The sequence below is a fragment of the Anas acuta genome, chromosome 1 (genome assembly GCF_963932015.1).
Source record: "Anas acuta chromosome 1, bAnaAcu1.1, whole genome shotgun sequence".
Classification (NCBI taxonomy): domain Eukaryota; kingdom Metazoa; phylum Chordata; class Aves; order Anseriformes; family Anatidae; genus Anas; species Anas acuta.
The window spans coordinates 26,897,175-27,185,532 of NC_088979.1; the positions used below are offsets into that span (position 1 = coordinate 26,897,175).

The 288,358-nt window shown below is 41.8% G+C and overlaps 2 protein-coding genes and 1 long non-coding RNA gene across 3 annotated transcripts; 1 reads left to right on the top strand and 2 right to left on the bottom strand.

Moving 5' to 3' along the window:
- Positions 1–30,153: 30,153 nt before the first annotated feature.
- LHFPL6 (LHFPL tetraspan subfamily member 6) lies at positions 30,154–167,622 on the bottom strand. The gene is made up of 4 exons (XM_068673658.1): positions 167,303–167,622; positions 165,023–165,582; positions 45,358–45,456; positions 30,154–31,280 (listed from the first exon to the last, which is right to left on the bottom strand). The coding sequence occupies exons 2-4, from the start codon at positions 165,405–165,407 to the stop codon at positions 31,162–31,164; spliced, it is 603 nt and encodes a 200-aa protein (XP_068529759.1). The 5' UTR covers positions 165,408–165,582; positions 167,303–167,622; the 3' UTR covers positions 30,154–31,161.
- Positions 167,623–182,643: 15,021 nt separating this feature from the next.
- On the top strand, positions 182,644–234,076 carry COG6 (component of oligomeric golgi complex 6). The gene is made up of 19 exons (XM_068673671.1): positions 182,644–182,942; positions 184,051–184,194; positions 184,928–184,999; positions 186,741–186,799; positions 197,913–198,024; positions 199,622–199,704; positions 199,936–200,006; positions 201,103–201,196; positions 204,816–204,944; positions 205,050–205,141; positions 209,473–209,537; positions 211,514–211,605; positions 213,286–213,403; positions 222,246–222,377; positions 222,895–223,062; positions 224,950–225,057; positions 226,582–226,635; positions 228,524–228,603; positions 232,182–234,076. Exons 1-19 carry the CDS (start codon positions 182,832–182,834, stop codon positions 232,327–232,329), a joined length of 1,932 nt encoding a protein of 643 aa, XP_068529772.1. The 5' UTR covers positions 182,644–182,831; the 3' UTR covers positions 232,330–234,076.
- A 39,495-nt stretch (positions 234,077–273,571) lies between these two features.
- Positions 273,572–276,596, bottom strand: LOC137852207 (uncharacterized). The gene is made up of 3 exons (XR_011093720.1): positions 276,384–276,596; positions 275,811–275,852; positions 273,572–274,486 (listed from the first exon to the last, which is right to left on the bottom strand). It is a non-coding gene; the product is annotated as an uncharacterized lncRNA (long non-coding RNA).
- Positions 276,597–288,358: the final 11,762 nt, after the last annotated feature.

Consider the following 288,358-nt stretch of genomic DNA (forward strand, 5'->3'; position numbering starts at 1 on the left):
GAGAAGAGAAGAGAAGAGAAGAGAAGAGAAGAGAAGAGAAGAGAAGAGAAGAGAAGAGAAGAGAAAAGAGAAAGAAAAGAAAAGAAAAGAAAAGAAAAGAAAAGAAAAGAAAAGAAAAGAAAAGAAAAGAAAAGAAAAGAAAAGAAAAGAAAAGAAAAGAAAAGAAAAGAAAAGAAAAGAAAAGAAAAGAAAAGAAGAAAAGGATTTGGTATGATAGGGTGAATGTAACACATGACATTATCTCAGTTACCCCAAGGGCTGCTCTTGTACTTGCTAAGCAGATCCAGGCCACTCCTATGTTTCATTGACACTAGGCCCACAGAAGCTAGTCTTTCCTGAATATGACCCTGGCTGTGCATTCAGCCCCATCACTTGAGAAATGGATTTAGTTTCTCTAGGCCAAGGAAAATCACCATTTTAAATAGAAATAATTTAAGAACACAAAAACAGTTTCCAGTGGTGCTTCCTTTCCCCTGTCTTCCAGGCCCCTCTCCACCTTGGAGCTCCTGGATTCATGATTATTTCTTTGCAATGGCCATCATGTTGTTGATTCAGTCCAGCTTCATTTCTTTAGGACTCTCAAATTCTCCTGCAAGAACAGCTGCCTGTTGTTTCTGCTCCATAATTTTCACCTTTCAATGCTTAAGTGAAGCTTACCCTTGTTGCAATCCATCCATTCTACTTATATTAGTTCACTGAACCCATTTGTCAAGACTTTTTGAATGTTAATCTTCTCTTCCAAAAATTTTGTAGTCCTTCCCAGCTCAATGTCATTTACAAATTGTCACAGTCCTGTTTTTTATTCTTATACAGGTCACTGATGAAAATTTTGAACAGATCCTGAGATGGATCACTGCAGAGCCCTGATCATCTCTCCTTTCTGACAGTGAATCATTAAAAAATATTGTTCACTTTTCATTGTATAGTTATGTTCCCAAATGTATTAAGACTTTCCATGCCATATTCACTAACTTTTATTTTAGGGCTGAGAACAGGAAGATCTGATATCCTAATTCCCAACTCTTCCACCCCCATTTTATTTTTTTTCTGATTGTGAGGCCACAATAAAGCCTTTACCTATTATCTGTTTCACCCATTGTCAGAGAAATGTGGGTAATGCTGTCTGCTAACATGCCTCACAGGTGTGCTGCAGGGCTTCATTACCTGAATTGGAGATGCTATGAAGGGAAGAACTTCTGCAGTGAATGCTCCAAATTGATATGGGTCCTAGTGAAGAGTACCCATCTATAAAGATGGAAAGAACATGATTACCTCTCATCCCCTACCAAAGCTGAACTGTTTAATTTCATTTCTTCAAGAATAACAACAACAAAAAGAACACAAAATAAATCCTTAAATCAAGGCAGTGTTCATCCCCCTCCTGTCAGCCACAACTCACTTCTATCACTGAGCTGTAGAAACTCTGAATGCAAGTTGTAGAAACTCTAAATGCTTTCTTTCATCTCAAAACACCACTTCTTTATCAATTTTATCTCTCAGAATTTTAAGATACTCCCCTCAGAGCACTTGCAAACACCTCACACTGGCCTCCTCTGCCACTCTCTGTCTCTGATGTAGAACATAATTTCGTGAATGACAAGTGATGACCTCTCTCTTTCTTCCTGTGTGGGCTGTTTTCAGATGGTTTGTTCAGCACAGTTCTGGTCTTTATTGCATAGTGCTTCATCTTTATAGCCGTTATCAGACATTTATATCACTTTCCTCGTATGCTGGGTATTATTGGCAGAATGTCCATTGTACAATGCATCAAACACATACTGGAAAATTGCTTTTGGCAACAGTTCTGGATTATTATTGTTGTTTGCTTCAGCAATCAGTCTGTAGCACTCATGATTTGTACTTGTTGCTTTGCAGGGGCTTGGGACTCAAAATAGGGAAAGACAGCCTTGGTTTTCATATCCTCAGCACTCCAGTCTTAGACTGGAATGACTCAGAAAATGGGATTGGATGTGATAAAAATCTGATACGTCTAACACTCTGCTTTATAGACTAGAGTTTTCATATACACAAGGAAACATTATTTAAATATAGGTCCTATTTCTCTTGTAAAACAAGAATAACAACACACAAAACATAGCTGCTCCTGTAGCACAGCTATAATCCTTAAAAAGAATTTGCTGTCCTTTCCTTCCTGCTCCCTTTGCCTCATTGAGGATGAGGACATGTATATAGCATCACGCTGAATACCACAAGCGTTTTAGAATGTTTTCATTGAAGATTAACCTCCTTCTTCTCAAACACAAATGTTTTCTTCTATGTGGCAGAAAACATTACCAGACTCTACCTAATCCAAAGTCTGGAGTTTGGAGAAAACCTAGGAGATGACATGGCTAAACCATCTAAATCAGTCATGAATTGGCCCTTATCACACATTTTGAAGTTTATCACAGTTTGACTGAGGCTCATCTTAGATCAAAAAAAAAAAAAAAAACCACTAAGAAGTCAAAAGGCAGGTGTTCCCATGCCCATGTTAATTATCTTTACAGCTGAAAATTCATGTTTTATTCCCAACTTGAATTTGAGTGGCATTAACAACCATACAAAGGTTTTCATCATGTCTTTCTCTGACAGGTTAAGAAAAATAATAATAACTTGAATATTTTCTTGTCATGTTAGAATGTAGGTTGCCTCTTGGTGGTATATGCAATGAGTAAAGGCAAGTCCATGCATCTTTAATTATAAGGCATTTACCTATTCCTCAACAGTTTTTGTCACTATTCTCTGCATTGTTTCCAGCTTTTCACAGTTTCTTTAAGTTATGAGCAACATATATGTCTATTTGTTTTGGAGAAGCACTGTTTACAACTCAAACAACACTTCACCATTCTCACTGAAGATTATACTGACTATTCAGGAGTAGGTCATAAAGTAGTTTGGGGACGTCGTGCATCTAGGCTTCATGGCCTACCCAAAAACATTAGGAAGAAAAAAAATGTTCTTCCATCATCTTCCTGTTCCAACTGACCAGGCACATAGGAAGAAGTAAGCCCCTGACACATCTCCCCCCACCCTCTGGCCTTTCCCCGTGAGGGATGGTGGTTTAGCTCCCTAAAAGGAAAGACTGGTACCCACCTGGATCAAAACTTCACAGACATTCCTGCTTCTTTCTAGGTATAGAACTCTACAAAGGGTGGATTGTATCAGCACAATTTAGCTTCAAACATTAGATCACAAAAAAGAAATACAGGCAATCCATATAAAATATTCTACGTGGTGTCTCAAGCTGCTCACTATTAGTTTTTTTTTTTCCCCTTTCTTCTACTCCTTCTGTTATTTTGCCTATTCTAAATTCTGGTTGTAAAGTCTTTGGGAGAGGTACTTTTTATGTCTCTGCAAAGTAGCTGGCACAAGAGATCTGTCTGATCTAAACAAGGTCTTTTGAGTGCTACCGCAAGGCTCATGAATAGTGATTACAGCTTCCAACTAGTAGAGAACTCAGCAACTTTTTCAGAGAAGTTGACCTATTTAAATTGTATATCCAGGTAGTGCTTACAGCATTTTATTAATTTGCTCTAACAGTCATAGAGGAAACATGGAGGATACCCAGTTATCCTGCAGGTCAAAGAGCCTGCAATTACAGAGCTGGTTTTGTGCAGAGACACACTGCTTAAGAGCTTGAGACTAAGACTATCCTCATGGGAATTGTAGGACCAAATATGAAGTACTAACACTAGATCTTGTGCACAAGACAGTGACTGGTCTGATGGACTAAAATAGCTGGAAAATTAACTCCTCAGAGCACGTCTAGCTTGTCAAACATTGTTAGTGTGACCCAGATCTAGCACAGGCCCACGTAGTTTGACAACGATTTGGCCTCAGCTAAGTGTTTCTCTGACCTGCTGTCGTTCATTCCAGGGTTTTCAGATTCTTAGTTCATCTCAATGCCCTTAAAGGAGCTTCTGAGACTTCTGGAAAAATTATACCATGGTTCAGGAATGGGGTTTTAAAATGCTGTCATCAGACAGCAGATATACTTACTCTCTTTCAATCTGCATTTTTACTCCTGAATTGTATCAGAAAAAAAAAAAAAAAAAAAAAAAAAAAAGGATAAATAGCAACCAGTAAAAGGCAAGATTCTGAAGAGCTCCCTTTTATGAAAGATATAATTTTTGAAAATGTAGAATTTATAAACAAGTTAAAAAAAAAAAAAAAAAAAAAAGGAATAGTGAAACTCTTGCTTTCCCTCAAAACACAGAACATAGATTAATCATTCTGGTGCATGTGTTACATAAATCCAATGTATGAAAGAGAAGAGACAGATGTCATGCTGAAAAATAAACTACTAGGGTGCTTATCAAAAGTGACAATACTCCTACAGAAAAATACTGCTGCTCTGTTGCAACAGACATTAGATAGTGTTCCATAAGCAAAAATAATTGTCTTTATACTTTATGTCAACAATTTACCACCTCCTACAGAGATGTCAGCAAATATCCACCTAATCCAAAACATTTTACATATGAAAACAAAAAGCCAAGTTAGAAAAGTAAGTGTTTAGCCAGATGTAATGTAATGGATTGAACACTGTGTTAGAAAGGAATGGGTGTCTAATGCCTGAACTAAACAACCACATTTACACGTACAGATTGAGATGCATGGGGCTACATCTATGCTAGAAAATAAAACAGGGCAGTTAGCATACTCTTGTTATGGGGACAAATGGGATGACACACTTGGCATTCATATGACTACAGTCTCTTCTTCTCCCTAACCAGAAGATCTCACCCACTCCACCTGTTGGGAACAATCCTTGGCATGTGATGTTTCCTGAGATGTGCCTCGACATTACTTTTGAGAGTGTGAGTTGGGAGGGTTAAAGCTGGGCCAGGCACTGTGATATCCAGTTACAGCACAGATGTCCATGTGCAGGCATTGCTGTCCTGTTAAACTTAATACTGAAGCCATGATCTGGGCCAGAGCTGGCCACAGTTGTCCGCATTGCTATCCAGTAAAAAATGTGGGTGCAAAAGGGTAAAAATGAGGAGAAGGCAACATGAGATGTATCTCACCAGTCTGCAGGAGGTGTTATACAGATGACTACTTCTGTTCTGGTCCTTTGGGTTTCCCTTCATAGTCAAAGAAGACAAACAGACATGCCAAGGCCAGGTGGTCAGATGACTTATGGTCTCATTGCACCCATTTTTCTCTACAGATTATACAGGGCCTCTGGACTAGTTTGTGTATGTATGTGTACATCTGAAGCTAGGAGATAACACTCCCACCCCAAATGAACAAAAGTAAGAAAATGACAAATGGGATATTTCTGGTGTGTTGTTCCCAAAATATAGAAAAACTAAGATTACAGAAAAATGTCACTTCAGAGCTCTAAGCTACAGTAATTATATATGTCACACAAGCAAGAAACCACAGACAATGTTAAACAAGCTTATTCTAAAATAACCTATTCTCCCAAAAATATTGCACTTCCTCCTTATCAGAAATAGTATCATGCCAAGTCATGAACAGGTTGAGAGTTAATTTTTCACACAGTGGTAACAATATTCAAAGTCCATAGGGTAATAATAATATTTGTATGATTGATACGGAGTACAAATTTATGTGGGTCACACTTCTGTCCACCTTATAACTGTCTACAGCGGTCTACAGACACCAATAAAGTAAGGTCAGGTTAGTATCTTATTGGTAACTGGAGCTGCTGATAAAAATCTCATGGTGCTAAATGCGCAGCTGCAGATAGGAGTGCATGCTGCTAATAAGGGGTTAAAGTAGGACTACAAGAAATCAGGCCAGATGTTGACTGATTTTTGTTCCATCACTTTTTTAGCATCCAATATTCTATTTTATGGGAATTAATATTCATATTAATGAGTTTTTCTTCATTAGCAAAAACCTGAGAGGTGTAACACGGAAAAATCATTGATTAATTTTGAAAATTTTACTTCAAAGCTATACGTGAAATGTCTCTAGTGTGTAACAGGCTCCTTGTGGTTCTGTGTGATAAAATGTAAGACCTATCATTCTACGTAAATAATTTGTCTTCGTTAAATATGTAGTGATATGTTTGAGTGATTTTTTTTTTTTGTCTTGCTTTGGTTTTGTTGCAGAAAAATGGAAAACCATAATCAGCAAGAGATGGAAAACAGTAATGTCAGCACAAGTACAAGCTCAGCAGAATGGGAATTTTCTACCTTCTGAATATGCAGCTAACATTAATCACCAGGCTATGTAGCCTTTGGCCAGGCTCCAAGGGTGAGAGATGTATTACTTTAGCCAATGGAGGACTCTCCACCTCCCTTAGCCATGAGTGCTACAAACAGATGCTGAGGATGGTTCCAAGAGCATTGAGAGCAACATAGCTATAAAAGATTTAACACATAAATATGAACATCCTTAACATACACCAAGTCTTAATGGTGGATGTTATGGTTTACTTTCAAAAAAGTGATTACAATACTTAATTACGTGCAGAACATTCTTACAAAACAAAAATGAGTAACTGTTAGGAACACAGTGATCTATTTTGCACAGACAATAAAAGATAAGGAAAATTTCCAATAAAACCATAGCTCCAGCAGAGTTTGAATCTTCCTTGGCTCCAAACAGTTTAAAAACTGCTGCTGGAAGGCCAGGCTCTGATCTTCTTTTTAAGAAGTCTTTTAAGAATAAACTAAATTGATTTGGATTTGCCCCAAATTAAATTAAAGCAGGATATAGTCCATGAAGTCCATTATAGTCATTTATAAAAGTTAAAATGAAGCTCCAGGAAGATCTGAGCATTTTTTTCTATTTAATTATAAAAATATTTTATTGAAGAAAAAAATAGACCTATATTTTCAGTACAGACTACAGTTTTTAAGACATAGCTTGTCCAGTTTTATGTTTTAAAATCCCATATTCTATTCAAATTAATTTCAATTTAATTGTAATTGTTTTTAGGTTCCATTAAGCTACAAAGCAAAACCAACACTGGCCTGAAAGGTCTCCAGACTTATATTTCTCTCAGGTGAATACACATTGTCCTCCAGAGACAGCAAAGGCTGTGGCAGAAATTTAAACTTGTCTCTGCAGCCCCAGAATTTTTCAGCCTGGAGCTTTTGAAAAAGCTCCTCCAGGTCCACTTTTATGTCTTGCTTGAAGGAGCTGAAGAATGCAAAGTTGCTTATAGACAGCGAGTGACTCCCTTAAGCTCTTGTTGCTGCTTCTGTCCAGGAAGAGGCTTGGACAAGCCTTAGCTTCCTTAGGAGCAGACTTTCTGCTGCTTGGAAAAACAGGCATCTATTGGATGCATTCTTGAATTGCAGAGGGTGATGGAGGGAAGAGGGAAATATTCCCTTCTCTGATATGGACACTAGTCTCTCCAGTTTTGCTTATTTGTGATGTCTCACCCAGATCTGGAGGGAGGGATGGAGGGATAGAGGGAGAAATGGAGGAAGGGATGAATCCTACTGAGTCCTTCTTCCAGTTGCATCAGCTGAGGATAATTGTTATGCATATCCTGTTAACCTTGGCATCTATCCTAGGAACTGCCTACTGGAGTGTTACAGAAAATTTAGAGTCAAACATTTTAAATATATTGATCAGATTTGGCTCTAAAATCCTTTTGAAATGGATCTGGATGGCAATGTGATGTGACACCATCTGGGTTTTTCTCCTGTTTGGACATAGAGTGGGTGGATGCTTTGGCACTGACAAAACAAGAATCTTATCAGAGCAGTCCATGTTGACACTTCTCCAACGAAGTCAGTGCCAAATCTCTTTGGGTGAAATCCTGGTCCTCTTGACACCAACAGGAACTTTGCCATCAACTTCACGATGACACACATTCTGTTTCTATCTTGAGTTAGCATAAGCTCAAGCCTCATATCTGGAATAACCTCTCAGGAAAGAACCTATGAAGGATGGGTCATGATACGTTTTTTTATGTGGCCTTCTGGCACAGATAACACAGCCAGGAGCACTGTTCGCTAAAAATATAGCAGGTGTAAAACACTTATTTAAAATAAACTTATTGTTTAGTCTTCCTGCCAAGAAGCTCTTTGTGTGCATTTGCTTGAAAACAATTGAAAAAGGCCACAGCTAGCTGGAATGTAAATGTTTGGGTTAAAGGACTTCATAAAAACAGAACTGGTAACTGGACAAAACAAAAGAAGAAAAGCACAAAACGCCCTTACTTGGCATGAACACTGACAGAGTAATCTCTAAAAAAGACAAAACCATCAAATACTACTGTGTGTTCTGCTTCTCCAGTTACATTTTCTATTTACCTTGGCTATAGTCATTTAGCACCAATGAAGCTCTGACAGAGAAACAGTGATGACTAATGGATGCTATGGCAGGTGGTATACATTTGAACTTTCCAGACATCAGGCAATAATTGCTCACATAGGGTTGTGGAAAATATGTTAAAAAGGAAAATCTGGAAGGTCCAAAGGTCCTACATTAGAAGAAAAAACAACAAAAAATAGCAAAAAAATGAAGATTCATGTTGCTTTCATTCTGGTAATAAAGCTGCAGATGTGAACTCTGAATACGTCAACAGCTAATTAGCTGCATCACAGCGGTGCAAATCATGTGCTGCAAAGAAATGAATGAGAAATCTCTTGCTGTATCATGGGAGTCATTAAAAGTATATATAGCTTGAAAAGGGAATACCAGATTTGTGTTCCTTAGTGACTCCTATTGTCATTAAGAATGCACCATTAATGCAGGCATAAAAGCAAGGGGGAAAAAAAAAAAAAAAAAAAAAAATAAAAGGCTTTAAGTTCTTTAGAAAAGCATGTTCTTGTAATGTCAAACCTTGGGCAGATTATTTAATTAAAACCCTTACATAGCACACTTCATTTTACACAGCACTTTTCATCCTGGAGGATGCAAAGTGCTTTCTACACAAAGGTTAGAGCCACCATGTAAACCCAACAAAAATGTGTGCAAATCTAGTTCCAATAAAGCCAATAGGCAGAAGCATAAATTACAGTGTGAGATTCAAGGTAGCATTCAAAGAACAAACAGCCTCTAAGAGCAAAGAATAAGCATCAATAGGAGACAAATTGAGTATAAATGAAGTGAAAAGTCCATGTAGAATCAGTGAGACCAGTAGGAAGGAGCAGCTAATTAAAAGGAGATTGATGAGAATCAGGATGGTTCTCTGCCTCGGTTTTAACCAGCAGAGCGGAGTGGTTCCCTGCCTCTCACCCCTGATAGCCACAATGATGTATTCCTGAAGGAGGAGATGGCAGAAGAGCAGGTGCTGGAATAAACTCAATACTTACATGGCATAACACGCCGGGTTCAGGTGATTTACCCCCAGGCCACGTCTACAGATGCTCATGCACGAAGCAGCTGAGCTGCAGACTGCATTTGTTACAAAAAGCAGCCACTTTTGCACAGAACTGGGAAGTAGTAGGCATTGCATACATTTTAAATTTGATTCTGGAAGTGATCCAAGGAACTACAGATCTCAAAGTTAATGATTTAGATGTGGGATTCCAATTGAACTGATCATAAAGCACAGAAGAGCATAAGCATATGGACTTGGCCCAAAATCCCCCAGTGGCAATGCAAATGGCTTGCAGTTGTTGACCCCACAATGATGTCCCAACATGGGATAAAAAAGTTATAATTTAATGAATGACACTGTTCCAGAGCTTCTTTTCCTACTGCTTTACAGTGCAAGGATGAGTGGGGTCAAGAAAAATAAAAGGTGAGAAATTCAAACATTCTTCTTCGTGCCTTATGGAAAAGACTGCTCCAGGAATTTGCTGAGAGGATCCAGCACACCTGAACAGCAGGAATGGCCAGAGCTGTCTGAATTAATAGAACTGTGGCATTTGTAGAGGTGCACTGAGCATCATCCTTCAGAACAGAGGCTCATGGCTGATCTTGAGAGATGAGTACCCATGAGACTCATAGAGGGAAACAGCGCCCGTTTGCCTCTTTCGGGGATTTAATGCCATCTGCTGAAGGCAGAGATTTGTTGCCATCCAGGGCTAGAAACTGACCTAGGCTGAGCAATGATCAGATCCACCGAGATGTTGCATCTATGTATCATAAATACTCGGCACACCAGTGGGAGGCCATATGGCAGCATCTGTACTCCACATCCCTTAAGGGATAGGATGTTTAGGAGAGGCCACTGGGTTACCATTTTTCTTAGGCAAGCATATGGCATGTTCTGAATGACCCCCACACAGGGAAGTACTTCATAACAACCCCAAGTGATGGGGGGCTGCTACACTTTTATCTGTGTTTTCAAGAAATCTAAGCACATTAAAAGCGAAATTTAGGCCCATAAATTAAACTGGCCGGAGCCATGATTGTTCCCGGAGACCATGTGTATGCCCACATCCGTACAGGTAAACCGTCTTTGTATCACTAAGCCTCTTAGCACCAGTTCAGTCTGCCCAGTGGGAATAGCCCTTTGACCATGTTAGTCCCAGAGCTGTGCCTGGGGAAAGTCCAGAAGATTTTGGGCTGACACAAACAAAAATTGTGCAAGGAGCCTGTTGACGTATGGTATGGGCAATTGTATTAGTGCCTGGGGATGTGGCCTCGTTTTGTTTGTGTCTGCAGATGCAGGGCTTGAGACCAGGCACAGAGTTAATCTGATAAACATGGTCAATCTTTTTTAGAAACGTACACTCCCAAGGAGCATAGAACAGAGAGCATTTCATCTCAGCCTAAGGTAAGGACCTAAAATAGGATCAAGCCCTTCAAAAGCCTATCTCTTTTCACTCGATTCAGAGAAAATTAGCTCAGAAGTGAGTATCCACAACTCAGACATTAAAATTAAGTGACACGAATCTTTCACTGAAGTTTCTGAATCTGACTGTAAGAATTAAAAGCCCGTAATTTCTAGATTTGGCTCCATTGCTGATATTGCCTATCACTACGCATTCCTTCCTCAGTTTACCTACCTGCAATTAAAGTTAGGAACAACTGTATCCTTCTGTAGCACTGAACCATAACAAAGATTAGCTAGTGCATGTTGCCAGCAATAGTTTTGCAGAGGAAAGGGGTTATTAATCAAGCCTGATACTTAAAGCAAGTCTCTCCATTGTGCTTTCACTATAGCAAAGTACACATCAAGCAACAAAGGGTAGGGGAGCCGCAGACATGCCATCGGCAATTTCCAGTACATTTGCTCCACATGCCATGGCAACCACATTATTGTGGCCGTCTCTACCCCTAATATGTGCCCTTGTTTCAGACATTTACATTGTCATGCGTATTGGATATGCAAGCTTCAGGCTTCTGCCTCTAAGTGAAGGCATACACTCTTTTTAACCTGACCTCCCTCATCTAAATACTTGTTGGCTCTTCCTAATGAGCCCATCCATCTTTGCTTGGTGACAATTCAAACATGTCAGTTCTTTGAATAGCAGAAAAGATCTTTAAAACATTTAGGAGTGATCTCAAAGCAATGAGACATCTTGGCTGAGCTAATAAATATGCAGCTAATTTTACAAAAGAACCAATGGAAAAGGAAATGTATATATGCAATCAATGGTGTCTCCAGTTCTTGACATCTTTGGATAGATTTTTTTTAACTTTTTTTTTATTATTATTACTTTAATCTTACGTCAGCTCCAAATAGAAATTATTTTTAAACATTTCTAGTAAATAGAAAAGTTGAGTAATCCTTGAGAGAAGTTTATGGAATATCACCATTTGGGGGAAAGACAGGATTCCGACCTTGTGTGCTTCTGACCACACGTAGTCATGAGCATGACAAAGGTGGCAGCAGTTGGGAGGAGTGACAGAGGCATTGCATTTTTCAAATCCTCTGAAAGGTCCAGTTGCTTGTACTTGGGAGGGTGTTTGCTCACAGCTATTCTCAGAATGCTGCCACTTGTCCCATCACTATTTCCCTTCCTTTCCAGAAAAGAGCCTCAGCCAGAAAGCGGAAGGGAAATGGACTTGGTGTACACTGAATGCAATTTTTGGAAATGCTTCATTGAGGAAAGGCAGAAGAAAGACAGACAGCTTCTGGTTCAGAGACAATGAAGAAAGAATATTGTATATTGAATTATTCTTAAATGTTTTTTAACAAGATTGGCTAAGGTGGTTGTATAAACAAGGTTCAGTGCTTTGTTTTGAGCATCGATCAGTTAGGCACAACTCTCCAGGAGATTCAGTTTGTCTGGAAAAAAAAAATTCCTAAATATAGTCCACAATATGGATATGTCCTTCCATAGGTTGCTTACTTTGCCAGTGAAACTTTTGTGCCAAGAATTTCCTCCTAAGAGAGCTCTATACATTTCATTATTAAAAAGAAATGTTTTCCTCTGCAGGATGACATGTTAATGTACAGAATCATCAACAAAATGAAAAACACAAATCTAATTATGTCTTTTCATTTAAAAGCAGTCAGATGTCTCAGATGAAAATGTGCTTTTTCTGTGTCTTAAAAGACTGTAAAACTCTGTAAACCTTACTGATATCTCTGAAGCCATAAAGAATAAAGACCGCATTATATTAAATAATTTGAAAGCTAAAAATACAGTTTTATTATCAAGTACTTGTAGAGAGAAGGGACTTTAATGGATATATTCTTTTATCAATTCATTATTGTTATTGCTGTTGTTGTTTTTATTGCTATTACTGTTGTATTGTTATTCTTGTGTCTATTTTAAGCCACAGTCAGGACTGAGGTTTCACTGTAGTTTGTATAAGCGATCCATAAAATCTACATAATAGATTACTTGTACTGCAATACATTAGAGCATGAAGGGGAAGGCTTATTCGGTGAATGTTTTCTCAAAGGATTATGAAAGAAGTCGCAGGAATAAAGTGTGACCAAGTGTCCTCCTCCCATTGCACCGCTCTGTGGCTGCATAGCGGCCATTTGGGCCAGCTCGTCTGGTAACACTTTTTTTCAAGCTTTCAGTCATTAAAAAGGCTATGTTTAGTGTACACTTGTATTAAGGTGGAAGAATATAAATCCTCCCTGCCTTCCTGAACATACACCCGAGATATTAGTGTTTGGGATTTCAGTGAGAGCAGGGTCTTCTCAAGGGCTTAAGTCTTCTCTGCACCAGCTGTGAAATCCTCTTTCATCATGAAACGTCTTGCAACATGGGCTGCTGCAAGCACCTGAGTCCTGCTGGGAAGAGACCAGACATTGGAGCAAGGGAAAGGGGGGATGTGCCTGTCCTCCCCCTATATAGGGTGAAGACACTGCTGGGATAGTGGAGGGATATGTGGAGGGGAAAGCATTCCCAGACACTGCAGTCTATGCAGCCACTTCAATTGCAGTTATTCACCAAAAGCATTAAAGTGGGGAACTTCCTCCACAACACCATGTCTCTCTGTGCGTGCCAAGCCAGACCAAACCAAAGCAAACCACCTGACTCTTACCTTGCCACCCACCCCTGATGCTCATGCCCTCAGCACATCATGCTCTCCCGTGGGAGTCTGCAAAACAAAACTCCTGGGGCTCAGGAACAGACCTGGGCTACGGTGGTGTTACAGGCCCTCAGTCTGCCCATCAAGAAAAACAAGGAAGGGAAAAGGAACTTGGTTCCAAAACATCATGGATCTGGTGACAATGCCTCAAAGGGGAGCATAAAGTAAGGCCAGGTTTATTTTGTGCATCACCTATCCTTAGGTGATATAAAAGCCCTTAGGCCTTACCCCAAATCCTTGTTAATCATGGGTTAACAAGTTTGTGTGGATGGATTAAAGCCTCTGTGGCACTTTCTACACCTACTTGCTCCTCCCAGACACCCCTTGTCCTTTATATGTATCAAAAGGCTGACAGAAAATCTTGAGACAAACAGAAAGACCCTCGTCTGGGTCTGGGGGATATGCCCGCCCTTCAGGTGAATCCCTTGTGGCTGCAGAGCTGCCAGCAGAGGCAGGACATGTCCTGCTGTGCCCACACAACTGTGGGCTCACTCAACCCCAGCACAAGGTGGAGAAAATGGGGCCCTCTCTAAGCATAAACCCACACACGGTCACTGTTGCTGTTTTCTTGGGTCAGGCAAGGACAGTAAGGATGAAAAAATGTGGAAACAACAATAACTCTCCACAGAAGTATTGTAACAACATGCTCCTCACACAGCTTCGGCAAATCTGCTCTGTGATGGCCGCTGAGGCTGGGGATACAAACATGTTTCTTGACAAATGCAGAGAAAATATTTAGCGCAAAGCCGAGTGTCCAGCTGGTATATTGGAAATGTTTGACAGATGTCACTGTCACATCCATCTGGATTGATTGTGAGGCCTTGGCAGCATTGTCATTTTCTGAATTACTGCTTGTGAAGAATGACAGTCCCTCCTTCAGCCCTTGTAAAAGGCGTTTCATTTCTCAGTCCCTCTGACACTAACCCAGAGCAGACACCAAAAGTGCTCTGTTCATGAGCTACCTCCTCACAACCTTTCAGGGTCCTCATCTCACCTCTCTACTCCCCTGTCCTTACTGGTCCCCCTCCAGTACCTCTCCCTCCTGGATGTCCACACAGTTTATAAATAGGAGGAAATACCAGGAAGTCCAGCCTGGCAATGCAGCTCTGACCTGGGATCAATCACCTCAACCATCAGCACAGAAAATATTCAGGAAAATACCTGTGAATCCATTGCAGGCAATCTGGGTCACACTTCAGGCAGAGATTTCTCTCTTCATGAGGATGGTATGTGGGCTCTGATCCTTACCAGGCCCAGAGGCAAAGAAACGTGATCAACAATGATGACACAGAGTTAATTAGACATATCAGATGAGGGTTGATCAGAAGGACTTGTCTTCACTTGGGAGCCAGTCACAGGAGCCAGAACTCCATAGATCTGTCTCTCCCTCTCCCTTTTCCTCCCATGTGGAGATGAATCTATAGCATTCAGCGATAAAGTTTTGCTCTGTTTTAAACCCAGCTAGGCCACCAGGCATGGGAAATAGCAGCCAGTGACACCTGAACTGCAGGGAACTCTGAGCAAAAAATATGACCTAGGAAAGGGCTGAGAGTGGATTGAGAAGAATCCCAACCCGTGCATTTGCTGACAGCTGAAAAGTCATCAGGCATCTCCATGAAGCAGCTTTCCCCCTCCTGGGCTGACACAGTGCTGTTGGATCCAAAGGGCACAAATGCCGGCTGCCTGACGTGCTTCAGCAGGGAGAAATGCTGCAGCCCGCATTTGGCAGGGTGATGTGCTGTCAGAGCATTTCATAGCCGTGGGGCGCAATTACCAAAAGCTCTGGCGTCTGCTGTGCTTGATCTGTGCTTAGGTAGAGTCAATAGGCTGGTACCCGAGGGGTGCCCAGCCAGAGGCAGAGGGCAGGGTGTGAGGAGCACAGGGTGAGCATCCTGCCCCATGCAGGGCAGATGAATTTGGCACCAGGCTGTGGGTATTCTGCAAGGGCTGTGGAGCAGAAAGGGGGGAGCACTGGGCTGCGTTTAGTCCCAGTAACTGCTGAGGGTCTCTGGCTGCATGCAGGGCTGGGAGAGGGGAACTGAGCAATACATGTATGCACAAAGGTCAGCCCCAAGGGAAATAGGAGTGGGGAAGCAGAACGGGGGCTGGCAACTTTCCAGGAGAAGGGGACTGAATTTTATTGGTGGTTATTTTATCCAAGGGGCTTTGATCCTCTGGTGGGAAACAGATAAGGGGACTATGAGGGTCTCACGGGTGCTGTGGAGGTCCCAGAGGTGCTGTGGAGTGGACTGTCAGCCCATGTATCCCAGCTGCTTGGTTCCTGCTGCCCACCAGCAGAGTGAAGAGGCTTTGAAGTGAGAGCTGGAGCTGTGTGTGCCCCAAACTGGTGTATCGCTGGGTTCTGCCCATGGTGTGAGACTTGTCAGAGTGTCTCTATTTCAAGCTGGTTCAGCTACAGCTGATCCATTAAGGTCCCATCAGCTCCCAGGAAGACATGAAGACAATGCAGTTTATTTGGCTGTAAAGCTACCATAAGCATTGGGGACCCCAGGATAAAGCTAATTTCACTCTGTCCCATGTTCCTTTCCTCAGCTCCACTGCGCACAATCTTTGGCTCCTTTAAAGCACTCAGCAAATAAAATGTCAGAATATGTCAGATATTTTTTTTTTAATTTGAGAGGCTGGAAATTGCATGTAAAATCAAAATGAAAAAAAATAATGTAGTTCAGTCTGCTTTCTTATGATGCCTCAGTAGAACGTTTTTCTCTGCAGTCTATGCATAGGAACAGCTGAAGATCTTTTTTTAAGACATCCTTTACTGAAAAAATCCTGTACTGATGAGTGATGTTACTAAATATAAAAGCGGATCTCTACAGTGGCCACATTAACAGATTGCTAAGTATTATGAGACAAAAAGTGCTTGTGTAGGGCTGCAAAGAGGCGAAGATAATACAAACTTTGGAATCAGATAAAGGTGACCAGCGGGACCGTGAGTCAGTAGTCACAGTATGTGGAGTCAGAGCCAGCACAATCTGGAGGAACCAAAACAAACACTGCAGTATTTTTGGAAGGGGAATGCTGGCAAGCATAGCTTTACCTGGGCAAGATGCAGTGCAGCAGATGGCAAGATCCTGAGGGGGGAGAGAAACTCAAAGGTGGGAAATTAAGCCTCATGGTCTTTGGCAGTCAACCAGGAAGTTGAGAAAACTCAGTTGGAACTGTACAACAACAGCAGCGGCTTTTCCCCCACTCGCACGCTCCGAAGTCATGCCCTGAGCAGATGCAGCAGTGTGCAGGGACACAAGGCCTGGTAGCTGTGCGTTGCTCATGACTTGCTGGTAGCCGTGGTGGGCAGCCATCCCGCTGCTCTTCGGCTCTGGAAGGCTTCTTCCTATAAGGAGCTCTGCTCACTGCAACATGATGAGGGAGTCAGAGTCCTGGGAGAGACTTTTTTTTCCCCCAAGACTAAGACCTTCCACCCAAGTTGCCAGGAGTTATGTGGAGAGATCCTTGCACAGCTAGCTCTGCTTGTTTGCAGGGTAAACTGTTGGTTTAGAGGGGGTACTTATGTCTTATTATGTCTCCCTTCTGGGAGGGGTAAAGTGAGTGAATGGCAATTTCTGCTATTGACCATGATCTCAGCTGCCTTCCTCAGTAAAGATAGTCTGAGATCTACCCTGAAAAAGTAACTTCTGCTGTGGACAGGCTGGGGAGAGTTACAGAATTCATGAGAATTTGGGGATGAGCAAAACATAAATGAGCAGAGAAGGTACCTGACTCAAATCTCCAAAGTCAAGGACCTGGGAAGGGAAGATGAGCAGAACAGTGTGCATTGCACCGTGGAGGGCATCCAAAGCATCCAAGAAGATGGTCAGCTTTGCCCTGAGGCCTGGCAATGACAATGAATGCAAACAGTCACCAGAGTCACCAGGAGTCCTCCCTGCTCCCATTAATCCACCTTGCATCAAGCCTCCTCCGCATGCTGTGAGGTGAGGACAAGGAATTCCACCAAAGTTAGCATGGAGGGTTTTCAGAAAGGGAAAATTGAGAAGAAGGTAGGGCAAACTGGCTGAGGGAAGCAAAGTTATTAAAATGCAAATCAATGTAGATAAATAGGTTTGGGGGAGGGGAGTCTGAGTTTAATTCATTTAAGAGAGCAGAGATGTGAGGAACAGATCTGACACGAATTTCAACAGAGGTAATGCCATTATGAATGTTATGTGTGTTTGTGTGCTTCAAAATGGTAATAGGGGACACTGAGCTATAATGTTTGCTAAAATGACTTTTCTCAACACCTCTTAGTGCCCACTCCTGCACACACATGCACTGTGACAGCCCATCCAGAATCCCAGTTCACACCACTGGAAAAGCACCCAGCAGATTTTTTAGGAGGAAGGTTTATTGTAACTACTTCCAGTTAAGAGCACTTAAGCTACATTTATTTGCCAAGTAGTGTTGACTTCCTGATTTTTATGTGGAAGCATTTTTGTTTCAAAGGCAAGCCATAAAAGTAGATTCCCCAGTCTCTTTTCTCAGCAGCCCAAGCAATACAGCACTGAAAATCTGTCTTAGATTGAGGTGGGGATAACTTTTTTTTCTGAAAACCTGTTGTTAAAATATTGGCAGCACAAAGCTGTTTTAACACCACTGATTCCAAACAAAAGGAGACACAGACATGAAGAAATTAAAAGACTAAAAACAGAAGCATATTTTGATTTCCCAGAGAATACAAGACATGCAAGAGTTGTGTTTGCAAAGGATTGGCAGGATGAGGAGTTGCTGAACTGGGAGCAGCTGTCATAGCAACCACATCCAGGCGGAGAACTGGTGTCAAGTCACCTGAAAGGAAATTTCCCTGCTCAGAGGAACACTATTTGAGAAGGAAAACTTTGGAAGCTGTGGGCTGAGACACCTTCATAAAACCTGGAGGATGCAGGTGAAGGAGTGCTTGCTAAGTGATGCTTTGTAGGAAGGACAATGGTTTGAGATAGAGACCTGGCTCACAGGCTTAGTTCAGCCTTTGGTTTTCACAGGCAGCTCTCAGCAAGACTACATGAATGTCCACCTCATTTTCCTCCCTCTCAAATGGGCAGAACCATTTGCCACCTTTGCAAAGTTCTTTGAGATCTGCCAGAGGAAAAATTCTCCATCCTGACATGCAACAGCAAAGATGCTCAAGCTTTGATAATGACTTTTGGGTTTCAGCAGCAGTCTTTTCCTTATCTGTGGAGTGGTTTTTGCACTCAGCAGCTGAGGGACATCACCCACTGGGCACACCTGGCTCCTCTGGGAACAGAAACCTTCCCAAAGCAGCCTTCCTCTCTAGCTTCAGCTACACAAGATCTCAGGTCTTATGCGTGCTGCCCTGGCACGGGCAGCCCTGTGCTCACAGATTCACTTTTAGTGCCCTGGTCCTTTTTCAATGTCAAATGAGAACTATAGACTTCAATAAAAGACAAAAATAAAAAATAAATAAAAAATCCACTAACAGACTCACAAGCTAGCGGGAGACAGGTACCAGCATCTCAGGCATGACTGCATGGCATGACTAGCTCATAAAATAGTATAGCTATATCTGAATGGTATTTTGTCTAGGCTAGTTTATCCCATTTCTCAGAGTACTCCTACCAAGTTTCCCTGAGTGACTGTTCAAAGGTGTCTCAGCATTCTTCTTGTAGTGCCATTACTTTAGATAGGTGTATAAGTTATATTCTTATGAGATCTGATTGCTTGCATTTAAGCCCAGCCCTCGCACATTGAGAATAAAAATTGTTGTCATTGTGCAAACGGTAGGATGCTAAGAATAAGTGGGTACTTTGTCACCAGCAGTAACACTGCAGAAACCAGTCCAATTTTTTTCTTGCCTCCCTCAGGTTGCTCCTCCATTGCAAAAGCTCCCCAGCATGTCCCCTCGTCATGTTCAGCTATTTTTGGATGCCATTTCTCCACAGGCAGTTGATCCACAAATCAAACAAAGCTGTGGAGTCTCCCAGTGTTACGGAGATTTTCTGAGGTTTAGTCCTGAACTGATATCACATGACAGCTGAGAATATCTTGACTTTTTTCATTAGGCATGGCTCACAAGAGGGAGCCCATGCTGTGCCCATAATCCAAAGCCTCCTTAAGAAACCTCTGTCAGGTTGTGACATAACCTAAGTTCTGTCAGGTTCCAGAAAAGAACCAACTTCAGAGTTAGAGAATAATGATGCAACAGGGCCAGTCTTCCTAACGCCAGCTCTCATGTTCTGTGCAAGATGCGTAGGTTTTAATATTGGTGAAGTCAACAGCTACATTCATGAAACTCACAGGATGTTTAAAATGTTTGCAGCATTTTTCTGTTTACCCTGCATTAATTTTCAATACAGCAGTGTACTAAAAAGAAGACAAGTGATACAATGGAACACTGACAGTGTGGGACAGTCATTATGATATCCTTCAGATACTTGAGGTGACATTGTTTTCCCACAAAACAAATGGCTTATCACAGACTCCATTACTCAGGAGACAGTAAACAGTTTCCACAATGCATGTTTCTTAGGAGCTAAAAGGATCTTCAGGACATGCCTCCCTTGACTGTTTGGAGGAATCTTTTTTATGCAAAGAAGTCTAATTTCAAGAAATAATACTGAACAACAGATACACGTTTCTTCTTCCTTTTTTTAACCCATTAAGAAAACACAGTTGTCTGTAGATACCAGTGTAGTTCAGAAAACTGAATTAGAAAGGAGATTGGTGAGGGGTAAACAGCTGCAAGGCTAGAGGTAAATAGGTTGGGGAAAAAAAATAAATATATATATATATAACATCTGGAAGTGATCTTAGGGGTATGAGTCTCACAAAGCTGGGCAAAGCAGAAAAGATGGTTGGTGGACTAGGCGTTGCAATTTGGTCTCCACAGCAGATTATCAGTGAAATGTAAGCTAATTAGGAAACGTTCCTGCTAAATACTTGAATGCCCTTTTTAATTTCCATGGTGCTCAAGATTTTGGTAGTGAGTATCCAGTCAGTATTCTCAGTCAGGCAGAGCACAAGCACTTCAATTCACATTTGAGTCATCTAGAGGCATCTTGTGTGGAGACAAGATGTACTAATTCAGTCTTGCAGGTGGTCTGAGTTGTCATTTTGGACACACCTATTAAGGTCACGAGATATACTGGAATTTCATATCTTCATGGAACTGTTACCTCCTCATCCCAGCTAAAACCATAGGCATAATATCATAGGCAGCTCCCTGCCCTGAAGAACAAGTTACAGAATCACAGAATGGCTGAGGTTGGAAGGGACCTCTGGAGAACATCTGGTCCACACCCCCCCCACCCACCAAGCATGGTCACTTAGAGCACAGGATGGCATCCAGGTAGGTTTTGAATATCTCCAGAGAAGGAGACTCCACAACCTCTCTGGGCAGCCTGTTCCAGCTTGTGTTCCTTGCTTCTTGTCCTATCACTGGCCACCAATGAGAAGCAAGCTGAACAGGAGCCAGCAGCATGCCCTGGCAGCCAGGAGGGCCAACCGTACCCTGGGGTGCACCAGGCCCAGCACTGCCAGCTGGGTGAGGGAAGGGATTGTCCTCCAGCACTGTGTGCAGTTCTGGTGCCACGGTGTAAGGAGGGCACAAAGCTGTCAGTGCCCAAAGGAGTGGCTGAGGTCCTGGGTTTGCTCAGCCCCAAGCAGAGCAGGCTGAGGGGAGGCCTCATGGCGGCCTGCAGCTCCCTCACGAGGGGAGCGGAGGGGCAGGCACTGAGCTCTGCTCTCTGGGGACAGCGACAGGACCCGAGGGAACGGCATGGAGCTGGGACAGGGGAGGGTCAGGCTGGGGGTTAGGGAAAGGATCTGCACCCAGAGGGTGGTCGGGCACTGGGACAGGCTCCCCAGGGCAGTGGTCATGGCACCGAGCTGCTGGAGTTCAAGAAGCATTTGGACAATGCTTTCAGACACACGGTCTGATTTTTATGTAGTCCTGTGTGGTGCCAGGAGTTGAACTCCATGATCGTTGTGGGTCCCTTCCAACTCAGGGTAAGTATTATTCTATGATTCTGTGATGGAAGGGAGAAAAACATCTCAAAATTGCCACACTGATCCTGAGGTCTGTCCCCACCCAAAGCACTGCAGCTGGTTAAAGCATCATCTCAAGGTCAGCATGAGGGACCGATACCTGTGCTGCTGAAAACGCTGGACGGCTTAAAACCAGCTTCCCAGCTGCCCCAGAAGCTGGATCATGAATTGCTGTGTTTCTTGAGCAATGCATTTCAAAGACTGTCAGCACCTTCACTCTGCATTGCTATAAAAGGAAATAAACATTCAGATTGACTGAAATGGCTCCAAGCAGCTCAAAACATTTTATAATTGTGCTGAAGGCAGCTCTGAATGGTCCTGCTGTCTTAGCAGCAATGAAAAAGGAAGAGCATGCTTTGCTGCTAAGTACATTTACTTCTTGACTGTTGAAATCATCTGTCTGAATGAGGCTCAGTCAGCAATGTTTCCTAATTATGAAAGCTAGTGAAGTGCCCTGCATTGAGTGCTGCATTCACAGGAGTTTTACTGTGGCTCCCAAAGGAAACTGTGTATAAACTAGACTGCCAAGTCTTTTGTGTAAAGCATTTGTCTATTTTAAAAATACAACCCTGAAATGTTCATGTAGAGAGTGAGAGCATTTGTACTGATGAATACAATGGCTTCCACCAGGAAGGGCAACATTTTGTAGGAGCAGGATTAGAGGAGGACAGAAGAAGGGACAAGTGCAAGGCTAATAAACATTTAATTAGACCTCAATCTTGCTAATATTGGATGAGCTGGAAAAAAAAAAAAAATAGCTTCACTGTCTGAAACATAAATTATTGAAAAAATGGGAAGCAGCCACGTTTTTTATATACACAAGTCTTCTGATGCAGCATTGGGAATTTCAATACCAAGGATTTTCATTCAAGTGTATTAACAATATCACTTAAAAACAAGTTTTCAGTTTATCTTATTTGTAGACTCCTATCATTTTTCAGCAGTTTCTGTCTAGTCATCTGTTAAGTCTCTCTGATTGCTTGTTTGATAGCTGCAAGTTAAGCATAGCTACGCTGCAGGCCGCAGGTCACACAAAATCGGCTCCTGAAAGGTATGCTTCAGTGATCTGACACCATTAGCTAAAAACTCTTTCAGATTCCCCTTGAGAGACAGACTAGCCCAGAAAGCTGCCCGATAATTCACATTACTAGATGTCGACAGTATGCACAGGCATAACAACCTACAGATTGAGAAGTCATGAAACTGCTTACCAGTACATGATAAAAACAGTCACTCTTCAGAGAGAGGCAAATATTGCTTCTACATGTTGACAACAAATGCAGATTGCTTAATATTTCATTTCAGTCCTAAACGCTTAACGTGCTTCGTCTTAGAATGTCACTACACATCTGGGCATGGCTGGCTTTATTTTCTATATGCTGCTGCCTTGTAAAAAGGTAACTTCTTCCTTTTTTACCACAGATTGGCCTGTTGCTTGTGGCGTGGCTTCTTCTTGCACATTTTTTTGCCCACCAGGACCTCAAAACAAATTAAAAGATATTAGTGATTACTACTATATAGACATTGTTGACATTTTCATTGTTGAATTGTTGAGACTGGAGTATAACAACAGCTCAGGAAGTGAGCTCACTTAATTTACAGCAGTATACTATGGCATCTTTTGGCAACGGATTGTCATAACTCTGAAACTAGGTACTCTGATCAGTTAGTGTGAAACAGCTTGAAACCTTCCAGAAGTGTCTGCCGTGCTCTGCAGCAGCAAGTTGCAGCAAAGGGTTGGAAAGTATGATGTGGAGAGAATGGCAATAGATGCTCCCTTCACAGCAGGCTTTTGAGAAGGGATAGGGTCAGGTTCCTGAGGGGGCTTTAGGGGACACGGATATGTTGAAGTCAACACACAAGCAGGGTGACAGAGTTGCTGTGCAAAAGAAGCTCTGATTTTAGCCAGAGAGGTAGGTGTAGCAATGCACATAGTCTTTTTAATTCTTCTGTTCACCGTAATTAGATATTAATCCTAGCAGTGTAAAAAAACTAACAATACGTTGAAAACAAAGAAGCTGGCTGTATCTCACACTCATAATTCTTAACGTGGCCTCTGACCTCCACAGAAGTATTCTGTCCTTTCAAATATTTTGTCCTAATTATAGCTTGTGTTTCAACTGAGATTTCCTTTTGGTGTTTCCTTACCACTCAGCAGAAGAAAGTCCTTTACTAATGCTTTCTTTTACTGGGAAGTGGGAGTTATTTTACTTTAGGATAGGAACCAGAAGCCCTATTAATAGATTTGGAAATATTTGTCCTAGGTGCTGTACAAATAGAAAGCTTACTGATTATTTTCAGAGGTATAACACAGAGGAGAATAACCCCAATGCTTCATATGAAGAATTACTGAACCATAGTGAGTAGAAAGTACAGAACGTCTGCTACCACCTGTAACAGGGTCCTCAATGATCCCCCAGTATATGACCACATTTCTACTTTCTGTTCTTTGTCCTTTCCATCTGTTAGTAGAGAGTCCCTTTAGACCAACCCAGCATGGTAATATCAGCTAAGCACTGCAGCCTTACATCATATAACAGATTTTACTTTATATTCTTTGAAATGTTCATTATGTTCATTAATCCAATTTTAATTTTCTTCTTCTGGAACAGGCAAGATAAGGATGCACAGCTGGCTTGCATCACAAAAAGGTGTGATGTGGACTTTATTATCCAAATTCAGCTGCTTGTTTTGCTTGTAAAACTAATAAAACATTTTTTTTTAAGTTTCTTATTTGTGAAGACAACTCATAAATAAAGGCTAATTGTGAATGTTATGTTCTGTATATTTTCCATTTGTAGGACCTTGTTTTAGTTAATTCTCAGATGATAAGGAGCATTTAGATAAGTGCAAAACCAAGAAAGGACATTTTTGTTTATACAATGTACCTACATATTTACAAATATGCATGTGTGTTTTCTCCATAGGAAACAAAACTGGACAGTTAACCAGAACTTAACACAAAGCCAGGTATAGAAATTTTATCTTTATTCCCCCCCCCCACCCCCGAGTCTGTGCCTGAGTTAAGCCAGTGGGCTTTTTACCATTTGCTTCTATAGCTTTTGGATCAGGGTCACAGAGTTTGGTCCAAGTCCATTGAAATGACTGAGATCCTTAACAGCAAACAAAGTATTCACATGAACAATTTGCTTTCCATTTAGCAGCTATCACACTTTCGAAAGCCGTAGGTCCTGAAAAGCAGTCATACCTGACAGAGCTTTAGGGTACAAAATAAAATTATTGGGCTTAGGGGCAGAGGAATTTGAACAAAACCACACGCTCTGATGTCCCATGTAGCATGCTGCCACCTGTGACATGATGAAGCACTCAGTTCTTTGGTGATGAGCGAGAACAAAAGTGTTTTGCAACAGGATCCTGTCTACTTAGCCCTACAGTCTAACATTATCAACTGTACTTACAGTTTTGCTGGCCAGTGTGAAGATGGTCAAAGTTACCCATAGCTCCTGGAGAATGAAAAGAGTGTGAAGACATTCATGTATGCAGAGAAGGGCTGTGTGCAGTTTTTAAAATCACCCAGATCACTTGAGCACTTGTAGCCACTGCCATTGTCTGTACCCCTGGTCTAAGAGCTCAGGCCTGGTGCAGGGTCTCATGCACCAGGGATGCTGTGGGATCTGTGTGTGAGCATTTCCTTCTGCCCAAGGTGGGACTGCCTCTGAGAGGGACCAGGCAAGATGGGGTTGTTCTGTCTTTAACTTGTTCTCTCTGTTCTTGTCCCCACAGATTGTGTGAGGCACAGCTTTGTCCCTGCAAACGTAGACTTGCATTTAGCACGGGCTTCAGGTGAGAGGTGGCTGCTTTCTGCTCTAGAATTGTTTTACCATTCCCACTCTGACAAAGCCAAACTAATTTATGACAGCTCTAGTGGAAGATGTTCTTGGGACATGCTTGGAGACGGTCATACTTTCAGTGATACTCCTTGAGAAGACATCTAAGGGCTACAAGTTATCACTATATGAAGGAGGATGCTTAACATATAGTTCAGCTGCAGCCAAGGAAAGGAAATAGCAGTGCTTTGGGTCCCTGTGATGCAGATACACATAATGAAGTTGTGCCGTATGTTCTATTCAGATTAACTCAGATTAACATTTTCCTTGTGATGGCTTCATTTAATATGCTCATCGTAACAGCATATCCCTAACATACTCATATTCTTAGCAGATACATCTAGCAGACTAAAAGGCCATAAGCTTGTCCTTGAAAGGAGTCAGATTCTGTCCTTTCTCAGTGAAAACATCTCTGCAAATTAGCTAAAACACCCCTATAGATTTCATTTTGTTTCTTGATGAGGAACATGAGAAAAAGCTACTGAGTTATGTTTAACCAAATAACCATGCTTCCTGCCACTGACAGGACTGAGCTTGAAGCCATGTTCCAAAGTTTTCCTCACTTTCTCTGATCCACCATTATTTAAATAACGATAATAAAAACACTTAATGCTTACCAGAAGGCATATATTTAAAACCCTGTCTGCTTAAGGGATTACACTAAAATGTCTCTTCTAAAAAAAGACATATCTAATTTCACCATTGTCTCTCTGAAAGGTTAAGTAGGTAGAAGAGAATGAATGCTTATTTTGATGTACAGATTATCTGTCTTGTCATTCAGTTTGATGTTTTCCATAGACTATTTCAAACTCTAGAATGACAGATAAATTGCAGTTGCAACTGGTTTATGAATTTTCTATCACGGAAAAGGAAATAGAGGAGTTAAACCAACACAGGAGCCAGCTAACTCTCATTTCAGAGTCAAAACATTTTTTTTTTTTCCACAGACATACATCGGTATTTTTGGGAGGGAGCAAAGTCTATGGCATTTAGTGAAAAACTGAGTCATCTGTTAACATGCAAGTCTTGAAAAGTAATGGCTTTTATTACACAAAGAGCACAATGCCCTCTCAAACTCCAGACAGGGCCTTCACATGCCTCATATTTATGCAGTAAAGCTTCCCTCTGACTTAATGCTTAAATAACAGAATTTGCACTTTCTCTCTCAGGAAATAATGCTCAGGACAAGAAACTCAGCACTACACACCATGCTGTTTGGGAGATGAAAGTCCCCAGCTCTCTGAGGCTCGTGTGGGAGAGTTTCCTACTCAATCTGTGTTCTCCTGAAGCCATTCCCAAAGACCTCACTTATGCAAATAAACTATTGCAGCAAGTTCCTCCACCTCCACTTGTCTCACTCAAATTTATGTATAAATTCTGAACCTCCACAGTTCACTTTTTCTTCTACCCTGAATATTTCTAGCTGTATTGATGACCAATTTTTCCATATTTGGTTATTCAAAGCAAAAGCTAAACACACAAAGCAACAGGAACCCAGTCTCATTTCCGCTGGTAACCCCCTGTGACCTAGTTTCACTGACTGGGAGCAATCAGCATGCATTTATGAAGAGTAAATTCTGCCAGACCTAAACATTGACTTATATGATAAAAACTATCTTTGTGGTTGAGGGAAGAGCAGTGGTTATCATTTGCACTGATTTTAACATGTTTTTTCACATAGGCTTGGCAAATGCCGAGTTCCATACTTTTGAAGGAAAAAGCCCCTGCAGTGACACAGGCCGGGGACTGCATCACCAAGGAGCTGCTCTGTGGAAAGAAAGGACCTGGATTCTGGGGACAGCAAGCTGAGTAGGAGCCAGCAGTGTGACCTGGCAGCAATGGTGGGCAACAGCTTCTTGGGATGCATTGACAGGAGCAGAGACAATATCTGCAGACAAGTGATTGTCCTCCTCTTGTGGCACTTGTTAGAACACATGTAGGCATCGTGTCTAGTTATGGACTCACTTTTACAAGTCTGACATCAGCAAACTGGAGCGGGTCCAGCAGAAGTAATCAAGTTCATGGCTGGAGGGCTTGTCCTGTGTGAGGAGGCCAAGGGTTGGTATTTACTTGGTTTGGTGAAAAGACAGGTTGGGGGGACAGAGGTGTTAATGATGACCCAGAAGGTTGGACTAGAGACCTCCTGAGGACCATTCCCACCTGACTTATCCTGTTGTAGCTATCCCGTGACTTATCTTAAAGTATTTTCTGATAGTGAACAGCAGTCTATGGCCATACGACTTGTTTCTATATAGATCCTGTATTAGGAGTGATGGAGGAAACTTGCTGCTTGCTCAGTGTATTTGTTGGAAGCATACTATGACCACTGATCTCCATGTTGCCAGTGAGCTCTGGAATAAAGGGTTACCTGGAACATAGAAAATGTCAAATTACACAGAGAGTGAGACTTTGAAATAACAATGTAGTAGTAGAGGGAAGACTGCTGAAATAGTTTTAAAATAGAGCTTGATAAATTTCTGAACAGGATTACATGATACAATTGCCAGTAATGGCAGAGACAGAATTCAATAATCTAGGAGTCTGCCCAAGCTAACATCTTTTGTTTTGACAAATATAAGGCCAAGCTCCTCATCTTCAAGAATAAATAAATGAAAAATTAAACATACTAAATATTGTAAATATTTAATTGGCACTTCATACTGAGAAATTGAAAGCAGTCTTTTGTCCAGTTCAAAGTTATTGGAGTTCGTAGCTGTGATAAGCATGATAACAAATGTTATTTATATTCTAGTGCAAATAGATATCAGAACAAAAATGAACAAATATAGACAAACCTAATTAAGCTGTGATTGGTTTATTCATATCACAGCAGCTGAAGGTTATATGATAACCAGCTACAGAGCAGGTGCAGCACATATATCATTGGCCTGATTATTAAAAATCAGTACTTCATTCAACTCCAAATTAAAAAGGAGATTGTATACAGATTCAGAGAAAGTCAGTCATGTTATATTGTATGGCATTGTAACAAAACAAAAAAAATAATTTTCTTTGTGAAGTAATTGCATAGTTCCAGTTTATCATGATAAATCAAGCCAGAACCTGACCACAGGAAGATCGAAACAAATTCAAAATGTTCTCTATGATGCAAGGACAAGGATATAATCTAGGGAGGGTCAAATTTAGAATAATAACACATACTTTTATAGCCAAGTCATTGAAACTTTGTACAGCAAACTGCAATATCGGTGGAAGGAAAGACATGTTTCCGCAGTTGCATGCCGTTGAAAGGCAGCATTTTTCTGAGATACTTGCCAAAGATCTAGCTGGCGCCAGGGGAACCACAGCCAAAGTTGCGTTTATACCTCTTTTGGTTTTAATAAAGTGTCAATTCACAACTCCAATGGGCAATCTTGTACTTACCATGAAGATATACGGAATGCCACTGACCTCGAGCAGCAGGTTTGGAAGGGCCCTGAGCACTCGTGAAAAGGGGTGAGCCTAGAAAACCTGGAAGCAGGAGGGAAGAGTGCAGTGCTCAATATCCTACTGCTGCTGGTACCACTGGAAGATATTACAGGGAGGCAAGTCCACATCTCCATAGCATGGTTGGTGTGGTTCTCAGCAAAATTGTAGTTGGATGTGATGTGGCTATTATGTGCTAATTTGTGAAGGGTAACGTACAATTTTATATTCACCACACAGCACCATAAAGTGAATAAATACTGCTTAGTCTATAATGAAACTCAATAAAATCTAGTTCAGCAATATCAGGATTGATCTCTGTAACTGACGTTGCTATTTCTACAAACTTCTGAAAAGCTGCCGAGAGTAATGTATGGAGCAACTGCACAATTTCAGAGTTACAACAGCTTCAACCAGAAGAACCAGAATCACACAGAATCACAGAATCTCTAGGTTGGAAGAGACCTCTAGATCATCGAGTCCAACCTCTAACCTAACACTAACAGTCCCCACTAAACCATATCCCTAAGCTCTACATCTAAACGTCTTTTGAAGACTTCCAGGGATGGTGACTCCACCACCTCCCTGGGGAGCCCGTTCCAGTGCCTAACAACTCTTTCAGTAAAGATATTCTTCCTAACATCTAACCTAAAACTCCCCTGGCGCAACTTTAGCCCATTCCCCCTCGTCCTGTCACCAGGCACATGGGAGAACAGGCCAACCCCCACCTCACTACAGCCTCCTTTAAGGTATCTGTAGAGTGCGATAAGGTCGCCCCTGAGCCTCCTCTTCTCCAGGCTGAACAAGCCCAGCTCCTTCAGCCGCTCCTCATAGGACATGTTCTCCAGGCCCCTCACCAGCTTCGTCGCCCTTCTTTGGACCCGCTCTAGCACCTCCATGTCCTTCTTAAAGAAGAAGAACTGTAACTAGAACATACATGGTAGCTTTGAAATACACAGTGACAGAAATATCATATCAAGTAAACAGAGCAGAAAAACACATTTGAACCGGAATAACATCAGTTAAAGCCATGATTGAAAAGCTCTTACAAATTGCTATTCTTCATGTTTGTTTTTTTCTTAAAGAAAATAACTTTTTTGTTTTGAGTTTTGTATGCACGGTGCCAGTGCCTTGTGGAGGGATTACCTCCTGGCAGGCATTTAATCAGTGCAGCTGCTATTAAAAAAGGAAGGGCTTGTTTCAGTCAACTAAACGGGGGTACACAGCACTGTGTGAGATGCTGAGTCGATAGCTGACAAGCCAGAATGGAGAAGGTCTCCCTGAAGTCCTGCATCCCGCCTAACAGCATCAGGAAAACTGTTGGATATGCTGGCACGTCTCAAGTGATAATAGACATCTATCCTCGGGCAATGCAACTGAACCCTAAATGTATATGTTTATATGTTTTACAGGGAAAAAGGATACAGCATGGTTTAAAAGTCATGATTATTTCCGTGACACAAGCACAAATTGCAAATACTGATCAAGGAAAAATTTATTTACAGAGATTTTTCAAATACAAACATAAAATAGCACATTTATATATATATATATTTTTACAAAAATGAATATTGAAATAATAAACATGGTACAGCACAATACAACATCAATGAGCTAAACATAACAGCGACAAAAATCTATGTCTGGAAGAAGTTTTCCTGTCAGTCGTACAGAACCAACAGAGTTCTACAGTACTGTAAGTGGAAATTTCGATGGACAGAAAAACGTCCATTTACTGCACTTCATAAAAGTACTATAGGCAAAGGCTACATATGCCAAGTTATTATGTTGCATTTTTTGTAATAACGCTGAAAACACAGAGGCTTAATAAAAGATCTATAGGGCTGAATAAGCAGTGGCTAAATGTTTGGGGAAGAGAAATGTGTAGAGAATATACAAAATACTGAAATACTGATAAAGTGGCTTATTGGTCCTTTTATTAAGTTTAATGTATAGATTAAAAAGTGTTGTAACACTGAATTTTAAACCACCAAAAAGAAGTTAAAAAATAAAAAATAAAAGGAAAAGAAAGAAGAATCGCACCAAAAAGGTTTCCTCTCTACTCATTTTGTGCCATGGTCAACATCTGTGTGTGTGTCTGTGCTTTCAGGAACACCGTGCTAAAGGGACCACCAGGTACTACCCCAGGCCTCCAGCACCATCTTCTCACCAATCCCTCACTTAACTGGTGCACGCAGAATGTCACAATTTGCCAAAATGGAGCTTTCCTTGCTTACACAGTCATGTATTTGTGGAGTAGACCACAGGTGCGCTCTGGTGAAGAAGCCCTTCCCCATCCAACCTGGTGGGGTGGCTTTGGTCCACAGTCCACCCCATTCCCCAGGGCTCCCAGCACCACCCACCATCCCTCCCTGCACCGCTTCAAAGTGAAAGCACTTAAAAATTTCCTTTTTGTTGTCGTTGTGGTCCAGAAGATGCCTGCAAGCCCCTCATGCTCCTGGTGGCAGCCTGTGCCCTGGGCTGCTCAGTAGGGGTACTGCTTCTGCTTCTTGCCCGAGAAGCAGGCCAGCCAGGTGCACACCAGCATGGCTGCGGCTGCACCCCCGCCTGTGCAGTAATAAGCCCAGCCGATTTCGCAGGTTCCTGCAAGGGAAACAGAGAGAGAGATGATTGAGAAATCTGAGGTTGTTGTCTCCACAAACATGTCAGCAGTGGAGAAGGCGCCCCTTGGCCTACCAAGGCCAAGGAGAGCCTGTGGCACCATTTTCCACAGCAGCTGCTGTCAGAAGAGGGCTTTTCCCCCTTTCTCATTTTCTCCTTCTCCAGACAGCTTTTGAGGGTTTACTTGTTTGTTCCAGGAGTACACCCAATGCTACTGCATGTCATACAGGATGAGGCCTGGCCCCCTTCAGAAGGAGCCAGGCGGATCCACCTCTGCCATCACTCAAACTGAAACCAAGTGCAAGCCATCAAGTGACAAGGACAATCATGTCCCAATCCCACCAGCATAAATCCTGACCAGGCCACACTGAAATGCTTTCTTTTATTGCTTTGCCCCTGCAACCAAAACCTTGAGGAAGTCAGGGCAGAGAATTATTTAGAAGCTATTTTCTCTCCCTAAATCTCTGCTCTAGTGGTATGCATTTACTGACCAAATGAATGAGCTACCAGACCTCTAAGCATATATTCAGGATGTGTGGGCTCATCTGTGTTGGAGATGCTCCTGCCTGTGTAGTCACACAATGAGAAGGGCCTTTGAAAACTGCTTTCCAGGAAGACTGATTTGGGGTGGCATCAGAAGCAGCACAGCTATACCTGCCATGCCATGCTCCACAATCCCATGCATTAGGACCATATGGCAGATGTCTCCATCTGGCAGAGCATGATATGGCATGAGATAAAGACCAGAACAATGGATTTTCAAGAGATGAAACAGAGGCTCTCCGGGGTGAAGGAGCACAGGGGCTTCTATGCAAGTGGAGTCTACAAGTCCTGCCTCTTACGTACCCTGCCAGTAGGGTCAGCAGGCAGTGTGCACGCAGAGCAGTGACAGAGACATCAGCACGCCAGTGGTATCGTAACAGTATAGGACTAATAGTGACAGCAAAATGGTTGTGTGCTGGTGCAGTGCAAGTAAAGATCCCAGTGGATCCCAGTACTTTCACAAGTTGCCACCACAAACAGAACAGACTTCAGGACTGATCCTTAACTCCCACTAAGGTCACAGTGCCAGTGAGCACAAGTTTAATTAAAGTGCAAAAAGCAAGACACTTCTCTGTCCCTAACTAATGACTCCACTTAAAACTTCACAAATCTTTAATCCAGTGTGTTTTAATAGTGTCACAACAATATGGCCTTGAATGCATTCAAAGGCTTCAGTATCCATAAGGAGCCAAAGTCATCACCAGTGCATAGTGTTGGGGAATCCCACAGTGAACCATAAAGTCATTGCTCCCCTTCCAGGCGCCACTGTGCATGCAGTAGATGAGATGATCACAAAAACAACAGCTACTGAAGAGACTAAGGCTCCTTGCAGAGCTCTCAGAATATAAAGAGGTGACTGCTGCTACTCCTCAGAATTTCAGCTCATCTCAAAAGTCATTTTCACTTTGGCTGCACCATGTTGGTCATCTCGATTTTGACGGCTTGGGACTCATTACAACTGAAGTTCTCCTTCAGCTGAAGAGTCCCCATCTTGGGTGACATCTCTCTGCTTTGAACAGTGAGTGCTCTCAGGTACAAGCAGAAATACAACATCTTTTTCCCACCCTCTGGAAAAAGCAGCAAAACTCATTTTCCTCCCCTCCAGAGAACAGGAGGTAAAAACAGTTTCCAGCTAGAAAGAGCTGAAACAGGTGGCACGTCCATACTCTGTCCTAATGGTGTGCTCTAGGGTCAGGCTTTGGGTCAGGCAATTATCAAGTCTGCTAATCCTGCCTTAGGCACAAGATACACAAGACGTCTGTACACCCCAACACGTCAAAAGCATTAACATGCCTGAAGGCAAACAGCACGTCCATCAACTGTCTGCAGGATACTGGCAGCCTTGTGAAGAGATGTCAGTGGGAGGCAACGCTTATGCTCATGGCTGCTCTGAAGATCTCAGGACGACACCACAGCACACAGTATACTGCATCTTTTCTTCAAAAGTATCAATTTTTTAATTAAAATGAAAGGTCGAATGAAACAAAAATCCTGACGTGACCGGAGGACTTCAGAAGCTGAGATCTTGGTTTGGGCTCATTAGTCTCTCTCCTTAATGTGCTGCAGTAGAGAGAGATTTATTTGCTTTTGCAATCTTGTTATGCTCTGTATATCGACATCATTTTTGGCTCCATTACAGAAGACCACACAAAGAGTCTGACTTCCTACAGAGAAGACCATCAGAAACCACAAAGAGCTGCCAAGTGCCTGACAATGTCTCTGACACTGATCCTTGTCTGACTGCACAGCAGCTCCTAGACAGACCTGTCTAGAACAATTCCTTTGCCTGTGCACACAAACCTATGGCTTATGTTGAGAATTTCAAAACCAGAATTAAGCATATACTGTACATCTAAATCCATTGGGCTGCTTTGAAAATTATAGTATTTACACTAGAGTGGGAGGTGCTAAAGCATTTCTTTTGATACTATGGAATCCACCTGATAGGTTTTTTTGAACAGCTAGATATTCTAAAACTACTAAAGACTTGTAGTGGCAGCTTGAAAAATTAAATCTTTCTCATCGTGATGCTTCCAAGTAGAGAAAATAAATGTTAAAACACTATTTTAAGAACAGTTTAAAGACTTGCCTGCTTGCACTGCCCAAAGCTGTGACCTATATGGAACAGAATGAAGTAAATTTCACCTTTTGTGTGGTATTATTTCAACTTTTGTGCAGTAACCACGGGAGAGGGGGAAAGAGCGCCTGATACATATTAAGAAGAAAGAAAGAACAGTTAAGTCAGTGTCAGAGATGTGCCAACAAATACAACATGCACATTTCAGTCTTGGATGAGGAGAATAACATTTATTTCTCCATACCATGCTCCATTTACCCTAAGGACCACTGTCCTACTTAGTGCTCTAAGGCATGGCAGGCAGCCCCTTGATCTAACAAATGCAATGCAGTTCACAAGTGTGAGCTGGGTCAAGATGAACAAATGCAAGAACGGGAGAGTGCGGAACAATGGATGAAAGAGTAGGGAGCCTGACCTTAGAGCAATAATAACACAGCAATAAACCTGGCCATTATTTCCAGCCTGTGTCAGGAGCAATGGGAGGCCTTAGACAAAATAGTTTGATCTGTGCTTGGATGACGCTGAGCAGAACAGCATTTCAAGCTATTGTACTGAATAAGAACCTGCAGCGGGGAAGGTGTCTGAGGGTATAGGACTTAGCCATACTTTTCATTTTAAGTATAGCCAAGTCCTAAGTTCATAGCTAAGTATAGCTATAAGACCAGAGAGAATCCATTTCAAAGGTACCTGTTGAATGATTGTCCACACTGCTAGGCGCATGTCAGACTGAAATAATGGCACCCCTTTTGTAAGGCTGTACTGTACAAGGGAATAAAATAAATTTGAAGTAAAGTTTTCTGCTCTGGTATTCTCATTTTAATATGTGTAGGAGCTATTTTAATCCACTGTAGCCTAAAGAAATAGTGTTAGTTGTCAATAATTGGGTAATTGAACTGCAATTTAAATTGCAGAATTACTTTTGTTTCACTGTGATATTAAATTCTCAATTTATAAGAAACATGAAGATTTATAAAGAGCAGGGTTGATGAGTAATTAAATGCAACACAAAATGAGAAGAAATACACTTATAGCAATGTTTTATCATAGAGAAGATAGACTTTGCTTTCTGACTTCATAGTTTTACAAATATTGCAATAACAGGTGATAACAAGTGCTGTTGAAGAACCCTTTCTCATGTTCAGCTTTTATTTCACTGACATCAGTAGAACTAGTCTTGTATTCAGAAGCAAGCAGATGTTTAAGCGCTTTGTAGAATTGGGCTTAAATCTGACCATCAAGTAGGGCACGTCACCTTCATAGAGCCCATCATATTAATGTTAGAAATGTTGCACTGCAGTTTCCCATTTTCCTTGTTTATGTCAAATCTATAAAATAAAAAGCTAGACTACCTGATAGAATTAAAACAATTAAGTGAAAACGTGTCAATTTTCACGCAAACACAAAAGCTGTTGTTTTTCTCAAGGGTGCATAGGAATACGTATATACATGTAGAAGTGTGCCAGTCTGCTGGGGGGTGTGGAGAGGCATGCAAGAATGTGTACATGTTCTTGCTCATAAGATTGCTGATCTGGTTTCACGCCAAAGTAAATTCCCCACCAGTTCAAGTACTCTTCTAGCTGATAGAAATGATGTGCCCACAGCAGCTTCCTTCTCTGCACAGAAGTGGTGTTGCTTTTAATGAAACAGTCTTTTCCTAACAGCTATGGAGGAGAAGTTGTAGCTTCATTTTTTATTTTTATTTTTTTTAGTTATGGATCTTCTTTTGGGGAAAGGAGGAAATAAAGGAGAGGAGAAGGCGGGGAAGAGAACATAAATAATTGGAGCTCTTGCCTTCTGGTTGCTCAGTGAAACAGGGCTACCCAAGTCAGCTCAGGTAAATTTGTAGCTGACCATTAAGAACTCTGTTTTCACATTTGGTTTTACTGGGATTGGCAGTAAAATAGTGTCAGGATTAACTCTGAAATCAGAGAATCATAGGTCTCACAGCTATTGGGCTGGATGGCCACTTTCCAAGCAAATAAAAGGAGACAAGAGTGGCAACATGATGTTCCTCTCTTTTATAAAAGGACTGAAAGAAATTGCAGCCCCTCATTTTAAAGGACAAAAGCAAGGTGAATGAGGACAGTACGAAAAGAAGACTCCACAGAAAGGAGTCCCATAGAATATAAGACAGTACCTGCTACATTCAAAGAAGTCAAAGAATGTGAAAGGTTAGTTTTGGATGGAAGAGCTTATTAGAAAACACTTCTTTGCCTTTTCCTGATTTCTAAGGTAATCTTCAAGGCTGTGATATGTGTCCCTTAGTTCCCTCTCATGCTCCAATATATAAGGCAAATGCAGATTAAGACAAATTTGGGAGTGAGTGAACTTTGGCAACAAAAACTCTGTGGATACTTGATCTCTTGTGGAGCTGTGCCAGGATCCAGTTGCCAAAACAGAGTTTTACCAGGATTTCTATTTGTGATGTCTTATAAAAAACACACAGTTATCAAGGTCCTGGAAATAACATATGATGTTCATCTAAAATAACCAATAATTGACACTTATGGAAAATATCCAGAATATGAAAGTGTCTTGGATGCAAATTTGTTAATTGCAAGGCTAAGTTTCTTAAATATTTGCACCTTCTTTGCTGTTAATGTTAAGACTATCCTGGGCATGCAGACTGCCAGTATTTGGCAGACTATGTAATCATTTAACCCTAGCTACAGCCTCTTTTCCAAGATGAAGAAAAAAGGTTTTTAGAACTACCCAGGCTGAAGAATACAAATGATACAGCTTTAAAAATAAAACCTACAATTCTTTCTTGCAAAAGCCTGTGCAGAAACTCCAATTAACAGCTTCATATGAGAGTCCAGTACTACAGGGGAATGTGAATTCATGTAATCAATGAGGGTGTTGGAAAAAGTAATCAGTGAAGAAAGCAAGGAATGTGATGTTAAGGAATATACAGGGATTTGGAGATATGAAAGCCACGAATGAATGTAAAAGATAATCAGCTAATTAATAAGAAGGCATGATTATTTTGAAACAAAGCCAAGATAAATTAAATAGTTGAAGAATCTTTTTTTTTTTTTCTTGACACAGTTACACAATGAAAAACCATCATGTGAAATCAGCTACAAAAGCAGGAAAAGAACTCAAAACTTGGAATGCATCCAGAAAGGATTAAAGTAGTTTCATGAAACAAAGAAAGTACTCTATGTAAGGTAAAAATGCAGCTGAACAAATAGTTTAATATGCAATAATGAATTTGGCGAAGGTGTTTTCTTTCTGTCTGTTGTATGGATAGGACTTTCTCAAGGTCTTTTAAAAAATGTATTCTTTCCTTCATATGTACAGATCAAGATATTTTGCTTAATTTTAATTGGTCAAGTCAATTGCAAGGGCATTTTGGTATGTAATTAAATGCATGATGTCTCATAAAGTTCAGAAGTGTAAAAATGGCAAGGAAATGACAACGTTGAAATTCTCCAGCTCTGCTGTTTGCAGACACTCCTATGACTAAATCTCCCTTTCTTTGGAGGATTGCATGATTTTGTTTAATAAAAACTCAAATTTGCTGCATGAATGTAAGGTGGAACAATGGAAGGGGAACTGATACCTCGTCCCATACCTCTCCAATACTTCACTGAAGAGTGAACTTCAAGCTTTTTAAAGACCTAGTGGATGAGATCCACTGGAACTCTGTCCTCAGGGACACAGGAGCTGAGCAGAGCTGGCAACTCTTTAAGGATGGTTTCCTTAGAGCACAAGAACTCTCCACACCACCCCCCCCGGGTAAAAAGTGGGCAGCAAGGGAAGGGAACCAGCATGGCTGGGCAAGGACATGCTGGTCAGACTGAGGTGCAAGAAGGAAATGCATAGGCAGGGAAGGCAGGGACATGTGGCCTGGGAAGAGTACAAGTATGCTGTCTGGGTGTGCAGGATGGGGGCAGAAAAGCCTCTACTCTGCCCTTGTGTGGCTCCACTTGGAGCACTGCATCCAGGTCTGGGGCCCCCAGCACAAGAAGGATGTGGGGCTGTTAGAACAGGTCCAGAGGAAGGCTACAAAGTTCATCAGAGGGTTGGAGCACCTCTCCGATGAAGAAAAGCTGAGAGCTGGAGATGTTCAGCCTGGAGAAGGTTCCGGGGTGACCTCATTGCAGATTTTCCGTACTTAAAGGAGGCTTACAAAAAGATGGAGAGCCACTTTTTGCTCAGGCAGACAATGACAGGAAGAGGGGAATGGTTTTAAACTACAAAAGGAGAGATTTAGATTAGAGGTTAGGAGGAAATTCTTCACTCAGAGGGTGAGGCCCTGGCACAGGCTGCCCAGAGAAGCTGTGGCTGCCCCATCCCTAGAGGTGCTCAAGGCCAGGCTGGATGGGGCTTTGGGCAACCTGGTCTGGTGGGAGGTGTCCCTGCCCATGGCAGGGGAGCTGGAACCAGATGATCTCTAAAGTCTCTTCCAACCCAAGCCATTCTAAGGTTCTATGACCTTGTGACTCAAAATCTCAAGAGAAAAATAGCTCATGTCCTGGTAATGAAGAGCTCTCCTAGCTCACTGAAAGAAGTCAGCAGAAAGCTCACTTAGTGCAGCTAAGTTAATTTACTTAACTTAATTTCACCTCTCTTTGGACATCCACAGTGCAGAAATCCACACTGGACTAGTTCTCCAGATTCCCTCAGGAGACAAAGGGGAGAAAAAGCCAGTTATAAAGAGTGATGCATTTCATCTTAAGGTAGTCATCTAAGGTACATATGGTCAACCCTACCCTAGTAGCACCTATTTTAAAATTTCTTTAACTATTAAGGGATCCCAACTAACTACTTCAGTTGCCCTTTTCAAGCAATAAGAAGCAGCAGGTACTTGCTCCCAGGTGGTCTGGGTCCCCATCTGTAAATTCCTGCTTGTCTCCATTGACTCCAGAAGGTCCCTGCATGATCTGACTCAGGCAACTAAGGTAAGTCCTTTAGGTTAGACGGAGTACCTTGACCTTGACATAATCACGAGAGGCTTACAAAGAATTAAGAATAAAAGATAGCTGGGTAGCACCAGAGAGGAAAAGTTCCTTGATGAAACACTTTCTTTACTAGCACGTAGGCTGACTCATGCATTTATCTGAGAACTCAGCAGCTGTAGCTCAGGCAAGCTTACAAAAACTGCACTCAGCCACAGTCAAAAAAACTTAACTGGTAAAACCTTTTGAGTTGTTTGCAGAGAATCTGTGAACAAAGAACCCAGCTTTGTCAGATAGACTGCTCATTAACATACAGCTTTGAAGCCCTTGCCTTTAATAAGATTCTAATAAATTGTCCTACCCTCTAAACACTTTTCTTGATAGTGTTGCCACTGTATGTCAACACTCAGCCAGATGCTGAAATGATTCCACCTAAGGCCAATTAACTAGTTGACAAAGCTTCTTTTTTTTTTTCACTGCTTTCTGTGTTTGTTTTTTTTTTTATGTTGTTGTTTTAGTAACTGCACTGTTTGCTTTTAAAGATCATTTACTCAAATATTTCTATAGAAAAAAAAAAAAAAACAAATACAATTATCAAGTTAACAGTCCTGTTTAAGATATTTCAAGCACTCTAAAAGTGGCAAAAGAGAACCTTAATAACATTTTTTGGAAACAAATAGCCCTGCCTGCACGGAGAAGCTTCTGAGAGCTTTTGAGGACAATTCAGCTGCTTGTTTAGTTCAGGACAGCAGCCAGCCTTTTAACTTTTTTAACCTGCTTTCCAGACAGCCACCCTGGCCAGGAGAGCCTTTTCACAGCAGTTCAAAGATGAACCACCATGGAGGGCAAGCAAAGGTGTGTGTTTGGAGCCATCTGCCTGGGCTGCTTTGGTTGCTGCTGCAGCCTTGCCCCAGGCCTCGGATGTCCCTGTGCGTGATGGGCAGCAATGGAGCGTGACAGCTGGAGAACATGAAACAACGGGAGAGGATCTAGTAGGACTTGCAGAAGAAAGAGGGAAGGGGATGTTCCCAGCCTTGGAAGGATGGCATGAACTCAAACAAGCACTGAATGCATTTCAGGCAGGCTGTGGCAGCAGCACCCAGGTGGGTAGGCAGGGCATGGCGTGCCTACAGCCACGCCTGAGTTGTTCAAGCCCTTGCTGCCAGATCTGCAATTTTCATTTACTTTATTAGCAAATAAAAGCATCACAAAACTCAAAGGTGAACCCAAATGGTCGGTATGCACACCAACCTATGTCTGTGGGATGCTCCTTAGCATAAATGATCACCCAGCAGAAAAAATAATAAAAATAAAAAGAGAGCTGAAGCAGGACACACACAACATAAAAAGTAATATCTCACAAAAAGGAGTAGGACATAAAATATTCTCGAGCACTAATCACCCAGGCTGAGCCCTGGCTGCCCAAGTACACTGTATCCCCTCAAAGGAAGAGGTTTTTCCTTGATGTAGTTCAACTTAAAAATTGGAGCTCATCTTAAATGTAATGTCTTCATCCTTTCAGGTTAATAAGGTAAGTGCATAATATCATTTCTTACATCTGATGGTAGGGGAGTGGCAGCTGGAGGTAAGATTAAATTTCCTAGGGCACCTAAAATGGCATGAGTCATCTACGTTTAGACAAATGAATCTCACTCTAGATAAGCATTTTGCTGTTCAGGCATTTAGGTATTGGTCTTGTGTTGCTGTTTTACCAGATGCCAAACAAGGCTTGATTTTGTGAATTAAACTGAACATGTTCTGTCCTCTCCAACACTTTCTGTGGGATTTAGCTACCTCCACACCCATCACAACTGAGATAAGCATGCAAAAACTGAGCAGCCTCTGCATATGCGTCTAGGGAAATTGATGGCCTAAAATGAAGTCTCTTACTGAGTTTAGACATTCAAAGCCAATTATAATGTAAACACACATATACACCCATGTTGTCCTTTAAAAAACATGTGCAAGTCCAGAAGTTTTCTTTACGTAGTTGAAGTTTTGCAAAATATGCATTCCTTTGCAAATATCTGGTGCAGCCTTACTTTAAGGCAGGTCCCCTCACTTTAATGGATTTCCTGCTTAAAAAAAAAAAAAAAAAAAAAAAAACAAACTCATTTTTCAGCTGTTATTCTTCTGTGGTACATTTAGGAATGAAAACAAACCAAGGCATTAGTACCTCGAGCTCGGCAAGCTCGGCAAAATTGAATGTGTGTTATATGATATGCTTATGAAGATGGTTGTTTTGGGGAAATTGCTTGCTAATTCTTTTTGCAGACCACAGGATTGTGCACACCCCTCAGACAGCAGCTCTGTACTGCTGAGCCTGACATGCCACATCAGTGCTGTCCTGCATGGGCTCACAGGTAACTCTGGGGTGTAAATAATGCAGCATAACAATAACAGTTTGCACAGTGACGAGAGATTACAATTGCAGTCCTTCCTCAGACATTTGGTAGAAGAAAAAGGCAGTCACTTAGCATGTGCACTGGTAGTTTATAACTCCAGTCTCTACCTAAGGCAACGGTAATTAGACAAAGGACTTTCACCCAGTCACTGACCAAATTATTATGTTGGTTTTAAACACGAACATCTTTCTTCTCACCCCTATTTACTAATATTGCCCTCCTTCTACGAGTTACCACCCGAAAAACGTCATCAGAGGACTTCTCTGGCTCGTAGTCTCATAGTTTGGTGGGAACTCAGCTCCACCCAGGATACAAACTGGGATGCCAAGGTGGAGCATTGCCTCCAGACAGGTCCCACCTAATGTTGGGGAGCTGGGAGTCACAAGCAGAGGTGCACAACAGAGACCCAGGAACAACATGACCTCAACCTTCCTGCAACAAAATTTGCCAGAGTTTGTTTGTCAAAGTCCTGATTTATCACTGTGTTTTTTTTTTTTTTTCCCATGTTGGCCAAAACAGATTGCTTGAGATGAGCAGACAGCAGGTCCTTCTACAGGTGCACCAGTCTATTTAGAGGTTACTCCCCATCCTCATTAGCAAAACAGCTCATCTATTGAACGTGATTTAATCAACAAATGGGGTTGTCTTTGGCACAGCATCTTCAACTGAAGAATGAGTCCTCTTTTTAGAGATCGAGTTGTACAAAAGCTTTCATTTGGTTGAAAAAAAAATTAGACCAATTAAATACACAAATGTTTAAGTAAACCATTTGGACGTAGTTCACTTAATAAAAAACAAATATCCAGTTTTAAAGAGAGCAGCAAACCTCTGGGCATTTCACAATGTCAGCTCAGGTTTTCTAGAAGAGAATAACCTAATCCACTTACATGTAAATGAAAGGCATGGTTATTTTTCCTGCAGCCTTTTTAAATATTGCTTTGGAATTTACACAGAGATGTGTGTTTGATGGGGGCGGAGGACAAGGGTCCCCTCTTCACAATCTGGGCTATCTCAGCACTATTTGGAGAGCCTATTAGTCTAATGCCTTTTCAGAGTGCCTGAAGACACAGAGAAGCATTTCTTATCTAGCACACCCACTACGGATTAGGCTTTTTATGGGTTCTTAGCATTGCTATTTATTTCTTCTATCTAGTTATGAGCATATAACAGACTTTTTTTGTCATGTTTTGTTAAAGCCATTTTCATTTAATTGCTAATTTTGGAATATTTCTAGTTAGCATTACATTTCAGGTATCACAATTCAGCTGCTTCTCAACTGAGTCCTTGCAGTCCCTCCTCTGCACCTGCCTCTTGCCCTTCTCATTCTCCTGTGATGTAGATGCAGCTCCTGGTTTTTCTTTTCTACATCCAATGTCAACCTTTTTCTTTTTTTCATCTTATCTTTTGCAGGTCCCCAGAAAATCGTACTAGCTGCTGAAGCCCTATCTTTGCTGGCTCTGTGGTCAAATCTGGTAAGCTTTGACTTTTACTAACACCCGTGCTCTCCAAGGCTCCCTTCATCCATGCTGCTCTGCCATCCTTGAGGCTGAAGCTGTCTCGTGTTCAGCATCCCTCTGCTTTGAGCATAACCACATGCACCAAATCAGGCTTCTGTTGCCGTCCGTGCTAGCACCCCTGGCAGCAGGAGGAGCAGGACCAGCACTCCCATTGCCACCATTTACCCCATCAGCAAGTCAGCCCAGAGTTCACAGCAGCTCCTAAGGGAAGGTTTTGAATGCAGTGCATGTATGCGTGGTTCTTGAGGCAACTCGTTTCACAGACTCGGGAATAGAAGGCATATCATTGTGGCTTAATCAAATTAAATATTCAAATGAAAGCAATAATTACTAAAATTTGTCTTGAGAGTTGGTGAGATTAAGTCTTTGAAACATCATTTTTGGTCTGCAGACTATAATGAGTAAACCAATCTCTAATGATGCAGAAACTACTAGAGGGTTTGGGTTATCATTAACCAAAACATATTTATCAAGTGAGATGAGCATCATGGCTATTAAACAGACTTTGGACAGTACGACTTCTTCACAAATGACCTTGGTAACACAGCATCAACCAAGCACTGACATTACCTTAAAAAAAATCAAAGCCACACATCTAAATTTACTGCTGGTGTATGTGGAAAAGAAATGTTTTAGTGGCAGAGCTTCCTAGTGAAAATCACTACAGCAGATTTCAGCTCTCATTATAATCTGTTAATGAATGTGTTAACATGCGATTCCTGCAGATCAGCATTGACACCAAGTCTAGGCATGCAGAGCACATGCCTTACATGGGTCCAGAATAAAATAGGCATACACACGTTCACAGTTAATATAGTACGTCCCCTGCTTATATCCCTTATGTGTACCTAGAAGGAAAGCTGAAATCTTTCACATGGGTTTCTTCACTGCCTTTAACGGCAAAATGATTTAATTTAGGCAAACAAATGACTCAAGAAGCAGGTGTTGAAGGTGGTCTCAGAGAGTGCTTTGATTGAGAGCACAACTGTGTTTAGGGTTATAGTTTGTAGCTGTCTAAGTACTGTCCTCAAGGAGTTCACACTGGTGTGAGACCCACATCCTCATGGGTTTTCAGATAAAGAACTTGGAGAGGTAACCCTTTTCTGCACTCTGAGGAGAGTGGTGAGTGAAGCCTGGGAAGGGGCAGGCTGTCAGGAGGTACAAGCAGGTGTCATGGGAGCAAATTTTGCTTACTTTGTTGAAAAGAAAATTAAATATTAATAGCTCAAAAGGATATTGAAGTTCAGAATAACAAGGTAAAGGTACTAGGGCACATAACACATTCCCTGAGCAACACCATTAAGTAGATGCTGGTACCATCAGCAGTGGCAGTGGTATAGGTAGATGTTGTTGCTGGTAATGAGAATTTCTGGTCCCATGCCAGAACAAATGCACTGCAATACATCACACGAATAGTGTAAGGGAGGGTGACCTGAAGCATCTCTTCCAAATATATATATATATATATGTGTATATATATATATGTTGGAAGGGGCCTTGAAGATCATCTAGATCATCTAGTTCCACCAGACAGAAGAAACATCTCTGAGTTGGAAACAAAGCCCCTTGCTCTTGAAGCCTGGCCAAAATATCAGAACAAAATTAAAAGACAATGCAGCAGGTTTGCATTTAACCCCAGGAGAATGTTTCTGTCCACTGTTCTTTGCACTGTGATTACTGCCAGGCTTCCATGAGCTGTCCACACAAAGCTATGGAAAAGAGTTTCTGACAGGAACTGTAAGGCTTAGCTCGCAGGGTCTCAAACAGAGAGATGTGTGTATGCCTTCCTGGGAGCTGGAGCTCAGTGTACAGAGGGCTGGGATGATCAGTTTCTCTTGCTCCTGCAGGATGATTGCAGATCCCTCACTTCCTTGAGTGACACAGGACCAAAGAGTACTTATAGAGCAGGATAGCAGCATCTGCATCCACCCTTCTCACTAAAAAAGGACTTGCATGTTCATTCAATCAGATCCTGATCACTCACATTGCTTAATCCTTAGCTCCCTGCTGGGCCTCTGTTTTCTATCACCCCAATGAGCTCTCTACAAGATGCTCACCCCATGCTGTGTGGGTGTGAGCCCAGCTCCACCACATCCTTGGCTCTCATTTAGCTCAGTGCAGACATCACCAGTAAGACCAGTTGCTTGTTGCAGAAAAGGCTGTCGTAGGGAGCAAATGTTATTTACCAGCTTTCTGAGGTTGTGAGTAACCAAAACCATACTCCTACGCTTAGTTTAGAAGCCCATAAGCATGCCAGACTGCAAAGGTAGTTAACTGCTCTTATTGTGAATTACCTCAACCCATTGACATATCTCTGATCTGTCCCTGTCCTGATTTCTAGGGATGTTAACTCACTGATTGCAAGACTATTAAATCTGATGTCTTATAAATATATGTACATACATTTCTTCATTTATTTTATAATATTCTGCTGGAAAACATTCCCAGGGAACCTTAAGTCCCCTGCCTTAGTACCACGTCAGAAACATGCAATATGAATACCCTACAGCACACAACTGTGCTGTTCCTCCAAGACTGCACTCATCTCTTTTGCTTTCATGGACAAGAAACAGAAGAGTATAATGTCCCTGAGATGCTCTGATAATGACTTACCCAATTCAAACTGGTTGGAAAGGTTACCACAGGTTTGTCTGACTTCTTCACTGTCCCAGCCAAGAGGATAGAGAGCACAACCAGAGCCAATCAACAAACCTACAAGAGAACAGAAAATACAAGTTTACACAAGCTGCCCCTTGGGAATCTCAGCTTTAAAACAAAACGCACAAACACACAAACAAACAAAAACCACTCTTTTTGTCCTGAGAACAGTAGGAAATCATTTGGGCTTGTACTGCTTCAATTTGCTACATGGTTTTACAGCTGGTTGGTGTGCTGGAGGCAGACTTGGCTATTCAGTATCAGATGCCAACCTCAGCTTCTGTCTGAGAGCTTTTAAACTCCCCTTGTCTCTGCAGAACTGTTGCATACACTGCTTGGAAAACCCAACACGGGGTTAAACAGAAGCTGTGTTAATCACAGCATTTACAAGCTGATTGCTTCTGATTAATTAAAACAACAATCAACCAGAGTTTATCATGGTTTCAACAGGAGAAAGTGAACTGACAGTTGTGCTAATCCCTCGTTGTTTTCCTTTATTTTTCACCCCTTCAAAAGTCAAGGAAGAGTCATTTCATGTCACCTGATCAATTCATACTGCAGGTACAAGCTGCACAAAGTTTTCTCACATCATTTCAGCAAAACAACCGAGCTCTTGAGCCATTCTACCTGTTGTTGTGCTCAGCTTAGCATTCACAGTATGCTTTGCTTTCGCCAGTCCTCATGCTGTCCAGAACAGATGTGCTTCAGCTAAGTCTTTTCCTTCACCAGATCTTGCTGGGAATCACTCAACGGGACATGATTATTTCGTAGAAGTGGCATTTTTATCATATTGCATTCTCAGCTGTCACTGCAGCAGCTGCCAAAAAGCAGGTGTAGCTGGCAAAGATCTTTCTGTTATTTTATTTTATTTTTTTTTAACAAGGACAGCCTAAAGAGAATAGCTGACTGTGTACTAAATCATTTAATTTTACCTCCTTTGTGTCAGATCTTATAAGACTGGAGGTGAGTCACTATGTAGATAACAGCTTGGGTGCACCTCATGCTTTGCAGGATGAAGAGGCACACAGTTCCTCAGAAATTTCGCAGCATGGGTTTTCAGTAGTGCCTTTTACCTGTTAGGTAGGCTGGGACAGGGTTTCAAGCCCTACAGCCACAGCTGTCTGGCTTTGAGCAAGTTCCTCGAGCTCACACCACCTCACTTTTCCTCTCTTGGCAATAGGAATGGAGACAATGTGCTCCCTGGCAGAGCTATTCTGGTGGTATGCTCTTAGTGCAGCAAAGCCCTGGATGTGGTGACAGGGGCCTTGGGGATGTCACACCAGTCTCACAGGAGTCCTGAGGGTGATTCTGTCTCAGGGCCTGGACGTACCTGCACATTTCTACAGTCCCTACATTTCTACAGTCTCTATCCTGCTGATATCTACATTTTTCATGTTGCTGATGCTCCAGTAAGATATAGAAATCACCTTATTATTTTATTGACTCGCTTAAAGACATAAAGAAGCTCTGTCCCATCTTTCTCCTGATGTTTGATGCTCTTAGCACCTTAGCTGTTAGCAGAGGAACCCAGCAGCTCCTCCAGGCCTACCCGCCCCTGGTCAGGCCCAATATTAGAACGTCCCCCTATAAATTCAGATTTCTTCCTGCTACTCAAGTCTACTTCCTTTCTTCACTGCCTCTGCCTGCTCCTCTCTCCATATCTATGTGATATAATAGAAAAGAAATTCTGGAGGCAGGCCCCTCACGGATGGTGCATTGACCCACAGCTGTACAGGCAGAAAAGCAATTAAGGGCACATGAATGCTAGACATTTTCACAACTTCACCTGACCTGGATATGGTTGCTTTTCATGTCCTCACTAGCAGCATTCACAGTATCATCTGATTTTTTTTTTTTCCCCTGGGGCTGCAGAGCTGACAGCAGCTGGTAGGATCCATGCAAACGAGAGTACCTTACACTTAAATTCTCTGAAAGGATGTTTCCGAGACAAGAGAACTTCAGCCAAAACTGAGTCTATATTTGTCAACGACAGCTTAAGATTCTTGCAAAAAAAAAAAAAAAGACTGATTCTCACATGAGCTGTTAAAGCAAGAAGGGCACTGTGAAACAATTAGAGCATGGAGTGGGGCAGGACCCTGTGGGGCAAGGAGACTCTTCACCATCGGTGATAAGAAAGGCTGGGGAAGGGAGGATGAGCACCCAGGTACCAGAGACAGTCTCACAGGGTGATGGAGCCCTGGCCAGCCCTACTGCCTGGTTTCAATCAGCTTGGGTCCCAGCCCTCACAAATGCTTAAAGGGCTGCATTGCGAGGGGCAGGGAGGTGGGCGCAGGGGTAGGAGGGCAGGCGGAGCAGCAGCCAGCCCTTCTGCACAAATAGGTCCTGGGAAAGCCTTCTGGCCCACTCTTCCAGGAGAGCACAACAGCAGCACTGCAGGCAAGTGAAAGGACTATTAGCATGACAATGCTGCCCCTCCAAACCCAGAACAAGCTCTTGCTCAGCACTTGCCAATTACTCTCCTCAGGTGGCAATAGTCTCTGGTGCACACTGCATTCACAGAAGGCTGTTTGTTTTCAGCTCCCTTTGAGTTTTGTTGCAGCAATAGTTTGTTGCTTGTTGGTTGTGTATTTATTTTATTTATTTATTTATTTATTTATTTTCCCAGGAATATTAATCACAGCATTTTCCTCTGCCACCCTCCAGAGCACATCCTCTTCCAAACACCTCGTACCAATTCACTCCGCCTGCCCTCAATGCTAAATCACATACAGAGGCTGCAGGCCTTGGCTACCAAACGTCAGCCAGGCCTCTTCACCCCTGTTTCATACCCTCTGTCCCTTTTCTGTACGTACATCTCTGTAAACTCAAAGCCCAGTTTCAGTCAAAATAAATTTTGGGGGTCAGGCTGTGCCAGTTTTAAAAGCTATGGGTTCTTAAAGTACCTCATGAGAGTGTCTGGACTTGAATTAAAATCTAGCCTCTCCTTTGGTCTAAAATAAAATTATTATTGATTTATAAGTATAATTACTATTAAAAATAATCCTAGATTTCCTTGTTTCTTTCACAAAACCAGGAAACTCTTATGTACTCTACAGAGTAACAGCCTCGAATGTAAGCCTTGCTTAGGCACAGACATAATGTCTAGCCCTGTTCTCTGATCAAGTCATTTAAATCTCAAAAAATTAAATTAGGGGATGGTTGAGAATGTACTAGGAGAATAGAATCAGGATCTTTTTTATACTAAAACCCCAGAGATACAGTTAAAAATACATTAGTAGTCCAATATACTGTAATGTTAAGTTGCTCCAAAGACATAACTTCATTCCCATGTGGGTGCTTATCCTGAAAGCCAACCCATTTTGTTTAATAACCAGAGTAATTACTGTCTAATAACCCACTGCCTCACCACTACCTGTGCCTCCCAGAAATGAATAAACCCAATACAGACAAAATAGTGTGCTGCGTCAGAAAAACTCTCTATAAATGGGACAACTGCTTCTTCAGTTGAGAATGAAATTTGGCAGGGCTGAGTTTCTTTCATGGAGCACAATGCCAATTTCGCCATGGACCCCTCTACCAAGAACCCATTTCTGAATGACCAAGGACAGCAGGAGCAGAGCACATAACACCATACCCAAGAGACTCTAAGGTCCAAGTAGGATTAGCATCTCTGTGGTGTGGTCCCCAGGTGCAAGGGGCAGCATGCTTACATGCTAAGGTCGAGGTAGAAAGCCATGGGCAAACACACGCTCCTTTTAGCAACCACAAAAGCTGCCAGAGGCCGAGGGGGCTGCCAGGAGCAGAGTGACACGTTGCCATCGGGCAAAAAGGCTTGCATCTGGTTTTGTTACAGGTACCAAGTGGCCACAACTCCTAAAGCTGCCATTTTGACATCTCTTGTGATATCACAAGATATCACAAGATATGTGTGATATTCCGTTGTTTTGATTCACCTTCAAACGTTTCCTGCAGTGGCACTGGTAGGCTGGTATGGATCTAAACCTATTGACAAAGCAGTTATGTTCCTGGTTCTTCTAACAGACAGGGTGAAGGCCAACTCATGGACCTACCTTCTGTGCATTTTCACTGAGACTTAGAGCCCACCAGTCATTAGACTTTAAAATTGCACAAGTTTTGCCTTCTACCCTGTGGTACATATATATGCATGATTGCGTGTGTGTGATGGGGCAGAATCTGTCCCATTGCTTTCAGCAGGATTCTGCATGACTGCAACAGGGCTAGTACCACCGCCCTTATTTTATGCATTAAATCTGGGGTGTGCCTCAAAGCCCATGATGTTAACAGGACTTGGACAAAAGCCCTCAGCCCCTCCTCCCCTCCCAGTCAATCCATTCATGCTTGTAAGCAACTCAGTGTGTGGAACAGATCCTGGGAAAGCAAAAAGACTGCACACTATTACCTCTAATAATTCATACATGTGCTCTCATCCTATCTGTTTAATCACAGAGAACACAGATTCCATGGAATAGCTGCAACCTTTGGTTAAGTAAATTAAATAGAAAGGCCACAGAACTAACAGAAAAAAAATTAAGCTAATTTTGCTGTTTCAATAGAGAAAGGTGGCTGGTTTAGCTCAAGAGTCACATCCCAGCCAGCCCTACAGTTAACGTATTTAGCTAGCTATTCTACCCAGGGCACCACACCCATCTTTACAGCTGCTTAAAATGCTTAGGATGCCTATAACATTCCTTGAGAAAAGGAAAAAAAACACCCATAGTGCTGTAATTACCATCATCTGTCATCTTCCATTATCCGCTACAGTCATTAAAAGAAATAGAAAGAGGAAGGAAATGTGCAGGTCCCTAAATGGCTGCTTCAAAAAGGGGCTGAAGCTTTGAGGTGCTGATTGCTGGGATGGGGCCAGCAGGCAGCAGAGGTGCTGGTGGCACATGGCTGCTCTTTGGGATGCTGCACCATGTGCCAGTGGAGGTGTTGGCACTGTCCCAGACCACCTCTCCTGGAGCAGTTCTGCATTCAGCAGTGAAAAGGGCTTCTTGCTCTGTGCTGAGCCTGAGGGGCCATGAAACACTGCTGTTGTAAGTGTCATGACTTAAACACAACCAACTTTGGCTACGCAAAGCTGCAATTAAGAGCCTGGCTTCAATGTTTAAGAGTCCCATCTAGCCACTTGGTTCTTTTTATAGTCCATGCAGGGAGGTGGATACTTCCAAAAAGCGAGCTAAAACCAGCCGATGTGCTAGGTGAAGAGCTGCCCAGACCTTCTCAACACAAAACACTGGACCTGCTTTTAGAAACCCTGAGCCAGTGGTTTCCCCCACAGCAGCTGTTGTGAACCTGCAGCTGTGCGAGCCCTGCCGCCCCTCCTGGCTGACTGCACTGACCTTATACAAGCAGCACACCACAGCTCCCTGCAGCTGCAGCATCCCCAGGTCCTACAAGTTGTGACACTACAAACCAGGGGAGGGGACACCTCAGTGATAAACTATTCAGAGTGATCCTCATCCACCCCACTGCCCTCCCTGTCACTCTTGCTGCAGGTATGACGCCCAGTTGTACTTTAGCAACCCTTAGTATCTGAAAGATGATCTTGTTTGTCCGGAGGTGTGATTGAAAATAATTGCATCTAGCAGGTTCTGCACACAGCTGATGCTGCTGAGCAGGGGGTGGTAGGGAAGGGGCAGGAATTATATCAGTGGTTTGGCACAGATGGAGGTCTCATCTTTGAAGTGATAAAGGCGTGATTTGTGGCGTGTAGCAATCCGCTTCCTCCAAGAGGTAAATACCAACCACTATTAATAACCCCAGGAACAGCAGTTCTCAAACAGTAGCTAGAGAAGGATTAATAAAACGAGAGACATAACCAGATTTTCCTACATCACTGGGCTCAGTAAGGCCAACAGCGATCAGGAAAAGCCAATGCACAAAACCTGAAGGTTGCAATTCCCTGCAGTGGGCAGTCCTCAGCCTGCTTCTGTGGCTTGAACAGGAGCCTCCACCCAACAACGTGCTTCAATAACCCTTGTAGTCATCACCATAAATTAATTGTCTGTAATTTTCATAACAGTACATAGCTAGAAAGTCTTGGTTTACAGGCTCAGCTCTTCCTCTCTCTTGTTGAAGTCATAGTGTGTCCAGTTGTTTCATGGCTCTGTTAAAATAAAGCCAAACCTTTCCCAGTGTCCTTCCTTCTCCCTTGAATAGGATAAACCTAAGTGCATGATTCAGACAAATCTGATGGGAAAACCCATCAGTTTGATCAATAAAGAGAGGTCGTGATGGCAGTAAGTGGGGCACTTAGCATTGGACTTAGCCTCCAAGTCTTGCCGCTAGAAAATGCATTTTCAAATGGGAACAGAACCAATAATAGTTTTCCTTTATTCTGGCCTTTTTAAGTGTCTGCAATGCTTTTCACATGGACACTGGAAACCATATTCCTCTTTGTACATCCCAGCTACAGTTATACCCTACCAACACAGCCAGAGGGACTGCCTAGGCACCAGGAAGGACTTCTGTGGGCAGCAGGTAAGGACGGTCTGCCTGGCTGTGGCCTCCTGGGAAGCCTTCTGCACCTGGAAGAAGCCCAGGGCCACTGGGAAAACACACTGAATTTGCACCTAGAAACAAAGAAAAGGAATGGATCAAGCATGATCCGTGCACTGCTGAGAGAAAATAACAGAACTGAAAGCTGCCTGTTGTGTGGTTTCTTTCTAGTGGGGAAAAAAAAAAACAAACTTTAAAATATGTTCCTCCTTTCTTTCCCCTTCTCTCCTACTTTCTCCCCTTTCTCTGACCAAAAAGAAACCTTGGATTTTTTTTTTCTTTTTTTTTTTCCTCTAGGCATCTCTAATGAATGCCGCTCATATCTGACAGATATTCAAGCCATCTGGAGAAGCTGTCAGACAATAATTTGGAAGTCATCCCTTTCAAGACCATTTTAATGATGATTTTTCCTTTCACATCTTTTCTCTATTAAGCTGGTCTGAATCTTCAAGGATGATAGAAAGTTTTCACACTCCCATCTGTCACTTGAAGGTATAGTAATATCTACAAGCAAAGCAAAACCAGTTTTAGATGAGGCACAGACTTTGACTCTCTGGTTCTCATGATTTAAAAACTCTTCTCAGCATTTACCTGCTTTAAAAGTGAGCCTGCAGTGTACACATAAAATTTAGCTGGCACATGAAGAACGTCTGCTGCTTTGAGATGTACTTTAGCGTTTGAAAGGGATTGGTTAAAAACCATGATGTGAAGTACTTCATTTTCCCTCTTTAAGGTCACACTCCTACTGCTTCTCCTGACATCATCCCTCTGTCCTTTTTTTTCTTTTCTGTTGCCCCATTAGAGAAAAGTAATTATGTCGGTCCCTTCCACTACTGCTCAGTATGTTCTCCAGGAAATCCAGGCACGCACTTGACCTGGGCTTTTAGCAAGTTTAAGCATGGGATCTAAACTTTGGGCAGCAGTTCTCTGCCAAATCAGTAGTCACTGTACATAGGGCATATAACTGGTTCCTTGGGACTGAATGGAAAATGTGTATGTTGAGAGAGGTACAATTGCATAGTATGTGAATAAACTCAATAAGGGAATCACTTGTCTGAGTGCAAAACACGACGAAACATAAGAACAACAACAGAAATCCCCGAGAACAGAATCCTACAGCAGGCGTTGCAGCTGCCTGCCAGCTGCCATCACACAGCACACCAAGGAGCTGTGGTGCTAACCAGGGGCACCACCGATCTGATCAAAGGTGGTGGGCTCATTACTACAGAGGTGCTTCAGGCTTGGAGGGGGAAATCCTCACCCAGAGATGCTGTGCTACCCACCAGGTAGAAGAGTAATGGCCTTGTCTGTTTTATTTGTCCCTAGGAGGTTTTAAAACAATGCTGAAGGCTTCAGAAAATAAGAGTCAGGGATGGGAAAAAACCAACAGAAATGGAGAAGTGGGAAGAGTAGAGAAATCACAGACCTTTTAATAAACAGAAGTGAATTAGTAAGACCCGTTTGATAAAAGCACGAGTGGCAGCACTGTGACAGCTGATGCCAGGGAAAGGAAAGATCCAGCTCCGTTTTCAAAGCCATTCCAAACCAGTGCTGGTGAGGGGAGATCCAGGAGGCTGCAGCTCCCACCACTTCCAACCACTGAAAATCACCCCTGGAAGAACTTGTAGTTGGATTTTATAAAGCAGCAGGACTCATATCCCACAGCCTACACGGGTTGGTACTAGATAATAGAATACCCTAGAGTTTAATCCTATTTTATGTATGCAGTAGGAGGAGTAATATGATTTTTGAGAACTAGTTGAATTACAACATCTGCTAGATGGATGTTTCACTGCAAACCCCTTTATTACTATTTATTATACAGCACCATTCACATTCAGAGGGATTTAGAGAGATCCAAGAAGACAGGCACCTGCTTGTGCAATTTACATCTTATTGTTTATGGTTAAGCGAGGCTAAGGCAGACCCCAGACTTACTGTGGAGGTCACACCAATCGATTAGAGAATGAATATTCACCAAAGCAGGGACTACAGACTGAGTCCCTTACTATCAGATCACACAGTCCTTATACTTCCATTCTCTCAGACAACAAAGATGCAAGTATTTGGTACCAAGTAGGATGTCCTTGGCTGTTGTCTATGGCTATTGTCCATGGCTATTTCTCCTGGCCAAAGAGTGCTGGGTGTGGGCCAGTGGATATAAGAGATCCTGGCATCACAAGGTTTTCTCCTTTGGGCTTCATGCAATGTGTGCTGGTTATGTCCCCGTGGATGAGGTAAGTGGAGGATTAGCAAGACTGAATGCTCCAGTGTTTAGCCATGAGGCACAGCATGAAGCAGTTTGGATAAACCCAGATTTGGCTGCTTTTGTCAAAGGGAACACCTGGAGGTATGAAAGTGATTATTGTGGTCATGATTCAGGACTGGTCCTGCTTTAAGCAGAAGGTTGAACCATAAGACCTCCTGATAACCCTTTCAACCTGTAAGACTTTAGGAATCTGTTTTTCCATCATTCAGACACCTCAGCTTAAGGCAGTGGGGGCTCAAGTCAAGTGTTTGTATAGGACTACTGGCATTTGAGTGTGGTATCCTACCTGGTAACTAACTCCTGCTCCAAAAGAGGTTTTCCATTCAAGGTGCCTTACATGGCACAGGGCACAGGAAACCTATGAAGATGCCCGTGAAGAGACAAATTAATTTAGACCCTTATTATTATAAGCAGTGGAGTCTGAAAAGCTGTATTTCTCATCCTAAAGAATACATACAGGTAGGTCTATGTTTAGGACACATTGAAGTCTGCTTAACTAAGCCAGCAAAGATATTCACAGGGGACTGAAAGACAGGACACAGGGCCAGCTGGGAAAGCCAGACCCTCCTGGACTGGCAGATGGAGGTCAGATAGCCAAGGACATCTTGAATGGGAGTAGACACGTAGGCCAGCTGCCGAATTATGCTCCACCAGCAGAACTGACTCGGAGTGGGATTTGGCTGCCCAAACACAGCACCTTTGACCAGTTCTAGCACTGTTCAGGATCTCACGTGGCCTCCATCTACCTGTTTAGAGAAATACAAGTCTCCCCGAAGTCCTCTCACATACCTGCCAGCCCATGCAGAGAGGTCTTGCAGACCCTAGAGTATCTCTAACAGCACAAAGCATCAAGGTTTAGGCTAATGAGTTTCACCCTAGATATCTATTGATCTTAATGTAAACTTAGAAACCTACTTCAAGGGAAAATATCTGTATTGTAAACACCTTCGAAAAAACCTGTATGAATCTGTAATTAAATCACGCCCAAAGTTACCTACGCTTTATTTTGAGCCTTATCTTCTATCTTTCTGCCCTCGTTCTGCCCTGAAGATGCAAATGCCTCAATTCCTGTCACAAACCCTGCCTTCCTTTACGGGAAATGACCTGAATGTTAGGGGAGAACAGGCGATTAAAGGAAAAACTGCCTTGTTCCCGATTGGAAACCTGTATGCTATATCTTAAAATTATTTCTATGGAAACAAGTTGCTGCTTCAAAATGACCCTGACCTGTCTCAATTGCCACCACCAAGCTAGACCACTCAGGACTTGCTTTGGTAAATCTCTTCACAGTTCCCCACAGTCTGATAATTATAAAAATAAATAAATAAACAAAATATTAAAAAAAAAAAAAAAAAGATTGACACCTCTTGTTCTGGAAAGGGTGTGACCTGGTCCTGCTAAAGGCAGAGTGAAGCTGCAAAGTGGAACTGAAATGCCTGAAGAACTCCCTTGACTGTCAGCTCATTTTGTTTGGCAAACCATGATCACTGCTTGTACATTATGAGTTTTATGGAAAAAAAAAAAAAATATATGCCTGAGAGTTATCACATGCCATCAGACTTCTTTATGTGACAACCCATCTGTATGCTCACCCCATCATTTTGTGGCTCGGAATCAAATGCTTGACAGTTCAAAGAGTCTAAAGCAGCATATGGCATATGACATAGTGTATTTAAATAGAAATCACTCCATTAGAAACACAAGGATGCCTACTGTAATTAATAAAGAGTAATTTAATAATTATCTTCTCAAACTACATAATTCTCCATCTAGCCATTGTAGTGAAGGGGATATTCTTTTTCATTAATATGAATTTTGATAGCACCTGGTCGCTAGATAAAACCAGCCAGAAGCTTTGCAGAAATGCCAGGCTCTAAGGATTTCCTAGCACATGAACGGATCTCATGCAGGACCATGAGGAGAGAAATAAGGAAAGATAGTCCATGTCAGTGAATATGCCTAGGTTGACAAAAAAGATAAATGGGCAGGCGTTGCCACATCTTTTGAATGCAAACTAAGCAGTCTAAGATTGTTTGTAAGCATGAGGAAAAGTCTGCAGCAGAAATTCAGCCCAACTCTCCTGAGCACCACCACTTCAGTGATGTCGCCTCTAGCTTACCCCAGCATTTGGAAATAATCAGACATGGATTAAACCCCACAGAATTGCTTTTCCATGTTTATTAGGTTAGTAATCTGTGAAGAAGAATAGTTTGTAGATGCTGGATAACGCAACAAAGCTGTCCAGACAATTACTTCACTTTGGTGGCAGATTCCCAGAATGAGAGGGGAACTGGAACCGAGGCAAAGCATATATCCAGTATGGATACACATACCAGGTCTGCTCCCCATCAGTGTCTTGAGGACACTTTTCTATAAAAGACAATTAGTAAGATAAACTACTATAATGCTGTAAAAGTCACTGGCAAACACAGCTGAGACTCACTTTTCCCTTTCCACTATTTTCAGTGGTGATTCACAGGCTTTAGCCTCTACTCTGCTAAAATGTACACACCAGCTTAGTTGACACACAGGCCCACAGTCATCAAACACATATCTCAGAGAGCGTAGAGCTCTCTGATGGATGTCATAGACAACTGAAGTGTTATGAAATACCTGGAAATTGGTGAAGGAGAGGGCAGTTTAATTTATTGTTTGCTACTGCAGCTGCAACACTTTTTAACAGCTTTTTAAAATACTTTCCACATCCATGAGGCTACATGCAGAGCATGCAGTTAAGCACATGAATTAATGTATGCATGACCAGAGGTGTACTCAATGCAATTTGCCTTTGTGCTGAAATTATAGTGTAAAATTAAAATAAACAGAGTCCAATCTAAGCAATAACAGACTTGATGTGAAATGAGTCATTCCTATGGCTTCCCCAGTTAAACTGAAAACAACTATAGACCCATTCCCAGCTACTTTGTTTTCAGTAAGAGGAATAACAAGGTTCCGCACACCTCCAATGGGAACTGTGTAGCACTCAAAATACCCTTTGCATACTGTCAATTTTTCCCCCCACTATTTTTACATGCTCTAAAGTTCGTTTCATATGACATACCCAAGAAAGTGATTTTTTTTATTATTATTTTTTAAAAACAAATTAAAACCACAAAATTTTCTATGCCTACTTTCCAAAGGTGTTCAAACTCAGCAACTGAACCAATTTGCAGAGGAAAAAATGCTCTATCAAGTCAGTTTCCCTCAAATAGGTCCCATTTTTCAGTTTGTCATAAAGTGTGATAAATCATAATTTTGGAGAGGAGCTGTAGTTTGTTACAAATATATTGCACATCTGTAGTTCAGAAACATATGGTGCTGCCACTTATCCTCTCCAGAGAGAATCCATATGGACAAACTTATCAAAATCCCAAGCATACTTAACTCTTTCTAATCTAACTGGGTATGCTTCTTCCATGATGGGTTCAAGAGTCCACCTCTGATCTCATTTTGAAATCTTCTCGTCACCCACCTGTGGGTTATCCCAAAGCAATAGAATGTCTCAGCACCCTCCAGCTCCTCATGTTGAGAGGATTTTGCTTTCTGTCTTTCTCCTGTATCATTTAGGAAATTCTTTTATACACAGAGCATACTTAAGCACACACACACACACAAATATCTTGGAAATGGGTTGGAATTGTCCTATCAAGAAGTCATCTAACCCATCCTTTTGCCCCAAGTCAGGATAAGCTCCCTTGTATCTTCCAAGACAAATAACTGTCTTATCTCTTCTTAAAAGGTTCTTACAATGGAGATCCCACCCTTTTCTATGACAATCTGTTCTTGTGTTTCTGTGTCTGCAACAGAAGCTTTTCATATTGTCTAACCTAAATCTTCCTTCTGATAGTTTAAGTTCACTCCTTAATCCACAGACTTTGCTAAGCCCCTTTATTGGTTTTACATGACAAAGTTTTGATACGGGGGGCTGCAGGGTTGGCCTTTGTGAGCAGAGTCCAAAAGCTGCCTCATGTTAGATAAGGGCCAGTTTCAGCCAGCTCCAAAGTGATCCACCACTGTCTAGAGACAAGCCAATGGTATTTGTGACTCTGCGAGAGCAGACTTAGGAAAGGAAGAAAACTGATATGCAACAGCAGCTGGGAAAGATGAGTGAGAAGCAGCCCTGCAGCCCCCAAGGTCAGTGCAGCAGGAGGGCAGGAGGTGCTCCAGGCAGGCAGCAGCAGTTCCCCTGCGGGCTGTGGAGAGGCCCCTGATGGAGCAGGCTGTCCCCCTGCAGCCCATGGAGAGGATCCCATGCAGGAGCCCATGCATCTTTCTGGTTTTTCCTTCAAAAATTTAAAAACTATGCTAGAATACTATCAGACCAACCAAATAATGAATCAGTCTCATTGCATTCAGCTGAGAGAAGTGAATGAGAAAGAAATCAAGTTAAATGAAGACCTCAAAGGGGATGGTAGCAGTAACTAGCAAAACCCTAAAATGAACTGTCTGGCTCTTAGAGCTCATTGCTATTCTCTCTTCCTAAAAACTTTTCAGAAACAGTGTTTATGATCAGCAAAAGACTCTTCAAGAACAACTTTGCTATAAAGGCTGTCCTTGATAAAAGCCTATCAGTGCCTGGATGCCATCCCCAGCACTTAATATTTCTGCTCCAATTTACAAGATCATTGGCTTAATGGATTAATACTTGGTGACTGGAGCATGCAATTGCTAGGTACAAGCATGCATTCTTATTGGGACCTGGGAGCAGGGAGTGCTGAGCGGCAGTAGTAGCATTTGTTGGACCTCCTACAGGGACTGAGGGAGAATGTAAGCAAAACACATATACAAAGAAAATAAACCAGGTATGAGATAATGTTAGATGGCTTCAAAGGCAATGAATGATGGCACTTAGACTACTAGTAAAGCCTTTAAGGAGAAAGAGGGAAAGTCCTTTTTTTTTTTTTTTTTTTCTCCTTGTGTAGAAACCATTATCTTCATTCCTCATTCAAAACCAGCTATCACCTGTGCTCCTCACTGGCCATTTGTACCACTGATCCTTGCTTGAATTCCCTCAATTTATTATTTCAGATCTGATACAGGTGACCTTGTTAATGGCACAGTGTTTACTGTGGCACAAATAAAACCACCTGCAAATGTTTCCAAGCCAAAGTTTTTCAACAGAGCTGTTTATCCAGCAAATAGCCCAAGACTGGATCTGGGGCTAGGTTTCTGGTGTGCAGGCTGCCTCAAGCTGGTTACAGAAGCTCAGCTGCAATCCCTTCATTGCTCTTGGTTCCTGCAGGTGGCTCATGCTTGCCATGATTTTCACAAAATGGCATCCTGCTAGAAAATGTTGATGAGGGTCTCATCCTTAGAGCCCTCCTTGACCCCTTTAACATGTGCCAGATATTTACATGCTACTCAATCTTGTGTCCTTGAGTGCTGGATACTTACAGTAATGCTAAATGCAAAAATGGTACGATCAAATTAAACCCTCTTCACAGAAAAAGAAGTTTTACCAATGAATTACAAAAACATGACTTTGTCTTATGGCTTGGACAAGTGCTGGAGCAGCTATGGCCCCATAAGGGTTATGGAGTATATTTTTAGACTTCTCAAAGTATTGCCATTTAGCACACAAAAGTGCACATGACCTTCTACAGGTACTTCTGACTGCCAGAAATTGTTCAAAACCAAGTATACTGCATCATGAGAGAAACTCTGTCCTTCCTCAGCTTTCTGTTTAAAATGAGAATAACACCCAGTAATTGCTTTGAGGAAAGTGATAGTCTCTCCCTCCTGGATCTGACAAGACTTTTCCTTGTCTGACTTATGTACTCCAGGGGCAACTCCACTGTAACACAAATTATCTCCAGAAGGATCAGAAGAGCCCTGTAACTAAGTCAGAAACATGGAGATCACTTTCATCGTGGCTTTTCTGAAATGTAAATGTTCATTTTAAAATGACACCATCACAGCTTCTAGGTCCAGCTGCTCATCCTTTTTCTTTGTATTTTACTTCCACTGAATCCTCGTTCTGAATTATCAGAACAATAATTAGATTCAGGGAAGGGGGGGCAGGCATTCATATTCCCCTGAGAAGGATAGATAAAAGTTTCATTCCTGAAAGCTGATGTGCCAACAGTGGATAGTGGGGAATTGGGAACCCTGCTTAACTGCATGGGAGAGTTAAGTTTATTAATAAAACAATTTAGATAAACTCCATTTATGCATTATTTGAACAAGGATCTTGGCAACTCCTTATTTAGCATCTTGAACACATCAGGAATTTTAAAGAGGAGGACTGAAATGTTGCCTCGAACTGTAAAAGCTTTGACAGAAGTGGGTCTGGGAAGTAATGAGTTGATTTTTTTTTTCCTTTTCTGCTTCTCCTTTTTCTTCCTCTAACTAAAAACAATTTTCAATATCCTTGGCATAACTACTTTAATGAAGCATAATTTATTTGATCCTTACACAGCCCCCTTAGGATTACTTCTTGCAGATAGCCAATTATAAACTCTTACATACTTTATAGCCCTCATTATGTGTGACAGAGGCACACTAATAAATAATGCAAAACCCCTTTTATACCCAGTCTACCTTGTGAGAAAACAGGGGTCTGGTATGGAGGGAAAAAAGCACATTGTAATGCATTCTTATTTCCAAATGGACTGAAAAAACTTCCTAGCTTCAACTTGCTTCCTTGGGACACTTTTTTTTTCTTTTCCCAGACTGGACTCCTGTGGCTTGATTCATTACTAGATAAAAATCAAGTTTAAATAGAAGTGGACCATGACACACAGACTGTCACTGCCCTGTCACTTCCTTGTGACATCCTGTCAGCTGCAGAAAAGAAAGGAGGTCTGGAAGCAGAATGACCAGGTTGAATGTGAATGAATTGATATTCAATTGTAGGCTTTTCACGGTAATGAAGCAGAAAAGGCCAAGGCCCAAAGAGCACTTCTCACCCTGCCTGCTCTGCCTTTCTGGTGCAACTTCCATACTCTGCCAGCGCTTGGGTGAAGGCTGGGTGTAAGTTAAGCAGCTCTGACTGTCCCTCAGCTGGTAGGATCCAAAGAGTGAAGTGGACAGATGAGGTTGAACATACATATACAGTGTCCCAGTGGACTGCTTAAAAAAAAATAAAAATGTTTTTGTCTTTAATTGACAGGATGCTACTTTTTGAAGCAAAAGAAGTTGCTGCTATAATGGCTGAAAAAACATTGCCGTGATCACTACAGAGACCTGATGAGCCACAAAGGTTGCAGCCTGCCCCATCCCTCTGCAGGATTATGTGCAACCGTTGGTACTCACTCCCTTGAAGTCTTCTTTCCCTATATGAGTAGAGGGGATACTAGTTCCAAAAGGCACAGGGATTTCTTGCCTTTAAATATGTGGTGCCTGGAGACGTTGGGGGACAGCAGCAAGAAGGAGGGAAGGTGTTCATACAGAGTTTGAACAGTATGGGACAAAATTTCATTGGGTGAATTGTGATTTTATTAGAGGACTTAGGCTGAACTGAAGCTCATTTCAACTTTCTGTCCTTTAACTAGGAAAAACAAAACTTAAAACAAAAAAATCAAACCAACAAGCAAGTAAATAAGCCCAGCTTTCCCAAGTACAGAGCCCACCACAGCCCTTGCTCCAGGAGGAGTGGTCACGGCTACCTCCACAGCCTGGATGTGGTGTCCTAGAGCCTGAACACACAACTGTTGGCACCAAAATGAAACATTATTCCCCAAATGACACATATCTCCAAATAGTGTCAATGTGGCCACAGGTAATTACACGGTCTGACTCTAGCAGACAGAGATATCTTTCAATATCTCCATGTGGCTTAACACAGACGTAGAATGATTGCATAGAAAGAAGAAAGCAGAAGGAAAAGTGGCTGTGTAACATAAATGCCTTAGGTATGGTTAAGTTAAAGCCTTGCCACGGGGCCCTGCTAGATTATACAATTAACTCAGCAGACCTTCATAGCTGGCTGCGGGGATGGCAATGAACAAAAGAAATAAAGACATTTGACTTTGTGCACAGCTACAAAGAAATTATCTGCCGTATTAACTACAGGGTTTGACTAATGTACACTGAAGCACTCACCTTCAATTAGCCATTTAACCCAGCATATCAAGCTGTGCTCTGAAGAGGCTGGGATACGGTAAGTGTTCCTCTTGCAATAGCAACAAGGGCTGGCTACTGCCAGAGGATGCACTAAGCAATGGGCTGACAAATCCCACATTTCCAGCAATGAAAAAAAACCATGGTATCATTTCTATTTTGTACCCTCCTTCACTTATGATGATCTCAGTGGCTACCTAACTCCTTTTGGAGCAACACGTTCCTGGGAAATGATGCATAAGTATCAGTAAAAGAACTGATCTTCTACCTCAATGTTTATGAGCACACCTTTTGTCTGCTTTTAAAGAAGTGAAATAATAAATTAAACATGAGATACTTTTTGCAGTTCACAGGCAACAACAACAAAACTTATTAGTGTAAACACCTGTAATTTTGGGTTAAAATGTCCCTGGAAATTAACTTTTATCTGAAAACTGACCAAGACAAGGTACTGGTGTCTACAGTCTGGGTCTGAATCTGCCCCTATAAACCCACAAGGGCAGTGTCATAGTAACTTCAGCAAGGTCAGCAGCAGGAACCTGGATAAAGATATCTTCCCACCTGGCTGGAACTGAGGTATGGTTTGAAAGGCTTCCTTCTCCCTGTCTGCAACCCTTCTGTTTACAACTGTCCCATCATCATGTCTTCCTCAGGAGGAAGCACGATAATGCCACAAGCATTTACATGGCTGCTTGGGAACTGACACGGTAGAATATGAGCATTTTTTATTTCCTGAGGGCAAGGGGCACCACAGAGTCAAGAATAAGAGGCCAGCAAGCAATAAATACTTAAACAAGCTTAAGCTATCAAAAAATAAACATTTGTGCAACTTCAGCCTACATCAGATTGCTGTGTCCCAGGTCTCTGAGCATAACAGGTCCAGAAGAGTTGCAGAAATCAGAGATGGGAAAGAACAAATTGCATCCATTCCCTCCCCTCAGGAGGTTTGCTCCCCATGGTAATCTGTGGTGCTCTGTTCCCTGAAGCACGTTGCTCTCATCTGTGCTGAAGACCATGGTGCAGCCAGTCCAGTTTCAAAGGTCCCCAGGCAATAAAGTTTATGGCTTTCCTGTTGCAACTATTCCATGGCCAAGTGGATCACTTTGGTCTGACGTCAGGGGTGTGGTTAAATGGAGACTTATATCTATCTCTCACCAGGAAAACATATTTTGAAAGTTAAGTACCTGCACTTAAGAGCTCTCCTTCTGCGGTTAACAGGACACAAATATGACTTCAGGGTGAATTTCATGTCAAAGCTGAGCAGATCTAATGGTATGCTAACATTGAAAGTGTAGTTGGCCCCTCTGTATGTTCCCAGCTATGTCATCTTGCCTCTTCCTTTGGGCCATTTCAGGCTAATATGAGCCCGTTCAGGGCAATACACAGAGGGGGAAAAAATAAAAATAAAATTAAAAAAAAATAAAAAAGACTGATTTTTATATGGTTATTCTGCTGGCTTTAACTCTCAAACATGGCTTACTGATGGGCAAAAAGATTGTCAAAGGGCCGCCTCCTCCTGGGTACCCAGTGAATCACCTAGGGAAAATGAAAACCATAGTCCAGGCACTTTTAAGCCCGCTGTGCATCCAAGATGACCCAAACAGGTCAGGACTGCAGCCTGCATACATCAAGGGAACAAGGGCATCCTGGCAGCAGTCTGACAGCCCACCAAATCCCAGGGGTGGGCAGAGCCAAGGGGACCCGCAGCGCTGCCCGTGGCTAAGAGCAGCTGTGGAGTGATGGGGTAAATTGGGCTGACAAAATAGCTTTGGAGGCAACTGCACAGAAATGAGACAAGGAGGGCACTAACAGCTGAAAATGTGACATTGAGGGATAGTCAGAGGCAGATAAAATAGGAGCAGGATGAAGGCTAAAAGCTGAAGGGGCACCAACTTTCAAGAACATGGGAATAGCTTCTATATTAAAGGCAGTTAAAAGGCCAAGGAGGAAAAGATTGTGATAGGAGCCATAAACTTAGATTACTTGCATCAATAAGGGAGAATAAACTGTTGTGTAATATGAAGGGGCCCTCCAGTCAAAAGGCAATTGGTGTTGGAAAAGAGGTTTCTTAAGAGATAATCCCTTCTCAGTTCTCTGATATACAGCCTTGCTACTGTACTACCCAAATTCGTTTGTTATAATGACCTGCCTAACTGCCTAATAAGTATCATTCCGTCTGTCATCAGAAAAGGAGTTCATGACTGCAATAAAAAGCTTGGATGCGATTCAGCAATCCAAAACACCACCGCTCTAATTTATTCATTCATTTAGTTTTCAGTGGTGCAATGACGCCGGCCACAATGGTATTACATGAGGCTGGTTTAAGTATCCAGGAGAGCTCAGGGAGCGGAAAATTCAATTCCCATTGCCATGGTGAGCGATGTATATACCACTGAAGGGAGCTTAACTCCCAGGGCAAGAAGGGTGGTCTCCCTGCAATATTCCCTTTGAACACAGGCACTGTACTCACAAAGAGCATTATCAACACTCAGAACTCATTACTCCTACTGGAGGTGAAGATGCCTCCAAATCTCATCTGGGTGGAAACCCCTCCCAGCTAGTGGCAGTACTGAAATACGCTGCTGACAATTGTCAGATAGATTTATTGTACCATGCATTACGAAAAGTCCTCTGCAAAGCTGTGCAAAGGCAATGTTTTCTAATTCTTTGTGACCTATCACAAGGCGGGCTATCTGAGGGCTCCCCCATCATTGCCATGTCACTCAGCTGACAATAATTCAGCTGGTTTGGGATATTTCCCAAACAGAAGACAGTGTAGAGATGCAAACAGCTTTATTTACTGATTCTTTGCATCACACAACAAAGTTGGGTGGACAGTTTGCAATGTTAATGTCTCTCCCAACTCCAGGGGTGCAGCTTGCCTTCCCTCTACAGACCCATTGTCAAAGGAGTCTTTGACACCCATCTTCTGGTGACTACCTTCATGGGGTGATGAAAGTAGGGATGCACGAAGCACCACACAACATTGGTGCTCGTTGCATGCACAGAGGACTCTGTGCCATGAATTAAGATGAGGTTGCTTTGTACCCAGCTGTACATAGCTATTGACAGGTCTACAAGCACTAGTCAAGACAATGTTGTTCTCAGAACTGTAAAAAAGAAGAGTAGCTTCCATGTTCAATTATATTTAAGCCTTCCCCAGTGATTAAATCTGTCTTTGCTTGTCTCTGACAGTTAAAACATGTCCTGTATGTAAAAAGTGACTGTTGCAAATGAATGATGTAGATGAGTGTCAGTAAAATTCTCCCATCAGTAGGGTCCATGAAAAGTGCAGACAGAGAAACTGGAATTTACATTCTCTTCTGAGGGGTTCTCTGGGCTGGAATCCCCTTGGTTTGCATCCTGCCTTTGTGAAGAAGCTCTTCTGCTATGGGAATGCTATGCAGTAATTATTTCCTCCAGCTCTTGAAATCAAGGACAACCCTTATTCTGTTATTGCTACCTAGAGCAAATCCCCCAGCCAGATGTCTTTCCTTAGACAGATGATGCTTTTACCAGCAGAACCATAACACAGATACCTTTTAATGGGAGTGGGAAGAGAGAAAGGCAGCGTGATATTTTACTTAAATACCAGTTCAAATCAAAAGTTAGGGCTGAGCTGTCTGCAGGAATAATCTGCCTCATACCAAGAGGAGAGACAATGAAAGAAGGTCAAGGTAAGTCAAACTGTTTTGCATTTGTGGCAGGGGAAGCGTTTGCCCTGGGGTTGCCGCAGCTCAGTTGATATGGGGCAACCAGTCAAGCCCTGCATATTTCAGTGTCGACACAATGCCTGCATTTCGTGGATATTTCCAGTGAGTCCATCCTGCAGTCCCCAGGGTTGTTAGAGCGGGGCTGACTACACGCAGATCCAGTGGAAGACAAGAGTGACTTCTGTGTAACCTTGTCCCAGCTGTGCAAATACCTGCTCAGTTTTCACTGACGCTCCTCGGCTATTAAAAGGGGAGGTGGGAAACTGGATGATCCCTTCAACAGCATTTCCAGGTGAAACTTTAGAGTAGAGGTGTCCAGAAACAGTCCTTGCACTGGGAGCATTGGGCACCAGTGGCTGCTTTTTGTGAACAATGAAGAAGAAATGAAATGCTTAGAAGTTCCATTTAGCAGAGAGATATGAAAGATTCCCATTTTGCCCATAGTAGAAAAGAAAATCATCATCGTCACAAGGTTTCTTGCCTTAAGCTGCCATTTTATTTTAATAAGACCTGCTTTTCCTGAGTTTCAGTAGAGGCAGATCTTATCTGACACATTTCAGGTGAGCTAGTGTGACTGATTACGTACAGATGGAAGAAGCTGGGGACAAAGAGTAGAAAAAATAAGACATTAATATACAGCAAATCCTATTTCAGCTCTTGGATAGAATATTGCTTTCTCCAGGGAGCAAACAAAATGCTTATGTCAGAAATAAAATATAAGATCCAGAGAGTTTATCATGTGTGGGTCTCCTTCCTCTCCTTCCTCACCTCACCAGCAAAAACAAAATAAAAAAAAAAGTTAATGAAAAGAGTTAATGCTGCTGCTTGACATCAACTTCACAGCCAAGGAGATTATCCTGATCCTGTTATGGAGGTGAGAGCACGGCAGCACCTTTCCTAAAAGGCAGGGACGGGACAGGCAGCTGAGCCAGCCCGCTCCCTTCCTCCTGCAACCGCAGGCTTGATGGATGGAGCTAAATTAGGTCAAATCACTGCAACAAAGGCAGGCAACGTGGCTCAGAAAAACAGTGTGGATGGGGAGCAGCAGCCCTGTGCCCAATTTCATGGGAGGTTGTGGTGTGTGCGGGGGCTGGGTTTGATTTCTGCCCAAACTCCTGGGAGAAATGCATTATCTACTGGTGTCACTTTGCCAATTATTTTAATGCGATACTTTTCCAAATGAGAGTGTAGGGTTTATTACTACATTAATGATAAGCCTAAGGTCTTCATCGAGGGAGAGGAGACTCAGCCTGAAGCAGCACACCCAAACCCTGCAAGGTCCTGCAGCAGCTGGTGACTGAATGCACTGCTCCCAACAGCTCTGCCCCCGTTTCTCCCCTGCCCTCCCCCTTCCCTGTCTTGAACTTCCAGCAAGGAATTGTGCCTTTGTCATCGTTCAGGGCGTTGGTGAACTCTAACCCCCCTCCAGCAGCCCCATGCTATGTGTGGAAGCATCTCCCCTCCAACCCCTGGCAGGATCAGGCCCCAGGGCTGGCCTGTGCCTGTGCCTCGATACGTGACAGGGCTCTTCAGCATAAAAACGAGCTGGGGATTTGCAGCCATTGAGATGGTATCGTCAGAGGATTTAAAGCATTAGTAGGAGGGAGAATGGGATTAATGGACGTTCCTTCATTTCTAGGCTATCTCTCCGTCAAGCACAGCCAAGCCTAGGTGACACATCAGCACCAAAAATGTGGGAAGATGCAGAAGAGGCCTTGCTTCAGCAACACTGAAGTGTCTTAATAATGGTGTTTATTTTCTCCCTCTGATTTTCTTAAGCATATTAAAAAAAAATAACATCAGTTCCTAATTTCCTTTTCTAGGTGTTAAAAACGCTGTGAGGGGTACCTGCTATGCAACCTGCTCTGCAACGCAATTACACTACGACTACAGCTGTGAAGTCTGATTTACATACACATTTTTGGATACAAGTCAGTGGGATCAAAACACAGTTTCTGCAGGTGAAACATTCTGTGGGGGCAGCTTTTAGGCTGTGGTAATTTCAGGGCTTCAGGGGCCAAGAGCTGGACTGCAAGGGTGGAGAAGTTTTTGCCAAATTTTGGTGTATTTTGGTTCAGGCCTGCATTAAAAAAGAGATCACAGCCATTAATGGTTGTGGAAACCAGATGCTACTGTTTGGTTATTGAGGTTTTACTTCCAGGAAGCATGTAAATCCTCTATTTTATCAATGCATCTTTTTTGTAGTATGAGTGACAGATGGAATAAGTGGAAATTGCATAATAAAATGAGCAGAAGCTGATATCAGTTTGAATTTGCTCAGACACTGATGATTATCTCGTGCTTTGAATAGCAGACATCTATCTGCATGTCTCTCAATAAAGCAGCAGTCTTTGAGCCACCATGTCACAGCTGCAAATTTTCCAAAGTTTTCCAAGTAAAATAACTGGTTTAGCCACCAAAACCTCACAGGATTGTGGTATCTCAGAAAATTAGGCAGCCCTGACTTTTCAGGACTCACTGGCTCTTTCGCATTAACATCAAAGTCCCACAATTGCAAAACCCACTGTGGGTTTTATAGCATGTAAACAGCCAAATTAATCTGGAGCTCGGTGAGAGATTAACACAAAAGAGCAGAAAGTTGCAAAGCACGGTTTAATTATATCATCACACTCCACAATGACCAGCAGATGGATTGTGAAGGTTCAGCTTTATTAAAGTCCTGGATTATGCTTCTTTCTGTAGAGAGACAATATTCGCACGTAGTATCAAGTTCATTGAGTAATAATAATTATTATTATTACATGGCTTGGATGCAGTGTGATCAGTTTATGTGGGCAAGCACCCATGTTTTAGATTTCTAGCACTGAAAAGCACTGAATAGAAATAATCTAGCTAAAGAGCCTGGAAAGGAGTGATGGGGACAAAAGGCAAGGGAAACCTGAAATAGGAATGCTTGTAAACTAGGAAAATGCAACTTTTGTGAGCTAAATAGCAGTGAGATGTGAGATAACTGGCGGGAGCTAGAGGGGACATGGGGTGATGGGAGGAGAGGTCATATGGGAACTTGAAGCGAACACATGGGAACAAGAGACAAGCATGAACAAAGTATCAGTTCAGTAGATTAATGAAGAGTCAAGAAAGTAAGAAGTCAAGGATGTGCACAAGGATTTTGCAGAGGGATAAGTTAAACGCTTTTGTCCCATTGGGAGCATTCCCGAGTTTAACTGTACTGCTCAATAAACGCCAGGCCAGGAGGCTGAGGCACTGCGTGCTGGGTGGCCACACCATCCACCACTCAGAGGCATTAAACCTTTTCTCCAGGGACATCTAACTCCCCTTAGCACCAGCTCGGTGTGCTCCTGGGGAAAACCACAGATCCAGAAGGCAGTCCAAAAATTTGTCACAATTCTGCTGGTTCAGGAGTACTTTTAAGTGATCAGAGAGGCCATTTATGTCTAACTCACTGCTCTTTAACTCCATCAAAATGGAACAAAATATTTCTAAGGCACATAAAATTCAGGTCGCAAGCTTCTTCAAAGACTTGAACAGTTCAGTTGCTATGAATCACTTTGTTATGAATCATTATGAAATCTGCGAGACTGCTTTTTATTTATCCAAGAACAATCAAGACCTTCATCACAGGACTCCCTCTGTGCAAGATCAGTTGGTGTATTGAACAGTTTCATATTGTGACATGAACTAATTTTTTGAGAACTTGTAATAGAGTATTAACTGCATATGTATAATACCGAAGTATATTATATTTCTATGTGGTTTTGTTTCCAGCCACCTTAACAGGCAGAAAAAAATACTTATCACTCACAAATGTCAGTTCTGAAAAAGGCACAATAAATCATGCAACAAAAATGCTCTAAGAAAGCCCCTCACCGTTCCATTCATGCCCTGGAGCTTGCTGATCATTACATATAAAACACATGCTTATTCTAATAAAATGCATTAAGATTTTATGGCACAGTGTCTTGAAATCACTCAGAAACAACCCAGAAATGTCATTAGCAAGTGACTGTGCCATGTGAATTATAGCTTTTGCCCAGTGTATTATTTCATACTCTGAGAAATCTGATCTACTCGAATCATAATTATTTTCGTTTCCATCCAAACATTAACCTTGCTCCATCTACGGGTGAGTGACCAACCTGGCTCTGAGTTTGTTCCCCTCAGAGAGGGGAGCGCACGCCGGCCCATTAGGAAAACAAAGAGCCAGGCTCTGTTTCATGTTAAACTGAAAACATCTGGTAACATATTTCTTGTTATATTTGGTACACCCTGAACAGCTACTTTGAGATAGCAGGGCAAGCACTGGTATATCAGAGGAAAAGAGGTAATAATGTGTTATTTTCTCACTTGGCAAAGAAGATGCTAAATAAATCATGCGAATTATTCAGTGCTGAGGGACATGTTGCATTTTCTATTTCTGCTCTTTGCTCAGTCTGACATGACTTCAGTATAAACAGAGGTGGGGAAAAAGGCCTTTTTTAATCCCTGAAGTACGGCTTTCTCAATAATCACTGCAAATTGTTATTTTCTAGGTGAACAGTCAGAATCTGGGTCATTTAACACAAGGTTAAATCCCCGTCTCCATCATCCCACAGCTTTCTCTAAAACTGGGCAGGCTTTCCCCATTTTACTCCTTATTATTTCTGCATCTCTCGGATCGGTGTGCAGAGGTGAATGGCTGTGCTAGCAATTCCCTCTGAACCCTAACATCCCCCCCAAAGTCCTCAGGAGGAGGATGCTCACTGATGCTCCACTTCCGTGCAGCCACATCCTCCTGAAGAGAGCGTGTGGAGGAGGTCCAGCATAAGCAGCATTCCCACAGAAATTTATGCCTCCCTGCTCGGAGCTCAGATCGGGCAAAAAATTATGACACCTGAAAGTACTCTACCAGAATAGCAATAAACATTAACTAATGCAACAGAGTGCCTGGCTTTCATGAAGCCTTTCTTCACAGGCACTTTAAGCAGCGGATTACAGTCCCCTCGACGTACTGTAAATCCTGACTGGCATGTTGGATACCATGAATCACATTCCTGCTCTGAGAGCTGCTGCCAGACAGCAACTGGTCCCTGAAGCAAAGGAGGAGAAATGTCCCCTCCCTGGCCTCGCCAGTGCTGGGTAGGCAAGGGCAGGGCTCATTTTGCACGAGTCCGTGAGTCTAATCAGCATTGTAAAAACATGGTTTCAATGTCTCGTTTTGCTGCCCTGCTAACTTGTCCCAGCTGGCTTCCTCGGTCTGCTTCCTCCCCATTGTGAGAGACACTAAAATCATGCACAGCAACTCAGGCAAATCCCATCTCCTTCTCCATCACCACCCAAACCAAGCCAATGACTTGGCTTTTGCTGCATCCTGACTGTATGTTGGTACAAGAAAAAGTATGCACATTCTTAGCTTAACCCATGGACGCAAACAGGGAGGGTAATTGTGGGGCCAGGACCTCACAGTGCACTGGAAACAGATCTGTTCTGCTTGTCTGAGAGGCTCAGCAAAAAGAAGTCTGACACTGGGGGGTATTTTTATTTTTTCACTGTCCTTTATTGTCCTCCTGGATTCACCCAACCACATTCACAAATTCATGCACACCTGTGTTTGGTGAAGGGAAGGGTCTCGATACATAAGTCTTTTCAAAAGTAAGCACTTTGTCTTACGGGCAGCATACACTTTGAAATGTATGTTGTTCTGAATTGCAAAGTTAGACCAAATGTCAGGCTGGTCCAGGTATTTCAACTTCAGCTGAGATCAATGTCCTTTTCAGGTGTACTCAATTACACTTGATCTGGCTAGGTGGATACTGCTCCTTTGGCAGTGATTACAAAGCAGATTTTTTGTACTAGCCGAATGGGAATAATCCTACAAAACACTATTACAAGTAGATCAAATATAAATAGACCAAATATAAACAGATGTAACACAATTACAACAGATGCAATTTTGAGAAAGGCTGCTTGTCTCTCTAAGAGGCTGGTTACAGTATCAGCCAGATTAATACTTCTTCCTTGAAATTTTGAATAATGACTCAAAATATAGTTAAATGTTATATTTATATTCCCCCAGAAATGATGAGCTTAAAACTTTGAGACGTCACATATACCACGTACTTCTAGCTTGAAACCAGAAAGCTTTAGTCAGTGTGGGCATTTATAATCCACTAATTTCCATATTGTGAAAAGTTCATCTGTCTGGTTTATAGTCTTCCTTCTACATGATATTGCAAAGTCATGTAAAAAAAAAAAATAATAAAAAAATCTTGTAAACTAAAAAAAATGAAAGATTCTAGTGAAAAATGTAAACAGAGGAAATGACTCAAAGACATGGAAGGAAATAAGTAATCTAAACAGCTGTAGTATTAGAAATGTAAAAATAATTTGAGACATAAGAGAAACATGATCCCCAGTGAGATCTGTGCAGCTGTGTAGATATAAAGATTTATAGATACAAAGTTCATATGGTGATGTCTTTTCCACTTGCAGAGATGTAGTCAACTTATGTCATATTTATTTCTTCAGAATAATGAAGTAACAACCCCAAAAATTTGTTTCTAAGGAAATTTAGATTTTAACACAATAGGTGAAAGTACATAAGGGAAAGGTTGAAGAAGTGTTGGGGTAGGACAGAAAAGATTCTTAAAAGAGCAGACTGAGTCTAGTTCAACAATATCAGAGGTTCCATATTGATCTGGAAGTAAGGAATCCATCATCACACTTCCTGTAGTTATGGGACTCTTACTGCTAGAAGAACCTTGGATCGACCAAGATGAGGAACTCAATTACAGAAGATGGAATAAAATAGATTGAATGGAACAGGATTTTACTGGGGTGTCTCATTTTTCAAAGAATATTTTTTTTCCCTTTCATTCTTAAATATTTCTTAAACTGAAAATGGAACCACTGCCCTAAAATAAGGGTGAAAGGCAAGGCCCAATGGGAAATGCCTAGGACATGTGAACTCCAGGATCTCATAACAAAACTTTAAATTTGTTTCTCAGGGCTAAGTGCCCCATCAGGCAGGTTAGGTACTCTTACCAGACAGATTCCTCTCTTTCTGGAATTGTTTGATCTTCCTGAAGTATAACGTAAAAGTCTCACACCACCACTCAATGCTCGCTGCTTATTCACCTTTCATTTAACCTACAAAGTTTTGTTTGGTTTTGAAAAATCTTGAAAAATCTTAACATTCAAAGTTTGATATTATTTTGAATTCTCGGAAATGGAAAATAGGAATCTATGTTGCGAAACAGGAAGGTTTTTTTCCCACAAGCTCTTCCTCATAGCAACTTGTAAGAATAAATCTCAATAGAACTGAAGTCAATTTTAAAACTTTTTACATTTTTTATCAGACATTCCTTTCTGGCCTTTTTAAAGAAGATACTGCTTGTTCTGTCTAACTTTTACTTCCAAGTTGACGCAGGGCTTCGTGTGCTAAAATTCTTATGGATTCTTCACTATTGAGTAGAAAAGCTTATTTTTATCTTTATTGAATTAGCTACATAAAAGCCAGAAGTAGATCTTTTACATTTAACAATTTACAGTCAGATGCAGTGAGATAGTTGCAGTTTTATAGAGCATCCTTCAATAAATGAAATCCTAGCAAATGAAAGTTCAGCACTTAGAAACACGCATCTGTTCAAACTGTCATGTAAAATCTTTTGCCTTTAACTTCTGTCATATCAAAGTTTCCACTTGCATCTAGAGCTACAAAGTCAGACTGATTGCCAATGTTTGAAATGGATGAGTCCTTTAAAAGCTTTCTCCTTTAAAATCATATTATGCAGTCTTCAAAGCAATAACATCAGAGATATTAACAGCCCCAAAGGCTTTATTTTAAAGACCTCATAGAAAAAAGGAAATACTGTAATATTAAAAAGACTTCTGTATAACTCCCAATTCAGGTCATAGGGGGAGAAACTCTTCTCAAAAATTTGAAAATATGTCAGCCCTCTTTTGCTGCAAATCCTGGAGCATCTCAGGCTGGGTGATGGATTGCATTAGGTATCCTTCCATTGCTCCATCCATGAAGAGAAACACCGACTGTGTTACTGCTTATGGCACACCGACTGTGACAGCATCGATAAAGGAAGAGGTACTTGGAAAGTGTAGCAGTCAATATGCAAAATATAAATCGATTACTTTTCTTTGCAGCTTTAATAGCTATTGCCTGCCAGCCTGAAGCTGTTCAGACTTGGTTAAGCATTCCTGATAGAACTTGGAGAACACAGTAGGACTTGCTTTCAATAGGTATTACCTATCTCTTGTCAAATCTTCCTCAACGTGCCTGAGAAGCTATTCACATGTTCACAAACCTTCACTTCCAGTAGCCATGAGCCTTTGGGAAGAGGCACATCACCTTATTGCATGCTGACTTCCAACAAGAAATATTTCTCAGTGACCCAACAGCTGTGTAGTGCCCCATGCAGTGTCAACAAGTGAGAAAAAGCAGATTCCCAGAATGGTCCCTTGACCTCTGTCACATAACGTGACTCAGTGTTCATTGAGGTTTTTTTCGCATTTTTTTGAAGCTTCTGCATCACAAACATGCAAGGTCCTTAGATCCTGAATCTGACCTGAGCTTTAGTTTAGCCTCCTTCTCCTTGGTGGCAGTGTGGAAGCTGTGGTGTGATGGAAATTACTTTAACATTAAAACATTTCAGGAAAAAGATCTTACTGATTCTTCCACATAATACACATAAAATTCTAAGATGCCCTCAGCAAACTTTCTGGCTAATACCAATTGATGTTAACATGTGCAAGCAAGAATGCAGCATGAGATACAAGGATATTGCCCTTAATGCTCTTTCCTCAGCAAGACAAGGATGAGCTCATCGTATTGCTAAGATAACGTCTCTCTGAAGGCAATCTTGTACATGCTCCACGATCTCCGTCTGTGTCCTTACCAGGCACAGATATCAAACTGCAGTAAAAATGAGGACAGAGCTGTGTAGAGACCCCTTCAGCATCCAGACCCAATGGCCTCCTAGCATGTTGAGGCTCACTGATGGTTTGTAGCCCCCTGATCTCATAGCAGTTCTCATGAAGACATAGCAGGATGGTACCTGTCTGCTTTCCTGCAATGTTTCAGTGTCAGACCAAAGCCATCAGCGGACAGATTTATTTTCCCTCTCTTTATTTATTGTTGGTTCATCTTGCTTGAAAAGCGACTGCTTGCCTTCTCTGAAAAGCACCTAGTGTTTTGTGATATCATCTAATGCAGGTTCTTATCAGCTGCTGTAACAGAGCTGGTGTCTCCATAAAGCAGCACTCCTCACTGGATCACAGCAGGAAGCTACAAACCTATAAATATCCAGGTCTTTTTGTCACCCAGATCTCTGAGGACACATCTGAGAGAGAGGGCGAAGGCCGGAAGGCTGCCAGGGTCAGGATCTGTGCTGGGCGGTCAGGCAAGGATGGGGGAAAATCCACTCTGCTACCTCAGGAGGCTTCTTGTCAGAGCTGTTGTGCAAGCAATCCTCAATTTTAAAATAATGCTCAGGAGGCAAATTCAAAAGCTTTGTTCCTTAAGCAAGCCATGTGTTACGTGGGTTTGCTTTGAACTGGAAGAGGAAAAGAGGGTGCTAGACATCTGGAACTCTTCATCTGGTGTATCAATGCATTGCCTTGATCTTTCCCTGATTCTTTGATTTTACTTATTTATTTATTTTTGAATTTTAGTTCTGAAAAGTTTGTGGTGTTTTTTTTTTTTTTTAGTTCTGAAATAAAAATTCCAGTTTATTTCTGGCAGTCCTACCACCTTTCTGTAAGGTACCTTAAAACACTTTCCTCCTTCTCCTTTCCAAAGCTTTATTTGTGCCAGAGAATGTTGCAAAAACCCTGCATACATGGCAAATGAGTCCACAGAAATGCTCAGAGTGATTTAATTCTCCAGCAGGTTACCTGGTCACTACAGTCACTTGCTGCAGAAAGAAGGAAAGCATCCTGGCCACCTCCGCCCCTAGCATTTAGAAGATGTGCAGTCCTTGTGCTGGGAGCAGATGTCAGAGAAATGGTAAGAGCTGTGACCAGGCTGAGTTAAATGTTTTGTCATGGAAGCTCCCAAACAAGAAGAAAGATATGGTTCATCAGTATCTGGCAAGCAACCTGAAGGCCTTCCAGCCTCTTAAACTTTGTTCCAGATGCAAATTGTATTCTAAAAAAACGTGCTCTAAAAAGAAGGACTTGAAATATACTAAGTTTCTATGAACAGCTTTAGACTTAGTATCTACATTTATGACACTTTAAATACAACAGATGGATACACATAATTAGCATCCTATCTGCATATATTTGTAGATAAGAAAAGAATACTCTTAATGAGCAAGCGGAGAGCCTGTATTTTCCCTATGTTCTGCAGTCCTCGGGCCACAGCTCTACCTTTGCACCGTGTGTAAGATTTCTACTGGCATCGCAAGGAGCACTGCAGATGTGAAATGCCTTAATCCTTTAAAAGTGAAGAAGCCTTTTATGTCCTACCTCTTCCACCTGCTCTCTTTCAGTGTTTCAGAACTTGACAGGAAGAACAAGAACAACTTTAGGAAAGAACCAATTCAGCCACTGTTAGACCATCTAGCTTTCTAAAATCAGATGCTTTCTAAAACAGACACTGATTATATGGAGCCTGACAGAGCTCCTGCTACAAAGCTGGCCCGTTCTCTTCTACCATAGCCAGTAGATCTCAGAAAAGACAAACCATTTTTGCTTATATGTCATGATGGATGCTCCAGGCATAAGAAATACCCATTACAGATCATCTTATTTCTTCTTTCAGAGATCAAAATGAATCTTATCAAAAAAGGAAGAGAAGTCAAGAGATTATATGTGCTTATAAAAAATGTATGAAGGAGAATTTACCCTTGATTTTTGAACATTTACCTTTTTGTGCTTTAAGCAGACCAGAGTTTGCACTTCAACGTTAACAGTGTGCATTCTCTGACTAAAATGAGCCTATACTCCATGGGCTTTCATTTATCCTGCCATGAACTACTTAAGCAACCAAATCAGAAGTCAGACATCGATAAACAAGTCAGTGGAGAGGTAAGGAAATAGTTATAATGAGTATTACCTCTGCTTTGATAGGAAGAATATCTACCTGAATGTTGTTTAAGTCAGAATTGCTGAACTACCTCTCAATGAGCACTGTGAAAGAAAGAACAGCTAAGGAGGCAGAGGAGGCAGAGTGATGGACCAGTGAACAACCTCCATGGGGAAGGATGAGAGGAAACATTCGCTATAGCCGGCAAGACATGTGGAAAGAAGTAAGCAGGATCAATTGAAAAAGGAGACCTTGCACTCTTGCAAATCCTGTTGAGGAATTTTCCTCTACCAGCTCTGCATGCAGGAAAAAAAAAAATAAAATAGAATTGAAATCTCTTTGTACGTTAACTTGGAAACTTGACCAGTTTTTTTTAATTGACATTTCAGTAAAAACAAATTTAGATGTGAAATTGTGAATTCGATAGTTTCTGACAAACTTTAGAAGGAAAGTCAGATGAAAAGTTCAGATTTGAATAATGCAACTACTGAGCAGCAGGGACAAGCAGTTACAGACATAATGTGTGGAAGACGATTAAAGTCAGAAAGATGTGTCTGCAGCTTCAGCACAGCAATTCTTCTGCCATTTTTTTAATTTGAAGAAAATTAAAGTAGGCACCGTATGCCAGCAAGAGGAAAAGCAATAGATTTATGGCTAAAAATCTTTCTTTCTCTTTCTTTCATGTCTCTTTCAAAAATGCCTTTTCCTAAGGACTCATGCAAATGGAGCAACTGAACAAAAGAAATTTCCAAGCCAAAACAATATCAATAAAAGTTCAATAGTGTTTGTTACTGGTTCAGCAGAATTTGAATCTATTCAAAACCACTGTTTCAATCTATTTATATTTTATAGGATTTAAAAAAATGAAATTTTGGATTGTTTTATCTCAGTATATTTCATATCAATTTTGTTTCAAGATGTAAATTATAATGACTATCTTTTGGATACTAAATGATTTAACTTTATAGGAGGACTAAGCATACTGATAACTATATACCTTTCCCAAGGAGCAGAATAAAACTAATCAACCACAAAAAACACTTCTGAGTTTAACAGAGGCATTTGCTAACAAATGGCAGTGCAGAGAGTACTGCACCTATTAAAATGAAATTCAGGCACCTATTCTGCATGAGAACTTTTTGACAAAGCCATGCATTTGATTGCAGACTAATTTCAGGGCTGTGGTGTGCTGCACATCTCCATCAGCCATCGGATAAAGGGGTGATGGTAACGGGAGCCTGCAGGCAGCTCCCACTTGGTGCCAGTGATTGCCCCACCTGCATGGCCCTGCCTTTATCTCAAGGTACAGCAACAAGCTCTCAGGCAGAAATCCTCTTTGTTTGACAGCACAGATCATGGATAGAGCTGTTTTCTTGTAGGAGGATCCTATAAGAGCTTGAATGACCAAACTGGAGTAACTGTTGCATGCCCTGGATGAAGACCATCCAACAGTTCACAGCTCAGGGTTCCTGACATTTCACAGGACCCAAGATTATCTGTGCTACTGCCTTCCTTGTTAGCCCCAACAAATGGCATCCAAAACAGTAATTCACAGAATCATCTAGGTTGGAAGAGACCTCCAAGATCATCTAGTCAAACCTCTGACCTAACACTAACAAGACCTCCTCTAAACCATACCACTAAGCTCTTCAAAGCACAGTCTGAGTGTTTTTCTTACCCAGGTGCTATCGAACCAGCACCTCCTGGCCATGTCTGTGCAACTGAGCTGAGACCACTCTCCCCAGAAGGACTTCTGTCTTCACAGAAAATGATTCTGAATGGAGCAATAGTGGGCCAGTGCCAAAAAGCAGATAGAAAAAAAAAACATTTAGTGTTCTCCTATACCGATGGATGCTGCTGGTATTACAATTCATATTTCAAAGTTGCAGCCAGTGAGAAGATGAAATTTACTACTTCACCCTCTTCTCTAAATCCCTATTATTTTTAAATCTTTTTGCAAGCAGAAGAAAAAATGAATTATCAAAACTAATGTAAAGGAAATAAAGCGAATTTGTCCCTTTTTTAGGAGGGAAAAAAAAAAAAAAAAAAAAAAAAAACAGCAGAGATCAAGCTGCCAGAAAAAAATGCCTGCTGCTACGTTTCATTTTGACATTTCTTTCCACAGTAAAAGTTAAAAATTCGTTCAGCCAGGACTCAGTGAGACACAAATAATTGTGGGAGGGAAGGAGAGAGTCACTGCATTATTTCATTTGGTATTAACAGTTGTGTTATGCTCCCCACTGACAGCAAGACATCTGGAGGGGGTCAGCAGGGGAACAAATACCTGGGCTCAGCAGTCCTGCAGATTCAGGGAGCAGTTGCAGGGGAGTCCGGTCCCAGCAAGGCACTGAACACCACTAAGGGATATTCTCATCTTCACATAAGCTCCCGACACCTTCAAATGCTGCCAAGCCCATTAAAAAGGTGGCAAATTAACCAGACTAAAAATCAACTATAATTAGAGATCATACAAAGCCTTGCCTTTATTTCGTTGACAGCTCTCAGCCCTAATACTGACTGAGTGACACAACAGCATTCGCTCAAAGTCTCCCTCATTCACAAAAATTCTAATTTAGAAAATTTTGTCATTAAAACAGGAAAGAGATTAGAATCACATGGTATTTAATCTCCAACACCTATACGTGTATATTTTTAAATGAACTGCATCTATGGAGGAGAGCTCAAATGAGAAGCAGTAAGCAGTTTCCAGAGTTTCTATTTTTCATTCCATTTTCCAGCTGGTCTGAGTCAAGCTCAAGAGGCACAAATGACTTGTGGAAAGGACCGGACTCAGATGAAATCAGTAACCCAGGCAAGGCAGAGAACCAGCTCCTGGAGAACTGGAGCATTTTGCTCCGAGTAGGAAAGAACTGGCTAGTGAAATACTGCTGTGGCATTCATGAAAAAGAGTAGTTGCTACGTGAAATACACACGACAAAGATCTTCCAGGATATAAAGAGCATTGTCCAGAACACTTAGCATGTATAAACCCCCCAAAAGATGCTGACAATGATGTTTGAATGAGTACAGAAAGAGCTTTAGCACTCCCTTGCTGACTGATGTATTTTCCTTTCAGCATTCAGTTTCAACACATGCTGGAGAGTCATTAAACGTCAGGAAAGATCCTGTTTTGGAAATGAAGATGTCTGTGTGGGCGTAAGATTAAATGTTCCTCCATCTTTTAAGCGACTCAATGTCTGAAAGACCCAAATGCAATATTTTGGTAGAAATGCTGCTTAATCCAAGCCTAGCCATAACTTTAACCATTCATAAAGATCTGCAAAAGGGCAAAGTATGCTATCTGTCATTATACTGAATAAGGAGATTTTACATCCCTTCTGTTCAGAGCTTGATTCTCTTGGCTGTGTTCTCAGGATTAAGCAAAACAGCACAGACAGCAGGATTTTATAATATCCTTGACATGGCTGCTACCACCTCTAGTTATTTTTGGGAAGCTATTTGTCTGAAGCTACAATCTGTTCAGCAAATGACAAAAACACAAAGTTGGGAGAGGTAAGAGCTGGAGGGAATTTTCTACGAGGAGCCCGAACTGCGGTCATGGGGTGCAATTTGTGTATTCAGGATTTGCAGTATTTTGTGGGACTAAGTGTGGTCGTGGGTCCACAAGACTCAATATCCAGATTTAGGATATTGAAAACATGAAAGTACTGAACAGGTAAAAACTCACTACGATTATTCAAGTTTGATTAACAACAAAAAAAAAAGGATTGCTTTTTCCTTGATGACTTTGTTTCGAGACCTAAAGCACTCTAATTCAGGCTGTACCACATCTTCTGTCACCCAATAGCCATCACAAAACTTAATATGCATCTTGGCTAACTCAACAGGAATATGACCATGGTTTCATGCCTGTCCCAGGTCACTCTTGTATGGCCAGGTGATTTTGCAGTGCTGAGATCCGGAACTAATGAACATGGAATGATGGCCTGATTTCTGTCCCAAGGACTAATGGGCAAGGAGGGGAGCAGGATACTCATGGTGACCACCTCAGAGAATCACAAATGAAACGAGAGAGGCTTAAAACACTTGGCTGACTCCTTCCCTGGCATTAAGCATTCAGCATCTGAAATTCAGCCTTCTGCAAGGAGATCCCCATCAGTGGTGAGGCAACATAATCACTGGTTACTTTTGAAACTATAAACCGTGTGTTATACCCTCTGGATTTCAGAAAGAAGAAAAAAGAAAAACAAAACACCTGTGGCTGTGATTTGTGGTGAGCTCCCTCCACCAAGAGCACTGCGGGCCGTGCAGATGAAAACAGCATGCCTCAGAAACTCAGCAATTCTCCCCGGCGTTATGTGATGGATGAAGTGTGTTCCTGTGACTACAGCGTGGCGTTGAGTCACATCCACCAAAACCCAGCAGCCCAGCCGCAAACATTTGGAGTATAACTACCCAAGATGAAGCCAGGCAGTTTGGCCACAAGGTTCGGGAAGTTAGGTGGGTCGAGGGGTGCTGACCTGAAGGGATGACAAAGGAATACGGCTGTGGGGCTGAGCTGTGCCCCTCCTTCCTTGCTGGACATCCAGGGTGTCCTCAGGGCTGGATGGGAAGGTGCAGGGAAGAGAAGCACAGTCCCACTGCCTGCGAAGCTCAACAGTAATCAGGCAGGAGCATTATGGAAACAATTACAGTGCCTTTTCTCCAGGGAACAAGGCTCTCAAATGTTGTATTACCTTTTCCTCCAGCAAACCCCATGGTATTTATTTTCAGTTACACAGTGTATACATTATCCACATGAATCATTAGTGCTAAACAGAGTTATAAAATGAGAAAGCAGATGATAGCACTTTTAACAGCGTTAAGCTATAAAGTGAAGGCTGCTGTCAAGTAGGTAAAACAACAAAGCTGAAACTGAAGGAGTTCAGTAAAGAAAATGCAGAGAGAAATAACTATTGAGTAATCCCCTATATTATTTCTAGCAGGATTATGTCATAATTGGCCTCTGTACTGAAAATGAAAACAGCATTGGATTGAAATATTAATCAGATAAAGCCAGATTATTTTTTTTTGTATTTGTTTAAGAAAGAAAAATCCCAAACAAATTCAGCACCTTGAACAATAGCAAAGGCTATAAAAAAGTCTTGCTTCTGGCACATTAATCCCAGGGTATTGCCTATTGCCCACCAGTTCATGAATCCACCCAGAGCACCTCAGTGTCAGATGTAGTTCCCCACTGCGCCTCTCCTTCCCCCAGTCCCACGTAGGGGTCCCCACTGGTGACCCTAGTCCTGAAAACCTCTTCAGCAACCTCAAGGCAAGCTTCCAAATACTTTTAGGATGACTAAAAGCCACACTTTTCAACACAGAAACTGCTCAGCAAAGGGGAATGGACGGGAGGAACACTGCTCAGGGCTTGCGGGAACCGGAGGTTTTCCCTTTTGGTGACTGCTTCACCTGGTTTTGTTGCAGTTCAGTTTCATCAGATGAGGGAAAACACCATCCCTGGCTAATTTGGAGAAGTCAGTCTTTTATGATCTTTCACTTGTTAGAAATGATCCTGGATGAAGAGATCAGTGTGGCTAAAATGAGTTTTAAAAGCAGGCTTTCAGGAGTAACTTGCATTGTCAGGCAGTAAAGGAGTCCCCTGCTAGTGCATTTTACAAGTAAATCCTCTCCTCTCCCCACAGTGCCCACTGTAATATCTATCTATATCACTATTATTGTTTCCCTGACAATTTCTCTAGCTCTCCAAAAAGAGAATTTAAAAGTCTTGCTGTTCCTCTGAGAGTTCGTCCTTTGAAGCCCATTAAATCTTCCTCTGCTATGTACACCTCCGAGACAATAAACTGCTACGCCATGATTAATCAGCTCGGATCCAGATATATTTGTGAGGTGGAGATGCTCTGAGAATGGTTGAAGAAATTGAAGGCTATTAGAGCAAACAGGAAAAGAAAGGGAAAAATGAAAGCCCCTGTGCACTAATTGGAAGGTGGGAGAAAAAAAAAAAAAAAAAAGGGGGTTAAAAAAAAAAAAGGAACCAAAACCAAAACAGAAACTCTTCCTACTACTTGCAGAATGACGCCACTGAACATTTTGCTGCTCTGAGGAACAGGGACAGGGCAGTACAGGACAATGATGAGTCTCATGGTGGAAGACATTTGGACACTACAGTGATGAATACTGTGTTGGAAGGGGAAGGGAAGGGAAGGGAAGGGAAGGGAAGGGAAGGGAAGGGAAGGGAAGGGAAGGGAAGGGAAGGGAAGGGAAGGGAAGGGAAGGGAAGGGAAGGGAAGGGAAGGGAAGGGAAGGGAAGGGAAAATAGCCTGTAAGGAAATGGAAAACCTCTATTTGAAAAAGGAAAGGAGAAAATGATATGATAAATTTCTGATACTTGAAATGAAGAGTGAAAAAATAGCTGTAAAGATTAGATTCCTCTTCTCCTTTTAAATAAAGACCTTGGTTTAATTTTGCCTTCCTTTTAAATATCCTGGGTTAAAACCAATATAATGCTAATTGACTTTGAAGCATTTTCCAAGCAAACACCACTGTAGTAACAGCTGCTTTTAGAAAATGTATGTGCCTGCAGTGGCATGTACCTGCTATGCAGCTCCAGTGGCAGCGTTCTAACAGGAAAGCCACCGTGGAGTGAGAGCAGATGGTAAGACAGAAATAGAGAGTTTCTGCCATTTCTTCTTAAATAAAGAACAACCTGGGGGGGTGAGGGAGGGCAGAGAGAGAAAAAAATAAAGGAAAAATAAATAAATATATAAATAAAAAGCTAAGAAAAGGAGAAGTGCAGAGAAAAAAAAAAAGAGAGAGAGAGCAAAGCATATGCAACTTGAAATTAATGTAAGACATAATGATCTGCACACAATTAAAACATTCCCTAGCACGGACTTCAAAGGCATACTCTGCTTTTTGCAGTTTGCACGCGTCTGTTAGCGCAGGTTTCTTTACTCAGCGACTGTTCATCAGTTTGACTCTTCAGACGCCATCCTATGGCTTTAGTACCCAATATCTGAAATGAGAAAACACTACGTCTTGCTTTTAACTTGTAAGGTTCCTCTCACTCTGCTTCCCCTGTTAGGCAGTTTTCACACTCAAGTTTCACTCCCGTAAGGGGTGCTGCTGTGAAATGATTTAAAAGGTTTCCTATACAACCAAGGCCTGAATACACATCATCCCTCACACACCAGCAGTGATACGGTGTTGCCCCATAAAGGAATGCAGCCTGCGTAGGACCAAAAAGCCCAGAATGAATTCAAAAATCAAATGCGAACCTCCTCTGAGGTGCCATGACCTTGTCTTCTTAAATCTTGTTGGTTTGCCCTCTCTTGAGGGAGAGGACACCCCTGACCACACCCTCTTGTTTTTATAGTTACTTTTTAAAGTGTCCAGCAACCACTGGGCCCTGAGGAATCCCGACTACAACCAAAACCACACCACAACTGCCGTCCACGTGAGCATAGTGAGGACGACTCACTGAGGCATCTGGCACAGCACCAGCACGATTAGTCTTGTTTGGTGAACTCCACAAAGGGCTGGGTGTCTCTAAGCTACAGTCATATCCGAAAATAAGATTGAATTAAAAGGTTCAGTGCTGACGCCAACCTGTGCCAAAGTGATAGTCAAACTACTCCAGCTACCTGCAATCAGCTTAAAATATGACAAAAGAAAGGAGACAAAATACCAGCAAGCTGCATCCTAATCTCCATCACCTTCCCCACTTCATTTTATTTAAGCAGTAAATTCCTTAAGTTGCTACTGAAATCCTTTCTCTGGGCACCAAAACTAATTGATCCCTCTGCAAATGGATAGTGCTGTTCCAGAGGAATTGCAAATATGGTGCTTGTCAGCTCATTTGATAGCACTTGATACATGTGGCAAAGCCTCTCGACTTTGTGATCAAAGTTGCACCGACACTTAGCCAAATGAAAGTCCTCTTAGAAGTGCAGGGGAAATATGCCCAAGGATCTTAGCAAGAATATGGAAATTATTCTGATTTTATTAATTCTCCAGGCTGGCACTCAGTCGAACATCTTTCACAGATACCTTCCCATCACACATTACAAAGACGCCTCTTCTTTGCTTTCACCTTCCCCTCAACAACAGCTTTCTTGGCAGAAAACAGAGTGTAAAACATGAATCCCATCACACAGTGAATGCAAATCAGGAAAAAGGCATTGTCCCTGCTGGCCGTCATGTCACAACTTCCAAGAAGTCCCAGGAACAACATCATTTTGAGGCCAAGAATTGTTAAATGATTAAAACTCAACCAGATGCACCGTGCAGCAGAAGCAGCCTCTGCGGAAATTTCACGAAGGTTATCCTTTGAAAATGCTAATCAAAAGAAAAATGATTCGCTTTGGTACCAGCCACTCTTTAAAATAACAAAGAGCGTGCTCATTTGGGTTGCAAGACTATTTGTGTAAAGACAGGAAGAACATAGGTTTAGCATAATGATGAGGTCATGTTGTCAGAAGTGAGCCCCAATGAACACGTCCCGAGGGGCCACCACCGTACGGCAAAGGAAAGAAGCACCATGCTGGACTGCAGGGATTATTTTTTACTCTGCAAACGGCACTCGTCACTTCTCATCCATCAAAAATAAGGTGATTGTTCATTATTTCAACTAGATGTTGTTGGTTGGGAGATCCAGGAATCCAGATGAGAAAAAAAAAAATCAAAAACAGAGACAACATTATCCTTGTTTTCTACTAGTTCAGCAATAACTTCCCAACTTTTTCTATGCTTGTCATTTGTAAAGCTGCCACCAATGACTGGAAGAGAAAGAAAACCCAAAGAAAACTGACACATCAGAGCTTGACCAACCTTTAGAAGTTACTTTTAATACAGAGCTGCTGCGGAAAGCATGTGTTTGTGATTTGTTAGGAAGTGCCTCCAGAGGCACAAAACACCCACAGCTGAACTTTACTGATTGCCTAAGAAGGCAAAGCAGGTTTAAGTGCAAACCTAATAAAATACATTAGTGAATGAAAAAGTATTGGTGGGAGAGCGCAGTCCTCATAAATGCATCTCTGCAGAGGTGAAGCAGTGTCAGCTCAAGTTGCAGGTTGCCCTGAGAGGTTGTGGGATCTCCATTCTTGGAGATATTCAAAACTTGTCTCAGCACATCCTGAACAACTTGCTTTGAGCAGCAGCTTGAACTAGAGACCTCCAGAGGCCCCTTCCCATCCACATCAACCCGTGACTCTTAAGACAGCTTGGTACACAAGCAGAATTGATTGCAAGCCCCAGTACTTGTGCAGATAACCCCTGTTGTACAGAGGAAGAGACATAGAGAAGAAGGGGACATCTTAAACAAGTAAGCACTCACTAATTAACCCTCTGATCCACTTGAGCAAGGTAGGCATTAGCTGCACTTCACAATTCAGGGAACTGAGTCACAGAGGGCTGGCTAATGTACCCAGACCCACACAGTAAATCAATGGACAGCCTCAGGTCCCAGGGCATTTCAGTCAGTGACCTTGCCCTCACTTTGTTATTCCACGATATTTCTCAGAAGAATCGGGGATTATCAGAATATGCCAGTTAAACAGAAAGTGGTTCCTATTTTGACCTCACTCAAAAAGAGTTCTTTGAAGTGATTAATTTGTTTGTGCATTGTAATTTCATTTACACACAGTTCAAAGGTGGAACGTTCTCCTCTTCTATGGAAGCAATTAGAGCCTGTGCTTTTTCCCAATTAAGTGACCCCCTGTCTTCTTCTAAGGGGTTGTAAACCAGAATTAAGATGATTCTGGAGAAAAAAAAATAAATCTATAATAGTAATTCATGCTAGTTGGCCCCTGATGAGGCACTGAATTCAGATGATGAAGTGAATTCTTCTATCAAAGGGTCTTATTCAGCTGAGGTGTGGGAATACCCTTCTGTGATAAAAGCACATATTAGTCAAGAAATAGCTTTCAAGGATGGCTGCTGCCAACCAGCGTAAATCAAGGGCTGCAATTGATTAACTAATTTAAACACTAAAGACAGCTTTGGTTGCTATGGCAATAAAAGAAAGGTCGAAACCCTGATGACCTTGGAGGCTCATGATCCTCTGGAGATCTCAGAAACTAAAGTCTGGAAATATATTAAAAGATATAATGCTAGCCAGATTGCCTCGTAATGGCTTGACTGTTTTGTCAGCTGGAAGGCAGACTTCGCAGCACGTTTTGCACCGGTCTCCAGTGTGCAGATAGCTCTGACTGTCTGATATCTATTCAGCTTAAAAATCAGCTGGGACATCTGAGAGCCTGAAACATTTTCTCTGAGCTACATTGTTGGCCTGTTACTCTCAAATATCAGTTCCTTTTTAAATCGAGTACTTCATTAGCAAGTTCTTATCACTAAGTTAGCTTTCTGGGTAGCTGCTCCTAAATTCATTGTGCTTTTCATCCTACGTACCCCCTAGAGATTTGATTCAGAGACTTCTGATGCATAAAAAGTCAGGGTAGAAAGTGGCAGTAGTGCTGTGCCTGAACATCCCAGGAGAAAGGAACACAGCCCATGGAGTGCGGTGGACCTCCAGCTTGCACCACCTGAGGATGTGGCCAGTGATACTTCTGAACTACCTGACCAAATGTTACACCCGACTGCTGTTTAATCTCAGCTGTCCTCAGCAAAATGTCATTAGCATCCTCCTCCACTTATGTTCCTTACCCTGAGAGCAGCAGGGAACTTAGAGACTCTGCCTGCATCAGGTCTGAATTCAGCTGTTGTGTTTTATTAACAGGCATCTGTGAGAAGCAAGCAAAAATAAGCTGACTGCGTGACCACAACAGCCTTATTGTGTAGAGCATTTGCCAAAAATGCCTCATGTTTCAATAATCACACAGGCTGGTCAATTAGCCCTTTTTTTGAAAAAGCGCTCTTTATTTCAAGACATAAAAAATATTCATACATCTTGTGTTTGAGGACAAAACCTGATTTCTTTTGTCAACATGGTAGGCAGCTTTTCTGAAAACAGGATCATTACTGTGCAGAAGGGCCTCACTGTTTCAAAATAAATGCCATTTCCAACTGAAAAGCCTCAGAACATCAAGATTATTTTATCCCACGTTGTATTCATAAAGCTTCGGATTACATTCCAATCTCACTTTCTAGAAAATATCTAAGCATGCTTTCCTCAGTTTTTAATTAAGATGTTTATCTATAATTGGCATTACATTAGCATTGTATTGTACGTTAACCAGGGTAGCATCCACACTTGTTCTACTTTAAAACCACAGCCACCAAAATTACCACTGCAGCTGCAAACTGGCAAAAATCCTGGAGTGAATAGATTCTTGAGCACTTCGTATGTCTTTAGATTAACCATTTTGGCTTATTTGTCTGTTTATAGGGTTTAAAATATTTTATGACCTGGTCAATAAACTGGAGGTACATTTTCCACCCATCAGGGCATTTTGCAGACTTCATGAAATGCATGAAAAAAAGTTGTTTTTGCTTGACACCACAAAGGAAAGCAGGAGGAAAAGGAATCACTCAGTTTGTTGGCTTAAGGAGGGTCATAAGTTGGAGGATCTGAGGACAATGCTTGACGTTTTGTGTGACAATGACATTCCAGGCAGTGTCTGATTCACCTTCATCAGGGCAGGAATAGGTCAGCAGAGAGCATCAGATCAGCTGCAGCAGTCCCTTACTTTGCTGAATAAAAAAAGCATTCAGTTGCCTGGCTTTACTTTTCCTAACAAGAGCCCACTCTGGGTCAGCTCTATGGGATACCAGGCTCATTCAAATATAAAATATTTTAATTGCCACATATCTTTATCCTCTCTTTTTTTTTTCTTTTTTTTTTTTTTTCTGCTCTGCATCCGTGAAAGCCTTCGTGACAGCTACATGCTGTTTATTTATGTGAGAGCAGATTACAGCCCACTTGGGAATGCCAGTCTTGATGCACAGAGCTCCCTCTGCACTGCTCCAGCAACAGCAGAGGGACGCATCCTTCTGCTATAAAACCAGAGGGTGCTGGGGAGGGTTTGGCACATAAGCTTCATAGCTATCAGCATAGCCTTGGACCTTATTGCATGGCACGGATATGTTATAAATCTTCACCTCTATTCACGGGAGAAAGGTGGTCACTGAAGAAATGAAGTTTTCTCTGGTATCCACCCAAATATCCACTTCTTTTCCTCCTGGAAAATGGGGTTTCTGAAGATGAACAGTAGGTGCTTTCTTCACCGTGAAAGCTGAAATTTTCACCAGGAAAAGTGCCAAACAGGAAAGTCATGGAGAGCTTGGTTCCTACATTCCCCGTCCTCTTCCAAGTTCCCAGCTGCTGTTCCTCCTCTCTTTGGCACTTCATAACCCCCAGCTGAAAAATAAAAATAGCCTCTGGGTCTTTTCTACAACATTTCTAAATCTTGTTTCGCATCGGAAGGATACATCAGTAGGATAGGGTTAACAGCCACATTCAGTGGCTGTGCAGTATGTCATCCTTGTGAGTAACTGTGTCAACAACATGGGTGATATAATGATTGAAAATATCCACAAGCCATCAGCGGACCTCATCACAGTATCGTAGTACTTAAAGGGTGGCAAAGGAGAGGGTGGAGGCTCTGTCTTCACAAACAGCTCCATGGAGAAGACAAGGGGTAATAGGTACAGGCCACACCAAGAAAGGTTTCCTCTTGACCGAAGAATGACATTTTGTACAACAGTGAGAACAATCCATGGCTGGAACAAGCTCCCCAGGGACACGGTAGAAGCCCCATCACTGGAAGCTTTTAAGATGCAATTGCACAGGGTGCTGGATAACCTCATTGAGGCTCCCTTTTCCCACAAAAGGTCAGACCTGATGACCTTTCAAGGTCCCTTCCAACTTGGGCTGGTCTACAATTCTATGAACTGCATCTCTTAGCATTTCCACTCCTCTGCTTTCCCCCACCCACACTTCTTTCTTTCTCTTGCCTTCATTCTCCTCCCAACACCAGCTGACATCCCACTACACCACCCCGGGGGCCATGTGTTCCCCTCTTGGCAATAACGCTCCTGGGTTTCCCTCCGTGGTTACATGGCACATGCCCAAGGTTTACAACAGAGGAATGTTAATAGGAAAACCTTATTGAACCAGGCAGACATTTAGCAGATTTTCCACTCCAGGCTGACAGAGCACGGGCCGTCAATGGGGGCTCATCGATTGCTGGGCTGTCTGAGCACGGCATGGTTTATCTCCTTGGACCACCTCACCACAGCGAGCAGCAGTCGCTGCAGCAGTGCCTATGCTTGCTGGTGCCTCATGTACACTCCTGGCCTTTTTTACAGCCCTGCTCTTGCTCGTTCTGCATCTTGTGGCTGTGAAAGGGCCATAAAGGCTTTAAACAGAATGGTTTTACAAAGTAAAGGGTGAGCTTGCATACCTTTTTATAGCCTTTGTGGTTTTGTTCTATCTTTTCTTTAAAATATATTTGTCCACTGGAACTGTTAATCTGTGGGTTACTGAGTTTCATTGGTCATCATTTAATTCATTTTACCTAATATCAGATAGGCCTTTCCTTTGCACCCAGTTCCATGAGGGAGTCACCTGAGGGCCAAATCCAGCTTGTAGTCCCAGCTGAGCCCCTCTCCCTTCTGTGGTGGCCCCAGAGGGGACAGGCATTCACAGCCACCACTGTGCCTATACCTGTCTAAGTGCTTGAGGAAATTGGTCACCACATCTTTGTGGCCCTCCAAATGAAGCCCCAAGCCATGATTTCACCTGAAGCACTTCAGATGATAAGAACATCTAGAGCAGTAAAAAATGAATATGCTTCAGCTTACTCCTCCCTGAGTTGAAACACCAACTCAGCAGTGAGGAGGACTTCCACAATGCCCCAGAGTTGAAGGATCCTAGCAGCTCATAAAAGCCCTGAAGCTCTGTGCTGGTCTAAACACAGTGAGCAGTGTCACCCCAGTGTTTCCAGCATGGGAAAGGGCAAGGCCCATGGGCAAGAAATATCCAGCTCATGTCTCACACACCTTTCTCTGAGCCACCTCTATGAGGCCAAGAAGAGATGGCACCCTTAGCTTGGGACCAACACGATATGTCCCACAGGGCACAAGAGGAAGCGCTAAGGAACATCTGGGAGTCACTTCTTATGGTGAACTGGGGGACAAGGGAAGTGTTACGATGCAGGAGGATGGGAGCAGGTTGCCTCTTTGGCTTGGGCTCTGACTTTAATGGGGCAGCTGAGTTTTTTCTAAACATATATATATATGTATATTTTTTTTGCAGTTTTCTTCCCCTCTGGTTCTCTTGTATCCTGTATGGAACAGTTAAAAATAGCATTTATTACCATGGATCAACCGATCATTTTTATTTGGCAAACATTGCCTTCTCAGTTCCAGAAGGGAGCAATATGCATTTGTTTGCACGTGTTTAAAAGAGGCTCTCATCTGACGAAGGAAATACCAGTGCAACAAGCCTGCTTTTGTCTGGTGCATTCCCTCACTGCCACCAGCAGAACTGGCCCATACATATTACCCTTCACTCCATAATTCTCTTACATGATTCAGTAACCCTAAGCAAAGGCAATGTGTTGTCATCCATTACCAGCGCTTTCCCACCAATGCCAAATTGTTATAATCACTCACTCACCCCAGGCAGTCCAACTCTGTGTTTGATATGCAGCCTGACATTCATAGTCCTGTGACATCGGAGGGTTTTTGAGCTCCCCTTTTCAGAATATGTTTGGGCTATATATTCAGTTGACAAATAAAGTAATAATATTAAGACAAAAGTCATCTTATGCAGTCTGAGCACAGGCCAGCTTATACAGCAGAATTTGATGTGCCTCAAATTTGATTGATGCTCACCACATAAATTCCCCTAGTAATTAACCTGCAGTAATAACTCCCAGCCGTGCTTAGGAGACCACCCTCGTGCCCTCCCCAACTACAGACTCATCATTTAAAGTCAAATGGCTTAGTGGCTGCTCCTGGCAGGCTGGGGAGGAATGAAAGCATAAACATTTCTGAGAGAGCAAGAAAAGGTGGGGAGGAGGGAAATGACAAGGCAGTGGGTTCCCAGCTGATATTTTCATTTTGGAAGGATGCATTCTCTTGTTCATTTCACTGACGTGAATTAGGCAAGTGGATGCAGTATGCAAAGGGCGGGCTGATGATGAGGACGGAGGAATTCCAATCAACAGAGACAGGAGAGCTCAGGAAGTCTCTAAACCTATGTTCAATTTGCCTGCAGCAATCTAGCAGGCCTGACAAACTAAAGTGAGCTTAGATCACCAGCAATAGGCTGCATTTTCAACAATAGAAAAAAAAAAAAAAAAAAAAAAAAAAGAAGAATCCCAAAGGTATTTAAAACCAGAAGAAATGACCCTCCTGCTACCTCTGCTACCTACAGAGGACTCCCCTCCCTTCATCTCTTTGTCCCTTTTGCTGTGTATCCTCTAGAAGCAGACACAAGGAGCAGACAATAAAGGCTGTCACGCTTATGGTCCTCAGGATAAGGAGTGCATCAAGGACTTAATTGAAGTGCACTACTCTCCTGCTACTTGTTTCCCAAAGCCTGTAGAAAGATAAGCATAAATTAGAGCAGCTCTGAAGTAGCTATCTTCATATCAGGAGCTGGCAGACCTTGCAATGCACTCTGGAAAACAGTGGACCCCCAAAATTCCCATGGTAACTTATGCTATCTTTCACTTCCCAAGTCTTTCCCTAGTACAGAAACAGATAATTAAGCCCAGTACATTTAGCTCATTAGTGTATGGCTGTGTTTTTTTTTGTGATTGGGAAAAATAAAAAGAAAAAAAAAATGTTTTAAAAAGTACTACGAACATACTTTAAAAGAATAAGCACAGGATTTTGTTCCATTCGGCATGCCAGTCTCCCAGGCTGTAGCAACAGGAGTGTGCACCCATATGGTTAAACCAGCGAGCAGCAGTGTGCGTGTGGAAGAACAAGAAAACCTTTCAAAATGTTTCAAGCCGACCCTCCTACAGACAAGCCTCTGGAACAGAGGGACAGAAACCCTTCCTGAATGTTAAGACCGCAAGCAGGGCTTTACTGGGTCAGATCAAAGATCCTCCTAGTTCCTATCTGGCCATCTGAAGAAGAACAGAGCCAGCATGTACAGACATTTCCCCAGATACTCCTCCAGGCTTGCAGGTTTTGCAGCTCAAGGACTTTGCCAGCCAAAGGCAATTTCCTTAAACTCAACAGCCCATGTAGAATTTTTTCTGCTATGAATTACTGTTTCATAAGAGGCAGTTCAGCATTTCCACCAACTGCTATGAACATTACTTACTACCTGTGTGAAGAAATAACTTCTTTTGTTTGTTTTCAGCTTGCTACTTGCTAATCTTCTTTGATGCCCTTTAGTTTTTAAAGTGGATGGGAGAGTCTGCTGTTCACTGTTCCTTATAACTCATAAGCCCGTGCCATAACCTTTTCAGTAACCTCTTTTCCAAGCTGAATAGTCCTACCTAGTTAGCCTTTCCTTATGTAAAGGCTAGTCTGAAGCTTTTAGCAAATGTTACCATTTTTATTACAGTTCTCTCATTACCTCTATGGTACCGTTAACCTGTTTCTCCTCCAGACACCAACCACCAAGTTCACATCCCCTCCATACGTATCTACCATGCAGGCACATTTATCACATATGATATATTGTCCTATCCAAAGTTATGTTTCAGATGTTTTCATTACCAAGGAACAACATGATAGCTTCTATAGTATCTTTTCTCTCTCTGCCCCCAAGATCTACTCAGCTGTGAAGAGATTTCCATTCTGCACACACACTGTCCTCTCTCCCCTTCAATTAATTTACGTGGAGCCGAAGCTGTCCCACAGCATTATGGAGGATCAGGGATTAATGAAAAGAGAGAGTGCAATAAAACAGCATAGATAGCATATAAAAGGGGAATATTGACAATGGAGGTGAAGTTAAAGTATTTTATAACAATGTTTTTTCTATGCTTGGAATTAACCATCACCTAATTTTGAACAAAGCATTTGTCGAACAGCTCAGTTCAACTTTCTTTTTGCTGTCGTTCAACTCTCTTTTTGCTGTTTGCGATGAGTTATTTATGCTAGCGTATGCCCTAGTGCTGGCTTTCAATAACAGGGATAAAAGCCAGTCAGAGCATTCAGCATTATTAGTTATTGCTGTGACTATGTAAAGAGATCTGGGGGCTCTGGGGTTTGCTAGGGTTTTTACATCTAATTGTGCTCACCTTGAGAGGGAGAGTTACATTGCCACTCCACTTCTCCGCAGTTGGGATTTTTTACTTGAGAGCAGGAGCAAGCTCTTTTGTGGGGCTGAATGTACAGGAAGGCTAATGAAAGCAAAATCATTTGATCAGAAAACTGACGTTCTAATGAACGCAAATTCGGGCATTGTAAGCAATGTGGATTCCACCTTGATAAATCACCCACCTCCTTTCTCATTGATTTAGTGCAGTAATAAAACACAATAGGCTCCTTTTTTTTATCTTTTTTTTTTTTTTTCCCCTCATTGGGTTGTAATGATTTACAATTGCTTTTTTATTTCCTTTCACACAGTGCCCTGGAGCTGCCTCCAACCTTTTCCCTATAAGCGCAAAGAATCCGGATCCTTTGTTCCCGGGGAATAATGCAATATTCATCCCCTGCCAGCGGACTGGCTGGCGGGAGGCAGCCCAGACGTGAGCCAGCCGCTGCCTTCCCTCCTCACTTTGAAGGCAGGTCCCCTCACCTGTGTGACAGGCTGTCTGCACCAAGCTCCATGCGACAGGGAATAAAATCTCCCCTGCCTCAAAGAGATTGCTCTCCCCTCTTCCACTGAGACACCAGGAGGTGTGGGAAGTGCCCCAAGAGCACTAATAAGTTGCTGTGCTGTTATTAATTCATTAGCTGGAGCGAGGAACTGACGGTGGATGGGCACAGGCATCTGGAAGCCGCTTTTCTTTGCAGCGGCTGAGGGAAAGGCAGCGTGATCCCCAGGGGACTCTTTGGAGATCTAAGCCTAGCAATGACCTCCTGCTGCCGTGGATTCATAGAAGCGCGGCTGGTAAGGGACCACAGATCAAACCCGCTGATGGCTTTGGAGCTTGGTTTCTGGTGGGAACTCCAGCTGGAAGTTAGCAGCAAGTTCTGACATGAGTGCTGAAAGGTAGCGGTGAAGCTCTTCTCCCTCCTTTTCACGTGCACCTACCCAAGCCTCACTTTTAAGACGTCTCCACAGAGTCTCTTTAAGCACAAAACAAAGCAAGATCTTGACTGTCGCATCACATTAGACAGGGCAGAATAAATGACCACCTTCACTTATATCAGTCCTTCTTTCTACCTCTCCATCTTGTCACTGAAGTCAACAAATCTATCACTGTTAGAAAACGAAGGGTAACAACGTCATGCATTTAAATTCGTATTTCACACCCAAATGGAGAAACTTGACTTTGCAGTAGGGTCAAAAATCAGAGGGGGGGCTGAGCAGAGTCCCCAGCTCTGAATATGAAATGGTTTTGATTTGAGTTTGAGGAAATGCCGGATTTTGGATTAAAGGTGCCATTATGTTCAAGTCCATGAACTCTTCAGGTGCAATATTTTCATTGGCAAGCAGAATGGATCCAATAGAAGACCACATGTGTCCACCTGCAGAGTGAAAACACCTTGTCTTCCCCTGTATTTAAAGCCTGATACACTATTACACTTCTAAGTAATAGCTCTAAAATCTCAAAAGCAGAGTCAAGAAAGAAAAACCCTGCACTTCTACAGAAGGAAAAAACATATTCAGCTCTCCAATGACTGCGTATGGAATTGTTCCGTAACATTGAATTTGCAATGTTGAAAACAAGTTAATCTCACGAACAAAAGACAAGGCTACAGGAAAGCAAGTCATCCCTGTGCTGTTACTAATGATAAATGTGTGTGCTCTCAGCCTTGGCAATACAATGCACTCTCCCCAGATGAGTAATACGCTCAAATAACCAGCCCCGGAGACAGAAAATGGGACAATTTATTCCATCTTTATTTAATGGTCAGCAAACAACATATAATTAAAACAGGTTGTATCTTCTATGGCATGCCCAAGGATTTAAAGCACATGGGCCTTCCATGGATACACTGGAAAGCAAGAGGGAGATTTCTCCGTACGTTCTTTTTAAAAAATAGCATGTTAAAATGAATTAAAATTCATGTGCATGGAGTGAGACTACAGCTTGGACCACACACTCTTGCAAGGGAATAAGAAACTCCTCCAGTCATTATTTCCTTCCTATGGCTAATGTAGGCACAGAATAAAAGATATCCACTCCCTTTACAGGGCTGGTAGGCAGCCAAAGATGGAACAGGTGAAGCCCTCAAGCCTACTGGCCAGTAACACGAGATGCTTTACTGCTAGTTCATGGCAGCAGCAAATTGCTTCCCAGGTGCACAAGTAGAATAATTGCTCCTGCTGGGGGATGCTGCTGGAAGCCACAGGCACATGCTCACAACGCCACAGATGATATCCAGAACAAGGGTAGAACAGAGAAGGAAGATGCAAGACCACGAGTCCTCCTCTGCACTTGCTTTTGGGGTATATGCCTCCCTTGGAAATCATTCCTTTATTTCATTGCATAACCACTTATAAAGCACTTTCTTTCAAGGATGATTTGAGCTATTTTCCTTTTTTTTTCCATCCACTAGAACTCAAACAGGGGTGTGTTATCAGTTAGCCCTGGCTGCACTGGTTTCATACTTGTTTTTTGTACTCTGCTCCCTACCACTCACACAAAAAGAGACACACAATGAGCCTTCCTGTAGACAGCTCCAGACTTGATGATAAAGGCTGGGAGATGACGTCCATGTGTCGTCTTTGTGTGTAATACTAGAGAGAGACCACCACACACATGAAGTTAACCATAACTGTCTCAAGCTGAACTATAAGAGCAATTTAAGTGCCCAGGAAAATACATGTAGTGCCACTTTAGACATCCTTGCAGAGAGAAGATACCTGCATAGGCCTGGCAGGTACGACAAAGAACTTACCCTCTGGAGCATCAGCTAGAGGCCCAGTGCGCTCTAAGGTACACAGTGTGCTGCAGGTACCTCTGCTTTGGCACCTAAATGGGTTCATTCATCTAAGTTTCTTCATCTATGTGGTCAACAGATAGACAGGCACCTTTGGAAGATGATTATCCCATACTGGGAGATACGTATTTCGAACACCAGTTTACAGTTTTGGCATTGGCAGTACACAGGTTTTCCATCCCCTCTTTCCTCCCCATACTCCACTGCTCCTCAGAGGTGTTGGTGCAAACATTTTGAGAGGGTATCCTGTGAAACAGATGACAGAACTTGTCCAGCTGAAAAAACATGCATCTGAGGGAGGGGAGAGAGAGAAAGAGAAAGGCAGAGAGAGAGAGTTTGTCCTGCCAAGAGTGCTACTTTAAAGTATTTGTTTTATATGTATTTCATCTATTTAAAAGATAAATTCAAGAACGTGTTCTTTTACAGTACATATTTGACCCTTAGGGAGCCGAAGTCACCTGAGGCAAAGCCTGTCCCCCTTGTCAGGGAGCTTCCCTCATCTAGACTCTTTGGACAATACCACCATTGCTTTGACACTCACAGGTGGACTTTACTATTAAACAGCAGAAAAAGGCATGCACATCTGTTCCTGTGGCAGCAATGGGAGCAGAGGCTCTCCAAGCCGTTTGGGTGGTTGCTCTGGACTTTTGGATTTCCAAAGGCATTTGTCACCGCAGCAATGAACTATGGCACTTGGGCTATATTTATATTTATCAATGAAAACCTATGCTTCCCCCAGTTATTCCTCAGAAATCCCAATTCCTTTCACACCAAATAGGCTGAGGCAGGATGACTGTTTCACCTTGAGTCTACCTGCTTTCCTTCCTAACAGTAGACACTGCTTCTCCTATTCTGTAAGAGGTCACGGAAAATATATATAAGCAGGGTGACCAGGACCTATTATTTTACTGTAAATTAATGAAATTACATCAGCAGGTACTGACAGATTTGGAACTTTTTTCAGAACATTTCATTAGTCTTTGATAAAATGCAAATGATTTTATTAACCTGCTGTGCTACAGCTCACAGTGCTTAAGGGTTGTTTCCTTATGCAACTTAATGATGGGAGAAGAAAATTAGATTTTTCACAAAAATATTTTCCATAGAAAGTTTTTAGACAAAACACCTATTGGCACAATATTACAGTCAAGAATGTACACGAAACCTTGATTCCATTTATATAAATGGGAGCGTTGCCAGTGACCTGGGCAGAAAAGAGGGGATAGGAAAATTCCACTCAACCGCTCCTTCCCCCAGAATTTGCTGATTCATCATTTTAAAATCTTTCATATAGGCAAAGCTTTGGAAAAGTTCAAGCAACCCTGCACAGTAGCATAAGATTGGTTTTGGTTTCTTTTTTTGGTCACCAGCTCCTCTGCAGTCTGCCATGGGAAAGGTCAGGAGACAAGTATCCTCCAGGCTTCCAGCATCAACACTAAAAATACATGGAGCTAATCAATCACATTATTTTAATTGTTGGGGGTGGTTGAACACAGAAAGTCTATTCTAGAAATACCCAGGATTTGTGAAAGCAAGGAAAACTATCATTAATACGTATACATATATGTAAAGGATATATGTATTTTTATATATATATATAAATATTAATCTTTTTTTTTTTTTTAATTTCTTCTGCCAGTGGAAACCAGATACTTTTGGGGGTTGGCAGTTTTTGATATTAACATGTATGCAACATTTTCAGCACTGGTGCAGAATGACTCGTCCTTCAGAGTCCCACAAAACCTAAAAAGGGACCCCGTGTTTATCTCCTCTGACTTCCTGTTTACTGCAAGTTTTCTCTTCCACTCAGATACAGCAGCACAACAACAAAGGCACTCTTCACAAAATAAATGTATTGGGAGAAGAACCCTGTGGCAGAGTTCAAATCTGCTCTAAAGATTAAGTACAGGACTTTAGCACTGGGAACCAATCTACAAGGAAAGTAGACCACATCACACTAATGATTTTTTTTTCACACTACACTCAACAGGAAAAAAAAAAAAAAAAAAGTGTTTGGTATCCCAAGCATATGTCTCAACCCAGCACGGTAGATGCCTAAGTTACTGATGTCTCCATCCCTCCAGATATAATCTGGAAGCTATGCAGTACTATTAGTCTGGCACAGTGCTCGAACTAATTATGTAGAGAGACACGGCAATTTTGCAGTTTTCAAGTACAGATGGAGAATCTTCGGTTGGCTCAAGGCTGCACCTAGTAACCTTTCTGAACATTGGTAAGACACTTAGAAAAAGTGGAAAGTGTTGCAACATGTACAAATAGCAGAGAAGGATATGAGTTTGAATGTCTCCACATCCTGCAAAAACTTAAAAGCAAGTATCTCACCTGGCAAAGGGGTTGCATTTTTTAGTGAAATGCTCATAGGAACAACAGACTGGACCTATTTTCCAGGAGCCTAAAGAACAGACCAGCAGTTTTATATTTGTCTTGGTGCTTTTAAACCAGTAAAGTCTCCTCCTTTATATTCTTCCTCCAGCCACACACTGATTTTCTCATTTCCTGAAAGCCAGCTGAATTCAAGTTTTTATTACACTTGTTGGGTTGCAGCAGTCTGATTTCTACAGAAAAGGCTGATTCCCACCCACACACAGAAAGGGAGAATACACGCAAATATATGGTTATGGCTGGTACACACTACGAGAGGCCTCATCTTACTTCAATTTGGATTTCTTCATCTGTTCTGCTCACCTAGTCTTCCTTCACAGTCAGCTGAGAGAAACAGAAGTTTCTGAGACAAAGCAAGACATTTAAAACTGGCCAGATGAATCACAGCTCTGAAGTGCCCGTTTCCTCCCTTGGAGTATGAAGAGTGTCTAGATAATTATTTCAGACATAAATATTACATTGTAAGCATTCCAAGATGGGGTGATGGGTCCCAGTTTAATATTTAAGCCCAGTATTTTTATATCGTACCCTGTTTCTAGGGCCAGCAGTTATGTTTGACTCCTGATCGGTTTAACTCATGTATATTAAATACATGATATTAGATAGTATTAATATCTGATTTTAGATATACTGGTTATAAGAAAGGAAGCTTCTGAGTAGGTTTATGTTATCAGACAACAACACATGGGTCAAAATCTAATATGCTTTATATTTGGCAAGAAAGCAAAAGAATGTGTGATTGAGAACTCTACGGAGAAGAGAAGGGTCCCTCCTCTTGGATCCCTCCTTTGCTGTGACTTAGCACATTCACAGGCCCTCTAAGGAGGTCCTGCCTTGGAGAAACACCCTGAAGATCAGCAAGTCTTGAAGGTGGTGTGGAAGGCTATGTTCTAGGTCCTGTTCTCTCCTGGTATGTACAACATCTGAGCAGCTGAGGATGCAGAGGAATTTATGTGGCTTTTTGGTGCCATCTGAAAGTAGCCATTCATGCAACTAAGCAACCCTTTCAAAACTGTCAAAGCTTGTAAACTTTTTCTTTTGAAAGACCTTTTCAAAAACTCTTTAGAAAGTGTCATCCAAAGGCTTTAATTTCTCAATCACATGGTATATCCATTTGCAACAGCATCTACTGCAGTGCCTTAAGTGCTATCAATAAATAATGGATGACTCACCCATAGCCTTCGTTCTTTTTAAATAAGTGAAGAGGCTCCAAGAATACCAAATTACCACATCGTTTGTGATGTCCTAATGGAGTCCCCACTTAAATCGGTTAGAGACAGGAAGTCAGAAAAGTGCAGTGATCAGCTGAGGTTTCCAAGCACAACATTAACATCAAAAACCCAGGCCCAGGAGTGAATTGATTTTAACATATCATGAAAGACGTTCCCCGAGCCTTCCAACCCTTCACAACAGCTGCATTCTGGGCCTCGAAGAGCACTTATATTTAGCTGCTTACAGTGACACTCATCTTGCCAAACCTCAGCCATCTGAGTTAGCCATTTAGTCTGAGCAGCATCAAGACTCCACCTACAAACGATGATGTGAAATAGGTACCTGGAGTGAACAAAACTCCTCCCAGATATATAAAGGTTGCTCAAAAAGATGCTGACTGCAGCAGCAAGAATTGTTTAGAAAATTTCCATTCCCTAACACCTTCGGTAAAGTGTTCATACTATTGTGATCCGGCCTGCCACCTTCTCAGTTATGTTATTACAGCCAGGTTGTAAATCCTATCACTGATCTGGCTGACATATAAAAGCCATATAAAAGTGGGAGACAGTTCCTAATCAGGGAACCACTGAGTTGTTGAGGTTGGAAAGCACCTCCTGAGAACCTTTCACAGAATCATAGAATGGTTAAGGATGAAAAAGACTTCCAAGATCATCTTATCCAACCATCCACCTGCCACCAATACTGCCATTAAGCCATGTCCCTAAGCACCACATCCAACCTTTCCTTGGGGACTATGACTCCACCACTTCCCTGGGCAACCTGTTTCAATGCCTAACCATTCTTTCTGAGAATAAATTTTTCCTAACTGTTTCTTCCAAACTAAAATTTCCTATTTTTTTCCCTTAGTCTAACCCCTCTGTTCAAGCAGGGCCACCTAGAGCAGGTTGCCCAGTCAGTGACCATGTCCAGTCAGGTTTTGAATATCTGGGCATGGTCCAGGGCAACCTGCTCTAAAGCACAGCATAAAGCACAACTCAAAATTTATGATCCTATGATTGTATAACCTTTACCTCTCACCCAGTGACCATGTAGTGGGTTTCAGGAGTCATTTTGCATCCGAGGAAACACGTACTACCACCAAGTGGTTTGGTCCAACCTCCTTCTATGTCTGTTCCCTCACCGCCAGTGCTACCATTCTGGTAGATATAACAAAAAGGGCTTGATGTGGCTAAATAAAAAGTTGTTATTTGTTATATATTTATAAAAGTTATTATTGGTATCATTCATTTTCTGCTCTATCACTTCCCTGACAAGTTCATCATGCAAGTACAGGAGCATCGTGCTGACAGAGGACACAAACACTCCTGTCAGAGAGGAGAAGGGGAGATGACTGAGACCTCCACCTCTCGGTGCTAATTAGCCATTAGATCAACTCAGCTGCCTGTGAAACCATATCCTTCATTTCCAGAAGAGTCTCTTGTGAGGTGGAAAAAAACCAAAAAAACACAAATCTATTCAGATCTATTTGCCTTCTTCTAGCATGGTCCCAGCAACAGCTGTACCAGCATATGCTAAGAGACATGAATTGCAAATTTGGGAGTGGCACCTACTTAAACCAGTTTTGCCACTGAAACAAGAATTACAGTAAATGAAACATTTAAACATGCTTTTTTAGGATGGAATGAACTGCCCTTTGGAGGTTCTTTTCCTCTACAGTGACTAAAGGCATAGCCTAGATAACTAACTTGGATTAGGCAACTGGCAGGTAGACTGCTCCAGGCAGCTGAGATGAATCCGACTCCTGTGGTCATACCTTGCTGGTAAGAAAGCTTGGCCTTCAAATACTTTTGCAGTTCACACATTTCACATGGAGAGCCAAAATGCCCTGTCCCTTAGCAACCACCAGAGACCATTTATTTTAACTTGCTAAAGCTTTTGACCAAGTCCCTCACTAGAGGGAAAAATGAGTAGTCACAGGATGGGAGGTAACATTTTGTCATGCATTGGAAAGTGGCTAAGAGACTGAGATCAAAGAACAAAAATAGTCAGCTTAGTTTTAATGTGGCAAAAGATTAACAGCAGGATGCCCACAAATTCCACACTAGAACTGTTTGTTAATGTACTTATTAATGATACAGAAGCAAGAGCAACAGTTACGAGTGACAAAATTATTCATGCTTAACCTTTCAGCAGCAATCGAGATTTGAGAAGGAAAAATATTTTTGTCTATGTGTGCTCTCTGTTGATACAATTTTGAAAGAGATTTTGTCATTAGCATTCTGAACTTTTCTGCATCCAGAACTTCTTTTTCAGCTACATCAACCATTACTGGTGAGAGGATACTAGAGTAACTTTACTGACAGCTCAGAACAGAGAGTTGTCTGCTCCTCTGTAACCTCCAAGTGGGACATTAAACAAAGATATAAGACTTTGGCACAGAGAAACTACCAACAAACATTCCACAGGCTCAAAACTCAATTCCAACTAGTATATCTGACTTAATGAGGTACCAGTCAATGAGGCACCATTGTGAGGTCTCCTTTGAAAGCCAAATTGCTTTGCCTTCTTTTTGGTTGCCTTTTAATCTAGGTTATTGCCATCCAAGACATTCAGATTCTTCTTTTTTCTTTTAGTGTCCCATAAGGTTTATCTGATCTGGGGGAAATAATTAAATTAATAACAGCATTCATAGCCTGGGCTAGTCTCCAAAGCTCGTAATAGGCCTGAGACCCCAGGAATGCAGTTTTAACAGATGAAATAGCTTGATGCAAGGACAAACTCACATGCAATGCCTGCAGCTGCAGGACCATCACAACATCGCAATGGCCAGTCTATCATGGAAAAATGGCAAAGTAATAACATAGAGAATGTTTTCCCCCTCAACGTGGTTGGACACCTCTACACCATTTCTTTCAGAGGCAAAGACAAAAGCTGCAGAGTTGCCTATAGGGTATGATTAATCCTACATGATATTAAACCACAGGTGTAACAAAGTTGTCCCAGAACCCAGAACAAGAAATTGCGAGGCTTTATAAAATACAATCTGCAGGTGGCTACATGAAACCTTTGCACTAAAATGATAGGGCTTTGCCATCTGAAATGCATAAGCCTATACAAAATCTAACTACCTGCTGTAAATTGAAGCGCTATAAAAATAAAATTGAACAATTACCTTTTGTGGGCAGTGTAGATTGAGCTATATATCAGCTTTAACATGACTCCAAAGCAGTAAAGTCCCACCAAAAGCAGATGAAAGGGCTCCAGCCATGCCCTATTTAAACTTTGGGCTGGGGGTACAGATGGAGTTCAGGAGTTCAGGAGACAGAATTATCAGAGGGAGCATGGCCACGGCAGGGAAAGACATTGTGTCACCACATCTGTTCAAAAAGCTTGAAATGACTAAATGACTGAAGGAACACCAAAAAAAAAAAAAAAAAAAAAAAAAAAAGAAACAGAGAATCTGCAAATGATGAGACCCAATTCTGCTGTCAGATACGTGCACAAGACTCCTACAGATTTCAGTGTTCTGGATGAAGGGAAATGAAGGTGTTCATGCCTATAATAGCTCTTCTTTCTTTTACTCCTTCCTTTGATATCTCTCCTTAAGCAAAACTGGCACTGGACAAAATGATTCTTCTCAGGAATAATAACAGGGCTTTAGAGATAGTTCTCTATTGTTAGCCAGTTATCCACTAATTCAGAAGGTGCCTCCGGTTGTTCTTTATCCTGGTTTGTAAATTATACTGATGAGCTTGCCGAAGTAGCAGCGGTTGTGGAAAGGAGAGGAGTTTGGGGGCATAGGATTTCTGGTTTGGGGCTGTGGGACATTCTCTGCAGAAAGTAGCAGAGCAAGAGTATTTCGTCACTGCAGGGGCACACATCTTTCAAGGTAATCATGTTAGACACAATCTTGTTCAATCTTGTTACAGAGAGAGAGGTTCACTGCATATCTAACAGACAGGTAGGCATACCCTGACCTCCACTACTTGTGTTACGAGCTAAGCAGCCTACTACCTGCTCTGGTCTGGAAGTCTTTATAGCCACATTACCGAAGTAACGTGCTAAAGCTAAATCTTCTTCCAGGTCTTTCAGATAATATGCTGAGAAAGATGCGCTTAACCCAAACACAACCTGGTGCTAGGGCAGCTTTACAGATACTGAAGGCATGCTGCTACCCTGCATTTGATGAAATCAGAGTGAAGGCACAAGATCTCTCATCAGTCTGATATCCTTTACATCAAAGTGATTCCTACCAACCAAAATCTGATAACAGAAAACTAGCCTGAGGAAGGCTTACTCATAGGAGTAAAGCTCAGCTCAACCAGATCTTGGGAAGCCAAGGTGGCAGCATCTCTATCACATACCAATGTGGAATAATTTCCTTGACAGTCTACCTTCAGCTGGGAAAGCCCCTGATCCCCAGAGGATTTTGTCTAAGACAACCATCACAAAATAAACACAAGCTACCACCCATAGTCAGCTGCAGGCAACTTCTGCCCACATGTATGGAAATATTTCGATGCCAAAGTATGCAGTAGATGCTTTTGTTATCTCTATCTTGGCCAAAGGTAATCAAAGAAGGAAAAATAAAAATAAAAAATAATAATAATAAAAAAAGCAATGTATGCATGTTACCACTTATCATCAGTTATATCCCTCATGGCACCTAAAATTCATACCCCTCCCAAGCCTTTTGGCTGTTCTGGATTAGGCTGAACTGGAAACATGCTTTCCTGTCCTCAAAAATTCCTGGGATTTCAAAAATGTTTCCTGTTCTCCTTTAGAATGATCTCAGTAATGTTTTCTGAAATATCATGAGGTACCAACACCAACACCTTAATCCCTCCTTGCCTAGAGTAGGCAGCAAGCAGATTAGTTAGAGAGCACATCACACAGGAAAGGGATGCTCAATAGCCTGATAGAGAAAAATTTCTATGGGCTATATTTTCAAAGGTATTTTGGGCGCTTAAAGATACAAGATTGATTATCTCTGGTATATCTGAATAGCAGGGTAGACTACAATAGGGTAGTATCTGGCATCACGCTTGGCCTTGGGAGTTAGCTTGGAGGCTTTTGTTTGTACAGTCCTCCAAAAGATATTAAGTATATTAAACAGTGGTAGGTTCTATGACCTGCCCCTCAAATAATGGGCTATTTAATAAAGGTCATCTGAGGCGCTATCTTGCATGTTATGGGTTTAGGTAGCAATTCACAGATCTATATAAATACATTCCAGTGATCGCGCCCTATCATGGTTTCCTTTGAAGATACTTCTACAAGAATTAGTAGGTTTCAATACTATCATGACTATTTAAGATTATGTTTAAATGCCTCAAGGTCAGGTCTGAACTTTTTCTCCCATGTAGGAATGTAAGACCTCAATCACACCCCAGTGACTGAATGCACTTTTTTCCCTACTTAAAAATCCATAATGCCATTAAAAATGAATACATTGTTGTTAAATAAATGTATGAAGCTCAGATTAAAGCTGTTTGTATTTCCTGCCCTCTGTCAATTATTAATATTGCCTATAATAGAGAGATTAATACCTACACAGTGGGGGATAAACATCCAGAAAACAATATAAGCTTTCTCTTTGGAAAGAGAATTATTTGCTCAGGTTTCACACCCAACAGGAAGCAATTCCAAGGCAAGGAGCCTACTCTTGCACTGGTCAGCATACATTTGAACAGAATGAATTGCTGCTCAAAGTCTGGTCACAGAGAAGGGGCAAAGGCATGGCCCGTTGGTGGATAAAACCCACGCGTTAGCATCCACAGAGTCAATATGGGAGGGGAAATGCATTTCTGAGTACAAGAACCAGAGTCAGAAGCTAAGCAATTAACATTGTTTTCATGCCCCTCTGTAATTAACATAGATCAAAGAGGACCCAAAACCATCGATTTCACCAGAAACGGGAAACAGCAGAGTTAGCACCAGAACTAGCAACTCCACAGCAGGTGTAAAAACGCCGATCTCAGTCACTGGCACAAGGCTCTAATACTAACACAAAGCACACAGGAAAAAAAAAAAAAAAAAAAAAAAAAAAAAAACACTGAAAAGAAACAACAGTATTTTAACACTCCGAACTCTACCAACATAATGACTTTGAATTAAAAACACTGCTGTTTCACAAACAAAGCACATAGGGTTTATGCTACCACAACTTGTATTTATTATAAGTGTGTGATGAAGGAGAAAATGATGTGAGATGATCATGTTATGGGCAAAGATATTAAGCACAAAACAGAAAGAGAAGGAGGGAAACAAAGGAAAATGTGTCAAGTTGTTCTAATTGCATGTTTACAAGCTGATCTTCTTTATTTGCATGTCTCAACTGTATTGGTAACAGTATTTGGTTTCTGCAAAGCACATTACATTTAAATTCAGCAATGATGAGTTTTGTGTTTGGCACCACCAAGGAAATGTGTTTTGACATCCCGTTTTGTTTGTCCATGAGAAACCAACTAACACGGGGTGCTGGGCAATTAAGAAGAACAAAACTTGGAAATGACCTGGAAAACAAATCAGGATGCTTTGTGTAGAACACAACTAATACGAAAGAAAGGCTAACTCAAAACGTGAAAGCAACACACAGTGGCCTTATTTCTTTAAAGGAGAGAATAAGAAGAAACAAGTACTTATCCGCTGCATTATTCCAATTCCACAATTGTGTTTGAAAAGTGACGCCTGTGTGAGCTACACTCACAGGCAATATTAAAGGTAATAAAAGTGCCACAACTATAAATCAGCAAATCTATATGGTATACGTGAAACAGAGAACAGCTTGGAATTATAGAGCAGGAAAATTTCCCAGCAGGAGATAAAGGACAATAAAACAGAAACTGCTTTTGCCTGTATTTGGTGCTTTTCTGCTGATACGGTTTCCTGGCGTCACTTTATCTGTCTGCTTTTTTTGATCTGCAAGGTGAAACTCTCATCTGCTCCATGATATTTTGTCAATGACTCCTCGGAATCATAAAACATTGAGCTGGAAGGGACAAAAGATGCAATCCAGCCCTTGTTCTGAGGCAGGATCAAACATATTTTGCACTTTGCACTAATTCCAGGAAACTCAGGTTTGGCAAGTAAATTCTAGGCTGAACTTTGAGTCCATCCATCCTTTATGTATAGCACCTCCAAATGTTCTTTTTTGTTTAAATAAAAGGAATCATAATGGATGTCAACCCTTACCAGAACCATTCCATTTCATGGATTGTTATTAGGGGCTACTAATGCGGAGTTACGTTACTGCCGAATACTTCATGTAGCAAAAGCTTTGACAGGTTGTGTTTCCTATCAGTCCACTGTCTGTATACACTAGGAAACAAATAATGGGTTTTATATTCAGTAAATAATACGTTGCTTGGCACATCCACAGACTTCCGTGTACAATAAATTATCATGGCAGTAAATGATAAAATTGGTCAGATTAATCCTGTGCTTTGCTCCAGCACCTTGCCACAGATAATACGAATAAGCAAGACAAGAAATTAAAAAAATAAGTGTTTAAATCCTTTAAAATTATTCCCATTCATTGGGCTTTACAAAGGAGTATGATCATTTACAAACTGAATCTTTAATATTTAGATGCCAATAGTGGTTTCCTTTTGATCAGTGAGCCTACAAATGAATTCAGATCATCTGAGAGGCTTTAGCCGCAAAGCTCCTGAATCTCCACTGAGTGCTGCTACTGCATGTTCGCATGTACCTGATCAAAAATTACCATGAATTATTTCTGATAAGTGTTTATTAAAAGCCGGAGCATGGTAAATTACTAAGTGTACTAGCTTAAAGCAGTTTAAACAGAATATGGCTTCTTGTCACAGTGATGTGTTCAAGCAGCTATTCCAGATGAAGAGACCCGTATTATCGGAGAGCTCCAGCATCAGAGAGCAACCAGTTGTGTCACATAACCTCTGTGCTCCTCTCTGCTGCCTGGGCTAGATTAGCATTCAGTGTGAGCCTGTCCATGCCAATGGCTGGCACTTTAACTATCAAATGTTCAGCCACTATTTTTTCCACTAAACGGCATTTCTGAGCACATTTCTCTTGTGCTCAGAACAATGCCACATACTTTTATGAAGACCTTGAAAGAGGCTTCATCAGATAAAGCACAGTGAAAGTGCAGTTAGTTCATTCTCATCTCTTGTGAGGGCTAGCAAAAGTGGAAATTTTAAGGTTGCAGTAACAGAGTCACTTCAGCCTTGTTACAAATCTAGGCTGCTCAGAAGAGGTCCTCCTGCACACCCCTGGCTCTTCTTCCCTACAGTGCCACAGTTCCAGCTCCAGTGTTCGTATAGCTGCATGGTGGGGCTCATCTCATCAAGTCAGGTTAATATTTTTATTTTTTTTCCACAAACTTATCTTTCAGCTGCATCACTTATCTAACCTGTATGGCCATGCAAGTGTATGAAAGCTGATGCTGCTCAAGGGAGTTGGCAGGAACAAGCCACCTCTGGTAGAGAAGAAGGTGGGCCAGCCACTCTTGGAGGCAGCACTGATGTCTCTGGGATGAGAGAATCTGTATAACCACAGATTAATGTTCAAAAGGCAAAATCCCATAACGAATATAGCATTCATCAACATGCTTTCCTAATTTAAGGAGACAAACATCCATCTCAAAAGAAAGTAAGGCTGTTGTATGACGTGATCACCTGCAGTACTAAACTAAACTCAACATCACTGGAGTTTCTTTGTAATTTCATAATCTTATTATTATATTAATAATATACCATGACTGACCTCAGGATCAGTGCTTTCTTCTATTAATGATTGTACAGTCACACAAATACCAAACATAACGGCAACCTACTAAATAAAAGAGGGGTAGGGACTGAGCTCCAGCTCTGGGCCGTTGGTTGCCCCTACTCCTAAGGTAAACGCACCTCCCAGCTCTGTTTTTGCCAGATCCAAGTAGTGTTCTCCAAAATAAACCTACTCTAGATATCTTAAGAATCAGAGATGCAGTCATTCAACACTATTTAGCCTGAGGGTCAGGGACATCTTCCAGCCCCTCTGCCATTTAGTCAACACAGAGGCAGAAGATCCCTGCCTGGAAAAATTACAGGCTGTAGTCCCAGTTATCTGAGAGCCATCCCAGTGGGTGTGTGGAGACTCTCTGGAGTCCTGGGAGCCCTGTGGGGGTACCACAAGGCAGGGAACGGACCAGAACTGGGAGGCAGGACCTCAGGGCAAGCCAAGGAACACAGGGCTGTTGATCTTTGGGGATCAACAGGCTTGTTCACATTTGAAGGAAAAAGAGAAGAACAGGAGAGAAAGGAAGGGGGAAAAGTGTGAAGAAGCAGAACATGAAACAGCAGGGAAAAAGGGTATAAGGTACAGGAGCGAAAGGAAAAGGAAAGGCTAAGGGATAATAAAAAGAAGGATTTGGGCTAAAACATTTATCAAGCACTCAAACGAGAAGCAAGGCGTGACAGCATTTTGCACGAGCGTAATGCAGTAACATGGCAGGGTGGATCTGAAAAGCAGCAGCAAGATCCCAAGGAGGGTGAGCATCTGTCAGAGTCGGTCTCAATCCAATTTCACACTCCAGAGAGAGTGGGGAACTCAGGCCACCTCATTTTCCACCCAACCACGTCGGGCTGACACCCTGCGGCATGAAACTTTCCATGTTGTAGGCATTTACTCCTTTAGCTTGTCACCTCGTAATGAACAAGGACCACAGCTAGTCATCTGCTTATTCGAGGGAGCGCCGGGATCCTGACAGCCTGTTAAGCAAGCGGCAAAGCTAGGGAGGAGAGGAAAAGGTGTGGAAAGAAATGTGAGAGATCTCGCAGATAATGTGGAGCGGAGGCAGCTATGTAATTATAACCCTAGTTTTATTTTCACTTGACGGCACGAAAAAGGAAGGTAAGGAGAAGCTTTTAAATGAAACATGACATTCCCTTATTAAAGTCTGATTTAGACTTCGGCAGGCTTGCTGCTTTGTGTACGTTCCAGTGCTCCTGCACTGTGGGTAGCCAAACAGTAGAAGTTTAATAAAATAAATTTAAATGGTAATTTCCTGAACCATGAGGGCTTGTTTTCTGAGCAAACAGTCCTTCTGGTGTTGATACCAAAGACAACAGAGCTATCCATGTTGTAAATATGAAGAGGAGAGATATGGTCTCATTTATAGACTTAAAAGTCCTGTTATGCTTGTTTCCTGAACAAACAAAAATCTTGTGGGGACTACATGGAAAAATCTCATTTTCCAGGCAAGTTTGGGTTACCCTATTTGGACAATAACTGCATTGCTGCTTGTTTGTCAGAAGCATCATAGTCCAGCATGGGCCACTGTGGCTGCACGGAGGTCCCAGTATTCTTCGTTGCTGCAGTCTGACCCAGGCAGCTTCCACTCATGTCGAGGTGGAGCAGTCAGCAGTCCCTGCTGTTTCTTGGGGTGATGTTTGGTGATAAATCTGCTTTGTTTTGGCCCATGAGCCAGGGAATCACAGGGTCTGTCTGGATCCAGAGACAGCAATCAGTAATCCCTCTCAGTCATTCACAGTCATCGCCTTTATGCACCACGAAGGGCTTCCCAAGCAGAGTGTTTACACTAAACAGGCAGGTGTCCTTATCCTTTAGACAAACTCAACAATAACTGACCAGCCTTCATGAATGCTATTAACACCACTTTCAGACAAGGAAATGTGGGTTTCCCTACCTGAGCAGCCTGTCACTGCAGCCACGGTTTGCCCTAACAGGTTTCAAAGCTCCTCCCTGGCTTGTATCTGCCCCCAAGGGTGGATAAATCAGAGCTGGCATCTTCTGACACAGCTTTGTCACTGGTTTATGAACATTGCCAGCAAGTGACCAGAGAGCATAACAATTATAAGCAAATATTTCCTCTAATGAAATTTGCAGCAGCCAACAACTGAACAAATGCCACTGGGAGGCTTTTCTCACTTACTTTTCTGTGGAGTCCGCTTTTACCAATAATGCACAGTGGGAGACTCCTTTGTTGTTGCTGAGTTCAATGGAAAATGCAAAGTTGCCACATAATTTGATATTATATACATTTAGGGCCTGACCCAAAGCCAAGGGACATCAACGGAAGGATTGCTGTTGTAACTAGTAAGGATGGTGAATTGGGCTCTCCCAGACAGGTTTTCCCAAGCATAAAGCCTTACAGAAGATTATCAGTTAATTAACAACAGCACTGGAGGGATGCAACATTAAGCTCTCAAAATTACTTGTTTTAAAAACTGGGTTTTGGTTCAGGTTTGCAAGTCAGCCTCTACCTAAGGAGTGCTATGAGCATTCTTTAATCCTTATAATCCTTTCCAACTCACACACATTTCTAAGGATGCTATTCTGGTCTCTCCTCGGGGAGATTTTTGGGCTTTCTCCCAAAACTGCAACATAGCAAAGCACTGCTCTGAAAAGCTCTCAGAGGTCATGAGTTTATGCTTAGGTATTCTTAAATGCTTTGTTATTCAGTGCTGCTGAAAAAAAAAAAAAACAAAAAAAAAACAAAGAAGTCTTGATGGTCACAAAACTGAAAATGCAGCTCAGGGTTTATAAAGGTTACCTGGGGTATGGATTAAAGAACAACCTCCTGTAGGTCCCAAGACACCTCTCCCATCGTAACTGGCTCTGAATAGGCTTTTCATTCCATTGCAATGTCCTGAGGTTCATCAAAGTATCTGGGTTCTCGGGAACAAAACAAGGTACCTCAATGTCACAACCAGGTACTGTTGTACTACTGTCCTACTGTGTCAGGACAGAATTAAAAACAAGTCTAAGCACAGGCCTGGGACTAGGACCAGATTTTATTTCTGTCCAAACAGCCATGGAGAGGAGAAGGCACAATGGTACTGCTGCAGAAGTGTTTCTGCCAGTGTCCCCAGCTCCTGATCAGAAGAGCTTGATCTTTCCAAGCCAGCAGCTCTTTCAGATGTGCAATTCTGTACACAACTGCATAACAAGATGCATGCGACAAGAGGCAAAAGCTAATTCATCCCAGCATCATCCAAAAGCTCATCAAAGATCTTTCACGAGTAGGTGCTCCTTGCTTTTTAGGTTAGGAAAACACAAGTCCACTCATCCAGTGGGATTAGACCACAAAGTCTTTCACCATCTCCACTGGAACTAAACCTTTACACAGAAAATGCTTTGAAAACCAGGAAGGCAAAAAATTCAGTGTGCTGAGATATGGCAGCTCTTGTACAAGCACCACCCTGATAAGAAAATGATTTAATATTGATAAGTAGTTACATCCTTTAAATACCCATATGCTTCTCAAGCAGCTCATGTCATGCAGAAGGCCAGTCTGAAGTCTAAATGTATTTGGAATTAAATGCTAAGTGTGTGCGTGGGGCTTAGAGGATACGTAGGTTTTGTGCTGGCTTGAATGCCAAATTGCTACCAGTGAGGAACTTTTCTGAATGTCTAAATACTAACATTTAGTGTGGTTGTTTTTAGAAAACAAACAAGCAAACAAACAAACAAAATAGCATCTGGAGGTCTTCTTTACTGATATCATCTGTATATAATCAGGTGATTACAAAGGTCACAAAACCTTCTCTTCAATCATTTCACAAAGTCTTGTGCAGCGACTTGGAAGGAGTTTGAACTGGTCATGCAGAGCTGGTCTTCCCTGAACAGTGCAACTCAGCCTCCCTGAAGCTTCTCTACAAACCTCAGCATTTCATTCTGCCACCATATCCACAAGATTTGGGGTCCACAAAGATGAAGGCATTTCTCAGAAAACTTTCAGGGAAGTCTATGTAGATACCAATGGCAGATCTGCAAAGATGTAAGATTCACTGCAACCTCTCCTGCAGATCCAGGTGCACGGCACCCCTGGAAGCCACGTCTTCCTGAACTGCTGCATCCATTTTCAAAGAGACCTGGAGATTTCTGGTTCTCCAGAGATACAGAGGAAGGAGCTCTAGGCTCTGTACTTAATGACCTCACACAGCCTGGGGACAAAGCAGACATTCATCACTTTCATTGATAAACAGTAACTTTAATAATAGAAAAACCTCCATCACTGTCAATTACTTATACGTATGCATATTCTATACAAAGAACAGAGAACAGACTTCTCATCAGCACTGTAATTGGTAGAATAACTTCTGAAATGCAGCCTTGGTTTTTAATAGTTTTAAAATATTGTTTTATATCACTCTCATTCCCTAATTTATCTCTGCCAAGAAGCAAGGCAGGCTCAGAGCAATCTGAATGGTGAGATTAACTAGTGTGCTGATTATCTGTGTATTAACATCAGGTCTGTGATGGTTTCCCATTGCTATGCCACATACTGAAGTGGAGAAAAAATGAGTTGCTCATAGATTATTAAGGGCAAAATTCAATAAGAGATGGATCGCGTATCTAACGACAAGAGTAAGCTCCTTCCCCACACCTCCCTCGCTCACAAATTGCAGCAGTTGGAGTGACTCAGCAGCTCAAACCTTTCTCCTCCTTTGGCTTTGGCTGAGAAGTTACCATACTATGCTCCAGGGCTCTGCTCCAGATGCCTTCCTCACTACCTGGTGGGGTAGGTGGACTGGAGAGGGCAGCAGGGATGCATCTGAGACATGGTGGGCATCCATCCTTCCCCAGCAGGCCCTCTGCACCCCAGGTGCTTTCCCCTCCCATGCCATACTGAGGAATTAATATAAGGATGTTACAAGAAGTTCATTTGGCACTGATGTTATCACACGCTGTGGGTGCTTGTGATATCAGAGGGCTAGATTTGATGGTCCAGGTCCCCTTTTGTTCTCATGTAAGAGAGGGATGGCATTTAGCTATGGCAGAGGTTCAAGAGCAAGGCCTTCTCCAGGAATGATGATTACTGTCACTGGCTGAGAGGCCAATCTTGCTTGGTTAAACCCTTGATTTCAACATATATAAATAAGTGTAACAAGTTCCACAATGCAGAGGTTTCTGGGGAGCTAATTACAAGCTCTGCTTTGTTCACCGTAGGTATTTTTCAATTAAAGTCACACCAAGTTTTCCCTGTGTTAACTTGCATGCCCCAAAAGCCCAAATTCTGTGGAGGCTTAATTACAGTTTCACGCTGCTGAGTCCCTTTGGTGCATCTTCTTGTAAGTCACACTTAACATATGTTATCAGCAAACTTAGGGCCCTGCAGCAACAACAACAACAACAACAAAGACCCTTAACAGCTATTCTGCACATCCAGGAGCCTCCAGGAAAGGAATACAAAACATTTCCAGCCAGCTTTCATACCGTCCAAATGATGTAATTTATTTACAAGCCACCTCACATTCCTCTGCTACGTTTCACAGGCTAAAGCATCCATAATGCCTCTACACCTACTGGGATCAGAGATCTCTTCAAAGCTGACATGGTAAGACAGCTTTGTGTGACCTCAGCAAAGCCATCCGACCTCCTTAGAGCTTGTTAAACCAAGCCATGAAATGAGCTGAAAGAAGGACCCGTATAAAAAATACACGCTATTTCTAAATTAATCCAAACTAGCTTTCTTAGGTAACTTCATCATTTCCACATAAGGGACAAAATAACATAGCTGGGAGGAAAAACACCTACGACTAAACAGAAGACACTTCTTCTGAGCTGTAGGACACCTCTTCCGAGCTGTCCATCTCTCAGAAGAGAACTTAAAGATCAATATGGTGTTAGACAACCCTTCGTTTTGGTATCAAGTTGAAGAGGAGAAAAATGACACAGATAACCACTTGAGCCCTTCTTAGTAGCTGAAGGTGGGTCTGGACTAGCTGGAGCATTAGTCTCATCTCCTATAACCATACCTACATCCTAATACAACTTTTGACTAATGTTGTTAACATGAATACCTGTCTTAAGTTTTCTACAGCATCCATCATGGGGATATCAAAGCAGCATAGCTCAAGGGGAGTGAGTAATTCTGAAGCCTCAATGTGCAGAAAAAGAGTAAGTTTCCTTCCTAGAAAGTTAATTTCAGAAATCCTACAGTGAGGTTAAAGGGATTAGTTCTCCAGCTGCCACTGACTTTGCAAGAATAACACTAGATGAAGACTGGAGGGGGAGAGGGAAGGGGAAAAGGGAGCTGTGACTCTTCAAAATGCTAGTTAATTGCAAAGATTCTGCTACTGCTTCAGATGTGACTTGCTGACAGGGAGAAAAATATATCAAAGTGCAAAGGAGATACATCAAAATTCAGCTGAATAAATCTCAAGGGATGACAGAGGACCCATCGTTTAGAACTCATCTAGAAGGATTTTTCAACCTGTTTGCATGAATCAGTCCTTTTTTTTTTTTTTTTTTTTTGGATGTACTGTAACTCCATTCCTACAAAGTGAAGCATTTTTTCAAGACCTATCAGAAACGATTCTATAGAGGCCAGGGTCTGTGACTTGAAGCTACCAGTTGGTACGGATTAAAATATCCATGAAAATAAGGTTAGGGAGTTACGTATCCAGTAGGGATGGGAGGTAGCTGGATGCCTACCCTTGGAGGTACTCTACATTATCACATCATTGCATTATACATACACAGTATGTATGGAGTGATATTATTCTGAAGGTAGATGAACTTCAACAGTCCAGAGGCAGTTGCTTTAAGAATATGAATACGTTGCCTTGCTTCATTTCCTGATGTGAGGGCTGATCTCTGCTCCCTTGAATTCCCCACCCTAACCTAGGGCGAGGCACCAGTTTCGTGAAAACATGCTTTGGAGACCAAGGGAAAAAGAGGGTGAGAATTTTTCCCCAGGGAACTGCCTTTGCCAAAGAAGCACACAGATAATCACTGGCTGGGAAATTTCCACCATCCTGAGTGACACTTCCAACGGCCTGAATCGGCTCAATTTCTCCATGCAAAGTTACAGTTCAACCTACTCATTAGCAATCAGCAGAAATCAATACCCCGCATTGGCAACCGACATCCTTTATCTAAGGGACACACTGCCATCAATATACAGGCTCAGCAGCATCTGAAGTGACAAGAACAAAGAAACTAGAGGCCTAAAGAAAAACTAGTTCATCTACAAGAGCTGCCAAAAAATATTCTTCTCAAGGTAGGGCAGTGCTGTGCTTCGGTTTGGCTGTAGAAGGACACATGCTTTATGCCCCCACCCCTTACCCCCATGCCCAGGTAGGAGTCTGTGTGAAAGCCATCTTGCCCTCAGGAGGAAGAAATACAGGGGGGAAAAAAAGGCAGAAAAGAGTATTTTCTGGAACTGTAGTGTTTTGGAGAGGCTGATTTACACCCTAACAGCCTCAGTTACTGGGGGCAGCAAACTCTGCCTTGCACAGTCCTCTCAAGCCCCTATCTGAATCACTCCAGGGGCTTCTGGGGAAGACACCTTAGGCTTCCTTCAGTCAGAGTCCAGGTGGCAATTCAGAAATACAGCAGAGTATTCAGGTATACACTGAAAGACCCAGACAGAGCCACCTGGTGCAATTACGAAAAAATGATAGAACCATTTGGTTCATCAAAGTTCACTTAGGTTTTATATTTAACGCTCTATTTCCTCTGAAAAGGCAGCTTATGATTTACTGAGTAACACCAGTGTCTTTCTACCTCAAAGATAAAAGTTTGTGATGAAGGCATCCAGTACACATCACCTGTCCTTCCATTCTCTACCTATCCCTGTTGGGTGCTACCACCAGTTTAGGTAATTCAGATCTTTACTTTTATCATCCTTCCCATTTACGGGCCTAACACCACTGGCATCACTACTGGTTTACACCCCAGCCCAGAAACCATTTGGCACGGGACTGAACAAGACAAATGTGCAGGTGCATTCCTTGCTCAGCCCCCACATCTCTACCAAAAGTTGGCATGCAGCATCCCACCCACTGTGGAGAAGTGTCCTGAGGTTACACCTGAACTTAAATGCCACAGTATGGAAAGAAGAAATAGAATGTAAGTTTTCACAGTTTTCCAATTAATTTCCCAGTTTTCCTTCCTACTTTTCTCTGTCAGATTCCATGTGGCTTCCTGAGCTGCAACTGCCTGTTCCCATTAGGGTGTACATGCAGCATCCCTAGGCCTCCAGCAGAGTACCAGGGAAAATCGCCTGCTTAGGACCTGCTCCCTTTTAGCAGCTTTCAACAAGGAGCTCTTTGTTTGATCCACAATTTTAAAAACAGATGTTTTAAAATCCCTCATGGATTTTGTAATTGGTTTTCTCCCAAGGCCTCCCAGAGACCCTTCCCCTTGCTCTGATGGACGAAAGATTCTGTGGTTCTCCCCAGAAGAAGGACTAAGTTCAATTTTCCTCACAACGTCAGAAGAATTTCAGCTGCAACGGCTGAAAATGAGGAAATCTGCAGAAATCAGAGCAGGCTCCACATCCTGCTCAGGGTCAGCTCCCTGACCATAACCCAAGTAATGAAAGCAGTTCTCCCAAGCTAAAGAGCTGACTGCTGTGGTCAGGTATTTTAGCAGGTTCTCAGGTTTTGACTTATTGTCTGGAAACTAATCTCTCAAACGTTCAGTCCTTTCAGTAAACGAGGCAACTGCTATTCCAAAGGCTTTTCTTTGTGAGCTGTTCTTATTAGCTTCATTTATTTCATGTTTTTACCCACCATTTTCTTTATATTTTGACATTAAATTCCATTTGCTGTGCATTGACCCAGTTTCTCAGTACATCTGACATCCCTTTGATTTCCTTTTGCTGCCTGCTCTGCACTTACAGGTAAGAGCAAACATAAGAAGCCTGCAGCTGGGCTCTTTGTGCGGGTCATTTAGACAGATTAGAAACACTGAAGGAAGCACTAACTCCTCTTCAGGCTTCAATCAAAACTTCCTCCAAGTTTGACACAAGTACTCTCTGTTTTTAAGCAATCCTTTGCTATGCGATGCGTGGACAGCCTGATCCCTTCAGGTTGAATGGGAACCCGGCAAGTGGCACTTCACTGGGTGTCTGCAGAGCCCAAACACAATGTCATGCCAAGTCTCATTACCCAGCCTCCTACTTTATGTATGTGTATATGTGCTTGTTACGGCAAAGGCAATGAAAGACAGAATAAAGCCAACAGAAGGGAGAGGACGTGTCAGCCTTAACCATACCTTCCCTGACTGTAACAATTGAGCAGCTTCCAGGGAAAATATTTAGCTACGTTCATTGTGTGCAGGCTCTGGTGCCTTGCCGTCTCCATACATTTGCTGAAGTCACCCAGTGAGCAGATGCATCTGCGTATTTATTCACTCCACCTGAAACATTCAAGATTCTCAAGCATCACTGTCAGCCCTGAGGATTCAAAACCCACCTGACGAGCCCTCCTTCATCCCCCTTCTGCTGCCTGGGCAGAATTAGGAGACCCAGCGCTGGTGGCACAGGACCATGTGAGCCTCCCCGGATCAGCCCTATGGTGGGCGAAGATTCGAGGCAAAGCCACAGCTGGTCCAAAGTGGCTGATGCTGTAAGGAGGAGACATGCAGGTGCCGTGACTGTGATGGGCCTAGTATCCTCAGAGGCCTGCTGCCTGCCCCCTGCCAGTCCTGGCCTGGAGGTCACCGTGCTCCCCCACCACCCCGCTGTGGCTCCTTCACCCCCAGGGTGGGCCCACCACAGGGGAGCAGCACACACATCGGGATGCAGCAGGGGACCAGTCCTCTTCTCCCTCCCCCGTTCCTTCTCCATGCTCCGAAGCATACTTTAAATTCCTCCCCCTTGCCTCTAAGCCTTTCCAAAACCCCACGTTTTCCTAGGAACAAGCTATCCCTCCCTTCAGCTCCCTTTGGATCGTGCTCTCATCCAAACAGGGATGCCACAGCCCCGATAACGCTGTGCCAGCACAAAAGGCAGCTCTGCCTCTCAGATACCTCATCATCATCCTCTCTAGGGCTTTCCTCTCAATTCTTTCCAGCTCTCTCATCTCACAAAAACCCTGGAGCTTTTTTTTTTTTTGCTTTTTTTTTTTTCTCGTGGCTCTGTGCTTTCCTCTCTTTTAATGCAAGCGTGAGTCAAATTCTGTTCTTTGTCATCCCCACCCAGACCTGGAGACACAGAAGAGATCAACAAAGTTACACTGGATCTACATACGGATAATGAGAGCAAAAACTGGCCCTTTGTCTTTGTGTTTTAACTTTTTCCTGTTGTATTTTTATTTGTGGCAGTGTTATTGTTAGATTTGCTTTGATGTGTCTGTTTGAAATTCATTAATCTGCAGCACGCTCTAGGAAAGCTCTTTATATGTGCTCTCTACTTAGAATATAAAATTACTTCGCTTTACAAAGTATGTTACAATATTCTAAATTTATGACATTACTATTATCTGAGGAATCTCCAGCTATTCATGAATATTCCCCCTTTGTTTCAAGCCCTTCAAAGTTAGTACAGCTAATTCTACATTTTCTTCTCTTGGCATCAATTGCACATTATACTAAATGCTATTATATTAAAGATCCTCACTGCTTTTCCTGGAAACTTGCTGGCTGGCAGAGTAAGATTAGATCTGGATATTATATGCAAGGCTTTTTTAACAGCTTTGGTTTAAGATGCAGATAGCATGTGAACCTTCAGCAAGATGATGTTCTTAAAAGCATTAAAAAAATTGCATTAAGCTAAATGATGTCACTTCTAATCAGAATTTTTATCCCTTTCTTTCCTGATTAGTGCAGCCTGGGCAGATTTACTAAATATCTCTGCTAGCCCCAGCATCTTCACCTCATGGCATCTTGAGTCAGCATTTCTGACAGCGAGCACACTGCCGTGGAGTGAAATGCATAATGTAAATTAGCATTTAGCAGCAGGACCAAGAAGGTCATTAGCAAATGCTTCCAAATGACCTGTGGCAATACCACCTCCTGTCCAGGCCTGCTTTAAGAAAAATCTTAATTATTGCTGGAGGGAAGGGGGAAGAGCTTCTTGGTGTTCATCTAGGCAGCTGGCAGGGAGCGATGCTGGCATGTCATGCTGACAGCTCCGTGGGCATCTGTCCATGCATGGTGGTCCCTGGGATAACAGAATTGGGGCCAGGGAGCTGCTTGTGATGGATGGGGAGCCTCTCACACCTGCATCCTGCAGAGCCACCCGTTCCCCACCAGGAACAAGCTGGACAACTTCATGCTTCTGCTGTTCCTTTCCTATTTCAGTAACACTATGTGCCAAATGTAAATCGCACCACACGTTGTAGAAGTCCAGCTATAAAAGTGAGACCTAGCACATTTGCTAATTATTGGACTTCTGAGAATCTTCTCATTAATTTCATGCATGCATGCCTGTGTTTGCCCGTGTCAAAGCTCTCATCTGTACCCTAACTGATAAAAGCAATAAAAACCTCTCTACAAATTTGCAGCCTACAAATTTATTCTCTCAGAGTTTCTTGTGTAAAGTGCATGCAGTTGCTTTTACATTTTTGTTTCCTTTGGAAGGAAATACAATTCTTCTTTTTAATTATATATAAATATTTTTACTTAATTTGAAAAAAAAAGAAAATACTTTTGGAATATTTAATGTCAGCAGCAAGGTCATTAGCTATTATTGGCTTTGCTGAGAAGGGATTCAGAAATGCCAGGGGAAGAACAGACTGTTACTTCTCATCAACCCAGGACAGATAGTAGAGGTTCACCTAGCCCAGGACTACCTAAGATGATGACAGGCATGTGTGGCATAAAGTAAAGATGAAATGTTTTGGCAGAAAATGTCTCCTTATCCTGCCATGCGAGTTTGCAGCTCAGAGATTTCCAGAGGAAGCGATAACAGCTTTCCAGCTCCACTGATACTAGTGGTTTCCACAGGACTGAGCCCTTCAGATGTTTCTTCACATAATATACCCCAGTGGGATGACTTGCGGAAGAATAATGCATGTGAGTAAGGATTTGTGGGTCTTTTAAGCCAGACACAGGCAGCACAGTGTGTGGACCACTGTCAGTATGCACTAGCACAGGATCAGATACCCAAAAAAGCCTGGGAGAGACCATTCATCAATGTGAAGGCTTATTATTACATTTTGCAGCATCTCCTTTCTACCACCCCTCACCCCAAGCAGCCTCTGGGCACTCCTGACGGAGCAGGTGCCAGATAAGATTGGGATGCCCATGGGGGAGCGCCACGCTACACCACTAAGGGAAAATAAATGGGATTTCTCCCAGGAGAAACGAAGGCAGATAAGGGCTCCTGTGCTGTGTCTGCAACCCACCAAGCTGCTGACAGCTTGGCCCCACGCAGTGATACCCAGTGCCAGGGGAGATTCTCCCGGAGTCATCTAAAATAAAAATACTCGCTGTTTTCCAAAGGCTGCTTCTCCAAAGCACCAGCCTAAAAGCAACAGGTTTCCAAAGGCAAAAGGTGACGTTTCCAAAAGTGGGGGTGAGAAGATAGGAGCTGCAGGCTCCGCGCCTGCACCCCATCACTATTATGGGTGCTGGAGCTGCTTTGGCCAGGGCTTCTCATTTGCAGGGAAGGAGATGAGTGCAGATTTCATCTCAGAGGCATCATACATGACCCTCACTTGAAGTCCAGAATAGCCTGCACCATTGTCTGATCCCCAAGGGTCTCCCAGGCTGGCTTTATGTCTCCAGCTTGTGCTGGTCATGTTCCTCCACCAGCAGCACCGTGTCTTCCACATGTGTGCAGCACAGGCCCCAAGCTTCTCTCCCACCCAGAAAGAACCAGAAAGGACTCGCCACCCAGCTATACTTGCAAGACTATCCCAGGTACATTACCTGCTGCCTTACAGTCAAGCCACAATGCCCAAAAGGGTGCCAGAAGCCACCAGAGCCCTCCGCTGCCACCACCAGCAAGCACCTCCTGTACATCTGTCCTGCTGAGTGCCATCCACCGAAGTGAGTGGCTGGGGAGGGAGCTCACCAACAGCCTCTGAAGAGCTGCTGCAGCACTTTCCATCACCCCTCACATCCCTGTGAGGCTGGTGCATGGACCCAGCCCTCCGCTGCAGGCTCAGCACCCTTGTCTGCACTTAATGCTGTTCTTTTCTTACTAAGAAATATATAAAACACAGGACCAGCTACCCAAGCCCTAGAAGTTGCCTAATTAAATGCATAAATTAGGTGGCAAGATACAAAAATGTGTCTGTGGCTTTGAAGGACTTTGACAATTTCAGGCAGATGGCAAGATAGGAATTAGCACTTCTTTCAGCACCCAGCCAGAACAGATGCAACACATAATGAGGGTCAGACAGCAATGCACAACATAATTCCCTTTGCTCTCCCAGGAAACACAGAAACGCTAAGTCACTGTGTCACTACAGATTTTGTTGCTGGAAACATAACAAGTGTCAATTGTCGAGGTGAATTAAGAAAGCTGCATAAGCAGAAGCTGAAGGTAGAAGAGGATCTGCCAAAGAGGCAGCACCGGAGACAAAATACTTCCTAAAGCAGCTCCTCTAAGCTCTTCTCCTGTACACATATTGCTGTTTTTGAGGGGTTTACAAAGAAGGTAACTCTCCCTGAAGCAGTTGTTTCTTTCTCAGTGCTGATGGGAATATTAAGTTAATTAAAAATTGTTACAGGGGTAGTGATTCAAGAGGCATCCGACTACAGGAGAATACTACAGCTATCTGTCTGGCTGTCTTGTTGGTCCATTTATCTACCAGTTACAGTATTTTAACTCACAAAAAAACATCAGAGCAAAGCAATGGAAAGTTACTCTGTGCTTAACTGCCCAAGAATTATACTCAGGAAGAAGAAAGCATAGATGTAATTTGTCAGCAGCTATAAAAATAGATCTTCTTGAGGCATTACCTGAACTTGGGAAAAAAAAATGTTTAATTTGCTGCCTCAGGCCCTCCAGTATTTTCATTTTTCTAAATTAATTAGAGTACATTCGCTGTACAATAGGTAGCTACAAGTAGGGAAGTGTTTCCGTGCATTCATTTAGCTGTTAATTCACAGCCTGACAAACAAAGCCGACCAGGTGTAGAGAGGAATCCCTGTTCAGGTGGCAGAGTTTCTCCTTTGTTCTGCTTTTTCACTGGCAGCATTCAAAACCCAAATTTGCATGAGTGAAAGTCTTGCCTGGGAAAGCAAGCTCACACTTTGGGGTTCTGTTACAATGCCAAATAATTCAAGCAGCTTAAATGGATTTGCAAGGTGGATGCTCAAATGCAGATTAAAGCGTGAATCCACTTCCCAGAAAATCATCTAATTTATAGACGAGGAATCTTCAGACCACAAGGTAGCCAAAGTGACTTGGCTTTTAAAGGAGATTACTGACAAAAAGCTCTGGCTACCAATCTGCCAGAGACTGACTGCGTGACTCTTAAAGCCCCAGAACAAAAGATCAAAGCCTGCCTCAGTGAAGCCCAATATTCAACTGCTGGGTAAATAACTCCCGCTCGGCAAATAGCATTTTCCCAAATACCATATCATGATTCAGATCTCCTCACAGGTGCAAACACAGACTGGAAACGTGTGAGAAAACGTGTCCCGTGACTTTAGAGAACAGGCCGGGAACCTGCACGCACCCAGCACCTTTGAACACTGGGGTGCAGGTGCCATCATGCTCATGAAACCCATGGGCACAGCCTCACTGCAAGGTGATGTCAGTAACAGCAGTACTTTTCAGGCTGAAGCCTTCAAAAGTGAGCTTTTGGCTACCCAGCCATCACCAAACCCCCAAGGAGTTTCCCCACCTCAGTGCAGTGGCTCAGCAGACTGGCCTCCTGACTAGGCCCCCAAAAACTGCTGCTCTACCTTCTCAATGGGGTTCTCCCTCACCCCTCTCAGTGATTTTGCTTGCAGGTTTCTTTGGCAATCAGCTGAGTCCCACACTGCGGCATAGAAGGCTGTGTCCCCAAATGGAGGGGACAGGGGAGAATGGCTAAAGGGGGCAAGGGAGTGCTTACCCAAGAGACTTTTCCTGTGGGCATGGCTACCAGAGGGGACAACTTCACCTTCCGAGAGGCACTGAGTACCCAAAAGTCTCATTCTGGGACCAAGCTGTCTGCTCTGTGATCATTTTTTGCTGTGTATTGTGAGTACTGGAAGGCTTAAAAAGTGAGTAAGGCTGTAAGCAGCCCAGCAAGGTGCAAGGGATGCTACAACATCTGGCCTCCATCTATACCAAGTGTCAAATATAATTACGTGGACGTGCAATAAATAGTCAGGAGTAATAAAAAGGGAAAGTAAATCTCTTGAAACCTGAACATGAAGCCACAGCACATTCACCTGGTAGAGGCCCAAGTGGCCCAGTAACAAAGAGGCACCTCCAGAGGCTCTGAATCTGTCCCTTGGGACGTGTGCCATTAGCTTAGCATGGAGCAGTAGCGTTCAACACAGAAAATATTTTTCCCAGTGATCACCACTGAGAAGAACTGAAGAATCTTGACCAAAGAACATTAACTGGTGAGCTAAAACATAAACCCTGCAGTGTTGACACAGTCTTCTTGCTACTCCCGAAAAGCATATTTTACATTCCAGCTGATTCGAGGCACGTCCTGGGTAATGGATAAGAGCACTCAGCATGCCACAGAGAAGCCTGATTTTAAAACAGCAAGCTGGAGAACTAGCAGATGTCTGCAGAAGAACAAGTGCAACAGGGCCTTGTTCCTGCGTGGCTCTGCTATTTGCCTTCTGTCCAGTAGTGCCCACAGCACTGGCAGAGTGGGAGCAGAAAAGAAAAATACATATATATATTAAGGAAATAAATGGCAGCCAGCCCTGCAGAGTCAGGATTCGGTGTAATTCTCACATCTTACCACAAAAACACATGATGTGGCCAAGAGAAAAACCAATTTGGCCCACTGCTCCTACTAGCTTTTGGCATGGTCTGCATCCTTAGAAAGAAAACAAAGAGCAAGAACACTTCAAAGCAGCATGCCTTGTAGTCAGGGATACAGCAATGGGTTAAATAATAGTATAAGATAGTGCAGCAGTAGCACATTTTATAATGATTTTTTTTTCCTGGTTTTCTGCTGTCATTCACAATGCTTTCCCTAGGGAAATCATTTCGTCACCTCTGAAATGGCAGGATGAAGGAAGACTGACCCCTGCCTAGGAAGCCAGATTTATTCCTCTTAGGTGACTGCATCCATAAAATAAAAGACATCATTTGCCAGCTTTCCTGCATGTCACACTTTTATTCTTTCTTATTACATATACATTTTTCTCTGTTGCTACCCTAGTAAGTTAACCTGTATTTTACTTTCCATTCTACTGGAGGTTTCTATATAAATCTACCTCTCTGATTTTTGAACTGCATCTTCTATTCTTCCCTGCCAAAATTTATCTTTCGGTGCCAAAATTTTATCTTTCTAATAAGTAACTTCAGCCATTACGGGGCAAAAAACACTTTGCAGTTACTCTTGTCCAAAATAATCCATCAAGGAGCAAAACACGGCCCCTAGAGTGGTCATGTCTGAAAATGCTTTGGTGTGAAATAACTTTCTTAGATGCAGTGCAGAACTTGATACTTTGTCCAGAAGGCGAAAATCATTTCTTCTACCACTGCTCAGCAAAAAGTCTTTCCTAAAAGCCCTTTGCAGATACCCCTATATAGGGAGGAAGGTGTGTAGCATCACATCTCCTCCCTTCTAGAGTGGAGATAGATACCCATTTCTCCTTATTGGTTATCAAGGAGTTCTACACCAGCCACCTTAAGAAGATCTATAATTTTATATCTGTAATACATTCAACCAGCAAAGGGACACTGTGAGGAGGCAGTACGGAGTATCAAGAGCACTGTAAATTTGCATCTGATTCTTATCTTACCTGGGCAGACAGAGTCTTTTATTATAACCTCTGTTCCACCAAGGAGTCTTGCCTATAAATATTAGTCATGCAGCCCAGAAGAATCAATTTTTATGATGATGACAAACCAAAGCACAAAACTGAACATTTATATGCAGGCTGCCGTTGAGCCATTTGATGATTCACAAATTAGTCCTGACCCTCACAGATCCAGCTTTAAATATTTCACTTTAAATGTTTCTACTGTTTCAAGTACCCTTTCACATAGCTGGAATTTGATCTGCCTGCCACTAAGTAATTACTTAACATAGCCTCTGAGTGAGGGAAAATAGATGTTTTCAAGAACAGTTCCTTTTAGCTACTGTATTCAGGGGAGAAAGATTGGTTTTATTTAGTTTCATGTCGTAGGGCCAGATTTCTTCACATCTGTTCAGACTGAGTAGTTCTTTATTTTGCAAGTAGCTCTGTTAAAATCAAACAAAGGCTGTTTGTCTTCACTCTGGCTCAACCAAAAGTACACTGCATAATCTGAATTATTTTGGTTTCACATACCTTCTAAGGGTACAATCTGATTCTTCCCATTGTACTCAACCACTCACTTTAGACCTGTTTGCACTACACTGAAGTTCAAGATACATCATCTGAAGTGTTATGCTGTTTACTGGAAACAAGAGCTGTCACCCTGAGTTAGTTCTAGGATGTTCTGAGTGGATCTTTGGCAGGTGTGAAGCCTCACTGAAAATAGTGGCAGCTTCTCCAAGTTTCACAGTTTGGCAAGAAACAGACACTTATAGAGGATGCTTGCCTTTCTTTTGGGGAAATGTGATCTCTTTCTTTCTCCTTCCTCCACAAAGCTGGGTGATTTTCAAGGCACTTTTAGGGAGAAAAGATTATGAAGGAACAGTCTGTTAGGATTTTTCCCTAAAAGCTTTGTTTTCAGGAATATACGCATTTAGGATATGCCTGAGGGTCTCTTCCTGCTCTGTTCTTGTTACGTATGATAATTTTCAACCTTCAGTTCTTGAGTTCACTCTCTAATCAGGGCCACGACACATCTCAAGCTGTTCACTTTGAATGAAAAGCTTTTCCAGGCTGAAAGCTCAATCTACCCCTGCTAGTGACATTAAGATAAGCAGTCCCTCAAGGGGTCCGGTCTTATCTGATACACTGTGTTCTTTGCAGGCTCTGGCAGAAATTAAGTGGAGTTTCATGTATACACGTTTGGGACATGTGTTCCCTGTTGAACTGGACCTTCCATTTGCACATCAAATGAAGCTTTCGGTAGCTCGGTTGAGGCCCATTCCCTTGCTGAACATCACCCCTATTACAAGAGCCTATGATAATGGCATGCCAATATATCATAAAGACAAAAGATTACTGCACCGTAGGAGGTGGCTATCAATCCATTGCCTATCATCCTGTGTAATGAGTTCCCTATAACAAAGTGATACTTTTTATATCTTTTTTGACAAATGAGTTTTCCCCTAGGGGAAGCTTCATTAGATGTCCTTCACAGCCTCCTATCGCAATGCCGAGACCAATTATTTATGCTAGTAGCACCTAGGAAATTGAGATAAGGTGCTGTGCAAACCCCGAACATGCGTGCATGCACACTACACTCATGCTGCTGCATACTTTACTGGTGTATGCCTCCTGCTATGTCCTTTCTCTGCAGCTATTGAACCTGATCCAGTCCTTCTTTCACCTTCATGCTAGGGAGATGCATGCCACTAGTCTGAACAAGGCTTTGTGCAGCCTTTTGCTGGAAAATGTAGGTAATGTCATACGATGGCAAGATTCCTACTGACAGGAAGCAGTTAAGAACATTAATACAAGTATCTGAAAATGATCGTTTAAATTGAAGTCATTAAACCAAATTAAACATACATCTAGGTGCTGCCTTTAGACTAGAAATGGACTTCCTTTCGCTTAAAGGAGAATTAGTTGTGACGGATATCTATCACCAAAACACCAAGGGGAACTAAGGGCCTGGAGAACATTACGCCTGGGAAGGTTTAAAGGACTGAACAGGGGACTGCCACTTAAAAAAATCCTCTCAGGAGATGTACTACTGAACCCCAGTGTTGCTCCAACTCAACCACTAAATGTATTATGAGAAAAATCTAGAAAATGTAAAGGAAAATAACATTTTCCTGGGGATGTTTGAATAATCTCCCTGCATTGAACTGAGGTCAATGTCTGTCTCGTGGCATGATGCAAAATGGTTCAAATTAGCTTTAAAAAGGGTGTTTACATTCCTTAAAATAGCCTGCCCATTTTAGAATAATTTTAGATAGAATCCTATCAGACAGCCTGGAAGAGTGCTAACTTCCCTGTGGAACATTATAGATGTCTCCATAAGGAGACAAGGTCAAATGCTGTGTGGAAACCAAGCTTGGCTCAACATTAATATAGTGAGTATTTGTGACAGCGGTGGGGGTCAACGTCCTTTTTAAGAGAAGAACTGATTGCTCCAGGACTGCATAATTTGCATTCAGTTGGCCATGGGAAATCTCTCTAGGTGATTTGTCACCTGGCGCTTAGGATGTGCACTGTAGATCATGACAGCTCTCAGTGGAAGAATTTCTGAGAGTAATGGAAGGAACACAACAGGTTTCCTAGGTAATCGGGGGGAGACAGAAGGAGTAAAGGATTGAACCACGCTAAAGGCAACAGCAAAAATGAAATTCTTATTCAAGCTGGGCAAGAACTTCGCTAGATCAGTGTCACATTATTATATATGCTAGATCAAGCTTTATGACAAGTGTGATGGAGAGCAGTAACAATCATATCTCAGAGAATTTCAGTGTTTCTCTTCTGGTTTTACTTACAGACAGATACTGTGATTCATTTCTCAAAGTATCAGAATGCAATATTTTCTTGCTAGGGAGGATCATGTATCCACAGCACTAACCTGAAGCTGGGAAAGAACATGCAGACTCTACTTCTTCCATAAAATATTCCTATATAGTTAACACACTGCATCTCCAGGGTACAACAGATACCACGTCTTCCCCAAAATCAAATCATCACACAGCCTTTCCCATAGCCTGTCAAAGCTCCTTGCAAGGGATCTCAGCATCATGCCACCCAGTTATGGAAAAGGAAGCTGAGGCACAGATCTGTGAAAAGATCTGATCAGGAGCATCCAGAAACTGATCAGAGAAGCAAGCAATTGTGATTTCCACACAATCTGTTCTACAATGCTTGGGCTTGTATCCCAAGCACCTGGCAATAAAGAGGAAGGCAAGGCAAGGCAAGTCCACAGCAGGTTTTTGAAGGTCTCACTTGAACCTTTTTTCCTGCCCCTCTCTGAGGTCAAGGTCTTTTTAGCTAAAGGGGTTAGCATATGGTGATGGAAATCAGTTGTTCTTCCTCTGTTCAAGAACAACAGGCTGCCTATAACAAACTTTGCACTTCCCTCATCCCAGTTTACCCACCCAGAATCTAGAGGGCTGTGTAATTAATTCCACTTCCAGTCAGTTGCTTTAACATAAGCACCTGGTGCCATCTGAGTTTCCCTAGGGTATCTAAGATGTCTGCACAAGCCTGGCACATATGACACAAGATCTATGAGAAACCCACACAATTCTGGTGAGGCAGCTGGAGGTCAGTTAGGATTTCTTTGGTCATCTCAAATGATGCTAAACACCTGTGTTACAGCAACTGAATGGAACTTTTCAGGTTGGTGACAGACAGAGTTAACCACAGATACCGATTCAGCACATTTTAGACCTGAATTTCCCATTGCAGGTGGCCTATTTCTCATTGCTGACATCAGAGGACACCTACGGCAGCCACATGCAGAAGTCTGCTTCCATAAGTGCCTGAAGCGGGGAGGGATGAAGCTGAGCCGTAGTCCCCAGTTCTCTGTTGCTTGATCCCCTGAGCACTTCTCAGATTCCCTGCCAATTGCGTGGAAAATGCTGCCACCGGGATTTGGAAGCACTTTATGTCTGCTTCGTAGAAGTATAAATAATTATGCAAGGCAGGGAGGGAATCAGGCCTGTTTTCTCCCCGCCTGGCGGAGATATGAGAAAGACACCATGAAGAGTAAAATAGTTGAGTTGGATTAAATTTACCATGTCTGCAAAATTTTCTATTAAAAGGTTACCTTTGATATAATGCTTCAGCCTGCAGACTTTTGCTTCCCGACCATTAAATTCCGTTGTAATAAACTTTAACAATATGCATCATTATAGGAAACTTAAATAGGCTTAGCTCTTGAGTGAGGCTCCCAGAGACAGTAGACAGTAGAACCGAGAGACAAAAAAAAAAATAAAATAAAATAAAATGCAAGGTGTCTGGCTGCTTGAGTACTTAAGAAAAGGTGTTTCGATTTTAACTAATGCCCATAAGGAGGGATTGGGAATTCTAGGTGTTCAAGGTCGGAATGGAACGGGATCTGCCTGGAGAATTGCTGATCTCAGACCCTGCCTCTGCCCCTGCTGTATGGCCTTGGGCAAATCGCAGCAGCCCAGACAACCGCTGAGCCCCTCAGTTCCCACGGGGATTCAGCCCTTGGGACAAGCAGGTTGTGAATACTCACCCCCCTTAAAGAAGAGTCACGACAACTGCTCTTTAAATTCTTCCTAGCATTGTTCTCATATCTGTGGGGAAAGGCTTAGAAAATATAAAATGGCTCAGTATTATAACAGAACAATTGGTGGAGGTTTAAAGGCAAAATTCAGGGTCACTCCTCTGCTTATAATGGGCATTGCAATGCAGCATGGGCAGCTGCAGAGAGCCTAAAAGAGAATGAGCCTCCTTGTTATTCCAGTGGGTTATAGAGACTTTTGGCCTCAAGTATATTCCCTTTCATATTCTGCTGGTAATTCATTTGTTTAAAGTGTAACATAATTGTCCGCAGGGATCACGCTACACTCCTCTTTAAATCCTTAAGTACAGCGGCTATTTAACAGATCCTGTCACGCATGGGTGAAAAGAGAAAGCCTTTCCTGCAGAAGAGTTACAGTACTTTACACATCTGTTTATGGAGAAGAGGGGGTTTATATCTTATTTTGTTCTTTGTGTGCTCTTGGAACATCAGCGTTAGGATAGCCAGGGAGCATACATACATCAGCTAATGCTGCAGTTCACAGCCTGGTGTAAACACAGAGAATGATAGCTGATCCTCACCGTGTGTGATGTGGAGTTAGACAGGGGCTGAAATTTGCCCACACTCCTGAAATAACAGATTCTTCATCCTGGCTATACAAGGAAAGGAGCAGACACAGCACCACCTCCGCAGTCTTCTGAGAGGCAGAAGCAGGGGAGTGCTAAGACAGAAATAAAAACACAAATACACTCCTTCTCCAATGATTATTCTGCTTTCCCCCCAGCTAAAAGAAGGTACCCATGCCCTACAATAACCAAGTATTAGATTCCTTGGGATTTTCTCTGTTCCTGTGGCTCAGTGGGAGATTTCAGCTACTCAGGAGTCCGTAGGTTGGCTTGGCCACCCGGGTCCCTGCGTACCTCTGGGAGAACTGCTTCTTTCTCTTGATGAAGTGAGCACAGACACGTCCCCGGAGTGGCAAGAGGCGAATGGCATAGCCTGAAACATTGGCTTGCGATTTGCATCGCAGTGTCATTTGCAATCAACATGAGACTCCGGTGCCCTCCATTTAAGATGCTGGCTTTCTTCCCACTAGACTCAATAATACACTTAATTCGTACAACACCCTAACACGTTATTTTATTTCTGGCAGTGCTTATTCTAAAGGTCAAAGGCCTCCCTGGCTTTCTCAATCGGCAATGCTATTTCATTTAATTATTTTCAACTGCAGAAGGCACACCTCTCATCTTTCCCGAGGCATGTTTGTAGACACAAAGGAACTGCAGTCCACAGGGCAACCTCTGTTAATGAGTGCAAACAGGGATTCCCCAAACTGGTTCTTTTTCAGAAGAAGGAAAAAAGAATAGCAAATGAACAGACCTGCTGGTCCAGAAACTCAAACTGACTCACAGGCAGGAGTGAGTATCTGAGCAAAGTGGCTCACAAGCACCCACCCAAGAAGCACAAGTATATAAATGTTCAGTATAGGTGATATTTATTGGGTTTGGCTCTGATTAAGGGAAACAAAAGCAAGAATAAATGTTCATTAGAGACGTCACTCTGGCTTTGCAACTTCACTTTAAATTCAAAACACTGCCTGTCAACAGAGAGGGAAGAAGACACGCTGAAAGGTGGAGTATGCTTTGTCCTCAGACACAAGTGAAATGCTGCCCCTGAAGCCAGCAGAGGCTACGGTTTGACCTTATAAATCTTGGTAGGTCCTAAACTGACATAGAATTTACTGCAAACAGAAAATTCAATTTTCTCTTTAGATTTGAAAAAGAAATAAAGATTGGTGGCCATTGTAGATCCTCTTGATCCTAATAGTAAGATCCAGGAGACTTCAGTCCATGGTCATCATTGCCTATATTTATTGAAGATATCAATTTTCTCTTCTGACGTTGATTCACCTGGGAACTATGATAAACATTCAAAGAGTATGTTCATTGTAATAAAAGGTAATCTAATGAAAACCCGAATTTACCCAGGCAAACTCTGACTTAGTGCACCAAGTGTCCCTTCTTGCAGAGTTCACCCCATTGTAGCTAACAGAATATTGCCAAGAGCAAAGCTCTGAAGACCAAGGCTAGGGGTGAAATTACCCTCCATGTAGGGCCACTGGTATTGACAGGTAAAGATCTCCTCATGTCACTTTGTGCCACCATGTTCTCATTGCTCGGCAACTTTCTCCAGGACTTCTGCTTCAAAATGGAGCATTTCGGAGCTCCATCCATTGGAGCTGCTGTCCTGGGCGAGGAAAGGGGAAGTTCTTGTTTTAAATATGTGGAAACCAGGGCAGTTCCTCGTCCTCAAGCAGGTTTGCAAACCAGTTCAGTGTTTACTTTTGGCAAGGGAGGAAGGGAAGGGTGTTTGCAAGCCTCTGTTCTAGTGCGTTTGCCTTCCTCACTGTTGGGAGGCACAGACTTTGTTCTGACCGTGGGCTGGGCAGCACGGCACAGGCCTGAAGAAGCCTTTCTTCTTGGCCGAACGCGTTGTTTGGAAGCTGGCGGCGGCTGCTGCTGCTGCTATAATTGCTGAGTTTATTGCTGCCCGAAGCAAATGAATGAGTAGGAGGAAAAGTAGGAGGAACAGAAAGTGCCATTAATCTACTCTTTGCTGAGTTTGTGGGAAAAAAAAAAAAAAAAGACAAGCATGATTCCTGCAGGCACTCGGTGTGGTGATGAGCACAACAAAAGCAGTTGGATATTACATATTAGCATATTTGGATTGAAGAGGACAATGGAGATCTCGTGCCTTGGCAGGCCAGAAAGCCTCTCACCAGGCTGTCCTCTACTGGAGGTCTCACTCAGGACCCTGTTGACTTTGTGTCTCCTTGCAGCTGCTGTGGCAGCACCCGATCCCATGCTTTCTCCATCATCAGCTCAGGATGTGACCCTTCCTTCTTGCAAAGTTAAAGCTCCCTTCTGCAAAGCATGGAGGGCCAGGTCTCAAATAAGAATATTATGTAAAAACAAAAAGTATGTAGGTATCATCTTGTCTGTAATCATCTTTGCTGCTAGACACGTTTGCTCAGAAAGTATGAGTTATATTATAACCTCAGATAATTTTCTTAGAAAAGAGAATCTATCAGCATTCTGTATAGAAGGAAAATGTAGAAATCTATCCTTTACTGTAAAGGCCACTGAAAATGATTTTTCAAATGAAGCAAAGTTCATAAAAATAGGAACTCATTTAGAGATCGAAATAATTTATGGGAGCTTTTTAATAAGCTATCAATAGCTTTCCTGCTGCACTAGTTTTGGTATCATAGAGACCACGTAAGGGTATCAGAAAGGCAAAGTATGCAGGAAGAAACTATTTATTTGTTGATGTTGTTGTTAAACCAACTGATGTAGCTAGGGAAACAGGCAAGCTTTTGAGTACCCAGTTCTTCTTCAAGCCATTTCCAGAGAGAAGCAAAGTGTTTAGCCCAGCAGTGGAAACACCACATGATAAAATATTGATTTATTTGAGTGTAACCCTGTGCTGATTAATGTGGAAGGAGGTCTACAAGTCCACTGCAAACTCATCAAGGGATGCAAATAACAAAAGACATGGCGGGAGGGTAGGGGGAGTGCCAGGGGTAATTTTTTTGCTTCTAGGGAAGCAAATGGTAGGTAGAGCTCCCTAATCCAGCAGGTTTCAGACTCCTATCTCAGGGTAACTTGTAATTACATGATTTATTAAGAAGTTTTTTCTTGTTTAAATTGACAGAATGAGATAAGCCACGTCATTGAAACTCCCCAGCCACCTCAGATCCAGGAGCATATCAGGAGTTGTGGCAAAAGAGCCCAGGCAGAGAGGAAGGAGAGTTATTTTAGGTTGTTGCTGATTGAATCTGCTGCTGGGGCCACCATTTAAAATTGGAAGTGTATTTAAAGTGGAATTGACTCAACCAAAACATTCAGCAAATCCCCAGAGATACGGATGCAGAACAACAGTGGCAAGCTTCCAGCCTGCAATAGCAAGCGTTCAAAATCCTCTGCAAATAAATGACTTCAAGGCTCAGAAAGGATAAGAAAGGACAGCCAAGCCAGACAGATCCCAGAGTATATTCCTGCAGGCCCAAGGCATGCACTGCTTTGGCTGATTTCCAGTCGTGTCCGAGGAACATCAGGACCATCGTTAAGTGACTGCTGCCTTCGTGCAGGTGACAACCACGATTGCCTTTCACCACAGCACCGTGGTTTATGTGAGGACATACATGTATGAATGGTCATTTTGGTTCAAGTGAAGGGTCCATCAGTTTCTGTCTCCAGGAGCATCAATAAGTACACACCCAGTGAAAAATAAGAAATGGGCAAACATTTACAGTATTTCCCCCGCAGACTATCTCAGCTTCTGAGTATTTCCAGCTGAGGAGATTTTCTAAGCCTGATGTGCTTTGCTTGGTTAATAATCCTTTGTAAAATCTCTCTTCCAAGCACTTGTCTAGTTTTTCCTTTATTTTCTTTATTCATAACACCCTTTGGCAGGGAGTCCCATGGACCCATTGCCTGTTACACTGAGAACTGCCATCTTCTGAACCTGACTCTCAAATAACTCCATCTGATGGATATTCATCCTTGCTCAGGATGAGACTGTGAATGTTTAGCCTTTATATACCCTCTCCATATTCAGGGTCTGTAGTTCTCTAGTGTATCCCACCTACATTGACTATTTCACGATGATGAGTCCTGGTCTAACAGCCAGTTCCTCTCCTATTCCCTGACCCCACAGCAAGGCAGAGCCAGTTAATTTGCCCCCAGCATCTGCCAGATAGGCACATACTGTACAGGAGAGCATAAAGATGGAAAGAGACCTCAATCCTGGGCTACTGTGGTGTAGACATGATCGAACCCAGCCCCATGCTGAGAGAGGCCCTGCTAGATGGCACACACGCCAGCCACGACCCAGCTCTTGGTGGTCCTTGGTCAGAGAACAGCTCTGTGCATCTCCTGCCTCAGGACAGAGAAGGAGAAGGCTGCACCCCTGCAGTATGACCCACTGAGGCCCTTCTCCATCATGTGGCTGAAAACCTTTCAGTGACCAGGCATGAGGCAGCAACAATCTGCTAGGAGTACTCTGAGGGCTCCAGAAGCTGTTGAGATGCAGAACAGTGGGGTGGTCCCTCATCCCAAAAACTTCATAGTCTAAACAGGCAAACAATGTTGTAGCTTACAACCGAGTGAACAGTGTTGGCTCGATTTCACCTTACACAATTTATGTGTGTATGACAGGAGTTATAGAGATGTCTCCTATATTTCACATTACAGACCTATTCTGAATACCTCTGCCTTAGCATAATAATCTGTTTCTCTCATTATATGCTTTCTTTTCATATTTCTTAAGAAAATTAAATAGAAAACTATTCTCATAGAACAAATAGGCTTTTCATATCAAAAAAAGAAGGTATTTTCTATAATACAAGTTTCCAGAATCATTCTGTCTGTCATTTGTGAAATGACTGTACTTTCATTAGACAAGACAAATTATCTACAGCCCCAGGAAAAATTAATTTCACGGGGATGTGAAAGATTGAAGACCTATTGGTAGAGTACAATATATGCTTGGCAGATGCCCCTGCCTAGGGCATGAAATGGCCCAACTATTATCTTGTCTGTGGTTCAAAAGTAATCGTACACGTTGCACAGAGAGCAACACATGCTCACAGAGCAAGCACCTAGAGGTGATGGATATCACTATTGATACAATTCGCATCTAAAAACTCTAAGGGCTGGAAAAAAGTATTGTAAATTTTAAAAGGTAGTATGAATTCATTAACTGCAAAGAACACACACAGTTGCATTCAAGGAGTAGGGCTGTGACAGTAATTGCTGAATTGAATATTTTTAAAAAGCCCTTTTGTTCTTACTGGCATCAAAGCTATTGTTGAACTGTGCTGTACTGTCAGCAACGTGAATATTAGGGGTTTAGATCCATGCATGTGAAAGATCAAAAGCAGTGATGAAGGATTCTGTAATTATTAGTAATTGCTTCCCAAGTGACCATTTTTTTTTTTTAATAAAGACTCTTTCTAACAAAGTGTTCACTGAAAACTATGGGTTGAACTCATATTTTCATAGCAAGAGCACGAGCCCATGGAAATTATTTCACACATTATCATCATAGCTGGAAACTACCCCTAATAAGAAATACAAATGGTACATAAAATCTGGATATCATTATTATGATTATTACTTGTAATTTTAATGCAGATTACAATGCTACTTTTTTCAGTTAGAAGAATTTAAGGACTCAAAAAAAGAGAAGTCAGTTAAACTAGCTTTCGGGTTCAGAAAAGTCTTAGTTTCTCTGTATTCAGAATGGTTTCACTCAAGCAAAATATAAATGGTGCATCAGCTGTGAACAACCCTTGTCTTGTAAAAGGTACTTTCTAGGCTCAAGTCTCCAGCCTCTCACAGGGATGTAAAACCTTACATGGACATATAACTAAGAGTACAGACACCAAGACAATTACGACAAAGCCAAAAATAAGTGCAAAAGCCAAGTCATGCCCTCCTGTCACATAGCAGCACCCATCCCATTGCCAAATGAGATCAGACATGTGACTTTGGGGCCTCATTTTACATTTGATCCTTAGGTTTGCCTTGGAGCTGCTCTTTCTTATTACAGGACTGAACTGGGTCTGAATAAAGAGAAATCAAAACCATGGAATTATTAAAAATAACTCATGAGTAGAAATAATAGTTGACTATATGTCTTATAGGAATACATTCAAAATATCTATGAAATTGTGGTGTTCTAATTTTAAGCTGTAGCATGAGGCAGTTTTCCCCTACCCTTTGCTGAAGACAAAGATCACTTGTGAGGACATCTCCTCCACAACTTCTGTATCTCAGTCTAGACAAGGAACAAGAGGGAGCAGCTCTACCACAAGCTTGTAAAGTCCTGTACATTTCCTAGTGGGTCATTTTTTGAGTGTACGCCTGGAGCTGTACAGCTCTGGGACTTCTTCCTTCCTAGACATCAAAGCCCAAAGGTCAAAAATCATAGAGTACATGAGACGTTGGCAGAGGAAGGAAAGAATTTGGGCTTTCTGGGGGATATGTCCCAGCTTTGCAGGAGTGGCCCCTACCTTCTCCCAGTTCTGATTCTAGAAACAACATGTATTTAATTTTAAGTGCTGGAATTGTCCTGTTAAAATTACTGCTATGGGTTAATTATACTCTCATGCTCCTCAGGGCAAAAACCTTACTGCGTCTGTCTGCAAAGTGCCTGTTTGGATGCTATACAAATTAATAAAGAATAATAACAATGGTGCCAGCATGAGAAGCCAGCCCTCATGAATGGATCCTGTTCTACTGAAACCAATGGGACTTCTGTTCACAGCTCAGAGCCTTCCATTGTGAGCAAAAAGCAATATTCAGTATGTGGTCTGTTTGTGACCTCTGAAGAAAAACACATAGAAAACCCCTTCAAAATATTCATTAATGTGGGCCAGCTTTTTGTTTCAGTTAAGTAGCTTTGTTCAATATGCTAAAGCACCCTACTGAACTCATCACGTGGCACTGCTATTTCTTGTATTAAACCCTGTTATCCTTCACAATACGGCCTCCTTTACCATGCCAAATGGCTTAATTCCCTTGCATTTTCCTTTCTGTCATGGTTCAGTCTCCCATCTCGCTCATGAGACACATTGATACTATAACATATATATATCTGCTCCAGGGTAAATACTAATTTATCACACTGGGGAGGTATGAGTTCTGCCCTGACATACACAAGGCTGTAACAGGAGACTTTAAACAGCCAGCCCAATAGCTTCATTATTCTCCAATGACTCCCTCAATATCATCTCTCAAAATAAAGCCAATTTTTCTTCGCTTTCATCAGTGCAGATCGGGATGAACACCACTGAACCCGGTGCTTCCCCTCTGGTACGGAACAGGCAGGGCTGGTGTCTCCAACTCACGAAGCAACTGGGGAAACAAATCATGTCACTGTTTTATTTATGTTTCATCTAATTATTCATGGCACAGCTCACATTCATCCTCCTTAGTGACTGCCTCTATTCTACACCTCCCCACCACAGCTCACCCATTTTTCAATATGTATTTTGATATCTGCTCAATGTGCTGTTACTTGTGCCCTGCTTTCCCTGCAAGTTGCATATTCGTGTGCCAGGGTGTGATGGCAAGGGAGGAAATTCTGTAAATCTCATAGGGGAAGCTCTGAGAAAGCCCACTGGGGTGACATATGAGATGACAAGAAACACGGAGGCCCATTTTCCTTTTGATGCAAGGGAGATTTACAGACACAGTTCCCATTACCATTAATGGTAGTTATGCATATAATTTGTCCCCATACTCCGAGAGGAAAATAAACTTGAGAGAGAAGAAATAGAGGGTACTCAAGGGGAAAATATTTAATATGGAAAGCCTGTGGCTGCCAGTTGGTAATGAATGTGGCAGGCATAATAATGGTAATAATAGGAAAAGACACCTACATATCTGAGTTAGGGTTATTGTAATATGTCATACCTATAGAAAATGAAACCATCAAGGAAGCTACTAAATAGAATTTTGAAGAGACAGCAAGAAAATATACTCAAGACTAAAGAGAAAATAAAAAGGAGAGCAAAAGCAGGACTGTGAATAAGCAAGTAAGGGACTCAGAGAAATCAGGAGTGTTTTCACCTGTGGAAACAGAAGCCACCTGCAAGAGCACCAGGAGGACTGGGAAAGGGACAGTAGTATAAGGGATGCCTGCAGCATGAGGCAGAAGGCACAGAAGCATTTCCAGCCATAAGAAGACAAAAGCAAGCACGTTCAGAGGAGACTGGAATAAATCAGTTTACAGGATAGTAATTAAATCAGACTGTTCAATACAGGAGTGTTTAGGCAATGAGATTATGGACCTGAAATAATCACAGAGGCTACAGTTTACAAATCTGTATTAAAGGGGGACTCTCAAGTGGTAGATCCTAGTGGGTCAGATACTTTGCTAACACAGAGTATTGGGGATAACACTGACACTTCAGACAGACATCATACGTGAAATTCCATGTCATGGTGTACTGTCTCCCTGGTGCCAAAATCACTGCCATTTATTCCTCGTTGTTCCTTTTAAAATACAGATAAGATGCAACTGCAGCTGTGGTAGGAGTTATTACAACACTGATATCATTCACTTACATAAATAATGCATTTAAGATTGTCTAGAACACTTGAGAGGTAACTGTCAGTGGGGAATCATTCACTGAGTCACCCAGGGCGGCTTTCAGGCAAGTCCAGAAGTTCATGCAGGAGCACCACACAGCAGGAACACAAATGACCAAACCTCTGCCCTATGGGACAACAATTTTGGAGTGGAATCAGTGATCCAGCCTACAAACTGCTCTCTCCTCTAACTGTAGAGAGAGCCCAGGAGAGCAGCTTAAGGAAGGAATCTTGCCTGCAGGTGGATAAATCCCACCCTGAGGGACTCGGTTAGGATCATAAATGAAATTTCTGGCCTGAATTGTGGCTTCAGGCATCTCTACAGCTGCCTTCTTCTGTCTCTGAACAGGTACAAGCCTCTTTGACATGAGTGGGGCTACATGAATTTTAACTAGGAACTTGGCCCACTGTATGCAAGACAGACAGAGCATAAATCAGGAGTAATTATTCTAGGACAAAATGGAGATCCCATTTAAAATACTGATGAATCTTGGTTACATAGAAAAACTATAACTGAGTTTAAAGCCTCTAGCTGAGGAAAAGCAAAGTAAATCCACGTTTGGGGAACTGTAAATTACGAGGAAAGACTGATCAGATGTTGCTTCTATAAATAAAAACAGCTCATTAATTCTTACTGCTAATCCACACATATTTAAAGAGCTCCCCAGCCCCTCTTACCCCTATGGGGACTCATCCCACTTCTCAGCTGAACTTTAATTTATGCTAGTAGCAAGATCTCATATTTCTAGTACTTCATTACTTTAAAAAAAAAAAAAAAAAAAAACTATTACAGTATGTTTACTGCCAGGCTAGAAGATATTACCATAAATAATTGAAAACCAACTACAGTTGTTGAAGACATTAACAAACTGCATTGGTGTGTGTCACACTTGAGCCTTACTTTTCAAGCACATCTTTTCATTCATGGGACAATTTCATCCCTATGGAGTGGATCATGAGAAAGGTCTACCTAATCCAGAAAAGGGGTTTACATGCTTCATGGCCTTCTGAGTAGTCTGCTGTGCAGACACAAATTTCACATTTAATTGCTAAGCTTAATAAGAGTACAGAAGATGCTGCCATTATCCATGTGGGCAAACACACAGGGTCTCCCATCACGTAGATACACAGACATGGGACCACCCAGAGCAGATCTCGAAGCCCAGCTACAAAAATTAGTAATGCTGCCCCTGATGCTGAGTAAGGCAATACTTGTATCGTCAGTGTTAGCACTCTTCAGAAAGACTTCTCTGATTTGAAGTGTGAAATGCAGATGGAAAATCAATCAGGGAAAGAGGCCTTCCACATGGACAGCAGGCTACCACTTCCTTCCAAAGCTGTCCTATGGGATGTGCTCAGTGCAGCAGAGCGTAACAGATGATAAAGGATTATGCCATGGTATCCATGAACTGATTCCAAAACAGATTGTGAGGTGTTGTCATGCCCTACAAAGCCAGCTTGAAGGAGGAGAACCACATCAATATGTGGCATGGGTGTCATTATCTGCACTCATAGATCATCTCCTGGTCTTACAAGAGACTGACTGCTACCACACATGGCTGTTCAGTGAGGGCAGGATTCATCTTACCAAACTCTAGCCACCTTATACGAGCATCTTATATGAATCAGAGCTAATTGAATATGAACTAATTGTAACGATCTCTCCATACAGGCCAAAGGCACCTTCAGCAGAAAAAATATTCTCTATTAATATAGGTGGGATCTAATACAGGTGGGGCCAGGCTCCTGCTGGAGGTGCTGATCTCCCTTCACTGAAGGTAGAAAACCATGAGAACTGGTGAAACCATACACCTTAAGTACTGAGGGCTGCCAAAATAAAAACCAGGAGCAAGAAATTGTGTGCACGTTTGTGACGAGGACTATCAGAGTGAGGCAGATGACTGCAAACTCTGGCTTATAAGAGAAGGCAAAACAACTCAAGATTTTTTCTTAAAATTGCAATAGAAGTAAAGCCTGACTAGAGATATGATTGCTGTCTATATAAATACATCGGAGCTATTTAAGGTAAGGGTCAACACTGGCCCAAGAGCAAATAAGTACGTACTAACAATACATTGTTCTGCCTGGAGACAAAAAGCCTTCTAACCATCAAAGGGCTGAGGGTCTGGAACAGCCTTTCAGAGCAGTGATATCTACTATTTCTGGAAAGTCACTGCTTGTAGAGAAGCTACTCTGCTATCTTTATGGCATGCTCAAAGACGTTATCACAAAGCATTTAAAACTGCTTGTGTAACCCTGCTTGAAGCACGGGATGCAGAAATATCAGATAACTATTCCGAACCAAGAAATGACCTACTCCACTGTGAGAGACTGCGCGCGTGTCAAAAACAACTCCACATTTAATCCGAAGCGTTGGGATAATTTAGCACGGTGGTTTAAAACCGGCCTCTTTTTGTTTGGCTGCCAAGTTCCAACCCCAGCTTCCCTGTGTGTCAGGATCCAGCTCTGCATTGTTATCACCACCACCGGGATCACGAGTTTCCCCTCGTGCCTGGCTGGTTCCATAGAAAAACCAAGAGATCGTGGGCACCAGCTGCACAATGGGCAGCCACGCGGTAGGAGCTAACTCCAGCAGCCCACTGCAAATTAGAGATGTGAGGAGAAAGCTAAAATAGAGCAAATGAACTTGGGCTATAATTTTGGTATTGTGGTTTTGGTATTTATGTTCATCTTAAAATGACATAGTGTGCCAGCACCGTCAGACCTCAGACTGGACCTGTAGCAAGCAAATACACTGCAGAGCAATGGGAGAGATAAAAATAAATTACATTATTTTGCACTTTAAGTGAGAGATTTGAAATCCACTGAGTCTCTGAAAGGGGCTCTCCTGTTTGCAGACACTGAGCAGTGGTCTGAACTGGTGGTACTTAGAATAAAAGGCACGGAGTCAATTCAGTTCAGCCTGTGATACCAGCACAATTCTTTGGAGCTTGGTAAGATTTCTGGAGCCTTTGACAGCTTCTCCTCCATTATTTGGAAACAGAAAGCTTTGAGTAGATCAAAGTCCCTGGGAACACAGACACTTCTGCAGCTCTCCTTTTTGTAAACAAAAAATATTGAATAATGCAATTCTCAGTAAACTTGTTCTATGTGAGTTTACAACCACAAATAGAAGAAAGTTGCATTTAGAGGATCGTGACTTAAGTTTAAAATGCTACACAAATGCAAGGGAGATTAAGTAGTGAAGCTACTAACACAACATGATGGATCAGTTTGGCGTGCTATGTAAGGAGGATGCTAACAGCATCATAAAGCACCCAAGCATAATAACAAAAACACTTCAGCTGACAGGGCTCTGAAAAATACCTTCTTTATGAGAGCTCACTTTGCAGAGAAAAAGCCTCAAATTTTCACAACCTGGTTGCAGGCATTAAGCAACAATCAGCTCCCAGATAAAAGTGCAGTGATGTATTACGACATTAGGCTTCACAGAGAAAGCCAGCCTGTGTCATGATTACATGCAAAATTAAACCCTAAAAAACTGTATTAGAAATATCCATGACTTTGAATTTCAAATCTACTTTCTTCCCCCTAGAAAGTATTGTTTAAATGTTAGGTACAGGAATCCCACTGACAAGCAGTCAGTACAGGCTTGAAACCATCCTGGAAACAAACAATAAAACTGCTTCACTTAGGCTCATTAAATATACAGTGCATAAACTCTGGCTTTGGAAAGCTCATTGGTGGGAGGTTTCTTTCTTTCTTCCTTTTTTTTTCTATTTTTTTTTCTTTGGGGATTACTGAAATCTGCATTATCCACTGAATAATGACAATGTTCTGCAGCCTCGAGCTGTGACTAAGGATTTGGTCATCGATGCTAAAAGGTAGGGAACCTGGAGGCTGCCACTGCAAACGTTATAATAGTAGCATTATAATAGAAGTTAATTCTTTTCTAAACAATTAAGCATGCAACTGTGTTTATCCCATACATTTTTCACTTTCAGTGTGTACTCAGAAAAATCTGACTGTGGGAGAGAATGTGCCGCTTTTGTGCCGATGCTGTTATGTTCACTGAAAAAGCCCTCTCAGGATCAGCAAAGCTCTGTTAAAACTTCTTGCTCTGCAACTCCCAACATTGCTTCTCAGACTGTTCTGGCTGCCTCACTTACATGAAAACGTTCACTTACCACATTCATCATGTAATTCTGCAAGTGCATGGCCATTTTTTGGGGTGATGCACACAGTTCCTGGTTTCCTCCTTGTAGCTAGTCACTCCCACTCCCACAGCAACCTTTCAGCTGGGCCAGCACAAACATTTGTGGAGCTGTGCCGAGAATCGGATAGGGGAATTGATCCAGCTAAAAATAACTTTTTTTTTTTTCCTAAGTCAGTTTTCAGGCAGAGCAGTTCCTGATGCAGCTCATTTGCGGTGGACTGGTGGAAAGCTGGTGTGCTGCAGGATCAGGAGGTGGGGCTGGGAGAGCAGGACGCCTTCCTGCCACCCCAGTGCCTGGTTACGCTTGCTTAAACTGATTGGGATATCAGCTATGAGTTTTCAGAAGAGGATCACTGTTGTGAGGACACTAGCATGGTTCTCCATCCTGCTTGCCAGGGGTTCTTCTGTGCTGTGACCCCACCAAACACAATTATGAACCACATTTGCAGAACACAAACACCAAAACTGGCAGAAGCCCTCAGGCCTGATGCAATATTGAGTCTTACCAAGGGAGTAGGAGGGCTCAGCATGGAGAGATGAGACCATCCTGTAGCCTTCCTGGAGCATGGGCCTGGCCAACACCCCACCATGGTCTGGCAATACCTGTGGTTTCTCACCCACACTAGGAACACAACAGGCATCCCCACACTGCCATTCCATGACAGACTTGCTAAATTCTTATGCTTGCTATTTATTGCACTGGTCCTTCATGAAATAAACGGCTTAAACAAAAAATGCAGAACGTGAGGAGAACTGCTGGATGTCTGTAATTGTTTTCTAAAACTTTACTAACAAACTCAAGCTAGGCCTGAGGTCCTTATCTCTCAAAGAAGTTAGACAATAATGAAACATGCTATAACCTGGAGCACATGTACAAAAACAAACAAACAAACAAACAAGTAACATTGCTGATCAATGTAAAGACAAGGACTGAAATTATATGAAAGAGAAGTTTCCCTTAAACGCCTTAGAAAAGACTGAAGAGAAACAGTAGAAATAGAGAAGCCAGTGGATGAAAGAGAGGAAAGAAGGTGAGAAACTAGTGAGACATCAGTAAGCAGCATTGTAGGTATTGGAAAATGTTCAAGCAATGGTGGGAGGACAGTTTGGTGAGTAGATGTGATGTCAACACTTCCAGACAAAATGTGTCCAACAAGGAACTGGGCTCAACTTCCAAGTGGTGTTTCATCCTCTCCCAGTGGCAACAACACAGAAACAGAAATTTGTAGAGACAGGTGAGAATTAAAGGAAGGACTTCAGAGTCAGCCTTGGCTGGTAAAGAAAGAGAAAGATCTGAGCCCTTTGGATAATGCCAGGTTTGCAGTGTGCCAGGGATACTGTAGGCACTTCTCTAACAGAGCACCCTCTCCACCAGTCCTGGGGCTCCTTGCCACCAGTTGCTAAGTAATGTTCAAAGATAGCCAAAAATCTATCAATATGTTTTGTATTTTTTGTCTTTAGTAGGAGGATGTTACAGTGCTGTGAGTTGGTCCACTGGCTCCAGAAGAGGAGAGACAGAAGTCTGGATGAAAAAGTTGTCTGTAGCGTGGAAACTTGAAGTAAACAGCAGCAGTACTCCAAATCAAAGGAGCAAGAAAAAAAATCTAAGTGTAGATGTACATCAATGCTGCAATAAGACAGGGATCATCCACAGACCAGTGTTTGGCCTCACAGAGAACAGAGTATCAAAATGTCATCCTGGGAACCCCTTCACTGCTTGTACTCTTCCTCAGTTTCACATGGTTGTTTGGGCTACTCCTCCTGGAACTATTACTCCTCAAGACCAAAATTAAGCTTTTAACTTTGGGAGATGAGTAAGTAAGCCTCTGAGCAAGCCTGGAATATAAAATTAACCAGCGTGAAACCAAGTTCTTTTCTCCTTTCCCAAACCAGGCTGTGAAGCGATTGATGTTGAACACCCGTTTGTCTCCTCCGGGCAGAACCGAGGAGCTGGCTGGCCAACGTGGCTGCTCCGCAAGGAGTCATCTGGGTACCTAGGCTTTCCATGCAGGCCAAGGAAACTGTAAAAGACAGCACAGAGGTCCCACCAGAGCAACCCAGCAGAAACCAGCTTGCACAACTTCCCTGGGTGGTGGGTATTGCTGTCTGGGAACGTGGGCTGAAACTGCTATTACTGGGGTGAGGCCGCAGTGGTTTGTTAATAAAAGCACCCAGATGAATGTGGCCAAGTAGAAAGGCACATTAACGTTCCAAAAAAATAATTTAGAATTTCTTTCATTGTTCCTGTATCAGCCTCCATTAGGCAAATTTTGCTGTCTCTCTGGGAGTTGCCTTTTTAATGACAGTGCATTTTATTTCCCAGTGGGTAACTGAGTGGTATGATGCAGATTAAGACAGAGCAGATTCAAGTCACATTAGAAACCGCTGGGAAATACGTCTGGTTCATCATTGTTTTAAGGTAAGTTCAAAGAGTTTTTCCGATGTTTTGATCAAAATGAACAGATTTTAGCCTACTGTTAAATTAATGAAAATCTTTGCTTCTTTAAATGACAAACTAAGCACTCTTATGGAAATGGCTTGTAGCTCAAAGTCATGGCACTGATTTCAAGTACACTGCTCCCAGAGAAAGGTATAAACATAAGCAAAAGAAAGGCAAAGTTACTTTTGAGGACATGCAATAGACATATTCTCAGCAGCAAAGTTTCCAATAATCTCTTAAATTAATATCTTATTTCCACTGAGCTGAATCAGTGTAGATCCAAGTTATGTCCATGAAGAGTTAGGATATATGTAAGTCCAAGAGTGGAAAAAAGAAAAAAAAAAAAAAGGAACACATGGGTCATACTCCTTTCCTTGTAAAGGGAATTGGGACTGCTTGTGTACCACAGAAAGCAGGCAGATATTTATCTGGATTTCAGGATTTCAGGTGCACTAGGAGCGAACCTGAAAGAGAAATCCCGTGGGAGCCAACAGCATTGTCCTGGCAGTAAACAAGTGACTAAGAAAGTATAATTTCAGCTGACAGGAGTACAGACTCCAGTCACTTCACCACTGCTTATGGCATCAAAAAGGACATATTAAATACAGCAGCATGATAAGAAATACCTTTATTCAGTAGAAAACCCTGCCTTAGAGAGGAAGTTGAAAGCACTCTTGAATTTTAGGCAGTAATAACTTCAGTAGGAGGTTCTCTCTGGCAACTGTTGAAAAGACTGAAGAAGATATTCACACAAAAATGCCTCAAACCCCAGAAACTTGACAAGATTGGGTTACGATGCTGAACAGGAATGTTTAAAGCAGCTGGCAACTCTATAATTTATTTCACCTGTCCTTTTCATACTGCCAGGGAGTCTGCCACGTGTGTGAGAACCAAGCTACATCACTGGATGCCTGATATCGCTCCAACCCTCATGAACAGATGAGACAAAATGTCTACTTCGTTTAATTGCCAGGTGTCAAGCTTACTCTTTATAGAGCGTGGAAGGTGCTATATGCAACCGATCAACCTGAGGAGACTTATCTCTGTGACTGCTGTCTATACAGCCATAATTAAATCAAAGCAGATGGAGGAGGCACTGAATAATTATGATTGTAAGATAAATAAAATGCTGGGTAAGTAACTTCAAAAGTATAATTTAAGCATCTTACATAAATAAAAAGTATCAGCATCTTTTGTGATACTCTTTCACACTGAGGTAATTCAGAAAATTAAAAATAATCATGAAAACAATAACAAGAAGTATTAAAATATCAAATATATGCGACATGCATAATAGGCAACAAGTACAAAGTCATTCTGACTCACTCATTTCACATGAAAATGCATATATTCCATTTCTACGTGTCCTCTGCTAGCTGCTTGTGCAAATTAATCTTGTGATCACATTATCACAAGACTTTCTGTTTGGCACTTTTTCTTACGTGCCAGCACATAAAAGAGCTGCCCCACTTCTTCATGGGCCCACCTCTGTAGGGTCCCATCACTGTGATGTGCCAGAGGGTCACTGGCCTGGTGGGCAGAATTACACAGGATTCCTTGACATTTTTGCCCTGTGGTATCTCAACAACTTTGTTCTTTTTCAGGTATCAGATGTAGATACCAAGTCTTCTCCTTGAACAGGGTGAGGGATATAGGGACATATTTCAAAGACATGGTTCATACTCTGCTGAGACACCCAGGTGAGCATCCCCTTTCTGAAATCAGAAGATTTGAAAGAAAGAAGAACTCAGACTCCTGCAGATTAAAGGCTAAAATGCAAAAAGAGAGTGGAGGGAGGGAGCTTTTCTGCAATGTTTTGTATCTGTGTTCCCCTGCTACCCAGGGGATATCCTACTACAGGATATCTCAAGAGTAGTTCATCTCTGTGTGTTAGCTTGTGACCAACAGTGTTTGTGCAGTTGCCCGTTAGTTGCCCATCAGCTCAGGCTGCACACAGTGTAAGCTTCTCTCTGCCTCAGAAATGCTAAGCAGATAATCCTGTAGTCATGACTCAGTGTAAGGAAGAGGCACATTATTACACCTGTATATTGAAGTCATGTTTCCATATAGCAGCTGTTTCAGTGGCTGCTCATGAGCATAAGACTTGGAAGGTCTCTAATCAATACTTACTTAACCATAAGTTTTATAAGCTACCTTCAGTAAGTTTCTAGCCTCCTATCTGCAAAATGGAAATATTCCTTGCATCTGTGCTAAGAAACACTGTGAAGATAAGGATTTTATGCAAAGGTACTTTTATAGCTTTGAATATTGAATTCTGTCATTCAAGTTTGCCAGAAATGACATCAATTTTTGTGCCTGAATAATGTAAAAAAAAAAAAAAAAGTTTTAAGTTCCCTCAAATCTTACTTTTTCAGCTATTCTGTTTTGCCTGCATTACCCATCTCAAAGACTGTCTTTGTTCAAGATACACCTGCCTCCTCAGTTTTACTTCTAAATATTTGGAGAGAGGCTGCAATGAAAAATCTGGTTGTAACTTGTGCATTTGTATTTAAACCTGTTGAGACTGTAGGCGTCTGCCAACAAGTGCTTTCCATTCTGGTTTATGTACTGTTCAAGCTCACTGAAAACCATGCCCCCTCTCCCTTTGGTTTTCAGCAACCCAGCTCTATTTTCAAAGTCAACTTTTATTCACGATCTGGAAGCAACACCTCTGACCATCTGTTTGCAAGATAGAGGATTCTCCATTGTCCTTGTATCTTTAAAGGTTAAGAAAAAAAAAAAAAAAACACTCTGATATCTTAAAGAGCACCTGAGCAGTCTGGATTCAAGTGGGAACAACCACTACCACAATGATTAAGGCATTCTTGCTGGATGTGGAGTCAAGTACTTCAGAAAGTGTCCTGGGAGGAAAGCAGGAAAACGTGCAAAGGAATCAAAGAGATTTTATGAGAGAGGCATTAATGACTTCCAGATGAAGATCAAATCCAAGTCTGTGTGCCAATGGATCAGTACATAGCTCACAATGTGCTAAATCCAGAGGTAAATGGAAGTAGTGAGGGTTGTTATACTCTTGCCAAAGTAGAAGTTAAGACAATTTTGCAACAAGTAAACAGAAAAATGTAAATATTAAGTTAGAAAGGGGAAAGAAACTAACATAGGCCAACACCACTTCCACTGAAACTTCCTGCTCTCCTAGGTCCTCTCTGACTACCTTGATCTTAGTGTTTGGAGTACCAGCTGGTTCTGTGCAGATCTTGATTTCCTTTCAACTGCTCACTAGGTGGTCTCTTTCAGACTGAAAATATAGCAACAGATTTGCAGTTTCAAAACTAATTTAAGAATCAGCTTATGCTCTCTCTCCACCCAAAAACGCCATCAAGCTCCACCACATCCCGAAAGACTAAATTGCATTTCTCTTGGGAAGACTGATCTCAACACACAGACCATCTTATCTTTGCACAGGTACCTGGTGTTATTAAACTACAACTTATACCTCATTTATGAAGGTGGTGAGGCACTGAAACAGTTTTTATGAAGGTATTGAGGCAGTGGAACCGGTTGCCCAGAGAAGCTGTGGCTGCCCCATCCCTGGAAGTGTTGAAGGCCAGGCTGGATGGGGCTTTGGGCAACCTGGGCTGGTGGGAGGTGTCCCTGCCCATGGCAGGGGGGTGGATCTAGATTATCTTTAAGGTCCCTTCCAACCCAAACCATTCTATGATTCTATGATTTATAGTTTTCTTTTTACAGAACAAATAAAACACAGTTATTTGTTCTGATGCTTTTCAAACTGGATCCTAAAAGCTTTCACTGAGGCTGTTAGCAATCTTTCGAAATGCGGAAAGGCCATCACTGACCTATTTAAAACAGAGATAAACACAGAAAAAAAAATAAAGAAAAAAAACTCCGTGACAGTTTGTTCCATTCTCACTACAGACAGACAGCCATGCAGCCTAACATCACAACAAAGTATAAATTTTGACTATTCTCACGAGGGCCACTGAAATGAAAGCATTTGCTTGCTAAGCTTCATTGACTGAAAAATGTCTTGACAGAGTACATTTAAGAACACTGCTTATCTGAACTGTTTCAAGAGATTAGTTTGCATATTAAATATGCTAAAGTTTCACAGATAAGATTTCCAAGTAACTTATTACGGGACAAGTAACTCGGCACAGTCTTGAGTTTTTTAAGCTAGTGCCATAGTAAATACCAGCTCCACCATCGCACACACCCTCACAGTCTGTCTGTGGCAGTAAGCCATTTTTGCGGATCTCTTTCCAAAATCCAGGCTACGTTCTGTCTTTCAGCAAGCTATTTCTCAGTGGTTTATATTTTCGCTGTCACCAGCATGTCAGGAAGACTGCATATCTTTTGAGCTCTGATTAATTTTGCTTTGACACCATTGAAATGCCAACTATAAACTTTAACTTAGGTTCAGAAATGTTAATCAGTTTTGAAATATCCATAGATTGCATACATATTGAGGCCCATAAATACTCAGAGGAACCTGTCAGAAGCCGTATATCATTAGCAGTCCTGCCTCATTCCAGCTGAAGGGCCACCAAGTCATGTGTTCATCAGCACTGATACTGGAATATGTCATCTTGAAACAATAGGAAGCAGTCCTGTTTTAAAGTCTTAATAAGTCATAAAATATGAAGATTAAAACTCTTCTAGGATTTATACCTACCTGCATTCTCAAATAATCTTCTGATTACTCTTTACTCTTTCAGACCTGCCACTGGCCACACTGGAAACACATTTTTAGAAATTATGGATGTCTCAGCTAATCCTGTCGATTGAATACCTGCGTAATTACATGTTAATCATAATGTGATTGCTGTGATGTAAACCTCCACCATTACACCAGATATACAATTTAGAGGAATCTCAAGACTTCAGGACATAAAATAATGATTAATTATCTGAAATGGGAAGAAACATCCCCCAGAGCTATCTTGTTGTTGAGCAGTCTGCTTGTAGGATGCCTGCTAATTACACTGGACCATTTTGTGCTGGAAACAACAGAGTAAAGATACTGAACTCTGTGCCTTCATACTAAGACCAAGGAATAATCCTTATTCTTATGTTCAGCTTAGTAGGAAAAACAAAGCTCACAGGAACTCTTACTTGTGCCTTCACCCTTAACTGAACACACTCAGCCAACCTGGAAAAAACAAGCAAGATTTCAGTCTGTAGCCAGAGGTCCGTGCGCTCCAGCTGTGCTCTGGAAAGACATTTTCCACCCCCAGAAGAAAGGATGAGGCCACCTCTTCCAGCCAGCTGTGAGCCAGGGCTCACTTCAGCAGCACCATGCCAACTTACACACGCCGTTTATCCGGCTCCCTGGTTGCAAGGCTTCTGCAGCTCTCTGGCAGCCGCTGCTCTCTGGAGACAGCAGGGGACATGTGGAGACCCTGCTAGCAAGGCACCCTTGCTTTCTTGGCACTCCCCAACAACTCAAGCCACTGCCTGAGATGGAAATTACAGCCTGCCAACCCACCAAAAATATACATTATATATGTATAGGCTGACCAGTGGGAAATACATGGGAAAACCAGGAGAAACCTTTCCCTGAGAGGGAGGTGGGGAGCTGCCCATAGCCTCCAGCTTCCCCAAGGTGTTCAAGGTCCTGCCCAAGACTGTATGCATTTGGAAATATTTTATCAGCAACAGGAATTATGGAGACCGTTGGGTAGAGGGAAGTAAGCTGCTCCATTTGTTAAACTAATTCCTTTGAAAGGACAGAAGGAAAAGTTTCATCAATCAGAAGTCTCATTCTGAAAATGATTTATGGCCTCCCACGCCCGGCTGCCCTTGGCTTGCAGTGAGACACGGCTCTGTCAGTCTCTGAGTTATGCCTGCATGCAGAGCTCGCTTTTAGGCACTTTTAAGCTTCATTTTAATTAGCTTTTTAAAATTTTACTGAGAAGCCATGACACACTGGTTTTGCATGTTCTTATTACCCCAGCAGACTACAAAAGGCTGGCATTTCAGACAGGCTGACGCTCTGCAAATGAAGACCTTTCAGAGAGAACCTCAAAACCACCTCTACCGACACAAACCTGCCCAGCACCTGCCTTGGGCACAGACTTGAGAAAACACCGCTCTGTGTTGGGGAGGAGGTAGAGGTGATGTGACCGAGAGGTGCCAGGTCCATGCTGGGGTGCCCACCTTCCCTCAACCCGCTTACCAGGGACCAGGCATCGCATACTAAATGGAAAACCACCACGTTTGCTCTCTGTGTTCCTGCACACATACCTGCACACACACCTTCCTCGCAAACCACCTTCCTCATCTGGTTTTGAAAAGAAAACTCCCATCGTTACCTAGCCAAGGTTTCACAAGGCTTGTCTCACAACCTTACACTGTCAATTCAGCAGCACTCCGCGAGCTCTGCTTTTAAAATAAAGCTGTGATTAACCTGAAAGAAATGAAATTTGCCTTTTACAGCAAGTTCTTAAACTGCGCTTTTGACAGTCTTGGATGATAACGACTGAGAAGGAAGGGAAGCAGCTCCTTTTTGTTATCATCACATGCAAAAAACACTTGCAAGCTGACCTGCCATCCCATATATTAGTTTTCTACATGGATTTGCAACAGTATCTGCATCTTCTTCCCCCACCTGCTCTGCTGAATTATTATGGTACAAGCACTTTGGAAAAAAAAAATAAAAAAAGTACAATTTCTTGAAATTACACTAGAGTCAAATGTTGATAAAAAGGTGTCACAGAGGGAATGAAAACTAACTGCTGTGAAATTTAATGAAACCTACTGTGTGCCAAAGGCACAGGCAGCCAAATTGAATTTAAAAAGGTGCCAGGCAGGGAAGCTTGTAATCGGACTAGCCACTGTGTTAGATGAGATAAGCAGAATGACTTTTCTCTATCATGAGATCAAAACAGACGGCAATTCTTATGCATGAGATGAAAAGTTACAGTATTTATCCTCCCAGCTTCCTGTGTTCTTAGCACCGGATCTCCGGCTTAGTGGCCTCAAAGGGAATTTGCCATCCCCAGCGCAAGGCTGGTCCCAGCCCTTGCAGGTCACTGAGCGTTACACAAAAGGGCTCGTTCCCGACACAGTTTTTATTGCAAATGGTTATGGAAAAGGGGAGCGAGCTAAACAGAGTCCTTAATGGCTCAGCATAAACTGTCTTCAGCCATGGTGTCCCTTTCCACCGCCTGGGAAGGGAATTGAAGCCCATGGAAGAGAAGGGAATATAAATATAATGCAAACACAAGAGAAGAAGGAAGCAATGGACAACTTTCAGCAGATGGCTCGGTGCTCACAAGGAGAATGGTTTCCAAAACATCACCCCCCTGTAGGAAGTTAAGAAACCAATTTGCTCCTTAATTACACAGCATTATTTTGAAACACTTAAGAAAAAGCCTGATCTGTCAAACAGAACTGCGCTTACGTTCATTTATGGGAGCAGTCCCTCACACCACGGCACCACAAGGAACTATAAAGCTGTGCAGCCCATCTTGTTTGTTGGACACGGCTTTCCCTACATTCCTTATTTCAGGGCTTTGCAGAGTGATGAGTAGCTTGGAGGATGGTCGGGAAGAGCACATTGGTATTTGCCTTGGACCCCAGCCACACAATGATGCTCAGGGTCTGCAGCTTTGCCTTGCCGATGGGTTTCATCAGCGATGACCTGGCCTGAGCAGCCAGACCCTGCCAGACCCTGCTCACCCTAAAATACTGCACAGAGAAAAAGCTTCTGGTTAGAGAGAGTCTGGGGACTGAACAAAGCTCTCCAAAACCAGCCATTGGGATTCCTATAAAAGGAATTCTTGTAAAAAATAACTTTTATAACAACCTCTTGATTTTGCAGAATGTGCCTGCAACAGTTTGGGGGTTTGTCTTGGCTGTAAAGAGCTTTATGCCAGTGTTTAGTGCTGTTCATCATGTTTTTACTGCTGTGGCAGAAAAATGATTGAAAACGAATGGAATTCCTTGAAAGCTAAAGCACAAGGAGAGGAGGCAGCAGGCAGTAGGTGCTGGACAGCACAGGCCAGCTCTGAAGTTTTGTATTTTCCTACACGCAACCCATTCAGCACCTGAAAACCCCTCTGCAGCTCAGCAGTAGCACACAAGACGTATGTCTGAAGGTATTTAAAGATGTCGTGAACTCAAAGTGCCCCTAGTTTCCTGGCCTAATTTTGCTTCTGATTTCTTTGCAGTAGCAGCTGTCTCTCCTCCCCTAGTGCTCTGCACGAGGAGTTTCTGGAACCGCCTACGTTACGACAACCACCACCAGAACGACAGCAGCAACACTGTATGACTGAGGGTGTTTTTTGCACAAATTTGCCAGGCAGTCGTACAAATCTCCAAAGGACAGATGAAGTTGTAGTCATACAGCAGCATCTGGGCCAAGTCAAGGCAAAGCTCGAAACAAAATCCAAAGAGTGTTACACATGCACTCAGAAAGGTCCCCTAACATCACGCTACCCCAGTTTCTACATATTTTTGAAGCTAAGTGCTTTTTAACATGTCCTGGTAATCCATTCCAATAATTGGCGTTCAGCTGTGTAGTGCCTGACCTAAATTGCTTGTGATGCTCTGAATATCAAGTTTATTCTGATTTTTGTAATGCATTTATAAATAGGCCTTCAGTTAGCTGCAGACTCAGACGAAAGCTCCAACTTGTGAAGAAGTCATGAAGCACATTCTTACGAGGCCTTCGGGCTATTTCTTACACTCCACTGTGCTCGTGGGTTCCACATCCTTTCACAGGGTGCTGTGTTTCAGAAGCAGCTTTTGTTATTTCAGATTGATCATTCACGGCTTTATCTCAAATCCTTTCTCCTCAATGCAAGGGACAAGCGCTGTGACCCTGCGCGTTTATTAGAAAACCATTCTTCTCAAATCAACAATTTCACTTTATATTACAAAGGCATCTTTATTGGGAGACAATGCGAGACAACTGAACTGTCAGATTGCAAAGGGAAGGATGAAATCTTTACATTACTACAGAAACGATATGGTGTTTAGCAGAACACTGCATTTTCTGCTCCATTCTCTCCGGAGCTTTTTGGATCAAGTTAAAAGATAAAAATAACAACAATTTGTAATAGGTTGTAATTGTTTAGGTTTTCTTTCATTAACATTTTCTTTATTTTCCTTCCAGCTACTCCCAAACTCACTTAAAAGTCTGTTAGCCTACAAATTTTACCTACAAATAAATTCAGAGTAGTCAGTCTTCAGGAGAGATTGGGGTTTATCAGGCTTATGCAGAAACAGGTGGACTCAGTTCATGGTGCAGCAACCCTTTAAACAGAAGAAGGTTTTTATTTGTTTGTTTGCTTTTAGTCCTGATGCAATTACTATTTAGTATCCAGAGAATTAGGTAGGATCTGGCATCCCATAAAGTTCTCTGCATTGCTATGCAACACCAACCTCCTCCAAATCCCACTAGCTCAATGAGTAGCAACAGCCCTGAGCTCTTGGTCCTGCCCTGCCCTGGTTCCCATGGAGGAATATTGTTGTTGATTTCAACAGACCAGGCTCTAAGGTTTTCCTTAGAGAGGAAGGCCAATCCAGAGGGGGAAAATGTCTGCGTCTGTTCTCAGAGGTACCTGTGACATCAGGGGACTGACAGTGAACAAACAATGTAAATGAGATCTAATCAGGCCGAGTGAGTCAGCCATACCACCAGCATTGTCAGCGTGCATTGACCATGCCCAATTTCTCATGCCTGAGAAGATACAGGACAGCTGCTAGAAGAGATTTGTCAAAAGCAATATTGCCTCTCTGACCTGCGATGTCTTGTGGTGGCAGAGCCATCCCAAGACCGAGGAGAGGATGCCCTTCTTGGTCCTCTGCAACTTAAGGCTGCCTCCATATAGTCTGAATGTCACTTTGAGCCTTAGACTTGAGCAACAGAGAAAGCTTCACATCTCTAAAGCCAGCAAAGATATTTCAGAGAGCCAAAGGAAATCCTTGAACAGGGAGACAGGCAAAATGATGGCCACTGCAAGGCTTGTGGCTGTGGTGAAGTTTAGGTGGTACGCATATATTCCAACTTTCTTCATTAGGGCGTGCTCCTTCCAGCTCCTCACTGCATGCAAACCATACCTCAGTTGTCTTATTCTACTTTTTAAAGCCAAAGTCAAAGAGCTCAGGAGGTAAAAATGTGCATTGGAGAAGTAAAAGGATATGAGCAAAGGAAGGAAAATTCAGATTGAATATCATGAAAAAATTCCAAATGTAATTTTTTTCACAGCCTTAAGTTGTGTTTCCTGAGAGATGGAAGAAAACCATTACATAGATACTTAACACCAGACTGGACAAAATCCTGGAAAATGCACCGTTGGGAACAATCCCATCCTGTCTGTGGGGAATATGACTTCATCTGCACTGGAAAGTATTGCAACACTTTGATATCTGAGTGAAGCTCCCAGCAATGTTCAAATATCTCAGGGAGCTCAGGAACCAAAACAAGCCAGATCTTTCAACACAGAAACAAAAGTGTCAACTCCCCTCCCCAAATTTTGCTCTAATCAACACAAATGCGGAGGATCTGAAGTGAAATAACTCTGAGTTTACTTTGACTGCACCAGCAAAATAGATTATTTGCTCCCCTGCCTCACATTTCCTGAAGTTTCACTGGGTTACGCAAGCAAAGCCCTTTGAAATGAAGAGCATCACAGAAGTGCTGAGCATCATTGTTCCTTTCTAATGAAAGAGGACAAAAAGAAAAAAAAATCAAGAAGCCTGAACTGCAGATAAATAAAACAGCACTCCAGGACTTCTTTAGATCAAAAATTCTGTTCTTAATGCAAAAATCTACTTTAACCCAACACAGCTGCAACAATATTCAAAACATCACTTTTTTATTCAACATCAATAGGAAAGCCAAGAGAAGTCAAGTGACTCTTTCCAATATTTTAGCAGCATCTTTTATTTTTTCCTAATACATCAGCATTTCCATTTTAAATGTGCTTTCAAGGCATCTAAAATCTAACTTGCTCCAGGCTGAAACTTAGCATGTTTTTTCCTCTGTATTTAGCTGAATATTACATTAGAAGTGAATTAATTGAAATAATTGGGGAAAAAAAAAAAAAAAAGAAGGCCTGTTTGGGGTGCATAATTCACTATAAACAAGTTAATTCACTTGGGTAGCTCTTTGAGAAGAAACAGCCTTGGAGCCTCACCCATTTTAAAGTAATGTTGCAAACAAATAATCTTCTAAGAAATATTGACGTGATTTGCACTAAGCATCATTGACTTCAAAGGACCTATGGAAATCTGCAGCTGAGAAGGGCCTTGACACTTTTTTAGCAAGATTTTGAAAAAAAAAAAAAAGTCAAGATAGCTCAACTGGCTGGTGACAAAAAGAACAAAGACCTAAGTACAAAGACTACTATCAGCATCATTTTTCTTCTTCAGGTTGCATCTCCGATATTCCAAGAGCATTACAACTCTCTACTTGCTCTGTGCTGCTCGTGACCTTGCTGGCAGGGATGTCCTCTGATTCTGCACTTTGTGACCAGTAACATTTATTACTGATTCTTGCTTGCTAACCTGCTCCATTAAAATGGTTGGTGTTAGCTTCAACAGGAAATCATCGCTAACTCAGGTCTCCTTCGGCTGAACTCCTTGGGGAACAATTGCACAAAGAGCTGTGCTGGTAGATCTGGCAGGGCAGCAGCCTTTAGCAGGGCTCCACAGAGGACTGAACCAAGGTGAAGGCAGCCACAGGAAAGGGGATTGTCTCTTGAGAATATGCTGAATGTCAGTCTGCCATGTTTTTGTAAACGCACAGCATCCAAGTACCTGCTAACTTTGATTCTCCTCCAGTCAGATTTGGTGGCCCATGCACAGATGAAAGATTCAAGCAATACAGGCTACACCCAATTAAGTGAGTAGAACTCTTCAGTAATGTCATTGATAAGCCAAGAGCAACAGAGGACATATATTGCATCAGTTCAGCTTTGGTCCTGAATTTGTCTGGTATTTTAACTCCTTTCTGTCTGACTACAGCAGAGAGAGCGGGCTAATCTTCAACAGAACATATGCTACAAAATCCGCTAAAGATAACATCACCTTCTAAATTCCCTTGTTCTGAACGTCTTCCCAAACACTTCCATGCCTTACTCAGCTGGACTCCAAACCCAAATCCAAGAATTTGACTCTGTGCTGTATCACAGTATATGAAGGCGCCTTGTAGTGCTGGGAAGCAAATACTGAGCATCAGCATTAGCAGTCACAGGATGCAGTTCAGCAAGACAAAGTGAAGCACAGTCAAGCTAAAAAGGGATGAAGCTGCAAAACTATACACTGCACTTAATCTCTTGGGGGATACCTGTAGAAAAATGGAGTGATAGCTGGTGTGAAACACAGCAGCGATGAAGCTGCCTCTATACTGGTTTTGGTAAGGAAAGCACAGCATAGCACAGTTTAAAGGGATTAAAAGCAAACTAACTGATGAATCTTGAAAAAAAATAATAATTGTAACGATCCTTAAGCAAATGTGATTTTGCAGTGATCTATTCTTGGTGCTGCACTTTTTAATATTTGCATTAATGATCTGGAGGAAAAGCAGTCAGGGTAATTCTCCACTGGAGCAACTTATGAAGATCCTGCTTTTCTGTAAGTAATTAAATTCAGACTAGAAGGAGAGATTTTTTGGCTATTTTTGTGTGTGTGTGCGGTTTTCTTCCTCTCAGAGATATACTCTTGTTTAAACAGGAATTATATGAAGGCTGTCCTATGACCTATGCTACAGCAGACCTTAGTCTAAATAGTCACAGTGCTCTCTGCTGACCTTATTACTGCTGAATCTACGAGGCTATGACATGACGTATAATCACTCACAAGCCACATTTAATGGTGGCCTGTTCCTTGCATGCTCTTCTGTTACCTCCTGGTGAGGCATCTGTTTCTTAAAAATGCCCCTCTTGCTGTGCCCGTATAGGTGCATGAATACATTGGATTAATACCTAGCATGCAGTTTGTCTTTGTCTAGGATGAGGATTGCCCTGTCACATATCTACATGAGCAAAGTCACTGAAGCTTTCCATCTGACAAGAGGAAAGAGAGGAGAAGACGTGGCAAAACAGCCTTGAGCAGCTAACTTGCAGGGGAAGAAGAGAGCTTGGCTTTGGGCAGAAACAGATGCTGCTCCCTACCCTCTCCCTACAAGTTACCCTTTGAAAAATATTTTAAGCTAAAGAGGATATAAGAACTAAAAAGCTCTTTTTGGGTGTTCTTATGACTGCTTTTTTTTTTTTTTTTTTTTTAGGTGCAAATTTCAGGAATTTGGAGGAACATGTATAGAGGGAGGAAATGGATGAGATAGGCTTAGAAGAACTGTAAATGAGTTTGGGGTAACCATTTGCTTCCTGGAAGCCTCTGGACCATCTTAGATCCTTCCTGCTCCCATCGAGGTTCATTTTCTCCATGCTATTTTCTCGTGCTTACATTTTCTCCCTATAGGCAGAAAATGATCCTGACCTTAGTCTTCCAGGCAGAAAGTCTCACTTCAGCTGTCAGACAAAATAATGGTTACTGGTCACTGCCTGCGGTTCTTTCCCTACAGCTCCACGCAAACCTCCCCCAGGACAGTTTCTAGTCCCTGTAGTCAACTGGAACTACCCTCACCAAAGCCACTGCTGACTTCTTCTTAGCCAGTCTCCAAACCGAGGCTGCCTTCATTCTCCTTGCCCACGGGATGCCTTTGACTGCAAGCCACGTTTCCTGAAGCTTGACTGTCCCTTAGGTTCAGTGACTCCACCTCTCCCAAGAGCTCCTCTTTCTTCTTCAGCTGTTTCCACAAGCATTTCCTTTGAGGGACAGCTTCTCTACATGGTCCCACAGTGCCCTGACCTTAGTCCTCTTCCCCTTTTTTTCCCCTGTATTTTAGAGCTTCAGCATCTCACCTGCTAAGTCAGACCCAGCCACTAATACGACAATTTGAAGATTTCCTTTGGCTCTGTCTCTTTTAAACCTCAAAGGGTTTCTCTGTGATTTCCTGACAGGCAACACAGAGCCATCACCCACACTCAGTATTCTCTCTTGATCAAGCGCTAGTTATTATTCATAACCCCACACTCAGCAAAAACTACTTGTGAGCAGGCCTCCAGAAGGCCACATTTTTCAGAGACAAAATCAAAAGTTGCTAGGCTCTGCATCCTCTTCTTCTCTAACTAAATGCTCCTTTTACCACTGCCCACTTAAGAGCTCTCCATATTTTCTAACCAGCAATTAAAGGACCATTGTTTCGGGAATTTTAGCACTCCCATGAGACACAAGGGAAACAAGACAGAGAAATACGGAGAGGAAGAGAAAGTGCTGCTGAAAACTTTACTAAAAGGAGCAGCAAAACTTGTGCATTTCATGGGTACAAAGAGTGAGTGATGAGCACTAAAGATGACAGACCACATGGCTACCCACAATTACGGAGAGTGCTCGCTTCTCACATGTCACTCAGAATCAAGGTCAAAGTGTCAGATTCAGAGAGGTCTCCAAGTCAGGAGGTTATTTCATGCTCTGTCCCCTTGGATTCTTGCCCCTCTGAGCTTGGCTTAGCTGCCCTACAGAGCTGAAGGGAATCCTGAGCAACTGCAGATTTCAGCCATAATTCCTGCGTGCTGACCATTTTAATGAAAAACTTCACCTTGCCAGCATAACGCTCTTTAAATTGACCATCCTTGCAACGCTTGCGTCTTTTGATCCACTGCCTCACATAAAACTGGCTAACCTTTCAGTTCATTATGTTCTTAAAATTATTGCTCTGTTCTTAAAATCATTGCTCTGCATTCACAGAGTGAAGCTATTCACCAAATTAGTATGTCATATCTGAGCTACCTACCCGCAAATTTCTGGTCTCCTCACTTAAGTGGAATTGACTTGCCAACGCACAATGAAAAGGAGATCAATAATTACAGACTCCAATTTGCCATAGATTTGTTAAACTTCACTTCCTGCTGTCATGCCCTCAATAGTTATGGTCAGAGATGCATCCCTGCAATCTGTTCTAGCTAGATTACATATCTCTCTGTCTTCCAAACATTCAAAGGAAACCAGCTGGAAACGCTGCACTTACTGCTATCGGTGAAGACTGTATCCATCTACATAACTGTGCCCTCAAGAGGTTACAGACAGCATAACTTTCACCTCGGTTGTCAGCTCTTCAAAGCACTTCAGCAGCAATGTTCACGAAGCATGCTGCTGAGATACTGCAGCAGCAGTTTGCAGACCATAAACTGCAGGCCGCTGACAGCCACTGAAGAAATGGCCAGCCTTGGGGTGTTGGCTGCTTCTCGTCGCCCGCTACCATGTTTTGCCTTGGAAGAGGCTCAAAATAGCATTGTTTTTCGTGGAAGCAGTTGCTGCAATGGCTACAGAGCTGCCACGTGATCATCCATGGGAAAGGAAGTGGTTCCTATAATTGCAAATGGGAGGAAAAGTCGTGATGCAACCTTTCTATTAGAGACATAGACTCAGTGCATCCCAGAGTCATCTTAAAATATACGTATGCTCTGTAGCCGGGATTATCTGAAATAGCACACACGGGCTAAGGATGTAAAAACAACGAGTATCTACAGAGCTCTTCTGACTCTGCACAGATCTGCAGTTTCCTGCAGGCTCTGCCACTCAATTTTTTATAAGAGCAGATTTATGGTATAAGCACTCATGAATAATTCACTCGCATGAGTTGCCACATACAACTGGGGGAAATCCCAGCTGTAAAACCTTGGCACCACTTAGCTCGCGCTACTTCTGTACAGGTGCTATTCCACTGACCTACTTGGAGTTACTTTTCCCTTGCCCTGCTGGAAGAAGAGGATCAGGCTGTTTGCTTGCCACCTCTGGAGATTACACCTCCCTGCCACCTCTTCACAGCAGTAAACACGTCTCCAGTATTGGATTAAGCTAGTTTTAGCAGTCCTGGTGCTCTGGCCCACCACAGCTGCAGGGCAGCATACATCTCACCCACCCACGGGCCTCCTGTAATATGCCACTGTCAATTGGCTAAGTTCTTCATCAAGTCCATGTTCTTAGATCATGCTGAGAAAATTATTTAGATCCCGGACTAACAGAACACCATTAAAACTTTAAGCTAGCTACGCTGAGCATGGCTGTGCTAGTTTCTAAGTTCAAGAAAAATACAGTTTATTCAGACACCCACCCTCAGCCACTGAAAGCAGCAATCGTGTTGGTGCAGGTGACTCAGATGAGAAGAAACAGAAAGTGAAACTGCCTCCCCATCTCCTTGCCCAACGCAGAGAAAGGCACAGAGGATGAATTAACAGCATCTCTCAGTGCTCTGCTTATTTTTCCGCAGGCTTTTTCTTCACAATAAAGATGGCAGGGGGTTCTTTTACCCCCAAGAAAAATATTTGTGAGGGTTTTATTTGGTTAGATCTCCAGCTGGAGGCCAATTAAAGTGACAATCACAAAAGTGCCACTGAGCCACAGTCAAAGCACACCCCATGGTATATAACTAAATCTATAATGGTTACACAGGGAACAAAGACCTGGCATTCCTAGATAGCAAGTAATCTGAACAGCTCGTGACTCTCTTGATTTAAAACAACCTAATAATTACAGAGCCTAATTTCAACATCTGGATAAATGTTGTCATGTCATTTAAGCAATGAAGCTATGCTGACTGATGGCAGCTAAAGATCTGATGAAGGATGTAAGGATCTGAACTTTACCTTAATCTGTGCCTTCAGTTCAGCCAAATTATTGCCTGCACCACCTGGCCTCTCTCCCTGATGACCCCAGAGTCAGTTTTTAAGCAGGTTAAGAAATGATGGGTTCTCGCTTTGTTCATTTCTCACACATTTCCAGCAGCGCTGAGCGAAATGAGAGACAACCATAAAACCCAGCAGAGGGGAAAATTGGACATGCTGTGTAAATAATTTCTGATCTGTGAATAAAGTTGTTGGCAATTCTGATTTTCTACCACAGGTTCACGGATCTTTGAATTGTCACCGACTGAGGAGAAGCACTACATGCTCACACCCTTCCTGGAGGGAAAGGATGCTGCGCAGTCACCTGGGGCAAGCTCCAGGAGCGGTCATGGCATGGTCTGAAGAGTCCTCCTTGAGCATCCTGCCTGGCAGAAGGGTGCACACCTTCAGTCCACACCATGGGCACAGGTTTCCCCACACCTCCTGTGTCCCCTGTCCGTTTGTCTGGCCACCCCTTGGGCTGTCGCCTTTCACCAAGGTGGCTGTAACCAGACCCAGGCATGCAGCACCACCAAACGCAAATTAAAACCAGATGAGCAGAGGCAGCAATTGGAAGGAGGGAGGCGGTTAAAGCACAAGCAGAGCCTGTGATGGCTCTCGGTGAGAACAGCCAGACTGAGTGGACTTGCAGAGCGTCACTGAATCGAAAATCCTCTCCACCCCCCAGCTGCCCGACCGGAGTTTTATAAAGGAGCAGCCTTCATGAAGCAGCAGCTTCCAGCAGAGTTAACTCTCAAGCAGCTGCTGCATTTTCCAATTGTCAGCCAGATTAAACACAGGAATGCAGCACCGAGGGAAGGGCGAAGTGACAGGGGCAGTTTGCTGTAAAGCGCGGAAAACACCCAAAAAGTCAGAGCCAGGGCTCCTGGCAGCCAGGAGAGAGCTGTGCCAACATGGCCTGGCTGCGGGCTTGGCACAGGTCCCTTCCAGAGCCTCGGCTGTGTCCCCCAAGCCGCACCGTTTTCATCTTGTGCCTCCTCCTGGCTGCATGCTGGCGATGTGCATGTGCTGCCCTGCCTGGGTGCATCCCAGTTTGCAGGGCAGAGGGGCAGAACCCCCCCCTGAACTGGAAGCAGACCCAGGGGCACATCCCAAATGCTGGCGCCTGGGCAGAGAAACCTGTCCCCTTACAGGGGCGAGCGCACGCCGAGCAGCACGAGGTGACAGTGAGTGCCACCGAGACGCGTGTCAGCGATGACAGGAGCGTGATGATTTACTCGGAAAACAGCCCTATAAAAAACACACTGGAGGATCCTGCTTATTGTCTCGTACCCTTCAAACACTCCATGGCTAAGGCCGTGCAGTTCGCAGGCTAAAAAAAGGAGGGGAGGTAATTCTCCCACGCACTGTCTAGACCACAGGCTCCACAAACCCCACGCCCCACCAGGCAGCATGGACCTGGCAGGGCTCCTCCTGGCAGCTCGTGGGCCACATCTACCAGGGATCAAGGTTCCCTGCTTCCAACGGGGGCCACAGACTTGTTGCCAGATGGTGGAGGGAGCTGTTGGTGACAGGAGTGGGAAGGAGAAGGAGGAGAGCCAGGGCTGTCCTCACAGTCACACAGCCTCTACTCTGCAACACTTTGCAGGGCTCTGCGGCCCCCACACTCCTCCAGGTGCCACCACCTGAGCTAAGCTCTGCTGCAAGCCTACAAAGCCTACAAAAAAACCTCCACGAAGACACAAGTTGGTTGGTCTTCGGCACACAGAGCTGCACCCAGCAAGCTGAACCTGTCGTGCAAGTCTCAAAGGTCATACAACAACCGAGCAGGGATTTACGTGCACGAGAGCGACCACAGGTGACCAAGCCTTTAGGCCACGTTCAAGCCATCCAGACAACCAGCTCAATGGTCAAGGGAGCCAAGTGGTCTCCTTCACTAGTGGAAACTTGGCATCAATCCCTCTTCTCCCCAAAGCATCACACGTGGATACCTGCAGCCTGAAGACGCCCCCGTCCCCGCACGAGCAGGCAGCACTTACCCCCCAGGAACTGGATGCCTCCTGCCACCCTGCCCACGGTCCTGGAGATGAGCTCGGACACGCAGCAGCCCATGAGGGCCGTCAGGGCCACCAGGAGGAGCAGCCCACAGCCCAGCCCCGTCACCACCGTGCAGATCCTCCACTCGGCGCTGGGGATGGCCTGGAAGGAGGCGTAGCGGCCGCACTGCTCCACCATCACGGTCGTCTGGCGGCTCTCGTCCCGCACCGGGTAGGAACACCGCCGGAAAGTGCCGAAGGAAACAGACTTCTCCAGCTGGGACCCCAAGAGCCAGTAGGGCATGAAGAAGCCCACACAGGAGGCCGCAGCACAAAGGAAGGAGAGGAAAGCCCAGACCACGCCGGCGCAGGTGAGGCTGGAGGCCATCTTTGCGTGCGCGCTGAGCCCCCTTGCGATGGGGGGACAGGAAAGCCCCTGTGTGTTTTAGAGGAGGTTTGGGGATAATCCAGAGTCTCTCAGCCTTGACAAATCCTTGCGCTGGGAGAAGCCCGGATCCTAACAGCGAGGGGGATGTTTCCTCCCATCATGAAGACAAAGGTCCCTGATGAAAGAACAACAACAAAAAAAAAGGAGAAAAAGGCAAGTTCAGAACCATTGAGATTAGGGAAAATCAACGTTTATCTGCCAGAGCATTTCTTCCTGCAGCACTTTTCATGAAGACATCTCATGCCTCTGTCCCATCCTTGCGAGCAGCCACTAGCACCGCTGCTGGCAGCTGAGGGGACGGTGACGAGAGGCGGTGCAGCCGTGCAGGCTGTGCAGCCACCGCCAGGGCTTCCCTGCCTACTTCCCCGCTCACTTCTCGCCCCCGTACATCTTCATCTTTCCCAGGCGAGGTCTCAGTTGTTATCCTTCCTCCCGCAACGCCTGGGGAATGTACTTTAGATGGGGCCCTGCAGCTTCAGTGCAAAACCATCCATGGCTTTTTAAGCCCGGACCCCCGTGGCAGCAGAAAACCTCGCTAACACAAAGCCTCCTCTTCTTTGCCTCTTCCCAGCCCAAAGCCAGGACCTTTAACTCCTCTGCTTCCTCCTCAGAAAATTCCCAGCCTCCGAGCTCTGTACCGGCATGACCGAGCGCTTTTGGCTGTCACAGAAACGCTGCTCCCCAGAGGCTGGGGGCACATTTCTTGTTCAATCCATGCTGGATCGCTGCTCCTAGCGCATTTGTAAATTTATGATCATCTCTCACCGTTGCTGCCAAATTAATCCCGATAGCTATTTACAGGGGCTTTTTTTCTAAGCATGATTAGACGCCAATCAGCGAACGCAATTAATGCGCCGGCAATAAAATTAAAACTCCTTCTGCACAAGGAGGGAACGTAGGGGAAGAGTCTGGAAGTGAAATTAAGCATGTGCACCGCACAAAAGTTTTGTTTACTTTTACAACACTGCGAAAAAGAAGTCTTTTCCCTAACGTTGGCAAAGGCCTGTGCCGCTTCCCAAGAAGCACACGCCTACCTCCTCGCAGACGTAGCCCATCTGCAGAAATGCCTCCCAACCTGCAAAAGCCCCAAACCCCGAGGGACAGAAACTTGGCGGAGGGCACGGGCTGCCCCCATCCCTCCAGAGGCATCTTCTCGGCGAAGGATCCGCCCGTGCCTTGGCGTGGCACCAAGCGGCTACGGCAAAGTGGGTCACGGCACGCGGGGAAAGCGTTCCCTCAACCGGCAGAGGAGACACGGCTGGAAATAGGGGACAACATGGAGGCTTCCAGTGGCAGGACCCTACAAATCCAGCAGGACCCTACAAATCCCCCAGCAGGACCCCCCACCTCCCGCGGGCTGCCAGCCAACGCCCGGGACTCTCTCTGGGGAGCGGGACTCGCCAATTTGGCCCCAAAACCCCAGCCCTAAAGCAGGAGGGGGCGGTGGAGAGCTGGGGGGGGGGCCCCGAGGGAAGGCGGGGGCCGGGAAGCGAAACTCGCCGGGGTGATGCGAGGGGAAGGCTGCGGGGCGGGAGGGGGGCGAGGGGCTGGCAGGGCTGCAGGGGGGGTCCGGGGGGAGCAGGAGGACAGAGAGGGGAGAGGGGTAGGGAGAGAGGTCCGGAGCGGCTGGGGGATCCGGGAAAGACGGGGGGCGAGGAGGGGAAGGGATGCGGGAAGGTGTGGGGTTGGGAGGGCAGGAGGGGAAGGGGGACCGGGGGGTCCGCTGGGACGGGGAGGGGATGCAGCCGGGTGTCGCTGCGGGGAAGGGAAAGGGAAAGAAGGCGGTGGGGGAAAGGAAGGGGGTCCCGGGGCTCCGGGGGCAGCCGGGTACTTACTCGCAGGCCGGTGCCGGCAGCACATGGGAGAGCCCCGCCGAGGAGGGGGGGGCGCGGGGGTGGCCGCCCCAAAGCGACTGTCCCCTTGGTCCTCCGGACACGGGAGGGACCGGGACCCTCCCCAGCCCGGCCTCCCCAGTCCTTCCCTGCCTTCCTCGGCGCGTTTCTCTCTCTTTCTCTCCCTCTCTCCCCTCCCTTTCCCCACGTCTGATGCCTCGGGAGGCAAGGCGCTCCGCCGCCTCTCCTCCCACTTCCCCCGCCGCCGCCTCCCCGGGCGGGACCCGCCGCGATCGGGGCCGGGGGCGAGGGGTCGGGGGGTCGGGGGGAGCCTCCCCGAGCCTTCCTCGAGAGGAGCTGGGGGGTCCCGGCTCCGTGGGGCCGGCCCGGGGGGGTCCCGGCTCCCCCAGCCCTCCCCCGGGGTGAGCGGGGCGCTGGAGGCGGGGAGCGAGGGGGAAAAAGCCGGAGGGGTGAGAGGGTGTCAAAAAAGGGAGGCTGCAGCCCTTAGATGGGGAAAAAAAAAATAAAAAATGGGAAAATCTGCCGATGGCGTGTGCGTGCGAGCTGCTGCTGATCCAGCGTTTTGATCGCAACAGTTTTGGGAGGCGAGAGCAAATGTGAGCGGAGTACCAAGCAGCTCAGCCCGGCTGCGCCAGGGCCAGGCGGAGAGGGGAGCCCCGCTCCCTTCCCTTCCCACCGCCTCAAGTGGGAAACTTTTGGGGAGGGATGGTGCGGGCAGAGCCGCTGGGAGACGGAGATTTCCTCCTCCTGCTCCTTCCTCTCCTCCCCGCAGCTTGAACAAATTCCCGCAGACAGAAGACAATTTTATGCCACGTTTAATTTATGGCGGCACCAGACGCGCAAAATCTCTTTGGTAATGTTTCTTTTACAGTCCGGGAACATGGCGTGTGATTTAAGTACTGATCATTAATATTATTAATGCTAAATGGAAGTGAGGTTTATTGCGCTCAGTCTGTATTTACACCATTTAATAGTAACAACAGTCATGTTGGGAATTAAATTATAAAGCCACTTTATTGGATTTAAAAAAAAAAAAAAAAAAAGATTCTCCATTTTTTCCCTGTAATGCAAAGTCTTAAAATCAGAACACTACTGAAAATGTGTGTTTTCTCAAGGGATAAGAAATGGATGGGGAAGTACATAGCAAGAGCTAGTTTTCCACTCTAGCATATTCTTTGAGGAAAAGTGCTTCAAATAAAAGAAGTAGGTTACTTATAGGTTCAGTGCTGGAAGCTATGCGGTGATGTGCTTCACAGGGCAGACAATAAAGGCATACCTCCAAAATAGCCATGCCTCCCCCCCCCACCCCCAGCTACATCCACAAAGCCTACATCTGTATTAGCAACTGTTGTGGATCAGCCTGACCCAATCTGTGCAGCAAACCGGTTGGTGTTCAAAGACCTGATGGATATTCATGTGTTTTCTGATTCACTCTAGCACTCAAGACTCATTAGATGCCCTTCCAAAACCTGTCTTCTTGTTTAGTCTCATCTGAACAGCATCCTCTTTGTGTACACATCACTGCAGGGTAAACCAAAACATGGTTAAGGGAGGATGATCTGGAGACTCGCCCCGAAAGTGTGCCCTTGATCCACGCCAAAACACGAATGGGGATGTGCCCATCGGGTGACTTAGTGAAAGGGCGCCAGGATGACTTTCCCAGGGGTGAGAGACGGAGCCTGCTCTGCCACATACCTTGCTAGCACCCTCCCCTCACATCACCTTTCTGTCTGGTGCCAAGCCTCCACCCAGAAAGTGCACCAGGGCCCGGCTCCACTTTTGCAAAGAGCTGTGCACTTCCCGATGAACACAGGTGCTCTTCAGTGACCGCTCTCGTGCCTTCAGCCAGCACTTGGCTCGGGAGTTTCATCTCCTGCTGGTCATTTTCCCAATGTGGGAAATGACAGGGGTACGAAGCTAATGCTGTGATATTTGAACTGTGCTCTTGGTCTAAAGAAAGAGGAGTTCAGTGTACCATTATTACGTTTGCAATTGCCTAAAGACCTGGTCTTACATTCTGTCTTTAGCCAAAGGCCTTGATTAGAATGAAACAATGATAAATGTATCTAAATTAGGTGCACGTTGGGATTAGATATGGGTAGAAATTGCTTGGCAGCACAGTGAGTGTGCAAAAACTCTATTTCACGCATGTAAAGCTTCTCAGTTAAAACTAACTTTGTAAACCTAGGGAGAGGCAAACAAGTCTGCATTTATTCATGCAATTTATCTCTTCCATGGTATATGCCAAGGTCCCCAAGTCAGTGTTTGCTTTGCTAATGGCATCTCTACAGCAGTCCATTTGCTTCCCTTATATGGCCTTTATATTCACTCCCTGAGCTGCTGCCATTCCACATTCCCTCATGGAGACTGCACACTGCGTTCTGCATCTCTCCTGGAGCATCTTATCTTGCCAACTGTCTCCGAGTGCCCCCGCAAGCTGGCCGCATGGCATACTCACTTGTGGGGGAATAAGCTTTATTTCACCATCCATTTTCTGTCAGAGAGACAAGTAGTTTTGTTTTGATTAGGGACAAATTAAACACATCACATGTATAAGTTAACATCCAAATTCTTATTCCTTTTTTTTTTCCCCCCTCATGTTTGCAATTCAACATGCTTCAACTATATCAACATTTGCTGCCCTTTTCAGGGAACGTTGTGCTTAGATGTATTTTCACTGTGGAAACCAAAATATTTCAGACCACATCTAACCTGTCTGAAAGAAAAAGGGGGTTGCTACATGGCACTTCTGGACCCACGGTCTTTCTTGTAACCACAAAAGCAGACACCTCCTCAGAGCAGAGCAATAACAAAAGTCCTGGTCCCTGGGGTCTTGTCTATACTGAAATAGCAACTGGCTTTAGAATTGTTCAGGTGTTTTGATATTTAAGAGAATCCTCTTTTGATAGAGCCTCAGAGCTGGTGCAGGAACGCGAGATGTGGAATTCCCACTGCTGGAACCACCAGAAATCAGACTGGATCAAACGCCCACGAACACACTGTCAGAAAACTGCCGTAGCAGGGAGATGGGAAAATATGCTTATAGATTTTACCGTCTCTCTTCTCCCTGATCCATTGACTAAGCTGCTGTTACATCTGGGGTCCTCCAGCCTTGATGGAGCTAATCAGTGCAGCAGAATAAAGAGAGAAAAAATCCTGTCAGCGCACCTAAATCAATCCAGCTCGCACACACCACAGCCTCGGCCAAAGAATCTTTCATTATAGCATATCCTGTAAGACAATCCACCACTATATAAAATGCCATAGGGGAGTACGTATGTTCCTGAAAATGAAACAGATACTGAACCTCCATCTCTTTTTTCAATCTTTAACAAGAAAAAGGAAAAAAAGAAGCTTTTCTTTTGCAGGCCACCATCTGTTTTTCTCTTGTGTGGTCCATAGGAGAGTGATAGCGTCTACATGGTTCCGAGCATCTTACAAAACTGGATCTTCAGGTCATGTCTGTACTCGATTTTAAATGAAAAAGAAAGGTATAGGCACAACAACAGACTTGAGGCTATGTACTGGGAGCAACAGAAAGTCAACTCAATTATTCAAATATAGTCACTACAGACCAAGCAGACAAGTATTACAGGGAGCCATCTGATAATTAATACATTTACTTTAAATTCTGCACAGCAGTAGGAAAGAAACAACAACTAATCAGGGGGGAAAAAAAAGTAGAATCTCAAGTCTAACACCTGCAAATTTCTCAGCCAGAGGAACGTAAGAAAAGAAACTCAAGTCACTAAATCATCATACATCTGTATGGTATCTCTTCCAAATCAAACACATTGTATGTTTTCTAGCATGGGTGGAAGTGGACTCCAGAGAGTTGGGGCTGTCACACTTGAACCTAAATCCTGGCCTAAAAACTTAGCTCTAGGCAAAACATCCTCTCTCCAGTTCCTTTCCAATGCTATATTATGATTAGGATCTATTTTTATGGTGGTTATGGTGGTAAATTTTGCAGATCACATTACCGAAAATTCATGAACAGGACGCGTTTCTGAAGCACAGCTGTCTCACTGGAAACACTGCTCCTGTTGCTAACATCAGTCGTGATCTCTGGACGCACCTAAAAACAACATGTCAATGAATAAGAAAAAAAAAGGAAGCATCCTTCGTTATGTGCAATAAGCCCTCCTTATGCTGTTTCATCTTTATACCGTTATTACTTATTATGTATTACATAAAAGCCACCAGGTGCTCCCAAATAGCAGCTACAGCAAATCAAGCTCCTGATTATCTCTTTCATGTCCTGTAGCTAATGAGCCTGGTGGCTGCGGGAGAAGCTGGGGAGGTTCATTCTGTACCAACCCCACGGCCAAGGAGGGGAAAAGCTTGCTCTGCCCTCACAAACTCTGCCAAGACGACGGAGCTCAGGGGTGACAGGTCCCAGACCCATCCTCCTTCAACAGGGAATTGGCTTAGTCCCTGCACAGATGGAGGAGAACTGCACGGGTGATTTTAATCCTAAATTTCCACTCTTCCCAAGCAGGCTTGGAAAAACAAGGAAAGTCTGGATTGTGAACAAGCGATTTCTCAGACACTCATTTACTGGCAGCCCATTCTCTGTGCATATAGACTGATGTGAGCAATTTAATCGTGGCATCTTATTTACCAAGGGAATTTGTCTATCTTCCCCAGACGTTGTTTCAACAGCATGGAAGAAAGATCCAGGGAATGTCCCAAGTGCAGGTCCTGCCACAGTGCCTTCTTGCCCTTTTGGGAGCACATCTTTGGAGGATTGATTGTTTAACCACTCACCTAACAGGACGAAGATTTTCCCTTTGAATTTAAAGCCATGGTTAGAGATTGGTTTTCATCGCATTTAGAAATCAGGGGTGGAAAGTGACAGTGCTCAAGTCCACAAGGGTAGAGGGGGGCTAGTATGCCAGCATGGGGAGACTGTGTGCCCTCGTGTCCCTGCTTGGGTGGGAGGTGACTCGGTCGCTGCCCCTGAAGGGTTTGGTGCTCCTGCCACCAGTTTTTCAGGCTGCTGGTGGGGCAGGGTGGGTGTGGGAAAGGTGGGGGCAGGGATCTGAGCTTCTTTGTGTTCGCCACAAAATTTATCTGATTCATAACTACCCTATTCCAGTCCTAAGGTTCATGAGCTGCGTTTGCAGAACATGTGAGGCTGCCTTCCCTGGCATGTTTTGCATAAACTGTGTCTGTGTGAATGGGATGCAAGGCGTCGCCGTGTTTCTCCCCCCAGCTTTTTGCTGCAGGACTGGAGCTGAGCTGCCTCTCCCCCCGAGCTGCAGCAATCGCCTGCATCTAGGTCACCATATTAGATCACATTCCCAAGGATGAGGCTAATGTTTTCTGGTGGGTTTGAAAGGAAAGCTGAAAATCCTCTTGTTGGGGACAAAGGGCAATTCATCGTACAAGTGGAAGCTCATTTTCCCCAGATCACACACAGAGGTTCATATGGCTCTCAGGCCCTCTGAGAAGCTGGAACCTCTGGACTCTCTCATGGCTTCATTTGTGGAAAAAATGTCACACTAACACTGACTTGAAACCCAAGCAGTGCCCCCTTTCTGGTTTATCCCCATCCAAAACACAGTGGATGCGCTCAGCAGGGGAAGAAACAAGTTCAGTTTTTATAAAGCTGTCTAAAAGTCAATAAATAGCATCCACATATGTATATGTGTATGCATTGATGTGTTATGCAGCATATATAACTATACCTACACATATATATATAATAAATAAAATATATATAAATAAAATATATATAATAAAAATACTGCACAGGGAGTCAGTGAGACTCAAATTCACTCTGTGTAGCTGTAGAGCCCAGGCTACCTGACCTCTGTTGCTGGGGGGGTCAGGCCCCTGTTCAGCCACATATTCTAGCCAAGTCTCGTGTGCACAGGGCAGCTGCAGCAAGCCAAAGAGGGATGTATCTCCGTTAATCTTTGGCTTTGGCCCGTGTTTTCCTTCCACGTTACAAGTTGTTCATCCTGTGTCATTAAAAAACACTTTTTCCTCCTTCCATCAAAAGCAGTGTGCTCTGGAAAGAGCTCTTAGCAGCACGTAAAACGGTTTTCTCTATATTTTGTTGTAGCAAAATAACATAGTCATAGACTGTGCTTCTGCAATATAACTACATATTTCAATATTCCTTTTTGTGATGAAAAAGCTAATTAGCTAGGTCGTTACAGTTGCCACTTGTAAAGGGGAAGATAGTAATACCATTAATGTGCTCACAGGAACTTCATTTATATTACCTCTTAACCTTTACAAGGATATTATCATTTCAATAATTAATTGCTTTTTGCCATTTAATTTGCAGTTTACCATTTTCAAAGGAAATTACCCATTAAACTGAAGACTCTTTAAAAAAAAATAAAAAATCCCTTACTTAACTACACACCACAGGCTGTCCTTAGAAAAGCTAGATATTTTGTAAGCCACTTTCACGTGTTTGTCTGAGATGAGAGGACTCTGTGGTAGCTCTGAATATTAAAGAACTGCCCGTCCTATGGATGTTTAATGATCTGAAGCAAAATGAGGCAGAATGGGGCCGAGACAATGCTGAGCAGGGAATTAATCCTTACCCTCTACCTCCAAATTCAGGAAGGCAATGCATCCTTTCTCTTTGATTGATGCAGTGAGAGTTGTCTTCCCTGTTCACAACCATCTCATTTCTTCAGCTGAAGTTGATTTACACTGCAATATGCATACATGAGTTCTTCTGCTAACTTCAGCGACTGACAAAATAAAGGAACTTTGGCTCAACCTTGGAAAGCACAGAAACGCCGGCCGTGAGTCACCAAGCACTTACGCACATCTTCAAGCCAGTGCCCGACACTTTGGAGAATGAAGCTCAACACACATATTCCTGCTCCCTCTCAAGCTTCTAGTAAAACAGCTATTCATTTCAATGAATCAAACATAAGCTGATATCCCTGTGGAGCTGTGCTGGCACATTATCTCTGTTACAGATAATAAAAAATTGTGCCCAAATCTCACCACGCTAAAAGAAAAATGGATTAATATTGGTATCCGAGAAAGGGAGTCACGCATCCCAAGTAGGCTTATCTATGATAGAGTGAAACACATGCCTCTGAGAGATGGATTTGGATAGGAAGATGGAGAGGAGGTGACAAAGTGAGTGAAAAAATGAGATAGAGAAGAAGAGGAAAGAGAAGAAGCAGGTATGAACTAGATTATACCATTGATTTATGAATGAATATCTAGAAGTTTTTGTGATTTAGGTGCAAAAAATAAACTAGCCTTTGGGCAGTTCCACCTTCGCAACTGGCAAGTCAATGATATGTCACCCAAGATGATATGCATCTGCCTGATATGTCACATGCCCACAGGCACCAAGTGGATCATTTTACTGTGAAAATAAGACTTTCCATTTACTTTATTGCAAAATAAAACATTCTGTTTGTTTTACATTTTTTTCACTCCCTTCCCCATGAGTATAAGAACAGCATTCACATACAGGATGTCATTTCCACTGCGCTGATGCTGGGGCATATTCTCTGTATCATTTGCAGCGAAGTCAAAAGCCACAGTCAGACCTAGTAGGGGTAAATGAGGTCAATGATCTACCACACAAGTGTACTAGGCTCCTAGTTGAGAGGACTAGGTAAGAACTTTAGGATGAAATTACTTCTAACCATCTGTGTATTTCACTCCTTTGATAGATATGAGGCCTGGACAATTAGCTATGGCCTTCACCCTGGACTTTTAGATGGTAGAAGGTCGATGAGATGCATCCCACCACAGGTACTTAATTATGTCTTCAGGCATACAGGCTCAAGAAAGAAGAGACTCAGATCCTATTCAGAGCTCCCTATATCAGCAGTCACCCCACTGCTAAAGCCCCCAAACCGTCTGCTTTTTGACAAGTGGGAGGAAAGCCTAACTCCACATCAGCATCAGCATTTCTTGCCTTCACATTTCCACAGTGAGGCACAACTATTGCTTGAAGACAGCCTGCTAATTTCTGCCAGTTAGTGCTGCATCCTGCTGCTGCTTAAGGCACCTGATGTTTCATTTTACGGTGTTACTCTGCCTATATTACCAGGGCTCTGGATTTTATCATACAAAGGGCCATGTATGGGACAGAAGTAGAAAGAAGCCACTAACCATCAAAATTAACATTAAAATATTCAAAACCTCCAGACTGGCAGTTCACCCAGCATGAACTTGGCTTTCAGAAAGGCATGTGCGCTGCATGCACAACAGTGGTTTAAGGTCTCAATGCTGACATGAAGTTACCTGATGCATGAGGTATAGGCAGGCTGACGGTGTTCTGCAGACAGCTCTACCTGCATGGACAGGATAGTCCTTGCTGGTTGGCATGCAAAAGGAAGCTTGGGGTCTATCCTGGGGAAGTTGATAATCTCTTGTAATTAATACCATAATTGGAGGTGCTGGAAATGCTCGTTGAGTTCCTGCCAGGGAATGTGAGTGTTTCACAAAGCTGTTGAGGCTGTGCTGTACACCAGCCGAAACAACCTACTCGGCTGCTGTACATGCTTACACAGAACCCCTGCGTTGGCAAAATGCTCGTGTGAGCAGTGAAATGTGCAACACTTGTTCCTTCAGATGTAATCACAGAGTGACATCAATACCATCCAGCCTTCTGACAGCAGCCAGGGTGGCAAGGCTGAGCTGTCCTCCCTCTGCATTTCATGGTAGGCAGCCTGTCAGTGTTACTAGGCTTCCACCAGCCATCCCATAGCCACACGGCGAGGCCAGGATCGGACTATTCCTGTCTATTCCTGGCAGAGCTGCCCAGGCCAAGTCCAGCTTCACTATTACAGATCGCAAATGCACACAGATGTACCAAAGACACTGAAGTTTAGAAGAAAGTTGCTTCCTACAACCTTTGCCGTCCTCCAAGGACATAATTATTGGCTTCCACTGTGCCAGTCGTAGGGATGCCAGCCCTGCAATAATGCCATGAAGGCAGAAATGACCACCAGAAAGGGATGGCAGATCATTTTAGCAAGAAACTGCAGGCTTAAACACACTTCTTCTGGAGGTGGGGAGATCTTTGCAGAGAAATTGTTTGCAGCTCATCTGCAGTGACTGAGACCAGTGTCAGCCATTAAGTAATAAGTTATTTTTATCCACTGCAGCTCTCCAGCATCTCTGAGGGTGATGGCATCTCGCCAAGGCTTTGGAAAGGCTGCTTGAGCTGACACACAAAGATGAATTGTTGAGGCAAGCCTGGAGGACACTTCTGAGACAACTTTACAGAGGGAATCAAGTCTAAATATACCAGGTAGTTCCACAGCGGAGTTGCTGAGAGGTGTTTTTTGCTTCCCTCCTGAGAGATGACACAGAGTGTGACTTCTCTTGGCATTTTGGAAACTTACTTTTGCTGCTATAGCAAAGAAGTTCCATTAAATTCTCCCAAACAGAATTGTATTGAGTACTGGGGAAACCTGTTTTTTGCACCCGTACATGCACAGGTTTATGTCATAATGCTGCAATGAAAATGGCCATGTTTGTGAACAGTTTTTGTGACCTGCTCTGGCAACATCTCTAAGGTGCAGTTTCACAAGATAATGGCCTTTGTGGTGAAGCTGCTCCACTTTTGCCACTATGCCACACCGTTGCTTGTTCCTTCAAAAGTTCCTTCTTCCCTCATGGTTCCAGATTCACTTTTTCCTGGCAAAATTGTCAGCTGCCGTTTAAAATGGAAGTGCTATACCCAAGGTGTTCCTAACCGTATACTCTTATCTCTTCTTTGCCAATACTTGCATTTGTGCAGGATTTGCTGGGACACTAAGGTGAGAAATCTATCATTTTATGCAACTATATCAGCTACTGGACCCAGTAAAGCAGTTAATACAAAAGACTGTACTTTGAATAATTCCTGTGGTAAAGAAATTGTCCAGAGCTGAGAGAAGCCAGTCGTTGCACCCTGCCTGCATGGCAGAAGTGTGCAGGAAAAGGCCAAAAGGGCAGAAGTTACACAACAGGGGTTTAAAATGAGGCTCTGGAAAAGACAAACAGGCTTCAAAACAGAGACCAACTAATGAACACAACAGAGAAAATGAAATGGAGGAAGTCTCCAAAAAGCACTTCATCACGCATTTTATTATTAGGTATATATTCGTACATCTCTTGTCCTGGCAAGTAAAGTAATAGTATTTTGGAATCCTGAATGACACAATATATGCTACTTTTATTGTGTGTGTCCAGCAACCTGAACTGTAAACACAGAGCAACCATAATTGGGTTCTGGGGAAAGTAAGAACACCTAAGCTTTGCAGGCATCTCAGTGATGAATAGTCACGGTTCATCACTATCTGTGGGGGCTTAAGGTAGTGGTATGGTCTTCAGTTTCCATAAAGAGATCACAACAAACAGTCTGTTCACAGGAAACACGGCAGAAAATACAAGGGAAGAAAAAGTAAGATTCTACTGACATGCTTAAGACAGGGACAATTTGACCCACAAGTTTGGGTTTAAATACAGCAGCTTGAGGAGCTGTCTGAAAAGGGAACTCTGCCAAGTTTGCAGCAGGTATGGTCCATGTTAAAACTTGTGCTGATGATGTACTTTCTCAAAAGGCATTTTTTCTACTCCTATTAGAAATCCATGCAGTTGGTTAGGCCCATTGCTATGATTTATCTACCTGCCGTTGGCTTCTCATGATCCATGTCATGGCCATGTTATGATCCTATAGATGGCCTCACACTGATGGGCTGATGCAAAGGCAGTGCCCTGTAATTTAAGTATCATTCTCTATCATTATCTGGGTTTTCTCTGCCAGAGACTGACCTCAGCTGAGATCAGAACCATAGTGAAGAGGGCTGTTTCTTTACCTGATGGTGAATATTTTGTTGTTGTTGTTGTTCATATTGTTCAGATGTTTGGACTACTTTTACTTCATCTGTAAAAAGAGAACACTTTCCAGAGACTTTTTAGTAGCAGGACATAGGTGGACATTGTTAGAAGAGAAAGGATAGCAGGTCTGGTATACAACATTAGCATTACATCATGTATTAATCATATCCTGTTTCTACTTCTTCTTCCCCTTGCCTCCCCCCATCCAAAAAAAAAAAAAAAAATCCCCTTCATTACTACATCATTACTATCATGTTAATAATAATCTTCCATATTACAGTTCTTATCAACATGCTAAAGGCATATGCAAAGAATGATAAGCTTTATACCTGAGCACAGAGCCACAAGAAGATACTAGTGCTCTTGGCTCCACCATCTAAGCCATTTGTTTCTTCAGAAAATTTTTCTTCCTTTTTCTAGATGCAAGTCTGGTTCTCACTGAAGTTAGTGGCAGTGCCATGACCAATGTTATTGGCTTTGCTGGGAATTTGGCCACATAATCTAGACAAGAGCTTCCTTGGAGAAGTCCAGTAGAGGTCTAGAGCTGAATATATTTCGACCAAATCCTGTTAGCTTTGCTGACACAGTATTTCCCCTGAAATCAATGGTTGTTTTTTTAGCAGGAGATGAACAGCAAGATTTCATAGGTTTGGTATGCATTAAAGTGCATACTGTACTGCTAGCGTTATCTTTTTCAGTGAGTTATAACAAACAGGAGTTTTACAGCTCCTCAACCAGGTGGCTGATTCAGCATCACATATATTATAGCCAATGCTGCTGACCGTGAGGTATGACAATAAATCCTCAAGTGAGATAGCATGAGCTAACCAAAAACTGCAGAACTTTACATTTTTCTGGAGCTTCGAGGGATGCAGACATGTTTTGCTACATGACTACAGGTTGCTGTCAGGGTGATCTCTGGCCAAATCACTCATAGAGTCATACCTTAATTTACAGATCAGGTCAGATCAGATCAGGTCAATGCTGTCTGAGCTTTTGAAAAGTGGTTAGCTTAAGGAATGGGTTGGTTTGGTCTGGTGAAAAGTATCTCCAATAGTAACCTTTTTCTTGACAAAGAGTCCCTCCCTAGCTTTCCTGTAGGCCCCCTTTAGGGACGGGAAGGCCACTGTAAGGTCTCCCCAGAGCCTTCTCTTGTCCAGGCTGAACATCTCCAGCTCCCTCAGCCTGTCTTCATAGGAAAGGTACTCTGGCCCTCTGATCATCTTCATGGCCCTCCTCTGGACTCATTCTAATATATCTATGTCCTTCTTGTGCTGGGGACCCCAGAGCTGAAGGCAAAACTCCAGGTGGGGTCTCACAAGAGCAGAGCAGAGGGGGAGAATCCCCTCCCTTGCCCTGCTGGCCACCCTGCTTTTGATGCAGCCCAGGATATGGTTGGTTTCTGGGCTGCAAGTGCACATTGCTGGCTCATGTCAAGCTTCTCATCAACCAGTACCCCCAGGTCCTTCTCACCAGGGCTTCTTTCAGTACATTATCTGCCCAGCCTGTGTTTGTGCTTGGGATTGTCCCAGCCCAATGCAGGACCCTGCACTTGGAGAGCCTGGCGGAGCCGAGTTCGACTCACCTGATATTCTTGTAAGCAACCTGATCTAGCGGAAGGTATCCAGGCACATGACAGGGGGACTGGAACTAGGAGATCTTTAGGGTCCTTTCCAACCTGAGCCATTCTATGATTCTGTGAATTTCTCTGGGGACCATGACACAGAGGGCTGCTGTCACCTCACCAGGGATGGGGTAGCTGAGCAGCAAGTTACAGTGGCCAGCTTCCTGCAGAGACTCTTCCTTGATTCATCTGAAAGGCCTACAAACTGTATGTAACAGTAGCATTGTCAATAGTCTTTTTATCTATTACACTGTGAGAAAATACTACTAATTATGCATCATACTGAGGCAAACTCTATAATAGTCTTCCTGTTCTTCCTTCCTTCCTTCCTTCCTTCCTTCCTTCCTTCCTTCCTTCCTTCCTTCCTTCCTTCCTTCCTTCCTTCCTTCCTTCCTTCCTTCCTTCCTTCCTTCCTTCCTTCCTTCCTTCCTTCCTTCCTTCCTTCCTTCCCTCCTTCCCTCCTTCCCTCCTTCCCTCCTTCCCTCCTTCCCTCCTTCCCTCCTTCCCTCCTTCTGTCTTTCCTCCTTTGTTCTCACTTCCCTCCTCCTTCTCTACCTCCCCAAAATATTCCTCAGTCTCTTCTATTAGTCTACTTTCAATGCATTTTTACATTCTCTTCTTCCTTCATCACCAAAATTCTCCTTTCTCACGGTCATTTGCTTCTGATGACATTTATAGCAAGAGCTATTCTCCCCTCTCCATATTTAAGGAAACATTATCTTTATGTCGTGCTCTGTCACACATCTTTTACCACAGGTACAGAAATGCTAGGGAAATACTAGGGGCAGTGAAATACCAGCTCTGGCCGCATCTTTGTCTGATCCCAGACAAGCTATCTATCCAGTGGATTTTTCCTCTTATTTAGCCTTTTGAGAAACAGATTCAGGTGACTACTGCAAATGCTTTTGTCTTTCCCTTTCAAACACACGTGTAACTCCAAGCGTTTGAAGATACAATTGCAATATTAGCTTGGGCTACTTAAACAGCAGGTGGCATTCCACAGGAGTTGTTCCACAGGATAAACTGTGCTCCTATCTGTTGCGCACCAAATGTGTGTTTTGTGAACACTTTCACCATAATAAGGAACTGAGATAAGCGAATTAACAGAAAACACTATGTACCAGACATTTCTTTGCTGACACCTATAGCTTTGCTGCCATATCTAGCTTTAGTGAGGAGAATTATGCTTGCTTAAATTATGCACAATACACAAGGTGTCTTCTACTGGCACACAGAGACTGCTATCTGAAACCAAAGCACCCTCTGGCAGTTACAGATCACAAACACCCAGTCATTTTATCCCACAATATTCATCTAGTTGACTTAACAGGAAACAATTTGCTGGTGGACAAGTAAGTCAGTAAGAATGCCATGTCAAAAGTTCCCTCATGACACTACGACGTTTACGAGCCGTGAGACAGCAGCTGAGTTTTAGGCAGTGATCTCATTACATGATCACATTTGAATATTTTTTTTTTAATCCTTTTTGAGGAAAAATCTAGCCTGTAAACATTAAAATAAATGATTTATTTGCTTGTTATTGTCTTTGTAGATGCATCTAATATTCCTAGACACACACACAATATATATGTGTGTATATATATATATAAGCCCTGGTGCTCTTATACAAATGCTTCTCTCAGTTATAGGAGATTAAAATGTGTTCCCTTGATTATTTCTTTTTATTTTTCTTGGGGAACACATGCACAGATAAACACATACTGTTTCAAAATCCTGTAGGTTACTGACTTATCTAGAAGTAACCTGGCTCATGAAACAAATTCATGAAAAAATATACTTCCATCAAGGAGCGTCTGAAAGCAAAAGTGGATGCTTCAAAAGACAGAGGAAAATGTTTGTGGTTCCTTATATGTCTGTGGTATAACTTGCTGGATGAGGCTTGGCAATGATCTTATCTTGACACTTGTGGTTCTTCAGATGTTAAAGTCCTTCTGAGTTCAAGGTGTGCCTTTGCTGTGTCAACTCATCCAACAGGTTAATGGCATTGGAATCTTTGTTCAGGCTGGTAGCAATATCCAATTTCAAGTTGGGATGCGATCTTTCTAATAATGGAGTTTTCTTTACATGCTTAAATATAATTGCTCACATCTGTGATGGCATGCACCTGTGACTGCATGTTTTATCTCTTAATTTTTTAAAAAATTAAACCTAAATCTGTCTAATCTTTTTAAAGCAGATTCCTAACATGGAGAAGGGAGATCCTGGCTCCTCGAAGCTTGGTCAGAAGTAAGGGACGTCTGGGAAGAGGTAATACCAACAAAATAGGGCAGAGACACAGAAGCTAAGGAGGGAAACTAGGTGTCTAAAAACACATGAAGATCTGTTTGCTGACTATCTACAAGAAGAAAATGACATGACAAGAAGAAAACAAACCTCAGAGCTATAATCTGTTTCAGTAAATGAATGGCCAACGTAAGATCTCCCCATTTTGACATGCTTTTACTGTCATTTGTATAACAATAGCCCATTTCTTTTACATTTCTTTTTTTAGTTACACTCATTTACACAGCAAGCATGAAATGAATATAGCCATGCGACCTCAGGAAGATAATCTTTTTTCTTATCACAAATCCCCAAATTTTCCTTGTTCCCTAAGAACTGCAGGTACCAGGGGGGTCGTGTATTTTGGTCTCATAACCAACCCGAATGGTAACGAACCCCATTTCAGATACTAACAAAGTATGTTTGAAGGATTACGGATAGGTATTCCAGGAATGCAGCGTGTAAGTAAAACAGAGAAATCTTTTACAGTTCCAACTTTAAAAGGTTAATCTTTCAAAGCCCCTCGGCGGCCTCCTTGAGCCCGTGTCCCCTCCACGCCCCCCAGACGGACTCAACTCGGCTCCCGCCCTGCAAGCTGCAGGATCTCGGGACCGTAGCCGGCACCACGCTTGTGGAGCAGGCAGAGGGTGACTTTCTGTGTGTGTGTCGGTGCCTGTCTGTCTGTCTGTCTGTCACACAGCGCCAGCCTTGCAGGAGGAACCAAAGCCCGGGGAGCGCGTTTCCTCGGGAGCCGCTCCGCCGCCGCACGCAGCCATGGCCGACACCGCCGCCCCGCCGCAGGTCGCAGCCCCGGCGGGCCCCGGCATCAACCCGCTGGCCCGAAAGCTCAATAAAATCCTGGAGACACGGCTGGACAACGACAAGGTGGGGAGCCGGGCTCCGGCACCGCCGCTGAGGGGGGCGAAGGGGGCGGCAGAGCCGGGCCGGGGGCCGCAGGACCCCCGCGGGCTCCCCGAAGGGAGAAGGGAGCCCTCGGCGCTGTCCCAGGGGGCAGGCAGGGGTCTGCAGTGGGAATTGGGGATAAAAGTTGGGTTTTGGCCCCTCTGGGTATGCCCCGCATCGCTGCCCGTGCTGGGGACGCTGGTGCCACGTAGTTGGGGTGGCACCGCTGAGGCTTCTCATGGTTGAGGTGTTTTGTAGTCGTGCTTTAACCAGCTGTGAGCTTTCTGGTTAAAGCTGTTATAAGGAAAAAAAAAATTGATAAGAGTCTGTTAAAACATATACAAAGACGAGAGACCTGAGCCAGCAGTGTGGCCAGGTGGCCAAGAAGGCCAACGGCATCCTGGCTTGTGTCAGGAGCAGTGTGGCCAGCAGGAGCAGGGAGGTGATTGTCCCCCTGTACTCGGCTCTGGTGAGGCTGCACCTCGAGTGCTGTGTTCAGCTTTGGGCCCCTCGCTACAAGAAGGACATGGAGGCCCTGCAGCGTGTCCAGAGAAGGGCGACGAAGCTGGTGAAGGGCCTGGAGAACAAGTCCTGTGAGGAGCAGCTGAGAGAGCTGTGGGGGTTTGGTCTGGAGAAGAGGAAGCTCAGGGAGACCTCATTGCTCTCTGCAGCTACCTGAAAGGAAGGGGTGGGGAGCTGGGGGTCGGCCTCTGCTCACAGATAACTAGAGGGAATGGCCCCAGGTTGTGACAGGAAAGGTTCAGGTTGGCAGTGAGGAGACATTTCTGCTCAGAAAGAGCAGTCAGGCACTGGGACGGGTTGCCCAGGGAGATGGGGGAGTCACCGTCCCTGGGGGTGTTCAAGGAGAGGCTGGACGTGGTGCCTGGGGACATGGTTTGGTGGGTCACACCGGTGGTAGGGGATGGTTGGACCAGGTGATCTCGAAGGTCTTTTCCAACCTTCATGATCCTGTGATTCTATACTGTACCTTTTTGTCTAAAGCAGTGAATTTGGGGTGGCTGCAGTCTATGCAATGTGCTTCTTTATAACCTAGTGAAATGTTAATTTAATTTGCCTTTCTACTTTTTAGGAAATGCTGGAAGCACTCAAGGCTCTCTCAACCTTTTTTGTTGAAAATAGCTTGCGGACCCGAAGAAATTTGCGTGGAGACATTGAACGACGAAGCTTAGCCATAAATGAAGAATTTGTCCACATATTCAAGCAAGTTAAAGAGGTAGCAGTTTTACAGTTTGATTAGCTATCTTGTCAGAGTATAATTTAAAAAAGAAAAAAGGGTTATGAGAAATCATGATTTTTTCCTAGACAAATACATTTACAATAAAAATGTTTAATTGTTCATACCATTTGATGAAAACATTGCATACAGGTGATATTTCAAACAAACAAAAAAAGATTCAGGTGAACATTGATCTTTAGGGGTGCTTTCTCTCCATTGATTATATAGAGTAACTATAGAATCATAAGACCAACTCAGGTTGGAAGACACTTCAGAAGATCATCAGGTCCAACCTTTCATGGGAAAAGGAGGGCCTAGATGAGATTATCTGGCACCCGGTCCAGTCGTATCTTGTAAACCTCCAGTAAAGGGGATCTGCCATGTACTTGGGAAGATTGCCCAAGTGATTGATTGTTCTCACTGTAAAAAAAAATTCTTTCTGCTATCAAGAGGAAACTTCTCCCAGACAGTTTGTGCCTCTTGCCCTTTATCTTTTCCATGTGGGTCCTTGTGAAGAGAGAGCATCTATCCTCTCTGTAGCCAGCCTTTAAGTACTGCAATATAGTGATGAGATATCCACTGAACCATTGATTTTTCTAGGTGAACAGAACTAACTCCTTCAGTTTTTCTGCAGAGGGCAGGTTCTCCAGCCCTTTGGTTGTCTTTGTGGCCTTCCTTTGGACTCTCTCTGTTCTTGGACTCTCTCTTACTGTTATTTTAACTTATTTAGGAGCTTGAGAGTATAAATGAAGATGTTCAAGCGATGAGCAGTTGCTGTGAAGATATGTCCAGTCGTTTAAAGGTAATATATGAATAGATGTGCTCTGTGTATTTTTCTTTTTAGGATGTAACTGTTTTCTTTTAGAAGAATAAATAGTTATTTTGGAGGATTAACAGTGACACAGATGTTTCACTAGTATGTGTATTATGTATTTTAAAATATTAGTGTTTCTTTTTACTTGAAAAATGTGTTGAGGAAATCATTTTGCTTTCTTCCAAGTTGAAATTTTGAACATAGCGATATACTTCTCTGAGAATATCAAGGTAGTATTTGTGTTTGAGTGGAGAGAAAATATTTCATTAGATTACATGTGTGATAGATTAAAGGGGTAACTATTTTTGTGGTTTTTGATTTAAAATTTGAATCATTCACATTGACTAAAGCTGTTGAATTACATGTTCACATAAATACATAAAGTATATTTATAAGAAATTATCTTGTTATCCATTGAGCAAGAACAGTCTAGTGTACCATCTTGATTCTGTTGGTTTTGTTTCATAACATGTCTCAGGATGCCTTTGTGCAACAAAAGCAATTTGTTCCATATTAATCCCGAAGCCACAATGTAGGTGTTTCATAACACATTGCTAAATCTTATCTGGTTTCAATGTACAAGTTCAATATTCAGAACAGTCATGAGTTTAAAAGGATTATGGATACTGAAGTGTAGATGTTTGCCAAACCAAATCTGTTATGAGTACAGCACATAAATTGTAGCGTGTGAATGAGGATTCTTCACTAAAGTCTCCTGTGATAACCTTTCCTTTTTCCCCTGATGTGTACTCAAAAGGTAATTAAGTGAAGAGGTTTCATGGAAATGATATGTAATCCTCCTGAGAATGCTTGTAGTTTGATGAACTTGTGCCAAAAAGTGTGAGAATACAGTTAGCCCGCTGCAGTACTTAATTTTCAGTTTTGGAAAGCGATGAGTAATGTAGCTCTGAGGTCTCACATCTCTTTGAATGCTGTTAATCTGGATGTATTCCCTAATGCAGTTCAGGAACAGTTTGACTAAACTGTCAGATGTGGAAATGAGTTGAGTGTCCATGCAGCTTTTTGTTCTTTTCTGTCTTTAGATCATGAAGTGTAGCTGTCATCTGTGATTTTTTTTTCTTTTACGCTAGAGCCATCCCACGGCGATCTCTCTTTCTGTTAAAATCAGTAGGTAGTTTTGTGCTGTGCCCCAGAGGAGGTTTCTGCTAGTGCCCTTTAGCACTCATAACTTGTCTTAATTCAACACACGTTTTCTTTAGCTGTATGAATAGAAAGTAAGTTAACAGGGCCAGGAATTAGCACTTGGTTGTCAAACATTCTGCTGTTTTATCTGTAATAGGACATCAAGACTTCCAAGCATGTGTTATAGTTGAATAAGAAGGCATCAATGTACTAAGAATAGAGAGAAAACAACATATGAATAGGAATATCCATAGCATATAAAGCATAAGAATGCTTAAAAAGTAGCATATTAAGAGAGCAGAACAAATATAAGATATGAAAGGGACTGTATTCATTAATCAGAAAGCTCTTTACCTTTTTTGTTTTGTAAGGTTATGGTATCATGCAGTCCGAACAGGCTGGTGTGCAAATATGAATATATATAATGATAAAAATATGTATAGATAAGATTGTTGTTTTCTTTTTAATGCCTGAAAATTGGGAGAGTTGAGAAATACTTCAAATGTATTATATATTTTAGAAATTGTGTAATGCATTTGACATGTTTGTGCTTTTCACATTCTTGATGATTCTAATTGTATTCTAGGCAGCAAAGGAACAAACCCAGGACTTGATAGTAAAAACAACAAAGCTCCAAGCAGAAAAGTATGTATGCCACCTTATTTATTTCTTGAAAACATGAAAATACTGATGTAATTTTATTTTAGGTCTGGTACTGCCACTTTTATTTTGAGTAAGGACTGTTGGTGGTTTTTTTTTTTTTTTTTTTTTTTTTTTTTTTTGCATTTGTATGTAGTTTTTAACACTCTCCTGTGTTCATAGCTTAATTAGAATAAAAATGCAGAACTCTTAAGTTTATTACTAAAGAATACAAAAAGCTAAGAATATGTTAATGGTTATTGTCATAAAAATTGACCTTTTAGGGAAGAGAAAGAGTTATAGTTGTACAGTGTGCTGAGTAGGGATTTGCTTTACCTGTGTCAGTTGATGATGTAAGTTAAATAATTTTATAATAGATATAGTCCTACAAGATCAAAATTCTTTAAAAAATTCTTTGATTTAAATAATCAAAATTCTTTAGACTTCACAGGAAAGGTAGTAGGGAGGGAAGGAACTGGGATTTGTACTTTTAAAAAGTTTGTGACCTTGGGATAATTCCTGTACTGATGAGACCTTACCAAAAGTAGTTCAGCACTAAGTCTTGCATTAGTTTTGTGGGCTTTGTGGTGGTGTTAATGCTTTGCATCCATTAGAAATCACTCTTGTGCAGGGACTGGACATAAGAAGAGAGTTGGTTTATGACCTACTTTTCCATCTTTAAAGCTAACTGTGAAATATATAAGTACCTTAATGAGCCTAATGTAGACCACTTTTTTCCTTGGTTCTCCAGCTTCTTGTGAAAGATTTGTATTTTGCTATTTTCAGTATTTTTATTCATAGGAAGAAGATAATAATAGCCCATGACAGGTTCATGTAATCTTTATCGTTTTTATGGCTAAGGCATCTTGTTTTACAGCTTTAGCCTTTGTCAGTTTAGAAGGATGAATCTCCTTCCTTTACCAACTTTCTTCTGAAAATTATATATAGCTCACTAGAGATTAGAAGTAATTATTTCCAGTGATAAGTTTCTAGTAGAAGTTATGACATTGGATAGCTCTGGGTGCACTTTCAAAATTAATGGGTTCATGTTGTGGACTTCAGTAGCAAGTGGATTACCTCCTGTGAGAGTCTGAATGTGAGGTTAGAGTGTAATCTGTACATAGTATAAAGTCAAATGTACAATAACTGCATAAAGCACAGTACTGGTTGGTATAAAATGAAGGATTTGGCAAAGTGATGGTTTAAGTAAGTGAGCAGAAGTCGGGGCTTAGAAAGGAGAATTATGCAGACTGTACATCAGTACTACTACAATATATTCCTTACAAGATAACTTACTTAAAAGGTTTCCTGCAAACTAACATGTCAGGTACAGAACATCCCTCTAGCATGAGGAGAAAAAAATGTAAAAGAAGTAACCTGTCTTTAAGGCACTCTGTGACCTCAGAGCGCACACCTAGGAAAAAGTTATCTTTTGAAAGGCAATTCTGTAAGCATACCATGAAAGCACTCACAGTAGCAGAAGCCAAACAGTATTTGTCATTTTACAATGTAATGGTTGTGGAAGACTCACAGTGCCGTTTATTAACAAGGTTAACTTTTTTTTTTCCCTTGGCTTAATTTATGGCAATTTTAAAGAAGAGTTGTTGTTGTTATTAATTTTATTTTGTCAAGCCACAAAGAGAAGGCTGTTTTGTTCCATGTGAGATACCTGAGTCATCTCTTCTTTTGACTCATTGTTTCTTCTTATGCATCTCTGTGATTTAAATCAGGCACAGGAAGAGACCTCTTGGATCAAATGTTGGGGGTTTCTTGAAAAGCTGAAAACTTGCCTACAGTCCGAAAAAATACAGGCCTTGTATTTTCAACCCTTCACCTTAACAGGCAACATTTCTTAGACAGAAAAAGAATAAAAGGTGAAACTGGGAGGCCATACCTTCTCTTCTGAGGGTTGTCCTAAAATGCTGATTGAAATGCAGAGCAAGTGAAAGCTGGGCCCATTCAAAACCAGGGCAACTGAAACAGTGAGTCTTAAAGCAAGAACAGTCAGTCTAGAAAGTGGCAGTAGTTGCTGAGGATATTCATTCTTCAGAATTCTTCCTATAAGAATGAAGATGTCTCTTTTCTTACCTTACTGCGGAAGTTACAGAACTCATCTGCAGATTTCATCAGTCCCAAATTTCTACTTCTACCCTCTGTGGTCCTACCGTTTATTTTATTATATGCTTTTCACAAGAAAATGAGTTAGAAGTTGGTGAAAGTTCAGTATAATGTGTATTTGTATTCAAATAGGATTACTATAATAGATTTTTCTGTGTAATTTTTAACATCTAAATATTTTTTCAAAACCAAATTCCATTTTGCATACTACAAATTTGTATTTATGAATTCTTTAAGTTCTTAAATCAGTGCTTTTGAATTAAATGTTTTTAAACGTTGCCCTGAAAAATGAAATTAATGGTGTTATTCTTTTTTATATTAGTTCTATACTTCTTTTTCCCACTAGTAGTTGCTGAACATTTTGTAATAGCAGAGATAAATCTTTCATTTTGCTGAACCAGATGTTTATGCTGTCCTTGAGGAAAGTTATTTTGGCTCCGACCTCACAAAGTTCTACATTAAGTCCTCATCTCTTTTTACCTTTTTAGCTTTTTTTTTTTTTTTATAACTTCAGAAATTACACCATACTGGGTTTGCTGTACTATCTATAGATGAAAAAAATAATTCCTTCTATCATGATTAGCATTTATCTGATTTACTTCAGCTGTTTCCTCCTCGGTGGAAAATGTTTTGATTTGATTCATTGTTCTAAAATTGAAAGAAGGCAGTAAACTTTCAGATGAATTCCATATATTTAAAGCAATTAGGGATTTACCTTTTTTAAAATGTGTTATTTTTGTATCTGACAAATTTTAGGGAAAATGAGCTGATATCTTTCACTCAGATAACCTGATTAAGTTAGCAAGTTACCTATGTTAGGCAACTACTAGAGTTAGTAGTTCAGAGTTTTATTTACTTCCCTTCATTTTCGAAGAACATAGTTTTGTGTAACTGTTAGCCCTTGGTTTGATCAAAGATGTCTCATCTTTCTGTACTCTTAAGGCTGTTTTCAGTAAATGACAGGTGGAACCTTTGACTTGGGTAAGCACTCTTCATGCCTGACCTGTTCTCAGGCAAGTAAATTTTGTCAAAAAGTGTTGCAATTAGTATCAAGTTTAAATCAAATTGCAATTAGAAGAACAATGTCGACTGCAAAATCAGGGAAAGTCTTTCTAACTGCAGTTGTAACTTTATTCCCTGAGATACACAAAGCAAATACATGAAGGAAGCACTGAAATACTGTGGTCTGTTTTCTTAGATTGCAGTGGTTTTTGACCTTGCAAACGTAAGTATCTCTTCAGAATTTTTTCCCTATGTGGCTTTTGAACCTGCATAGTCTGTTTTTTTTCTTCTCTTTTTTTTTTCTTTTTTTTTTTTTTTTCCCAAGAACAGTATAATAACTGTGAAATATGAACACTTTAACTGAGAATGCTTATTCATGCTTTTGGCTTTGCCAGGTGTTCTTTCTCTCCTGCAATACTTGCAGAGGAGTGGCTGTGTCAGTGGTTCCATGCAGGGATTTGGTTTATTATGCTCATCTGTTATTTTTTTGCATAGTTTTATCACTATTGTTAACTACTTCATTTCCTAAGTTCCATTTTCATGTTCCTAAGCTTCTTACCTGAACTCCTGGTTGCTTTTTCTAGCCTCTCAAATTTGTGATTTGAAGGTGTAGTGGTCCCTCTGCAGCATCATGTAGGTAATAAGCTATTTGGGATTTCCTGTGTTGGTAACATGCACGATTAAGACACTTGGTTAAATAGCTGGGGAAGAAAATAAGATGCTCATCTCAGATTTTAGTTAAAGCTTTGGCATTCTCAAATTGTTTGCTAGTTGAAATAGTTGTATTGTACATTAGAAGCAGAGCAGTTTTCTTTCACATTATTTAAGTTATGGAATTTGCTTAATGTAGGAACTAGTTTTTTTTTTTCTCTAGTGTCTTTAGAAATTGAGATCACAACTTGATAGAACCACGCAATGTGAAATAATGTAGTCTAACCCATTTAGCCCATCTCTCTACAACATAAGATTAATTTATTGATGTTCAGTGATGTGGAGTGTTTAATAGAATGCTTTAATGTGTTTCATAATAACCTTCAATAATAAAGAAAAACTGCAGTAGTTAATTTTGGCAATTTCTGTGAACTGCTGAAAATCCTCTTCAGTATCTTCAGTAAATTGCTGTACATTTACTTTAGCAGGCTAATATTGCTTTCAGGTTGCATTAGGCTTTGTATGTATAGTAAAGGGTAATTTGTTTTCAAACAACATCTGCTGTTTCTTAAAATATGTGGGTTTGTTTATTCCCTTTGCTAATAGGCTGACAGAAAAATGATCATGTTCCTTGAAGTGTGATTTTTTTTTTTTTTATAAAAGATTCCTATGACTTGTCAGTTCTCCTGCTGTATGCAAGTTTAATTCTTTTTTTCTTCTTTGTATGAAGCCAAAAGCCTACTTGCAGTACAAACTTCTTTACCTTACACTGGGAGCAAGTTTCCTAGAGCTCAATACAGTTCCAGAACCAAAGAAATTACAGTGCAGTTCCAAAATTTTGTGTGCAGAATGGCAGAAGCCTGGCTTCATAGTAGTGCTACCAGCTGTTTAATGTAAGGTGTTTTGCAGGATTGTTTTTGAGATTAGCCACGAATGACAGTTGTGGACTTAACAACTGAAGAGTGATACCAGAAGATAAGTTACAATGTAAAAGTAAATACAAGTAAGAAGACTTATAAAAGTAAATAAAAGTGATTATGTGAGCGTATGCATGTGTGCAGGGAGATTACAGGGAGATTTCTTCTGTAAAGAAGGAAGACCATAGTCTGAAAACTGTATAAAAGAATGAGAATGGAAATGGATTGGACAGTTGTTTTTGAGACAGGCTAGAAGATTGCAGGGCTTTCATTGAGATTATGCCCTTGAACACCTTTATACATTATCTTACGTTGCTAATTTATATTAATTGTAATCTTCAATGGAGCAAAATGTGTTTCAGTGTTAGAGTCCTTATTAGTTCTGTTGATTCTGGAAAATCAGTTTTTGTAGTACTAGTATTGTTTTGCTTTAAAAAAAAGTGGTTTCTGAGCCTATCTTGAAATGCAGCATGTACTTCTATTTGTCTTAATTGAATTATGTTGAAACTTGCTATTTATTTAAATTCAACAGCCATGCTTCTTGGAGTTCACTGAATGATTTGAGTGTCACCTCAGTGCTCAGTGCAAGGTCAAAAGTCTTAGGAAAAATGCTTCTCAGTGAACATCTGCTGCTTCAATAGCGCTGCTTCAATATACTACAGGTCTCTCATGCTTGTCTCTTAGGGATACTTTTCCATTTTCTTTTCTGTTTTCAGAAACAACTTTTTTGTCATAGTCAATTTGGAAGTGATTCAGGCAGTTCAGCACTATTTGTAGGAGGTTTAGAGAGGTATGCTGAGAAAATGGTGATCTGGTGGTTTGCATTAAGGAGATACATTTCATGGCATGACCTTTTGAAACTTGTAGTTACATTTATTCCTGTGAAAATTCTTCATGAGGAAAAGCAGTAATTGCCCAAACTGAATTATAATTTGCGGTATGTGCATGTGAATGTTTGAAATTGTGTGCCTGATTTTCTTTCCTGCTTTGTACCACAGTAAAGCATAGGTGATAGGGCATAACGCAGGAATCAAAGCAGCTGTAATGAACCTGAAGGCAAAAAAAAAAAAACAACTAATTTGTCACATTCTGGCCATGAGCAGCAAAAGGGGAAAAAAAAAAAAAAGGGCCTGATTTGATTTCCTATGTGCTCAATCCTGTATTCGCATGAGGCATATTCTTGATCAATATGAAATGAGGCATGGATTTACAGATGGAGAAACAGTTCTCAGAAGTGCGCAGTCAGTTATATGATAGCATTCCTGACTGATATTTGTGTGATCTGCTCTTAGGAGAAAAGTCCCTGAGCAGAGAGCCCATGGTGTTCCCTGGAAATTGATTTGGGTTCTTTTGTTGTTTCCCTAATATCTGATTTAGTTTTCCTTTTGCTGCTGGTTAAGCTCTGATACTGCTCCAAGTCGATACAGAGAACAGCGTGCTGTTTCCATGCCTTTGGTGACATTTTACAATTTGATAACAAATTCAAAGACTAGACCAAGCAGTCCCATTTCAAATGCCTTTCTATCAGATCATATAAAAAATGTGCTGAAGATATCAGCCCGTTTGATGTGACAGTATCTCACCTCTACAAGATGCAAAAGAATCTATCTACTGGAAACATGCTTCTTTAAATTTAATCTCTCTTCACAGGTTAGAAACCATGTATTGTATCTTAAGGTTTGCTAAACACTGATATATCTAGTAAGTATATACCTCAAATGACTGCTGTGAAGTTCTGCATGTGAAAATCTTAGCCAGACTATTCTGTAAACACAGATGATGTCCATAGAAAGCCTGATGGTTATGTCAGGGAAAAACAAAAACAAAAAGCTCTGTGACTTTATTTAGAGCATATAAGCTTTTTAATTCTAGTATTTAGTAATCGGACAAGATTTGAATCATTTTGGTGCAGTTAATATCGCACGTTGTTAACCTTTCCATTTACCATTTTTGATTTTATTTTTTAGATCCATTTGTTTTTAGAGTGGAATGTATTATATAGCACAGCTACTGCATTGCAGGTTTACTGTCTTTAGATTGGGACTTCAGCTTGGAGAAACCTAAGTTCAAGTCCACTTTCCTGCTGTCAGCTCTCATTTGCATAACGTCTTTCAGAAACTCATCAACAGAGAAGTACTTAATTATTTTTACATTTTGTTCCTGCTGCTATTCTTGAAACACTTACCTTAAAAGCTTGTTGGTCTTTCAAGCCTTTTCCTCATTTCCCACTTAATTCTTAGATGTAAATCAACCATTTGCTCATCTTGTTCTTGATCTGAAAGGATACATGTATTTTATTTTTTCCTTATATGTCTTCAGACAACAGTCATCTGTCCTCTCAGCTTTCATCTGGGGAAGATTCTTAGGCAGATCATTTTGAAGTCTCCTCTCATAAAACAGGTTCTCCATTCCCACTGTCCCTGCTAGCTCTGGTTTGATGGGAGTCCATTGTTCTTGAACAATGATAATTGGGTTTACAATGTTTTCCAGATGAGGTCTCACTAAAGCTTTCTGTAATAATAATGCTATTTTTCTTTATCCTGGAAATACGTTAGACAATTCACCGCGTGCCTTCCTGGTTTTTACTCTAGCAGAAAATATAATAATTATATTCTAAGATGGAATTGGTCACCAAACATCTTCACATAATGACTGTGTTCTCTTTTCAATAAAAGATGTCTGTTTGACAGTCAAAATGTGCCATAAACATTTGTTCTACAAATGCATTTTTACTTATGCAGCTGGTACTTTTTTTTTTTTAGGAATGGATACTTGTGTGTAGGTTTTTTGTTGTATAATTGCATATATTTGCCTTCCACAAAAACATCATAGAAAAGTAATTTTTCCAGCTTCTGCTGAAGAGCACTTATATCTGTTGAAGATGGTTGTTATTTTTTTGAGTTAAAAATACTAAAGATATCTTTTGAGTCTTTAAAAATATGAACGTTGAGCCCTCAGTAGTGCAAAATAAAGGACTTTCAGAAAATTATGCTCTGCCTTCCTAAGAAAAGGACACTAGTAAATTGTTATAGTATGCTTTGGTGGTGAGATAGAATTAAATTTTGGAGAAGTCTGTTTCTCCTCCACCTCATTTTTCGAGCTGTCTAGGTGATAATCCTAACAAACAGTGTGCATTTGTATTTAGTTTGAGGGAAAAGTGCATGAAGTGCATAGTTTTCCCAGCCTTTTGAGTTCTCTTGCAAAAGAATTCTGTCTCCGTGGTAACGATTAAAACAGGGGAAATTGCTCTTTGTTGGAGTCCTGTCCCCCATCCAAGCTCAAAAGTCCACCAGTGCTTGGCACTTCCCTGCTTTGCATCAGCGCTGTGCTCCCGCGCCCTGTGAGCCTTTATGCAGGGGTAACTTTTGTAGGAAAACAACCAACCATCCTCTGGGATGACAACACACTCTGGCTTTTCTTCTTCTGTACTGTGTATGCCAAGAATACAGTGTAGAAATGTTTAGGTTGACAGACAGGGCTGGGGGTCTCGAAGTCCCTGAATGTCTCCACGGATCCCGGTTCCTGTGGGATGTAGGCAAAGTGGCCTTATTCCAGCTTGTCTTGGGGCCTGCATTCTGGGCTTTGCACAGCACTTAACCCAGTGAAATAACTGTAGCAAGCTTGAGAGATACTGTAATCAATTTCCCTGGTTTAATAATATTCATTAAATTCTAGTTAAAAATCTGTTTGGTTATCTCTGAGGAAATATCGATGTCATTTAATACCCGTGTGAGTGTGTTGGTCTCATTAATACTGGGTGCTGCCAGGTAGAAGGCAAGGGTACAAAACACGCATGTTTTGCTACTTTTACTACTTTTACTTTACTTTTACTTATTTACTATCTCTTTCTCATGCAGATTGATAATCAAGACAACTTACACAGTAAGTGTAAGCAGGGATGGCTAACCCAGTTTTTGAAACTGGATTCAAGTAGTTTGTTGAAATCCCCGTGTCTTTTGTGCAGAGCCTAAATGAACTGGCTTTATCAAAAGTCAAAGATGTGTGCTTGTGGATTTAGGATAGATGCTTTTCATCACTTCCAAATCACAGTCTTGACAAAAATACACGAAGCATTGCTGCCACCTTGAGGTGGTTATTTTAGGCTTACATCGTGGAACTTTTAACTTAGCAGTATGTTAGAGAACAATGTATTGACTTTTTTTTTTTTTTGTAAGTAGATTGCTGAGAATGTGCAGAGTGGGCCAATGAACAGTTATGGCAGGGGTTAGCCAAGACACAGCCAGAGATGGGAATGGCTTTAAAGCACGAATTTTGATGGAGTCTTGTTCTTTGTAGCAGCAGGAAAAAAAAGAAAAAAAATAGGACTGTGTAGAGTGAGGTCTTGCAGAAGGAGAGAGATTTGGTAGTGAATTTGTGTGATTTTTCATTTACAGGATTTTTCTTTACAGGAGTAAATGGGGCACAGAATCCCAGAGCTGACTAACAGTGCCTTTATGTATGTTTCCTGACTCTGGGCCTTGTACTTTGGAAGTCTACAACACTAATTCCAACAAATAAGCAAAACAAACTGGAAAAAAACCTGTATCTCTGATATACTGCACTTCTTAAAACCAGATTTCACCCTGCCTCAATTCGGTGAAACTCTACAGACTACTGCTGAAAGCTCCTGTAAAAATATATTTTAAAAATCTGACAAATGAGATATAATTGTAAATGGAAATATTTTGTAAGAACTGCTAAAAATCTTTATGCTCAGACCAAATGCCTCTACATCCCAGTTGGTCCTGTGTTTACAGGAGATCTCATTTCTTCAGCTGAAACCAAAGATAATTTTGCATTTGCTTTTTCCAGTCTTTTTTATTTTCTTTCTCTTCCCTAAAGGGAAGGATAGTCCAGTGTAAATCTACTCAGATTTGTAGTTAGATATAAAATAGGGACTTCCCTCACAAGAGAAGAGAGCAACTAATTAAAGGTAATTCACTGAGCAACATTAGCTGTTGTTTCAACCGAATCCAGTGCTGGTGACATTGATGGATTAGAATTCCTCATCACAGTAGTGTGGAGCAGCAACGCATTGCTGAAAGCACCATCATTTCATGAAATCTGAAGTGTCAATGCCTGATTTCCAATTTGAGTAGCTAAGGCATATGCATTTAGTTTATGTTTTTATGCATTGGGATGTTGTCAATGTAAAGGCCTAACAGCCACATCTGCATAGGACCCTTGTGAAACCTGACTTGTCATTTAAAGATGTGGTATTAAATCATGAGAGGTTTTGGTTTTCTGTTTTGTTTACATTTTCTCTGTGTAACTTAAATACTGGGCTTTTTGTTTATTTTCTTTTCTGTTAAGTAGTTTTGGATTTTATATTCTTTTCCTTTTTGCTTTTCTGTATGCTATGACAATTGCAAAACATTTCGTTTGACCTCTGAAAAAGTTTGCACAACTGCAGGGTGGGAAGGTCATCGACATCTACAGAAGGGAAGTCTGTTTTCTGTGCTGCTTCAGCTGAATGCAGTCCAGAGAATAGTTGGATAGTAGAGAACTGGTAAATAAGTAAAAGCTTCATTTTCAAGCTTTGGTCGTGTAAGAAAATTTAATTATGGCAGCCAGTATTAGAAGTGGACCTTTCTGTCTTACCACTCTATTATAGCAGTGTATTTATCTTGCAATAAGTACACTAGAAGCTGAAATGGTCTTAATGTTGTGACAGCACTTGTTTCTGTGCCTAGAAAACAAAAGTATTTGTTTCACGGAATATTCTGTACCCAAACCACAGTTTGAATTTCTGTTGCTAGTGGAATTCCAGTCCCTTCCTGTGGAATAAAGCGAGATTCATTTGGGTCCTTCTGTGGTCGTAAGGTGTGTGACAAAACACATGCTACTCACAAGATGGAGTTTGGATATTAAATCCCTGTTGTGTTTATTTCAGGAAGGGTAACTAAGAAGGCAATTAGCCATTACATTTTGATTGCTTGTGAGATTAGTACATTTGTATCCCATCAGTATATTGTTAAACAGAAATGCATCTCTTCTGCAGAAGAGTAGATTAATCTAATGATCATTTTCTCATTTTGGATGCTGCAGCTTTTTGTGTCTTTCTGAGAACATGAGCTGAAAGCCCATTCTTTCCTGGATGAATTTGAAAGGAGATAATTGCAAGCATTAAATTGTAGAAGCACAAAGTATCAGGATTACATATCTTGTGTTACAAATGCTAAGGGAATATTTGTAAAGAACTTCCTAGTTTTCAGATGCGTTAACTTTGCGTTGTTTTACTTAGTAATATATTTAAGGTAATGGAAAATTGTACATGAAGATGCAACTCAAGTATTTGATGGCAAATGTACTATTAGAATTTAATAGCATTGGTTTCTAATGCTTATTATGTTTCCAAAGGTATGAATATGCAAAATGAGTCTGAGATAAGGATTAAAAGCTAATGTCCTTTTCACTTTTTTTTATTGCAGTCAGCGACTAGAAATGAAAGCACAAGTTGCAGATGCATTCATAGCAAAATTCCAGCTGACACCGGATGAAATGAACCTCCTTCGAGGCACAAAAGATGAGCCAATTACTGAGGTAACTCAGCAAACATTAAAAGCTTTGCCCTGAACTTAAATATAAAAAACATCCTAGCTGAATTGTACATGAGATCTTATTATCAGTTTTGTAGCTTCTTTTTTTTATGGAGGAATGTACCTTTTAACACAGTGGTAAGTTTCTGATGAGTTTGAAATGTGCAATGAAAGATTCTAGTAACAAGAAAGAAAATCAGCATTAAATTCTAGTTTATATAATGAGTTTATGGGGCAATAAGAGCTATCATGTTTCTACACTTCAAAAAGACTTTTATGGAACCTCAATTTTTAGCTAAGATGTTTTAAAATTACTACACGCTCAACTAAAGCAAAAGAGAAATTTGGTTGTCTTCAGTAATATGTAGTACTGCCCTTGTCCATGTGCATCTATATGTATATATCAGTATTCAGGAACTTGAAGTAATAGAATTTAGAATTTTCTCTTATTATTATTTTGTTGATGAAGCTATTAGGTACCCATTCACTTTTAGCAACCTTCCAAAACAAGTTTTTGAATCTGTTCTTTTTTTTTTTTTTTTATAAGAAGGCTTATTGTTCTGCAGTACAAGCAAACTGAATAATGAGAGCATTGAGTATCATTAATAGATTTTATTATTGTAGTTGCATGGAAACCTTTGCTTTAACTCAGACTATCTGCTGAGATGCAGTATCTCATTTCCACAGGCATCCTGTTTGCAGTTAAAGCATTATTAAAAGACATGGAACAGATAACTATAAACAATGCTAATGAAAGCATAAATGGAATGTGTTAAATGATTATGCGCTTGAGTAATTGCTGTATGCTTTTGTACCAACTACTACCATGAAAGAATATTCAAGCAACACTGTGCCATATATTCAGTGCTTGGTTTGCAGCAGAACAAGTATTAGGCCTTGTGATACCTTGAGATACCTAAAAAAAAAAAAATAAAAATAAAAATAAATATGCAGAAGTAACTGAGGTATGATCCTAGCTGTGCTACTGAAGTTGCAGACTTCAGTAAAGTCATGTAGGTGCTTTTCACCTAGGATAGAATCAACCACTGTGTTTAGAACATCATGTAAGTCAGACTCCTGTTTTGGGGAGATTTATTTTTTTCCTGAAGAAAGAGTGATTTGGGTTTTTATAAACACATGGTCTTCAACATAGGTGGTGCAAGGCAGTATGTTAAATCATTGAGTACTTCACTTAGAGAAAATATGTGTTTTTACGTGACTTGAACCAGAACAGAACTCCATTTTTCTGAGGTAAACTGTGTTCAGGTCAAAAAAGAAACATGCAGTTACATCTGAATTTTCTGGACTCTTTCCTAATGTCTGAAAGATGACTTCATTCATAAGACCCCTGTTTGATAATGTTAGTATGTTTCTATGAAGGCTCTCAAACAGTAACAAAATAACCTTTTTGTACAAATGTCCACCTAGAGTTCTTCTAGAGTATTTTTTTTTTTCACTGATAGCAATAAGTTATTTGGGGTGGAAACATCCCTGAAATTCTCAGTTTAGTCTGTATGTGAAATGGAAAGTACAGAGCGCTAGAGGTGTGAACGAGGTGTTACTGCTTCTTGACCCTCTTTTTATTTTATGTATTGGTTTAGGATTTTTTCAAGGCCTTAGGACGAGTAAAGCAAATTCATGATGATGTCAAGATTCTCCTCCGGACAAATCAGCAAAGGGCAGGGTGAGTGTTACTTGGAAGAATGCAAGACAACTGTTTGGTAGTTACAAGCAGAAGTTACAGCAAGGTGTCATTTTTACTTTATATATCTGTATAGAGTATTTCACATCAAAATGAAGAGTAATAATGTTTTTAAATTTTCATATTTTTCTAGTGGTACTCCTTATATTTTCACATGCCTATGGTAGTACTACTAAAAATAGTATTTGCAAATAAAATATTTTTATCATGTAGGTTGGAAATTATGGAACAGATGGCTTTACTGCAAGAGACGTCCTATGAACGACTTTACAGATGGACTCAAAGTAGGACTACAATTGTTTTTATGTTTATGAATATTATGATGATGGTTCCTTTAATTTCTTGATGTGGATTGAACTCAGTAAAAACCCTTTCCAAGATTCATTAATGAAGCTTTGTGTTTGCTTTTGTAAACTAAATGATTAGCTGGAGATTCACCCCTTTTTGTCCTGTTTGTATATCTGTATTATTTATTTCTGTTTTCAGATGTTTTTCCACAGAGAACAATATTTACAATTTGGTATTCTAAGCCAATTGTGAAGTGTATTGCATTTCATTTTCTTGCAGGTCACAAGGAAGTTCTTGTTTTTGACAATTTGCTAGTAACATTTAGTTTAGTGTGAGGAGTGGCTTATTGTTTAAAAACAAACAAAACCATATTGGATTGCATGATTTTTTGATTGATTGTAGGTGATTATTTTTTCACATGTTTTCTGGATCCAAGTCTCAGCGGTTGATAAAACATCTTGATAGTGTAAAATGTAGATGCTTTTGAATTATGTCTCTCTTCTCTGTTGACAGAAAGAGGTGTGAAAAAAGCTGGTGCAATAGGAGATTAATTTAATTGGCTATTCTTTTGTGGATACCAAAGTCTCAGATAATGGTTGCAGTTTCTCCTTAATGAAAATTAAGCATTATTATGCTGTTGTGTGATTTAGCGTATGCGATTTCCACATTCTTGTATGGAATGTACAAGATTATAGAGTTACAACACTAAAGCAAAACAAACAAAAAGCCCTCACAGCTTGGTTGCATACTTGCTTCCTTTTTTTCTCAGTAATTTACCTGTAAAGTGTCAGCCTTTTATAAAGGAGCCTAACAGAGTGTTGATGGTTGAATGAGTTAACACTTACACGTGGGTGCAACCACATAATAAGCTTCTTTTCATTTTTATTCTTGAGATTAGCAATGGGCATCCATTTTAGTCAAAGTAGTGCTTAAGGAGAGTTTAATTACCTTAGCACAAACAAGGGCAGGTAGCATATTCTACAATTCAAAATCAGAAGCCTTTGAGTTTTTAACCCATTTTCTTGTTTATCAGCCTGGTATAAAAAGATATTGCAGTGTAAAGAAAGCACTTTTACCACTGTTATTTTATAGATGAGTGCAGGACTTTGACACAAGAGTCGTGTGACATTTCTCCAGTTCTTGCTCAAGCCATGGAAGCCTTACAAGACAGACCTGTCCTGTATAAGTAAGTAAATGTTCATCATCATCTCTAACAGAAATGAGCATTTTCAGCCTGTGAAACTTAAGTTATATCTCCGTGAGTTGCAGTGCAAAGGACAGTGACAATTTAGTTAGCATCAGATTTAAAAATTAATATAAAATCACACTTCTCTATATTCAGAAGTCTTTTTGACATAATTATGATACAGTAAATGTTGGACTTTCTCCAACTTACTGCTTTGAAATTAAAGTAAACTGTCAGAATTTTGATTTTAACTTAAAAGAATTGTAAATTTCTGCTGCTCTTCTTGTAGGGTTTTTCCAAAGGAAAAAAAAAAAAAAAGCAATGCAAAGCATATGGGTGTCTTCTTTAAAATCCCAAAGTAAAAATTTGACAAATGCTAATTAGCTTTAACTGAAGTGCTCCTGGTAGTGAGAATGTCTTCCATTATGAGTTGTTCAGTATATATTAAAAAAAGTCTACTAAATTTGGGCCTCCGAAGCATAGGGGTACTTAGATATGTACATTACATACTAGTTTTTAGTTCTTGTCCAGAATTTGCTGAAGGGATTGTTAACTTGAATGAAGTAGTTCACAGCTAGTAAGTAGACAACGCAACCACGAGGTGGCACTCTAAGAACGTTTTATATTGGGGTGACCGTACACCTGAGGAGGTACTGTTTTATCGTTAATCCTAGTACATTTAGCTTCTTTGCTTTTGAGCAAAGGTTTGATTCTTTGATTTGGTTTGATTTTTGTTTTTAATTTAAATGCATTTACCGTATTTTGCAACTATTGCAAATTACTCTTAGCCACAGGCATGCAGGAGAACAGAACACTCAGCTGTCTTTCAAAGGCTATCTTTGTCTTTAGCTGTGTCATACTGTACATTTTCATGGGTAAAATGTGTAGTGTGAATGGACATTAAACATTCTGTCAGTACAAGAGACAGTGCACATCTCTACAGGCTCTGTCAGATCTGCTAGTAATTATAGGAAAAGTTGGTGCCACTTGACCTCTCCAGCTAATGCTCCGTGCATGCTCTACAGCCAGCTCCTATATTAGGCCAGAGCTGAGGGTTGCAGACCCCTTTTTGCAGCCTGTCGACCAAGCCCTTTTTCACAGCTGCATAGGATTGTTCATAACATTTTATAGGATTCTTTATAAATACATAGTTTCTGCAACAAATATTTTGTTTTATGAGGTTACTTTCAGACTTTACAAAACTATAGTTTTGCTTTCTTAACACTTAAAAATAAAACTAAACTATCTTCTGTATGAACTCACATCTGTCCAGTTTAAAATGAATCTGCTAAAGAGACTTCATTTTTCATCTGACGTCTTCCTTACGAAAAGCAATACTAACGTAACCTGAAGTAGGGCAGTGATAGGACTTCTTTTCTCTCAAAGGCAAAAGTAAACATTACTGTAGAAGATGGAGCCGTGTCTCCCACCACAGATAACCATGCTTAATCACTTTCTACAGCAGTATTGCCAAAATAACAGAACTCACGCTTTATAGTTGAAATCTAAAGATTATTTATATGCCTTTGTACATTCCAACTGCTGAGATCAAAATATAACAATTATCTCATAGGAGAAAACTTCAGTTTGTTGTTGTTCTTATGCATTTAAACACTGCTGCTAAACTTACTTTTTCTTCCAAATCACGGTCCTTGCATCTGATAAAGGTTGTGATTTGGTTGGATGAAAATAAGATGGAGAAGGACAGGAGTTTAGAAACAAGACTACAAATTCTTGTTTACTTCTTTTGAGTTATGTTTCCTTAACTTTAAGGTGGAAGAAAGATTGTACCATGGATGGACTTTTGGGAACTGCAGCCAGTAGGGATCTAAAATGTTTGCTTTTACTTCCTGTTTCTAACAGAAAAATTGAAAACTGTTTCATAGATAGTGCATGGAGTCATAGCTGGAAGCAGTGTGCTTCTTCCATCCTCCACTCTGATTTTCAGAGCTTTTCCACTGCCTTCTTCCTCTCCCCACTAATGATTATTACTTCACTGGGTTCTGGAAAAATTGGAGCAGAGCTGAAAAGAATACAAATGTTGTTTTCTTACCCTATCATGAACACATGTAATAACATAGTATTAAATACTGTGTTTCTAGTGTAAATAATAGTTACTAATGATTTTTTATGCATGCAGGATTTTGTCATAGCAATACCCTTTTCTACTGAGAGCAAAAGCAAAATGAGTCTTTTTTTCTTCTTAAACAAAATTATCATTACTAACTGCTGTTTTCAAAACAAACATCGTGCTATTATGCTGCTGTATTTTTAATGATACGGCTGTTTATTGGAGTGTGGTGGGGAGCTTAACTGGTTTCTCCAAACACTTGAGGTTTTTCACTGCGGTGCTGCTATTCCTGGACTATGGGTAGTCAGCAGATCCCAGAACTCTTCCACTCTTAATTGCATAATTTTTGTGAGTAGTGATTTGTTATAGGCTTACCAGCCTTTAAAGTATAGATAGATCGATCTTTACTCTGCAAGTGAGCAAGTACAGTGTGTGGGGAGAAAAAAGATGTAAAAAGAAATTTCCTGATTCTTCACTGTGTTCCCTCCTTATTCTCCCTTAAATAGTAACAGAGCAAAAAAAATAATGAAGGATCCATTAGATTATTTATAGTATAAGAGAAATCTAATTGAACTTACGCTGTGTCAAAAATGTTTCGAGTTATTATTTCCTTTTGTATTTTGTCCTCCGCATCTGTTTAATTGCGAGCATAGTGCTCATTTAACTTCAGTCAGTGAGTAACGTGCTTTCTATTATTATTATTTTATTTTTACATCTGTTCAGCTGCTGGGTGTCATGGGTAAGTGACACCAAGCCTACTCTGTGGCATTTCTTCAGTTATATGGGAAAAATAAGCTGTTGTGTTTTTTTTCTTTTTTTTTTTTGCCATTGTAATTTGTGTGCTTTGTTCAAAATACTTAAATTCTGTTGATGAAAAAAAAAAAAGTGTTCCATTGCTTGCAAATGTCCTGTTTCTAAGCAGATAAGCAAGGATATTAGCAGTGTTCATTTCCCATCACTTGTTATTGTGCTTCAGCCCCAACAGGAAAGTAGCCTGCTCCAAAACTGAGCTGTGTGTATCCCCTGGGTACCTCCTCTTTTACCAGCATGCCATTTGGTGTTAAGCAGTCTGGTCTGTAGTGTCCGTGCATTAAGTATCTTAAGTAAGACTCAGTTGATTGACATAGAGAAACCATCAAATAAATAACTGTCACCATCATTCATCTGGTGGCCTAGAAGAAGGAGATGGAAAGCCTTGTGTTGTGGTGGAGTAAGTTGCTGCTTCTGCCATTTAGCTGTGAACCACATGTGAACAGGACTTCTAGACCTGTCAATACATGCTTATATGTGCAAAACTGAAAAAGATGATTTTTCATTTATTTATTTGTGTGTGATAAGCAAATGGAAGGGTCAAGGAAAAGCCATCCTTAGTGTCTGTTAATGAGGAGTCAAGAAAATCAGGAAGTTTTGAATGCTTTATAGTAGAAGCATTGGTGCAAGTTGCCTGGAACTGTAGAAACAGTTACTTGCTTTAACTGTAAAGCTGAACTAATCAAGTGCGATGAGGTGAACTATTTTATTTTACTCATTTTCATGTTTTGATAACAGGTACACTCTGGATGAGTTCGGAACAGCTCGAAGGAGTGCTGTAGTCCGAGGCTTTATAGATGCTCTTACTAGAGGAGGTCTAGGAGGTACTCCCCGCCCTATTGAAATGCACTCCCACGATCCTCTGAGGTACTGTACTAGTAAGAATGTATAAGAAATAATTCTTCTTTTCACACTTTAAATCTCTCACATCGTGAACCCCTGATTTACACAGAAATTTCTGTCTTTGTTTAGGTACGTCGGGGACATGCTGGCCTGGCTGCATCAAGCTACAGCGTCTGAAAAAGAACATCTAGAAGCGATGCTAAAGCTTGTAACTATTCAAGGTAGTACTAGATTTTGAATCATATATTGGGAAGTGATAAGAAAAAAGTTAAAAAGTGTGAGTAATTTCTTAGACTGGGCATAAGTTATGAGAGTTGAACTTTCATTTTACTGGAATTAACTTCAGAATAGCGTAGGCTGCATTTTGCCAGAAGAAAGCCCTCAGCAAAGAAGAGTACTTCAAATTTTACTCTTTTCATTTCACTCACAATAGGTTTATGCTAAATTTATAAAGGGACAAAGAGTTCAAAATTGTCTCTCTGAAAATATTGTGATAGATTACTTGTTGATCTGTTGAGGATTATTATCCCTTGATCATTTGCTTAGTAATTTATTTCAATAATTCTGTTCCTTCCTTCCTGCAAGTAAAATGGAAGTTTCTTCTGTCTTGTAACATACCAGTGTAGGTTTCTGAAGGTCAAAGCAGGTCACTCATAGATGTATGAAGCTTTTTAATATCAAGGCTGTCCTTTATTAATGCATCTACAGATTCTAACACAGATTCTTCATCCCCTTTGCTGCTTTTTAAGTAGATTGAACCATGCTTTTAAGAAACTTTTCATGTAGAAGCAGTAATATGTTTAGCTTGTATGGCTTAAGCCAAAGACTTACTAAACAAATAAAACACGTATGTTCAGTTGTAACAAACCTCAGCGTAAGAGCTGATGTTTAATCTGTATTTTTGGTGAGTTTCTCAGATTGTATGTCTTAATTGAGTCCTGCTCTGGGATTTAAAGTTAATATGCATTCTCATTTTCCTTGCTGCTGGAAGTATTAAATAGCTTTTGTAATTAAAGGTATATGAGCAAGTAGGCTGTTTAAAGTAGGACTGTTGTAAATCAAACCAAAGGAATGTTGTTGGGTTTTAGCTACAGTTACAGCATACTGTAGAAGTGAATTTAATTTTACACAGTGATAATATCTCAGAGAGTCAAGAACGTAGACCTCGTGATGCCTGCATGGTGGAGAAAAAGACATGGTAATTCTGTACATGAAGATCTGATGCTTTTGCTGTAAACAGGGAGTTGTTCAGGAAAAGCTGGCCACACAGAGAATGTTACTGCATCTGGTTCTGCAGCTGACTGTGCTATTGCCCAGTCTTCCATTCTGTTCTGAAGTTCTCCTCCCTTGTGCAGTGCTTTGTTTAACCATTAAATACTCTAGTCTTCTGGCAGGAAGTCAGGCTCAGATACTATGTCCTTCGAATATAGATATATTTTGAGAATTTCAGCCATAGGCCAGGGTAAAGTAGTTGAGAATACAGGGAGTAGCAATGTTTTGGAGAAAAAAATCCCAAAAATATCACCAAGACAAAGCTTTTTTTTTTTCCCAAGGGACTGTTATAAACAAGAGTTTCACTGTTTGTCTGAAGCAAAAATGTTTTTGAGAGCTTATCAGGAATGGCTTTGCCATCACTGTTGCCCAGTTTTCAGGAAACCTAGGGAGGGATTCTTACCTTCACAGTGGGAGCAACAAAGCCTAGAGGATGCATCCATTAACTGTTCCTCTGCATCTTTGGGAGAAATACTGATGATGATAGTTGTAGGATAAGGTCTTGAAGATGAAACAGTATTTAATGGGATACCGCTGCATTTAACAAGGACCATTAAGTGGAATGTGCAGCATTATGATTCAGATTAAGTAGATTAAGATACACATCATATAGCTATAAATCCTAAGTTGGTGCTGACTAATCCAGTAGGCACAGCATGTATTGTACTGAGAGATTCAAGATGAATTATCTGTATTGTTATACAGTCTTCAGGTGTCTTGTTGCACAGGCTACAGGAAAAGTTAAGTTAGTTTAACTTGCCCATTTAAAAAGTGGGCATCTTGTTGATTTTGATGATAAATCATGAGAGTGATTTGTGTCTCCAGAAAGCAAATCTTCCTAACAAAAGGTAGGTCTGATAGAGGCATTTTCATAGGCTTCATCAAAACTGTTTGTTCCGTTCTGTTTTTTCCCTGTTTCCTATAGAGGGAGCCCAAGAAGCTAGCATAGAGTAGGCAAGTAAATTTGAAGGCAAAATTTAGGTGAAATAAGCTTTCTCTGTCATAGGTCAGTAAAATGTTTTAACTTCAGTTTCAGCTTGGAGATCTTTTTTGGAAGTAGAACCATTTTTGTAATTTGAAATTAGGATTCTCTGAGTTCAGATTATTGTTTAAATTCTCCTATAAAGTCTATATAATTTCAGGACTGTGGAGAAGGTGGTAAATTGCATCTAAACAAAAATATTCCCCCTTTCTGTAAAAAAAAAAAAAAAAAAAAGAGAGAGAAAAGAAAAGACACATCTAGCTATCTACAGATGGAGGCAGATGTAGGTTTGATCCCAGTGGAAGCAAAACTGTGTGAATGCTATTTTGGAGAGATGTTCACAGTTTTGAGTGTAGAGAGAATGATCTAAATAGCCCACAAATAAATATTCAAGAATAACTTCTAAAAAGTTTTGTAAGCTTGCAAATGTTAACCCTTGAAAATTAACCTGACCAAAATACTTCCAAAATTTTAAGCATTTAAAACACATTCAGAAAAGATTAATGATTTTGTATTGTACTGGACAGACATAAAGCATCTGGTTCTCTTCTGTGGAGCTCAGGTATGCTGCTGGTAGGGAGCTTTCCAGTCCTGTAGAGAACTTGTACTTGAAAAGAAGGGAGAATCACAGGCATTATGTTTAAGAGAAGGAATAGAAACCTATTTTTCATGGAGTTACAAGAAGCTAACTGGAGAGCAGAAGCCACATGAAGGTACAAGAAAGATGTCTCTTACAGAAGGGCATGCAGAGAAAAATTATATATGGTGTAACAGGCAGCCAAAAGCATATGTTCAGTAATGAACTGTTTCCTAAAAGTGATTTTGAGTCCATAAGGATTGTTTAATCCATAATTCTTCCATGTCACTGTGATGTGCTAATACTTGCAACAGTTATATAATCAACCGTGTTGGAAGATTTATTTTTCCTGTTTGCTGAGTCTAAAATATTCTAATTGGACATGAAAGTGTATTTGACAGCACAAGCATGTGATATATCAAAATTGTAGTTCCATCTCCCTTGGTATTTAAACTTGTATATTTTTGCAGCTAAAACTTTCATATCCAAGAATTCGTTATTAAGTCAATCTGGTCTAGATACACGACTGCAAATGTGTGCTCGAACAAAAGTGGCTGCTCCTACCAAAAATTGCCTAAATTATTAGGGTGTGTCTGGGAGTTAGCCATTACACAACAGGCCACAAATCTTGTGGTTTGTAATCTCGCTATCTTCCTTAGTATTGATACTTCAATATACAAACATATTTTTATTACTTACCAATGTAGTGTGCTTCAAGACAACCACCACACCGAATTTAGTTGTTTGTGCTTATGTGGCTTTTCATGTATTTTGGTCTAAAGAGGCTTTGTCACACATCTTTAATCTTTTATATGTTTTTTTTTCTCTTAGAGGTATTCTCTGCTAGTGTGAAATGAGATCTGCAAAATATAGCTTCAGGTCACCTGATTTTTATCACATGTCACAGTCAGTTTGTTTACTGTTCATTGCATGGGTCCCATCTGAAGATGAACTCCTGTTGACAAGTTTTAAATTAGAATTAAAGTATTGCTGTCTCCATAAATCTATTCTGAGTTGTTACTGAAGTGAGAGCTTGAAGATCTGTTGCTTTCAGTTTGATTGATTTATGACAGTGCTGGTTGCCATGCAACAATTCATTTGTGTTTCACAATAAGATAGGGCAATATTCTTTTTTGTATATAGTTTGTTCTCTGAAAGATCAGTTTCAGCTGCTGCTAGAGAGGAAGCATTTGGTAATGCTGTAGTAGTACACTGCAGTGTGCAGGTACATGTGTGATTTAATTTGTAACACTACAACAAGCACGTCACTACCCAACACTGATAGATGCATGTACTTATAGCTCAGGCCTTTCAAAATGATAAGTACTGTTGCTCCTTGAACATCCCAGTGCCCTTTTTTTTCCTGTTTAGTTTTGAGAACTGCTGATCTTGAGCCTTACTGTGACAGCTTCTGGCTAGATCATTTACTGTTTCCTTTTTTTCCTTCTGCTTCAAATCCCCAGGCACTGCATTGTGCTAGGAAGCAATTACATAGCATAAAGCAGTGACTCTTCGGGACTGTGGTTTGTCATGCAACCATTTCTTGGTGGCTAGATGTGAAGTTCAGTGGAGGTGTAAACTAGTCTTGTGGAGAAAATGACATGTAGTTCATAATGCTTTTTTTATGGAAGAATAGCTCTTACATGTGTTTATTTGTTTTATAATAGACGAAAAGAGAATTACATTTGCATATTCTTAGCATGTGCTTGCTTTAACTATAGGTGTGGAAGAAAATATTCAAGAAGTAGTTGGGCACATCACAGAAGGTGTCTGCAGACCTCTAAAGGTGAGGTGTATTAATTTCTTAGAACTCTAAAAATAATTAAAAAAAAAAACTGTTCTGCAGGGTTTTTCCAGGTCCCATGCCCAATCTCTACAATGTATTTTCATTTTCCTTGGTTGTGTTAGGTTATCAGCTTTAAAAATCATAAAACCCTTCAAAATTAAAGGTCCAGTAGTTCACAGATAGGTAGTTCATGGTATGATAATAAATAGTTGTATAGTGAGAGATACAAGGATAGTAAATCTGTATCTTGATTTTCTTTTACTTTTCTTACAGTTTAATGATGCTTAGGTGCAAAAATTTAGCTTTAGGATAAGGGTATCGGAATGACTGTAGTGGGTCAAATGAAAAATCATTTTAGCTTAGTACCCTGGTTTTTCTAGTGTCTATTTTATATGCTTAGGGGAAGAGTGTACAGTTTGTGCAAGTTTTTCAAGATGCTTTTGTGGAATAGTTTCTTTGCCTGTTTGTGGACTTAACAAGGACTTACTGAGCCATAGCTACTCCTTTGTATTTGATACACCACAATATATTTTTCTTCCTTGAATATGTCAAGTTGGTATGAAATGATGTTCACAACATATCCAGCAGGAGGGAAGTGCACAGTTCAACTGTACTGTTTGAAAAGCCAGCTCCTTTTGGGTTTGTTATGTTTAATAACTCCAGCTCTTGTATTGAAAGAGAGTGTGAAAAATCGTTTCCTAGTTATCATCTTTGTGCCCACCTGATTTGCTGTATGTCTGGCATATCCCTCCACAGCTTCACCTTAGTTTACTGTCACCAGAACAGTACAGAAACAATTTTCAAAATCTTTGATCATCTTGTTACCCTTCTCTGGACCTTTTTTTACTTCTGTGGTATTCTTTAAAATCTTTAGGCTATGCTCAGGCCAAGAGACTGTACTCAGTACTATGCCCCTGCCCAAATGTCCTTTCACACAATGGAAATGGGTATTTGTATATGTACATCTGTACATATGCATGCTTTGAAGAACAAAGTACACCTGAATGTCGAAATTAACTTCATGCATCGAGCTTTGCAAATTAGAGTCAACAAATATTCTGCATTTTTGGTCTCTGACCTAGATGCCAAGGGAGCATAATCTTAGTTCCTTCTCTGTGCAGCTGGCGGTGACAAGAAGGCACTGCTGCACATTGCGCTCCTTTGAACAGCAGACAAATAACTTGGGAGGGCGGGTGGCGGCGGGTGATTTGTGTGTAGCCCTTTCACACACAGGCACGTGGGAGAATAGGGCAGTGATAAGTCACTGACTATCACTGCTTCATGAGTGCCCAGAGCTTGACCTTGGCGCAGCCTTTTATGGGTGAATTGAGACTGTGTGTACCATGGAGACAAGACAAGACATCGACTGTCCAAGTGTAAAGAAAGTCAGCACTGTTTTGGTCTGCCTAACCAATATCTCCTGGTTGAGATAAACAGGCAACATAGCTGTTAGTAATAAATAATTACATACTGGTAGCAGGTACATGATATCTCCTTTAATAAAGGAGAGATTAATCCAGGTGAAGTTTTGTCTTTTGGGTAAAATACCTCATACTTCGGATGTTCGGAATTGCTGCATGATGCTAATGATCAGATTAGGGATTCTGCAGCTGTTCTTGCTCTGTTCAGTGCTGGGGAGAATTCCAGTATGTACTGGTGTTAATCCATAAAGTGATCTCATTATTATGAAATTTTCAATAACAAGTTGCAACAAAAACCTATAGACAAATATTCACAGCAGTGGGATTACTTTAGTTTAGTTTTTAAGAATATACCTGCTTGTTTTCTACCCAGAGGCTTTGCACCCAAGAAATACTTTGGTTCAAGCAGAAAGCTAGAGTTAACTGGGCATTGTCTCTTGTTGAATTTATTTCTGTTCAAATTTATTTCTCAGAAGTCAGCATTGTATTGTATATAAAATCATAGAGGTTGGCTTTTAGGGTGTTTGACCTGAAGGATGTTTGTTTTTCCTGCAGGTTAGAATTGAGCAGGTGATTGTTGCTGAGCCAGGAGCAGTTTTACTGTACAAGATTTCCAATCTTCTCAAGTTCTACCACCATACAATCAGGTATACAAACTACAAAGTATGTTAAGGATATAATTTTTATTACTATTATTTATTGTAAGCATGAAGATTGCTATATTAAAAAGAGTATTCTTGGCCTTAGCGGATGCCATTTATCTGTTCACTCCCATCAATACATATGGAGTCTGCTTTGGAATATGGCATCAATTTTTAAAAATTGATAAATAAATTTTATTGTGTTGATAGATGTTTTATTTATATCTATATATGTATATAGAGATATATATGCATTAAGATGACAAAGTATCCCTTTGAGAAAGTGATAGAATTAAATTCTCTCTTGAAATTAGATTTTTCTTCCTTAAACAGCTATGTTTGGATACCATTTTTTCTGACTGTGCACTTGCATTTTCCTGTTGAGAAGATGCTTGCCTTATTCTGTATCTGGCTGTTCAAGGTGCACCAATCATCTTCCAACCTGTCAGGTGCCACCAAATTCAGTGAACCAAGAGACAAGCCAGAACCTCTGTTTTTTATAGATTGTGGCATTCACAGTAGTTCATATTGGTTAGAAACAACAGTAACAGGAAAATTTTCATCCACAGCCCTGGACTGAACTGCTGAGGATTTGAGTCACTAATATAACTACTATTTTCTGGTATTTATATATTGGTTAATAATAAATGGTTCATGGGCATCTCCTCAAGTCTTCACGTGTGATGGCACTACAGGTCTATGGTAGAACACATATCAGACCTTTTTTCTTTTACAATATTGAGCAAAATGTTTTATTCCTAATTTTGTTGTCAAAAACAGTTTCAATATTTTTGCTGTTTCTCTGTCTCCAAAGTCTGTTTCCCGGTGGTAGTAAAGCAATTGAATATGTGATGTTAAAATGGAGGAGGGTCTTAGGCAGACCCTCCTTAGGAAATCTGTTGCTTTCTCTCCTGCTATGATGCATTGCCTAAAGACCATGGAAGCACCTTCTGTCAGCTGAGTAATTTTCTCTGTATACAGGAGGTCCACCCAAGTAATGAAGGGAAAACCCACTTGGAGAAATGACCCATTAAATGCAACAAGATTATGTTCTGAAAATTAAGCTACAAGAACTAGCTCCATTATGATGCAATTAATTTTTAACCTGCCATTTTGGTAGCGTAGAAGTGTTTTTACTTTAGACAAAAGGTAGATTAGTGAGACGTTCATAGTCAGGTAAGGTAGTTTAAGGTTTATGCAGTAGTTACGTTAAATGTAATAGCCTGACACTCAGAACAGCAAGGCATGAATTCTTGTATCACTGGAGATGCATCACATCACACTGAATAGAGGTAGGATGCTGTCCCTAGAGGACAGTATGATAGAATAAAGTTATCAACCCTTTTTGTTTATGTAATCTGTTTTGTATAACAAGTAGATTTGCATAATAACAAAACAAAAATCCAGTAAATGTTAGAATTATACTAAAATGTTTGTACTCAACTTTATATAGACTGTACTTAACCATGTCATCAAGCAGATGTTACTTTTGGTAATGCTTGTTCTCGCAGTCATCTTATGAGTGAATCTCTCAGAAAGCCAATATGGAGAACAGTTTCCTACAGTGATTTGTTGTACGTTTTGAACTCTGAAAAATTTGCGTTTGAAATGCTGTCTAAAGTTTCTGATCCTGTCTTATTCCTCCCTCCCTTCAGATTATGTAGTTAATCTTAATTTTGTTTTCAGTGGTATTGTGGGAAACAGCGCAGCCACACTGTTGACAACAATTGAAGAAATGCATTTGTTGAGTAAGAAGATATTCTTTAATAGTCTGAGCCTTCATGCAAGTAAACTCATGGACAAGGTTTGTTTCAACATCATGCGGCTTTCATATTTCAAAACCAAAACTTTCATTTCTGTTTTGTCTAGTAAGAGTATTAGATGAATAGCTGTTTTAGACTTCAGCTTTTCCCAAAATCAGTTATGTTGTGTCTATATTCTAGAGAAGGGATATCGTTAAAACTTAAGTTTTTTACTTCTTTAATTACTGTTGGTAAATATGTTTAAAAATAATGTTATTAGCATCATTTGATAACAGAGCGGCAGAGAAGTTTACATAGTTCTAAAATCTACAACCAACAAAAGTACTGATTGGGAAATTTCCCAAAGTGCAGTAAAGCAAGGTCAGCTGATTGAGCTAGATAACTTGTATTAATGCATCATCAGATCAGTAGTTAATTACTCATGTGTGTAATTCCTTTCTTAAAGTTATGAATATATCCCAGGAAGCTAAGCTGAGTAAAAGCAAAACTTAAACTTTTCTGTCTTTTATAAAAACAATTCTATACCGTGAACATTGCTGTTGTTAAAAGGAGAATATACTTTTGTTAAACCAAAAAAGCACCTGTCCCTAAGCCAGTATCACTTCCTTGGTATATTTTCTTCTCCTGTTTGCATTTCAATGAACTTTCCATTCTTCAGTACCTAATACAGTTCTTGTTAAGCTCTGCCCGCTGTATTCGTATCTGGTTGCTGATGGTGGATCCACCAGATAAATCTCACCTTCCTGAGATCTAAGCAAAGTAAAAGCAAATTGTTAGGCTGCATATCCTTTTCCATTTGCTAGGGATCTGATCTTTATCCAACATCCCTATTTGAGATGTGGTAGGTTGCCTAGGTCTGAGAATCAGGAAGAGGTGACTTTTCCAAGGCATTGCACAATCCCAGAGTTTGGCAAAGAAGTCCCCACGTTTCTGTTTTTTCTGCTTAGAAATGCTGTTTGAAAGTGGAAAACAAACACTGAAGTTTTGTAAATGCATTTCTGAATTAGTTGTATTTAACCCAATGGAAAAGCACAGAATATATGTAGATTTGCAGAAGCTGATGTTTGTGCAAAACCTCGTAGTTCCCCGAGCAGTCACTGGGATGTTCTGAGTTCAGTTAATGTTGTTCTGTGGTCCCAAGGTAGTTTTCTCATTCTGCTGTTTGCCTCTGGTTCTGCTTCCTTGCCCTTCTGCAAAGTCTGAGGAATGTCTTTCTCAAGGGAATAGTTGTTCCTCTTCTTCTTTCCTTCCTTATATTTCAGTGACTCCTTTCAGTGGTTTTATACCCTTCATCAGATGAGTCATTGGTTGCTGCTGGTCCCCCAGTCCTTACTGCCAAGTCCACCTAGCACATTGTTTGTTGTCATGGGGTGTTTCCATTTCAATATAGTGTCATCAGAACAGTAGTTTCTCTACTACTGATGGTGAGTTCATGAAAAGTACAATGAACAGAGACCATGTGATTTTACCCAAGTATGAACAAATAAAGCTTATGGCGTATGCTAGCTGCATATGAGTTCCTCAGAATATTTTCTTTCCTAATGCCTAATCTGAAATAAACTATTTGTTTGTGTGTTTGCTCTTTTAATGAAGAGAAATCAGTAATGGACCTTAGCAAAGAACTACGACTGCTTAGAAAGAACGTGCAAAGTAGTATTTAACAAAAGTTTTCTTGGCTTTGGGCTGTATTCATCTCTGTTATATTTAGCTCTGTTGTATTTAACTTTCTGGGTCTTGCATCTTACTCAAACAGGATCCAGCATAATTTTTCTGCTTACATAACTCACAATCTTTGTACTTTTGGTTTGGACGATAGGCTGTTTTCAGTTTGGAGATGAGTAGAATTAAGGAGGGGTGATAAAAGAAATTGTGATCCCCCAATTAATGGTGTCTGTTCTTTTTGTGGTCACTAAGGGAAGGTTGTGTAATCCTCTTTGACCTCTTAGTTCCATTCCCCCAGTCTCTGGCCTGGATGTAGCTGCCTCTAGACGCTGCCTTGTTTTATAAAGGAGTTGAATTTGGGTTTACTGACTTTAAATGAAGATGATGGTTGTGCTTGCAACCTTCAATGGCATTTCAGTGCAAGTCATTCAGGATGAAGTGGCACACCCAGCCTACTGTGTATCCCATAAGATACACAGTAGTATTGTTCTTTCTTGTAAACACATTCTGTATATTAAATCTGAAATTGTCAGTTGTACTTTGCATATATGTACTCTGAAGATCTTTCCTCAGGATATAATTGAGGTCAATGGATTAAAGAGACTAAGAAGTTGATTAGATGTATGAGTAACAAAGGCTTTTGCAATTATTTATTAATATGCACTTTAAGAGTTAGCTCTGGTAACCATTAGGGTGAGAAGAAGCCTGACTGTAGTGATGTGTAGTATTTTAACAGAATTTTAGCCAGTGAATCACTTTATATTATTTCCCTTTATAAATGGGCTACTAAATTGATAGAATCATGTCCTATTTTCTCATGACTAAAATTAGTTTTACTTCACAAAAAATGCAAAATTAGTAGGCTGAATTACACTCAGAAACATTAGTTTTTCAGTTGATATAGACCTTTATTTTGTCATAAATTTTATTTTCCTGTTACTTTATTGTGTTAATACGCAGATAACCAACTTTTATGCCTTTTCATACGTCTCCATTAATATAGCACTGGAAGTCACAATGGTTTTATATTCTGAGGACTCTCGAGACTGCTTTTTATCATCCAGGGTTTTTATTTTTTGTTGCTAACGTGTGTTCAGACCAAAACAATGCATGTGTGTGAGTACAAGTCTCTTCACATCCCAACTAGCTTTTTGCTATGCATCCCACTGCATCCGTTTCCAGATTTTCTGTTTTTATTTTCGGAGAAGAGTAAAGTACTGGAGAACAGACGTTTGTGCTTACATATATGATTGCAAAGGCTTTGCTGCTGATCCATTATGCACAAAGAGGATACTCACTTGTAAAATTATTAAATTACTTTTCACTTCTACAGTCTGGAAACCATGTTTTTTTCATAATTCTGCTTACATTTTGCATCTTAAGTAGTTGATAAGCCTGTTTCAAAGAATATCGACTGTCCGTTACTTTGATTAGATCACCATTTTGATGATAGTATTCCCTCAATATCAGCAGTTGTAGATAATAATCTAGAAATCACGAGCAAATAATTTGAAATGGAAATCAGTTCTACAATTTTTATTTCATTTAAAGACAATGTAAGTATTTTTGTAATTACTGTGCATAGCTACTCAATTCCAGAAGATTTAGTCATCATTACTGATGAATTTGTAACTTAACAGGGGTTTCTTCAGCCATGTGAAAATTTTCTTGTGCTATAATGTGGGAAGAACTGTCTAGATTAAATTGATATGTTGTTATTGTGTCTTGCTATGATATTTTTTTCTAGTATCTACAATTTAATAGTTGATAGGTGAGCAGTATTTAAGCAAAACTTGCTCTTAAGTAGAGCTAGTTGTGAACTTTTTAGACAAAGGTTTCACTAAATATGCTAACTCCTCTAGAACATCTCCTTTGAATGTAGAGGAATGACAGGACAGATTTGTCTCTGTCCTCATTACCACAGAAAACTTAATTCCCTGGGTTGTTGATTATGCTGGGTAGAGTATTGCCTTCAAAGCTGGCTGGCGTTTTGTTTCTGAAGCACAATGGGAAACTGAGACTTCAAGATGTTCTTTCTAGGACAAGAAAGCAGCTTCCTGTTCACATCTGTTTTTGAGGAAGAGTCCCATATTGCATAACAAGTTTCACAGGCACAAGGCTGTATGGAAACTTGAAGGCAGTCTTAGATCAAGATTCTTCTTCTTTGGTTGTCAAATCGTCACTGTAGATGATACAGGAAAATCCCTAGTTATTTCAGAGTACTTACTGGCTTGCTCAGATGCACTTTCCTGTAAAGGTTTTTTTGATTACATCCGAAAACCTCAAGCATTCTGGTTGTAGTCTGAAAATAACAGAGTCAGCAGTTCTCACAACTTCAGATTCTTCAGTCTGAGACTGAAGACTTATCTTGTTCACGGTCACACTTCTCGGGTGGCTCCTTAGGATCTGAAATCTAAGCTTACTGTCTAAGTGTAAGTTCATTTTTATCAAAAGAAAGGCAGTAAGTATGCAAGGGAGTCTTTGTCTCCTGTACTCCTTGAAAACTGCTGTGAAGCTTGGTGGCAGAAATTCCGAAGTTACTTTGTTTTCAGGGTCTGAAATGCAATCCACAGCTCTGAGATTCTTGGATTGTCACAGGACTCAACGCTGGCATCATATAGAAGCTGTGCATCATTAGCCTTCTGTGTCATTGAAAGTTCAGTGCATCGACTTTTATTCTATGGGCTTTTATCCTTCAGAGGCAGTCATTCCAGTGCTTTTGAGCTCTGGTAACAATATGTTTAGGTTCTGACTTAGAACACCTTCCATATTGAACCCAAATGGGGTTTGGCCCACGTTAGTGTCTCCAGTCAGAAAATCTTGTTGGTATTTGTTTCTTTATATCTTTCTTGAACCCCCAAAAACATGCAAGGGAAGTGATTTAGAACTGTGGGTTCAGTCTTTAAATATCCTTTGTGTTTCCTTTGCCCATGCACTGATAAACGAAATGTTCAGGAATTTGGGGTTCTGATTGTGTTAATCGCTGTCTAGATCTAAATAAAACCAACCTGGTACAGGTTACCATTTTACAGATGATAATAAATCCAGGGGAAAATACTAAATGCAAATAATTATCAGAAAACAAACCGGTCCAATGAAACTGGAAGCAAAGTTAATAACACCTAGTGCACTGGAGTGGATGGACACTCATGCTGAGAGAATTGGCATTTGAAACCATGACTCCACTGGTAAGGCACTTTAATGAGCCTCTTACACATGGCTCGTTATGACAGCATGTTTTATTAGACCAGCTTGCAATAAGGGAATTTTCAAGCACACCTGTCCTTACTCTGGCTTCAGTAGGACTCCAGAACAATTATTAAAGGAAAGAATGTAGTGGGTAATATTGGTGATAGGGGGACAGTTGGACTAGATGATCTTGGAGGTCTTTTCCGACCTTTATGATTCTATGAGTAATTTAAAACACTGGAGTAAATCAAATGAAAGGTATCATAAGGGTACTGAAGAGAGGTTACGCCAAGCTAACCTGTCAGAAAAGGATGATTATTAGTAGAGAACACAAGGCCAGGCTTTGGGATTTTTGTTACTTAATGCCGGTCTTTTACCATGCATACTACATGTATGCAAGTTAAATGTTACAATTGTATTATCTATTAAGTTGGAAAGTGGGAGATGTATTAAAGTATTGCATGGGAATAGCTGTAAACTTCTCCCTCATAATTTGGTTCCCATAAGAATGAGGCCTCTTGGGTTTCTGGGAAAACAGCTGTGGGACAGATGAAACGAGGTAGGTTGATGTGGTCTGAGTGATGTTGTGGTCTGAGTGGATCCATGTGAACAAAGGAAAGCTAACAAGAATTTTTCTTCCAACTTAAAGCTAGAAAGGAAAGCATGCCATTAGGCATTCTCCTTTGGAATCTGTGATAGGATTCTAACAGGGCTGAGGAGAGCTTAGACAGCTGCTCTGAAGTTTCTCTGGCAGACATGCACACGTTTCTTACGCTGCTGCTGTTTAACCATGGTGAAAGTTGTCTCATTTTCTAGAATGAAGCATCTGCTGATATGAGCCTGTTGTAACTGAAAGGGTGAAATACCCTGATACATTTTTACAGGGTTGCACATCTTTAGTGCTTTGTCTCTGCCTCCTTGCCAGTGAGGGTTTTGAAAGTCCAATTTAAAAGCTGATTAGGCCATTCAAAAAGCCACTAACATTTTCATTCTCCCTCTTAGCAGTGCATTCTTTGAGGAGCTGTATACTTAAAATTACTGTTGTCTTTTATTTAACACTGTCATCACAGAATAGATGAGGTCAGCAGGAACCTCTGGAGATCATCGAGTCCAACCATCCTGCTCAAACAATGTCATCTAGAGCAGGTTGCTGAGAACTCTGTCCCATCGAGTGCCTCCAAGGATGGAGGAGACTGCAGAACCTAGTAGTGCAAGTGTCTCCAGTGTTTGACTAATTTCACACTGAAAAATTGTTTTCTGTAATCCAATGGAATTTCTTGTGTTTCAGTCGGTTCACATCGCCTCTTGAATTGTCACAAGTCATTGCTAGGAAGAGCTTTGTCTCCCTCTTCTTTACGCCTCCTGTGAAGCATTTATACACATTGATAACATTTCCCCCAAGCCTTCTCTTCTTGGGGCTGACCAGTCCTTGTATGAGAGACATTCCAGTGCCTACACAATCTTTGTGGACCTTCACTGGACTTGCTCCAGTAAGTCCATGTCTTTCTGCACTCTTAACTTTCTAATGGTCAGGTAGGGTAGTATGTAAATAGTTCTGATTGTGTGCCTATAGAGTGTTTTCAGGTGTGTATGTGAGCTTCTAAGAACACTGCTCTCATTGATGTCTGCTCCAGTACTTACTAGAATTGCACGTAGTCAGTAGAAACAAAAATTGTGCAAGATTACTTTATTGGTAGTTATTCCTCACTGACTGATATGTGGAACTTCAAACTTCAAAGCTGATAAGTTTAAATGAAGATACAACCTTTTATACTAAGCCTCACATGCAACTTGTAGCATCCATTATTATTTTAGGATAACTAGTTTCTGTTTCGTGTATTAAATTTTAAAAATTGGGATTTTTTTTCTTGTTTTCTTTGGATGAACAGCTGGTTGGACTACTTTTGGCATGTCTGAACTGCTAGTTACAGCTGATTAGACACTTAAATACTGTTAGAGTATGTTTTAATGCTATTGAACCGAACTCTTCTGAGAATTTTTTAGCTAGTTCTTGTCTGGCTTGTGTGTGAACCAGGTACTTCAAAGGGTGCATTTCAAATCTATTTCTCTGGAAATAGCGTCATTTATAATCATTTTTTAGTTCATGTAAAAACATTCAGGACATGATTTTTTTTTTTTTAATTAGAGCAGCAATTTAGTTCTCACGAATTGATGTCAGTAGCTTCATCTATAAATTAAGATACATCTGCTTTAAACCTTTTTTTTTTTAATTCTGAAAAAAATCACCCTATATTTATGTGCAAAAGGTTGGAATTCTCAATGTGAATATAGCACAGCTTTGATTTTCCTTACACTTACTGATAATTCTGCCTCTGTTGAAGTAGTCGGGAATTTCAAGCTAACCCTAATAGAATCTAATGATGTAAGCCTCTCTTCCTTATGGTGGTTTATTCTCCAGCAGTGTTGTTCCTTGTTCCCATCTAGAAAACAGTGGACTTCAAAAGAACAAGTTAAATGAAAGATGAAGCTAATTTAGAAACTTCTGACCGTCACCTACTTCAAGGGACAAAAATTCTCTGCAAAGAAGCCTGAGATTATCATTGCCATGATCTGTGTGTGTATTGGAAGTGAAAGCCCGATCAGTCTCTACTCTCAAATTAATGCCAAAATATCCCTGAACACGGTCCAGTTCAGGTCTGAGAACAGGCTGTTCAGGGCACAATCAATACCCCTAATAATAACAGGAATAAACAAGGAGGAAGTCACTGCTGTAAATTTCAGTAGACTTTACTACTAATCACCGCTGAGTAAGTGCCTTTTTCCAGATTAGTTACTTCATTGCTAGGAGAGTATTTATTTTAAATTTTCAAGACTATTTATGCTGAACAACTGTTCTCTGAGCTTATTAGTTCCAGTTCTCCATTAGTTCCTCGAATTCACTATACCATCTCTTGGAAAGTGAGTGCAGAGGAACATTTTGTATTCAGAAGGATGCAAAAGAGTTCTTGTTAACGACAGCTTTGGAGCCTGTTAACCGTGGCTTACGGGTCCATCCAGAGCTACCTTCCTTTCTTGCTGAGCAGGAGTCTTAAGAGCTTTGCAGAGGTGCATACTGCCTACTTCTGCTGCTCCCACACATCTTGAGTGGCACAGGCTAGTCCCAGGCCAAGCCAAACTTCGTTCTCACACCCTTTTGGAAAGAGATTATGCTTTGATGTGTCCGCTTGGTCTGTGTTCCTGGGAGTCTCCTTACTCCCACGTGATCCAGCCAGACTTGTGTTTACCCTTGAATAGTCAGGAGATGGGAGAGAGGAAGACAGGCTGGCAGAAGGAAATGGGGTCGGCAGTTTGGGTTGTGGTAAGGGTCTGGATGCAGCAGGAAGCCAGTTTGAGGTATCACTGAAGACAGGAAGATACAGCTACATTCCTAGTGAAAAAAGGATTCATTGCAGTTCCTTGAGTGTACTTGAGTTAGCTTGTGTTAGTTAATTTGTGTACTGGTAATTTGTGGCACAAGCTTGCTAGGGATTAAGCCTGTTGCATCTATGACTACTGAAGCCTGGCACGGCTCTCATACCCAGCCACTCTGCATGACAGGGGCTACGCAGTCTTGTCAAGAAGATGACTTCATTTGACTGTTTCAGTATGGCCCTAATATCCTAGAGCTCTGCTTGCTCTAGATTATGGAGCATTTAAAGGAAGCCTTGCTCAAAGTAAACTCAGTGGTGCCAGCAATGTGGCTGTTCTCTGGTACTTAATCTAGCAAATGTATTTTTTTGCTACCAAAACCTGTAGTGTTTGTGTTTCTACAGATTATAAGGTAGGCATGCTTTGAGTGAAAGGAGAAATTCAGTTTTGCTTGTTTGTCACTGAGTGGGGTGGTTATTCTGAAAGTTGCAGGCAGTTATAATCTGAAACAAGCACGATTTGTCCAGTGTCAAATTAAAATTCTTCTCTGCATGGCTACATGTAATTTTTCAGTTAGGTGGTTGTATCTGTGTTATCAGATTTGATGGTGTTTGCTCTAAATAGAATTTAAAACAAACAAAACCAGATAATTTTGTTCTTTAGGTTGAACTCCCACCTCCTGATCTGGGCCCAAGCTCTGCACTAAATCAGACACTTAATTTGCTACGCGAGGTTCTGGCATCTCACGACTCATCGGTTGTTCCATTGGATGCTCGTCAGGCTGACTTTGTGCAGGTACGAGGGATTTTGACTTCTTTGAGAGAAGGAAAAAAGAAGTACATTTAAGTTAGTCTCGGTCCATTAATCTTTTTTGTCTAGTCCCATTTTGGAGCCTTCTACCAAACCTGAGTTTTTAATGTGAATAAGATGGTGACTAACTAAGTGGATAATTACAGTACAGTATGGAGTGCTACTCTTAGCACAGTGTCTAAATTCTGTTATCCAATTACTACTCCATTAAGTAAATACTCCATCAAGATCGCACAATTGCCAATTATCTAATCTGGGTTATTCTTCCTCCTGCTAGGTTAGAATCTGTTCTTCTCAGGTTTTTATACTTTCCCCATCACTATGGTAGCCGATCACCTGCTGACAAATCCAGTAGAAAACTCCTTTCACAGTTGGAAACTCTCATTTCTCTTTATTCTTCTTTGGGGAATAAATACATGATAGAGACAGAATGATCTTAGAAGCCCTGTGTGACATGATTTCCTCCCTCCTCTCCCTCTTTTCTGTATGTTTTCTATTTTAGGTTCTATCTTGTGTGCTAGATCCATTGTTACAGATGTGTACTATGTCTGCCAGTAATTTGGGCACAGCTGATATGGCAACCTTCATGGTAAATTCGCTTTATATGATGAAGACTACTTTGGCTCTCTTTGAATTCACTGACAAACGTCTAGAAATGTTACAGTTTCAGGTGAGCATAACCAACCCCAGTAGAAAATAAACTTATTACTGTTTTCATTTTTTTTCCAGACTGTAAGTCGTGATGTGAACATAGTTATCTTTGATTGTTTTGGGTCAATGCTAAATCAAGGAAATGGGATAAGAGGGAGAGGTTCTTGCCACAGATCATAAGCAAATACCAGCTATTAGAGCTGATGATGGTACTCAGCATCTTTTATACACAAAATTAATAGAAATGTTTTGTTTTGGTTTAGTTGCAGATAAATCCCTATTAGTGAAAAATTTTCGTTATCCAAATTGTTCTAATACATACCTGCAACTTGAAACACATAGTAGTTGAAAGCTTGGTCAAATGGCTGGCTATTCTCATGTGGGGTTTTAATACGGTATAGCTGAGGGTTACTGCTAGTGTTTCTTTCTACCTTTCCTTTCCCATTCGTTTGGTTTCACCTCACGTGCCAGGGTAGTAGTTCATATTTGGTACCATTTTGAAATGGAAATGTAGTTTATAAACCATTCACTTGGAAAAACCTTGGCGCTACCCATTTATAGTTTTGCTACATGAACATCTCTGCAATACATCTCAGGAGAGCTTTTGGAGCTTGAGGGCTTTGAAAAAGGTCACAACTGCTTATTTGAAGGCATCCGTAAAGATGGGCTGTAAGACATTTTTCCCTATCTGCTCCTAATTAGAATTTCTAGCACCTTTTAGCACAGAAACAAACAAACAGACAACCCCACCAAACTGTCTGGGGCATTTTGAATCTCCTTTATCAGAGCTCCTTTTTCACAGTAAGTGTTGCAATTGATTTATTCCTAAAATAAGCAGTAGAGCTGAAGGTTATGCATTTAATATCATTTGCTTTCTTCACACGTTTTACAAATACAGGAATAGATTGAAAAAATCTTTAAGATTATACCTAAGTAGATTAATAAAGCGGAGGTAGAACGGCATATTAAGTAAGAGGAAAAAAAAATCATAGGAGGAAAGAACTCCTGAAGACAGTTAAAATCTCCAAACTGAAAGATTATGACTTCCCTCCTAATGTATAAGGAAAAGTACATTTTTCTAAACAATTTCAGGAAGTAAAAATGTGAACTCTTAAAATATCACACAGAAAACTTGCATTTTACTAGAGTTTGATATATTATGAATTCCAGCTTTTTTTTTTTTTTTTAAGAGAATAGAACTAAACAAGCATGGGGTAGTTTTCTGTAAAAAAAAGTAATAATGTATATATTCCCCAATCTTCCTGAGACTACTCAAAGGTGGTTGCTTCTGCTATAACTGGATTTATTTATTAGGTTTCTTGGCAAACTGACGATTATATTCAGAATATAAAATGTATATACATATATATTTTTATGAAGGTAATTAAAGCAAAATTAATAGCTGTAACTTCATTGTCTGTTGTTGTCAACTTTTTTTTTTTTTTTTTTTTTTTCAAACACACAGCTATCAGTATTGAATGTAGAAGCCTTACTGATCATGCTTGGTTTCAATTTAATTTTCCTTGTGAAACACTGGCATTTTTTTCCTTTTGTTTATTATAAAGCTTCCATGCTGTTGTCAATATTTTCAAATAATTATAGTATAAAAAAAAAAAGATATAACAATGTATAAGGGTTTTGGTTTTTCTTAATTTTTAGTGCTGCTGAATTTACAAATGCAAAAAAAATAGTCTCTTCTGTTACACAGAAAGAATAGGCTCTTTTTATTGGCTTCTCATAATATGGAAGATGTAAATGAGTAAATTATGCTGTTCATACTTGTACTTTTTCCTTGTTTGTTTATAATTCTCATATTATTTGTGTTTCTAGACCTTTTAACTCCAGACGTGATTATATTTAATATTCTCATGCCCATTTTATAAATACCTGATGCTTAAAATTTCAGATTGAAGCTCATTTAGATACGCTCATAAATGAACAAGCTTCCTACGTCTTAACTAGAGCTGGTCTGAGTTACATATATAACTCCGTGCAGCAACACAAACCGGAACAGGTAAGATTATTTACTGGATGTACTCAGATGATAGTGCATTCCTGCCTAGTAGAAGAATTCTGGCACTGTGATTTTTACAAATTAATTTTCCTTTGAAAGCAAAAACTCCATACTATCTGTTGATTTTTCATGTGGGACCATGGGTATTAGACAGAGGTACCTTGGAAGTACAGGTTTTCCCTATGCTCTGTGTTATAGCAGGTTTGGGATGCATCAGTCCTTCTGTGCAGCTTATCTGTGTACCATCAACAGGCTCTGCACACCAGAGCATCCTGTGCATTCTTAGAATAACTGTATAGCTAGTGTAATATCCCTCAGAATGTATTAGAACAAAGCTGGGTCTAAAACACAAGTAGTGAGTGTGTGTACCACTTCCATCTAGAATGTATCAGACCTACTGGGTATGTGGCATTCAAGGTTTTTTTCAAGTGCATGCTATTGTACCATAGACAAGAGTGGATGCCTTGCATGCATTAGACATTTACTGCATTTTTCCTCTGTGAAAAAATGTTGGAAGAGTTTAATAGTAATTTGAAATCATGTAGCTTTTTGTCTTTATTCACTGCTCTACCTACTTGAGGACCAAGACAGTGTGATTCTCAGAGTGAAAACATCACGTTTCTTCGGACAAGTTGAAAACTGGAATTTAGAGCTTGTGCTCTTTTTTCTTTCAAACAACCTTTCATGCATGATAGACATTAATACATCCCCTCTTCCCTGTGCCTAAGATCTTTTGCGAAGAAGGTGAATAATGGTGTTTTCTGGAGAAAGCAGTACTATGTTAGAGAGCTTCATGATTTTTCTGTGGCCGATATTTTTACATGAAGTGCCCAAGCTCAACAGATTTTTAGAGAACAATTAGAAGTGCAGAAATAATCTGATTAGTAACTCAGCTTGGTTTCCTTTTCATGAGCCTATCTCCTCTTCTAAAACCAATTTCAAACAGAGCAGAGCAGATTGTTTAACGGAATGTGGACAGACTTTCCAGTAGCAATTTTCTTTCACATCTGTCCTTCTCCCTGGCTGCAGGGGTGAGGTTCTTAGAGGATTTGCCAGGAGGTTAGGCAGCATGCAATGCCTTGTAAACACAGGAGAGTTACTAGGGAGCAGAGTTGAATTTTGCATGGTCCTGGAACAGAGAAAGAGGTGGAAGTTGTCCTATGTGATTCTGGAACACCAAGGGGATTTGGACAGTTGCCAGTTTAGTTTTCATTACAGACCTTGTAGAAAGCATTTTCCTGCATTTTTGTCATCTAATGGTGAAAAAGGAAGAAAAGAACTTGAAAGCACACATGAAAAAGTCAGTATTTTAAGTCTTTGATTCAAGGGAGTGGTGGAATATAAATGAACTGTTACAGCACTTCCAGTATTGGTGTGGTGATTCAGTTTCCAAAAATGTAATATCTTGTAGCAGGACCCAGTAATGATTTAGTACTGAACTGACTGTAGAATTTATAGTTTTTTGTCTTTTTCCTTATGCTAGATTGACTTCTTTTTTTCCCCCTTTTGATTACTGATTCTTAGGGTCCTCTTTCAAATTTGCCAAGTTTGGATTCCGTGTCCCTGAAGGTAGCGATGGTAAGCATTTTACAATTTCATAATGTAGCAGTGTAGCTGTGACATGGGAAAGAATTCTGTTAATTGTGTTATGTAGTAGACATTCATCTAACAAGCCGTACTCTTCAAGAATAGCTAAATTACATGTCTGGGAATACTTTCTTCATTTGTAGTAATTTGACCACTTGAAGTAATAAATTCATAAATTATGTATGAGCTGGTAGTAATAGAATATTAATTTCTAAGTCTTAAGAAGCAGGACTTTATTTGTAAGAACGTTATCCCATGAGTCATCTTAAATTGCTAAAAGCAAATACTTAGCTCTAATTAGTTTTAATCATCAAAATTTATTTTTTGCCTGAATGCTTTGAAATATAGGTTCTGCTATCATTTATAATTTTGGTCCTAAGGCTTTGATTTTATGCAAGTATTTCAGCTAAACTAAGGAGTTAGGTGCTGGGCATATGCCACAGTTAAATGTATATTTCTTTAAGCTGAAAGCTGCAATATATTTTAAAACAGATTATTAGCTGATGTTTTTTCTTAATGTGTGTGAAGGGTACTTTGCATAGAGATTGCAATATCACAGTTCAGTAGACGGTAGCATATGATCTGTCACTCTTCTTGCTTAGCCAAGTTTAGCTTTATTCTGAAAATTTAGCTGTAAATAAGGGCCGCTCAGCCAGCAGTGCACACGTACACCATGAAAAAGTTCTAGTATAAATCTAGACATCACACAGTGGCTTGAATTTCAGGGAGGGGAAAGGCAGTTTGTTTATTTTTTTTAATTAAGTGGGTCTTCTTAAAAATCGTATGCTGAATCCCTTCTCGACATGTCAGTATAGCCTATTTTCCTCCATTAAAGCTCCAAACCAGGGAATCCTAAGCTCCTTGGAAGAACAGAGCTCTGGCACAGAGCACTCAGTGGTTTACTTAGATCAGCATGCATTCTTACCAATATTTATACATTTTACGTTTAAAATATCTTCACCTTATCACAGCCTTGTTGATCTACAAGAAATCTAAAGACTGCAGCTTGGAGACCATTTTTTTAATTTGCATATATATTACAGATGTATAGTCATACATAATAATTCTACTTGAAAAGTTAGAAAAGAATCCAACTTTTATTTTCTTCATAACTTTGTTTAATGTATGCTTGTGTGAACACACTTGAACCAGAACGGAACCCAGTATGCTGAAATCAAACCCACATAAATCCCATCTGTCAGTGTATTCTGCTTAGAATTTAAACCATAGCAGGGAGGGAATACTTACAGGTAGGTTCACTGCCTCCCAGCTTAACAGAAATCAGAGTGCTGTGGTATTTTCCACTGTTATGTGGAGCAGGAGAAGTAAGCCTAGAAGCAGTTCATGGAGCCTGAACTAGGTCAGTTGGTCTCGTTTCTTCCAGCAGAACTGCTCACTAGATTATTAAGCAGTGGCTTCATGTAAAAAAATATGAAAGTAATATGTCCAACTTGGACAGACTAGATTTTAAAGGTCTTTTCCAACCTAAGTGATTCTGTGATTCCACTGAACAGAGTAGGTCTGCTCTTCAGTGGTGATCTTCAATATGCACCAGCTACATAGAAAACTTGGGTAGTTGTAGAAACCGTTTTCTCATTTTTTTGCTCCTCAATCTGTACTTCCCAGAGTCAGAAACTTGAAATGTTGGTGACAGAGGTGCTGAAATTAGACGTTTGCTTTTGATATTGTATTAAGCTCCTCCTTAAACATCTGTATATTATGTTACCTTCAGTTTTAAATACATTAAAATAGAAAACTGTATCAAGTAAGAAGACGCCATTTTAAAGTAGTCCTTTTTCAGAGATCTGTATTTTTATCTATCCACATGTAACAGCAAGTTCTTTGTATGTTGATCTCATATTCTTTTTCCCACCCCTAGGCTCAGTTTGATCGCTATCTGTCTGCTCCAGATAGTCTGTTAATGTCCCAGCTGAATTTCCTTCTGAGTGCCACTGTGAAGTAAGTATCTTAACTTTGAATTTCTATTATGCCTGTATAATAATCAGAAAGATGAATTTGATTAGGTTTTAGCGGATCGTGATGAGAATTCAAGTTATCAGCTGTAATCACATTTGCATTGTACTTCAGTTCACAATTCAATTTAGTTTCGACTGTCCTCTTTTTGAACAAACAGGAATATGTAATTTTGTAACTTTCTGAAGTAGTTACTCTTGACTTAATACTGTCAAAATGAATTACCTATTTTGAACATGTTATGCTGTGTCAGCATTCTTTGTCAATTTAGTTGTAAATTGTTTTAGAACTATTTTGTAAGCATTCCAAAGATAGATGAAATATTTAATTCTCTGCTCAAGATTTCTTTTATCTCCACCGCACCATCAAGTCTAAAATTATCAAATTTGTTGTCTGTACTATGAAGTATTGACATTGTGCCATTGAATATTGTGCTGAAATTACTTCTACGCTTCAAAGGAAAAAATCACTAAAAAACGTGTAAAAGTAAAAACTGTATTATTTATCTCTTCTCTTGTTTCATGAATATATTGTATAATAAGAAAAATAAGGGCCAACTGAACTTAAGGCCAGGGAAAATGCCAAGAATTTATTTCCAATTAAATGTGAACCATATGAAGGCAATTTGTAGTATTTAAATTCAGAGAATTATATGCTGCAGTGATCCAAAAGTTTTCTTGACATTATTTTTTGTATTTTTGTCAAGAATGCAGGTTACAGAACATCCAAGAAATTGCAACTAGCACATCACATTTTGGTGTAACATTCTTAACATTCGGATTCTCATTACTGCTACCTGTTCTCCAAATGGGGTTGCATTATGGCAACTTGTGATTAAAAAAAGTGACATATGTCAAGGGAAAAAACTACTTAGTGCTGCAAACTTGCTGCTCACGTTCTCCTCATGCAGAGACTTCCAGTTTCCTGCCGCATGCCTGGTGCACGGCTTGGCCTGTTGGTTTTTTCCATCACTTTGTTGGGTGTCTCTGCTTGGGTCACTGTTCTCACAGCTCAGCCAGCAGAGCTGACCCTGTCGTGTAAGAGTTGCCCTGTACTGATACAGCTCAAACAGGGCAGCTTGAGCAGTAATGTAATAGATGCACTGGAACTTCCACATCTGGGTGTCAAGCTCTTAAATTTGTATTTTGTCTCTTGATATGTATTTTTTTAATGTAGGTCCAATTAACAATCATAGTAGGTGAATTTGGAAAGCCTCTGTTTTTACATTGCTAACACAAAATCTATCTTATAGAGGCAGATTTTATGCTACCATAAAGACTCAGACATGTGGTGAAAGTACCTTGACTTAATCATTTCTTTCTATCAGATGAACCAAGATAAACTGGTCACGTATGCACACCCACTCTTAGACTTATCCCCTTTATGAGCTTTTTAAACCTCTCTAACCCTGAATTTGGTTTAAATTGTGCTATCTTGTAACAGTGGGCAGCTGAGAGGTGAGTGAAGAGCTTATGTGAGGATGATTGCTATAGCTGCTACAGCTCAGCCTACAAAGGAGTTTATTAACCTCCTGTAACAATGTTACAGGTTAGCTTCTGCACAGAATTAATAACAAAAACTTTCGAAGATACATATTTACACAGATGGATGCTTGTAGGATTCAGTATTCAGTATTTTCTGTAGTAAATAAACCTGCAAAACTCTGAAGTTTCTCAAAATTCAAGTAAAACATTTAACCAGTGCTATCATTTTAATGACTTTAGTAGCTCAAATTTTCAAGCTAGTTGTGCAGATATTGGTGGTCCATTTTGAAGACTTCTTCATTGAAGTCACATAATTATAATCTCCTGTTCCAGTTGTTGAGCTGGAAGCCGACAGTTCAATTCTCAAAACCAGACCACATGCTTTTGTTAAGGGAATGCTATATACTCAGTGGCAAAATAATTTAAGCTTTATGACCATGAAGAGCATTCCCTCCAACATTTGCTTTTCAAATTCCTTTGTTCATTTAAAACGAAGCTTTACACTATTTGTTTACATGGTTGTTGGTCTTGTAAAGCTCTTTTTGTTTGCATTGGATCACAGAAACTGAATGCTGGAATTACTATTTTTAGAGAGTGCTGCCATTTGTGTTAGTGATAAAATGTATCATGTTGTTATGGCAACTGAAATCCTCATGTACTGATTAATGACATTGACATTAGTTGATGGAGAGACTCGTTTGATGCTGTTCAGTCCTAAGGAATATTTTAATAAACTTTTTCTTTTAATTTAGGATTATTTTGTGCAATACAGTTAGTCTTATGCAAATTCTGTGTGCAATACTTTCTTAAAGGGTTGTCACGTTACAGTAGCTTAGTGATCCTAGACGGTGTTCAGAGACAGTTGTTTACCTGAAAATGCTGAATACATTATATCAGTCTTCCTAGATTTGCTATTATAAAGACAGTCTCTCTTTCAGGTATTCAAATAACCTAGTAATAGGGGCAGTTGATCATGTTTATTGAAAAAGTGGATACTTTGCATCAGAATCGAGTGCAGTATTTGTCTCTTATCTTCTTTCTCATAGCTTCCTTTTGCTAATATTTCCTGAAAATACAAGGTTCTACACACTTGGTATTCGAGACTCCTTTAACTTTTCAGTCCACACTCGCTGTGGTCAGAGCTGGTAAATTTAGCCCTGATTTCAGTGGATGAAGTTCTGGTGACTTTGTTCCTTGGCTGCATAGGTCAGCAGGGCTGATGAGTCTGGATTCATGATTACCTCCGTTTCCTTAGCTTCTCCTGGTGTTCCACTTGCATGGGCTTGGCTGTAAAATAGTTGTAGTTACCGTTTTGTTAGATAAAAATGCAGGTGGAACTGTAAACACATTGCCATGGTGATTTAAGCAAATATTCAACAGGTAACATAAAATAAAAATATTTGTTTTTCTTCAAAAAGTATTAAACTTTCCTGTTAATTTTAGCATGCAATCTACATGCATTGTTACTTGTTTAGATCCGACAAAAGCAAACACGATACAGATTTCATAGCGTTGCTGGTAAAAGCTTGTAGTAGGTTTTAAATCTCTCACCTCTATCTCTTTCAGCTCTTCCTCTGAGAGATTATGGAATAGGTGCTGTCAAGATAAAGCAAATAGAATATATTTGCTGGTAGATGGGGAGGGAGGGAGGAACAAAAACAACTACAAAGGTCAGCAAGAAATGACAAAAAGTAGAAAGTAGATTACTAAGAATATCAGTCTTAAAAATTGCAGGAGAGTGCAGGTGAACAACTAATGTATGCAAATTAAAAACTAAATTAACCTTCTGCAGTTGTTTCCTTCTACATTTGTTTCACGATTGCAGAAATAAAAAAAAAAAGCTTCTTGTTTATCAAGATCATATGTCTGAGTTCATGTGTGTACAATACAAACAGATGAAAGTCTTTCATTGTAAAACTTTATTTTTTCATATTTGAAGCAAAATAGCTTTTAATGTAATTGACACTGAATTTTTAACGTATATTTGTATTATATACTGTGAATTCCTTGCATGTAGTACTGTTACATTCCCTACAATTTGCAAATTATGTGGATGTTTGTTTTGTTTTTATTTTTTAGAGAGCAGATAATAAAGCAGTCAACAGAACTGGTCTGCAGAGCTTACAGTGAGATATATGCAGCTGTGATGGATCCTTCAAATAAGTATAAGGATCCAGAAACCATACTACACAGATCGCCTCATCAAGTTCAGGCACTTCTCTCATAGTCTTGCTTCACCCAGATTTATTTGAATCCATAATTCTGTCTTTGAGTATTTAAATTGAGTTATTTTTCTGTTTTGAATTTTGATGTATAACTATATGCTTAAAATATGTAGGAATGCAGTTTTGTTTAATCTGTTTGGCAAAAGTCGAGTCTTTCCTGTGTCTTTGAATGCCTTCTGTAGGCCAGAAAATAGAATATAGATTAAAAATTATTTTGATGTATTCCTCTAATGGAAATGGACCTTGACAATATGCAATTTCTTTGAAAAAGAGTAAAGGAGAGAGAAGCCTTTTCTTTGCCATGCATAATCCTTTTGACCAGATGTTGAACCAGTGTCTCTTATGACCTCACCAATATTTTTATTTGCTCTTTTTCCCTGTTCTTTCACTCTTTTTCTCAGCCTATCATCAATACACACTAATACTGTTTCATTTTAATACAGCTGATATGCTTTGAATGTCTGAAGTCTTTTGCAGCTCATAAATCATTTTAGAATATTAAATGTATTTTTTCAAAGCTGTTGATTAAATCTTTGAAGCAAAATTCATATATATATGTATGTATATATATATATATATATATATAAAATCCATTGTTTTTGTTGCTACTCTGGTGGTTTTTTGTAAGAAAAAGGAATACTTGAATAATTTGCATGTACATAACCTGGAACTTCATGCTTTAAGTTATTTTTATAATTTTATTTTACTAGAAAGATTTTTTTTTTTAGTGCCGTTGTTCTGTAGCAATCCTTTTATCAGTTGAAGCGTGCAGATCTCTTAAGGTTGGGACCAGTAACAGTGTAGGTTAGGAAGATCATTTGCACAGCGGTGTGGCCATTAGTTATTTGCATGCATCAAGGGGGAGATGAGCAGTCATTCATATTGAATCAGTTATATACCTAAGATGGATGCTTTTATTAATAATTATATTCCCCATATAAAACGTATGCTTAGTGGCAGTCAAGTCTGCACGTTAGTGTATGCTCATGAAATAGCAAGAAATAGAGAATAGCAGCAACAATGCCTTTTAGTCTCCTGGAAAGCTCATTGCATGAGTTAGAAATTAGCTTTGGCGGTAATACCACACTATAATATCTTCTTTATGGGCATAATTTGTTAGTATATTATAAAAAGATTTGAAATTGTAAGTGTCCCTGGAGTTTGTGGATCAGGCATAAATTCTTTTGTAAATGTGGATGTTAGGTTTATTCTGTTCGAATACACTAGAGCTGTAAGAGGAAAAAAAAAATCTAGAAGCTTAGGCAAATTGTATTGGAAAATTATGCTTTTACTAGGTAACGCACTTAAATTATTCCGAGTTTGTGTTACCGTAGTATATATTCAGAAGGCTGTTCATTGTTGTTTAATAATGTTAATATTGCTTAATATGCCTGTAATTATTATCTAATATGTGAGAATTAAATTAGTTGTGAAAGGGTTATGAATTAGCTTGTTATTAGATTAACATACTCTTAAGAATGAACTTTTTCCTCAAATTACACTCAGCCTCCGTCTCAAGTAATCAGTCAGTAGTTTGCATGAGGATTAGTACGAAGTTGCTTCCTGTCTTTGAGTCCACCTAGAGACTTATCCATGATTTTATCTTCACTGAGCAATAATGCAAAAGCTATAGAAGTTGTAACTTGTAAAAACTAAAATCAATCACTAATTTTGGTCTGTGCAGTTAAAGTAAATGACAGAGGGTCACAAGTGAGCAAATACATCAATAAAAGGCATTTGATGTACTGACTTCTGTCTTCCGTGTGTTTCCTCTGCCTGCCTTCCTACAAGGAAGAAGGAAAAGATGTTGAGATTTTGACTTGTCTGAACTGCCATGCCAGAAATGGCACTTTCATTTTACAAATACCACCCCAGGATTTCCACACCAGGACTCGTGATGCTTCGGTCTTCCAGTTGCTTAGTTTAACGGCTGACCTGTAAGTGTTGCAGTGAATGGGATCGTGGTGGGTGGCCGTACTGGTTCCATATACGCCCCAGTTGTAGAGCTGACTTGAGTATCACAGTGCATGAAGGGATGCTCACCTGGGCTGGTTTAGTCAGCACATCTGCTGTTGGGCCTTAAACACTTCATACAGAGGGGCTTGCGTTCATAGAGTGAGTCTTATTCTGTGCTGAGCTGCACTGTGCTTGGGAAAACTGCAAAAAGAGGTGTTTGAATACTGGCACTAGTAGGCAGCGCGCTCTGCGTTTGACATTCAGACGACCCAGTTCTGAAAGTAGGTGAGTAAAGGGCTTCGAGCGCTTTTGTGGGAAGTGGGAAAACTGGGTTCTGGGCCAAAGGAGTTTGGAATCAACATCCCTCTCATTCCTGGAGAGCACCCAAACCCCTCGCTTGTTGTGCAGCGTGAAATGGGACAGCTCTGATGCTTCTCTCCTGAATATAGCAGCTGCACAGAAATCAGTGCAAAGCATGGGAGGCATGAGATAGAACAAGCAAGGAGGGGTTTGGATCTGTGACATGTATGTGAGAGCTCTCCTGAGGAGTCCAAGGGCTAGATCTTCAGCCAGTTGTTACTTAGGGACCTTATCTTTGACCTCCAATTACATGAGTCCCAGAAACAGAATCAATATCCCAGGACTTTATCATGCACAGAAGTATCAAGCAAAGAGAGCTGAGTCTGAGTTGGACCCGAGGTTGTACACCAGCATTGGTGACAATGTCTCTGTCTTCAATCTTTTCTGTGAAGCTTTCTCATCGCCTCTCTCTAGATACGTACACCATACTAAAACTAAAACTTGAACCTTGTTTTAATTACAGCAGCCCAGCCACAGTGATTTTTTCTTTTCTAATGGAGGAAAAGAGAAACTTAAGGAGGTTTAGAAAGGTGATAATACATTTGTTTTGTAGCATTTAAGTGCTCCTCCTTATTCTCTAAGATTTACTCTAGCCCTGAATTTTGTTTGTTAATAGACTCTGCTGTAATTATTTTTATTAAAGTTTTTGAAATGTGTGTTAGAGGAAAATACTTTCAGAACCACTAAACTTCTCCATTCATTTCAAAAAACCTCTAGCTGCTATTTAATCCCTTTGCTTGCCTTGCTGAGTCACTTTGCAGTCAACCCAGGGGGTGGGGAGCTTAGCAAATTTTGAAAACGAAATGGAGGGCTCAGACGTATTTCCATGAGTAAAACACACCCTTTAGAAGCAGCACAGACACGGGTGTGGGTTTGTTTGAAGTCTGCTGCCACCTGCTTCTGAGGGAAAAACGCCGAAAAGAGCCATTTGCGTGTGATGAGGGCACCGATCCAGAACAGCCACGAAGGGCTCGCTGCCATAAATCGATGCTAGGCCCATGTTACGTTTGACGAGTCAGGAGGAAGAAACTGGCAGAAGAAGTGAAAAGGTACACTGCAGAACTTAACTCCTTCACGCACTGGGATTCCTTGCTAAAGGTTTTCGGAGTCTCTCCACATCCTTTCCCCCATTGCATTTAAAAACTTCATGAGTTAGACCTCAGGGCAATCCTGCGACTGTGGTACCAACTCTAGCTGAGTAAAATGAGGTTCTTTGAGGCATCCGGCGACATACAAGCAGTAGTTGAACTTGGAGCCGCCCATTAGTTTCTTGAGAGGATTTCAAAAAATGAGGAGTGTAACTTAAACCTGGATGTTTGTCCCCAGGGCAAGGGAGGCCATGCCCTTCATACAGCATCCTTCATGGAGGAAGGGCTTTGGGCCCTATTTTTTTATTCCAATTCCAAACAAAACCCAATGTTTTCTGTGAAACGGATGTGGCCTGGTGCTGTGTGTCGATGGGCCCTGGGAGAGCTCAGAAACCCTCAGATCAGGCTACTGAATAGCTGCAGCTCTGTAGCCAGGATTCCCGGGGCACCCTGTGTTTTCGGGAGCGCACCGAGCAGGCTGTAGGGCTGGGAGCAGGCTCGCTGCTGTCACAGTGCTGGTGGCACACTTGAAGAAAAAAAACAAACAAATTCATGGGTATCCAGCCATCCATTGCATGGTGGGGAACCAGCTTCGTTTGTCAGAATTAAGCTATTTTTTCAAAAAGTTGAATTCTGCTGAAGAGGTGCGCGTGCCTCCTGCCACACAAAGGTCTGCTGATATCCCAGCTGCTCGCAATTTTGTGTAAAGAGCCATTGATGTGGTGTGGAGAGAAGTGGATTAAAACCCAAGCCATTGCTTCTGCCTCAGTCCTTGACCGACTGTCCAACCCCTCAGAGGTAACGTGGGTAAGTCGTTGGTAATCTCCAGAATCCACCGGTGCAAGCTGATGGAAAGACAAAGTGCAAAAGACACCCGGCAATGGGCATTTAGCCCTACATTATGGTCTGAATCAGGGTACAAAGCCCTCATGATACAACAGGCTAGGTATACAATGGAAAGACAAACCAAAAAGGGTTTTCTCTTTAAAAAAAAAAAAAAAAAAAAAAAAAAAAAAAAAAGCTTATTTTGACTACCTTGTTTTAGTGGTAAAGAAACATTGCTTAAGCAAGATATGGCTGAAATATGTTTGATAGATTACTGTAGAGGGGCTGAGAAAAAAAAATCCTGTTGCATGTTTCATATTCAGACAATGAAGCTTTCATTTGCTGCCTCGTTCACAGATGTGGTATTGTCAAATTGCAGGAAAATGCCTGGCAGACTGTATCATCAACTATATTTAGGGAGAAAAAAAATTCAGCACACACTATTTATAGAAGCCACACAAATAAGCACAGGGTTCTTATCAGCCAAAGATAACATTAGTCGTGATTTATCAAAGTAATCTTTATTTTATGGAAAATGGATAATAGGGCGTAATTTAATCCTTTGTGAATGTAATGTATATTTCAAAGGGTTCTTTCTTGTCAATAAAACCATTTGTTGTACTCGTTAAACTAATTAGTCTTGTTGCTGTTGCTTAGGACAGGATAAAAGATACCCGTTAACGAAACGGGGAGGAGAAGATGGGCTCGAAGGTTTGTACACCAGACTGTGCCTTGCCAGCCGGCCTTCGGACCGAAACAGGCTTCGCTGCGAGCCTGTGTTCATGGAGACAGTGCCGAAGACACATCTGCCTTTTTAAATTCCGGAACAAAACACCCCAAAAATTATTCAGCTCGTCCCTGCAAGCACCAGGGGCTCCCCTGACCTCCGGGCTGGTGGTGGCCCTGGCCATGGCCTGGCTCTGGCACCCAGCGCTGCCGGGGAGGGCGGCGTTCCCGGCCGCCTCTCGCTGCTCCTTGCATTTTTTCCACCATAGGCAAACACATTCCAGGAGCCGTGGAGAAGGCGAAGAGGGAAGAAAACAGAACGGCCTCAGTGCTCCCTGCGTCGGGCCCTGGCCATGCACATGGAGCGAGGGCAGGTTGGTGCTGGCTGAGGCCGGGCCTGGGCTTGGCTCTGCGAAGGGACCCGGGGCAGTGCCAGGCTGCAGGCAGGACGTGAGCTCATCCCCTGGATCTGCTGCTGACCTTGAAAGAACAGAGTCAGAAGTGGGCAAGAGTCAGAAGAGGACACATTTTATTAACTCTTTTTTTTTTTTTTTTTTTTTTTATTCTTGATGTTTTTGGTGTCCTTGTTTGTAGCCTAGCAGCCTCGTGAACTTTAAATAGGAATTTATGAATGATTTGCAGAAGATGACTCGCTGCTCTCCAAAGACCAGCTAAGCTCTTAAAGGTCCTTCTCCCTTAGAAATGGTTCAGAAAATGGCCTCAGAAGGGCCAAGTTATGGAGAAATCCTTAAGGAGGGGTCTTGTCCCTACTGGTTTATCAGTTCTGCCTGGTCATTCCAGTTCCTTGGTTCTCTTTGTGCCCTGCATTGTAGAAACTGTCCAAATATAACACTTTGATCTTGAAACACTGCATCCAGAAGTTTTGCAAGTCCTTGGATCTCCTGGACATGCTGGTGAGGACAGGCCCTAGCCTCCAGCTCCCACAGCCCCACTGGCAAGCTCACAGAGCAGATTCGCAGGACTTCCAGCACAATGACCTGAGCTCAGCATCCAGCGCACTTGGGAGCAATGCTCCAAAAGGCTCTGACCCCAGAGATGCTGTCCCCCGTTTGAGGACAGGGTGCCTCTGAGGCTGGCCTGCCGGGCTGGCTGCCCAGAGGGGTTTTCAGCTAGCCAGAAGTACAGGGCAGGGCCCTGCATCGAGTCAGGCCATGCCAGAAAATGGAAGTGAGCTTGGCGATGCACAGGGGTATCACAGCAATGATAAAAGCATGTCGGCTTTCCCCTTACATGGGATCACTTTAGGGAGGCATTTGATGTTTATTTTTTATATCATCCGGAATGACAGGAGGACCAAAAGCTGTTTCACAAATAGCATATGAATTAGACAGCAGAATGAGGAGCGCTACCCATTAGTCCTTGTGGTTGTTTTATTTTATTTATTTATTTGTATTTTATTCATTTTTTATGAGATCTGGGGCTATTTTCAATCCCCCTCCTTCAGGTGCAGCCCCTGTATGGTAATGCCTGAGCATAAAGCTGTAGTACTGAAGGTGATTCAGGGCACTTACAGAGTGGATTTGAGCATCTTATAGAACCAACACAGGGAGCCAGGTGGCCTCTGGAGACCTCTGAAGGGTGCCTTGAGACAACAAATCAGCTTTTTGGATGCCAGTATCATGTCAGAGCTACTATGGGCCCATGATGAGAAACTGTACAAGCACCTGCTGCCCTTTCAAATTTTGATTGAGACAAGTTGGAGGTTTGGGAGGGGTTATTTGGCCATGGCAGATCTTGTAGTGCTGGAGGTCAAGGAGATTTCAGCAGGATACTGACTTGGGATGCAGGCCCAGCCCTTCTAACACTATTTTGATTTTTCCCTGTGATTCCTCATTCCCTATAAAGATGACAGACTGCTGAAGCAGGTGGCTAAACGCAAGAGAGCAGCAGCCTGCGTTTCCCCTATGCTTCTGTGCAGCCGCCCCCTCCACGCATAAAACAGAGCCTGGAGAGGGAGGTGCCCTCCGCAACTCTACGTGCAGAATTTGCTCCACTAATCCCCAGTGCGCAGAGGAAAACAGCCACCTGCATTTTTACCTTTCATTTGAACACTGAATGATGCGGCTTTCAGTTCAGGGAACTGATAGGGACTGACAAAATTGCAGTAAGGTGAGATGCGATTTTTTTTTTTTTTTGCCAATATTTTTTTCTGTGCCACAGAAACCGCGTTGTCTTTCGTAAACAGGTGAAGAGGTGTCTGTGGTTGTGAACATGTTCTTCCTTTTTCTTCTTGGAAATCCACTCTCAATTAGTCGGGAACATTGGGTAAACTGGTGCTAATGAAATAAAAGGGTTTATTAGGTTACACAACGGTATGCGGGGGCTTAGGGGACAAAGTCAAACATTTACTCAGGCTAACTTTAGGGAGAGAAAACAGGCAGGGAGATCACAAGGGAAAGAGCTGAAAACCAAAACTTCACCCACCAGGCAGATTCATAAGTTAAACTGGGAATAAAGAATACAACAAGGCTTCTGTGTGGAGAGTAACTCCACTTTTTCTGAGTCTCTGTTGCAGTTACCACATTCCCTCCTGCTACAACTGAACACCGGCAACAACCTTTCAAGGGCTGGTGTCATTAAACATGTACTTAATATATACAAGTGACTTCAAATTTTCACTGTGCTGTAATTTTTAACTTTTAGTCCGATAGGTGCCAAGAGCCAAAGACAGCTCCTGTTTGAGGCATAGCTCCCAAAGAGTTCAGCAGCACAGGGCTGGGGCTCAAAGTGATGCTTTTCTGATCAGATGGAGAATATTTCAGAAGAGACTGACAGTGCTGCAAAAGTGCTAATTTACTCCCTCAGACAATGCAGAGAAGACAAGTTTAGAGCGAGCCACCTGCCCTGGGTGGGACTGAGCCCTGAGCCCCAGGTCATGGCCTAAAATGACCTTAAATGCCACAGGCACAGCAGAAATGAAATAATTCACTGGGCACTTAGCCAGCCAGCTACATGAATACACTCCTGCCTGCATTTTTCTGGATAGAAAGCAAACATTGTGACCTCTCCAGGATCCTTTGGAGCACTGTTTTCTCCAGCACACCCGGGATGCCACTTAACCTGAGCATTGCAAGTCTCAGCCATGGAGTACGTACAGCAAAAAATAAGGGTGAGAGCCCTTAATTACCATATAAAATAAATGTTGATGCCAGGGTATAAAAAAAGTTGATATAAACTTTTATATAAAAAGTATAAAAAGTGTATATTGTTATATATAAAGTTGATATAAACTTTATATTAAAAAAGTGCATATAAAAAGTTGATGCCAGTGTATAAAGCTGTAGGGATTGTGCAATGTATAAAGGGTAGGGATTGCTTGACATGGATTTGGCAGGTATCATTTCTCCTAAAGTCACATTTTCACATCAGGTAAGCACATGTTTCTGGGAACAGTGCACCAGCCTTTCTGAATTTTATTTTCCTGATTTTCTGGGTGCAGAAATGTGTTGGTTATGTCCTAAGATTAGAAACAAATGGATCTTAGCTTCCTAGGCATACTCACCCTCAATGTATTTTCTGGAGACATGATGGGTCTAAAAGAGGCTGGCCTAGAAACGTTGTTAAAAGTGTTGCCTAAGTGGGCACTAAAGTCAGTCCAGGGCTCTGTTACAGGTGCCTCTGCCCTGGGAGGGATGGCAGAGCATGAAGGCTGGGAGCATCAGATTTTTTTTTTTTTTTTTTTAATAATTTATTTCTTCAGTAAGTTCCTGATACTGTAGAAACTTAGGCATACATTTTAGTACATGAGTAATTCTATTGTGTGTATATGTTTCAGATTAAACAGGGGGTTTCAAAAGAAGGTGGCATCTGCATGTGTGTTCTCATGAATTCTACTACCAGGGATGAGTGATGCTGGAGCTCATTTGAGGTTCGGGCTCTCAGCAGAGGCATGCTCTAGGAGCAACCTCTGAGAGTGTCCCAGCACATCTGAATTACTTCTGAGCACAACTGAAGTCGGAGAAATAATGTTCTTCTGGCTGAGGACTAGGAAGTCTAACAAACGTGCTTAGAGGAAAACTCCCAATCCAGCCCTCCCCGTGGAAAAGATCATTGACAGACTGGTTTCTAACAAGCCAATAGAAATTGCTTTTAAGTGTGTTAAAATTACAAACAAAGTTTAAACATGTTTATCCACTGCTATTTTTGCTTTTGAAGAATCTCTCATTAGCCTCAGTTAAAACTAATCTAGTCACTGCATTATTTTTGTATCCCCTCCTGAAAGAAAAGAAAGAGGTGGATTTCATGATAAACTGTGTTAATTTGGGCCTTTTATGCTATGTTGTGTTAAATAACAGAGTATGACACATGGAAATCCTCAGATGTGGTCCTTTCCCATATATCTGCTTTACACAACATATTTCTTAATGGTCTATATATTTAAGCATAATCTTCACTAGATGTCCTGATTTCTCTAAGCCTATAGAAATACATAGAGCATTGTGAATTTATGTGTGTATTTTCTTATGAAGCCTCTTCTTTAGACTTTCAAGGACTAAAGCATAAAATATTTGCAACTTCTTTGACCCTCCTTATATACATGCTGTTATCTAATATCCCAGCTGCTAAATGTGTTGCCCACATACCTGATTCCTCGTGAACAGCCCGAGCTGAAGCCACGATTAAAGGCAGGTTTGGGAAGCAGCAATGTAGCAATGGGCAGTGCTGGAACAGGGGAACCAGCACGTGCAAGGTACGCTGTGAGTGCAATGGAGTTAACTGAAATACCTTAATCAGATCAAAAGCAAATTGCTCTGGCAGTCTGTACTATACTGCACAGAGATCCTGACTCCCAAGGACAGGAAACACTAAAATCCCAAGTGGGTAGAGAAGGGATTCAGCGGGACAGGAGGAAGCGAGAGGGACAGAGGCAGAGCAAGATATATGGTCTGCAGAAAGGCACGGCGTGGCAGATGCTCACCGGAGGCAGAGATTACTCAAGGCAGGAATTAAAATACAAGCGGCAGAGAAAGTACGACAGGAAGCTGCTCTAGACCCTGCTGGCAGGGTGCAAGGATGGAGGAAGGGCTGCTCGGGGCAGATAAAGGAGGTGGTTGCAGCCCAGATAAGGGGGACAGTGACAGGGACAGGGATGGAACAGGGCCAGCAGGCGCAGCACGAGCAGGGCAGGTGTGATGCAGATATAGCACCAGGATGCTCCTGACGCTGCTTGCAGGGCAGTGACAAGATGCTTCAAAAGCTGTCCTAAGAAGTGGGAGTGAGAGGAGGAATGAAATGGGAGCTGGTGATCTTTCCAGAGCAAAGGATCATGGTGTGCATTAAAAATAGAGCCTAGTGTGCAGGAATAAAGGCTTTCCAGTCTTTGGGTAACGACACCTCAGACAGGCCCATCTATAGGAGAAGGCAGAAATGTTAAGACACCGTATTGCAGGTGTTTACAGGCCAGATGCAAGCAAACAAAAACCAACCCAGAAGTCAAGTATTTATTTAGAAAATGTCAGAGTTGCGCTCCACTTTGCACAAACCTGATAGCCACGCAGCTTGCACTGATGCATCCTTGTACTTTGCATCCTGCAAAGCCGTGGGGCCATGTGGGGTCTGTGCCGACCCTGTGCAGGAGGTGGGCAGCTCCAGAGAGCCTCTAGGGGAGATGGCTGCAGTTATTGAGCAATGTGGGAAGAGAAATGGAGGTGAGGCCGGGCTAAATGCCATGCTGGGAGCAGGCTTTGCTTGCTGATGAGCTTGCTTGGAGAGAGGGGGGATAAGCAAAGGACAGTTTTGCAGGAAATCTTTGTGGTTAAAGCCCCAAACTGCACAGCAGGAAATCCGGGTTACGTTCCTGGTGGTCACAACCGGTGGGGAAGTCACTTTTAATCTCTGTGCTTCAGTTCCCCCGCTCTGGGTGTCGTGAACAGCTCGGCTGGAGCCGAGAATAGCCGTGGGCCCCGGCGGGATGGAGGGGGCTGAACCCAGGCGTGTGCGAGGAAAGGGGCCCCGTGCTTTGCTCTCCCATCCAAAACCACAGCACTGAATAAGCAGATCTTTTATTACCCCGATGCTGTCGGTCTAATCTGAATCTTTCCGCTCTGTTTGTGCCCTTATCTGGCCACAGCCGGCAGGAGGCTGGCGAGGAGGCTCCGCTCGGCCCGCACCGCGCATCCCGTAGCACCCGCTGGCAGCACAAGATTAAATCTGGTTACGTGCCCTTCTTATTCTGCCTCTCCAGCGGTGTCTCGGATGGATGCCAGGTCACTGCCCTCATCTGAAATGTCACTTAGCAAGGACTAGAAGGTAGCAAGGCAGTAAGGATAGCTGTACACTTAACTGCCAGATTGGGTCTTAATGCCAGAAGAAAAAAATAAAATAAATGCTTAACATCAAACACAGAAGGTAGCCCAGGACAAAAACCTGAATGCTTGCCCTCAGTGGACCATAACTCCAGTAGTAACAGCTCCCATGGGGACACAGCTTTGGTCCTACCTAAACACCCACCTAAGGCAACTGCAGGTTTAATGCCCTGCCTATTTTCTGGCTGTTGTTTATGTTCATGGAGAGGGATTATTTCTTTATTTTCCACCCAGCCAGACAAAAGCTTTCACTCAGAGCTGTTTAATATTGAAAGAATTGTTTCTTCTACACCAGAGAAGAGTTGGCTTTCTCCAGCCCCATGCTCTTCAGGTCCACTTTGCCAAACCATTGCTAAGCTGGTGATGGGGAGTACTGGTGGGACACATTGATATTTATTTCATCGTCCTCATAAATCCTCAAGGTATTTTGCCTTCTGTATTAAAACCCTTTCCTCTTTTCTTACCTTCTTCTGGCCTTATCTTCTCTCTATCAGAATTATCTTGCAGAATTATCTATCAGAATTTATCTGGCAATTTTGTCTCCTTTCTTTTGTCCCTGCAGCAGTTTCCCCCATAAACCCCACTTCCCGTGTAAAGCCTCATTGCCCCCCTGCTCCCTTCCTGGAGCAATCTTCTGTCACAGACTGGAGCCAGGATCTTTTAACCTTCTCCCATAGTGCCTGATTTTAATCCCTATCCCTAGTCACTTGTGACTAATTAGATTGCTTTCATAAAATCACAGACATTTACACTGGGATTTTAGCCTGTGGTAATCTGAATTTAAGTAGCTCTACTGTTTGTTGTTACTACTTTCAATCATCTTTCTACTGAAAAAAAAAAAAAAAAAAAAAAATAGGGTTCAGGGTGGATTTTTCTACAACTTCTTTACTTTGTGAATCATTAAGTTGTATTCTCTGTACTAGAGGATATTCTTGTTGCTTAACCTCATCCTTTGTTTTGCTTTAAAAGCCACAAATCCTAGGAGAGAAGTTTTGGAGTTATTTTCCCTCCCCTTCTGCACCCAGCAGTTGCTGAAGCCCTTTCTGCTGTTTTCCATCTCCTGGCTCTTTGTCCAGAGGAACCATCTATGATTTATTTACCACACAATATCCCTATATCATCCCTAATCTTACAACTGCTGTGTGGGGCACCCAGCACACCAGACCTTGCGTAGCAGCAAGATTTGTGTGCTTTCCCCTCCAACATCGCCCAGCCCAGACAGCCAGGAAGGCATTTCCAACACGTTCCTCTCTTTCTCATTTATTGCCAAGGATCATCAAGAAACAGGACTCATGCTATTCAGGGAGGACAAATGGCTTTCCCCAGACTCCTGAAGGCTTTGTGCTTCTTCCTTTTAAAGAGTAATTGGGAGGAAAATAAACAAAACAAACAAAAAACAGAATAGCACTTCTGTATTTGTAGAAGATATTTACAAGGCAAGAGATACTAAACAAAACTTGAGAAATTTCAATTAGAAGTGTACTCACTGTCCTGATTTGCACTGAGACCTGTAAAGTTCTTCTAAGCCTACACTATTGTTGTAGGCATGTTGCACTATGCTGCAGGAGATGAGTTGCACATAAAAGACAAATTAGTGATTAAAGACATTTCCTGGTTTTATCCGGCCTTCCTCTGGGATCTGGGGGGCTGCTCACCTCTTTTGTTGTCAAATCTCTGTCCATTAAATGCAAACATTACAGAACAGATCTGCAATATTTCTGCAATATTTGATACACATAGAAAGTTAAACATGCAAGCATAAAATTGGTAGCCCCCACAAATTAGTCTTTTTACAAACAAAAGTTTCTTTTTCTTTTTATTTCTATTTTTATTTTTATTTTATTTTTATTTTTATCGTGTGTGATTGGAAACCTCTTTCTATTGTCATAATTTCTGCATGATTTCTGCCTACCTTTTGCCAGGGAATAATTTCACAATCAGTTTCAGCTAGTTCATTTTCCAGAAACCCAGACTGAAACTTAAAAAGAGATTAACTTCTAAAAACAGCTCCAAAATATACACAGAATGGGAAAAAATAAAAATAAAAATAAAATAAATAAAACGAGGGAAAGGTTTGCCTTGAACCCTGATAAAGGGTTGAAGTGCAATCCTGCCCTGTTCCCTATTTACCCAGTTCAGCAGGCAGCTGCATTTGATCCTGCCAAGTAAAAACAGCAGCAAAATGTTCCTGTTTATATTGGTGCTCCTTAAACCTGTTTCAGTGGCTGTTTGCTTAGCTTTAGTTTATCAAGAGAGATACACCAGGGAAGTGTGGTTCCAGTTGAAAACCTTGAAGCAGGGACCTTTGCTTGGCATCAACACGGCTGAATGAAGTTGTCCAAAAAGCCAGCCAAGGCTCAGCGAGAGCCAAGCACTCCTGAATCAGGGGGGAATGGAGAGGTTAAAAGCTGGATGCAATCCAGAGGGTGTGAAAATATAACACCTGGCTCCTACTTTAATACACAAGCTTGTGTTAGCATCTTCCTCTCCTACAGAAACCTCTTCCACCCACCTTAAGGCCCACCAAGAACCAGACTGTTTCCAGCAGCAGCTGGTCATTTCACCACTGACCCCCTCTGTCATTTTCTGTGGTCTAAAGCTGGTGGTGTCTTTTTGAATGCAGTGCCAGCCCTCATGCAGGCAGGGAAATATAAAAAAAAAAAAAAAAAAAAAAAAAGGTAACAACAATAAAATAAATCCTTGTTGCTTACTATGTGAGCTGTCAGAACATCAGCACTGGAGAAACTGGATACCTTTCACGTCAGCAGTGGGGGGCCACTTTTATCACCTCCTCGCATCACAACTGAGGATAAAAAGAAAAAAAAAAGAAAAGGAAAGGAAAAAGGAATGCTTCAAGGTGAATGAATCCTCTGGAGGTGCTGCAATTTGTCAGATTAGATCAAGGTTTTCTGAAACTTTTGAAGTATCTTCAGATTAAAGGCTTCCTTGGAAACTGATATCACTCTGCTGCTGGTCCACACAGCATTGTAAAATATACCTGAAATTAGTTGGGGTTGGACAACAGTGGAAGAAATCACCATCCCAGGATGCCATTGCCCTTTATCCTGCAGTTCATAGAAGACGGGACCACATATACTTATTCGGGTAAAGTTGCCAGCTAACCTTTGCACTCTCAGCAAATGTGTTTTGTTTCTGGGCTGTTGATTCTTGCTTGGCACAGTAACTTACTATGTTGTGCATAGTGCTGTGATTGCTACCTGCATAGCCCCCGTGATCTCAGATTATCTGAGGAACACTCTGCTATGGAGATACCGTTCAAATATGCAAATATGCGCTGTGGGAATGGCCAGAAAAGACAGTTTCCCATCTGACTTTTATTTTTGCAAAGGAAGATAAACATTAAACAGTGCAAAGAACAAAAATATGATGGGGGTTGTGAGCAGGAGGCAACAGGAGAAGATAGAGAAGTTCTGCAGATGAAGGTTTTTGCAAAACAACAAATATGCTTGCCTTGAAAGTCGCAGACATTGTTTTCCTGTGAAAATAGCTCTCACACGGGCTCCTCGGGCACTTAATGTAGTCTTACAAGATATTTTTAGAGCAGGGTGGCTATTGCTACTATCAGAGTGTCTAACCTCAAATATCCAGTTGATTGCTTACCTTTTAAGTCTCTTGCTTTGGCCTTGAATAACAACTAGGATTTCTGAGCCTGTGTGTATGAGCAGGAGACTTACCCGGACAAGCAGAGTGGAAAAATAGCGCAATCTGTAGAGGCAAAGAGAAGCTGTGAGTTCAAGGCAAGGTTTAAGCAATGCCAATACACAGAATCCCAAAGATGAAGGAAGATTTGAAGATCGTTTTGAAGGCATAACTCTGAAAAGGTGAACAATTCCCTTCTTTTCTCTGCCCTTTTTGTATGATTCAGCTGGACAATGTGGACTTTCACAAGGAGATGTTTTAGCTATCCTTAAAATACACTTTCTGTATTTAAATCCATAAATCTGTCACTGTCTTCAAATGGTGGAGAGCTGCAAGCATGAAGAATTGGGGTACCTCACCTAAAAGCAACTTTGCAAAGTACCCAGATGCAACAAACTGTTGGGGTATGAATAAATAAAATATCTGAGAACTGAGAAAACTCCACCGTGACATTTCTGCACTTGAAAATAACTTCTAGCCAATGCAAGGGCATTCGTTTACAGGGGTGGGAGGAGGGTCTGGAAGATGTCTAGCAGGCAAAACAACATGCTCAGTAAGGCCAAGCCCCTGTGTCCCAAAAGTGAAGAGAGGGGAGGTGGAAGAGTGGCAAGAGGGGCTTTAAGTAGGCCCTGAGCCAGCAGGGCTTGCAAGAGCAGCCTTAAACATAAATCCTGAAACCATCTCAGCTAAAAAAGATGCCACCACAGTGACAGTTAATTGACAGCTGATAACACCTTTTCTCTTATACTGCATGAGTCATCCTAGCTACAATTAGTACCCCAGAAGCAGCATCTAAATTAGAGGTGTAATTACCCTAAGATATACCTTGCAGTCAAGGAAAAGGAAGAAACTCCAAACCCCATCCCAACCTTGTTCTGGAGGGGTGTCTCCCTTTAACTGACTATGCACCTACACTGGTGATTTAGTTACCTTGTTTGGTGTCTAATTTTAAGTAGGACAAATTGTTTGGGAGGCTGTTCTGGAAGAGGGTAGAAGGCAGCAGAGGTAGAGCAGGAGATGCAGTTCTGCAGAGGTATAAATCAAAGCAGTAAAGGATACTAAGGAGTGGAAATGGGTTGGTACATGAGCAGCAAGAGCTGCTCTACAGAAGAGACTTCTGTAGATGCCATGTTTTCCAGTAGATCTCTCTACTATTTTTTCTAAGATCTTATGAGGTCTTTCTCACCCGTGTATCCAAACATCCTCCAAAGGACGTGGGTGACAGGAATGTCATCTGCCACAACAGGCTTTTGGGTTTCACCCATAACCCCAAAGACAAGAGAAAATGGTACTTTTAGAAACAGTTGCTTTGTGTATGCCTTGTGCCTGGGTTTACTGAGATATTGAAAACAAGCTCAAAGAGGCATAGAATCAGAGAAACATTCAGGTTGGAAAAGACCTCCAAGATCATCTGGTCCAGCCATCACCCTACCACCAATGTCACCCACTAAACCAAGTCCCTAAGGACCATGTCCAACCTTTCCTTGAACATCCCCAGGGACGGTGTCTACCATGATCCCCAATACCTTTTCTGCAAACATCACTTCCAGCCATCTGGCTTCCAGCATCTACTCGTACATGAGATTTCTCCTCTCCAGGTACAGGTCTCAGCATTTGCTTTTGTTGAACTGCACGATGATCCTGTCAGCTCATTTCTCCAGCCTGCCATACTGAGCTTATTTAATTTCCATAATGATTAAAAATTATTATTGCTGAAGAGTCACTGCAAAACACATAAATTGCTTAACATGCTTTAAAGCTCTCTCTTAAGTACAAGAAGATGTCTTAAATGAGCTTCTAACATTTTACTGTCACTATATAAGATACATGAACATGAAGGCAGGTATCATCAGTCTTAAAGACTTATTATGAAGAATTAATTTAATACATCTTTAAGAATTAGATCTCTGGAAGTACAAAATATTCTCGCCTCCAAAAAATGGTAATAAGGACAGCTAATTCCTTGCTAGATAAGGCTAGGGCTAGCTTTATGATTCAAGTTCACACAGGCTGTGTACATTCAGAAGCCCTGTGGCAAAATAGCAATGTATCTACAGAGTGAAAAAGTTCATGTAGATTATCCATTGTTCTCACTACTTGCATTTTGGAGAACATGCAGTGGAAAGTGAGGAACCAGCTGAGTTTGCTAGATCCTGTGTTGGGCAGAAAGCGTATTTCAGGTGCCCAGCATATACACGAGAATAGTCTAAAGGTTAGTACCTTGCCTTAGTGGGATGGAGTCAGTGTCTAAAACAGTGTTATGGCTCAGAGGGAGTCTTCAGAGGCTAATTGAATGTCCCCAGACATCGTTCAGGGTGCTGAAGACATCTAGCTAATAGAAACACAGGGTGTGAGTTGGTCCTGCTGTGGAGCACGTTCCTTGCTTCTTATTCTCCTCCTGATGTCAGGAATTTCAATGCCTTTTCTGTACAACAGCCCAGCTGCTCTTTCAGACCAGACTGAAGACTGATCTTCCCCCCGGGGCCCTGGAGACCTGCTGCCAGGTCAGTGGAGAGATGTCTGGTGTTGATCTTTGAAGACAAGGATGGCTTACCTTTTCTTTCGGAGAAAATCAGGGCATCACATTCTCTCTTTAATCTCAGAGCTTTGTAATATCATTCTTGACTCCTTTAATATTTGAGGGGTGTTGGGGATAGCTCAAAAGGAACAGGTTTTATATTTTCCCTAAGCATTACTACATCAGAAGCAGGATGTCTAGGCTGCATAGACCTTGGGTACAATTCCTGTCTTCTTAACATGTGTGTATTTATTACTATGCCAATATTTCCCACTAGATGAAAGATCTTTTAGGTGTTTTACCTTAATGTATTTAGAGGTACCAAATATATCTTTCTGTCTTTGATTTTCAGGACTAAGGAAGCCAACAGCTTTCATTGTCCATTTGCAGAAAAGTTTTCATTACCCTGACCATCCCGCAATTATGACAATGAGTTACACGTGAGCAAGTAGAGGGATTCCTATGTGTACACTGAAGTGCATAGACTATAACCTGGCATGAAACATTTCTGAAAAAGTACTGTGCTTTGAGGCATCCTATAATCAGTTTTTTATTATTATTATTATTTTTCCTTCTGAACATACCGAGACTACCTAATAAAATGGATGGATGCCCTAATAATACTATTCAAAAATTTAAAATGAAAATTCATGGAATGGGAAATCTGTAAAATATTTGTAACATATTTTTAAAATCTAAACATTTCCAGTAAAAGTATTTTGATAAAATATACAACCTTATGTTACAAGTCAAAACAGAATTGGTAGTCTCAAGGATGCTTTAAACTAAGATAATTTATACATGTGTTGTTTAATATCTCTAAGCAATATTTACCTCACTTCATATAGATTTCAGGTTGTTTTGGTGGTTTATATATAGAAGCTAGTTCTTTAACACATTTGTGAATCTGATTAATTTATTTCTTGTCTTTTATGGCAAGTTAATATGTTCCTATAACTAGCAATGATAGTAAAGCTCTCCCAAAGCATGCCAGCTACAGATGCAAGCATTATAAAGACTAAATAGTGTGTATCATCTCATAAATGTGTCCTTTGAGATAATGCAAAACGAGGCACAGTCAGTTAAGATATTAATCGTGTATGTTTAAAGTCCCTGACAATGAAACTATTTTATGAAATAGCTTTTAAGGCAGTTATAAGAATGGTTCTGTCTCCATTAACACCCACACACGTTTCATAAGCCTCCATTTCACTTTGATAATTTTAGAACCGGATAGCTTTGTTGTGAAGCTGAGAAAGCAACAAATGCACTATTCCTCCTGTGCTACCTGCAAAATGCTGGAGATGACCTCCAAAACTGGGTTCCCCTTATTTAAAGGACAGCTACAGACAGTAGGGTATTCCCCCAGGTGATGCCTTTGTGTCTCCCGAGGAGCTGTTGCTTCAAAAGGGGCAGTCGGTGCTGGCCCCTCATGTGCACAGTCTGGAAGCTTACAGCAGCCCCCAAATTATCTGCCGATGGCAGAGGTGTGACTGGGTGCAAAACTGCCCGTCAAAAGCTGCACCATAATGCTGTCCATTCAATTTCACCCCCGGGGTATATATATACATATATATACATATATACATATATATACATATATATGTACATATGTATACATATTCACATCTTAAGCTTTGGAGAGATGCTGAGAACTAAGATGATGATCTGAAGAGGTCTAGAAAGGGTATGGGGAAAGGCTATGGGGAAAAAAATCCTCTCCTTATTCCCTTCCCCGTTGCTCATACAGCTCATTAGCTCAGCCAGCACACTGTATTTCAATACGCTGATTTCAAGCTCAGTCCCAGCAGGTTCTCACAGGGCTGATGAGCAGTTACTGATCTGCACAGACACATTCCTCTGTTATTATCTGAATGGGATTGTTGCTGATTGATTGACAAGGGCATAAACCACAAACCAGTAAATCCTCCCCTACATTCTGTACCCCCAACAGCTTTTGGGTGCAGGAAGAAAAAAAAAAAAAAAAAGCTGGTGTCACTTAATGAGGATAAGACACCAATGTGCTTAATGAGAATACACACAATTATATGAGATAAGAAGCTTAGGGATATCAGAGCTCAGGCTTCAGGGCAAACCCAACTCATAACTAATAGGTGCTCTGAAGAGATACCCTCAGTGGGCTGTGGAGCTGTCCCTGCAGCTGCAGGGAGGTGGCCCACCGCTGGTCATGCCTGTGCACCACTGATGGAGCCCCAGGGACCTTTCTGCTTCCCTCCCAGCTGTCACAAGGAAGGCACACAGGCACATCTGGATAAACTATCTTGCATTATTTTTGGTTTGATGCAAGTGTTTCTACACTATGTGGTCCCCATCTATCTCAGGGTCTCCAGTAGGAAAACACAACAGAAAGTCCTCTCCAGAGTAACCCCATCCAACAGTGCCAGTGCTGCTTGGCAAAATCAACTAGGTGTTTTTTGTTGTTGTTTGTTTGTTTTTGTTTTTATTTTTCTTCTTGTGGTTCATGTGCTCCTAAAGACCAGTGCATTGGACCTCACCTGAGCAGGATGAGCTGACAGTGCCATGGGACACCCCTGCATAAATGCAGTGCTAAGGAATAGCCACATCTCTGCCACGACATCAGCTTAGCTGATGCAAAGCCTGTCCCCAGGCAAAACAAGATGCACTGCTGGTTACTGATGTATTTCTGGTTATTATATTGCATTCAGCCAAATCTGGAGCTTTGCCCAGCTGGAAACTGGAAGCAGAGCACACTACTGCAAGGTGGGGTTGAGATATGGAAACTCAACGGAGCGAATAAATTACCACCCTGTACACCATATGAAGATTGTCTCCATGCTGCTTTTACAGTGTGGGGTATTTCAGGGCCAAGCCTATCTGAGGGAAGGAGGACAGTGTCCTGCTCTGAAGGAAACCCTGCAGCACTGGCGGCTGTCTCTGAGCAGAGGAAGCTTGCATCATGGTGGTCTGTCCTCTGCCCTCTAGTATGTAATTATTTATATTATTCACTTCCTAGCGCCTGCTTCAGAGTAACAGATAGTTGTGCCACATATTTGTGCCTTTGTGCCAGATTCTATTATTGTGTATTCTTATTATTGAAATGCAGCCGGGGGCAGCACCTGCTCCACGGGGAGCTTTTTCCCTCAGCGCACAGGACAGACAAAAACCAGGTTGTTTTCTGTGGTTTTACACACAAGAGGATGTGCAAGGTCTAGGATGCATTTCAGCAAATCTTAAGCACATCTGCTTAGCAGCAGCGTGTGTTGAAGTGATTTGCTAAATCAGGCCCTTCATAATCAACCAAAGTCTTTCAGGAAAAAGGTCCCAGTGCCAGCTATCAGATGGATGCTAGCCAAGTCCAAATTTTCTGTCTTAATTATAGGAAGGTATTTTATTTATTAATGTATTCTTTCAACTCACGTATATAACTCTTCCACAAGTAATCCAGGAGACCAAGAAAACATCTTTCAAAGCTCCCAAGATCCAAGGGGACAATTAGAGGAAATATTTATTTATTTATTTATATTCCACTAAATGGTGAAAACATAAAGAAGGGAGCCACTTCTCAGGAAAGCCACATTGACTCGCTTGCTTCTCGGGGGCTTTTCTAGGAAGTAGGATGGGGTTCCTTCGGTTCCCTTTGAAGAGGGCAATGTCACTGAATTTCAAGCCATTCATTTGCAGAGACCTAAGACAAATATTTTCCTGAACTTTGACTACCTGAATCAGGAAAAAATAATGTTTATAAACAGACACTGATGTTACTGATGACATACTTGGCTGAAATCACAAAGGCTTATCAGTATTCAGGGGCTTCTGAAGTAGGGTTTGTAAATCTCTAACATGTGTGTAAGTGAGCAATTTCCTGTAAATCAATGTACCTTGCTTTAGACTTCAGCTTAATAGCAAATCTACCCTCCAAAACAAATGACACAATCATTGCTTTATCTCTACATGAATGCTGCCCCGTACCGTTTTGCTATTTTCTCTTTTTCTTTTAGCAGAAAATTTGTACTCATCGTAAGCTTCAATTACGCTAAATGAGCGCTATAAATCTGGAATACCTGAATGCATAATCAGCAAACAAAGGCTGGTTTCTTGGATGTTTTTATTAAAAGGATGTACCTTAATAGATAGATGGCAACAAATGCTAGAGAGAACAACAGCACGGCAAAACGGGTACTTGCTTTTTATGGTTTGAAGAATGCCTATTCTGATCATTTAAGGGACCAGAAAAGTAAAACAGAGCAAACACGCTGATTCAGAGAGCAAAGAAAACAACCACATTCCCTCTCGGCCTTCGTACTGCAGAAGACAGATGGGTAGAGTTTGCATTTTCTGTGTTTCTGGGATAAGCACTATTTTCATGGCTGGTCCACCCTCAGCTGATGCAAGCAGGTGACACTGAAGTCACTGCAGCCCAGCCGTTTTACCAGTCCCCAGGATGCCCTGCTCTGTTTTTTTAGAGCTGTTATTTGAAGAGTGTGCTTTTTAGCAAAGCAGCAAAAGTTAAGCAAGGGGTTGAAGTGGCTCTCACTCCACTTATAATCCTGGTCCAAAGCTCCATCTTGCACTTCATTTCCCAGCCAGTACCAGGGCTTAATGAGTATAACTCATCCGACAGAGTTTCTGAAGGAGACCTGGTTTGCCATTTCCCTGCCAGAAAGCCTGAAAAACAGGGCTCAGAGGGTACCAAACTGAATTGACCTGAACTAGGAGCCTCCAAAGCTGTGGCTCAGCAGGAGCTTTCCCTTTTATAAAGAAGCCAAGGAAAGCAAACATCCCGGCCTATCTCTCTGATGGGTCACACGGGATGCTGACCTGTGGGCTCTGCTTGCTGCCCCCTGCTCTGGGTGACGTATGTAAATGTGTGATGCTGTGCTCTTTGGACAGGGGCTGTTTGCCAACCTTCGGAAGAGACCAAGGCTCTTGTTTCACAACTGAAGGGAGAAGACTAAGCTGTGTGAGAGCTGGCCCCACTTGCTTACGTGCATAGCTGTTGCTGAATGGGATGCTTAAATTGCTAATTCTTCAGCAATCCATTTCCATCAGTAATATGGGATTACAGAGACACCTCTTACAAGGACAAGCACACACACAAGACAAACAAACACAAAAAAACGCCCACCAGGTAGGGCTCATGATCACTTTGAGGCCCATGACTACTAAATTTTCATCTCATATATACATAAGAAAAGGGTAAAATAGCCTGGACCATCTCATACGTCTGAAGCACTACCTAAGGCTGGCAGAAGGAAAAACTGGAGCTTCGTGAGCAGGGTGGAATTAGAGCAGGAACACATGTTTTTTGGGAAATGACACTGAAAATTCTGATGCTTTCCACATATGTGGGCCACTAAGTACTGATGCCATAAAGAAAAGGTGACTAAAACCTCTTCAGTACCACTTTCCTGTGTGGATTCTCTGATGTCTGGACAACAACAAGCTTATCAGCCATTGCCCGACCTAGTGCATGAGGGACTGACTTCAAGATGCTTCTATAATCACATACACCTCAAAACTGAAAAGTTAAGCCACCAGGTTCAGGCATCATAAAGACAGGATATATATGTGCATGCCCACAAACTTGGTAAGATTATGTGGGAAACCTCGCACATGTCCACGGCACAGCCAAGTGTATATAGAGCTCCCATCCAGCCATGCCACAGAAGAGCATCATGGCATCAGTGCTGTGAGGGAATGAAGGAAAAAACCCACACCTTCACTTCCCATCCAAGCTCCTTTCCACAGAGGGTGTGGGCTGCATGCAGGGTCACTCTTATGGAGAACATCTGTGTGTTCATGAGCGGCCCGGTGACCATCACCTCCTGAAGCTGAGAGGCGTTCCTGGTGGCCCCCAGCTCTACTGCGTGAGGGCTGAGACCAGGTATGAGGCACAGGGATTCATTCCCTTGCTGCAGACTCGGTGAGGAGGATTTTATCTGTAATATCTGAATCCCACTTCATAATAAGAAGCTAATTACCTTAAATGAAGCCTCAGCGCAGCTAGTGAACTGGAGGTAATGTATAATCATCCCTCGTATCAACAGGATAGCAAGTAATTGGCTACTTTCCTGCAATCTTCACCCCAGCTCACCTTGGTATACAATAATTTCACTGCTCTGCCTCAAAATTCCCTTCCATGCCAAGTAAATAAGAGTGCAATCTTTTCCATTAATTCTAAGAGGCCTTGGAGCAAGCCCTGCACATGTGGGCAGTGCGGCCACGGTGTGGTCCTGCTGGTTGTGGTGTCCGCTGAAGCACTCGTTCACAGAGCTCATCGTACACCAGCCCGCATACCCAGGGCCACAGAGGCACTTCTTGGCTCCCTTTAAATGTGCATGTGATGCAGTTGGAGCAGGAACAGGTATTTTTGTGAACTGACACACTGAAAATACTGGTACTTTTCACAAATGTAGGCCCTTTGAGGTCTGACCCCATAAAGCAAACTAAGGCAACAGCCCACGGGAGTGTTTTGGGACAGCTGCAACAGGCCTTTCCTTTTCTGCTCATATGATAAGCATATGGACCCTCAGGATGCCTTGGGGTTCTCTATTTGGATTGCTCTGTCTGCATAGAAGAACTTGAACCTGCATTCCTCAAGCAATGTGCCAGCCACCAGATGAGGAGGACTTTCCATGACTGTGTCATGGTGTCTCTTCCTGGAGTAATTATAAATGTACAGTAATACTATATGGTGCATAGTATTTTAGTAATCACTGGAGCAGATCCTGGTCCCCAGCTGCCAGTTTACTGTTCCTACATCTCTCACTTAATATTTAAGTATCAAATAGTTTTTCTTTATTAAGAAATATTTAAGTGGGAGAGGTATGGTTTCTGAGGTCACTTGCAAGAGAGATGGTTGAGGCGCATTAATAAGATAGAGGTAACTTGGCTCAAATCCAAATGCAAGTCACAGTGAGGATTTGACCTGCCTCTCATCCCCTGAATGAGTGCCTAAACCATGTGAGTTCAGAACTGAAGAACAGTATTACTGCACCTTACTACAGGCAGCCAACCCCTTGGTGATTTTTGTTTATTTATCTCTTATGTTGCATGTCTGGGACTCCTCAAAGGCAGTGTCAGGACTACTCGTGGTTAAATCCAAACCTCTAGAGGACAGCAGAATGCTGTGCATTGTTGCAGATGCTGTGGACATCAGATAACTTCCACAGCAATGGCAAGGTTCATGGCAGCTGGGAAGCGATCAGCAGCCACACTGGGCAAGAGAAATCTCTCCTCAGGTTTTGAAATCACACGTGTGAAAGTACACAGTAAGTAAGTGTAAGTACATGGAATTGAAACAATTTCTTTTCAGTCAGCCAATAATATATATACATATATTGTTTTGAGAAGCTTTCTTTTATTTTTTTCCCCCAGGTTTTATTTCAGACAGTCAAATGAATACATCTTTTATTTGTCTTTCAGTACTTGGAAAATTCAGTGTGTTTGCTCTCTGGATTTTACTGTATGAGGTCCAGTTCTCTCTTACCCACCAACCTGTTTGATCCTAAAGCTAGACATGATAATCAACATTTCTGAATATTCATGAGTAGTTTAATGACAATTTTTTCCTCCTGGGATGCTTGTTCCCTCTTTGAAATGGCACCAAAGACCTCAATGTCACCTTGCCTTTATTGCCATATGGCTGTCCACTTCAGTACAGTGTCCCAGTGGTAAATGCCAGGTACATTTATCCTTCAGGTACATTTATTTACACAGCAGCACTTTTGTTTTACTGAGATTGCAAAATGAGATGTTTTTTTGGTTTGTTCATTTTTGTTGGTGGCATTTTTTTTTTGTTTTCTTTTGTTTTGTTTTGTTTTTTTTTAAAGAAAAGAGTCAAAACACAATGGGAGCTAGGTGTCAAGCTCTCAGGCTCCTCTCATAACAGCAAACTTAAGGATGCTGAAACAGGTGCAGAACCAATGCACTTGAATGCAGCTCTCCCCATAAAGGGAGCTGGCCAGTGATACTAAAACTCCACAGTTCAGCTCTAATTCTTTTTTCAGAGCTGGTTTGGAATCTGGATGGGGTCTGTTTTTCCAAAAGTCAGGACACTGAAGTCATACATGTACACATAACGCTTGTGTGGCTCGGCACACACTTCATGCAGTGCTGCATACAGCAGTGGATTATGTCTGCAAGGGACAAGTTGTGCTGGTCCAAACAACAACTTCAGCAAAGCTCTGGCAGGCTCAGTCATTTGTTCTTCTGTTAGGTAGATGGAGGTGCACCCATGCAGGTGTTGTTCATGCATCTTTACATCATCACCAAATTCCCCAGTTTCCCTTCTCTCAGAAACTGCAGTGAAAACTCTACAGGAGGTGTCCACCATGCCCACCAAAGGACTTCAACTTCTTTCCACACACTATGGTCCTGACTTACTTTCGCCAACATGAGCCAGAAATGTGCACTTGCAGCCCAGAAAGCCAAAAATATCCTGGGTTGCATCAAAAGCAGTGTGGCCACCGGGACATGGGAGGTGTTTGTCCCCCTCTGCTCTGTTCTTGTGAGACCCCACCTGCAGCACTGCGTTCAGCTCTGGAGCCCCCAGCACAAGAAGGACATGGAAGTATGAGTCCAGAGAAGGGCCTTAAGGATGGTCAAAGGGCTGGAGCAACTCTCCTACAAAGACAGGCTGAGAGTTGGGGTTGTTCAGCCTGGAGAAGAGAAGGCTCTGGGGAGCCTACATAGTGAGGAGCACTACATTTCCTTCATCAAGGATGCCTTCTGGTGTGTGTCTATTTACAGGTGTTAGTAGATGCCAGGAATACAATAAAGCAGAAGACTTGTTCCCTGGTGCAGTGATATTTCTTTCTGTTTATTCACATTACAGTTATTACACAATGAACATGAAGACAGTTATAATACAGAGGGCAGCAGACATAAGATCATGTGCCTGGCACAGGCTGCTGGTACTTTGCACGCAGCTTGATCCTATTCAAAGGTTTAGACGTGCTTAAACCCTATCCGAATACTTTATCACTTTAAGCTTCTTAAAGCTTTAACACTTCAAAAATACACCCTGGACAAGTCAGCCTGACAAACAGGGATGAGAAATGGCTGAGACCATTGGTGGCACTTGTGGCTAGTGCCCAGCCTGGCCACATGTGGGGAGCTGGGGTGCCCCGGGGAGCATGGCAGTGCTGGGGGTACAAGCACAGGACACCTCCCTTGCTGGGTGGGGGGTTTGTGGTGCTGTAAATAAAAGTCTCTGCAGCAGTGGGTTGTTTGAAAGGGTTTGAGAAATGACAGCAACAAAATGATTTGGGGAATGGTGTTTATTCTGCAAAGAAACCTTTTTTTTTTGCCTCTTAAGTTTGACATTATGATTTGAGGCAAAGGCATTAGTATCTGCCCCAGTTCCTTTTCCTGAGATGAAATATGACTTCAGTATGCTTGGCATTAAAGTCTGTTTTTAAAGAGTCCTTTTGCAGTATATTTTGTTGCATATATTCATCAAGTGTGGGAATAAAATGTCATAGTTAATGGTTTACTCATCATGCGGCTTCTCTTGTTTCAATGAAAATAATTGATCCCAGGCATGTACATGCAGTGGCGCTTTGCAGAGAGCCACAGACTGTACACATACTGTACCAAACGCTGCATACTCTACTCACAGACTGTGTCAGCCCATGTGAATTATTTGCAAGGCAAAATACAGAGGAATTCTCTCCAGGGTAACACTGAGGTTACAGCAGTTCATTTAGCACAGAGGAATCAGCTTCTGGGCTGGAAAAACATGTTATGTGATCTGCTTGTGGAGTGGTTCTGGTTCAAACACAAGTGTGCCAGGAGCAAATACATTACCAAAAGGAAGAGTAAAACACATTCTGCAGAAGAAGAGTAGAAATGATCGTACTCAAGCACATCCTGCAGACAGCCCAATAGAGACAAGCTCCTGCTGTGACCACGCAGAAGATGCAGCTGAACTTGGATCATGTTGTGGTGTTGGTGATGTAGCCTGGGCTTGCTCCCCTCTCTCCTCCTCACTCCCCCATCCCAGTCTGTTTGTGATCATGGCTCGATGTGCTTGAGGGTGGCAGAGCTGCTGGGTGACAGGGCGAGGGCACGCACACACCCTACCTATGGGTGATGATGATAAGGGGGTGTGTTTTGGTGTTAGACGCTGCCTTCCTGCCCACTCTCATGACTGCACAGCAACAGTCTCTTCACCTCTGAAGTTCAGATGCCCTGATTCACCACTAAACTTGTATCATCCTGCAAAACCCTCTTATGCTGTCACGTCAGACCTCACTGAAATTGCTCTCTGTGGGCTAACACTCATCGCTGCAGAGCACATCAGTGAGAGTATGCCTATGTCAGCTCAAATGATGCACCTACCAGGTATATTCGGACTCAAATTGCTATCAGACAACTTTTTTTTTTTTAATAGAGTCCTCTTTGGCCTCATGTGACCCTTGCACAGCAGAACCTGGCCTAGGAAACTGGTCTAGTGCACTGAAATGTTGACTTGGGCTGCAGTTCAGATCCTGAAAGCCTGGGTGCCTTGCAACCCTGCCCCATAGCCTTGTACCACACTCCTCCTCGTGGTGAAGATGCAGTACCATCAATGTTAGGTCTTCCACTCTGCCTTCTGTCATGGTGAGAATTTGTCTGTTCTCACATAAGTCCATGTGCTTGTCCAACTCCATCACCCTCCCGAAGCCTGATGAGAGGGCAGAAAGTACAGGAAGTGCTGCAGAGATGCTCACGGCCAGGGGGTGCCTCTGTACCTACGGAGGGTCAGTATTACCTGTGACTCAATAGCAACAATAGGAGCTGTAGGGTGCTCAGCATGTAGCAGCAGGAAGACTTGATATTTTCCAGAAATGGCCAAAGTGAATGTACCCAATAATCAGTGCAGATTTAGGGAAATTTCCCTGAATTGTTTCATAGTTACAGAAGCTTTTTGATAAAGTAAGCCAACTCCAATTTTGCATTAAATAGAACAGGTCTTCATTTGTTTGTTTAAGCTTTAAGTTACTTTTCTGTTACTTTTTCATGTCCTTGCTTTGTCTTCATTTCCTTCCCTGCTTTTTCAACCACTGTTCTGGTACTGGGAGGCAGCCCACTTTTGCATTATTTCTGATATGACTCAAGCCAGAAAAGGCTGGCTTTCATTGGCAGAGATTTACAGCCCAGCTTACAAATTATAGGTATACCAGAGCATGAGCTGCATTTGTCACATTATCTACACTTCCAGTCAACAGCCCAAGAAATCCCAACATAGGAAGAAAAACATTTTCTATAGAGGTTGACCTAGAGAATGACCTAGCTGGTCATTCCAGTTGGAGAATCTCAAGGACACTTACATGCATTTGCTATGGTACATACAACTGTTTTTTGCTCATTTGCTGCTTTTTTTTTTTTTTTTTTTTTTTTTTTTTTCTGAGCAAATGTAAGGATGCTTCCTTTCACGATTGCTTCATGCAGCAAGATAATGTTTGTGTGTGGGAACATTTCTTATTAGATACTTGGTTTCTTTATGAGTTGGGAACAGTGGAGAATTGGTATGATCCTCCATTGCATGTATCAGGTATGGTGACACCTGATAATCTTATCATTTTGTATTCTGATTGTTTGTGAAATCTTCCTTTCTCCATGTTTTTGGGCTTGGTTCTGGGGTCCAACTCTGTCTGTGAGTCTCTATGTCAGACTTTAAAACTGGTTATTATTTTGCTTGTGCATGTGCATCTTATTTTTTTTTCTTTCTTTTTTTATTATTCTTTGCTCTTATGTATGAACCTTTGAAACCAGAGGAGCCGGAGGAAAAATTCTTGTGTTGGATATAGAAGGAAAAATCACCTTCATGGATGTAGTCCTTTGAACAAAGCAAGCAGTGTAAGAAGCAAAATGACAATTTCCTGTGACAAACCAGATTTTCCCATCTGAGCCAAGTACTGGGGTGGGTGGGGTGGATTCACCACTCCCCATCTCTGCCCCAAACTCCTGCTGTGAAGGGACAAAATCAGGAAAGGGAACAGCATCCAGGTGTTTTTGTTGTGAGAGCTATCTAGATGGCAAACAGTTGAAGGTAAGCCTGTCTCACACACTTTTGTGAAGGCCTACAGGCCTGGGCTCTCACCGACCTTCATTTCTCATCACCTTCTACCCCCAGACACTGCCCAAATCCTGGGTCAGCACCGCAGCTCCTCTCACAAAGGGGTCCAGCCCCTGAAGATGAATGCTGCACCAAAATGGGGACACAACAACAACATCGGCCCTCAGCTTCCCCAGCTACCCCAGCTGCCCCACGCCCCTTGCTCAGCAAGGGCCTGGCTGGCTTTTTTGCAAACATCTGTCTTCTAAAAATGACTTGACCATTCATTCCTTCCACTTCTAGACCTCACGAAGAAATGGAGGGCTGGGAGGGGAGCTGTGGCCGCTCGGTGCGGCTGCCAGCAGCTGTGGTAAGCCACTCGGGCCTGGAGCAAGCACAAGGACATCTGCTCCAGCCGCCTCATAGCAGAAGCCGCAGAAGTCCGTGCAAGCGGCTAAAACAAGCTTGAAGACTACAGTAACAAAGGCTCGGATGTTTAGAGACTCCACTGCAGCCCAGTCAGAAGAAAGAAGGGGTCATCTACATCTTAGGTCCTTTCAGCGTAAGTAGGTCATGGCCAAAGTTGCTGAGGAATAAAAACAATCCCTTCCTAGCACCAAGAGCCAAAGGCAATATCATGGCAACAGGGATGTATCTCAAGGACTTGAAAGAAGGTCTTTCTCTTAACTTGAACTGGCAATTTTCCTGCAAGAAATAAACTTGATTTGTCCTGTGCATTGGCAGGCACAGCTTAGAGAGCTTCCCTTGTGTCTTGGTTTCCGTGTGGCTGGGTATTCCTGCAAATTTTCCGGTAGCTATTCAGCACACTCCCGAGCCTTGGTAGAAAGGTATATTTTGAAGTGAGGTTAAGAAAGGCAATGCTTCTGAGGTCAAGAAGATTAGCAGCGAAATTTCGTTTAGCTAGACAGATCATTAACTACATTGTACTGCAAGATTTCCAGTTTAGCTGGCCTGGCCCAGCTCTGGAGGTAACAGGGCAGTTTTGCACCTTTCAAAAATGCTGTGGGTTGATTTCCCAGCAGAAATACTTGAACTCTGTCCAAGTGAGTGATCAAATCCTGCTTCTTGCCTTTCCCCCTCAGCACAGGAGGACAAGCAAGCCCGCTTGGAAGAGAGCTTGCATTTCTTTCCGCCTTGCTCTCTAAAGGCATGTCAGTTCAGCTGCATCTTATCACTCCAATCTTTGTGGGCCTGCATCTCTGGTGTTAAGAGAGTTCAGGACCACACAGAATCAGATGTTAGCTTAGATGGATAACATGAGACAAAGAACAAGGCTGAGGCTAACCTCGAGAGCTGTGCAGTGGGAAAGCAGACATTGCATTAGCTGAATGTCATGGCTGATGCTTTCAATTTTTCAGTACTGTGATACTATTTTATTGTATTTTTATAAAAACAGCTTGTGAGTTTTAGTGAAATTTGCACAAGTCTGCTGATCACTTTTAGTATACCTGTGTGTGTCTTTCATCGGAGTGCAGAGTGCTACCCTGTCACTTACTCCACCATAACGATCCTACAAAAAAGGGTTAAAAAGGCTAAATCGACTACACCAGTTTCAAGCAGCTAGGACATGAAAACACAATTTTACAAGCTGCTGCACGACAGTGCATTATAAAAGATTCACTCTGATCAGAGAGGAGACCGGATATGACCTTCTCAAAAAGTCTTAAGAGTGTAAATATTTTGTATCAGCTGTGTAAAATACCAATGCGATGAGCACGTGTAAGAATGCTGTCCAGGCTGGAGCACATCTGAATGACCGTAAAGGCAGCTTGGGACTGAGAGGGATGTAATGGATGTGGGCTGGGAGTCTTCTGCCTTTGCACACACAGTGATAAAGGGTTTCTAGGATTATTTGAAAAAACAGCATCACTGACTCCTGAATGCAGAAGGACTTCCATGGCTCTCGCTCCCCCTTAAATTTCAGTTCAAAACCAATGTCGTTTTGTTTATTTAAGGAGCATTCCTAAGCAAGTCCCCACAGATGCCCTCTGTGGTGGTACTGGTGGCTTGGAGAGATTCTCCCAGCAGTGGTCAGCTCTGTTTTCCTTTACCAGACCCCTCCCCTGAAATGTGTGCCCTGGAAAAAGTAAAAATAGGCAATAGCCTATGTTCACTGAAGCCCAGCTGTGAAGCTGTTAATTAGAGGGATTTTCCAGAACTTCAAGGCTTGGTAACTTGACTGTACGTCTACTTAAGCATTTCATTCTGGCACTTGATTTATCAAGGAAAAAGGCAGTGTAGCTCTACCTGGCTTGGAAAGATTTTGTTCCCCATGGATTTCACATGACCCCTGCTCAAAAGCTTTGTCTTTCTACATGGTTCCCTTCCCCTTCACATTTCCTTCCTAACTCTACTTTTACTTAAAAAAAAAAAAAAAAAAAAAAAAAAAAAAAAAGCCACACTTAACAGTAACATTTTTTGCACTCAAAAATATGGACCCCTGGCAAGTTCTCTCTGAAGGTACCGGTGGACAGGGGGGCTCAGTAAGATCAGCATCCCTGACCACAGACTGAAAGGAGTCCAGCCAGCTGCAGAGGTGCTCCAGAAAGGCCTTTCTCAGACACAGTGGTGGTGAGAAATGTGCTAAAGCAAGAGCAGAAGGGTTCAGTGCTGGTTTTGTTCAGTAAGTCTCCTGGTATTTGTAAGGTGTTTGAACCGTAAGAGTGCCCAGATAGGCTCTGACTGGAGCGCCCAGTGTCTCAGCATTGTTTCTCTGCTGGTATAATCTGAAGGTCCTCAGTGAAAAGAGAAAGTCTGATGGCACTTCTCAGATGCTCCTTTCCAAATTCCAGCTCTCCATGTCTCAGGGAACTGAAGCTGTACTTAATAGACCTCCAGGAACTCTTCTTCCATGAATTTGTGAAAATGGGCTTTTCGGCACCCTGCTCCTTTTCCTCTCGTCTTTCAAACCCAAATACAAAACAAAAAGCTTAAGACAGGAAATGAGGAGCTAAGGGTCATGGCATCAAATGATAGCAAAAATGATGAAATATAAAAAAGTGATGAAAGAATAGTTAAAAAGAAAAAAAATCTAAACAAGTTTACTGTGTGATATCATGTTATTTTATTGCTTAGCAATTTCAGAATCAGCTCCTGCTTGTGAATTCCAAGAGTTTCAAAGATTATTTTTTCAAAAATAGTTATTTCAGAGAAATATTATTGCTATGAAGTGCATATCTGTATATTCTCTAGCTTCTGAGTGGCAGCCATTTAAAGAAGGGATAGGACAAATACCACATGATTTGAGTGACTGATTACACTTCATTAAGAGCAACTATTGTATATCTAAAACATCCAGGGCAGGAGCAGCCTACACAAAAAAAAGCATTCCTGTAATCCATACAAATAATCAGCCAATTCCCAGAAATTAGGGAGTGATTGGATGGCTAACTGATTGAGCTATTTAGCCAGAGCAGATGATTTGGTTACTCTAATTAGCATAAGTACGTGAAGAAAAGCTTGAAAACCACTTAGCTGCTGAATTACTTAGCCCTGTGGTAGTTGTCGCTTGTTTTTATTGGCCTTTAATTAACTGATACACTTACAAAGGCTAAATATAAAAAGGCTCCTTAAAAAAAAAATAAAATAAAAAGGAAAAAAAAAAAATGACAGCAGCAAACGGAGCGCTTTGTCTCTCAGTGACAGCTGGAGCAAAGGTCTCTGAGCGGTTATTGCTGCCACCACAGCTCTCATCTGGAGCCTTCACTGCATTTCCACCTCTGCCTGCTATGGCCATGAGTGTTTTTCATCCCAGGGCTGTGTGGCGAGCGCTGGGAGTAGCATGGGGCCATGGCAGGGATGTTTGGTACCTGTGTGCCGCACGCTGAGCTTCCCTGCAGGAGCTGTAGGGAGGATTTAATCTGGCCGTGGAGTTTTGGTCACGCCTGTCTGCTCACCACGCCAGCTGCAGACAGGTGGCTGGTGTGGGCTTCAGGCATTTCTGTACTCATTTATAACCCAACCGTGCTCCAAAACCCGAGGTGGCTGACAGCAGCAGCTAACGTGCGTGCGTCCTGGACCCTCGTGCTTGCTCTCCTACCAGGCATTGTCAGTCAGGATGATGCTGTTTTTTTTTTTTGTTTGTTTGTTTGTTTTGTTTTGTTTTGTTTTGTTTTGTTTTTAATCTATGAATTAATCTGTTTCTGCGATGAAGTGTCTCTCAGCTGGAAAATGCTGGTTCCATGAAGGAAAACACTCCTTGCAGAAAATGTTGTTTTCTAAAAACTGAGCAAAAGCCACCAGTCAAAAGCATTTCTCTTCAGTCTCTTTGAGACAAAATTTGATTTTTCCATTTCAAAGCAATGCTTCAATTTTGTATTAGGAACTTTTCAGATGTTCTAATTCCCCACAAAACATTGTATTTTTCTTTTGGCAAAAAGAAATTATCTGACCAGAAGCATTATTTTCCTCATTTCAGTTTTGTCTCCTAAACAATTTATTCTTTTTCGTCTTCTTCTTTTTGGTTCCATTCCGAACAGGAAAATTTTTTGAATCACCAACTTTCCTTTGAAATGCAAAAAACTGTTTTCCACACAGCCCTTTTTAGTAGAGGGAATGTGTTTCAGCAAATGTCCCTGCCATAAGGACCTTCCAGACAAAACTGATTTAAATCTCATTTAATTTTGCTTTCCTTTCCTGCTCAAGTCTTTGCTGGTTCTCCCTATTGTTTCTAGACCTCTGTTCCTCATTCACAGCAGACTCACACCAACCTCAAAGCCCACTTCCCACTAAGTCTGGGACAAGAGATTCATAGCTCCACTGAGTATCAAATAGGATGGATTTGGTGGAGATACCAGCTTTGCAGCCCTTCATAATCCTGCTCTCCCCACTGGCTGTAGGCTGTAAATTAGCTTTTCCCTTTTTTTCTTTCTTTTTCTTTCTTTCTTTCTTTCTTTCTTTCTTTCTTTCTTTCTTTCTTTCTTTCTTTCTTTCTTTCTTTCTTTCTTTCTTTCTTTCTTTCTTTCTTTCTTTCTTTTTTCTTTCTTCTTTCTTTCTCTTTCTCTCTTTCTTTTTTTCTCTCTTTCTTTTTCTCCTTCCTTCCTTCCTTTCTTCCTTCTTTCTCTCCTTTCCCTATTTTCTTTCTATTTTATTTCTTTCCTTCTTTATTCCTCCTTTCCTTCCTCCTTTCCTTCTTTATTTTCCTTCTTATTTTTTGTTCTCCAAGGAGACACATTGCCTCTCTTTTCATAATGAAATGAGTTCTTCTTCACAGATCCCAACTAACTCCTCTCAGATCCTCTGATACCTGTCTGATTTCACTCAGGCAATTGTTCACAATCTGTATTCAGCTTCAGAATTTGCTGCTTCTATTTCAACCCTGAAAAAATGGCTTGCTTGTTTGAAAGCTTGCCTGCTTTTTCAAACTATAGTTGTTTGTTTAATGAGAGATGATAGTATCTCTGCATACAGACCTTGCCCTGCCTTTTATTACAGCTATATTTTACAATAAATATTACTCACATGGACAGACACAGTGAAGAAGAGCACGAGACAGGAGGAGAATAGCAAAACACCATCATTATGCCAACTGCCCCCGTGTAGGCATCAGGGTAAGGTTCAGCAGACCAAATACAGTCTTGGCTGTTTGCATCTACTGGTGAGATGGTCCTGCTCTTAGTGGCAGTGTAAAGTCAAGATGCTTCACGCAATCAAGCTTTGCCCTTCCATAAGGTCCCACTAGAAACTGTGCAAACTGACCTTCAGATTGAAGTGAGATATTAAAATTGGGCAAGGAGGTCTTTAATTTGGTGAAACTGGAGCAACTAGAGCAGAAAGCCCTTCTTCAAATACTCAGAGAAGAACAAAGCTAAAACACAATGGTCTTTCCAGCACATTAAAAGCCAGTCCAGTTTCCAATTCTTCATCAGATAAGAATGTTTTGTGCACATTGGGCCAATTTATTCTGGAGCAGGAAAGCCTGTAGCAATGCACAGCCCACCCCACCACTTCCTGTGGGAGTCACTGAAAAATCTTCTGTCCTGCCATTCCCCTGACCAAAATATTTCTAAACATTCTGGGAGATTCTTGCAGGCACCCATGTGACTGCATTTAGGAAGCAAACAGCCAACTTCAGGCAGTCACCAGGGGATGCACATTCGTTCCTAGTATGTTTTGCTGAGGTTTTTATTAAGGGGGCTTAACCTTTCTCTGGCTTGCAGAACCCTAAGCAATTAATTGCTATTTATGTAAGCTAATTCTTTGTAATTATAATAGGATAAATTCCCCCATCCACATCCTTAGAGGGCATAAGGAATATGAGAACATAAAAGAGTGTCTAGCCCTGAATATTTGACCTTTTCTACTAAATTTTAGAATCAGAGTGGAGTAATTCTTCCAGGATAAAATCACTTCTATTTCAGGAGAGAATGTGTACCTAGGGAACTATAATGAAATTGTGCAATCTGTTGGTCATTTCCCCCATGTAGATAACTCCTAAATCTTATTTTCCTAGAGTTCTTCAACTACTGTCTTGCTTCAGGAGTGGTTTAAAGAAATGTGAATTCATCCCACGTGCATGAACACTTCTGCCAAATGAAATTCCATAGGGTATTCTGTTTGTAAATCTTAAGAAACTATCAAGTGTAGTCCATTATTCAGCACATCTCAGAGATAATGTATTAGCTTGAGAACTGTATAGAAGAGCTTTATCCAAATAAGATAAATCACCAAGCAAAAGCTACGTAACAAAGAATAGAAATCTGAAATTAAGCCTGTTGGCAAATCTTTTACCAGAGCATAAAGCATTTTTCCTCTTCCTAAGCCTGGTTCATCATTATAATGTGATTAGTAGTAAATGGCTCAATAAAAGGACTTAGGGTGCATGAGCTTCATTTTGGTCTACACCAGGAAAGAAGCTGATTGACTCCAGCTCTGCAGCATGCTCCCATGGGCACTGGGTGCTGCTGCCTCTGCAGTAGGCATCTATCCTTCACAGACATTTTAGAAGGGCTAGCTGTAACTTGCCTAGTCACAGTCTTTGGAGCAATTCTTTAGTGGAGTGTCTGTAGAAAGCTGAAGGAGTCATAATCATTTCAGCTTTGCACGAAGATGTGGAAGTGCAAGGAATGATCCTTTCTACTCTGTTCCATTGCCCACTTTGTTACAGCAGTAACTCTTGGGCAGCAACTGAGTCAGGCAAGGGTAGGTGCTTCCTTCTCCTGATTTAGCTGTGCAAGGACTTCCAGATCTCATGGCTACAAACCCCAGGAATCCTGCAGCATACTTCTTGCATGACAAGGGCAGTCAGCCTAGCCTTCACCTCACACTGCAGAAGGAGCACTAACCGAAAATGCTGCCATCCCAGAGCACTCCTCCACCTCATCCATCAGAGCCTTTCCCAGCTCCTTTCTTACCCAGATATATGCCACACTTCAGAGAAACCATCCACCTCCTCTACCTACTTCTACTAAACAAGATCCATGAACTAAAGGCACTCCACATCTCCACTGTGGATTCAGCTCCAGTTAATCAAGCAGGAATTCCCTAATTCCCTTCTGTTAGAGCTTTGTCCTTTCCTGTACAAGGACACTCAGCAGACACAAAAAACAACTTCACTTTTTCTTTCTCTTTCCTTTTTTTTTTTTTTTTAGGTTCAAACCTACAGGATTCCTCTTCCTGTTAAATATACGGACTGTTTTGTTACTAAATACAAAACATGACACATACAGCTAGAATAGCCACCAAGCTGTTTTTACACAAGCAAACCTGTTTCAGCCTGAGGGACCTGGCTTGGGCCCTCTCCATCTATACCATGCAGGGTTATGACTCAGGCTCAGACAGACAAATGACTCTGTTTTGGAGCTGTGTCCTTGACCAGAAGGGACAAGTTAGTTGATATTTTGGCCGATTGCAGGAAGGGGGGAAGCCTGTTGCCACTCCAAAGCCAACACTTGTCCATTGGATAACGCTGGCGCTCAGGCAGGAGCTTGCAGTGCTTCCAGAACCAGCAGTGGAGCTCCTCTGTGCATTTGCAAAGTCTCAGCTTGTTGCAGGAGCCTTTTTGCCCAACGTTAAATGAGACAAGAGTAAGCCCAAGCATGCCGCCACGTCTCCTTCCACCAGCAGCCCTGCCTTCCCCCTGGGCTATGAACTGTCTGGAGCTGCAAAAGCCAAATGTCTTCAGCACTGCACTAGCTCTCCTGCTCCATGCATCTAGAAAGAGTTTAGGCCCAAACACATCTTGCCCCTTTTCTTCTCACCCACCTTCTTCTTTATTCACTATCTCCAGAGATTAACATGTCCACCACCCCCAGACTTCTGCTTTCTCTTTGCTCTGTACTGAGTAATGAGCTTTGCCATGCCATGGGAGCAGGCTGGCTAAGAACAAGGACTATGATAACGTGGTTTTTGGAGCCTTTGAACTCATACTAACCGTGGTTGGCATCATGAGATGAAGCACAGTTCTTAGATCCCCGATGCACATGTGAATAGGGGCTGAAGATCTGCCCTCACACAGACAGATGCCATATGTCCTTGGCCTCACAGAGACTTCACTAGGAAGGAAAAAAAACTAATGAGCTCAAAGCCAACGTGTTAGAGATAGATGTCAGAGAACCTGTCTGCATTCAAGCCAGCACATCATTAACAAAAGCTTTTTCTTTCTTGGGGAGAATCTGTCAGTTCTGGCACAATGGAGCTTCCTGGATGGCAAAAGTGGGAAGTACCCAAACCTAGGAGATAAAATGAGGGGACTTACTTGGCACTACATCCACTCTACATGTAAAAGGGACCTAGTAAAGCTGAAGATAGTTATACAAATTAATTTAACATGCCCTGTCTTCTTTCTCTCCATTGGTACAATTTATCCACACCTGGTTGCTTTTTCATTATTGCCATAGCAGCAAATACAATTTCCAGCTGAAATATTACCCTTCCTCTGAAGTAATGGCTAGGTCCATCCTTTTACACCATCTATTTATGTTGGCATCCAACTCAGCAAAATCAAAAACCATCAGAGTTTTGTACATGCTCAAATTTCTTCCTCTAAGACATTTCAATTCAGCATTTATTTTACTGCAATTGTGAAAAGAATTGACCCTGAGATCCAAGCCCCCTGTCAGGAAAACCCACAGTTATAGGTGGAGCCATCTTCTGCAGAAGTCCTCCAGACCCTGCTGACAACACTGACCATGAGACCACCGTGCATGGGCTCCAGAGGTACCCTTATGTGCAATGGGGGTCTACAGAAGATGGATGCACCCAGGATCTGCAGTTATGTTCCCCTAGGCACTGTTGAAGAGATGGGCACTGGCAGAGGTGTCAAAGTTTGGTATCCTTGGCAGGAAGCCTAAATTCCCACTTGGATTTTTCTACAGGAGGCCCTCAACCCAACCATAAGAGATTATTTCCTTCTTCAGCATGCAGCTTCCCTTTTGAGGGGCATTCAACTTACTCAGCCTTCCCTTTCATTCTCACCACAGCTGCCTGTTCATGCTGGACCCAATTTTTACCTTCCCACTCCTCACATTTTCTGCCTCTCCAACGACATGCCTGCAGCCAGAGCAAGAAAGCTGCCATGGGGATTTAGTGCTGCTGCAGTGACAGGTCTGAGCACTGCATAAGTTGAGCAAACTTACATAAAAGTTATAGCAAGCTTAGAGCCAGGCTGTAGAAGCTGGTATATAATTCAATAATGTGCTGTAAATTCATTGAGGCAGGACATCTGGGAGACCGGTTTCTGACTGCTCTGACCTGCAGCCGGATAAATTCTCCAGAACTGCAGTATATATAAAAAAATAAATAAATCAGAGGCATCATCCCAGCTTCACAGATATATGATAGCAACTACTGCATCTCTTATTTCATCATCATCGTAACAACTTCATCCTCAGTCAGAGGCTGTTTTATTCACAAGTTTAATGCAGAGAATCAGACATAAGACTGGGACTGGATATGTAACAAAATAATTTATATTTGAGAGTAGCATGCAGAACAAATATTCAGAGTATCCGAGAAAAGTGGAAGGAGGTTTACTGTGAAAGTCGGGGGGGTTTTGCTGCTGGCTTTAAGGAGATCGGCATGTAACCTTAAAAGGTGCAGCATGTTCAAGAACGAAAACAGAAGTCACCTTTTTTTTTTTTTTGTTACATTTTTATGGTGCTTCTGCTGCAAAATAAAAACTTCTTTGCTGCCATTAAAACACCATCCAAAACATGATAGCCTTGATATTGTTGAGTCTGCAACAGAATATAAACACATTCTATTGGCAATGCTGCATGAAATGATCGCCTTCAAGTGACCTTCAGAGTGGTAACACAACAGATCACACTCTTCATTATTATTATTTCCAGGCTGCTCTCCATAATATCTCAAGTATGAGCCAGATAAGCAGAACTGCATCCCACTGAGCTGGTTTTTAATGTCTTGATTTGTCGAGTAATAGGGTGGCTGTTGGCATACGTGATTCTCAATCACACACATTGGTGCTAATTGCAGGAGACTATCCTGAGCAGCTTATTTTTCAAGCTCTTAACATTCACGATTATTGTGAAGAATTTCCCAGCCTGTCCTGGACATAATTAACAGCTTGAGTGAAACATTTCTTTTACTGCTATTGCTAAGCTCTTCTGAATACACTTTCAGTTTCAGGGGGGTGAATTGACTAGTGCATGTAGTCTTTAAATGATCAGATTGATAGCGCGTGCTAGGAAGACAAAAGACTCTCTTCAACATGCAAAGAGAAGAAACTTAGTCTGTGGCCTCCAGTGAGGAAGTGTTTCAGGTATGAGGAGGAATAAATGCCACAGTGTGGTAGGCTGTGTTTTAACTCTGTGTGTGGACTTGATCAGCAGCACTGGAAAACTCTTTTAAACAGTAATTCACACAGTTCGGGAGGGGAAAAAAAAGCTTCTGTTCATTGTTTGCACATTAGAGTAAATAACATTTGATGACAGGAAAAGGAACATTTGGCTCTCACCATGCCAGGACTCCGAGTTTGTCTTTTAAATTACTCACATGGTTATGCAGTGGATTCTTTCATGCCCTTTTTGTAGCATCCTGTTTTTGGAGGCTGCTGTATTTTCTTTTAATTAGCGCATCCCTGGCCCACCTCGGGATGCTCGGCAGGGACTGGGGAAGGTACAGTGGCTGAATTGATGCCTGCCTCTGCCCCACCGGAGCTGTCAGCTTTTAAAATAGCCATGCTTGATTACAGGATGGTCATAGAGTTATTGACTGGAAGGGCCCAGGTCGTTAAAAATGGACTTGAATTTATTTTAACCCACTTATACAACCCAAGCCATCATTCACTATTTTTACAGAGGAAACCTGGAAAATGCTTAAGGAGACTGGGTGAGGTCTCCAGCCACCCCCAGGGTGGGGAGATGGGTTCTTCTCCCCACCAACCTCTCTTCTGCCTCTCACCAACATAATTTCACTGGAAGCTACGGGTTTAAAATGCTGGCATTTTCTGATTAAAAAAACACGTTGTGTCTCTCCAAACCCTGGCCACTTCCCACCTGTGGGTCTCCTCATCAGGCAATTCAATGCTTTGTGGCCTTGCCGTGCTGTTAGACATGGGTAGTGCCACCTGCACAGCAGACTCATAGCCTGAGGATGAGAGCTGGGATAAAAATATTTGAATATTTGATTGTTATTAAAGAGCTCTCACATCTTATGCTTGCATTGCCCCCCTCCCTGGTTCCTCTCTGACTGGAACATAGCTGCTTTTTTAAGCCATGATTTTAGACAGGTGCCTATAGAATAGTTTTTTTTTGTTTGGTTGGTTTGTTTTGTTTTGTTTGGTTTGTTTTTTTTTTGGTGGGGGAGCAGAGGTAACACCAGAGAAAGCAATATGTCCCAGATCTGTGCTGGGTCACATAGGCTTTGAAGCGGTCTGAGCCCCAGGAGATGCTCCGTACTGCGGCTGGGGAACCTCAGCACCAACACAGCCACAGTGTGGCTCATGGTCAATGGTCACCCTGCAAGACGTGCTGGTATTCTTGTTCTCCTTAACCATTTTCATTACTGTTAAAAAAGCACACCAGCCATAAATCTTTCCTTTTTTTTTCTTTTCTTTTTTTTTTTTTTTTTGTGTGTGTGTGTGTTTTACTTTTTTTTTTTTTTTTTTCCCAAACCCCAGATATAGAGCTGAACTGAACTTGACAGTGTTTTCTTTATGTTCATCATAATCTTGCTACAAACTCACCACACGCTATGCTGGAAATCTGCCTGACAAGTGTTTTTAATTTGAAGGGAAAATACCAGAAGTTATATTGCTTGCAAGTTGACGAATGCTTTTTTTTTTTTTCTTTCTTTTTGCAAAATGCTTTGGTCTCATTTCCAACACCCTCTCCTTGCAGATGGTATCAGCATGAGCAAATCAAGGTATCGCTGGAGTAGGCTGTTCGTGGTTCAGCTAAGTACACTTCTGTCCCTTTGCATGTCTTTTTGTGAAAAGGCATGAATGGTTTATAAATTCAGCACTATCCCAGAATGTTACTCCAGACAAGATTCTGCCATTTTGCCTTCCATAACATATTGTAGCACTTCACACTGCATACCATCTCCTGGCTAGCCAAGATTGCCAAAATTATCTAGGTGCCTCAGTCCTGTGGGAGATTTGAACCCTTGTTCTTCTCGGATCCCCAAAAAGCAGCCTTTGTTCCATCTGTTTTCTCTGTTCACTTCCACACCTGTAAACAGTTCTACAGGGACCTAGGACGTCAAGGGGAGAGAAAAAAAATTGATTTGTCCTAGCAGGATCATTTCCATAGCACCTGTTCACATAACAAAAAGAGAAAAAAGTAAAAGCAAGGAGGGAGTGAAGGCGAAAGAACTTTGAACATATCAAGTAGCAAAATGAAAATACATGGACAAAGTTGGAATGAGCACTTTACTGAAGACCATTTCAGAGAAAAACAGGGAAACATAAACATATGCTTGTATCATCTGCGTTAGGGGCCTACCAAAGAGGAAACACAACTACAGAGGAACTTACAAAGCAAAGCACAGGATTTCTGGTCCTCCTCCTGTTTTAATCTCTTGGCCACAGACCAGAGGAGCACAGTGGTATTCACAATAAATATTCCTTGTAGGTCAATGCCAGCAAGAGGCACAACGTAGGTCTGAGACAAACAGTCTAATTCTGCCCTGCTGGCCTGCCCCCGTACCTGGGGGCAACCACATACCACCTACCCTTACACTCCTGCAACACAATGCAAAGTAAAGGCATAACAGAACACATATACAGTTATATCTCCCATATCTATATTGTATTCAGGCAAAAACAGTCCTTTTGATCAGATTTTGAAAGAGAGCTTCCACCACAGGTCAGGCTGTGTCTGTAGGGCACAACAGAGACTCAGGAGGCAGGGAACATACCACACAAAAATATAGCATCTGCCCCAAATCTGGCAAGGGGTTCTTGAGCTATACACCTGCTGACACACACAATATTCTTTAACATAAAAACTGCCATAGCTTGGTTCAAGTAGTCCAATTGTATATAATAATATAAACTGTTGCTTGTAAAATTCTGTTCAGTAGGTGCTGAAGAAGCTATTTTAACCCAGGAAAGCAGTCTCCTACCTAAGCTTGCTAGTACTGCGCTGTAACGAGTTAAAACAGACTACAGCTTGTTAAAAGGGCTGAGATGAACCAGCAGATATATGTGGGGAGGTTTATGCTAGCACCTACTCCTACAGGGTATGAGTCAGGCCAGCGCTGTTGCTCTTTCACTTTTGTAAGCACTAAACTTTGCAAGCTTTTGAGCTGCTCTGAAATTTCAGGTGCATATCTTTTAACTGACTAACCAGCTAAAATGTCTGCAGGCTGATAAAAATTGCAAAACAAGCTTAAAAACAAAACAAAACAGGTAAGGTAGTAGAAGAAATAAGTTTGTGTGTGTGCGTGTTTTGTTTTGTTTTGTTTTTTAAAAACAAGTAAAACCATAGGATCTAAACCTTGAAAACATGAGGCATCCTACAGATGTATAAAGTTATAAAGACAGTGTGCTAACTTGTCTCATTCTGGGCCTTACCTGTTAGTTGTAATCCAGTCCAGCCTCTTTCTTAATTTGAACCTGTGGGGTTCAGATTACCTAAACTCAGTGGGTACATCACTCCTTTAAGGCAAACAGTTATAAAAACAACCCTTAAAACATTGATCAAAGCATGGTAACATAGGAGAGGAGATGGGACTTCAGGGAAGTTACTGCTTGAAGGAGGCAGGAAGATGAGAGCAGAAGCTTGTGTTTGAGCCTCTTTCTCACCATGGCTAAAGTAACTGTTCTGACTCGTCTGGCTTGTGAGGAAGCTGAGGAGAAGCAGAAAAGTCAGTCCTCATTTTCAAGTTTTTGTATGTTGTTTTACAACCCATTGCAATGCAAACTGCATTCAGCACTTCCTTCTTTTCCATCAGGCTTCTCTTCCATCAGGCAACTGAGTATTGTGAGTAATTTTTATTTAGCTGTTTTTCCTTACTATAATACTGTATTAAGCCATTTTTAATTCCTCTCCATCTACTTTTTTCTAGAATGTGCACAGACATGGAAAAGGTCAGAGCTTAACTTCAGAGCTATGCTTAAAGTTAAAGGGAAGATAATTATACCTACCACCTTATGCATAACATATGTTGAAAAATTGGTGATGTTCAAGGTACCTTTGAGATTTTGAAGCCCCCCCTCCAATCCTTCAGCAAGAAACCAGAGAGCACAGAAGCATGGTCTGCTACAGATCCTTGTCACAACATGACCCATTCCTCCTGTGAGAGGACCAGCACCTCTGTCTTCAACTATCCTGATGGAGGTACTAAACCTGAGGTACAGCAGTCCAGAAAGAAGAGGGAGAAGCAGATCAGGATCAGAAAAGCAGAACAAGGACCACATCATGGTGAGTCCATGACTGAGGGACATGCCCCCAGAAAGGAGACCCAGAGCTGGAATTTCTGTAAGTCCCAAAGGCAGTATAAGTGTACAAAACCAACAAACAACCAAAAAACACAGAAGGCCTGTAAGAAAAGCCAGGACTTTGTGAAGAATTTTTTTCCTACCTACCATTTGTTTCTCTGTACTCAGCCATTTCCAGTTTCGAAGCCTTTGTGCCTTTCTTCCTTCATACATAAAACTTCAAGAAATAATACTTCAAAAAGTCTACATGTCAGACTAAATTCAACACCTCTCCTGGTAAATACATCCCACTGTGCCCCGTAGCTTTCATTGTGAATCAGAAGAGATGACTAATGCCATAACTGCTTATTAAAAAGAAAATTAATCATTTCTTTGTGAGTTAAACTCTTAAAATTTTTTTAACACTTTAAAACCGAGGAAAATTAGTTTTGATGAGATACAGCAGTGGCACTTGGTTTTTGTAGATGTAAAAGAGCATTTTGTTCTCAGCAGCTATTGCTGATTTTTCTTTTTGCTTGACAGATGAGCTTATCAAGTGTCACTGACATTTTTGCAGTACTGTGTTAAAATATGCTTCATTTGCTACTCATCTGAAAACTTAAGATGTGTGTTGTTCAGAAGGCACTAAAGGATTGATCCAATAAATCATGTGGGCTGGAAATGCTTCAGTTTCCTAGAGACCCCTTGGCTTCACTCTCAGTGCCTACACCAAGAGTAGCAGATAAGTTGATGAATAGAGATCTTTCCCAGGCAGTGGGAAGTGATGATTTGAACCTCCTCACACTGGTCCAGGATATCTTTTGCAACACGTGGTGAAAAGCAGTTACACACTTTGTTCACTCTATAAGGCAGCCTAAGGAGGTGATTAGATATTTGATGCTTTTCTGGGCAAGAGTACACTTGAACAAGGAAGAGGGCTGCATCCATTGATTATCTTTTGCATCTATAAGCACTTCCTTTTCTCTTCAAATTCTTCTCCCTCACCCTCAAAAAAATACCAGGTCTTCGAAACAATATTGTAACAGGGGCCTAAAACAATAATATGTGACTAGCAAAATAAGATTTACCAGTAGGTGTTCACAGAAAAATATAGGATGGAAGAGACCTCTGCAACCACCTCATCCAGCCCTTTTCTCCTTTGAGGACCAACTTCAAAGTTAGATCAGAATCTGGAAGGTCTTGTCCTGTCAAGATGTGATTATATCCAAGGATGAAGATTTCCCCAGCCTCTCTGTGCAACCTGCTTCAGAATGACCACACACACAAAACTGTACACAGTTCCACAGGAGTGCCTAATAGAAAGGAGAATCACTTTCCTGGACCATCTGGCTTTTGCTGATGCAGCTCAGGATCCTGCTGGCCTTCTTCACCCAAACTTGTTGTCCACAGACTGCCAGGTTAATGTCTACAGAGCTGCTTTTCAGCCAGTTTGTCCCCAGCTTATACCAGTGCATGGGGTTATTCCACCTTTGCACATGCTGTTGTTGAATTTCATGAGGTTTCTGTCAGCTTGTTTCATCAGCTTGCTATGATCCTGCTTAATGGAAACCCTACTTTCTAGTTCTCCCTCCAGATTGGTGTCATTGGTGTACTTGCTGCAGGTTCATTCTGTATCATCACACTTGACATCAATAAAGATATTAAACACTATCAGCCCCCCTTTATTAAGCCCTAAGCAATGCCGTTCATGACTGGCCACCAGTTCAAGACAAGGATGCTCACTCTTTCAGTGGGGGCAGTTCAGCCAAATTTTTTCACCAACTTTGTAGTCCATACACACAGTCCAGATCTTCCCAGTCTGACCACAACAGTGCTATAGGAAACTGTGTCAAAAGCTTCAGCTTCACTAAAGCCTTGATAATGCTGTGCTCTTGCTTTCTGAGCCAGTCATCTCATGAAAGAACACAATCATCCTGGTCAGGCATGATTTGCTCTTGGTAAATTAATGCTGGATATCCTCTGTCATCTCTTTCTCCTTCATGTTCCCAGACTTGCCTTCCAATAAGGATGTGCTCCCCTTTCTGAGGAGGGAAAGTGGAGAGTGAGATGCTGGTTTCTTCCCCTGATAACCCATGTTGGAATGTGAGGGAATGTCACAAAGCTGCACCAGGGGAGGTTCAGACTGAACATTAGGAAAAAACTCTTTCCTGTGAGGGTGGTCAAACACTGGAACAGGCTTCCTAGCAAGGTGGTTGACGCCCCATGCCCATCACTGTTCAAGAGGCACTTGGACTATACCCTTCATAATATGCTTTAACTTTCAGATCGACCTGAAGCGGTCAGGTGGTTGGACTAGATGATCTCTGAAGGTTCCTTCCAACTGAGCTGTTCCCTTCCCTTCCCTTCCCTTCCCTTCCCTTCCCTTCCCTTCCCTTCCCTTCCCTTCCCTTCCCTTCCCTTCCCTTCCCTTCCCTTCCCTTCCCTTCCCTTCCCTTCCCTTCCCTTCCCTTCCCTTCCCCTTCCCCTTCCCCTTCCCCTTCCCCTTCCCCTTCCCCTTCCCCTTATGTTGGGAAGATTCTGGTCAATAATCAATTGATTAGTCTGTTACTCATTCCATAGCAAAGCTTAATGCTCTCAAAGCCCTCCTCTGTATATCATTAAAGCCTCCTCTACTCACTTTCTCTCTCTACCCTTCCTACAGAACTTGTATCTGTCCATGGCACCAGCAGGCAGGCAAGATCTTCCCTTGCATTTTGCGATGCCAATGGCATTTTTAGTTTCCTCTTTACTGTCCCATATTTTGTCTTTTGCTATTTAAAAACATAAAATTAAAAAAAAAAAAAAAAGACTGTCTCTGCAATTACTTATGGAAATGCAAAATTTGTAAAAAATAGAGGATTTTTAACATGAAAATGCCCCTAGGAATGATCATATTTTTTCCTCAGCCTATTTTAGAGAACACTTTTGCTTTTGCAAAGACTCTAGCTTTTCAAGACAGCTATTTCTGCTACGGCTAAGAGATAAGAGTCTCATCAAGTTATACTGTAAGCCCTTTAAATACACATAAGTAAGAAACACTAAAAAATTGTGATGAGGATACTATAAGCTACTGAACATTTCTACTTCTTTCCCTCTTAGCAGCAGATGCAAGCTTGAGGAAACAACATTCACAGGGTGATATTTAGTTCCAGAGGTTATATTTGTAGTTTCTATTATGAGATTAAAGCACATGAGCTACTTTGCCCTCCAGTACTGGTTTTCACGGGCTTTGCAGAATTTGAAGACTTTTAACTGCTGGAAAATAGTCTTAATATATCACATCTATGCCAGTAAATGTATCCTTTCATTGCAAAGATTTGGCCATTAAGTTTCTTTACTTTACAGAGATTGATGAGATTTACCTTACACTTAGGGCTATGCAAATAATTGATTTTTCTGTTCAGCAGAACACAGCAAAAGCCAAAACCAATATTTTGGGGATTTTCTTGCCAAAATGAAAAATAATAATAATAATTTTCTGGTTGAAAGGAACATTGAGATCAACCAGAAACTAAATGTTTCATTTTGTTTTATTTTTAATAAAAACAAAAGAAAAGTAAGGGATAGAGTCACAAAATCAGCATAGAGGATATTTTCCATTTCTACCTGGTTTCTTAGTGGTTGGCAGATCACAGAATCATTTGGAAGGGTCCTCGGAAGAGCATCTAGTCTAAACCCTCTGCTCACAGCAGTGCCAACAAGAGCAGTTTAATTTGCAAAACTGGTTCCATCTGTGACCACACTTTTCACAGGATCTGGATGAGAACAATCCCTTTCTTCTCAAGTTTCTTCTCATGTGCTTGCAATGTCACTTCAGTTGCACCAAGCCTGAGTGGCTGCAGGAAGGCTAAGCTGGCAGTGAAACACACTTCTGACACAGGGACTAGGATATAGGTTGTTATACTAGTTAATGAGGTGACCAATCCTCTCCTAAAAATGTTTTGTATTACAGAACAATAGAAAAAGTCTTAGCTATTCTGCTGCTTAACACTCTTGCTGCAAAGAGAAGAAGATAACAGTGCAGCGATCAGAGAAGATGAAGCAGTTCCCACACTACTGAAGAAGCTTACATAAAGCAGGCTATTCATGTCTTGTACAAAGCATAAGATGTTACTTTGATTTATGTTGCTGTATGGTTCTGATTTCCCACAGTGAGATTCTTTAAGATGAAGACCATACTCTTGAGTCTCAGGGTCTGATCCTGCTATGTTTACTTCCCCCTTACTCCCAGGCAATCGAAGGGTAACTCTATGTTGGAAGAGGCTACACAGGCAAGGAGGCTCATGCTCCTGCAAATGCCAGACCAGGCACTGCTGTACATTTGTAGCCAGCTCTGGATTTAAGGCTGTCTCTAAATGGGAGCCTCAGAGTCCAGGGCACCCCAAAGATACAGTGCTTTGCATCTCTCAATATCACAAGCTTGGCCTGAGGTGTACTGTGGGACAAAGATTTGACCTTGGTCACTCTGAGGACAACCTAATACAGATCAGAAGCAGGGTGAAGTAAGCACAACCTCAGCTTCCACCCTGCTAAGCAGCATGTTTGGCTGCTCATTTGGTGCACCCTGCCTTCTGCCTGTCCCTAGAGAGACACCAAGCATGTCTTAGGGGTATGACATGGCATTTGGTTTCTCATCCTGCTCAGTATGTTTAGCTCTGATGCTGGCAAAAATGACACTGTGAAGAGTCTACAGGTAGTGTGAACCTCATGAGGTTCAATAAGACCAGCGGCAAGCCCCTGCATCTGGGCCGGGGCAATCCCAAGCACAAATACAGTCTGGGTGGAAGATGGATTGAGAGCAGAGCAACCCTGAGGAGAAGGACCTGGGGGTGTTGGTCGACAAGAAGCTCAACAACATGTGCTTGCAGCCTAGAAAGACAAATATATCCTGGGCTGTATCAAAAGCAGTGTGGCCAACAGGTGGTTCTCCCCCTCTACACTGCTCTCATGAGACCCCACCTGGAGCCCTGCCATCAGCTCTGGGTCCCCAGCACAAGAAGGACATAGAAGTATTAGACCGAGTCCAGATGAGGGCCACAAAGATGATCAGAGGGCTGGAGCACCATTCATGTGAAGACAGGCTGAGGGAGTTGGAGTTTTTCAGCCTGCAGAAGAGAAGGCTCTGGGGAGACCTTACAGCGGCCTTCCAATACCTAAAGGGGCCTACAGGAAAGCTGGGGAGGGACTCTTTGTCAGAGAGTGGAGTGAGAAGAATAGGGGTAATGGCTTTAAACTAAAAGAGTGAAGGTTTAGATGAGATATAAGGAGGGAATTTGATGAAGGGCAGCTCCTCTGCAAATCCACATCCAGCTTCCTCCCATGCCACAGTCATAGCAATGCTTTCATGGTATCCAAAATTTCTGTGGCATGTGGTGAATAGGAGATCTGCTTTCCTATTTAATTTTGAGTTATAGCTGAAGAGTGTAAGACTAGTAGTTTTGTAGTATAAAATAGCTCTGCATTGTTCTCCTTTAAAACCAGGAATTTTGCCCACAGCCTCAAATTTGAGGCTTTATTTAATCAAGGCGTTATGCACACACCTGGTAATGCATCCTCACTGCTGATACGGTGGCATGGGGGCAGCGAGAACGAAATGACTCCTCCGACACCACCTTTCAGTAAGTCATTAGCAGGACACATACAGCAGTCTCGCACCTGTGATGCTGAGACCTAGACATTAAACCACTTGTTGCCAGAATTTTTGGGCTCTATTTTAAGCAGGACTGTAATATGGTTTATAAACATTGCTGCAGACTTGAATATTTTGACTATTTAAAGCCGGTTTACCAAAACAGAAAGAAATTATTAAAATTGGTTGCAAGTTCTGCTGCTAAGTGATTCAGAAACTGTTGGACTCTACAAAATTAGTCATTTATTAAAAGGTGCAAGAATCATTTCTTAACCTATTAATGAATGCACTCTACTGTAAAGCGTGACTAACTTCCCATAAAAAGAGATCAAATTTGTGGGTGCACATAGTCACTTTGTTACCTTTCTACCATAATTTGGTCTGTTTCTGCGCTGTGCATGGGCACATCCAGGAACTCAATGCGCAGGTGCTCGAAGGCGTTTGGTGAGGGCTGACAGACTCGCTCCTTGAAGGGAAACCTTTTCTCGGAAAGTCTCACTCTGTGCTTATTTGGAAGATAGGAAAAGCAACAGCAGGCTCTCTCATCTGGTTCACCAAGCCTAGACCTGTTCCCAGTCAAGCTGTTAATCTCAGCCTCTTTTTAACTCTTGTGGCTTTTCTGACCCAGCCTTAATTTTATATTTAGGCCATTTTCTTGTAATGAGTCACAGCTGTGACTGTCATTTTAGTACAGTGAAATGTGTCGACAAGACCAAGAATAGCAGCTGTCTGTCAGACCTGCACCTAACATGTTAATGGAGATACCAAACATTGGAAACAGAACCAAAGCCAGTGAAATGGAGACTGCAGCTCTACAGTGAAAGTCGTCTTTTAAACAGCGTGTGTATTTTTTTTCTCCCCTAAAATGAAAGTAGAGGATTAAAAAATGAATTTCACTGGGGTTTATCCTGCCCAGATCAACCTTGGAAATAGCTGGGATAAACCCTCTGCTGGGAGGAGTGGAAGAGTTAGGGTTATTTCTACCTCATTAGGATCTCCTTACCAAAGTATCCTTGTTGATACAAGCTAAGAACTTGTCCCTTCCAGCTTCACTGTATGGGAGTGTAGCATGAGATTTGAGAGGAGGTTGGCCCAGCTTGTCTTCTGCACCCCTTGAGGTACCACAGCTGCCTCTGTTCTGGGCAATAAAACTTCCCAAACACAGAAACTTTCACTTCTGCAGGAGCTGCTCGGTTTTGAGATGTGGTCAGTGATGCAAAGGCCAGCTCACGCCCAGTTGTACTGGGGTCTCTCAAGGATCAGTATTGCTTCCTCATGACTTTAGTAACAACCTGGGTGATGGGACAGGGTGCACTCTTAGCAAGTTTGTGAACACCAAACATTCAACACTGTTTCAATGGCTGGGCTACCATTTGAAGGAACCTGGACAGGCTGGATAAACAGACTGACAGAAACCTCACGAAGTTCAATAAGAGGAAGTCTTGCATCTGAGATGGAGCCAGGACAGTCGGGGGGCTGCTTGTATGGGAAACAAATTGCATAAGAGGATCTGGTGTGCAACAAGGCCAACAGGACCTTGACCATAGCTAGGTAAGTCCATGAAAGGGACTCTTCCTCCTGCTTGGCATCTGGCGCACTTGGTGTCTAAGCTCAGACAAGGGGCAGAGAGCAGGAATTTTCTTGGTTAGGCTGCTTGAGGAACCCACCTAATGAGTGCATATCTATTTTGTGTTAAGATCAGTGCAATACAACTGGCAATGTCAGAGACCTCCAGGTCTTCAGAAGAAGGCTAATGTTGTGTTGGTGTTGTTTACCCTGCTATCATCAGTGAGTTTCCACTGTTTTGTCTGGAAGGGAAAAAGGCTAGCTTGTGGCTTTCTCGTCACAGACTGAAGGGTTCTTGAGGGTTTTAAGGAAAACTACCATTGTTGAGGTGATGTTACCTCATCAACAGCTGGACCGAGATGCTGCAGAGGCTGATGTGAAATCCATCTCTTTAGCTATAGGTGGAAGTGACCCAGAAAATGAGGAACCGTTTTTATTCCTACAAGAGAACCTGAGACTTCTAGGCATCACTGCTCTTACCCACCTGCAAGTAGTTTGGATCTGACCTGTTGCTCTGCTGCCATGTGCCTGGTGGCACTCAGTCCCATGTGATTTGGATGTGCCACTTTTAAGTGTAGAAGCTGTTGGTTAGTGCATGTCTGCAGGCAACTGGGGAGCAGCGCCCAGTGCCATCCTGCACTGATGTGTGTAACACTGCCTCTCCTGATCAGCCAGATTCACCCCTGAGAAGCTGCGCTCCTCTCCACTCTCCCAGGAGTGACATAAAATGTGAAACAAAAATTGAAGAAAGAAAACACAAGAAGAGGCGGCGGGTCTGGCATTGACTTTGGAGGAAGGAGACCTTGGTCCAAGGTCATTCCCCTGTTCTAGTCAATGAGAAATAATTCAAGGAGCAATCCTTGCCATTGATCTTTTATTATCATCTATCTCTGGGCTAGTGTTTAGCAACTTCAAACAGCCCTCTAAGCGTTTGGCTATTTTGGAGATTTGACCAACTCTCCCAAGCACTGTGTACGGTCTATACATCTCACACAAGTTTATGGATTACACTTTGAACCTGAAGTCTTAAAGCTGGACATCATGGCACCCTCATTGCTCAGCTGTACAAATCTTTATTTGGATCTACTAATCAGTTTCTGTGTATGGAAAACTTTTATCATGGCCACAAAGTTTTCCATGGCTTTGAGCACTAGTATGTAGTAGTAGTAATAGGATGCTGATGCTGATGACAAATGATGATTAAGTGAGCCCTCTGTGTTTGTCAGGGAAATTTCAAATGCCTTGACAAATCTTATTTCCTTAACTCAACATAACCCATAGTAAGTCAGTAGGTTGGGAGGAATTAAGCACAAACAAATACGAATCTTCATTAGCCTGGTTGAGTCACTAGTGTTTCAACAAAGTTCGAAAGGCTACAGGTCCCCTGAGGCACAGAACCAGAGAAGCTAGCTAAAGCACTTCCTCCAGCATTCAGACTGGTGCTCAAGTGGTTCAGACTACAAGATGTTAGACCGGGGTTCCTAATTTTTTCTTCCTGGAGGGCTGTTTAATGAGCCAAACATCAGGCTGGGGCCAGATAACAAACCTCATGTGGAATGTAATTCCCTTCTGATTAAGAGTGTAATAAAATGTGCTTTATGAATTGAATTTGAAGTAGAATACAGCAGTATTTAAAGTAGAATACAGCAGTATTTTTCTGTGTTCATGTGAGGCATATGCAAATGACATCCTTGCCAATACAGCCTATATTCAAAACCCACCTCAGCACGAAGAGCTGAGCAAAGGTAGTACATGGTGCAGCTCTGCACATGCCACCCTTAAAGGAGGTTCAAACTGATCCCAGTGACACAGTGTGTCTGGAACAGACCTTGAAGCAGTCTATTAGTGCTACATAGGGAAACAGGAGGGCTTGGTGCTACACAGGGAAACAGGAGGGCTTGGAAGCCCCATTATTGCCTGTTCCGGGAGCCTGAGTTCATCAGTTTCATACAACATTGTGGAGTTTTGTGGTAAAAATAAATAAATAAATAAATAAATAAATAAATAAATAAATAAATAAGTCATACACTAATTTATGCTGTGCCCTTTAAAAAAGAAAAATACCAGCAATAATTACTGTTATGCTGCTCTTGACCATACAGAGAAGTGGTGTAACAGCTTTAAGGACACATTCCCTCTAGTTCTGATGACATGGAAGTCTATTCCATCCTAGATAGTACTATACAAGCATGATGGATCTGCTTAACAGATTCAGAGAGTTTAAAACTCAGGGGAAATTCAAGCCCTCTTCTGAAACAACCCACAGTGTTGCATCCCATCACCCTTAGCTGAGTTCAATAACTTGGGTCTGGCTGAAAGCTTATTTTTCAGAACAGTATCCAGCGATGGCAAACCCATCACTGCTTTATGTAGCTGGTTCCACTGAATAACCATATTTCTGATTTTAAATCTTGGCTTTTTTCTGATTTGAAGTCCTCTGATTTCTGCAGCTGGACGTTGGCCTGAGCTCTCAACTAGACAAATCTTTTTTGCTCGATGCTACGCTGTCCCAGGAGGCAGTGGTACCCATTATGGTACTTCTCCTATAACAGGCTCATATTGAAGCCTTGTTTTGGATAATTAGACCTAACTCTTTAAGGTTTCCCCTCCAAGGCATTTTCTCCAGACTACAAATCATTTTTATGGCTCTCTTTGTGACCTTGGACACAAACACTGCGCGCCAGGGAACCTCTGAAGCGCGCGGGCAGAACCCGTGAGCGTGACTCTGCCTCAGATGCTTCTGTGAGAGATAAGAGTGTTGGGATGAAAAAGGGATCTGTTTCCCAGGAATGGTGAGAGTTTCCTTGAGAGGCAAGTTTCAAAGCAATGTCTGACAGATGCCCGCTCCAAACTGGCATTAGGGAGAGCTGCCTGTATCTGAAATACTTAAAGTATTTCCAATTCAGTCCAGGACATTTCCAATTCACTATGTAAAGATTTAAATCAGGCAACACAGGCACAAACTAAGTAAGAAGTGAACTTGGATTTATGAGCTTGCATTCACAACCACCACAGTCAACCAATTGTACCACGTGTCCGTAAATAACAGGCAATGTTGAGATCACATTCTCCTATTATTAGAAATGTAATAGTCATATCTTGTTTAAAAACCTGTTTTTAAATCTGTTGCCACCTGGAAAACTAGACTAAACAGATCAAGAGTTAAGGTTATCTACAAATACTCTGGGCAGAAACATAATTAGGGCTGTAATTAGGATTATCGTTTAGTAGGCAATGTAGACAAGCCTGAGAAGATAAGCCACTATCAGCTGCTGTTGAGGGCTAAAGTGATTATTAAGCTCGTAAGTTTGGGCCATGTGTTTTCCTGGCAATGTGGAAATAATCTTGAACAGCTTCCAAAAACCCCCGGCAGGACTGCAGGCTGTTTCTCCTAAAAAGCATTCCCAGTGTGGCAGCACCAGCAGGCAGGTAAGGTGCTCGCATCTGCCAGCTCTTGCTTGCAGCTCTCCAGCACCAGGTTGGTGGAGTGTGGAGGCTGCAAAGCTGACTGTAAAGCTGCTTGCTGAGCAGGCTCCCTCCAGTCCCTCCTGGTATGCCCACCCGTGGTCCATGCTTTCCATCTGTATGGATTCACTCCCACTACTGGGATGTGCAGCACCCAGCGCCACTGCACATCACCAGGCTGAAGGCTCCTCTCTGCAATAAGAAGGAAATCCAAGCTAGGATAAATAGCAAACACATTTTTATAGCAAACCATGCTAAATAGGCAAAGCCTTTAAATGAATGTGCTGCAGGATGTGTAACTGTTGGACCAAGAGCTTTTTGTGCCCCTGCAGCATGTGGCTGGTGGACACGGAGGAGCCCCACTCGGAGCTTGTAAGGTGGCAGGGGAGGGCAGCCAGCTCTGCAGCACCACGTGTCCTTCCCCTCTGCTTCCTCTCATCTCTGCTCCCTCTCATCCTCACCTTGCCTGGAGCTACATTCCCCAACTCTCCCAGGCCCTTACCATCCCGAACCTATTGCTGTGACCTCCTGCCACATGGAAACCCATCTGGGATCAGGCACCGGGGCAGCCACTGGGACCTGCATGTTTCCCTGGCTCACTCCACTCCCAGGCACCACTGGAGAACAAGTGGCACCTCACCTGCAATGCAATGTCTGCATGGCACTGGGGACCAGTAACAAACCAGTAACAAACCAGTAGCAGTCCCCTGATCATCTGATGTCACTGATATTTATTTATTTTTTTTTCAATTTGATGAGCTGCTTAGTCAGAAACCATAATTTTGTTTCCAGAAACAGAAAGAAATTGAGTCAGCACTTGCTTTCCTCTAGATAACTGATCTTTTTCTTCCCCTCCGGTTTCTCAATGGATCTGTTTTTATCTGTGTGGTGTTTACTTTCCAGGACACTTTGCCATGTTTGCAGCTCCATTTTTATTTATTTTTATTTTTTTATTTTTTTAACCTCAAGCTTCTCCACAAAATACACAGAGCTCCCTGCTGGTCCCTGTTGTTGGGTGGGTAAATCGACTCTTGAGGCAGAA

What these genes read in the sequence shown, in the direction of transcription:
- LHFPL6 (XM_068673658.1), bottom strand. Translation starts at nt 165,407, where the DNA reads ATGGCCTCCAGCCTCACCTGCGCCGGCGTGGTCTGGGCTTTCCTCTCC. An exon ending in AGGCATCCAGTTCCTGGGGG is followed by an intron (nt 45,457 to 165,022) that starts GTAAGTGCTGCC and finishes GTTCTCTTGTAG; the next exon opens with GTTTGTTGATTGGCTCTGGT. An exon ending in TTCCAACCAGTTTGAATTGG is followed by an intron (nt 31,281 to 45,357) that starts GTAAGTCATTAT and finishes TTTCCCTTGCAG; the next exon opens with GAACCTGCGAAATCGGCTGG.
- COG6 (XM_068673671.1), top strand. Translation starts at nt 182,832, where the DNA reads ATGGCCGACACCGCCGCCCCGCCGCAGGTCGCAGCCCCGGCGGGCCCC. An exon ending in AAGATGAGCCAATTACTGAG is followed by an intron (nt 198,025 to 199,621) that starts GTAACTCAGCAA and finishes GTATTGGTTTAG; the next exon opens with GATTTTTTCAAGGCCTTAGG. An exon ending in CTTCTGAGTGCCACTGTGAA is followed by an intron (nt 228,604 to 232,181) that starts GTAAGTATCTTA and finishes TTTATTTTTTAG; the next exon opens with AGAGCAGATAATAAAGCAGT.